The 288,358-nt window shown below is 39.7% G+C and overlaps 11 protein-coding genes across 25 annotated transcripts; 8 read left to right on the top strand and 3 right to left on the bottom strand.

The window, feature by feature from the left end:
• Positions 1 to 36,889: 36,889 nt before the first annotated feature.
• On the top strand, positions 36,890 to 51,249 carry nkpd1 (NTPase, KAP family P-loop domain containing 1). The gene is made up of 6 exons (XM_036136066.1): positions 36,890 to 37,011; positions 40,289 to 40,355; positions 45,138 to 45,254; positions 46,515 to 46,843; positions 47,151 to 48,599; positions 49,473 to 51,249. Exons 2-6 carry the CDS (start codon positions 40,316 to 40,318, stop codon positions 49,746 to 49,748), a joined length of 2,211 nt encoding a protein of 736 aa, XP_035991959.1. The 5' UTR covers positions 36,890 to 37,011; positions 40,289 to 40,315; the 3' UTR covers positions 49,749 to 51,249.
• A 3,994-nt stretch (positions 51,250 to 55,243) lies between these two features.
• Positions 55,244 to 63,993, bottom strand: LOC105933791 (LIM and senescent cell antigen-like-containing domain protein 1). Its single transcript, XM_036135706.1, has 7 exons — positions 63,873 to 63,993; positions 61,292 to 61,412; positions 60,854 to 60,995; positions 56,442 to 56,612; positions 56,289 to 56,337; positions 56,082 to 56,157; positions 55,244 to 55,381 (listed from the first exon to the last, which is right to left on the bottom strand). Exons 1-7 carry the CDS (start codon positions 63,991 to 63,993, stop codon positions 55,267 to 55,269), a joined length of 795 nt encoding a protein of 264 aa, XP_035991599.1. The 3' UTR covers positions 55,244 to 55,266.
• A 16,808-nt stretch (positions 63,994 to 80,801) lies between these two features.
• LOC118562899 lies at positions 80,802 to 88,098 on the top strand. Of its 4 annotated transcripts, none has more exons than XM_036136065.1 (14): positions 80,802 to 81,151; positions 81,471 to 81,879; positions 81,998 to 82,103; positions 83,437 to 83,654; positions 83,896 to 84,027; positions 84,142 to 84,309; positions 84,522 to 84,658; positions 84,963 to 85,043; positions 85,555 to 85,735; positions 85,817 to 85,906; positions 85,985 to 86,071; positions 86,776 to 86,836; positions 87,171 to 87,215; positions 87,332 to 88,098. In XM_036136065.1, the coding sequence occupies exons 2-9, from the start codon at positions 81,475 to 81,477 to the stop codon at positions 85,592 to 85,594; spliced, it is 1,287 nt and encodes a 428-aa protein (XP_035991958.1). In that variant the 5' UTR covers positions 80,802 to 81,151; positions 81,471 to 81,474; the 3' UTR covers positions 85,595 to 85,735; positions 85,817 to 85,906; positions 85,985 to 86,071; positions 86,776 to 86,836; positions 87,171 to 87,215; positions 87,332 to 88,098. The 4 variants fall into 4 exon arrangements, 3 of the variants coding, with proteins under 3 accessions (XP_035991958.1, XP_035991957.1, XP_035991956.1); XM_036136064.1 differs by lacking the exon at positions 80,802 to 81,151 and adding an exon at positions 84,776 to 84,888 and having other exon boundaries at positions 81,250 to 81,879; XR_004930870.1 differs by lacking the exons at positions 80,802 to 81,151; positions 83,437 to 83,654 and adding an exon at positions 84,776 to 84,888 and having other exon boundaries at positions 81,250 to 81,879.
• Positions 88,099 to 90,500: 2,402 nt separating this feature from the next.
• On the bottom strand, positions 90,501 to 98,386 carry LOC118562898. Of its 4 annotated transcripts, none has more exons than XM_036136059.1 (12): positions 98,042 to 98,386; positions 97,277 to 97,294; positions 97,033 to 97,163; positions 96,793 to 96,913; positions 95,899 to 95,984; positions 94,797 to 94,950; positions 94,614 to 94,697; positions 93,934 to 94,104; positions 92,956 to 93,018; positions 92,259 to 92,321; positions 90,855 to 90,920; positions 90,501 to 90,765 (listed from the first exon to the last, which is right to left on the bottom strand). In XM_036136059.1, exons 1-12 carry the CDS (start codon positions 98,163 to 98,165, stop codon positions 90,602 to 90,604), a joined length of 1,245 nt encoding a protein of 414 aa, XP_035991952.1. In that variant the 5' UTR covers positions 98,166 to 98,386; the 3' UTR covers positions 90,501 to 90,601. The 4 variants fall into 4 exon arrangements, with proteins under 4 accessions (XP_035991952.1, XP_035991951.1, XP_035991953.1 ...); XM_036136058.1 differs by having other exon boundaries at positions 95,818 to 95,984; positions 98,042 to 98,385; XM_036136060.1 differs by lacking the exon at positions 93,934 to 94,104 and having other exon boundaries at positions 95,818 to 95,984.
• A 2,443-nt stretch (positions 98,387 to 100,829) lies between these two features.
• LOC105938462 (arylamine N-acetyltransferase, pineal gland isozyme NAT-10) lies at positions 100,830 to 104,278 on the top strand. 6 transcript variants are annotated; one of them, XM_036136053.1, is made up of 3 exons: positions 100,854 to 100,871; positions 101,907 to 101,966; positions 102,690 to 104,278. In XM_036136053.1, the coding sequence occupies exon 3, from the start codon at positions 102,695 to 102,697 to the stop codon at positions 103,565 to 103,567; it is 873 nt and encodes a 290-aa protein (XP_035991946.1). In that variant the 5' UTR covers positions 100,854 to 100,871; positions 101,907 to 101,966; positions 102,690 to 102,694; the 3' UTR covers positions 103,568 to 104,278. The 6 variants fall into 6 exon arrangements, with proteins under 6 accessions (XP_035991949.1, XP_035991946.1, XP_021163057.2 ...); XM_036136056.1 differs by lacking the exons at positions 100,854 to 100,871; positions 101,907 to 101,966 and adding an exon at positions 100,830 to 100,838 and having other exon boundaries at positions 102,673 to 104,278; XM_021307382.2 differs by lacking the exon at positions 100,854 to 100,871 and having other exon boundaries at positions 101,867 to 101,966.
• A 1,001-nt stretch (positions 104,279 to 105,279) lies between these two features.
• On the top strand, positions 105,280 to 106,491 carry LOC105938450 (arylamine N-acetyltransferase, pineal gland isozyme NAT-10-like). The gene is made up of 2 exons (XM_036136057.1): positions 105,280 to 105,355; positions 105,578 to 106,491. The coding sequence occupies exon 2, from the start codon at positions 105,583 to 105,585 to the stop codon at positions 106,453 to 106,455; it is 873 nt and encodes a 290-aa protein (XP_035991950.1). The 5' UTR covers positions 105,280 to 105,355; positions 105,578 to 105,582; the 3' UTR covers positions 106,456 to 106,491.
• A 1,014-nt stretch (positions 106,492 to 107,505) lies between these two features.
• cnep1r1 (CTD nuclear envelope phosphatase 1 regulatory subunit 1) lies at positions 107,506 to 110,958 on the top strand. Its single transcript, XM_012880192.3, has 6 exons — positions 107,506 to 107,629; positions 108,104 to 108,175; positions 109,772 to 109,845; positions 110,188 to 110,297; positions 110,435 to 110,489; positions 110,575 to 110,958. Exons 1-6 carry the CDS (start codon positions 107,605 to 107,607, stop codon positions 110,614 to 110,616), a joined length of 378 nt encoding a protein of 125 aa, XP_012735646.1. The 5' UTR covers positions 107,506 to 107,604; the 3' UTR covers positions 110,617 to 110,958.
• Positions 110,959 to 112,929: 1,971 nt separating this feature from the next.
• Positions 112,930 to 133,755, top strand: heatr3 (HEAT repeat containing 3). The gene is given in 16 exon segments (XM_012880207.3): positions 112,930 to 113,172; positions 113,174 to 113,230; positions 116,240 to 116,412; positions 117,204 to 117,291; positions 117,574 to 117,674; positions 118,403 to 118,512; positions 118,924 to 119,064; positions 119,143 to 119,435; positions 121,705 to 121,795; positions 121,966 to 122,120; positions 130,283 to 130,365; positions 130,469 to 130,605; positions 130,720 to 130,808; positions 131,465 to 131,608; positions 131,679 to 131,855; positions 131,990 to 133,755. Coding segments are annotated over 16 exon segments (2,037 nt in total). The 5' UTR covers positions 112,930 to 113,088; the 3' UTR covers positions 132,104 to 133,755.
• A 2,902-nt stretch (positions 133,756 to 136,657) lies between these two features.
• On the top strand, positions 136,658 to 166,441 carry tent4b (terminal nucleotidyltransferase 4B). The gene is made up of 12 exons (XM_012880205.3): positions 136,658 to 137,578; positions 156,012 to 156,135; positions 157,956 to 158,002; positions 160,837 to 160,957; positions 161,183 to 161,290; positions 161,533 to 161,661; positions 162,383 to 162,593; positions 162,713 to 162,839; positions 162,944 to 163,047; positions 163,160 to 163,356; positions 163,641 to 163,787; positions 163,999 to 166,441. The coding sequence occupies exons 1-12, from the start codon at positions 137,007 to 137,009 to the stop codon at positions 164,155 to 164,157; spliced, it is 2,046 nt and encodes a 681-aa protein (XP_012735659.2). The 5' UTR covers positions 136,658 to 137,006; the 3' UTR covers positions 164,158 to 166,441.
• A 502-nt stretch (positions 166,442 to 166,943) lies between these two features.
• On the top strand, positions 166,944 to 246,994 carry adcy7 (adenylate cyclase 7). 3 transcript variants are annotated; one of them, XM_012880198.3, is made up of 28 exons: positions 166,944 to 167,068; positions 201,484 to 201,937; positions 202,062 to 202,238; positions 207,860 to 208,057; positions 208,224 to 208,388; positions 209,776 to 209,925; positions 214,797 to 214,957; positions 218,639 to 218,750; positions 219,100 to 219,227; positions 222,552 to 222,710; positions 223,365 to 223,497; positions 226,119 to 226,304; positions 226,579 to 226,622; positions 230,091 to 230,150; positions 230,952 to 231,029; positions 235,258 to 235,327; positions 236,396 to 236,493; positions 236,690 to 236,774; positions 238,416 to 238,553; positions 238,686 to 238,727; positions 239,977 to 240,173; positions 240,308 to 240,425; positions 240,548 to 240,706; positions 242,600 to 242,746; positions 242,914 to 243,021; positions 243,151 to 243,265; positions 244,413 to 244,537; positions 245,751 to 246,994. In XM_012880198.3, exons 3-28 carry the CDS (start codon positions 202,074 to 202,076, stop codon positions 245,895 to 245,897), a joined length of 3,288 nt encoding a protein of 1,095 aa, XP_012735652.2. In that variant the 5' UTR covers positions 166,944 to 167,068; positions 201,484 to 201,937; positions 202,062 to 202,073; the 3' UTR covers positions 245,898 to 246,994. The 3 variants fall into 3 exon arrangements, with proteins under 3 accessions (XP_012735652.2, XP_012735653.2, XP_035991945.1); XM_012880199.3 differs by lacking the exon at positions 230,091 to 230,150 and having other exon boundaries at positions 166,945 to 167,068; XM_036136052.1 differs by lacking the exons at positions 166,944 to 167,068; positions 201,484 to 201,937 and having other exon boundaries at positions 202,172 to 202,238; positions 207,945 to 208,057.
• A 52-nt stretch (positions 246,995 to 247,046) lies between these two features.
• On the bottom strand, positions 247,047 to 262,447 carry brd7 (bromodomain containing 7). Of its 2 annotated transcripts, none has more exons than XM_012880200.3 (17): positions 262,399 to 262,447; positions 261,850 to 262,043; positions 261,002 to 261,095; positions 260,841 to 260,898; positions 260,539 to 260,683; positions 259,040 to 259,150; positions 256,625 to 256,794; positions 255,926 to 256,040; positions 255,607 to 255,682; positions 253,564 to 253,671; positions 253,356 to 253,491; positions 251,732 to 251,843; positions 251,585 to 251,632; positions 250,748 to 250,829; positions 248,439 to 248,582; positions 247,987 to 248,127; positions 247,047 to 247,233 (listed from the first exon to the last, which is right to left on the bottom strand). In XM_012880200.3, exons 1-17 carry the CDS (start codon positions 262,445 to 262,447, stop codon positions 247,160 to 247,162), a joined length of 1,857 nt encoding a protein of 618 aa, XP_012735654.2. In that variant the 3' UTR covers positions 247,047 to 247,159. The 2 variants fall into 2 exon arrangements, with proteins under 2 accessions (XP_012735654.2, XP_012735655.2); XM_012880201.3 differs by having other exon boundaries at positions 251,585 to 251,629.
• Positions 262,448 to 288,358: the final 25,911 nt, after the last annotated feature.

Genomic DNA, 288,358 nt, shown 5'->3' with positions numbered 1-288,358 from the left:
GCCCCTACGTACAGGAGGCTTGTTGCATTGAAAAGTCTGTTGCTGCTCTGCTGTGAAAGTCACACAGTCCTTCAACTTTATTCTTCAAGTTGGACTCGTGTCCCCTTGGGACCTGGAGGTCGCAGGCTGCAGGGTGACCGTCCCCTCTGGCTTCCTTTTCTCTTGCTCCTGTCTCATCACTTCACCCATGGGACACAGGCAAAGGTGAAGGAGGGTCAATAAACCAAAAACGCATGGTCAACTCTGTGCCTGTGCTTTTATATCAAAATCTACATTCTCACTGAGGCTTTCAATGCAAGCACAACTATTGTCCCGAAGTCTTGAGTCACTTTTCATTTCATTATCTGTGAGGTTTTTTTTAATCTTTTAATAAATCTCTAAGATTACTGCAGTGGTTTTGAAAAGTGTATACACATTCCCTGTTAAAATGGCTTTTGTCATATAAAAAATTTGTGATAAATAATTGTCCATGTACAATGTAGTGATAATCCTTCACAAATCAAAAGGATATACAAAAACACTTTTTTAATGCAATAGCCACGTCACTTAAATCTACACACTATATTGCTGTATTACTTAAAGCAACTTCTGATTCCATTTCAGCATTCAGTCTTGTTAAAGATGCTACATCTGGACTTGGTACCATTTGTTGTCTCTACTTTGAAGTTGAAAATTGAAAATCTGTTGTATTCTTCAGCTTTCCATCAGCAACCTGAGGTTTTGGGTCCTTGGACTGGTTACTAAAGAAAAGTAACAATGTGTTTCACGATCGGTATGATGTTCTGTTGGTATAAATGTTGTTTTCGTCACACTATTACACAGTCTTTGAGATTTTAGGAGGCTTGATGAGACCAGGTTATTCAAATACTGCTGTGGACATTGATTTACTGTTCTGTTACTGCCGCATTTAAACAATGAGATCCTTGCTATCTTTTTTTGACCTCACAAAATATTGATTTAGCAAAAACATGCAACTGTTGAAAAGACAGAAAAATCCAACTAGGATATTTCAGGTAAATCAAATGTAATGTAGCAGATGGTAGATTCAAGTAGGCTGTAAGCTGAAACTGAATCAACAAAGCATTGGTTTAAAGTTGTGAACACTAATGCAGCCAACATTAAAAGTTTAGTGGTTTCTTGGAAACAATGTCAGGAAACACTTCTATAGCACCATAGATATAAAATGACATACGACGAAGGAACAATATCGGCTGAAATAAACTGCATAACAACCAAAGTTTTTAAAGTTTTATTTTTGATTACATTTTTGCCAGTTCTCTGAAAAATCTTAATAACTCAAAGTTTTCTTGGACAGATTTAGACTTGAATCTATAAAAAACAGTATTGTGTAAAAATATTACATCAATTAGCTAAGTTGAATAGCTTTTTATGATTTTTTTTTTGCTTACTGTGATTACACAATTGTGGTCTGTAACAAGACAACTGCATTCATGTCTTTATAAAGGAGTGACATTAATCACTGTGAACCTGATGATATTTATAAACCCATCTTCCCAACCCTGCAGATTCCTCCAGATGCATCACCTCAGATTCTGTCTCTGTCTTATTAAAGTCCTAATGGAAAGTGATTGATGACAAAATTTCCTTGTGATTAAAAAGAGCTGTGACAGAAATAGTTATGTTGCAGGAAGAGCGTGTAGAAATGTCACAGTGACGTCGTTAATGGGTTCTTTTCAAATCACCTCAGAGATTTACAGGATTGCAAATAATTTAATATGCCAGGCCAGTAACGTTGTTGTAATAAGCCATCTAAAACAATTTATTGGATGTTCTCACACAATAAATCACAAGGGTCATGCATGTTTTATGAACAATCAGTCAAACTCAAGCATCAGCAGGCTGGATAATAATGAACTATTGGGAGCAATGGGCTTATTTAAGCTCAGAGATGGAGTAGGACAAATATCATTCTCAACGGGCAATCTTTAAAAGCTGCTTTTTAGTTTTTTATGAAGGTGTCTGTTTGCTGGCTGCTATCCATCTGTCTATGACAGTGCAGAGTGACAGTGAATTTCAATGAGTCTATTTCTTCTAAATATTCACTGCTCTCGCTGACATTTTTATTTTTCTGTTATTTCACCCCAGACAGTCTCGCCTATACAGATCCTGTTCCATCATGGATTATTAAAAAGGTACAAAAGAAAGTTTTATAAGCCATGTATGACTGTGCTAAAGCTCCTTTGGGTTATATGTAACTGTCACAAGCTGTATGACCGAGTTTGATGGAAATATTACAATTTTGTTGGTTTTGACATGTCAAAGAGGGAAGCAGATCAATTTCATGAAGTGTGGATATAATATTTTGATTTTCATATGACTTAAAGATATACATATACACCACCAGTCAAAAGTTTGGACACACTTTCTCCTTCAATTCAAAGAGAAAGTGTGTCCAAACCTATGACTGTTTGTGTAATTAGTAAGATGCTCATTCATTTCTTTATCTGGGTCGCATTTCAACAGATGTCAAAATATTTGGATAGGTTTAAGTAATGTGGCTTTTTAGTTGTATGTAGTCTGAAAATTTAGCTCAACTAACTTGAATTCCATTGAGTGTGTGCAGCAGATTGCACTTTTAGATAAAAGATAAAATTGGACTTTGTTCATCTCCGAAGGAGGAATTGAATTGTCACAGCAGCAGACAGAGTAAAAGGAGCATAATTTAAAGGAAATTATTGCTGAAAACAAACACTGCAAGCAAAAATAGAAAATAAATGCTGTTATCTAAAGTTACAACAAATATGAACACTGTAAACATGGAAAGAAAAGATATAAAGAGAGCTTCCAAAACCATATGCAGAATCAAACCTCAGGACTCAGAACAAGCTGAATTAAAGTTTTATTGGAGCTGGAAAGGGTGCCGCAGCGGGGCAACTCCAGGAGGCTTTGGTGACGTCCGGGAAAAGAGATGTAAGGTTAAATGGAGCAGAAGAAGGGATGACTAGTGTTTTCTGTAGATTGAATAGAAAAGGCTTACTGAGCTGTCGCTGGAGAAAAATCGGAAGAAGAAAGCCAAGATACTGGTGTGAGCTGTCCTTTGCAGAGGTCAAGGTCTGAGATGAGTTTCAGTTTGAGAGGAGTGGACCGAGGTAATGACAGGACTTGATGGCAAGGTGAGCGGGCAGGCAGGTGACTGCTGAGGCTGGATCCAGATCCAGAAGAGGATACCCTGGGTCGACTTTATGTTACTGCTTCATTACGTTCCCGGATCATCCAGTGGGCCCATGCCTCCAACCTTTCTGGTAATCCCAGGGGCTGCTGCATTGTGGGACTCCTTAGCAGATACTTCTGGTGGCCCTCTCTCAATGAAGATGTCTACAAATTTGTCTCTGCCTGCTCCATCTGCACCAGAAATAAAAAGCTCCCACTGACCGCATCCTGACCTACTCCAGCCCCTCTCCGTCCAGAGCCACCCAAGGTCTCACATTGCTATAAACTTTGTTACTGGGTTGTTTCCAATAAGACAACTCTTCTCATGATCATTGATGGTTTCTCCATCTCTAATATCTCCATAACTAAATTACCTTTGGTCGATACCACAGTCAAACTCCTCCCCCATCATGTTTCCCTACTCTGTGGGATCCCCAGCGAAATCGTGCTGTAAAGAGAAAACAACTCACCACTCAGGTTTGGAAGGACTTTTGTTTCTCGCTCAGAACTTAATACCTGATTGGATTCTGGGTGTCATCCTTAAATGAGCGGGCAGTGTAAATGATTAGATCAAGGAATAGAAAACATCCTCTGCTGCTTTTGTGTCAGTAATCCCACCACCTCGAGTGATTATCTACTGTTGATTGAGTATACTCATAATTCCCTCATCTCTGCTGCCCCCCTCATCCCACATCCTTCCTTGATGCAGTCATTCCTTCTGTCTGAGCTTACCTCATCTGCTGCCACATGATTTAAGACCAGACTTGAGCCACTATCCAGCACACATCCATCCAGAACAATATACCTATTAGATTTTTTTGTACAGCAGGAATAAACCAATTTGGAGATATTCATGTGAAATTAAATTTGTCCAGAGTTGCACATTGGCAGTAGAGTAAACGCAAAGAACATTTTATCCTCCAATTCCAAGACATATCCACAAAGATTATGATTATTTCACATCAGTTACACAAGATCAAAAATAATCATAAACCTTAAAATGTTTCACATTTTGGAACTTTGGAACTGCAAACTTTAATGTAACTTGATGGGGTTTTGTGTGATGGACCAACACTAAGTAGAATCTCTTGAAGTTCACCATAATCTCCACTGTCTTTAGCAGGTTTAGTTCCAGGTGGTTCTGGGCGTCCCAGGCGATCCACCTCCTGTCTGTATGACCTCAGAACCATCCTGGATCAGACTAGTGACAGTGGTGTCATCTGCAAACTTTAGGAGTTTCACATGTCCGCAAATGTGTAATCATTAGTTTACAGAGAGGACAGGGGAGAGAACACTCTCCTGAGGGTTGCCGGTGTAGATTGTTCTTCAGTGGGAGAGTATGCTTTGCAGCCTCACCTACTGCTGGTGGTCAGTCAGGAAGCTGGTTATCCACTGACAAGTGGAGGGCAGCACTGAGAGCTGTGGGCCTGTGATGTCTTTTAGATGTTTCAGCACCAGACCGTCAATTGGAGTGATGGCTTGTGGGAAGAACCTGTTTGTCTTGTTGGTCTTGGTGTATAGTGTTCTTTAGCATCTACTAGATGGGAGAAGTTGGAACATGTTGTGCCGAGGATGAAATGTATCTGCTGTGATGTTTCTTGTCCATTTCCGGACTTGAGGAGCTGACTTTTGTCAGTGTTAAGCTCCAGATTGTTCTGCCCACACCAGAGACCCAGCTGATCAACCTCCCTTCCATAGTCTGACTCATTGTCGTCCCCGCCGAGGCCAGTGACTGTTGTGTCAACAGCAAACTGATGAACTGATGGGATGATGATCTTGACTGCAGTGATGGGTCGAGGCAGCAGCGCAGGTGCAGTGAATCAGTGATTGTACAGAGCAGGAATGTGAGTGAAGTAGAATGCAGACAGACACCAGAATCATAACCGTTTGTTTCCCAGTGTTCTTAATTAAGGTCCTTAAATAACAGCTGCATCTATGCTAAGATTTAACTATGCATTTTGTCACGTGACTTCTGAACGCAATTAGTTAACTGAGTTTTATTTAAAGTGGACATATGCTTTCAAAATCTTCCTTATCACATTCAAGGTCCAGCTGCTGACTTCTAGGCTGGTTAAACCTCAAAACAAGGCTGGACATAGGGCCTGACATGGGCCACGTGGAATGTCGACTGAATCCTCATGGTATAAGGAACCTGCAGACGCACCCCCACCAGGTTCACCACCTTGGAAATAGAAAAAGGCCCAATGAAGCATGGAGCCCACTTCCAGCTCTCTACTTGGAGATTCTGGACCGCCAGGCACCCCAGGGCAGTGGCTCTACAACGATTGGCAGACTTGGAATAGATCTGGGACATCCTGAGTAGAGCTCTTCTGGCCCTCGTCCAAGCACATCTGCAACGAAGCAGCAACATGAGCAGAAGGAACCCTTGGCCTCACGTTCTTGAATAGTGGCTGGTAACCATAGACTACAGAGAAGGGAGATAGACCAGTGGATCAAGAGGGAAAGGAGTTCATGGCATGTTCAACCCGTGGAGGGTGCTGCGACCACTTAGTGGGCTCATGATCACAAAGTATGTGTAGCTTGGTCTTAATCTCTTGGTTTCCCCTCTCCGATTGCCCATCCATTTGAAAATGGAACCAGGATGACAAGCTGACTGAAACCCCCAACAAAGCAGAGCTCCCTCCAGAACCAGGAGACAAGCTATTAGCCCCAAGTGTCAGAGGGGAAACCTTAGAGATAAAAAAAATAAATAAAACACTCTCGAATCAGGATCTCACCCGGTTCCCTGGCAGATGGGAGCTTTGTAAGGGGGCCCAGGTGAACCATCTTGGAAAACTTGTCAACAATTGTAAAGATGATTGTGAATCCATTCGAAGAGGACAAACCTGTGATGAAATCCATGACAAGATGAGACCAAGGGAGAAGTGGGTCAGGAAGTGGTCACAGGAGACCAGTAGGATGATGTTGTGAAGGTTTAACTACATTGAGGACGATGTTGTGAAGGTTTAACTACATTGAGGACAGGCTGCAGCAAAGTCCTTGATATCCTTGATAAGGGTTTCTCACCAGAACTGGGAACAAACTTCTTCTTGAGCCCTGGATGACAAAACAGATGTGACATGTGACTAAAGAATAAGTCTCCGTCATCTCAGAAAAAAGGAGATAAGGAGTTTCCAGGAAACATGAGAACAGCCCAAAACATCCCCCCTCTTACAGTCTATATGGGGGTTATGTCTCTTAAGCCACCTAGAACCCAAAACAATAGGCAACTGAATGGACTTAATGACTAAAATCTTTATGTCCTCTTGATTGTTCCCACTTAGACTTGGACAAACTTTATTGTCATTTTGTTGCATACAGCTTACGACAATGTAATGAGATTGCATTTGAAATAAAATAAACTTAATGAAAGGTGTATGGTTTCTGTCTTAGAAGCACAGTGCTTAAGAGAATGACCATCAAGTGCAAGAACTTTATGTTTCTCTTGTGTGGGAACTAATCTAATGCCCAGGATCCTGGCAAATCCATAATCAATAAAATGTGTCAACCCCAGAGTCAACAAAAGTAGACACAGGATAGACCTGACACTGGACCATGATCTTTCGCAGGGAAGGATAATAGTGAGGAGGTCCTTGAAAAAGAACTTCTGGCTCAGTGGTAACCTCCTGTCAACTACGGAGCCCGATCTTTTAACGGGCACTTGGAAATAATGTGGCCCTTTTCCCCACAATAGAATCAAAGGTTAACTCTCCTCCTCTCCCTCTCTCTATGGGTGAGCTTGGTCCTACCCAGCTGCATGAGCTCCAGACTGTGTGGAGACTGAAATGGCCCAAAAACTTGCATCTAAAGTGCTGCAGGGGCAGTGGGGTTGGTAAACCATAATGACCTCTCATCATTCTCCTCTCAACCAAACACAAATCAAAGTGTGTAGCTCTCATGTGTAGCTTAGAAGCGAGCTCATCCTTAATCTCCTCAGACAGGCCTTACATGAATGCATTCATGAGAGCCTCTTGGTTCCAATAACTATCAGCTGCCAATTTATGGAAATCAATGATGAACTCAGTTACACTGTGATGATTCTGCTTAGCAGTGCGATGAACATCAGCGTCTGCCATTGTTTCCTGCGTCTTTAAGCCCTGATTAGACGTTTGTTTGTCTTATTCAAGTCCCAAAAGCTGACTCTGTGAAGTAAATTCACCAAAGGTTGCCTTCTTTGCCTGACTCTCCGCAAAAAGCAATTAGAACCAAGCATAACTTCCTGAATGTTACGGGTGCCGCCATTTTGATTTGCTTGATTCCCTCCTTCAATCCTAGAGAGCAGTAGTACCGCAGATCATCACTAGGAGGCGAGGAACCCTGCTAGTATGATGTGTAAATGGTCGTCAGAACCAAGCTCGGCATGGTTAACTGATCCAAGCTCGGTCCGAGCTCAGCATGAATCAGTTAAAAAAGGGTAGTGTAAATGGGGCTTTAGACACACTTAGATTTTATTGTCATTCAGCTCCACATTTGCAATGTACATTTAAATGCAATTTTGTTGCAACGCTCCAAGTAAAAACATAAGACAGAAGAGAAACATTATAAATAATGTCTTTACTTTGGATAAACTACCAGCAATGTTCACTAATCAAGTCAAGAGTTATTGACATACTGGTAGAGTGAGACATTTTTTAACCAGACCTAAATCAAATCTCATGTGTACACATGCTGAATGTACGTAAGCTTCTCTAACTGCATTTTGCGTTAACGTTCGTTTTACAGCACACTCCGTTGACATTCTTGTTGGTATTCTCCTGTCTTTAACTTAATATGGAACATGAGGCATTAATCCTCCCCAAGGGTATCCAGCCACTGCTCTATTACCTGCCCATTATTGGGCATTCTTCCAAATGTTTGTGACCATGCTGTGGATAGAACTAATCCTGTAATGACACAGACAGTTAATTGATTGCAGTCTGATCTCTGTACAAGGCTCTCTTGCAAGATGGGAATGGTGGCTTGTGAGGAAGGAGCCCACCCTTTCTACAATGAATTGGTTCAAGACAGTGACAGAACATGGAACCCTGGAAGCCCATTAATTAATGACTTTGTCACCAATTGCTGTATGGGCATGGGAGGTGTGCCAACAACACACACTCCTTTCTCAGAACAACATCGTTTATTATTTCAGTGTATTGCATGGAATTTATGCCCCATCTAGTAACATGCATGATGCAAGATGGTGTAATGCTTGGCTTTAAACTAATAAACACTATTCATTATCCTAAAAACCTGATTAATCCTCGCTTTAAGTTTCAAGACGTTTGGATAAATCAAGACAATCACTTGTGAAACAGGTTGGACTCCCTCTGAACTGCTGCAGTTTGACAGGGAGAACATAATCCATCATTGAAGAGCTCAAATTGAAAAAGCATTTTATAAAACTATAAATTTTAAGAGTCTAGAAATTTGACGGGAGCTGAAATAAAGATGTCAGAGTAATTTTATAAGTTTATGCTACAGAGGAGTCGTAGACTGCCTAATTTCAAATGCATTCAATCAAAAACTGATTTGAGTACAATTGAATGTAGTGATATGTCATACATTTATAAACTGACACTGAAAGTCCCATTAGCTTTCAAATTGGTTTATTCAATGCCTCGACATGAAAGCTTGTTTCATGAAAGATTTCAATCTGCTCTAAATTAACTAGTCCAACAGTTTTTTGTTTTTTATAACACACCTAAACTTTTAATTTCTGTTCTGAATTCAACATCCTTCTGCTCCCTAGTCTCTTGTATGCCATTTCACAATGGCTTGTTGGAAGGTGGACAAAGATTCCCTAAGGAGTCCTTTCTAAAATGAAACTCATGGTGTTGTTCTCAGCGGAACCCCCCTGAAGTGAAAAGTTGAGTGCGGATACTAAAGGTGCTTCAGACGACGAGAATCCAACACACGGGGGATTTCCTCACCTCTGCAAACACCGTTGATGCTTTTCAAATTTCCAATGTCAAATATTTACAGAAATTGTCAAACAGCAGCCTCCCCAATCTCACCAGTTGTTAGATGCACCAGCTAGCACCACTTCTGAAGCTTAGAGATACCATTAAATGAAGAAGTACACGCTGAACAGGAGGAATAGGGGAACAAGCTTTTAACAGAAACACGCTCAGAGGAAGTCCTGAAACATCCTGGGATTTTAGGCTGGAAATGTTTTATTTTGTATCTAAAGGTGACCTCAAATTGCTTATTGGCCATCTACAGTGACAGCAAAAAACAACCTTCTTTAAATTCAACAGTTCTACACATTTCATATATATATATATATATATATATATATATATACACATATACATATATACATATATATATATATATATATATATATATATATATATATATATATATACACATATACATATATACATATATATATATATATATAGGGATTTTAGGGTGTATCTAGTTCTACACCCTCACCCGAGAGTTTATTAGGTACCAGGTTGAGTCCACTTTTGCCTTCAGAACTGCTTTTATTCTTTTTAGCATATATTTAAGAAGAGGTCAGAAACACTCTTTGCAGATTTTACTTCTTAATGACTTGATACCATAGTGCAATTCCAACATATTTGTCAGAAATACACCCATGTAGTGGAAAGTGGCCTTTCCACTACATCCCAAAGATGTTCTGTTGGATTGAGATGTGGGGCCTCATGCACAGGAGAGTGTGAAACTTTCCTACTAAAAGTCAGCTTTAAGGAGAAATCTTGAAACTTAGGGTGCACAAAAAAATTCAGTTGTATGAAACTGTGCATGCATATGCTATTGCATACCTTTCCTTCACACATCCTAGTCTTCGTGAATTTATAGCAGCTGCACATAGAGTGTGGACCGTCCCATCCCCGCCTACATATGAATATGCTATGTGCTATAAATACCTGAAAGGCTCCCACTGCATGTCCAAAACACAAAACATTGCAATGGCTGGTGGTCAGTAAAGCAAGAAAGAGGAAATGCACTGATGTGACATAGAGGCCTTAGTATCGGCAGTGGAGGCCAGACCTACAACCTTATTTGGCCTTCATTCCACTGCTATCAGTAATGACATAAAACAATTGGAGAGGCAGAAGGTGGCAAATGCTGTAAACATGGCAGTAGCAGAAAACAGATCGCTGGCCAATATCTTTTTTTTTTACGAAGCGAGAACGAAAGGGCAACTTAATACGCATTTACACCTGCACATGACAAACAAACAGAACAATTTAAGGTTTACAATCGGACTGAGTTTTATTCATCATTTTTTGAGGTGTCTAACATTATTGCATGGGACAAAATTTGATTCAGCTTAATTGTATGAGTTTAAACCTTAAAAGCTCAAACTTGTGCATACACACATTTTGTTCATGAGGCCCCTGATGACTGTGATTGCAGCAGGTGTGCTCTCACACACCTGCTGCAATCAGTGCACCCAGCCGTGCTCCCTGTCGCCATCTGGTGCAGAACTCAAAGAACTGATGAACACAACAATCAGTTTCTGTAACACTTAGACCAGTTGGTCTGTCAGCAATAGTCAACATTCAAAGTTGCTTAAATCCCATTGCTTCCTCACTCTGATGCCTGTTTTAGACTTCAGTAAGCCATTTTCAATATTTCTATGTGTCTAAATGCCTAAAGAAGTCATTTAAATATTGTAAGTGTCTGGTGACTATGAACATACAAGTTTTAAAAAGAAGTTAAGCCATGACGTACAGTCTTAATCTGCTGTATGCCTCAAACAGGTGTAACCTTTAGCTATAAGAGGAATTTGTTTTTATTAACAATTATTTCAATTCTGGCCTATTAACGTCTTGAGCCATCAATCATGTCTTTATGTTTTATTTCCAGCTAGTCAGACTTTTTTGTAAAGTTGTTTGTTTTATATTAGACCTTGAGCCACTTTGTTTACTGCAGCCTTTGAAAAAGACTTTAGAGATTAATCTACCAAAGATCATGGTTTAACAAACTTGGTTTTTCATCAACAAAGTAATTTCTGAAGAGTCGTTAGCTGAAAACATGGCATATAACGGATGAGATAATAGGACACTCCAGTAAATATTTAACATAACTATGTATGAACATTTTTCTATCTCAGAAAAGTCATTTAATTACAAGTAATTAAATGACTTGTTTGGTATTATTTTAATTACCAAACAAAATGTATAAACAAAAATGTGTATTCTAACAGAGAAAAACGTTGGTCCCCCAAAATTTTTATAGCTAATTTTACCTCCTTTGTTTGAAATAATTTTAGTGAAACACTTCCACCAGTTGTGCTTAAACTCAAATTTTCTTACAGACAGTTTCACATTTTCCGTAAGCACCATCTGACATACAGTTGACGGTCGATTATATCATGCTGAGCTGGCCAGCTCCTGCTGTGGTAAAAGCAATTTCAAAGCATGACACTTTTGGCTCTATACTTCACAGTCTGTTTGAGATTCTTTTCCTTGAATGCTGCATTTGGTTTACAACAAACAAAGTTGTCACGGAGTATGTAATCGGCTTTAGACTTATTTTTTTGTTCTCAACTTCTTATTGCGTGTCATTTTTTTTAATAAAGACAAGTACAAGAGCAGGACAGAAAATGAGCAAAAAAAGGGAAAAAAGTTCAAGGGGCAATTCTTTGAAAGACCCAGAGATCAATTTAAAAGGTTACAATGAAGCTTGGGTTCTTGAAGGCAAAATACAAAGTATAAGGAACACGTGGCATCCGTTAAACCCTTTGCAGTGCGCTATGCAATCAAGATAGCAAAAAGGATTTGCAAGTAGAGCAAGATGAGGCATCTGTGTCTTGTTTTTCCAACCACTCTTTTAGCCACTGTGTCTTATCTGAAGTGTTTGCTGTGATTATTAATATCTCTGTAAAGGTTTAGCTCCGAAATAACAAGAAAGGGATGTTGGTTTGTTCTTGTTTAAACTCAGAGAGTTCGGTAGACGCTGAACTCGGTGTCCCGGCGTTGCTATGCTGCAATGAGCATGATTGACAGATGGATGTGCAGGAGAAAGGTTACAGGGGCTTCGGAGGCAGCTGAGGAACCATGGGATGGGAGGGGCTGATTGGGAGGCACTGAACACAGATCACACTCAAGATCATGTCACGCTGCCCATACCAATAGGTTCATGCGCAGACATCACCATGCAAATCTCCACTTCAGCCAAAGAAACCGACATCAGGGTAGAATCTGTTGGGTTTTTTTTTTTTTTTTTTTTACTCACCCCCTTCTCTGCACATGAAGAATTTGTAAAAAAGCACATTTAGAAATATCCTCAGATGGACATGCACAGGCACACATGTGCTGGATCGTAGGTGAGAGGGAGCCCAGTGGCCCCCCCGCCCCTGCTTACGGAGCAGTTCGCCTGGGTCATTATCATCTGTGAACTGCGGCTCACACTGACATCGTCTGGATGGCCAGCGATGATGGAGGAGCATGCTGCGACAGGCTTTTGGTGTCTCAGAAAGAGACTGGCAGGGGATGTCAGCTAGTGAGAACAAAACAAATGGCAAGAAAAACACGGACGTGTACGGATCACAAACAGGGAAATTTGGAGGGACGTCGTGCACAAGAGCCGGGCAGGGATGAAAACATATGCAAGACATCCAAGAGAAGAAAGGCAGGAAGGAAAAAAAAGAAAACAAGGTTTTGATTTTAAGAAGAAAAAAAAGCGTCAAAAGAAAAGAAAAAAGCTAGAAAAGCAGACTAAACAGCGGTGTGGGGAAAAAAGGAAAAGAAGCTATTTTTATTTGGATTAAAAAGCCCAGCATTACGATGAGCTCAATAGCGAACCATGGTCTTCTCATCAGGTCCTTTTTTTTCCCGTCAAGAACAACCTGTTTGATCTGTGCAGAGTAATATGGTGAACTGCAGGGGGTATCCACAGCATCAAAGGGAATTTAAACCGCACACTGGCCTATTACTGCGTGCTCATGTGGGCGCGCGTCCGTCTCTCTAATCGTGACCGACTGCATGCATGTCAGTGAGCATGCGGCACAGCACAAAGCATGATTGTATCCGTCTTGAAAAGTTTGCACAATTATCAACCAGCAGGTGTTCTTGGCACAATGTGTCTTAACTACCAATCAGAACTAGCACCCCTGTCTGTTCCATTATTGAGCGTAACAGGGGAAGTAATAACAATGAGTTTCTCTTGATGATCCATTTGTTTTCTGCGGAGCCCCTTTTGTGGCTTCACGCATCGGTAAACGCACTCTGCTCTCTGGTGGAGGTAAGAGGTGTTGAGCAACGTTTAAAAAAAAAAAAGGGGGGGACAGAGAAGACAGACAGCGCTGTCTGAAGAGTGTTGATCGATGGCCCGTTCGGTTTAGCTCAGGGCTCACATGAATAAACATGGAACTGGTGTTTGCTGCAGACATTCTGAGCGCAAACCTTTGGTTCGGTAATGAGATGAGATTAAAAAATGTAACTGGAAAAATCTAATCTGATTATAGTTTCTGCTCCAAGGAGATTGAGTCAGAGCTCAATATTGATGTTCTGAGATTTACATTTTTGGACCATGGATTTTTCTGTCCCAGGTGAAAACAAATTGAGAAAACCACAAGCGACTACACCTTTCTCCCTTTCGTAGGGCCTTGAGTTTATTGTCAGCCCCCTGGTATCCACACTATACAAAACAGAGGAGTTATGAAATGTATGTAAACACCTAATCAATAGTTTCAATCGACAGCACTGCAAAGGTTTATCAGGCCTTTCACAGTCTGTGTCTTATAGCTTTGCTCAGTGAATTATGGACATTAATTCTCTCTCGTAATTATGAGAAATTGATTTTCCAGTTGAGCTTCTCCCAAAGGCGAGGCCCACGCGAAAGCCGAATCATGTTCGTGTGTTGGCCGACACTTTGGGGCTGTCATTGTGGTGGACAGCTTGCAAGGATTAGTGTCTGAATGTGAAACACTGCTGAAAAATGAGCACATCAGATGTCACACATGATTCTTGGTTTCTTTGTACTCGGTGTACTCTCCTGAAAACATGTTTATTTACTCGACTGCAAATGTCCTGTATTTTAATTAGAAATGATAGACTGTATGTGTTGCCAATATACATTATGCATGGATTTCATTTCCGTTATATTTAATCTACGTTTAATCCCCCATTGCTTTATATTAAATTGCTTCCAAGGAGCCAGACTTTTGTGTGCACCTTTAAAGAGACTGATCAATAGCTCTCCAGGCTTTCTGATGGATGTTAAAAAGTTTTGTTTGAAAGTTAGACTTTTCCTTACAGTATTCTGTCCAGTCATTTTCTGTCCCTGTCATAAATGGCCGGTGACCAATTCCAGATAATCATTTTTGGTTGCTGAATTTTGCATTTTGTCTTCACATAACATACACCTTAGTGAATAATAGGTACATTTAAGCCCCTGGTTTCTACACAAGGTCAGGTTGTCTTCATAATTGAAAAAAAAAACAACATTCTCACCATTATCAACTCAAATGGATAAATAAAGGTAAAATTAAAAAACATCACCTACCATATATGGCATGCCAATATGACCACTGACAGGTGGTTTGTCCTCAAAGTTTAGGTGTTTGAAATGTGGGAAAGTTGGCAAATTTGAACGAGGGCCAGAAGTTGTGATGTCTAGATGACTAGAGCTTCTGTGAAGTTGTTGAGTCTGTGGTGGTTATTATCTGACAAAACCAGCCCAATTAAGTACAGAGGTATGTTAACCCATGTGTGTGTGGAGCGAAGGTGTGGTCCGATCCAATTGATGAGCTGCTGTTGGTCAAATTGCAAAAGACATTTTTGCTGATTTCTGTGGAAAAAGTGGGTGTGCAGAATATACAAGGTCACAATTTGTTGTTTATGGAGCTCTATAGCAACAGATCAGTGAGCTGTCAATGCAATGTCGGGGCCCTCGCTCCTCCTGTCCCCTCCTAAAGGTACTAACAATGGGCCCTTGAGGACCAGAACTGGACCAGGGAGAATAGAAAAAGGTTACTGAAACCTCACAGCAGGGATGGCCAGATTTGGTGTGTCACTTACTTGAGGAACAATAGTACCTGGAGGCAGTATTAGAAGAAGGCAAGTTGGCACATGCAGTGTGATCCTTTGGGTAATGTTATGCCTTATGTTTGACAAGTGTCACCTTCCGAAGCATCATTACAGAACATGTAAACCATTTCATTGGAACAGCTTTTCCTGTTGGCCTCTATCACAAAGCTCCAAACCATTTAGAGAAATGGTTTGGGGAGGACAACAATAGACGGAGAGGTTGACTTAGCCTCCAAATTCCTCATACGACAAGCCAATCAATCATTTTTGGAATGTGCTGGACATGGAAGACAGATCCATGGAGGCCCCCCTTGGCAACATAAAGAATCTGGAGGACCTGTTGCTCACAACTTGACATGAGGTACCACAGAAAAACTTCAATGGTCTTGACTGTTTACTTTGACATCAAAAATAGAACCAGCACCAAAGCTAACACAGTTTCAGAGACATAAATATATAGAGTTTTAGCATCAACACCGATTCCCTAAGAGTTACTGTCTTTTGTGAGCTAAAAACCTAGGTATGCTGTTGAAAGAAATACCCCTGGAGCTTTGTTATGTCTTTGCAGCTATTTTTTTTCTAACCTTTAAACCACCCATCAAATATTTGGATATTCATCTTGCTTTTCTATATGATGTAAAGCTATTAACTAAGATGCTGCGTTATGTACCTAGTGCATATTTTTTGTGGTCAGTCAAAAAAGTCTTGCTGCTTGAATAAAATCTCCCATACAACATCAGCAAATCTTAATCTGCACCAACTTCATTCTCTTACGCAAAAGCAAAGAGTGCGTTTTTCATATCACATCGGTTTGTGAGGTGTGGTGATGTCAGCATGGGGTCTACGTCACACAACTGCAGTGGTTAGGCCAATCAAGCCATAATGGGTAGGGAGGACCAAACAATCACTTCAGTATGTTCATGGTGGATAAGATAAACACTAAACCTTGAACACCACCCGATTATAAAAGATGGTAATCATATAACTATACATCTTGTCACATGGTTAAAAACATGCAATTAAGTGTTTATCCACCCTCAGGGAACAGATGAAACATCTAATTACAACACCGACATAACATTTATTCAAGCACTTCGGTATCCTGTTTAAACATAAAATGTGAAGCACATTTTATATGACAAAAAAAATAATTTCAATGAATTCCGTATCCATTAAATTATGGGTCCTACATTCTAACATGGGGATAGCATTACAGAAGCAGAGATAGCCGTTGATAGAAAATCTTGAGGGGAACAGGTATTAGTCAGGGTATAAGTCAGGGTTTGCAGGAGAGCAATAAACTCAATTTAAAAATAAATCCATCCATATTCACTGGCCTACTGATGGATTTTTAAGTCTGGTATAAATTCCTTCTTTTTTCCCCCCAGCAAAACCCTTCAGAAATCTTTTTTTAAAATAATCATAATTTTTTTTAACGAATGACCAAATGTGCTTTCACTGCGCCAGTCTCTTCTGTCGTTTAATTGTCTTACTCTTCCTTTTGCATTTGTATGTTTAAGAGACATACAAATACAACTGAGAATTTAAGCTGCCAGGGCTGTGTTTTTCATTGTCGGTTCTATTAATTAATCCGAATGGATTACGACCTCAAGCCTCTCCATCATGGGCAATACCAAAGAGCTGTCTAAGGACACCATGCCTTTTAATCAAGCTGCACTCAGCCTGGTAAAAAGGCAACAACTGTTGGTTCAGTTATTAGAAAATTTAACAAAACTCAAGATAGCTGTCAATCTCCCCTGAACTGTGGCTTCATGCAAGTTCTCATCTCCTGCAGTACCGATGATCATAGGAAAGGTGAGGTGCCAGCCCAGAACACGGGAGAACCTGGTCAATGACCTGAAGTGAGGTGGGAACACAGTCTCAAAGGTAACCAATGGTAACACACTTTCCATGCCCTGCCGGATTGAGAGGGAAGAGTGAAATCCCAAGAATACCATGATAACCGAGAAACATGGAAGTGGAAACATCATGCTTTTAAGGAGTGGTTCCGTAAAAAGAAGTTTAAGGTCCTGGAGTATTCTAGCCAGTTTCCAGATCTGAACCCAATATAAAAAAAATTTGGGGGAGCTGAACTTCTGTGTAACAGCCCTGAAACCTAAAAAAGCTAGAGAAGTTATGAATGGAGGAGGGGCCAAAATCCCTGCAGTGGTGTGTGCAAACTTGCCCAAGAACTACAGGGAACGTCTAACCTCTTTAAATGTAAACAAAGTTTTTGTACCAAATATCAAAAAGAAAAATTCCACTGTATCAAATATTTATTCAAGCAATAAAAAGCAAATTAATTATTTAAATGCAACACAATGTAATTTTCCAGAATATATTTTAGATTCTGTCTCTCACAGTTAAAATGTACCCATGATGAAAATAACAGACCTTTCCAGGCTTGGTAAATGGGGAAAACTTGCAAAATTTGTAGTGTATTAAATACTGATTTCCCCCACCATATTTAGTTTTGCAAGAGTGTCACTATAATCATTAGATGATGAAAAGACCCAGTGAAGCTCCACAAAGGCAGTGCTTCTTCTTCTTTGCCCTGGCACAGGTGTGTGATTTTGGTTCTGCCATTACAAATTATGTTGGCTGGTTAGAGTTATGCGCTGACAGAGAAATATTAGGTAATTAATGCGTGAATTATTGTAATTACGACCTCATTAGCACACCTGATTATGCTTAATATATCATGGTGATTATAGCAGGACATGCTGATTAAGAAAGTTAGAAAACCCAAAGAGCGAGTGGCCACAGCAGAGTCAGAGGACGTGGCTCTGTGGCGTTTTCTCCCCATGCTAGATTTAACCTGTATGGCCTCTCAGCTTAGCCCAAGAAACATTCATTTCGGGGTATTTTTCTGATGTTAAATTACATTGGCACTGTCTAGCTTCAGCTCCTTTCTGGATATTACCAGCCTACACCAGGGTTTTATTTGTTTATTTAATAAACAGTTTAAAAGGCAACACCATGTCTGATTCGAATATCAGGTTCTCTGAAGCCAAGCGTTACACTTTTCTCACAAACACGTGTCTATTTTTCTTCCACTTCTCAGTTATACACTACCAAGGGTCAATTAAATACTATCAGAGTAACAAATATAAAAGCTTGTTGTTGTAATGTGAGAGGAATGAGGAATCATTTTGTAGGGTGACTCTGAAGATAATTCTGATTCCTTGGGTCCAGAAAAAACAACTATTTTCCTCCAAAGAGTGGGAAATTTGAAGGCATGCCGTGTAGTATAGAGTAGATTCATTGCTTACATTACAAGGAAGCAGCTGAAAATGTATATGTGAAGCCAGGGAATCTACTTCGGAGGCATCCACCTGGAAGACACATCAGAGCCAGGCAGTGGCGGCTGGCCCATAGGGGGCGCTCGGGCGCTGCCCTCCCTAGATGTGGAGGGGAAAAGTCAAAATATTTATAGATTTTAAAAGTATTATTAATGTCAGTTTTTACTTAAAGGCATACTATGCAACATTTTTCAGTTAATTAATGTGTTCCATACCGTTTTGGATGATTAAATGAGTCATTTCAGGTCGAACAAAGGTTTTCTCGGCCGCCCTGGGGGTCTGTGGGGGAAATACCGCACTTGCAATTGCAAGAGCTCACGGCCCGCACACACAGAAGTCTCGCTTTACGGTGAGAACTCCATGTGTTTTTGCCCTGCCATTCATTATATGCACGCGCGAAAGCAACAACAAAGAACCGCGTGTTAACGTCAAATAAACATGCAAGCATATCGAGTTTTATTATTATTATTTATTTATTTTTTTTTTTATTTTTTTTTTTATGTTGGCGAGACGCTACCGCGGCGGCTGTGGCGAGGCGGCGGCGGCGGCTGCGGCTTGGCGAGGCGGTGGCGTCTCGCCAACATAAAAAAAAATAAAATAAAATAAATAAAAATAATAATAATAATAAAACTGGCGAGGCGGCCGCGGCTTGGCGAGGCGGCCGCGGCGCTGCGGGAAGCTTGATGTTCATACCTTCACTGTGTTAGTCATTGTTTGTACTGCAGTTTTTTCCACTTTTCGTTGCGTTCGCCTGTCTGCTAAGCTCAAAACAACCGCGCCTGGCTTGACAGAGAAACCAGAACAGCTGAGCATCTTTACGACAGTGCACTTTTACTTTCGCCCTCTGGGGGGAGCCTCGCTGGAAAATCAACCCCGGTTGCATAGTATACCTTTAATAGTACGTGGCTACATGTAATAAGAATGATTAAAACACTTCTACCAATTGACTCTATCAATTGACTCTCATTTAACAGTGCATTTCCACCAACAGAACGAATCATTTCTCTTCTTCTACACTTTTGGGGCTGTCACTGAAGGAGCCCCACAAGTGTAGCGAAATAACCAATCGTATACTGTTGCTAGGGAAAATTTATAAATATTTGGCCAATCAGCATCGCCAAAATGAATGGCTTTGGGGCTCCTGGAGTCTTTGCCCCTGCTACACAGTTGATAGGTGCACTTCACGCGTGACGTCACGAGCTACATCTGCGCTACATCCTGGTCACGGTGGTAGGCAAAAACAGGACTGTTCTCGTCTACTACCGTGACAAAACGGGTGAATTAGAGCGTACCTTTAGTTTATTTTTGCACACAGCACACAGAGGCATTCCAAATCGTTGGATGTACGTTTCTTTCATTTACCAAAGGATGAAGAAAGAAAGAAAGAAGAAAGAAGTGGATAATTTCAATGGAAAGGATGCAGGCAGACAATCCCAGTCGACTGAGGGAGCCGTCATACCACGACAGGATTTGCAGTCTACACTTCATCTTCGGTAAATACAACTTAATTTTGCACTAGTCATAGTTCTACTTAAATTATTATATAAATAAAAAATTAGGATATATATTTAAGTCAAGACGTAAACGTTTGTTTCGTAATAATATATGTACATGTACAATGTATGCAAACCCTCTGGCATGAGTCTGTGAAAAGGATTAATAAGAAAAAAAAACACAATAATCCTCTGTGAACAATGTTTTTTTTTTATTAATTAAATGCTTATTGTGGAATCGTAGAAATTTTCTGACTTTTAATTTAAATGCATGTACTAGGTTAGGCAGGGAAATCTATTGGCCAGCCCCACCAAGATTTTTTTTCACTAGCCGCCACTGGAGCCAGGACAGATGGACTGACGGACAGACAGATCAATATATCAGTCCTAAACTTCACTCAAAGTCAATTCAAACTCCTGTGTGGACCAGGCTGTGGTCTGGTTCTGTGTAACACACCAGAATGTCAGGCATTCATTCCTGGACATTCATATTGCAGCAGCCGGAGCCCCAACAATCGCCTCGCATGCCTTTCTGAGATGCCAGAGGGTCCTATTGTAACTGATTATGAAACATTGAGGGCTTGTTCTTATAAGCCAGGCATCTGGTGTGTCAATCCTGTTACCAGATTTAAGATAATTATTGCATTTGCGCAACAGCATGGGTCTTTGCGATAAAAAGCAATCATTCCAAACACTCCTAAATCTATTGTCATTTCAATGTATTTTAGAAAACAGAAATTTAATTAAATCAATTATAATATTATATAATTATTTATATAATTTTATGTAAAACACATTCATTTACTTCATTACATCCCATTAGTCAGCCACTGTGTTTGTTTACAGCCTCCTGCAAACTTTTATTTTTTTCACATTTTAAATCACATTGATCTAAACATACACTCACTTTCCATTGCATAATTAGTCAAAGCTTGCCAGTACCTGGTTGTAACCCCATTGCCTTCTTAAATAGAATAATTATTCATGGAAAAGGTTCAAAAGGGTATTAAGAGCCTTCCTCTGAGATTCTGGCCCACGTTGACCAAAAAGGTGGTGCAGATTTGTTGGCTGCACATCCACGATGCGACTTTCAAGTCCCGCCCCATTCCAAAGGTTATTGGATATTGGATTAAGATCTGAGTTGTATAGTGGCACAGCTGTTAGCACTTTTGCCTTGCAGCAAGAAGGTCCTGGGTCTGAATCCCAGGTTCGACCTTGGCTCTTTCTTCATGGAGTTTGCATGTTCTCCCAGTGAATGCGTGTTCTCTCTGGGTACTCCAGCTTCCTCCCACAGTCCAAAACCATGACTGTTAGGTTAATTTGTTAATCTTAATTGCCCTCAGGTATGAGTGTGTTTTCAAGGTTATTTGCCCTGGCTGTCTCTGCGTTGCTTTGTGATGGACTGTTGACCTGTCCAGGGTGTACCCCTAAGCGGGGTACCATTAGAATACAGTGATCTTCTTAGGAACAGCAATGAATTGCGCTTTGTGACATGTTGAAAGCAGCCATCAGAAGATGGTTAGACTGCAGTCATAAAGGAATAAACATGGTGAGTACCAATACTCAGGTAGGCTGTGGTGTCAATTCGATCCTCAATTGGTGCTGAAGAAGTTTTTAATGCTTATCAACTTGTGTGCTCAGAAAACATCCTCAACAGCATTACACTTCGACCAGCCTGAAACGTTGATACAAGTTAGGAGGGGTCCATGCTTTTGAGTTGTTTACATGAAATTCTGACTGAAAATTTTCAGGTTTGGTTAGAGATTTTCGGTTTTACAAAGCTTGTTCACGTCCTACCTCGGTTTGCAATCATGTTAACAGATGCTGCTCCAGAGAAGTTATGGCTCCAGTTTAGAGATCAAGGCTAAGTGCCATCTCTCAAGTAATCAATGCCCTGAGAACATGAAGAAAATATAAAAAGGTGGCATTGCTCTCCTTATCCTGTTTCATTCCTTACTCATCAAGTCGTGCTGTTAAATGATACGTAGAATATTTGTGATGAATCTCACAGCAGAACATATGTATCTTAAACAGAGACTGATTGCTCTAAAGTTTGTTACTGTTGAAGGTAAAGATGAGAAACTAAAATAAATGTGTTTGGTATGGTTGATAATCCTGTTCAGAAACACTTTTTGTTATACTGGGTAAAAATCGTCCTTTTATCCTGAGAGTAGTCAACATATTTTGTATTCACAAAAAGGAGGTTAAAAAAATCGTTCTCTGTAGGAACTGCAGGCCTGTAAAAACTCTAATCAATCTCTGCCATTCGGTCCGAAGGGCATGGATTTGTCCGAGTTTTGGTTCTGCTCTCACCCCCATCTGTCCCTCAAGTGCCGGGGTAATAATGGTTGTCCTACATGCCGATCATTCTGACGCGCTCACGTAACGCCAGTGTGCGTGCTCGTTCCTTCCTAGTTTCCGCTTGCTGGCTGCATACGCGCTTCTAGTGTTTATGTATCCAGTTAGCTTAGCGGCTAGGTTAGTGGCTAAGTTAGCGGTTAGCCATCCCGTAGCTCAGCTGCTCTCACCATTGACTATGAACAAAGCTGAGAGGGGCAAAAAGCAAACCACATTCATGTTTATGAGAAGAAGAGGAAGGCCCCAGTAGAAAGAAATAAGACCAAAGCAGATTTGGGAGATTTTTTTCATACAATCCCCCTGAAGAGCGGAAGAGCAATATAAGACCATCTTACATAGTTATTCAAAAAGGGACTTAAGGGAATAATTGCCCACCCTAGCTTTAAATGCCTCCCTCTGAAAAGATGTCATAGTTGTTCATTATGAGCACAGACTCCGTCATACTGTGTAAAATATATAACACTTTATAAAGTGGATTTTTATGTTATTCCCCAACTTCTAAACTGAATTTGCTTTTATCTTTATAGACTAAGTGACTTCAGGTTTATTCATAAACACCTGCAATATTGATCAAAGTGCTTAAATAGGTTCAAAAACAGGAGCACTGAAATCCAAAGCAGATTTAAAATTGTTGTCATTGTTGCACAAAGATTATAAAAATATTAATGACAAACTCATAAACAGATGGATGTGATTTAATATTAAGATATTTAATAAACTAAGTAAGTTTATTAAACTTAAGCTAAGTATTAATTTGTGCATTCACTACCTTTCTCTTTTTTTGGCAAGTTTTTCCCCCATCTCTTCACGTATTAATCGCCAGTTTTAAATCAGTGTGCTAAGATCCAGAGCCGGAAACCCAAAGTTTACTAAGTTCATGACCAGCTTTTTAGTACCACTTCATCACAAGTGTTAGGTTTAGTTTCTGAGACACTATAGTTTGGTCAACCCATCTGACACAATAATAGAACATTCAAAGTTACTTTCTCTTTCCTTTTTATTCGAATGATTGGTTTCAACTTCAGCCAGTCGTCTTCACCGGTATCATAATCCACAGGTCTTTGGGTTTTAACTTCTCACTTGTTTTTGTATTTTTAATTTTCATTTTTTTGTTATCTCCAAGGCAGAGCTCTCAAATTCCAGTCCTCAAGGGCCATTGTCCTGCTACTCCTAAATGTGTCCTTGGTCTAACATACCTGGATGAAATAGCAGAAGTGTCCCATTGCATGCATTCAAACTCTACAGAGCACTATTAAAGGGCAAAATATTTGAGTCAGGTGTTAGAAGCATACAAAACTTGTTGGAACCTGCCCATTAAGTACTTGAGTTAGACCTTCACTATTCCTTTATTTCTTTTTGTTAAGATTTATGTTTTTTCCTCGTATATTGTGTTGTTGTGATTCACAGCCTTGAGAAATATGAACAATGGACGGAAAACGCATAATTACAGCCCTGTGTGTCAGACTGTACCCTAAGCCCTTTCAGGACTGCCCAGAAAAGGAAGAGCGTCGTGCCTTGGACACCTCCTGTCTCCTACAAAGCCTTTGTCCCATCCAAACTGTGTCTCTTTCCTGCTGTCTGCCAGCCAAGCAGGAAACATTGGAGAGCCCCAGTGTCTAAAGGCTAGTTCACATGACAAGATTTTAAAATAGTCGGCCGAATTTTCCAAGTTTGAGGGACACCACACATAACGATGCCACCTCTGATCTTCCGCTCAGCTTTTGCAGGAAAAGATGACTCAGGACTGCTTCAAGCAGTTTCCTGCAGTCCGGCTGAGCTACCCTTGGTCAAGTTTCACTAGCCTAATTAAAAGAGCTGTTTGAATATAAATAAATATATTCAAACAAATATGTTTGACTTGAAGTCTATTTGTTTTCCTGTTAATAAATTCTTATACTTGGAGAGAAGCTGTCACTGATTTATTCCATTGTGTGTGTGGAGTTTACTGTGAGAAGAATGGCAGTGCTCAATCCCACTTTCAGCTATGGTCCTAATACCAAAGCCAAATTGGGCTGGTATTCTCAGGACCGTTTCATGAGACTTTTCCCCAGCTGCTGTACATTTTCCTGACTAGCCACACCTGGTGCTCCTGCCACTCAACCCTCTCAGTACTTAAAACTCTGTTGGTTTCCCCTCATCTCTTCGCTGGATTCTCTTGTTCTCCTGTGTCAAGTGTCCTCCATTCCAGATTCACTCTGCCCCAGGGAATCTTTTCCAGTTTATTGATTCTGTGCTTCATGGCAGCTCATGACTGAACATGGAAGATTGTCTGCGTTTTAATTCCTTTCTTCTATAAATTGTATCATCCTCAACATTAGGGTCACCTCACCACCAATCATGGCAGCCATAGTTGTTGGCTGTCTACATGCAATGAGTTCCTGCTGTGCTGGTTTGAACAGGTCTACCTAATAAACTGGCCAGTAAGTATAGATAGATAAATGGATAGAAAGACACAGGTTTGTTTCCTGATTTGCCACAGACATGTTGTGATTTGTATATTTTAACATATTTACAACTTTTTACCATTATTATTTTAGGTTTTTGTCACTTTTGCATACAGATCTGGAAAAAAACAAAACAACAACAGCACCATGATGTCCAAGCAGGATCTGTGAATTTCCATACATGGAGGGGGGGCTAAATATCACTCATCCACGCATGCCACCCCATGTGCTACTTCCATCACATGGCCCCAATTCTTACGAGAACCACTCGGTTAGGAATAATGAACAATGATGACCGTGGTTAAAGCAAACTAACGTTTCACCATCTCATGCATGGGAGCTGACAGCATTCAGAGAAAATGAGTCAGAGGCGCACTTGACGTGATTCTTTCTCCCCTGATGAAATTAGTTGAGTGAAGATGGAAATTTACATCTGAGGTATTGAGACATCAGCAAATTGAAAGCAGAGACAAAAAGAATACAGCTAAAGCAGTTTAAATATATATGCTTTATAGATTCAGATAATTTTATTTAGGAAACGTATCACTGAACAGAAACGTGATTGTCCAAAACACGTTTTCCTTTGACAAGGGAGTTCTCTACATCACGTCCCAAAGAATAATTTACTTCACCCGGTGGACAAGACAGCATAATGTTAACTCTAAAAGGCTCAGCTCCACCCTTAACTACATATTGATCTTATCTGTGCAATTTAAAAACTACCTCTCTTGCCTCCAGCTCGGATCCCTGGAGTGTGAGAGTACAGTCTCATCATACATGCTGCACAGACACACAACGCGTTACACGTTTGTGCACAAACACACACTGAGGGTGTGAAGGAGGGTAGACCAGGAAGGAGGAGGGGGGGTTACACTCGAATACTTGACTAATAGACTGTCGACACAGATAAATGACTTTTTAAGCAACAGAAAATTGCTCTATGTTCCATTCACTGAACACTAGTTTCCCCTCTTCTCTCGCTCCGTCTTCCCTCTTTCTTTGCCGCTTTTTTCCCCTCCTATTTTCTCTGCTCGCTGTTCATCATATCTCCATCCTCACACCCTCTTCATCTCCACACCCCTGCACCACCGAGTCCTTTCTCTTCTGCCAAGCTCTCTTATTCCTGCTTCACTGTACTTCTATTCACTTTTCCAGAGCCGTGTTGCCAAAGCAACAAGTAGCAGAGGTTTGAGAGTGTTGTCCCCCCCCCCCCCCCCCATTTTCCTTTCTTTGGTTTGTTAAAGAGGGCGATAGAGGAAGATCTGAGATGCAACAATAGTGGAATTATGCAAATGTATCCAACCAGTAACAATGGATTAGAGCGGGCTCTCTCACAGCTGACGGAGTTGGTTCTGAGGACTCTTTCTTGTCTCAAATCCTTGATTCATGTTCACAGTGAATAAAATATCCACTTGTCCGTATTTTTGCCTTTGTCACAGCCTGGACTTTTGAAATTACAAAAAACAAATGCTGAAAAAAAATAACCTTTTGAAAGAACAACAAAAGATCATTGTTTCATCTTGACTTTGTTGCAGCAGAAACAAACATATGCATTTTTACACGAGTTCCCACTCAACTTGTTTTTCTCCTCTAATAATAAAACACTTATATACATAATACAAATACATATAAAAGTAACTAACACTTGAGGCTGCATAATCATTCACGTTTTATTTTCTGGATGGCACTTGGAAAAATAGATTCAGCTGCAGCCGAATCGATAATGTAAATATCACCATTTTTGCACAGGCAGCATCAATAGCGGCACTTATTTAAGTACAAACTTTGTCTTTTGTAATTTTATATTACAGTTAATTTTATTTTCAAGCAGACATCATCACAGTGTGTGATTCACAACACTGCAAAAATCCCTACATATTGTATAATTTATTTTTAGGTTGAGCAAAGAGCAAAGCCATTTAAGACCAGTACTCAAAGAAGTGAAAGATAACTGAAGATGCTCCCATTTAGCTTCTAATAGGAGCTTTTTAAATTTAATACTTACAGTACCCTCTTGAAATATAGGAAGCCACAATAAAAGCAAAATTAAACTGGAAAAAAAATTGGGGAAATAAAGTTTTACTTACAACTACTGGTCCCCATCATGATGAATGTGTAAGAGATCTTAAAGCCTTTTTACTGCAACAGCAGATTCTCACTGAAAAGAAAAATTGTAACATAGTTAAATACTCACGTGACTACATGTAATTGGAGTGTTTTTATTCAGTGGTGGGAGAAAAAAAAGAATCACATTAAGAAATAAATCTAATTTACAATCTTATTGGCACACAAAATGAATCAAATAGAACAAATGGGACTGAAGTGAATTATTTTAATGTGCACTTTTCTGAGTTTAACTGAGTGTGTGTGGAGTTTTGATTAGTAATCCATGACTTTCTGCCTCTCCTGAGAATAAATGCGTCATGTCACAAAAGGCCATTTCTCTCAGCCACTGTTTTAAATGGGAAAGACAAGAGAACGAGACGTTTAAGTAAGACTGATTTGTTTTCATCTCCATAAGTCAAATAATTAATTCAGAAAAATAACTCCCTAAACTAGCTCATCATTAATGTCAGAACAATAAATAAAAAGCTGAATACAACTGGACTGTGACAATTAAGGCTTAACAAGGACGTAAGTTTACTTTGCAATTATGCAAAGGGTGGTAAGGGAGGTGGTGAAAATCTCAAAGGCTTACTGTGCAAAGACAAGTCACGAAATGCACTTTGGGGTCACAACGTTTCCATAACAACTGTTTTTGGTAAAGGGGACATATCATGCTTTTCAGTTTTTCTTTTTCACATTGAAATCATTTAGTTGTGGTCTTTATAAAAGTGGAACTGCAATGCTCTGGTCTGAATCCCTTGTTAAGTTACCCCCATGTTCCCCCTTTACATCCCTGTTCTGAGGTGCATCTGGGAGCAACTAAATGTTGTGCTGTCTCTGTAAATCCAAAAGGAGGCACGTCACACACACACCCACACCCCTTCCAGGTGGCAGAGCGTTCCAGTCTACACCGTTCAGCCATTTTTGTAGTCATTTTGTAACGTGTATGCTGTAATGGACTACCGATGACTTATCAACTTGTAGCTTCGGGAACCTTGAGCCTGGACTTCAAATTCACTCAGAGAAATAAAAATGGAACATTTGTAAATTTGGTACGCCGGAAGTAAATGACATTTATTTAGCAGTTCTGCAGCAAATATTGTGACATAATTGTTCAAACAATGTTATAGGAAACGGAGAAAACTGAACAGCTTGAAAAATATGACCCAAAAGGAATATAAAGATAGCCATGCAGCACCTGGACAGACTACATTCAACTTTTCTACACCCCAAGAGAGTCAAAGTGTACAACAAAATGTATTTAAGGGTTTAAAAAGTGAATTGTGCATGATATGTCCCCTCTAAGGCTTTAGTAATAGAAATATGAGATGTAAAACACAATAAACAGGTAAAAAAGATGATGTGTTTTACTCAAAGCAAAAAAAAAAAGTCTCTTTCACAATAAACAGCAGATGACTGCTGGCCTTTTTCTAAAAAAATAAATAAATACCTCAGACCCAAAACAAGAAGCAAGAGTCAAAATAAAAAAAAAAACTATTTTATCACATTTGAGTAGATGTAAAATAAACAACCTCAAGGACAAAAAAAAATGTGTCACAAAACTGGATTACACCAAAAACAGAATTTAACCTCATAACAGCCATGAGTCAATAAAAGGAAAGTATAAATGAGCAAAAATCACACAAAATATGGTCAGACACAGACATGTGAATTATTTGTTCTGTAGACAGCTGAAAAAATGAAACAAACAGCTTCTACCTGTAATGTTTTGTTGTTCTCCGTCTTTTGTCTTGGCCTTTAGCTAGTTTCTTGCACTCAGAGATGATCCTTTTCATAGGTTACAGAAGTAACATCTTTTTTCCTGTCTGTTTAAAATCCACATTTAAAATGTTGGTACTTCTGAAGTTCATTAGAAATTTGAAGAAAACTGTTCCCAGGCGCTGCCTCTTTGGACACCACTGCCCAACTTGCTTATGAATGTCAATATTTCGTAAAATACGAATGCTTTATAAATGCATGTTAAAAATATAATGTCATGTAATTATACGCAAACTTAAAGTGTATCTGAGACTTGAAATAGTGTTGCCACCACATAAATCTTGACTGGATGTTGGAACAGGGGGGGGCTGCACATTTCCTCAGTCTCCTGTCGATGCTTTTAATTCAAGGGAAGTGGAATTTATCGATGTCAGAGTAAATTATCTAAAAAGTCCTCAAAACCAGCTGCACGGGTACAATGTAGCAGAAATACATGCAGGAACAATATTATTCCATTAAAAAAAAACTTTTTTTTAAAAATGTTACACACAAGGAAACATCCTGGTATCCAAACACCATTTGAGTTTGGATCTGTCATGATATTTAGCAAGTTTTCTGATCCACATGCAGCTGACAAGTGTAATGCAGCAATACAGTCTTACTTGGTGGGCGGTGGCTGATTTATGGGGAGGAGAGGGCAGAACCCGAGGCGGAAGGCTGCTAGAGGTACCAAAACGGTTGACACTCAGGCGAAGAATGATCCGTAGCAGCTCCTCTACAAAGTAAATTACCAGAAGGAGTGCATTGATGAGGTCCGCCCTCCAGGAAATAAACAGCTTGTAGAATGATCAGGAAACCACACAGGCAGCAAACACACCAGAATCCTGACAAGATATTGAACATACAAGATGAAGTACGACAATATAAAAAATTTCCCAAGATAGGAGAGGGCCAGGATATTAGGAGTCTTAAAAGCGAGCCGTCAAAGTTCAAATGCCCTGTGCGTCTCTGTGCTGTGCAGATAACAGATGGATAGTTGGGTGTTTACCTTTTAACTTTTCATTAATTCACTTCAGCTAATTCATATAGTGCCAATTCCTACACATCTCGTCTCAAATCAGTGCGACTTTATTTTTTTTTAACTGATTGATAAGTTTTCTTTCTAAGGAAACCCAGCAGATTGAATCAAGACACTAACTTGCCATATGCACTCGTTCTGAAAAAACACGGAGCCACTGTGGACAGTCGCCTGCATTGTGCCGTTTACTTTGCAGTAATCCCTCATAGCGAGCATGCATGTGGCGACAGTGGAGAATAAAACTCCTCTTTAACAAGAAGAAACCTCCAGCAGATGCAGGCTCAGGGTAATCAGCCATCTGCCACGACCGACTGGGGTTTGAGAAGACAGAGCAGCCACACACAAAAACACAGAAGCACTGATCCAGGAATACTTTCTATGTCAGAGAGGGTAATGGCAGACTAGCTCCACAGGGGGAAAGAAACACAGTTAAACAGATAAGATCTAAGTCTCTCTTTCTCTCTCTCTCTCTCTCTCTCTCTCTCTCTCTCTCTCTCTCTCTCTCTCTCTCTCTCTCTCTCTCTTAAGATGGGGAATTATTCAAGTACAAAAACAAAATGTTCTTGTCATTTTCAGTGGTATGATACTGCAACCAGATGCACCTTAACTGTTTCCAGGAACCTTAAACTGATACAAAACAAACACAAATAAACTTGACTCATACGGAGCATTTAAAAAAACCTTTTTAAAGAGCGGATATAAAAACAAATAACAGAATAAGAAATGTGTTTTGAGGAGTGTTTAAAAAAAAGTAAAACAGAGGAGGCCTGTCTAATATCAAGCGGAAGTGCATTCCACCAAGGAGGAGCCCTGAAAGCCCTGCAACATTTTGGGCCTGGCTCCAGGAAGAGAAAGCAAAAGTGGGTTCGATGAGTTTAAAGTCCTGGGAGTGCAAGTAGTGAGAAGCTCAGAGAGATATGCAGGGGCGAGACCTTCCAAAGATTGAAAAACAAAAAGTAAGATTTAAAAATGAATTCTGAACTTTACAGGTAGCCACTGCAGTGAAGCAAGAACTGAAGAAACATGTGGGCTCTGCTGAGGACTCTAGCTGCGGTGTTTTTGTATGAGTTGTAGGTGATTCCAAGCTTTGAGTGGCAGGCCTGTAAATAAAATAAAAAATACAGAAATTAAAAGACGCAAAGGCTTGAGTATGGGTATAGAAGTCGGTGAACCAGATGATTTGGATTGCAAGGTGTGCAACAGAAACCAAAATAAAGAAGAGTCTGTATGACAGGATCTCTGCAGATTTTGGTTCACAAACCATCACCTAATATTTGTCATCGTTATAAGGCCATCTACAAAATCATTAATGATAATAGCTATATTTTAACAAAGTCAGAGGTGAGATTAATTTAAGACTAAGTAGGCAGCCTATCCTTCATCATAAACCCCCTCTCTACTGCTTCCAAGACCGTGTGTGACACCTTCAAACAGCAAGCTATGGTGCCTGGGCAACTCAAGGATAGCGGTCATGTCACCCTAACATTTTTGGGATACAAAAATTTTAGAACCGCTCACGCCTCCCCCAGCGATGCATACATTACATGTCAAGAACCAAACCAGGATTTTACATTATCATAGGATTGCAACACAAATTTGAAACAAAAAGCAGAATCATAAGTGCTTTGAAACGTAATTATTTTATAGAGTCTCCATAATTAACTTTTTTTGTGATTTTGATACGTGGACATAAGCAGATATACAGAATAAACTCATGAAACATGTATTATTAGTACTCAAGTGTTTATTGGTCCCTGGTTTGAATCCCACAGACTGCCACTCTGGGTCCCTGAGAAAGACCCTTAGGTCCAGAATCCTCCCTGAGCGCTCAACAGGAGAAGCCCACTGCTCCACAATAGAAATGGCTTAAAAGCAGAGGATAAATTTCAATGGAATGAATGTTGCAATTACAAAATAAAGATGATTAAATTACGATTTTTGTTTGTTTGTTTGTCAGACTCTCTGCTTGGACAGAGCCTGCATTGAGCTGCTTTACAAACATGCTGCTCATGGCTTTCCTTTCTTCTTCTTTTTTTCTTCCAAATCAAATATATTTCAAAACAGTAGAATTTCTCTTTCTTGCTAGCAAGAGAAAAGACTAGAACCCTCTGTTCTCCATACAGCTTGGTCACTTCAGAACCTTCTCTGGCATTTCATTAAAAGGACTTTCAACCATTGGGAGGGTAACATGTGTTTTTTTTTCTCTCTCTCTCTTTTTTTGTGGCTTTGAAACCGCAACTTTTACAACCTTGGTAATACCTTGAAACCGTTAACCGGCTCTTGCCTACTCACAAGTGAGCAGGGGGTGGCTGCAGGCTATGCTGATTGAAAAACTCGAGCATAGGTGTTAAGGCTCTCAGGAGAAATGTGTGCGCGCAAGAGAATGAAATGGAGGTGGAGATAAGACGAAGCCATAGGAGGAAAGCGGAGAGTCAACACTTGTATTCTGTAGTGCATCTTGGCTATATCCTCTCTCTTACTTCTGATAGGGGGCAGATTTCATAACAGCCTAATAACACCCTCCAAGAGGTCTCAAGACACAGCCGTTCTATCTCTGCGAGAGCTGCCATCGTCTTTACCGCCGCAATCCGGCCCCTGTCAACAGCCGTCAACCTCTACAGCCCCTGAGCCGACTGATATTGACAATAAAACAGGCGGCGGGATCAGCGGGTTGCCGTGAATGTGTGCACACGTGCGTGTAGGTTTTTCAGTGCTGTTAAAAAAAAAAAAAGGGTCCGGGAGTGGACGCTCACTCCGGCACCACCACCACCCAGCGAATAGCTCAGCGTGCACCTGGTGGCTGCGCTCTCACGCCAACGGGATAAAAGCGGATTGCAGGGGAGGCGTGGAGAGGAATACAGAGAGGCGAGAGCAAAGAAAGAAAAATGTATAATGATCCGCGTTGTCACGGCTATGGCTTTTGGACAGTTCTGGTTACTCGCGTTGTGCTGCAGAGGAGATTGAGAATTGCGAGCCTTGTCATGCATCATAAATGCATTACCATATGGGAATGTGGCTCTCACATGCTGCGGAGAATAGAAATATGGGCTACACATAAAGAAGAATGTGTTTTATGAGGTTGTGGAGGACATATTACGTGGCGGGCCTCATAAACATATGCATGTTTCTTTTATGAGTTTTTCTGAGAATTGAAAAAGTCTTAGGGAATGATGAAGGAGGCTTAAGAGGCAGATAAGCACAGGCACTATTTACATTGAAATGACTTTGAGGGGAGACAACGGGGTAGAAGAAGTCAAAATGGAAAAAAATGTGAGAACGAAATGATGCGGTCCAGGTTCTGAATGTGAATAGAAACAAGGTTGAAAGGTGCAGGCGAAAAAAAATAATGGCGTATGGGATGTTTGTGCTGATAGATACAAGATCAGCATGCATCACCATTCCTCTCACCCGTGCCCCGCAAGGGCTCTCTGGTGGCAATCTCATCGCGGCCTTTTTTTTTCTCTTTCCCCTAATATTTGCTACAGAAGTTTTCGAAGGAAAAAAGTGGGTCTTGCGAGTGTTGAGGGGGTTTCATCTCGTTGTCTCTGGTGGGATTGTTAAAGCAGATGCTGTCTATAGATCTGTGGAGGTCAGAGCATTCAGAAACCTCCATTTGTTGGCGCCATCATCCCTGTGGTAACAATAAAGGACAATCAGTGAGTCTGAATCAGCTTGTGGCAAGAATGTGGACCCCTGCGCTTCGGGGTGAGGACCCTATCATCTTTGCTCGCCGTGCGGCTCGGCGCGGGGAACAGCGAGGCTTAAGACATCATGCCCAGATTTTGCAGTGCTTACTTTCACTTATGTTTGGCCATTTCTCTGTCCTCTGCCTGTGACTTAGCAGCATCTGCACTGAAACTGATCAATAGCTCACACCAACAAGAGGTCCTGAGGCCAATTAGGCCAGGCGAGCGAGCCCAGGGCCAAGCTGGTGTAAGACTGGTGTGTCAATACTCAAGCTTGTCGACTCTTAAGAAGCATGGGAAAAGAGTAAAAGAAGAGGGGTGATACTAGACTCCAGTTGTGTTCCCTCTTCTGGATCACGCTGGAACCAATAAAGAGTTTAATCCCTTAACTAAAAAGCCAATACCTCATTTTGGCTATCTTTAAGTCAATGGGTAACTGTGGTGAGGTTAAGGTTAGAGTTAGTTAGATATGGTTGTGTTGTGTTTGTGGTTAGAGTTAGCCCGTCCTTCAAGGGGCAGCTGCACTGGCTTGTTAGGGGGTTACATGTGTGTATATGTACTTGTTATGAGGGTGTGGTGGCCTAATGCTTAGACCACGACGCTTGCGTCCTTGAAAGAGCCAAAGTTACCCGGTTCAAATCCCACATGCTGGGTCTCCGTGTGTGCCTGTGTGTGCCGTAGGCCGCATAGTGCCAGCCCACTACTCCCTAAAAGTGATGGGTAAAATGCAGAGGACAAATTTCATTGGAATGTATGTTACAAAGAGGATCGCTATTATTATTATAGATTTACACCACTGAGCCCTGGACTACAGGACAATTCCAAAAATATAGGAATATAGGAATGTAGGAATATAGGGTCATACATATACATATGCATGAGCTGTTGAGATGATTTTGATTTATTAATTTTTTTTTTTTTTTGTCATAGGCATAACATTCCTGGCAGCACCCCTGATTCTAGGGCAGACCCAGACTCACCGAAGAGTGTGTCTATTCCTTCTTGTCTCATAATGCCTTTGGAAGAGTGTTGCTCAGGAGAGGACGGACGGACGGTCAGATGGACAGACAGGCGGACGGTCCAGCCTCTTGCAATCTAAAGTGGTTGTGATCAATGTTTATTTGAAGCTTCTAAGGAACAGTTGTTGTTGTTGTTTTTCAATATATAATTTAGTTGTTTTTTTAATCCATTTTTGTAATTATTATTGTTGTTGTTATTATTGTTTTTTGTTGGGCCACATAACTGACTGATGAGTTATTCAGATGTGAAAGGCTCCTCAACTCAAGTCAACTTAGTAAGGAGCTTTTATCAGTGACACTATTTGTCCCAATTTCTATAACTTAACAAAAGAGAAATGCTAAAGATAACCCCAGGTGACGGCCATAATGAGACTTTAGTGCCTATAAGGTAATTCCCAAAGAGCTACTTTACTTAAAACTTGGCTTATGGTTGATGACTGGCTGAAGGATGATGCGTCTCTCCAGTCCTCCTTTATAGCATGGCTTCGAGATACTGCTCATCTGCTCTGGGCAGTTTTTCACACCTGACACTTCTTTTGTGTCCTCCGTGTATCCACCTCCCTAAATTTGAAGTACACATTTAAAAAAAAAAAAAAAGCCAAGACGAAAGAAAGACTTTGAAATAACCAGACAAACCTTTGATCCAGACCATTTGAAAAATTACATGTAATCCATCAGTGTGAAAGAAAAACATAAAGATACTAAATGTGATTCGCGAACTGACAATCACCCCTCTCCTTGGAAAACGTCCTGCACATCCTAATCCGTCAGCCGCACCCATTTCTAATGCTTCCTTTGGTGTCAGGCCTGCTCCAACGCACAGGACAGAGATACATGAAGGGCTGCAGATCAAATGTCACCGTCCTGCTTTCATGTACAATACTTTAGCACCCTCTGTTGGATTCCAGTAGAACTTTAAAAAATATCTCTCACCCTCAGACTTGTTTACACACTTACTGGCTCGTGAACAGGGGCCTCACTGAGCCCCCGCCTCACAGATTAACCGCTGCTTGTCCTGTGAACCTAACGTTTCACTACATGTGTTTAATTTCCCCTTGCTTTTAGGAGTAATTCTGTTGAATTTGCCCCTATGCTGAGCTACACTTTATCTCTGCCCGATGCTTATCTTGGATTAGTCATCTGAGAGAATTTGTTAACCTTAATTGCAAAGATTACTCGGTGAGAGGCCAAGGTGTGGTAAGAGTGTGCAGACAGGATGAGGATAGGCCGTTTATTCTGTATCAGTTTGCAAAAGACTTTTGGCCAAGCAATAAGCGAGAACTGTCTGTCACACGCAATCTTACTCTTTCCATGACAAGCAAGTTAATTAAAGTACTCAGACAATCAAGCTCCAGCGTTATGTAGAAAATAATCGGTCACCCGCAGGCCAAGCATTTTTAGTATTAATCAAACACTAAAATTAAACTTTTTTTTGCACTTTGCCTAAAGATTTAGCCTTTTACTCTTTGACGCTTATGAGCGATGTTATCAACAGAAATGACACAGAACGGGTTGATTGCATTTCAAAGACATTCCAGGTAAAACGTTCCTCACTAGCTTGTTACATGTTAGACGTGCATAGAGTCAGTGTCGCCTCTGTTGGGAGGCGGGACTGCACTTTAGCCCTTTTTCAAACCTTTTTCTTTGAGCCTGAATATTAGGAAATGAAATGGAAAACAATGTCACATTAAATGTCTGATGCTTTTTGAAAAGAAATGAAACTGCACAGCACAACAATCACCGCTAACTCGTTTGGACCCACATTTTCATTTAGGTTGCTGCTACTTTGGACGAATCCACTTTGAAATGATTTCCATGGTCTGTGAAAGATTTCTGCTGCAGACCATGCTGTGACAACCCAGCAAAACCCATGGAAATAAATAAATAAATAAATGAAAGAGAAAATAAAGTAAATATGTCAAGGGAAATTAGGCCTTTGGCTTGTTTTTCAAAGCTTGACTAACCAGTTGTGTCAAAACAAATTCTACTTTGGGCAAAAAAAAAAAAAAAAAAAAAAAAAAAAAAATAGAAAAGCTTTGGTGCTGCGTTTTTGGCACCTAAACTGCTTCACATGTCAGATTATGCCGAGCAAAACGATCCAGTCAATCTCCACCTGAGGGACTCCCCAAGTGAGAAAATGCGGTTCATGAATCATGCACAGCCAAAAGCTCCAAAGTAAAAATCACTCATTTGTTCCGTTTTTTTTTCCGCAGACTGAAAATGTTGGACAGTTGTTGCCAGAAGCTGTTTGAAGAACAGGAGATTTTCTACCGTGTGATGGTTTCAGGCGCTGCCCCAACCCCACCCCCAGACTACTATCCTGTGAACAGAGAGGGAGTTGGAAGCAGAAATACGGGCTGCGAAAATGAAAAATGAGGAAATGTGCAGCTTCAGTTGTATGACATGCTGTAATTCAATCTTGTTTATGACCTCACTTCCTGGAAAGCGTTGGGCCTATAGGCACAGTCTGTGGTTATCAGCCAACTTTTTTTTTTCCTTTCACTTCAGTGCTGTAAAGTCCGTCATGAGCACCACCACACCTTTTACCTTTACCTGCAGCTGCTGCTGACTTTCTTTGTCTGAGAGTGTGTGTAAAAAGTATCGATATGAGATGACCTGAAGCAAAGATCAACCCCATCATCCAGGTAAGCCTGTTGAAATGGAAACTTGTCTCTAGCCTCAGTCAGAAGATTAAATCATACAGAGGCTTTGAAATTATGGTTTGTTCCCCTTTGATCAGAGCGTGAACCATGAAAGTTAAACATAAACTGCAGCAGAATTTCAGTTCTGAGAGTCAATGCGGTGCAGTCGATTTGAATTTCTCAGACAAGTTCAGGCAAGAGTAGAAGATATGTTCCGAAGAGAGAAAGGTAATGCAAATACTAATCATTAACTGGGTTACAACTGTTGACATAAAATTGGCAATAAAAGAAAAACAGTGTCAAGTCAAGCCGTTAAGGCTTCAGCATGATCTGGCTATATTGAGAACAAATAAGTTTAATCAACCAATCAGTCTCACAAACTATCGAAAATTAACCTGAAAGATGAATTCTTTATCTGAGTGACCTTTACCACATATACAAGGGACCCTATTGTATATTTCACAGGCTTGAGATTTGTTTAGGATCAACAGAAGAATGAGGAATGAGTTAATCATTATAAGGAGATAAATTTGTTCCAATAGTATTGCAAGCAAAGAAAACATTTCAAAAATGAAACTTTGTAGAAAATGTGTTTGGAAAATTGGACATTTTTCAGATTTTAACTTAAAAAAAATTATTTAACAGATGCCCTGCACCCGGAAGTGTGGAGACAAGAAACGCAGTTTTGTAAAGTGTTTATTAATTTGCTTGCTGTGTTAGTTTTAACTCTTCCTGCCGTTTCTAACTTTTGCATTTTCAAGGACTACTAACAAAGTGGGTGTGATCAGCCTGCACCAAATGCGAACACTAATTTCTTTCCCTGGTTCAAGATTTTGATCCGGAGTGCATATAGATTGCAAAATGGACCGCCAATAAGAAAAGATATTCCTTTAAGAGAGCCATCAAATCAATCTAAAACTCTAGACATAATTACTCATGAATTAACATCTTTTCATTCTATTGAATACAAAGGCAGGTTCACTTGTGAGGCTGAACACATCAATCAACATTTAAAGTTGTGTGAATTATGGACTATTTTGAAGCGATCTGCATTTCTAAATTATTGAAAAAAAAAAGATTATTTAAAATGGAGAAACTATGACATAATTTTGACAGGCATTCATATCAAACACTTTTTGAGCAAAACAAGTGATGACGTCATTAAAACCAGTAATATGTTGGAGATACTGGCAAGTAGGGGTCTCTGCCCCTCTCGATGCTGCAACAATACCTGTTTGGTAGAGGAGCTTTATGGCTACAAGTTAAAGTCCAGCAAATACATATATATATATATATATATATATATATATATATATATATATAGATATATATATATACATATATATATATATATTATATATATATATATATAATATAATATATATATTATATAATATATATGGGTTCACATTTTTGTTTTGTTGTATATCGTTCAGGAAAGTTACAGATGACAGATGAAGAGGCGGTAGGGTGCTTATTGAACAATGAGCACCCTATATGTATATATGTATATATATATATATATATATATATATATATATATATCTATATATATATATCTATCTATATATATATATCTATCTCTATATACAAGAGAGCGAGAGCGCGAGCGCGAGAGAGAGCGCAGAGCGAGAGCGAGAGCGAGAGAGCGCGCGAGCGAGCGAGAGAGAGAGAGAGAGAAACTGCAGTCTGTAATTTTTTTATTTTGGGGGGCTTCTTTTGTGTGAACACACTGCTTAAACATTTACAGTGCAAGTCCAAAAACCCTTCCAGAGACTCCAGACTACAAAGAGAGGACTGGAGTCTGAACTGTAGAGAAGGGGAGCCCGTGAGGGCATAAAAAGTCTGTTTACTGACAAAGCTTGGCATTCTCAAGAAACCTTTATCACCTTGACTACCACAGTTCAAATGAAAGGTTGTGGGGATACACCAACCAAGAGAAAAAAATTTTTTTAAAGAAAATTCAGTAGAACCTAAAAAATGTCAAAACCTTTGTCTTTTTAAAACAAGAATGGCATTGAGGTATGTCGGTAGGTTGCAAAGGTTTATCGAATCTAGAGAAAATAAAACATATTTTGCCAAAAAGAAATCATAATTGCAAATGTATCATGTCTGCATGCCAACAGCCGAAATTAATCCCATTGAGAATAGATTATCTCCTTTGGCGCCTTTGGGGATGGATGCTCTGCAACACACTGAGGGACCACTATCTTAAAACTGCATTGGTAAACCTCACAGAAGCACACGTCGGCAGGCCACGTCCGACCAACCTGTCCGACAAAATCAGGATGGGTGATGATGACAGTACGACAGTAAATCACAAGTAAACTCTTTATTAGAACAGCAGAGTTGTTGAAAAGGAAATAATTGACTTTCTAATTTGGCCCTGTCAGAGCCAGCTAGCATTTGTTAACGAGACCTGATCAAAGCCATTCTATCAGGATGAATCAGAAATACAGATGAAGATGGAAGAAATGGTGCAGCTACTCTCCACATCTATTTCAGGTCCTAACAGCAGACATAGGATGGTGATCATTCTCATGGATTGATGAAATTGTTTTCCAAATCTCCCCTGCAAGTCATTGCAGGATGTGTTCAGCAGATGTGAATTTAGGGAGTGTTATCAGCCCTGTACAGAACCCAGATTAAGTTGAAGTAAATCCACAGTTTTCATAATCAAACATCAATAATTTAATGTGAAATAATGCCAGCTGATTAGTTTAAATATATAAAAGGAATATATTAACCTTTTACTGGTTCCCTTGCATCAGAAAGCAGAGCTTATTAAAACGTTTTGGTAATAATGCTTTACTAATGCAAACAATGCTAATAAAATTGCTGTAAATGTTAACCGAAGCTGTGTTCCACACCCATAAATGTTGAAAAGCTTTGAAATATTTGTTGGGTGCATATATTAGAGCACATCTACAGCAGGCATCCAAACATAAAAGGCAATTCTCTGCTCAGAATTAAAGGCACCATAAGCTGTTTTTAAATATTCAACATAATAACCCAATGAAGCAACGGTAAATGCCTTATTAACAATTAATATCCTTCATGAACTCAGTCCAGCATGAAACTTTCATGAGCGATCAATAGTTTATCTCTGAAAAGGTATGGTATGATATGTATTGATCCTTCAACTCTTTGATGAGAGGAAGAGATGTGAGAGGAGAGAAGTGAGGGGAAAGCCGGAGCTAAACAGATTACCCAGGGCTGCAGAAATATCTCCTCCAAAATGTCCCGAGCTGAGAGCCTTGCTGTTTCTTATTTTTCACAGATCAAAAGCGTTTTCTGTGACAGCTGCATGTCCCACCCCACAGCCATCATGGAGGAGGTAGCAACAGGTGAGTTGTTCCAAAGCCCATGCGTATGCAGAAGAGCACTTTCCTTCTCCTCACAGGGACTCTATTTTCACTCTGTTCCAGGGTGCAAATGAATTCTCCCTAACATACTTCGCAAACATTATTATCTGACTCAGTGGTGGCTCTGTGTGAGTTCAGCCTCTGATTTTTATCCTGTTTGGAGGGAAGAGAGCCTGTCTGGGCTAAATTAATGAACAGCAGCCCTAAGGTGTGTGAGAGTCTGGTAAAAAAAAAAAAGTAGCAGGGACGAACGCAAGAAGGAGTTTGAGTGCTTTGTCGGTGGCTGGCACTGCACATGTCTTGTCTATCTGAAAATCTCAGCACAACAGCGACCAAGCTAATTCAGTAATGAATACATTATGCCTCTCTCAGGGCGCTTCGGCAGCTCCTGCAATTCATGACACAATTCGTGTAAAAGCATTGCAAGCCTGCAGTTGTTTTCACCAAGAAATCCCACCCGTCCAACAGCCCATGTGCCTTTACCTTGCTGTGGTTTCATCTCCCAACTTTAGCGCCTTCTCTGATCCAACATCCACTCCTGACTGAGTCTGAGCAGCTGCACCTTAACATGTGCTTAGTGAAAATGTATAATAATGCACGATGAACGTCTGATATGCCAGTACCTGTTAAGGGCTTTCTGTGCTGAGACAAATATACTGCTGACCTCCTCTACATAACATATAATTATAGTGTGATGGTATAAATTGTAGATGTGGCATATTTGAATTTCTGCTACATTGTAAATGAAAATTGTTGAACCTAAAGGAATAAATACGTCTTGGCCCAACGCCTAAGCAAGCCACAAAAAGGCAAAAATTTACCTTTTCCACATGAGTTTTTTTTTTTTTTTTTTTTGCTAATGCAGATCTGTCATCTGAAATTGTCTGGTACAAAGACACACATATTCCATAAATTAGAACATTATTGAAAAGTTTGTTTTTTAACTCAATTTAGAAAAGGAAGCACGCCTTAAATACATTAACAAAGACTGACGATGTCCTAAAGCGGGGGTGTCAGACTCCAGTCTTTGAGGGTCAGTGTCCTGTAGCTTTTATATGTGTCTCTGCTTCAACACACCCGAGTCAAATAATCAGGTCATCAGCAGGTCTCTGGAGACCTTGACTGAATTCTGAGGAGCTAATGCTGCCGTTTCATTCAGGTGTGTTGGATCAGGGACACATTTAAAAGCTGCAGGTCATCGGCCCTCGAGGACTGGAGCCTGGCATCTGTGTCTTTAATTCTGTTAATTATGATTTTTTTTTCCAACCTCCAGCTAATAAATACACAGCATTTAAGATTAGACTGTTGCCTCAGACCGATTAAAAAAGCAACATTTTTAATACAGAAATAGGGGATTTATGAAAAGTATGTTTAATCCCCGCTTAAGGTTGTTTTTTTCAAAGGTACTTTTAATCTGAAAACAAGCTTCTTAGAGATTCATATTGAAATTTGTTGAATATGACTCTATGTACCAATATTATATATTTTCTCTCTTTTTTTCCTTTTTTTATGTACCAATATTATAAATAATGCATACATACTGTATATTCATTACACTTAGAATTACTGTAGAGTCAGTTTTGTCTGAAAAATTCTTCTCTTTTTTTTAGCTCATTTCAAGTTTCTGTGTGTACTTTCTCTTCAAACTTCCTGTGAGAAAAATATGTAAAATAAGAATGCTTTAACCTCTGAACTCACGCACCCAAAATCCCCAAACAAACGGCTAAAAAAATACTATGCGCAAATTAAATTAGATGCTACAGTAGAGGCAAAACGTGGTGTCTCTGTAAAAGTAACACTTTAAATTCTTTAAATTGTTAAACTAAGAAGTCCAGTACGGTGTTTTTAATTATTGAAGTTGGAACACAGTTGTCAATTTTTTTGCTCTTGTTTTCTTGATTCTTTCCTCGACATGCAGCTGCAGGATGATGCAAGGAGATTGTAGCTGAAAAATAAGGAACCCAAAAGAGACAAGTCTTTTGTGTGACAGGTGTGAATGCAATATAATAAAAAATTACTATTCTAGACCTGTTTTTCTGTAGGTATGTCTAGGTGCTCTCAAAAACCTTTCCGATAAGTAATCAGAAAAAACATTGTCACTGCTGTGACAAACTCCACCGCATCTTCTGTTGCTATTTGAGTTTTCCCAGTAGCTTTACACATATTTCCTTGTGAAAATGTACGTCTAACACCAAATGTTGACTTTTACACACAAGGATGCACAGAGAGCCCAGTAATCGGATGAGCTTTACGCATGCTGCTGCTATGGAGTTTTAAGAGTCCTGCCCCACCAGTGATACATCCACGGGACAGTAATTTCACTGGCTACAATCTCCACATGTCGCTATGAGCGTCTGAACTGACTGGTCTGAGCAACGTACTTTACACCAGGAGAAGGTAGGGTTTTGAGAAATGAGCTATGGTGAATAACGTTGGTTCAGGAGAAACTGTGGATCAACACAGTTGGTCAAAAGAGGTGTTAATCAAAGGAGGACGGCCTAGATGACCATGTTGAAACAAGAGTTTTTAAAATTGAAGTCCAAGATAGTAACATGGCTTTGAATTCAAAAATATGGTCTGATTGGTCACCGGTGACCCGTTGCCAGTTAAGGGATATAGGTTCCTTGTATTTTTTTAAAAAAAAAAACAGAAATGTCCAAGTTTGGATTGCAATGATCATCCTTTCCATTGGTTAGTTGAGGCAGATAGGAAGTGAATCAGAAATAGCTGAGCAGGAGGCATGAAGGTGGCAAATATCAACCATGTTCATCTACAAAGACTGTTTTATGTCACATATACAGTCAATTGCAAAAGTATCAATATCCACTGACATTTTCTGCATTAGTCAAGATAAAGTGTATTTTATGGGGATTTAACTGGATTAAAAAGCACAAAATATTATTTTAGACAGACAGAACTAACAATAGGTTTGGGACGAACTAAAGGTATCTTTTAGATGGACTATGGTAAAACATCACAGACCATCTCTCTTTGCTGTTCTCCAGTCTTTTGTTTACATAACCGGGCCAGCTGCGCGTGCATGTGAACAGCTGCCACTTGGTGCTTAACTCCTCCTTGCCCCTAAAATGCCACCGCCAGGCCCAAAATGTCAGTGAGTAAGCCCATCAGATCAAAATGTTCTCTTGCTAACAGCATTATAAAGTTATGAGTTACTTACTTCTTCACTAGTCAAGTTCCTCTGAAAGGTGATGCTGTTTTGCTGTGTATTTCTCCTTTGTAAATATGCGCATATGGCTCATCTCATGACACATCTAGTTTTGTTCTAGAAACAGTGCTCAAGCTCCACCTAGTGGTGAAAATCGCTTTGACTAAGAAAAATCTGAAAAGTGTTACATCTGTTTTGAGTCCCTTTTAATCTAAACCCTCAGTGCCACATCTCTTTAATTTAATAATAACACTGTTAAAATAAAATCCAGTGCCACCATCTGCCTTTAGAAGGCACCTGATTAAGATTATGTTGTAAAACATTATCCCAGGCTTTAAACATATTACAGAGCACTGTCCAATCTATCACCTGCAAATAAAAAGAAAATTGCTAAATTACAAATTTTGTGAGACATCTTAACCGTGCCTGAAAGATGAATTTTCTTGGTATTTGTGCATTCAGAAACATACGAGAATCCATCTCGCGCTTCAACCATTTGTGACTGACCCAAGAACTGTTCGGGCCAGTCACGTTGCAGCATTATGGTTTAAGGCGTGACATGCAAGCTGTTATTAAAGCAATAGCTGCCAAGCCCACAGCTGAACCAAAATAAACATGGCAGTGCAGGAGGACACATGCGTGTCTCATAGTTCTCATGGAGCCTTCTGCTTACTGCAATTTAATTTGATACCATCATTGGCTAAAACTAACCTTTTGTAGGCGGGCACTGGGTGTCTCTTCGACCAATCAGCTTGGAAAGTTCTGCTGGGTGTCCCTTCTTTCCCCAAACAGATTTGATGGGAGCAGGAACTGATTGACAATGTGCAGAACGTAGAGTGCTATACATTATCAATCTGGCTTGCCAGGTTACGTCCACCTAAGGTTGATCGGACAGGCAAGGAGAACATTAATATGAGGAGCAGCTAAGAGGCTCATGGGAACTCTGAAGGAGCTGCAGACATCCACAGTCAAGATTCAAGTGGGGAAAAACTGTTGACAGAAAGATTTTTAGACGTCCAGCCAGTTTAAAACAGTGATAAAGCAATAACCACAGTTTTAAAAAATCATAGGAACTCTCATTTTAAGTTTGCCACAAGCAAACACAGCAAACAGGTGGAAGAAGGTGCTCTGGTAAGATGACACTGAAAACACTATCAATATCATTCAACTTGGTGGTGGCAGCGTCATGCTGTGGGCATTTTTTCTAGTAGATACAAGGAAGGTGGTTAAAGTTAAAAGCAAACAGGCTTAAATCGGAAGCAACCAGACTTTTGCTTAGCTTTTCTGAGAACGTTTCGACATTGTTTAACCTTTTTTTTAAGAACCACAGAAAACCAGACTGTCCTGAGAACTGTGTACACGTTGTCCCCCAAGCAAACTGAAAGTAGCTGCATAAACACACACCATACTTATCTCCTTCGAAACAGCCCAATGTCCAGCAACCCCAGAAGAGGCAGAAAACAGGTGGCACTTTGTTCCACCCAACTACTTTCGGGACTGATGGGTCAGAAAATCTTCAGAGCTTAGAAAAATAACAACTCCAGAAATATATTATAATGACACAGCCATGTTACCTGTTCTTCTAAATCTACTTTCAGATGATATCTATGCGTACGCTCTGTCCAAGACGCTGACAAAGGTTTCCTCACCAGCAACAGTGGGTCTCTACTCTTCTTGTCAGGATCGACTGGATGTGATTCTCAATAAGATGGAAGGTAAATGGTGTTTCTAAAACAATCTCTTAATCCTGTGAGAAAGTTCATTCTCGGGCTCGGCTCTGTTCGACGCCGATGACTACTCTTTACCTCCGATGATTTTAATGTTTGCAGTGTTTCTGACACTGTCTCCGTATCCGCCGTGTTAGCTGCGAACAAGACAGGGATGTGTGAAAGTGTGATGCGTCGACTGTGCCAACTGCACCTGTTCACTACAATATATTGGTGACACAATATTGCGACTTATTATGTTAAAATGTATGTAGTCAAAGCAGAAGGCTTTTATAGCTTCTTTAAAGCTGATTGGGTGCATTAAAAAAGGGATTTAAATAGAAATAATTCCGTTTTTGCATTCTTCTCATTGTCGGCTAGTCATCCTGACATTACAGAGGCCTGTTTATAGATGCATGGCGAACAACCTTCAAAAATCAGGCTGCACAAATGATTTCACCTTGTTCATAAAATATGTGGTGGCAGAAATGTGGAAGACAAGTGACATCAACTACGATGACTGGGGAAGGCACAGGAGCGGCGACAGGCCTCCATGGAAAAGAAAAGTAGTGCTGCTATGCCCTGAAGGTCCCGCTGCAACAGGAATTATTCTTTTCTTTTCAACCTTGGCAGATATATTGCACATTTCAGATGAAGCTTGAAGCTCAAATAATAAAACTCAAAGAACAATGAGGCTGTGAGATGTTGTAAGACAGATGACAAACACCACTAATCCAGAACCCTACATCCATTTTCTTTATTTTGCCTTCCTGCAGGCTGATTGTTTTTCATGGAACTGGTATTGGATTTAGTTCTTTGCTCCAGGGTGTTTTATTGGTTGCTGGAAGCCCAATCAATACAGTCCATAAAAGGTTAAATATTTAACAGAGGATTGTATCAAAGCCTCGATTGTACAGTTTGGATGCACAATATTGTATTTTTGATGATAATGATTAGCATTTTTTCAACTGAATTTGTTACTTGTTGTTTACTTGGGAAAAAATACTTTTAAAATATGTATTTAAATAGATATTTTTTATATTTTTATGTAAAATTGTACACTTCATTCAGCTTTACCAAGGTTTGATCGTTCTCTAGCATAAATTAAAACATCCCCCACCCAGCGTGTAAGTCTTTACCTATCCCATTATTTAGGTTAAAGCTTTCATTAGGATATGATGATATTTTTCATTCATATTTTATAACAGAGTTAAGTGGACCTAAACTATCGACATTCTCAATGTAAATATTGTTGTTGTTGTTTTTCAGTATACACAAGTCGGGAATCCATAAGGATTGAACAAAGATCCAACAAAAGTTCAAAGCCCCGTGCAGCCAAGCTGTCATTCACAGGCCTAATGTCTCTCATCTGGAAGCTGCTCTTCTGCACACCAGTCTGGACCAAACAGAACCAGAATCACCATAATGTCAGGTTCATTTATGTGAATTTCAGCGCTTGGCATTTTGCAGGCTGTGACCTACTATGGGCTGGGATTGCCATACGGTTGTTTCACGCCATGCAGATGAACTTTGGGAAACTGGCCCTTGCACTCTACCGTGTTACTCAATACGACGAAGAGGACGAAGTGAAGGAAAAGGTTTGTGTGTTCTGTTTGGTGTTTCTTTGCTTTAAGAGCAATAACAAAAGTATTATCCAACATGGGCGCCCCGAAGTCAACCTTCTATCTAGATGGGACTAGCCAATCCTAAAACGAGATCATTGTTATGAGAATTAATTTAGCAAAAACAATGCTTTTATATAAACAAACTGTCTTCCAACTGTTTCATGCTTTTCAAAATCCAAAGTGGGCAACAAAGTGATTTTCTTATCTGGACACGTGCCCCTAAAACACACCAGTGGTTAGTAACCTTTTTTTTCTCCGTGGATTTCTTTTTAAACCCAAGGTGGTGAAAGATGGCCCCAAAAACTGGATTTCCAAGAAAGTTTGCTGCTGCCCCCTGTGGTTTTTCATCCTGTCCATCATTGCTGTCCCTGTAGTCCTTGTAGTTGTCCTGTTTGTTTGGGGTCTTCCTAAAGCTGGTGTAAGCACAGAGGACCAAGAGACTGATGCGACTAGTGAGGTGGGTGTACTGGAGGGCTTCGTCATTGCATCGTTAGGAGTCCCGGCGGCGAGTGCACTGAGGTTTATCCTGCAGATGGCCAAGAACCTCATCTTCAGCCAGGATCGGAACATTACAAAGGGAATGGACAACGACCGGATCAGCAGCCAAATGGGTTTTATGAACGAAGTCAGGAAGGAGATTTGGTTTCTGACTCAATTCATCAAGTTTATGGAGGTTTTTGAAAGAAGAAGGATTTGTATTATATTGAAAATCACTAACCTGGACCGTTGCTCCCCCAAGAAAATCGTTGCGGTTCTGGAGGCCATCAATATTTTAGTTTCAGATGAGGGAAGCCCAGTTCTTTCCATTCTGGCTGTAAATCCCAATGTTCTGTTAGAAAAAGTGAAATTTGCAGAAAGCTGCTTCTGTAAAGAGGACAGAGCTCACGCTCTGCTGAACCGCATCGTTACTCTGGCCTTCACAGTCCCACCAATGTCTGAAAATTTAAAGAGCAACTTATTTCACAGTCTTACCAAAAGGTCAGGAACATCTGAAGATTCCCCCTTAAGGAAGAGCACACACAGGAGAAAGACATCCTCAATAGATCTGTCTGTGGTGGATATTGATGAATCAAAGGAGTCAATTCCACTGATGAACAATAAGACAGATACCCTGGATGTGGACGAAGACGAACTGGAGAAAATGGTCAAAGGGATCCTGAGTAATGCAGAGAAAAAGCTAAACAAGTACATGTTAGATGACGCCATCTCAATGAAGAGGATGATCAACTCAGTCTGGGTAACCTGGATAATCATGAAGGTGTTGAAGAAAGAGTTTCCTGCTCCAGAGCACACTGCAGCATGGGTGGTCCTAGCCAACCAGTGGCCCTGTCGATTCAGCTGGATCATCCAGTGTGTGGAGGATGAAAAGCAGAGAGCAGCTATTGATCAACAGAACATGAGCACTGATGATTCAAAGACCCTATGGAGGGTCTTCAGCGAGTCCAGGGAGGAGCTGTATGTGATGCGGGCACACATCCAAGACCTCCTGGAGCAGGACGGGGATCCTGAAGTGTTCGAAGCGTTGCTCAAGGACGAAGAGTTTGAGTTTACCTTAAAGAACCTGGAGGTGTTTCAAGTGGCGATGGTGAACCTGGATCAGTCGATCAGGAGGGAGCTGGCTCTAATCAGAGGGACATCCGGGCTGAAAGACTCGGGCTGGATGAGGAACGTTGCTCCTCTTCCGGTTACAAGTCTTATCAAAATGACCACAGAGGATATCTGCAAAGAGGTGAGTTCTTGCTTCTAGCTATAATCTGTTAACCTGAATCCGCCAGATGGATTTGCTCTGCATATCCATCTGGAAACCTTCCGTTGAAGTAATTTTGGGAAGGGGCGAAAATACTGGTTAGCTGATTGGCCTATGTTGGTGATAGACGGGCTAAATAAACCAATCAGATCAACGAAACATATGACGTACTAACAGCGACGACGAAAACACAACCACAAGCTCTTGCCGAAACCAGTCAGGAGAAGAGCAAAAACATCTTTCCTCTGAGAAAAGCCTCCAGAGCAGTGTTTTGCTCTTCTTTCAGTGAAGAAATACTCTGTAATTCCGATAAAACTTGCTCGATAGCCACGCTAACGCTAGTTTCATCGGCTGAAGCCTCCATGTTCTTTAGACTGAACTGTCGCGCTTCTCGTTGCGTCACACCTCAACCCGCCTCAAAGCCAACGCTGATTGGACGTTCGTTTGGTGAACTGCTCCAAATTTTCAACGGAAAGTAGCCAGACTGATCTGCGAGTGAAACCTTGAAAGCTCGCGAGATCAGGATGGTCTCACGAGTCTAATAATCTGTACAATTCATGTAGAATTAGGCTGTGTTGCAGAATCTTTCCTTTTTCACTTCAATTTCATTGGATATTTTTTGTTTCAGAGCTTTCTTGAATGACTATTTACGTAACTTTGGGATTTAAAACTGCACTGACACTTTGTCAAAAGGAGATCATGTTTGATATGTTGCACCACTTTGTTTTTTTCTGGGATATCACATGTTTACATTATTTATCATAATAATAAAATATTTTCTAATAACATTTCTAAGCCTCAAGCTTAATCCCTGACCTGGTTTATCTGCCACATGTTTCATAATGTCTTTTTCAGATGGAAAGGATGGACTTGGAGAGTAAATACATTGATACGGTGAAAGACCATAAGCTCAATGGCTCTGCTCTGGTCTTCGGTGATGCAGAGGATCTGAAAGCCCTCCTGGGTATGACGTTTGGCGAATGGGCAACTTTCAAATTGCACTTCTTGAGTTTCGTCTCACCTCTCCGGTCACGGTATGACAACATGCTGCAGGTACCTTCTAACAACCAGCTGTCAAAGTTTCCGCATCACGCCCCCCACAATTACTCATCTACGCCCAGTCTGTGTTAGCGTCTGCTTTCTGTAACACAACATACCACCCATCCACTAAAGTAAATCTTGAATAGAACAAGGTTGGAAGTTGTTCTTACAGTGTTTGAAAGTAAAAATATTTTTCAACTCTTGCCCAGTTTTGTATAGCTTTAAAAACCATGTAACAATGTGTTATTTAGCTATTGAAATGTCATGTTTTTTGTACACCTTTTGTTCCTGGCTTCAAGGATTTGAGCTAAATTCACACAGTGACAGTTTTCACCCAGATATATTGATTCACTGCTGAATTGCAGCTTAAATGTGTTGATTGCCAGTTGCGGAGACTTTTTTTTATTTGGGGGGTGGGGGCAAGATGGGGGCAAGTCTATGTCAGGGGCATCAACAGACTATGAGAATTTGTTTCTAAAACCATTTTCTTGCTACCACTCTATAAGGGTGGGCACCAGAATGGAGGACTGGCTGGGTTTGATCACTGACAGGTTATCAAACCAGATCCAATAAGGAAATACTAAACAACCAACTTAGATCATCACCAAAATAAAACTAGTACCCCTTTAAAGCAAAGTACTACTACTGTATTGCATTCCTTGTGTAACAAATGTTATACATCCCCCTCCACGGGTAGACTTTGCTCTTTCTACCCGTAAGCTAACATAACCTTTAAAAACAAATTCAGTGTGGACCAAGTGTCCTGAACATGTTATTAACATGTTGGAATGAAAGATCTTTCCATCCAATCATCCATACATTTTCCGTCACCCTTATCCCTATTGGGGTCACGAGGGGTGCTGGTGTCTATCTCCAGCATTCAATGGGCGAGAGACGGGGTACACCCTGGACAGGTCGGCAGTCTGTTGAAAGATCTTTCATTCCCAAGAATGTATTATTTTTATTTTATCAGAGCAATCACATAGGCAAAAAACAGAATAAGGTGGTACATTGTTAGTTCTGTATCATTTCCTTCTCTCTGGCTCCTCTCAGATGTTGTTTCATGATAAGTTCTCACTTCCATTCTATTTTTTTCAACCCTCTTTATTGCCTCTGCATATCTTATCTCATTGATTGTTTTAACTGACTAGAGTTGCACGATCAGCCGCGAAGGCGCTGAAAATATTCATGTACCACTTCAGAGGCAACTGAGCACAATATTATTTTTGAAAGCTTTTTATGGATTATCTCTCAGGTTTAACAATGAAAATTGATTTATTTGGTGCTGGTCCACGATTTCAAAAAATGTTTGCTAAATGTTTGACTTAAACCCTTCTAGAAACTCAACACCAGAGAGTGCCGAGTACAAGTTACAAGTTATCGCCTTTAAAAAAATAAAAATTAAAAATAGCTCGATCATGAAATCACATTTGTTAATTCATGTAACGTCACTTTAAGCATCATGCTTCAGGGTACTTTTATGATATCTAATAAGGCAGCTCAACACTGTTCATGATGCAGTAAAGCTGTAATTCTTTATTTCTTGCTAATAAATGCAAACTCAAAAATGGAATGTAAACACAGTGTTCAATAGTAAAATCCTTACTCAAACCTTTTTGTGTGGTTCTCATTTCTACTTTTTGTGTGGTTCTCACTTCTAAACACATTCAAGTTAACATATAGCCAATGGAATGAGTATTTTTTTAGTGATATTTTCAAAGCTTTCAATGATTCTGATCCTGCATGAGAAATCCCTGTCTGCAGTCTTCATGGCGTCACTCCTTGCTCCCGCTCCCTGTGCTGCACAGGCAATCAAGGTCTGAGCAGTTACACCTGCGGCAGCTCCAACCGAGTGAAGTCGCTGCACCTGGGAGGAGCGCCATATATTCCAGGCTCTCCCAGTGGGTAACTGCCAGACTCTTGAAAGCCACCGTGTCAGTAAACCATCCAGTGTTCCTTGATTGCCTGCCTGATCTCGACCTGTCTCCTTCCTGGGATTTCTCCTGCCTGTCTTGCCTCTGTTGGATTCTCCAGTTGGATTCTGTATTCTGGACATTGACCTCCTGCCTTGCCTCTGCCCTTGCCTGGCTTCTTCTGCCCCTCATGAATGACCCAAAGCCTGAACCTTGGACATGTGTCCTGTCTCTGACCCTGTTTGGAATCCTCTGCTCGGAGTGTTCCTCCCATTACAGATTATCTGGCCTGGATCCCGGACTCGGCCTTTGCCTAGCCCAGGGGTGTCAAACTCATTTTGGTTTAGGGGCCGCATACAGCTTAATCTGATCTCAAGAAGGCCACACGAGTTAACTCATTGCAAGATTAAATAGAACTAATAAATGTGGACTTGTTGTTGATTTTTATATTAAATTAATTTCACTTTTACACAATATATTATGAATAACCTCAGCGTTTTTAAGAAAAGTATGTGCAATTTCAACAATACATTTACTCAGTTAAACATTTACTTGTGCATTATGTATAAGAACTGATCACAGTGATTATACAATGTTGAAAAACATTTATCTACATTTTTTGGAACTTAAAAACACTGTCCTACATGACAAAATACATCAAACTGATAAAAATTAAGAAATTATTTAAGTTTTTCCACACCTGAAGCTTAATCTGCTAATTAAAAGACAGCGCCCCTCGTGGACCATACAGGAACTGCATATTTTCAATTAAACGAAGTACATGTTTTTTTCAATAATTGTTTTATCATTCTCTTCCTTTTATCTCCTCTTTCTTTCACCTTTTGTTTTTTTTTCTTCTTGTTCTTCCTTTCCTCTCCTACTTTCCCATTGTAGTGTCCATATCATTTGAGATATTGCCCGCATGAATCATAATAAAACTATTCACATTCATAAATCAAGTGGAGCACTATGGCAAAAGCAGTACTGCTCCACTTGTGAAAGTCAAATCTGATGAGCTCTTTTTGGCATTAAGACAACAATTCTTATTGCCACATTGCCAGACAGGACACTGGACACTGGCCGGATCCGGCCCGTGGGCCGTATGTTTGACACCCCTGGCCTAGCCCCTCTGGAAACTTCTGCCCTTGGACTGTCTTATTGTGTATGACCCAAGAACTGACTAAGTTTTCCCCTTTAGTCTCTGTCCTGCAAACTAACGTTGTGATTTGGATCAGTCAGTCAGTTATCCGACTCACCCAGACAGAGACGTTGGGATCAGTCATCAGAGCCAGCGCATCCTTCCGACATCTGAGCAGGTTAGTGGCTTTTATACAATGCACTATCATTCCCACTGAGTTGTTCTCGGCCACTAACCGTGCTCTTCCTCCCACAGTGGTTCAAGTGTGTGCTCCAGTCAGTTACAGTTCCAACAGCACCACTTTATTTGCAACAAACCTTTTAAAACGTTCATTCTCTGTCAGCTGAATTATCGGGTCTCAAGATTCTGTTGGTGCATTACAAAAGCTGTGTAATTACCAGGTAGAAAATAGTTGTTTCCCTTGGACTATTTTCTTCTTTTTTTCCCCCTTTTTTTCAGAAGACTATTTTCTTCTGAAGGTTTCAAATGTTAATCAAACCAAAGGGATCTAACAACCACAGGCATTTAGTTATAACATATTCATAGACTCTGAAAGCATACATTGACAGAGTTTGAGATATAAGGCAAAACCCATGTGGATATATGAACATAGGACCTTTTTTCATATCCTCTCCCATAACAGGCGCATAACCTATAAGCGACCATTCATTTCACAATCTGAGACATACTATACATTCATATATTATATTTTGAGTTTTAGCTCAAAAGCCAACTTTTCTTGACAATGCAATTGTTTGACTTAATAATCCAGAGGCATTAAAGGTTAAATAAGTCTGTATTTAGCAGAGAATCACTGAGGTATAGTAGCTACTCCCATTTATATAATTGTTGTTTTTCAAGGACCAGGTGCAATTAGGAATTAGGTTAAACTACATTTCTTGACAGGCACATATAATAGTTATCAAATACTATGATAGTAGAGAAAGAATACAGTTATACATTGTGAAACACACAGAGACGCATAACAATTTAGGAATGAACAATCAAAAAATAAATATAACTGTATTTATAAAAGATGGGTATGGGGTAAAATAATTACATCAATTTGTATTAATGTATATTTTTTTCAATAAATCTAATCTTATTTGGCCAGCAGGTTGGATTTGTTTGTAAACAGATAAATAGATTTACACTTTTTTTAAACCAAACATAAGGGAAACCTCTGCAAACATATTGCTATTGATCAGGATGTTGCACCTCAGCCAGGAGGAATACAACTATCAGACTGTAATCTGAGAGCCATGAGAAATATGAGACTGCAGGAGCTGTCGAGGACTGCCCTCACAGCAGGACGTCTCCTGGCTTCCACAAAAACGATCCCATTTCCTCTTGATTTAAATCGCCGTCTTTTTCCGTGGATCCTGCCAGAAGGGTTCATACTGGGGAGTTGCACTGTCTGTTTACTGGCCGAAATGGATCAATGATTTCCTCCGAATGGAACTAAAGCCAACAACAATCTGCTTTCTGCGAAATCAGACATGAAGGCAACCAGCCTCCACAGAAACTAGGTACTTTTGATTTTTCTCAGATTTTGCAGGACAGCTGGCTCAGGTCTGAGTGAAGTAGTTCCTGCAGCTGGAGGGAGGTGTGAACTGGACCTCTGTATGTCATGCCAACATCCCACACAAGCATTGCTGATCTTGCATGTTACAGTCTTCATAAGCTTGATACGAGGACGGCACCGAGTGCAGCCACAACAGAGAAGCCCCTGCAGCAGGCACAAAGGAGAGCCACTGGCCCAATCTGCTTGCTACAGCCCCTGTAACCACTCATCACCATTGTTCCCCAGTCACCAGAATAGGGCACAAAGGATGAGGTTTTGCGTAGAAAACAGGGAAGGTCAGTTTGTGATACAGCAATTGGAGCTTGTTTACTTCTCACATGCTAAATTAGTTTAGCTAATTTGACCTCATTCCAAATTCCTTAAGATGAACTTTGGTTCTGTAACTTACAGGTCCTCACTGAACCCTAAAATCATCTAATCATGTTTTATGAAAATGGTTTTCAACCATTTTTTTTATTATTATTTCTTTTGTGTGTACATACTATAGTTCTTTTGTGTGTACATACTATAGTTCCTTCGTTTCTTTGATCTTAATTTGGCCTGGTAGTTTTAGTTAAGTTTCACCAGCCTAGTAAACAAGAGACATATTGTTAATTCAGGTAAATAACCTTATTAAGTGTTCAATGGATGGACATTTATTTCTGTTATTAAAGTCTTATACTTGAAAATAAGTTGTCATTCCATATTATCATTATTTGTTGTGTGCAGAGTTTGTTGTTAGAGAATGCTAGTGCTTGAATCTTCTCCCTCCTGTTGTCTTTCTATCAAAGCTGATTTGGACTGATATTCACAGGACAATACTTCACAGACCGAGGGTTGTTTGATTAAACATTAAATAACCTATGAGCATGTGATTGCACAACCGGCATCCAGAGATTTGCTTCATTCCATTTTTTTAAAACTACCTTTAAATTTCATTACAACAGGTTCTTCGGAGAATTCAGCCTTTCCAGGTGATTATCAGGCAGCGCCTCACTTCCGTCCCAACGACTCCGCCAGCTTCTTGAGCCTTTTCTTCAGCTCAAGCGGAAACTTCTCATAACACTTTTTACAAACAGGCTTCATGTCAAACTCTACAAACTTGTTCCTGCAAAGGAGGAAAAAAAATATGAAAAACCACTGGAGTATTTTGGGTGTTAGACTGTTGATTGGATAACCAAACATCTGAACATAACACTTTGTATCAAGCTTTTTTGTGTGTGTGTGTGTGCGACCTGCTAACAGTAAAATGATTAATAGGCATCTAAATCTAAAAACAAATCCAATTCTGTTTAACATGCATTTAACATGCATGTTCACATCATTTAGTTTCATGCCACCAACACCAGAAAATAAATAAGAAATAATGACACACTACAGAGACAAAGAAGTAAAAATGGAGAGGAATAAGAAGGTGGTGCTAGCACCACCCAATGGATGGAGTGGTGAATTGCAGAGACTAGAAGCTACTGGCAGGTAGCCGACTTTTTCTTGTGGTCTTTAGCGTCTCGTTCATGTTGGGCCAGTCTGCGTTTTAGCTCTTCAGGCAAATGCTCATAGCAAAGCTTACAAACTGGTCGCAGGTCAATTTCAACAAACTTATCTCTAAATTGACATAAACGCACCATTTGAAGCATGTAAAAGAAGACAGGAGGAAAACAGAGAATACGTAAGAAGTAGCGCGGGAGAATCACAAACAAACACAAGTATTAATAGTAAGTTTTAGAGAAAAGTAAGAGAATACAGTGGAGGCTTTGTGTGTGACTAGAGATCAACATTTGAAGCAATGAGCACACATCAACACTTACTTGAGAGTGAGTTTGGTGTTGTAGGTGGAGCAGGAGAAACAACTCACACACCAGGCTTTGTTGAGAGCAGACACAACTGAGGAGGGTCACAGAAAGGAAAGTCAAATTAAAAACAGAAGATTCAGCTGCTGTAACTTAAAGCAACACTTGGTAAATTACTGAACCACGTAAGATCCTAATTATGTGCTTCATCACACCGCCGCTCACCATCGCCTTCAATCACACGGTTGCAGTGATAGCACACGTCCCCAAAGAGCTTGGTGGAGGAGAAACAAGGAGGCGAGGCACAGAAATTATTTCATTCTTTACCAGTATTGTAATGTTAGTCGTGTCATTAAAAGCCAAATTTTGACTTCCTACCTGGTTGTAATGAGTCTCACAGTACGCCAAACCTTTTCTCTCATAGTGGCGGTGAGCGAGGAATGGTTTCTCACACTTGGCGCACACAAAATGCTGCAAAGAAACAATAATCTTACAAAGGGGAAGAGGCACCTTTATTGGAGGCCAGCGAACTGTAACAATGATGAGATGCTGGCTGCAATCCGAACATGGTGTAAATTTTGCTGTTAATTAGTCAGGAACATTTACCACTAATTAAATTTGAAACTTAAAGGTACACTGAAGCTTTAGTGCAGTTTGTATTTCGAATTTAAAAATCACACTTAGCCTCTAATGCAGTCAGACAGAAAACATAGCCAAGTCAGGGATTTTAGTATCAAAGGGAACCTGCCAGTCGAGCTGATTTTTTTCCACACGATCTTCCTGCTTGTACCCGGGGACGTGCACAGATAGACATGGTGTGGTCCTGTCCTTTTTCCTCTGGGCAAAATAGTGCCCTCGTGAAATCTTTTTTTTTTCTATTATAGGGTGTGTATTGTGTGGATGTACAAGCCAATATTACCAGTGCCCCAACAACATTTGTTTACGTGTAGTGGGGTGTAGTACGCTTAGCACAACGCTGCCCTCTAGAGTCTAGGAGTGTAGTGTTTCTTCGGAGGAAAAGCGACACGGAACATAAATACTGCAGACGTTGTGTCCGCGTGTCTCATTTCCGCATGGAATGTACGTGCGTCAAGCATAAACCAGCCTTAATGCCTCTTCTCTCTTCTTCCCCACTGTCCGACAGAGCCATGCCCTGGTAACGGGCCGGCTTACTATCCAGGTAACAAACAGAACGAGTGTATTTAAACCTTAAATGAAAAAGGTAAACCTTCACTTGCTTCATTTCTGTCTAAACAGAGCAGGTCAATCAATGCCTACGTCTTCTATGGCCGCCACCAGGCACCAGGAGAATGTTTCAAATGTATCTTAGATTCAATTTAAAAATAAATTAATTCAAATATATCTCATGGTTGGAGTTATTAAGATAACATTTGCTATTATAGTCCCTGATGATTTTTATTTGACTCATGTCTTCTTGTGTTGTAAATAGTTGACAAGTTACTTGTCTGTTAAACATTTAATTTAATGACGTACATAAGGCCAAATGAGCTGGATAACATCAAAATTCATACACTTCTAAAAATGGCTTCAAAGTTCTGTTCAGTAAATGTAAAGCATGTAGATTAAGTTGTATTTTTTTCTGCGGGTGTAAAATATGATGTGATGGTCAGAGTATTTGAAAGTTGTTATGAATGGGGATTTTGATAAGAGCACTAATTACACCTTGTTTCCGTTCCCCAGTGAAACAAGTACTCGTGTCTGCAGACCATCTTCACAAAGTGTTTTATTAGAGAGAAATGCAAAATAAAATGCTCAGTGCCCCATCCAGAACTGAACGCTTATTACCATCCAGCCCAATCGTCCAGCCTGCGAGGGGGAACCAGAAGAGGACTGGGGATGAAGAAGCCAGAGAACTCTTATTCCTTATTCTTCAACGGGAGGAGTTGCCTGAAGAGACCCTAAGCGCGATTAGATTATTTTCTGCCTTGTGGCATGAAAGGCCTGAAGGCTTCCTTAACTTTGCGTTCTTGACGTTAAGGACTCTTCTCATATTGTGTTGCTGTTTGTTTAACTGCTCTGTTCCATTGACTCACATGTTTGATTTTTTGTGTTATGAGATCTACACTTTAATGTTACATCATGTTGATCAATATGGGTTTTATGGAAGAAATGGAAACTGTTTGCTTCAGACACACAAAGATCTATGGTTGATGCACATTTTGATTTGATATAGGAAGAACCAGGATCGGATTGGCTCTAAAGATCCTTTAATATTAGCTGGTAATGTTAACACTTAGATTCAATACAGGGTTTTCAGGCCCAGATTGGCCGAGAGCAGATCTCCCTGGGAGGGGGGCCTTGCCAGTTTTTATTACCCGTGGGGTAGCGTTTTCTGGTTTTCCCCTGCCCGCACTGAACCTCTCCTGCCTTTGCTCCTGGTGTTGTAAGTTTGGAGTGGTGGATTATTGTCCATCGGAGGGGTGAGTGGAGAAAGGAGTAGGAGGGTAGTCAGGGTGGGGAAGAGTAGACGGAATCGACCTTGGTTACTGAACAGGTTTTAGCTTACCTAGTCTAATGTAATTTTAAAATAATGTGCACATAGGTACCTAAAACAGGCCATACTTATTTAGATGAACCCTGAATTGTAGATAAAAGCTAAACCTTTGATCTTGTGTGTTAAAGCTCTATGAAGCATTCATGTTGATCTGTACTAAAAGTTCCAGCACTGCCCGGTTCCAACACGGGAACCCATTGGGTCCCACTTTACGAGTTTACAGAAATGGTTCCTCTGTGTTTTGTTCACATTTTCATATGATGGGTCATCTTGTTTTGTCTTGATGCTGACGACGCCATCATCAAAAAAAAAGAGGAATGTTATAAGAATTATTATTCTGAAGTCACTATGGCCTCACACCACTCGGACAGAGGAGGCCTGGAGACCTGATGTCTGTGTATAAGTTCCACTGTTTGCCAAGTGCAAGGCTGAATGCTGCGTAGAATGATTATTGTCTATGATAGACTGTCTTTGTTATGTCTCAAACCAAGGCCATGGTGCAGTATTAGGGGAAGCCCGAAAAGCGAGGCAGGCAGAGACAGGGCAGACGCAGACCGCAGCAGAACCGTGGGTGCGATTACTTTCCATCTATGTGTTCTCTGCTCTGTTTCTCAATAAAAGTGCTGGAACTATATCCACTCGACTGTCTCCTTCTTCAGTAACTCGGGGAGGTCAGTTTTCTGTTCAGAACTTCCATAACAAAAGTATAAATAAAATCAGCAGACATCTTGTTATCTGGTCTCAGGGCTTGTAGTTAATCACATGAATCTTAATTCTCTAAGAATAATTTCTGTATATAGATAGATAGATAGATAGATAGATAGATAGATAGATAGATAGATAGATAGATAGATAGATAGATAGATAGATAGATAGATAGATAGATAGATAGATAGATAGATAGATAGATAGATAGATAGATAGATAGATAGATAGATAGATAGATAGATAGATAGATAGATAGATAGATAGATTACCTGTGTTGGTACAACAGTTATATGGGGCAGAGGGTATTTCGTGATAAAAGTACAGAATGAGTTAGTCAAGACAAACACATTGTGTTCAGTGTGGAAAAAGGAAAAATAGATTAAAGTTAACGTCAATTTCAAATTGGACTCTAATTTAGCTTAAAGGCTTGTTGTGAGTCAGTGTTCTAACTTTTAATCAATCTATATTAATTTTATTGCTTTATTAATGCTAAGAATTTCATAAATCGTTTTTTTAATAAAAGATAACATCAAAGGCAAAGGTATTTATTTTCTTGTGTGTGTTTGTAAATTTGCAATGAGATTTACAAAACTGTGCAGGAGGTGCAACGGAGAAGCTTGCCAGCGGCACCAAATTGTCTTGTGCTTTAAAATAGATAGATATATATATATATATACATAATTTTCAAGCTTTGCCTGAAATCAATCTCACACTAAGGCAGTCGGCGGCTCCATGTGCTACACAACGGGCCCTTTGTTCACTTTAGCACCTGCCCACCAACATGTCTGTGCACAACACTACGTGTACCTATACATAGAATAATACCGAGCGTTCTTGGTGCCACTGATAAACAAAAATTATCTCGTCAGTAAGATTCGCTCCTGACGTGGTTTGATGCAAAAATACTTTCTCCCTATTACTACCTTTAGCATTAAACTGCCTGCTATCCACTGGTAGCCGGAGCAGTAGGAAACTTTTTGAAAGTCTGAAACACATCAGCCTTCAGTCAGATGAACCCATCATTTGATCTATCTTGCTTGGCCTCGGGAGACTTCATCTCTTCACAAACATCTCAAGTCAATCACAAACAAACCAACTAGCTTCCAGCATTTCTGGTCCAAATACTGTTTCCTTCATTTTAAAGTTTAAACATACTGACAACAACATGGATAATTTATTGAACCTTTTTATATTCTGAGTCTGACTACACTAGAGACAGGCCTGAATAAGAACAAATACATCTTCACAATCTGGATTAAATGGTAATAAAAAATAATGTTTATCTTTAAAGATATGAAAAGAATTTATTTTTGTACTTGAAGGTTCAGAGACAGAATCAAATCTACCAATTTATTTAAAGCACCATTTTTTTCACCATTAATTTTTGTTTTGCTATTACCTTTATACCCCATTTTATGCTGGCCAAAATATATGATCAGACTGTGTTTGTATTGAATCAGAAAACACAATTCATAGTCTTAGACTGTGTCCTCCTTAGGTAATGAAGGCAGTGAACCGTGTTGGTAGCTAGCTTGAAGAATTATCCAGGACAGCAGCGGTCACAGACCTCCACGTGCCACTGCTTGCCCATGGCATTGACCACAATGGGTCTCCTGCAGGCGCCACAGATCGGCACACCCATTTTATCATGGCAGGGCAAACAGAAGAGCTCCTCTTTCAGCTCTCTTGCATCAGCAGTCAACTCTTTTCTGAGAAAAAAATTTGACAATCTTATAAACTATACTTGCCTAGGCCCCGGGCCTTCTCTCGATTGTGGCACGGGCGACACAAGTGCCTGAGGGGAAACAAAAAATAAATAAATTATATCAGGGCTGCCAAAAAAAACATCTCTACAGATTTTTTTTGACACACTCCATCACAGCTGCTTAAAGCTCCATTATTTGCTAAAATACAAAGTGAGTCACAAGCTGGGCGAGTAAAGCCACCTGTTCAACACGCTGCCATGTGGTTATTTTCTCCACTGTAATAAGAAGAGATTACCAACCTGCCAGCGTTTTTGACAAATCCCACATCTGCGAGCACTGCCTGACAAATGTCGCAGCAGAAGCAATCAGGGTGCCAACTATTGTTCATGGCCTTAATGACGCGACCAATGATGAACTCCCCTGGAAGAAACCGACCATAAGAGAGAAATCAGCTCCAGTTTAAGATGAAAATGAAAAACGTCTAAAGGCTCTTTTATATTGCGTTTATTTATTTATTTTAGCCGCACTACAACATGTTGCAATAAATGCCCTGCGATACAGTTTCACCGGGTTCTTCCTGTGACACTAGACTGAAGACCAAAGTTGAAAAAACATCATTAAAATGTGGTGAAGAAACAGTTCCAGCCATTAGATTGCCAGCAGGTATGTTGGTGGATACGCGTGTGGCCAATAGAAACCGGGCTATTCGGCCATCAGCCGTAAAAGACCAGAAGGGAAATGAAGGAGAAGTTAAAATTGTGTGTGCCTGAATTCCCTGAACTGTAGCCTTTGACACAAGTGGAGATTGTATTGCTGTGGAAATGCAGCTTTTTAACAAGCTTGATCTTCCCAAGCTGCTCTATGGACCTGAGGTTTTTTTTATCCACCCGCAGCCTCTACTTCCTTGCTGCTCTTTTCCTCCTAACTGCGTGTCCGTTTCTTCTGGAAATTAAGGACACATGTTAACGTTAATAAATCACAGAGACAGAATTCAAAGTTGATCAAATTGTATTTTATAAATGATATAAGAGTGGTATAGTACAAAGCCTGTATTGATACAAGGACCTTTCTCCCTTCCACCAACAGCTGGAGCCCCGAGCAAAGATTCTGACTTATCTTTTTACACAATGGTATATAGTATTTCTGTTTGTAAGCCCTGAAGGTGGGATGTGGACAGCAGCAGAGCCTGCCCACATTCAAGAGCGGGTCCAGTTGACTGTGCCACACCTTTAACCATCTAGAGTTGGAAGTAGTGATGTTTAGGACAAAGTTTAAGATGATCATTACATCGTCGTTCAGATAGTGTGTTAAAACAGAAAAGGACACATGTATATTTTTTATTTGGTACCGCACGATTATTTGAACATGCCAAGAATGTTTGCTTTATACAAAAACCAGGATAATCACGTCTGTGTAAACTCAATTCATATAAACATTAACACTCAACATAATGCCTTCTCAACAAGTAAACAGCTCTGTGATCGTTTCCAGTAGATGTGTCCCAGGTCCACCACAACTGAATCAAATGGTTGAATTACCTCCTCTGTATGCAGTCAAGTTCTCCAGAGTTCTTCTAAACACCTGATTATATGACTCATGTGTGTTGAATCAGAGACTTATATAAAAGTTTGAGGACACCGAACCTCCAGACCTGCAGTTTAAGACCCCAGATTTACAGGGTTATCTCCAAATTGAAATATCATGAAAAAAGCGTATATCTTTTGTCAATCATCTCTGAATCTGTAACTCGTGTTAAATTAATTATTTACACATAGAGCGAGATATTTAGCCTTTGTCTTGCAATTTTGATGAATATCTCTTACAAATAATGAAAAGCAAAAATGTATTGTCTGATAGAATATTCTAAGTCCTTTAAATGCACGTTTTGCTTGGAGCGACTTTGGCAGTCCACCATACCCATGAAAACGTGGGGAAGAAGCCGGCCCAGAGAACAGGATGGTGACCTGCACTAGATGGTCTCGTATCTGCAGCACGGTGGTGAAGCCAGTGAAGGAGACAGTCACACAGGGTGTAACGATTGTAGGTGTGAACCCAAAATTCAGCCGAACACAGCGTTACATTCAAAAAGGAGGTTATTGTAAATGTTTACTGAGAAGAGTGGAAACTAATTAGTCCAGAACAAAGCAAATAAAAACTTAGTTCATGACATTGGGTTACTACAGTTATGTTGTTTGGAACCAGATTTAAAAAAAAGGTTTGCATGCATCATTGGTCAAAGCTTGCTTCCACAATTGTCACTTCTATCATTCGTTTTTGTTTTGTGTCTTAGGATTTTGATTTCTTTCCATTGTGACATATCTGATTTTTTTTATTGTCCTGTCATTCCCGACTATGCCGGAGAACTGATGGGGCTTTTGTGGAAGATGAGGCTGGAGTTCCTCACCAATGAAGACATTCCATTTTCAAAATAAATGTAGACACTGCAAAAAAAAAGAGTTGTTGATAAAATGAATAAGTTTTGGATTTGCACACCAGACAACCAGCTAAAGATGCAAAGTAATGCACTTATCAAAATCTTTATTTAATGGGTAATCTGTAGTTAGGAATAAGTCAACTTTACGCAATCTATGCAAGCCATTATGAAAAAATATTGCATATAAATATAACAAATTATTTCCATTGCAATACATATTTTAGCTACATGGTTCAGGCATATATTACAGCATATAAAAAATAAAAAGCATTTGCTGAAAATCTGTTAGATTATGCTTCTTTTTCTTGGATTATGGATATGTTTTTATGTTAGATTATAATAGACAATATTTGTTTCGTAAGGACATATACTGATGACATGCTTTGTTATCCCTAATTCCTGAAGATATTCATGAGAGGTTGTTTCTAACACCCATCTATCCAGGCTGTTGGGCTCGAATCGGTCATGCAGGGTGATGCAGCTCACGTCTGCTTCCTGCAGCCTGAAGGAGAATCCACGGATCTCCTGGCAGCAAATGCTCTCCCGCCGCGTGATAAATGGACCCATGAATTCTGCTGTCTACCAAAAAATCCTGAAGGAAAATGTGCGGCTATCGTAACCTCAAGCTGAAACCAACTTGGGTTCTGCAGCAGAACAATGATCCAAAACACAGCAGCAAGTCCACCTCTGGATGCTGAAGAAAAACAAAATGAAGACTTTGGAACGGCCTAGTCAAAGGTCTGCCCTGAATCCTATTGAGATGCTGTTGCTGCTACAGCCGGCCCAACCCGTTATTAGGTAGGGCAATTACTTTGTCACATAGAGCCGTGTACACTGCAAAAAGGGAACTAAAAGTAAGTACAATTTTCCTGAAATTAATGTTTTTTTCCTTGATTTGAGCAGGTAAATAAGACTATTTGCCAATGGAATAAGATTGTTGCACTTAAAATAGGAACAATTGATCTCCACCATCTTATTTCAAGTGCAGGATATCTAATTATCTTATTTCAGGCATCAAAATCCTCATTCCATCGCCAAATAATCTTATTTACCTGCCCAAATCAAGGAAAAATACATTCATTTCAAGAAAATTTTACTACCTTTTAGTTCCTTTTTTGCAGTGTAGGTTTTGATTTTTTTTTTTCTGCCTTAATGATAAAAATATTTATTTAAAAACTGCATTTTGTGTTTACTTGTGTTGTCTATGACTAATATTTTAATTTGTTTGATGTTGTGAAACATGTGCGCCAAACATGCAAAAACACATGAAATCAGGCAGGAGGCAAACTCTTTCACACCACTGTATGTTCAGTATAAAGTTTAACATTTCTTAGAACGAAGTTCTGTAACTTCTAACGGGTTTTGTTTGATTCTTTGCTGCTTCTGAACAAGTGTATGTTACAAAAATTAAAAAAATCCATTATTTTGTATTACTTGTCAGATGTTACTTTTTACTTGTTGGAAGCCAAACGTACAATATGGTCATAATATGTGATAATACCTGTCATATAGTCATACTATCTGTTGCCTAGTTATGTCAGTGTAAACCAAAACAAACAAAAGTGTCACCTCAAAACTGTTCTAATATGTTTTGATAATAATAATAATAATATGCGTTTACACTGTTACTGTTGTTCTTTAGGCTTACGCAGAATTTATTTATGCAAGTCACATTTTTACAAAGGCATGGTCCCAATACTCGCACTCCCACCCATGTGCCCCTCAAACGCGTGTTTCCCGCTGAGGGTTTGAGTGTGTAGCGTGTCCCGATTCTCCAAAGTGGTCTTTCACCCATCCCGTTTGCAACCAGTGATGCTTCCTCTCAGCTATGTTGATTTTTTTTTACCTCACAGCAGCTGTTGATCAAGTTGTAAAAAATACAATTAACAAATTTATGAAAAACATAAAATATCTTTATTATTTATTTATTTGCTTATTTTTTCTAACAAAAGAAGCAATGTCACAACAAGATGCAATCATTAATGAAAGTCACACGACACATATGTTTTAGTTATGGTATTATTTTTCATAAATTTTTCATACATGGTAATACCAGCTCCTCTATGCCCGATCCTCTCCAATGTCGGTTCCTGCACTTTGCTCCCCTAAAGATGATTGCTAAAATAATTTTTAGCAGTAAAGAAATTATTTAGTGCAAAAATAGTGACGTTCCCGTCATTTTTGACGCTGTAGTTACCACTCAGAGGCGCAAGTAGATGGCATAACCCGTATTGTCCCAGTTCTAAAATTTTGGGCGCTTGTAACCTGCGCACTCAAACCCTGTGCACTTCCACCAGGTACAGACTTCGTGGAGGATAAGGACAGGACAAATCTGGGTTTGCTCTGATTTTTCTTTTTCTTTTTTTTGTCCTATGTTTGCCCATTCGTGTGGAACAGCACCTCTTGGGTTACAGAATATGATGTGACAATTTCAAAACCGAATTTTGAACTTGAAATTGAATTCTAGAACTGAAAGTGAAATTTCTCAAAGTTAATTTTCCATTCAATGAAACATAATTTAAAAGCAAATTAATTCAGTTTCAAATCATTAAATACAGTTACAGTTGAGTTAAATTTACTTTCAAATCAATACATTTAATTTTGAGTTTTGCATATACAGAGTCATTCTGGGCTTTTCAAATTCAGTTTCTGATGGTACTGCCCATATTTTCTGCCCGTACTCGAGTGACAACTTGAGGGTTTGGATTGTTCATAGTACGATTTATGGAGATAGGCACATTTCTTTGTGACATGCTGCAGCTCTGCTCCTGGCTAGATCTTCACAATTGTGTCATGTGACTTAACTACTAATGCAACTTCCATGGCTCCTGGTTTATTATCAAGTGCATTTCAAGGTCTTATTTTGACTTGGAGAGCTCTGCATGGTTATATATATACCAGTCTACAATGCTTAACAAATTACATCCCTGAGGCCCAGCGATCAAGACCCACTGACAGAGCCTTCTCATCAAGTGCTCCAAGAGGAATTCCCTTCCTCATACACCTTTAATGTCCAGCTAAAATGTATATTTTTAAATCTGCTTTTTAAATGTGTCTTGAGTATTTTTTACCTTTCGTTGTAAAGCACTGTGGCATTTGTATCTTGAGCGGTACTATATAAATAAAGTTTTACTTACTTACTTACTTACATCAATGGCAGAGGTAATCCACTAGAGGGTGCTGGTGATTCACAAACAAATTGGTGGTCAACAGAGAAAAGCATATTTATTACATTTGCTGATTGTCCATATATTCATGTTAACCTTATATGATGTGCGGTATATAAAATAAAATGAAGATGACTGAATATGGGGTAAGAGAGCTTTCTAAATAGATTTGTACATAAAAGGATAGTTGTGTCCATATCAGTCAGAAGTTGTGCATAACAAACATTTGTAAACTCATAATAATTTAAATCACATTCAAAAGATACAACATACGGTTTAAATAGTTACAACTTCAATAACTAATAAATACAAATTTCAAGTTTAAATTTGTGCTTTACTCTTTATGAACACAAACAGCAGCGGCTGCTTGAGAATACGGATTTTTTCTTTGAGAATACGAATTCACAACAGTGGTCTGACGTCACGGTTTCCAAGGCTGGTTAATGGAGCACAGAGTGCGAAGATAGGAGCCGCGCATGCGCTCTTCAGACTGACCGTCTCTGAATGCACCGCGGCTGCAGCTTCATTCCAGACAGCGCAGAGCTCACAGTGGTAAGTTAAACATTCCCTTTTCTGCTGCTGTTGTTCAAAAGTACGTTTTCAGATCGTTTGAGGCGAGAACATTATACTTTTAAGCTTCCCTACGTGGCCTGTTTACAGAGTTAGTGCATCATTTTAATAAAAAGTCCGACGTTGAGCGTCTGTGCCAACTGGTAGGTTTTTTAAGATTGACAGCCTATTTCCTACTTTTATCTTTAAAAAACAACAACATTGAGGATGGTATTAAACATGTGATCACATTGAAATTGTGACTATTTATCTGTAAAGAATTAAAATGAAAACATAATTTTTATAACAGTAAAGGGAGTAGGGTTAAGCTACTTGCACCTACTAACCTTCACAGCATTGTTCATTAAGGAAAAGTTATTTCTGTCTGCCCACCTTTACAATGATCAATCTATAAATTATGTGCAGTTAGTTCAGTTAATTCTTTCAGTGAAATGGTAGAAATACCAGAGAAGGGAAGCCATTTGTTACATTTACTACTATATTAATCTGCATGTTAACCACATATAGTTTTATGGTGTAAAAAGGTGAGAATTGAAAAAACAATTATGGTAACATTTGGCTTTTTTTTAATTTACAGTAAGAAACAGAAACAAAAAATGTGAGGATAAACACTTCTGTGCCGATCCTCCAAATATTTTTTAATGAAGGGGACCTGAAACCAGCCTTCAGGCTAAACAGGGCCACCATCGTCCTCCTCCTTCAGCTGCTGCCCATCCAGAAGGCCCATGGACGGCCAGGGGAGATAGAGAGGTGCTGGTGACCCTCTGCTGGCTGGCCTGTGGAGCATCCTATAGGGAAACAGCTTGCCAGTAAGATCTCTTACCTTCTTGTCCTTAAATAGAGCCAACAATGACACACAATTGATACATAGATTATATAAATTGGATAGAAGATTAAGACAGATCAGCATATTACCTAAATTACAAGTTAATTTTATATTTGGTACAGGTCAAGTGGAGGCACGCTACAACAGACACCACGCCAAGGCTGATAAACATCGTTGAGCGCGCCTTTGGTGATCTGAAGACACGGTGGCGTTCCATCTTCTTAAGGGTGCTGGAGGTCCGCCTGACGTTTGCCCCAAAAGTAATCGCCGCCTGCTGCATCCTTCACAATATTAGTATAGCAGCAGGTGATCAGCTGGACGTGGAGGATGAGGAGGTGGACCCAGAGGAGGACGGCCATCCCGCGGCTGAAGATAGGGAGCTGCTCCAGCTGGCTGCATGTTTAAGTGAACATGACTACACCTGACCTAATGTAGATCAGTTGGAGTCATGTACACGTGCTGCTTCATTTCATTTTTTTCACTACCTGGAAAAATACATAAAATAATCAGTAAATTAATTTCCATTCCAACTATTTTTAATTGTATGTTTGTAGGTGTTGTCTATTTGTATAAGATGTGAATAGAAGTTATTTCTTTGTTTTAAACCACGTTAGTAACTGTTAATTTGTTGAATATGTTACACCTTCATTCTGTTCCAAAGTTAAAACATTTGTCTAAAATAAATATCTGTATTTTTTTCATATATTGTTACTATTGTTTTCTTTCCCTCTTTCTTCTCTCAATTCTTCGTGTCCTCACTCAGAGGAAACTCACTTAGATAGGAAAAACATTTATAGAATTTATTTATAGATTTATTTATAGATTTTATATTAGGGCTGGACGATATAGAAAAAAGCATATTGATAAAAAAAAATGCATATTGATGGATAGATAATTATCAAAAAGATTTAAAACCTGGCTCTTATAATATTGCTAAATGACTTACTTTTAATATATCACACACAAACACTCAATCCCAATTTAATTCTTATTTAACCAACATTTTTAATTATAACTGATTTTTTTTTTTTTATGAAAAATGACTTAACTTAAGAGACCTGGGTGATGTTATTAAATACTGACAAAGAATAAACTTAAGTGACCAGCGCTGTTAGAGAAAAACTTGCAGCCCGGAACTTTTTTATCGCGGATCATGAGTGGCGAGTAATTGTTTGAAGCCAGGTTTTTCATGTCCATCACTATGAAGCACGTTACTGCATGCGTGATGTCCTTACGCCGCCAGGACGCTTTGTCATTTTATCACAAAGAATTGAGCCCAGTAGCTGCTATACCTGCTTTGTTTTGGAAGAACTTCCAGAAGATTCCTAAGAAGATGACGCGCAGCAGCGCGGGGCTGACACCGCTCGCGCTGCTGCGGTAGTGAGCGGCTTACGTGATGAAACAAGTTGGTTGCGTTACCAGACTTTGTTTTTACCGGTTCCTTGCAAATGTTACAGTTCACTGTGGTTTATTTCAGTCAGGCTGGCGAACAAGTAAAACCCCGTTTTGGGACAATTTCCTCCGCCGCTCCTTGCTGCGACATATTCACATACTCTGTGTTGTGGTTTGAGAGGGCGGCGCTTTGTGACGGCGTGCCTGGGTCCGCGATTACGATTGGTCGAGAGGAAGCAGTGACTGCAGCATCGACTAATATAGGCTAAGAGGAAGGAAGGAAAACTGTCTCTATAACCAACTTTTATCGACCCTTTTTTCCCCTTATTGTGCCACACGTCTTTCGACTGATATATATTGTTATTAAATTATGGTCCAGCTCCATTTTATATGCTGCTGTCATTCTTTGGAGACATTTACAATTTATTCCAGCAATTATTGAGTTAATAAAGCAACACGCGTCAGCCTGATAAACACAAAACAAATAAATCACTCTTTTTTTAAAATGACGCACTAACTCTGTACAGGCCACGTAGGGAAGCTTAAAAGTATAATGTTCTCGCCTCAAACGATCTGAAAACGTACTTTTAAACAGCAGCAGCAGAAAAGGGAATGTTTAACTTACCACTGTGAGCTCTGCGCTGTCTGGAGTGAATCTGCAGCCGCGGTGCATTCAGAGACGGTCAGTCTGAAGAACGCATGCGCGGCTCCTATCTTCGCACTCTTTGCTCCATTAACCAGCCTTGGAAACCGTGACGTCAGACCACTGTTGTGAATTCGTATTCTCAAAGAAAAAATCCGTATTCTCAAGCAGCCGCTGCTGTTTGTGTTCATAAAGAGTAAAGCACAAATTTAAACTTGAAATTTGTATTTATTAGTTATTGAAGTTGTAACTATTTAAACTGTATGTTGTATCTTTTGAATGTGATTTAAATTATTATGAGTTTACAAATGTTTTGTATGCACAACTTCTGACTAATATGGACACAACTATCCTTTTATGTACAAGTTTATTATGGAATCGCTTTTACCCCATAACTGAATGCTTAAATAATTTTATATGTTTTCCTATTTCTTTTCCATATGCATTGTCTGAAAAAATTGTGGCTGTTTTTCTTACACCCTAAACTAAAATAATTAATTTCTCTCTTCTTGCTGAATATGTCGCATTTCTTTTTTTAAACTGAAACTCATAGTTTTCTTTTGTATTTCAACTTTTAAAAAAAATGTGACAAAAAAGACTTCAAGAGCTGCCAACTTGAGTTTGGAAATTCAGTAATAAATGTGTGCATAAACCGTGTGGTGTGAAAAATCTTTAAACTTGTTACATTTGCAGATGTTTTCCTAAAAGAAATTGCAGCAGTTAGAGACACAATCATCATGCTGTGATTTATTCATGGCTGCATGAAGAGCAAGAAAGTGCAATTATTAATCCCAGGGAGATTTTCAACTTTGAGCAAATTGGCGTATAAACCTGATAATTATCATGGGAATCGGTCTGATTTTCATTAATTAATGTTGTAATGAAATTGACCAACTCCTAAAGGATTGTCTGAGTCGGGTCATTGTTGAGTAAATACTGCTCATTGTCCCATGCTGTTAATTAACTTCCTGATGAAGCTGTTAAATTAGTGTCCAGCTATGGGAAAAAATGAGGGAATGTTCAGCTTAAATTGTAATTTTTAAAAAGTACTGATGTGAGATGACCTGAAGAAAAGATAAAGCCTGTCATCCAGGTGAGCCTGTTAACCTGGAAAGCTAGCTCCTCAGTCACAAGATTAAATGAATAAATTATACAGTAGATTTAAAATTATATCAAGCGCTTACATTTGGGGGATCGACAGCGATGTGCAAAAACTCCTTCTCTATGTTAAAGAACGTATTTACGGAGCACAGACCCAGCATGTCACATCAACGGAAAGCCCATCTCATTCAGCCGGGCTTGTGGGAATGGGGTACCGCGCACGTGACGTCACCGTCTCAAGAGCAACGCCCCTTTTGCCGCTTAGGTAGGGCATACAGGAGAGAAAGCACGGATAACCCAGCTATTACAAGCGCAACAGAACGAAAGTTACGACTGTAACTACGGTTCTATGAATCCCGGATGACCGCCAGAGGCGGTGCTTAAAGCACTGAATGATCACTCTTGCGCATGCACAGGTCGAGAATCTTATACCAACATAGTCACGTGTGACCCCCGGTGACTCCGGAGCCCATATAGTCACGTGACAGCGACAGCTCAGTCCCTTAATCTTCTCGCGAACAACACGATGATTCCGAGGGACCGAGCGCTCTGGCGGTCATCCGGGATTCATAGAACCGTAGTTACAGTCGTAACTTTCGTTCTATTTCATCCCTACTGACCGCCAGAGGCGGTGCTTAAAGCACTGGATGACGATTACCAACAGAGTCCTGAGGAATCACACATGGAAAAGAGAGGACCCCAAAAAAAAAAACATGCCCACCTCACTGGGATGATGGTGGTCCTTGGGATAGGATCGCCTCCATTGGGTGAAGGGCAGCCAGGTTAACCCTGTAAAACCTAGCAAAGGTATTCGGGGATGACCAAGAGGCTGCTGCACAAATAGCCTCCAGAGAAACCCCAGTCATGGCGGCCCATGACACACTAATGCTCCTGGTGGAATGGCATCGTACACCAGCAGGGGGCTGGCGGCCCTGTAGAACGTAAGCTTGTTCTACCACGTCCACAATCCAACGTGCCAGACGCTGTTTAGAAAGGGCCTGCCCCTTGCGGGGCCCAGCATAGCAAACAAACAGACTATTAGACTGCCGGAGGGAAGCTGTGAGTCTGACATATGCCTCTAGTGCCCGAACAGGGCAGAGAGGCTCATCGGCCCCACCTGCATCAAGGCGAGCAAGCTGGAGGGGCACAGCATGGCTCGCAGTAGAGGCCACTTTGGGAAGAAAAGCAGCGTCAGGCCAGAGTGTGACGCCAGAACCAGCCGGGTTCCAGCGGCAACAGGACTCATGAACAGACAACGCATGGAGCTCACCCACCCGTTTTGCTGAAGCCATGGCGAGGAGAAAAGCTGTCTTTTTTGACACGCACTCAAGACTCGCCTCCGCCAATGGTTCAAATGGAGGAGATCGCAGGGCGGCGAGGACAAGGGAGAGGTCCCACACGGGCACAACAGGGCGTGTGGGAGGGCGCAAGCGACGGGCGCCTCTCAGAAACAAAGAAATATCTTTGTTACGGCCAACTGTTTCCCCACTCATCCCTGAATGCCAGCAAGAGATGGCAGCAACATAAACTTTCAGAGTGGAAGGAGACCGACCTTGGGAGAGCAGTCCTTGAAGGAAGGTCAAAATAACAGAAACAGGGCAGTGCACCGGGTCCTCGTGTCTTGCCTGACACCAGCTGCTAAAAACTTTCCACTTATGAGTGTACACCAGTCGCGTGGAAGGGGCCCTGGCATTAGTCATTGTATGCCCGATGTCTCCGTCATACTCGGAGAAGGACACGCCGGGCCCTGTAGCGGCCAAACCCAGAGATGGAGGCGACTGGGGTTGGGATGCAGGATCTGACCACCCAGTTGTGACAGGAGGTCCTTCCTGCGGGGAAGAGGCATCGGAGAGCTGCAACAGAGCCTGTGCAGCAGTGGAAACCAGGTCCTCCCCGGCCACCGGGGGGCTACCAGAACGACCTGATGCCCTTCCTGAAGGACCCTCAGGAGTGTTGGGCCTATCAGGGGAAGTGGCGGAAACGCATAGAGCAGCACCCTGGGCCAGTCGTGTGCCAGCGCATCCTGACCCAGGGGACTGGCACTGTCTGCCAGGGAGAACCACAGGGGGCAATGTGTTGTCTCCTTGGATGCGAACAGATCTACAGCCGCCCTTCCGTACCTCTGCCAAATGATCTCCACTACCTCCGGATGGAGCCTCCACTCCCCCGGTGGTGGGCGTCCCCGAGAGAGAATATCGGCCGGAACATTCTGGACCCCTGGAATGTGGGCTGCTCTGAGGCTGGTAAAAAGAGGGGCCGCCCAAGTCAAGAGCTTCTGGGTCAGCCTCAGCAGGGCTATCGACCGTGTTCCCCCCTGATGGTTGATATGAAACACCACCGAAGTATTGTCCGACCGCACCAGGACATGCCTGTGGCGCAGGCCTGGGAGGAAGTGTTGCAACGCCCGCCGCACAGCCTCTAGCTCCAGGACGTTGATGTGCTGCCGCTTTTCCTGCGGAGACCATGTCCCTCGGGCAATCTGCCGCTGCCACGACGCCCCCCACCCTGTGGTGGATGCGTCGGTAGAGACGACCTCCCGTCGAGACGGCAGAGAGCCCAGTGGAACCCCCCGGGTCATAAATGCTGCATCCCGCCACTGAGCCAGTGACGCGAGGCAATAAGAGGACACCCGCAGCCTCTTGCGGCGGTGCGGCGTAAGAGAAGGGTCCAGCCTCTGGCTGTTGAGCCACATTTGCAGTGGTCGCAGAGACAGCAGCCCCAGGGGTGTTACCGCAGCAGCCGCAGTCAGCATGCCCAATAGACGAAGATAGAGAATAAAGGGGGGTGCATGGCCGGGCAGAAAAGCGGGCAGCATCTGCAGAATGCTCTCGACACGCTGAGGCGATGGTCGAGCAGTCATGGTTAAGGAGTCCATCGTGATGCCGAGAAACGTGACCACCTGAGATGGAACCAAGTTGCTCTTCTGCCAGTTCACATGAAGACCCAACAGCTCTATATGATCGAGCAGCGTGCGTGTGTCTGCAGCGGCTTGAGCTTCTGTGGGCGCACAGATGAGCCAGTCGTCCAAGTAGGGCAGGATCTTCAGCTCCTTGGCCTGCAGAGGACACAGGGCCACAGCTACGCACCGCGTGAACACACGTGGGGACAGGGAGAGGCCGAACGGAAGGACTCTGAACTGAAAATGCTTGCCCTGAAACGCAAAGCGGAGGAACTGCTGATGATGCCGTGCAATCGGGACATGAAAGTATGCGTCCTTCAAGTCGACCAAGGTGAACCAGTCGCCTGGGGAGACTGCCTGAAGCACATCCCTGACGCTCAACATGTGGAAGGGGATAGCCTTCAAGAAAACATTCAGACCTCTCAGGTCCAAAATTGGGCGGAGTCCGCCAGTCTTTTTTGGGACTAAAAAATATTTTGAGTAAAAGCCCCCTGGATCCTGCAGGGGGTCGACAGGCAATATAGCGCCCTTGGCCAGCAAGGCGTCTATCTCTTGGCTCAGAGTCTGAGCCATTTCCAGGCCGTGAATCACCGTCATCCTGACTCGACCAGGAACTGGGGGGCGGCGGCGGAACTGTAGTGCATAACCCCGGGTAATTGTAGACACCACCCACGGATCGGGAACGAGAGCGGCCCAACAACTGAGCTGGTCCGGGGTAAAGTGTCCCACCGCCAGCTCGGTGATGTCATTTCCGAGACCCCCTGCCCTTAAGAGGGCGGGAGGGCCGCCGAGGAAACTGTCCGGGTCGGGAAGCGACCCGAGCAGGTCCTGCAGTAGGCGCTGCAGTAGGTGCCGCAGCAGGTCGCGGCGGCCCCATGGGGGGTGTAGTCCGAGCAACATATGTGCGCGAAAGAGATGCCGAGGCACCCGCAGCAGGATGCCGCGATGGTCTGCGATGAAGGCCAGCCAACTGCTGCTTGGTACGGGAAGCCTGGGCCGACCGCTCCAAGGCTGCAAGTGCAGCAGAGCCAAACAACTCCCCCGGAACCACTGGAAGGCTCATCAGGGTCCGTCTACAGGCTTCAGTCAAAGGAGACTGAGCCAGCCACACTTGACGGCGTGCCTGAACCAGGGTGGACAGGACACGGCCGGTTTCCCTTGACAAAAGGGCAAAGGCATGAAGCGATGCGTCCAACAGCCCCCGAGTGGGCGCGTCAATTGCAAAGCCTTCCAAGGAGGCTGAGAGACCTAGTAACAAATGAGACAACGAGTTACCAAGCCGCCCTAAACGAGACCCCGCATCATAGGCCCTGCACAGCAGGTCATCAGTCACCCGGCACTGAGGACGAGGACACCTGGCGTTAGTTCTCAAAGCCTCATCTGGCGCCACAATGAGGGATGCTATTGCGGGCTCAACAGAAGGCATATGGCCCAAGCCAAACTTGGGCGCATCTTGCATGGCCGCCAGAACCCTGCCATCAGAGGTCGGCCGTGAGAAGACCTTAGTGTCTGCCCAACAGGTATGAACCTCTTTAACATATTCGGCTGATGGGGGAACCATAAAGGACGACCTAGCAGGAGGACGTCGAAAGAACGCACTGGAAGTCACAGGTTGGTTCTGCGGAGCATCCAGCTGCAACCGGGCAAAAGCAGTTTTTAACGCACCCACTATAGAATCGTCCTCTTCCGACCGAGAATCGGAAGAGATATGCGAACCGGCATCCGACAGATGCGAGCCGGAGTCAAGCTGATCCTGAAAATCAGTACCCGATGCTGCTAGGGAAATAGCATCGTCCTCCAAGGCAGAGAGTCCTGAACCCATGCTCTGCACTGGGTCAGGGTCTTCAACCAAGCCCGCGCCACGTCCGTCCCTGAGGGACTCCAGCAGCGCTTTCATCTCCTTCAACTCAGAAGTAAGATGAGCCACCTGCCCAGATAAGCCCTCGGAATCCGTAGGGCTTCTCTTGGTCCTCTTCCGGGGGGGCCCCGCAGCCTCAGGTCCGTACGCTTCCTAGGCTGGCCGGTGCCCTGACAGTCAGCTAAGCGAGCATTACGCAGGGACAAGGGAAGAACAGAACAATTAGGGCAGGCCGCTTCAGTCAAGGCCTCCCTTAGGTGATCCGGTCCCAAACAAGAGGGACAGAGGTCATGCCCATCCTCTAACTGGAGAGGGGCCAAACAAGCTCTGCAGCACGGCACGTCCAACATCATGTGCTCGCAGGACTAGGTCAGGTCGAGCTGAAAACGCTACTCTTGACACTAGCAGACGAGCAAATAGGCCAGGAAACCCGGTCGAGCAGAACACGCCACCAGGGGTTCCCCAGCAGTGGAAAAGCTGCAAAGAGCACTGTGAGGGAAGCCGAACGCGGCTGCTCACAATGAGAAGGCGAGCCCGAAAACGGCCGCAATTAACTTAATAGGCAAGCTCGGGAACGGCTGCCCGGTAAATGAAGGAGGCAAGCTCGGGAACGGCTGCCCGGTAAATAAAGGAGGCAAGCCCGAAAACGGCTGCACGGTAAACGAAGGAGGCAAGCCCGAAAACGGCTGCACGGTAAATAAAGGAGGCAAGCCCGAAAACGGCTGCACGGTAAATGAAGGAGGCAAGCTCGGGAACGGCTGCCCGGTAAATGAAGGAGGCAAGCCCGAAAACGGCTGCACGGTAAACGAAGGAGGCAAGCCCGAAAATGGCTGCACGGTAAATAAAGGAGGCAAGCTCGGGAACGGCTGCCCGGTAAATAAAGGAGGCAAGCCCGAAAACGGCTGCACGGTAAACGGAGGAGGCAAGCCCGAAAACGGCTGCACGGTAAACGGAGGAGGCAAGCCCGAAAACGGCTGCACGGTAATGAGACGCAAGCTCAATCAGTATATGTAAGCCAACACGGCCGCAATTTGCCAAGATAAAGGCAAGCCGCAAGAACGGCTGTAGAGTAAATAAGAAACGCACGCCCAAAAGCGGGAGCGATTAACAAAATATGCACCAACCAAAAACCAAACGGCAAGCAACAGGTTGGTCGGAGTCGCCAAAAAGGCAAAAGGAAATCGACGCAGGGAGCGAACGCGTCCCGCTTCCCGTCGAATAAAGGAAAACAACTTACCAATCGAAGAAAGAGTTGTAATAAGAATAGCTTGCGCAGCCTCTGGAGGGCGAGAAAATCCTCGCAGCCCCGACCGTAGTCTCGAGGCTACCAGCGACAAGCAACAATCAGTGACTTACCACCTGCACAACCTGCATGCGAGAAGATTGAAAGGGACTGAGCTGTCGCTGTCACGTGACTATATGGGCTCCGGAGTCACCGGGGGTCACACGTGACTATGTTGGTATAAGATTCTCGACCTGTGCATGCGCAAGAGTGATCATTCAGTGCTTTAAGCACCGCCTCTGGCGGTCAGTAGGGATGAAATAGAACCAGCGATCTGACCGACTTTACAGCCGTTAAACTTTCCCAAGACGATGTCCCAGGCACACGGTTTACTGGCCGCACTGTCGAAGAACACACCAACCTTCAGCTCAAACGATGGCTTGAGGTTCGATGGCTTAAAAAGACTGGAAAACTGGCCGAGATGATGAACGGTAAGCTTTGTTTTTTTTTCCTGCGCGGCGGTCATGGCAGCGTCGGCCGTTTTTTTTTTTTTGTTGTTTGCAATCACCGTCCAGGAATGGGTATATGTTTAATGTTTGTCTCATTTGAAATGTTTTTGAGTAAGCTATCCTGGTAGCAGGCTATCATGTTAGCGCCTGCTACCATGACAGCCTATATGCTGTCATGGTAGCAGGCGCTACTTTATTAACATGTCGGCCACCAAAATACTCTTACCTTGACTTGATGTCGCTGGAATTGGGTCAGGATGTTCTTCGGTTGTGCCCTTTCCTCCGACAAAATGCTTGCTACATATGTACTTGAATTTGGTAACTTTTTCCGGGTTGAACTGTTGTGTAGGCCGACCGCCCCGGTGTTCCAAGCACACACATTTCTCCTTGGCAGTCTTGAAGAAAACATCCTTCATATGCGGCCGATCAGCGTACCTCGAGTCGCTGTTGCACGTTCCATAGCAACAATGTTTAAAAACCATGGTTTTAGATTTGGAAAAAGCAGTCGTTTACCGAGTAAAACCTAGGCTAACGCACGTCTCTTTTAAAGCAAAGCAGCGGCGGATTTTCAGGAGTTTGCCCCACTGTGTACCACGTGATGTGACGTCATTGTGACGTTGTGTTTCTAAAAATAGCTCGCGCGCTGTACCGCATTAACTCAATCGCAAATTTAAAGACGAAAGGAAGGAGATGCAGTTAAAAAGGTTCCATTCTGCTAAAGGTAAAGAGTTAGTTATGATTTTTATTGTTGCTATTGTTTACAATTGCTGGCAACGTGATTATTGATCATACGTTGTTGGGCATGTTAGATCAGCACGTCTGATTTGTAGAGTCTTTTGTTAGGTCACTCTACTATGCATCATGTCACTGCCCCTTCTCGGTTTTCAGCCGTCCCCTCCTCTGTTCGCTGGCACTCAACTGGGTTCAGGCTTTCGGTGTCCAGAGTCAGAAGCCATCTGGAGAGTCTGACAGGGGCAAGGCAACCAGGTGAAATCCTCAGAGCTGGAACTGATCAACATCAGGCAGGCAAACAAGAAACAGTGGATGGTCTTCTCACACGAAGGCTTTCAAGAATCTGGCAGCTACACACTGGGAGAGGCAGGAATAGTGAGTTCAGCTTGTGTACCAACAACTCTTATCAGATCCACAGCAGGTGTAGCTGCTCTGCCCTAATCGCTGGAGCTGAGCTGAGGGAGCAGAGCGTGACGTCACCGTCACTGCAGACAGGAATCTCTGCTAAAACAGACAGAGAGAAACAGAATCATTACACTATGACCCAGTTACATTAAAGGTCTCACTTGAACTGATATAAGCCCAGCAGGCAAAAGCCGTGAACACAAAACTTCATTTTAAGAATGCCGAGTGGCCAACGTTGGGATCGAGTGGTCTATTTTTTATATTTTAGCAGTCAGCCACGCAGGCAGCGCGTCAGCTTATGAGGGGAGAACAAAACATAGCCTGAGTTTGACACCCTCATTTCCAGCTCAGAGCACCCCAGTTTCAAACGCTTCCTTTAGTGTCAGGTCATACCGAACAGAGAAGCTGTAGATCAAATGTCACAGTCCTGCTTTCATGTATACTGCTTCAGCGCAGTATAAACCTCCACATCTTCAGACTTGTTTACACACATGCCAGCTTGTGAAAATGGGTCTCACTGAGTCCCCACCTCCCAGAATATCTGCTGCTTGTTATTAGAATAACATGTTACTACAGTTTAATTTCCCTTTGCTTTTAGGAGTAAATCTCTATGCTGAGTTACACTTTATCTCTGCCCGATGCTTATCTTGGACTTTTTATACAGCAACCCCCAAAATACCAGTACAAGAGACTGGTGACCCCATTTCAGTAAGCGGGATTTATTTTTCCTATCTTTTTGGAAATGATGAGAATAAAGTTGTACAATTACAAGAATAAAGTAATATTTTTGTAAGAACTCTTACAAAGAAGTGCAGCCCTTCCCCCTGACCCCACTTTGGGACCCCCACATCTAAGGGAATTTGTTAACCTTAATTGCAAAGATTATTTGGTGAGAGGACAAGGTGTGGTGAGAGCGTGCAGACAGGATGAAGATATTCCATTTATTCTGTATCTATTTGCAAAAGACTTCTGGCCAAACAATAAGCAAGAACTGTCTGTCAAAAATCTTACTCTTTAATTACAAGCAATTTAATTAAAGTAGTCAATCAAGTTCCAGCATTATGTAGAAATAATCAGTCAACCGCATGCTAAACATTTTTCGTATTAATCAAACACTAAAATTAAAAATCTTTTTTGCAACTTGCCTAAAGATTTTGCCTTTTACTCTTTGACGCTTAGGAGCGTTATCAACAAAAAAACGTCGGCAAATGGGTTGATTGCATTTTAAAGACATTCCAGGTAAATCGTTCCTCACTAGCTTGTTACAAGTTAGACGTGCATAGAGTCAGTTTTCACCCGCTTCGGATGTTATCATCCCATAGAATGGCGATTATCAGTGGTTATCAGCCCCATTGAATAGCCTCAGTTGGTCCCTGCTCGTGCACCCGCTTCGGATGTTATCATCCCATAGAATGGCGATTATCAGTGGTTATCAGCCCCATTGAATAGCCTCAGTTGGTCCCTGCTCTGCCTGCTATCAGGCTGTTATTAACCATTCTATCGGTGATAACAGCCGCTTGTCGCGAATAGAACCTTTTTTTTTGTTTTTTTACCTTTTTTTAAAAACCTTTATTCATAATGTATCTGCGAATTTGAACAGGATATTAAGAATTTACTAAAAATTCAAAAGCCAAACGTATCATAAGATTTTAATTAGGTATTGTAATAATCGTTACAGTATTTAAAAACAACTCACTAAAATCTAAAACCGGAGTTTTTTTTTTCCTGTTTTGTTTATTTTTGTTCGCTTTTTTAAAGACTTATATTTCCAATATGCCTTTTATTTCTTTGGATTTTTTCCAATAATTCACTCAAAATAAATGCCAAAATTTAACATACTTGGTTAATTTTATTGGATCGTGTTCTCTCAATACATGCCGTGTTTTTATCTTCCGGTCGTGCAATTTCATATATATATATATATATATATATATATATATATATATATATATATATATATATATATATATATATATATATATATATATATATATATATATATATATATATATATATATATATATATATATATATATATATATATATATAATGAAATGAAAAGGTATATTCTAGAGTTATGGAGTTATGTAGTGTTATGAGTTGTCCAACCTCATAGCCTTCCACTAGGTGGCTGTATGTACATCCGAAGTTGCTTGCAATCCATTAATAATGATAAGAAGAAGTTAGGGTTGGCCCTAATCTTATTTTTAATTAAAAAAAATAAAAATACGGATGGATTTGCTCATATGATTATATGAAAATCTGTGTTTGTACCATATGAAAATGTTTAATATTTGTATTAGTAGTAATAATAATAAATTACGGATTGCAACCGACAAAAGATTAGAGAAGAAGAAGAAGCTTACGTCATTCGACGCGACACTTTCCACGGTCGGAGCTGGTGAGTAGACCCTGAATCTGTCAAATAAAAATGTAGTAAAAAACCTCAAAAGACCGAAGGTCTACATTTATAAATCTGCTGATGGTAGTTCTATGAGTTAATGTTAGCGAGTATGTGGCACAGCATGTGTTTGTACAGATTTAGACACGTTTTTACCACTATTTGGTAGAAAAAAGGCTACTAAAAGCCAGTCAGGTTCAAATGTAGCTGTCCTTCATACCTTTAATAACAATGTGCTAAAATTTTGTTTTTTTATTATGATTTTATGCTTCTCGGTGTTACAGTATTTCTGTCTTCTTTCTGTTTTCTCCCACTTTAGAACCATGCCTAAATATAAGAGCAGTGTCCGTTGTAAGACCAAAAAAATAAAACTAACTCGGAAAACCATCGGTGCTCGGGCGAAATCTTCCTACATTCCCTCACATGCAGGCTCATCTGACACCAACACTGTTTTTCCCTCATCACATGACATTTGTACTGAAAACTCAGAGGAAGAAGGGACCGCGTATACCAGGGCAAAAAGGAAGGAGCTGAGCCTATGGGATACACTAAAAGATCAGGTCTTGGAAGAGTCCTATAAGTCCTCCGCTCCTTTCTCTGACATGTGCTCTGTGTGCAAGAAACCTGGAGTATACCGCTGTCTGGAATGCAGCAGAAGCAGTGTTTTTTGCAAGGATTGTGTCTACACAGTACACATAAATTCTTTGCACCTCCCTGAAAAGTGGAATGTAAGTTCATTTTTGTTGAATGTACTAATAAATATTGTAATTGATATGTATAGAATGAGAATGAGTTCTTAATTGCATAAAATTCGATTTTTCTCTGTCCTTTTTTGTGTCTCTTTAGAAAACCTGCTATGAGGCTGCTTTCCAGCAGTTGGTGTTGCATTTAAGTGGGGATCACAGTACCCATGTTGTTTACTCCAGAGATGTAAAGACTTTTGTCAACACAGGTATGTTTTTACACTGTAATTTTTTAATTAATTAATTTTGTGTGTGTGTATATATATATATATATATATAGATATATATATATATATAGATATATATATATATATCTATATATATATATATATATATATATATATATATATATATATATATATATATATATATATATATATATACTGCTCAAAAAAATAAAGGGAACACTCAAATAAGACATCCTAGATCTGAATGAATGAAATATTCTCATTGAATACTTGTTCTGTACAAAGTTGAATGTGGACAACAGCAGGTGAAATTGATTGTCAATCAGTGTTGCTTCCTAAGTGGACAGTTTGATTTCACAGAAGTTTGATTTACTTGGAGTTATATTGTGTTGTTTAAGTGTTCCTTTTTTGAGCAGTGTGTGTGTATATATATATATATATATATATATATATATATATATATATATATATATATATATATATATATATATATATATATATATATATATTCTACAAAATTCTAAATCTTATTTAGTAAAATTTATGTTTTCACTTTATGAGTATTAATCTTGTCCCATGTGAATATATGTTTATGTGACTTTTTATTGTGGAATAACTTTTTATTCTTCTTTGTTGTTATTTATACTTGGATACACAAATATAGAAAACTACATAAATACATAGATTGGAGGGGAAGCTCAGTTAAAGACAACACATGTTAAGTTAAACACAGTTAAAGTGGCAAGTCTGCGTTGGTTTGTACATGTTTAAAGAAGGGATATATCATCCATCCATTGCCTTCTGCTTATCTGGGGTCAGGTCACCCAAGTAACAGCATAATTAAGGATTCCCAGACTTCCCTCTACCCAGCCAATTGGGCCAGCTCCTCGGGTGTAATCCCAATACATCCTACACCAGTGGTGCCCAAAGTCGGTCCTCGAAGGCCAGCATTTTGCAGATTTTAGTTCTGTCCCTGGTTTAATGCACTTGGATCCAGTGATGGCTCAGTAGAAGAACATTGACCTGCTGGAAAGGTTGTTACCACCACCACAGAGAGAACTAAAACATGCAGAATGAAGGTGCTCGAGGACGAATTTTGGTCACCCCTGTCCTATTCCATCTTAGAAGCATAGATGTGGCTCGGTGGTCCCTAAAGGGAGCAGTAATAAAAAGATCAACTCCTCATATAGATATCATGTATTTGTTATACAACTTATAAAATCGAAGTATAAGTATAACACATATTGTGGACTGATTTAATTCTGAGTTCTATAAAACAGTGTATTTATTCACTCTGTGAGATAAAAAATGGAATGATTCTTCAGTAATCTTTTTTCTTTCTTTGTCTTTTTAGGTCATCTCATTAATTGCAAAGTTTCTTTTTGTAAATGCGAACCTGAGGTCTGCACTCTTCTGAAATATGGCCTTTGGCCTGCTTCACCGGAGAAGCCACAGACTGCTTTTTCAATGGCTCTTCTTGAGCTATTTGTCCATCTTTCTTTGGAGTGCCAGATCTCTGTAGAGGGATTCATCAACACCTTACGGTGGAAAAACAATCTTACTGTTATGGAGGTAGTGAGAAAAAGATGTCCTAGTAAATATGTCAACAATATTGCAACTTTTTTATTCTGTTTAATATATTAAATATTTCTTTAAATTAATGTCACTGATGGCATTTCCAGTAGACTAGATGTATTATTTACTGCTTTCTCATTTAGAATTTTTTTTTTTACAGTATTTATTTATTTATTTTACTTATGTACCTTTGGAATTAATAGATTAAACATAAGTACTGTGACTCTTTTTACTACAGGTTAATATGCTGTACAGAGCCCTAGTAGGAGAGTCTATTTCCCAGTTTCGCCATTATCACTTCCGACGAAGGTCACTAGTTGGCCTTTGTGACCAATTTGATGATGGCACAGTGTGCCCGGCATGCATAAAGGTTGGACACACTGAGATAGATTTGTAATATACTTTTAGAAGACATTAGTACAATGGACAAATGTCATTTTGAGAGCTTTGAGACTTATCCTTATTCTTGCTGTTTATTTTTCAGACTGATGGCACTGTAATTGTGGCTTTGGATGCCAACTTTGGCCTTGTACGAAAAAAGAGCTCTGGAAGTAGTATCACTGAGCCATTGCAGGGTAACAGAATGTTTGTCAGGGATGAAGATGTTGAAGAGTATGTCAGGTCAAATCCTGACAACTGTCAACCAACAGAGGTGAGTAAATATCATATCTCATTTTCTATTCTGGTAACTTTCTTATTTATTTTTAGTCAATGCTTTTTAAAAAATACCCTTAAAAGGAATTTTATGACAGATATATATCTTTCTAATTTTAAAATATTTTCACGTTCATTTATTTTGACACAATTTGTATATTCCTCACGTTTTATGTGTTTCACTGAGAACCTCTTTCCTTTATTTTTTAGAACTGTAGCAAGTTTAAAGCTGGCAATGCACTTCGTTCCCAAAACCAGCAAAAAAAATTAGACATAACTGGTGTATTTGGAGCATCATGTCGCCACGAGGTTCCACTGATATTTCTTAACATGACACATGGAGAAAGGTGAGTTTTTAAAGTGTATTTGGATGACTTTAACATAACATCATCCAATTATTTGAAAGACTCTTGGATTATTTTTTATACATTATCTTATGCTGTTATCAAACTATTTTTTAACAGACTTGCATATCCTAAATATGTCATCACAGAGCTGATGAAAAAATATAAAGAAAAAAAACATTAATCTGCATGTCCTTTATGACATTGCATGTGTCCTGTCCAGACATTTCCGTGTGAGTATAATTCTTAATGTCCGAGTTCTTTATAATATAACAACAATAGTGACACACTGTCTGTCATTGAACAGAAAACTGGAGAAGGAATCCCAAAAGGACTTTCCCTGGCGGTACCAGCATTTCATGTGTATGGGCATAAACTGCAGTGTCAGGTATTTTTTGGGTTGTTCTAAAGTTAGTCTACCAAATTCAACATCTTGTTACATCATATATACATATTGTTCACCCTGTTGCTATAAAGCAGCATGACAATTGAAAATGAGCTTAATTGTTTCAAATACCATGATATATTCCTTTTCTCTTTTCTTGTTCTGTTTCCAACACAAACTGGATAACATCAGTGTTATGTATGGTTTTTTGGCCTCAGCAGTATTTTCATGACACTTATGTGTTTTTGCTTATGTACTTTGTATATTTTAATTGTATTACAGCTCCAGGGTTAAGTGATATTTATAATTAAAAATTTAATATTGAGAATATTTACTTATATTTTCATTATTAATTATATTTTAAAATTTCATATGGCCTCCAAAAAACAACATTGCCATTGATAATAACCTTTGTGTCCATTTGTAATTGTTACAGGTCTACATGATGTCCAATATATTAGGCTCCATATTGGGTGTTGCACACTTTACAGTTATGACTAATTATGTTAATCAGATCATGTACAGCACGCGACGAGTTCCTGGATTTGGACTAACAGATGGTGAATGCATGGAGAGGTTATGGTCGTTTTTGAGAAGATTTTCTCGAGTGACTAAAGAGATGACTCCCTCCCATCGCCTTGACCTTCTCACAAACGCACTCCTGTACTATGGTAGAAGAAAATCTGCAGATCTAGGTGCAGTATATGTCCATAGTTTATTTAATAATTTACTGAAACTTTTTTAATTGAACTTCAAACACTGTCCGTTATTTACAGATGTGCAGCTTCTTCAGAGGTGGGACAAAGCCGAGAAGATTGCGAGTATTGCTGAGGAAGAGATTTCTGCAGTTTTGAAAGAGTCACCGAGTAAGCTTGTCTTAATTGAAACCTTTTGATTGCAAAAAAAGTTTTGTATTCATTTATTTATTTTTCCTTTGTCCAAAGTAAGCATTTCTGAACATGACCTACAACAATGGATGGAAACACAGAGACATGTAGCCCAAGCTGCACATTTAAAAACTAGAGACAAAGGTATGTTTTTTTTCTGTTTTATTTCATTTGTTGTTTTTTTTGTTTTTTTGTTTGTTTTTTTCATTTGTGTCAAGGGGCAATGTTGTGAGTGTCTTTCAAAGCTGCTTTGACTACATCTAAACAGAGTTTGAATATCTTTTTTGACTTTGACACTTGTAATGAACTGGATTGTTTATGGTTCTTAAATTAATTGAACTATATTACATTGAAATTAAAAAATGCTTTGTGTAGCACCCTTCCATGGGCTGCCACATTAACGTGGTGGAGGGGTTTGAGTGTCCCAATGATCCTAGGAGCTATACTGTCGGAGCCTTTATGCCCCTGGTAGGGTCACCCAAGGCAGACAGATCCTAGGAGAGGAACCAGACAAAGCGCAGCCATAACACCCCTTATGCATTACCACTGGAGACAGTCTTCCCTTGCATGGACGCCGTTCACCTGGTTCCCGTTTTGTTGCCAGAGCTGGAGGTGTGGCACATTTCAGTTAGTCTGTTGGCCGTGCTTTCAACCATGCACCCAAGCGGCCGAAAACAGTTTCCTATGCAGGGTGCCTTAGTCATATAGGCCGACTGCTGCTAAGCGGAAAAAGATGTACGAATGTTTATCCTAAAGGGAAATTAAATTTTGATGTAATTCGTATTATTTCCAATTATTCACAGAGATACTGGATTGTTCAATAACATACATTGTTGACTTATCTACAGAGATTGTTCCAAGATGGAAGAGGAACTATGTGATGAAGCTGACCGAAATCAACCAGCTCAGGTATGATCCTTTTTTGAATACCAAATCAGTAGGCAGATTGGTGGTGTGTCTGTAATGATGAGGGCGCTGCAAAGGTCTGCAGTTTTCAAGACATGTAGTAAATACAAAAAAAATTAGTCAAATGTCTCGATTTGGTGGTTGTTCCATGTTCCTAACCTCACCTATGGGAAGCAGCCTCACTACTAGGCACTAACCTCAGACATGCATAAGATAATGTATAAACATTGTGAAATACTTACACAAGAGTTACAATGTTGCCACATTAATGACAAAGTATTAAGTTCAGCTAATTATACAAGCTATGCCAATATAAAGTCTTTGTTTTCATTTTTAGATCCGGATCACATCAACAGGACTCACTCATTGAAGATGAATCACAGTAAGTGACAGAAATTTGTACTCTTCTATATTTGAACAACAGTTCTCGCCTCAAGTAAAGAAACTGTGCGTTGTTTTTTTTTTTTTTTTTTTTTTTTTTTTTTTTTTTGTGGTTAGACTGGACAGGGATCTTCGAATAATTGAGAGACACCATGCTGTAAAACGAAGATGGGTCCCTTCGGATGACATTTTCCAGAGAACACTGAGAGATGTTGACCAGGAACTTAGAGGTCAGCTGATACAACGAGCACAAAATGAAGCAAGGGAGAGGGCCACTCTTCTGAACCTGAAAAGAAGATATAATGGTAACGCTACTTCTTTTCTAGACTGTATGGTCATTAGCAAAATTGAAGCTAAAAGGTCTTGTGGTTGAATCCCAGCATGTGGTAAACCTAAATTTAATCTTTATGTTATCCCTGCATCATGCATATGTTCACTCTGGGTACTTAAGCTTCTTTATGCAGTGTAAGAAGTGACTGGTTTATTCCAACTTGTCCTTTGTCATGGGTATGTGCTTTTGATGTGTATGGTTATTTATCTTTGGTGTATGAATATGTTTCTTGGGTGTATCCTGTTTTTCACCTAATGCCCGTTGTAAATAGGCACAGATAAGTGAGTATTGTAATACATCCATTTTCTAATGGACATTCAATGATCTTATGCATTACTGCAGATATTAAGTCACTGTAAGAACTATCAGTCTTTATATTCTGAGGATAACTTTTTAAGAGTACAATTAAAATATCATTCAATTATTGGCAGTAATAGATTTTGACCTACAAACTGAGATTTCCTTATGCGAACTTTAGTGTCATGTTGAATATCTTGTGTAGAATTGGCTGCCACTACTTGTGTTCACAAAATCCAAATTGAGATAAACACTATTTCAGATGTTGACTTTTTATTATGTTTATTTATTCTGCATTTTTTAACTACATGCACCGTATTTCTGTGCCTCAGCGCTTGCTCCTCTCCCTCCCCTCCTTTCCCTCGGAGCAGGTGCTTTCTGGGCGTCAGTGCGCACTGACGAGAGCAATAGAGATTTGTCTGGTCAGAGCGGCGACTGACTGAGAAACCTGTCGCTGTGAAAGGTGATGAGAATGTTATAAACTGTAACAGTCTAGAAGTGCATTGAGCTGAAAAGAGGGAGACTTCAGCTGCTGGATCGTGCGTAAAGACGCAGCGGGAACCTCTGTGTGCTTCAGTGTTGCTGCTAAATGGGAAATTGTTGACCATAAAGGCTTGATGAAACTCAGCCTGATTCACCAATCAGGTTATAGATTTACAATGATAAACAACCCATAGATGAATGTGTAACAGTATAATTATTCGGTCAATAATTAAAATGTACTTAATTTTATTCAGTATTATTTGAACAATTGTGTATTATTTATGTTTTAATCCATTAACTGAAAAATTAATTAAGTATTATTATTATTAAGTATTAATATGTCTCTTTCTCTTTTTAACACAAGTAATACATGTCTACTTCATTGTCTGGTGGGATAAAAATGAGATGGCTCTTCCAGGGTCCGGTTAGCCCCGCCCCCAAACAAGCCCCGCCCCCAAATTAGCATAATCTCACTCCTAACTTTTGATAAAAGTTGAGAGGTCTGATTACACTCTCAATGACCATATACATTACTTTATAACAGCCTCGCAATTAAACGTTCAATGTTTGAAATGGAATGCGCCCCACCATTGACAAACGGAGCCTTATTGTTGCGGCAAACGTCCAATGTTTGAAATGGAATGCGCCCCATCATTGTAACGGAGCCTTATTGTTGCGGCACCACTGAGCTGTATAATACACTGGAGTGCTGATTTTGCCGAAAAACTGAAGCCACTGGCCGCCATCTTGCTACTCCCTACTCTCACAGAATCCCACAGGATTTGGTTGCAACAACAAGCAGTTTTCTGGCTGAGTGAAAACGTTTCACAGGTAATTCTACAGTCAGTGGATGTACTAACACTATCAACTTCTAGGAAATTAGGTGCTGAAATATTTTACATGTTATTCATATTAAATATACATATATGTATATATAAGTATGTGTATATGTATATATGTATATATATGTATACACATATGTAAATATATGTTGTTGTACATTGTTATTTATATATTTATAAATGTTAAACATATATATTTAAATGAATAAAATGCAAAATATTTCAGCACATGACTTTCTCAGTACTTCATATTTTTAGAACATAACATAAAACTATATGGCATTTGACATTTTAAAAGTTTTAAGCCCCCCCTGAACATGAGAAAATCCTCGTCATTCGATGCTGTAGCGCACATATTCCCTAGTTACTGGGGGGGAAATAGGGAGTACCAATATGGCGGCTGGTGGCTTCAAAGCGACTCGTTCAAACAGACGGTGATTAGCACTCCAGTGTATGATATAGCTCAGTGTGCGGCACACGTTCAATGTTTGAAATGGAATGCGCCCCACCATTGACAAACGGAGCCTTATTGTTGCGGCAAACGTCCAATGTTTGAAATGGAATGCGCCCCATCATTGTAACGGAGCCTTATTGTTGCGGCACACGTTCAATGTTTGAAATGGAATGCGCCCCATCATTGACAAACGGAGCCTTATTGTTGCGGCAAACGTCCAATGTTTGAAATGGAATGCGCCCCATCATTGTAACGGAGCCTTATTGTTGCGGCACACGTTCAATGTTTGAAATGGAATGCGCCCCATCATTGACAAACGGAGCCTTATTGTTGCGGCAAACGTTCAATGTTTGAAATGGAATGCGCCCCATCATTGACACACGGGGCGATGTCATGATTAACCTCACCAGTCTGAGTGGGTAGCAAATTCTGTTAAAGTAATTAAATCAGATTTTTCAGTCATAAATTGAAATTATCAGACAGAATGAAATCCTAATGTCAAATCATATTAATAGTTTTCATTAAGCGGCAAAAAGTTTGTAACTGGTCGCGTGGCGTGTCACCCATTGATAACCAATAGTAACATGTGATGTTGTGGAACTACTGCATCCCACACTGGGATCTTCTCCAGCTGTGTCCTATCAACATGCCTGTCCTAACGATTTCGCGAAGGGAGAAAGTGCCTTTACCTGAACGTGTCGTCTTCTAACCTGGTCAATTTGTTTATTTAAAAGGAAAGATCTTACTCATTCTCTGTGCTACCATGTGAAAATTTTTGAATTGCAATAGTAATGAGTTCAGCTAACATGCTCACTGATGTGTTCGTTTGATACCCAAATGTTTGTTACTATTTAAAGCACTCACATTTGGCAGAATATCTTTTCAATACAAAAGCTTTTATTGAACATTGCACATTTATCAATTGTTTAAGACAAACTACAGGAAATGCTAACATTGAAAGACATAACAAGGCTCAACTTCTAGGGGGTCTGACAATGACGACACAAGTTTTTCTTGAATCCACATGCCAGGTGTGACCACTGCTCACATGTGTTGCAACGTCGCCACTCACGCCACTTCTTCTTGGCATTTTTTTTATCATCACTGAACAGACAGTGGCAGATGTTGCAAACATCCGTAGTATCTAAATAAAGAAAAATAAGTCATTTATTGACAAATGTAGTTTAAAAAACATAAAAGAAGCATAATGCCTTAATTTATTTAAATGCATACCATGTGTAGTCGGTTCTCTTGACAGCACTTCCGTCAAACCCATAGGCTCTGTTACGCTCCGCTCATCTAAAGAAGAATTAACAGTTTAGTTGCAATGTGATCTCAAGTTAGGTCACACCTTCAAGTAATGTTTTACATATTATACTTTATACGGGAATATGTTGAACTCAAGCGTTACTATCAGTTCTGTGTAAACAGCATATTTAAACATATTGAAACAGTTTTGTTATTAATACTTTTTATTTTTATTCATTGTCGTCAAAATTAGGGCCCTGAGGATGGGCATCCTGCATGTTTTAGTTCTCTCACCGGTGGAAGTTACAAACTTTTCATCATGTCAACCTATTCATAGGCCTTGCATTAAACCAGGAACAGAACTAAGAAATGCAAGGTGCTGGCCATTGAGGAACAATTTTGGGAACCCCTAGTTTAAGCTATTGGTTAATGTGATTTGTATGTAATTATTTCTGCAATTTTTTTTTATGTTGAAAACAAATTATTGCCTGCTCATTCATTAGTTCCGTAATTTGAGATGTCTTCTACTTCCTTTAAGTTAAACAAGTGATGCAAGATAAGCATCTATGCTTTAGTTCTGTACTACTGTATTTTGTGGTACATCTAATTTAATAATTTCTTTAATGTTTGCATGTGTAATTAAAGCTGGAAATGTGGTTCATGTACATAGGGAATGAGAGTTTTCTGTGTTTTGTTGTGTGACTGATGGTCTCCACCTCAAGTGGTTTGAATAAGCAATAAAACATAACCAAACATAGTGTTGCAAAGTATTCGGAAATATGTCAGCTGTGAGACCAGCGGCAACTATTACTTTTAAAAGCTCACAATATTTCTGTATTCCGCATTTGTGAATGTGACTATTGTTCAGAGGGAACATCAGCTGTTGTGAGACTTGCCAACTTGCTAATTGTCACAACTACATTTGTTCAACAGTCTTAGCATGAGAAACGCATCACATGCACTATATTACACATAAATTTTTGTACAACCACAATATCAATGCCGAGATGAATCTTGCAGACATTGACAGTACAGCTATAATCCGACTATACATAATAGCCATATAGAACATTTTGAAAGGTGTTACATCCTCACTAATAAGATCACCCAATACACGTACCCCAAAGCGTATGTGATTTATCTAAGTTTGGAATATTTATAATTTCTTAAACATATCTGGTTGTACGTCAGAGTGACCTAAAGACAAAGCTGGACTCCCCACACTTTTTGTATCTGAAAACCTATAAATCATCCGGAATACATATTTTCCTAAGGAAGACCAGACATATTTTGTTACCGAGGGTGGAGTGCACTTTGTAATATATCCACATAACATACATAACAACATTGTAATGGAGGACATTCAGGATAGACATGCAACGAACTTACCATTTGCACACATTCCATTCAAAATGTCTTCCACAGTTGGTGTCCTAATTGTCCTCCCGGGGTCTGATACAAAGAATAAAATATAATTATTGAAAATTTTTTTCCAACATATCTTCAATATGAGTACAATACAATGCAATATCAAAACTTGAAGTACAAGTATCCAGGACATGGCTTAAACAGTATTTCTCAAGTACACATTTTGAAGTGTAAATGATTAAAGGTTTTCTTAAGGCTAATATTAATCAACACAACATTGTACTTTATTAATTTTAATGAACGAAAGGACAATTTCCCATACTCCAGGGTATATTTGTTTCGTTTCTCGTTGTAAGTTGGCATCTGCAAAGTTTTTACAGTAACTAATCCATCACAGACCATAATTGCAAATAACTAAGCAGGTATATGTTGTGATACACTGAATAGAATTGTCACAGGGAAAGAGATTTATTTCTAATATAAATCTGATATAAAAACCATATATACAATTTCAAATGGAATTGTATGATTAAAACAAGTCCAAAAAAAAACCTATTACATGGAAAGGGATACTGAATGCAGTCCTTCCAATAAGTGTATTTGAAAGTCATAGGTATAATCTTCTACTTAACACCAGTAGAATGTAATAAGGAATACAAACCACCTTCACTATGAGAAAAAAAACACTGTGTTTATAAAGTTCAATCTGAAGACATACCATTTGCAGTTATCACCACTCCAGTGTCAGATGTTACAACTGATTCTTCAACAGTCTTTTCATCTGAAGAGAAAATTGAAATTAGTAGTGTGAATGCTGCATGCATTTTGTTTGTATAAAAATAATTATTGCACTGTCAATACATTAATTATAATACATGTTCTTTGTTGTCAGAGGAACACAATAATGCCTTCGTCAGCTCAGAAGTTTGAAAGCAAAAAGAAAAAACAAAAAAAACGAGGATGGATGATCTTTCTGCTAAAGTATTACTTTCCATCATCCGTGTTCTTTCAGCAAACATTTGAGACAGAAATGGTTTTTGTTTGTTTTCCACTTTACCTGCCATAGAAAGTATTCGTAAACGTTTGTCTGTTATCCTTCAACTCATGTGACCATACTAGCCGAGGAGATGCAACGTTAAAAACAATAAACATTGTCTTGTACAAAACAATGGAGCAACTACAAATAAAGAAAGACTTTTTTGTCCGTTTATTTCTAAAAGGACAAAAAGTGTGTCTGTCAGAAGCTATTGCAGACACGCCATTATAGTACGCAAGTATAGTTATTTAGAAGTTTGACTACATTATACTAGATGAGTATGACAAAATGTTAAGGTGATTATGACAGTAGTGCTAAACAATAAACTTAAGTGAATAGCACAATTCATGGGGCGCAGCAGTTTGAGCGAGTGTATAAAGACAGACTACAGAACTCATGCGGCCTTCCAGACTTTGACTCTGATCCTTGGATCCTTTACCAAATGCTTTTCCCAAAACATATGCTACTTTTGGATTCTGCTCTTTAAATACTTCAAATTAAAGTCTAGCAGTGCAAAAGGAATGACTAAATATAAGAACATAAAATTATGAAAATAACCTCTCAACAACAGACCACCCCATTGCATGATTACAAAGTACGTTTTTACCGGATCACTTCCATTTAAATATAATCTATCAACATTTATGCTCAAACACTTACTAATTTTAAAGGAAATGTTCGCCGCATTATTTAAAATGACTTCTAACTGTTTACGTCCATAGTGGCATGGTTTTTTGAGAGTGATGCCATCAGGTAGACCAAAAGCGTTGATAATTATGCTTTCATTTTGAATGGAGATGTACGGGAGCCTTCCTCTGCCTCCCGCTTCATCTAAAAAAAAAAAAAAAAAAAAAAATTAAAAGTTGTACATATTTGCAGTCAAGCTGAAGATAAAAAAGTGGATTAGTAATACAGAGCTCCAAATTGACTATTTAGAAAAGTGCAACGCACCAAAAAATTCTAATTTATACAGCCGTGCACATGCAAAGACCTGTGCACCTTGCCTTTATAAATCCCAATTACTGGAAAAGATAATGCAGCTGCTGATCCGTTCTGTTGCCACCCATTAATACATATTGAAATTAGTGTGAAGCTTACAAAAACTGTCACACAAAGCTCATTTTTATACATATCAACTTGTGCATCAAATATGGCATATAACTTTTTTGGTGAGTACGCACAATCATACATGTGGCCCGTGGTTAATTGACAAGGTGTTGCAGACCATTATGTCGACATATACGCAGATACCAACTTTATTACTGCAATGAAGTTAAATTATGAATCCATTACATTGACCATGACTAGAAAATTACTAGAGTATGATAATGTATTCTTACTGTATTTCCTGTTGAAGAGCCCCTGCACTTTCTTAACCATTTGATCAACCGGTTCTTTTGCAGCAGAAGTAGATGATGATTTTCCTTAAAACACAGTGCAAACAAGAGCGAAAATATCATGTAAATATTAAGTCCACTAAGCTGTTATTTAAGTTTGAGGTATCCCTGTCAGTTTGTGAAAACCTTTGAAATGCAGTGCAAAGTTGTCCAGTACGTCGGTACTGTCGAAGAACGAAGAAGCACCTTTGCTGCTCACTTCTAGGACTTCTAAGAAAGGCTTTTGATGGTCATACATCATTACACCAGTCTCTACACCAAGCTTCTCAAGACTGGCAACCTTCAACAAAGATCAAAAGAAGAGTCATTCAAAACAGCAGATATACATAACTTTACAAAGGATAGGAATAAAGTTATTGAGCTAGAAAATTTTCATTATTTTAAGTCAGTAAGAAATAAAACACAAAACAGTAAAAACTAAAACATAGAAATATGGCATGTAATATAAACATTCAATATTTCTATAACACATGTTAACAAAAGGTAGATGACATTAATACATTCAAGGTAGTCTTTTAATTTTTATTTTCAATTAGAACACTATGGTTTCCCTAAAAATTATGTGGCCCTTATAAATTTATAAGCAAAATAATACAAAAACTTAGCAATACTAATTCCATTTTTAACAGTGAAAATTATTGTGTCACCTTTTTTTTTGGTTATCAAATTAAATCTTTATATGAAAATGTATTTTCTTTTTATTACCATTACCTTATATGATTAAACACTTTTTTATGATGTGAAACAGTTAAGTGGGGTAAACTGCAAGCACAGACTAAATATGTCATGCGCAAGTATCTTATCACAGATAAATAATAAATGTCATGTGGAGCAATGTATAGTGCTTCACTCAGTCTAGAGGAACTGAAAGGACTTTACACTACATTAAGTAATTTACACACTGATGGTGGTGGGCATTAGCTCAACACCCAATAGGGTTATAGCCACAGCTGGTTTCAGGCAGTCTGACAGAAGTGAGGCTGTCATGCACTGGCACCACTAGCAGCCAAAGCATGTCAACTAAGACAGACGTAGTAGGCATTCAAACTGGAAACCCAATGATTACAAGGTTAACTTCTAACACTATTTCCAATATACAGTTAAATGGCTTGAAAACATTCTTAAGGTCTTAGCATATATGGAAAACCTCTATTTTCATCTGCTTTAGGTGCTTCTTCAATTTCAGGCATCGCATATCTGGGCTCATGTCATCTGAAGTGCGCTGAACTTTTAGAGCTGCTGCCTCCTCCGCATATTGCCTCTTCTGCTCTTCTGCCAAAGTGGACCATTTCTGCGTAATATCTTTCAGGCTTCCTAGCAGGAAAAACAAAACAAAGAAAAACAGCAAGCAATCCATTGACATTGTACAGATCTCGTATGGCTCACCCCGACTCAATGGGTGTAGATTTTGATAACGTTAAGGAAACTCTCTAACATTACATGGCAAATAGGAAAAGTTTCATCAAGTACTCAAGATCTCACAAAGGTAATTTGACAAGATAAACTAGACAATACAAGTCAGATTTGTTTCGTAAGGATGGCTTATAAAAACAACTACAAAATAACTAAGGCAAGATACTTTTTCCAAAAATTAAGTTTATGAATAGCCTGGTAAAAAAATGACCCATTGTACTACACATTGAAGCATCCAGAGGGTCTGGGCTATGGCTATTGAGACACTCATTTAACACCTCTGTAGAGGTGTTAAATTTTACCCAATCGCTAATGTTTGTCTGTGACGTATGTCATGTGCCAGTTCAATGCCAAAAATTCTACTTGAAATTGCATTCGCTGCAAAAAAATAAATAAAATAAATAAATACATAAAATCTGTCACTACAAAGACAAAAGACCTGAGCTCATCGAGGCAGCTGTCCATGTTAATTCCATATTTGGAAGGACAACAAAGACTGAATGGCTTCCTTTACTTTGCTACAACTACAGGCGGACTGCAATTCTAAAACAGCACAGAAAATTGGCAGTCTTATCAACTTCTGCGGGAGATAATCCGAGTCAAGGGGAGAAAGCAAAGGCTGTGCTGTAAGTGAGAATTGCAATGATCAGGCTAGCTATACACACAACAATGCTTGTCAACATAACAGCTACAGTAAATCCTCTCTCACCCTTGTTCTTTAACTGATCCCTGCAGAACAGGTTGTAACCAGACAGGTCCTTGGTGTATAACTTCTTGTTTTTAGGTTGAGAAGAAGATGGTTTTTTTCTTCTATAGTTTCCAATCCAGTTCTAAAAAACATAAAAGTCTTGTTACAAAACAGGAAGCTTGAATTTATTTTTATGTAAAATTGCATCTTGCCTTCTGAATTCTGAAATTGAACGGCTAGAAAGAACTTTGGTAAACATACATCAATGACAAACGGTGGCAAGCCAGTGGCCTGGGATGCCGCTCCAACCAGTGGAGATCCCACCCTGGTCATCCCTTCTTTATAGGCTTTCTGGAGGAAGACCTTCGCTTCCTCCGGGATATGTGTTCTCTCTTATCATGAAATGAAAAAAAGCAGAGCATATAAAAAAAATTATATTCAGGACAAACACATATTTTCTTAGATCTTGCTGTATAGCTCAATGTTTAAGAGATGCTACACATACCTCTTCTTGACATTGAACCTAAAACAAAGACAGAAAATACAACCATGACTATGAATAAACAGAAGGTAGCTGTTTTTTTCTGGTATGTGATAAATAAATATTAGCATGCATTGTGCTTGCAGGGTATCCCCCAGAAAACATGGTAAGCCCGGTGGTTGAGTTTTATGACAGTCAGTCATCCTGTAGCTGGTCATGTTTCTGAGATAAAAAATGTTAAAAGTTGACGGGAAATTTGAAATTACATTTTGAGAATTATGTGTTATTGAAAGATTGGAAGATTAATACATGAACAATAACTATAAAGTCATAGAAAATGCAAACGTTTTACAAAGACTTAAATAAATAAACAACGCTTAGCCTGGTGGGGCAACAAATAAAGAATGATGGCCTCAGGGCTTATAATACACTGTGGGAAACGATGAAATGTAATGAACTGTATGATAGAATCCTAACATTAAATCAATATACTGATATAAACTAGTATACTGAAAAGTATACGTTTTTTAAGATATATGAAACAAAATTTTAGCACATTGTTATTAAAGGTATGAAGGACAGCTACATTTGAACCTGACTGGCTTTTAGTAGCCTTTTTTCTACCAAATAGTGGTAAAAACGTGTCTAAATCTGTACAAACACATGCTGTGCCACATACTCGCTAACATTAACTCATAGAACTACCATCAGCAGATTTATAAATGTAGACCTTCGGTCTTTTGAGGTTTTTTACTACATTTTTATTTGACAGATTCAGGGTCTACTCACCAGCTCCGACCGTGGAAAGTGTCGCGTCGAATGACGTAAGCTTCTTCTTCTTCTCTAATCTTTTGTCGGTTGCAATCCGTAATTTATTATTATTACTACTAATACAAATATTAAACATTTTCATATGGTACAAACACAGATTTTCATATAATCATATGAGCAAATCCATCCGTATTTTTATTTTTTTTAATTAAAAATAAGATTAGGGCCAACCCTAACTTCTTCTTATCATTATTAATGGATTGCAAGCAACTTCGGATGTACATACAGCCACCTAGTGGAAGGCTATGAGGTTGGACAACTCATAACACTACATAACTCCATAACTCTAGAATATACCTTTTCATTTCATTATATATATATATATATATATATATATATATATATATATATATATATATATATATAGATATATATATATATATAGATATATATATATATATATATATATATATATATATATATATATATATATATATATATAATATATATATGAAATTGCACGACCGGAAGAAAAAACACGGCATGTATTGAGAGAACACGATCCAATAAAATTAACCAAGTATGTTAAATTTTGGCATTTATTTTGAGTGAATTATTGGAAAAAATCCAAAGAAATAAAAGGCATATTGGAAATATAAGTCTTTAAAAAAGCGAACAAAAATAAACAAAACAGGAAAAAAAAACTCCGGTTTTAGATTTTAGTGAGTTGTTTTTAAATACTGTAACGATTATTACAATACCTAATTAAAATCTTATGATACGTTTGGCTTTTGAATTTTTAGTAAATTCTTAATATCCTGTTCAAATTCGCAGATACATTATAAATAAAGGTTTTTAAAAAAAGGTAAAAAAAAAAAAAAAAAAGGTTCTATTCGCGACAAGCGGCTGTTATCACCGATAGAATGGTTAATAACAGCCTGATAGCAGGCAGAGCAGGGACCAACTGAGGCTATTCAATGGGGCTGATAACCACTGATAATCGCCATTCTATGGGATGATAACATCCGAAGCGGGTGAACAAACACCAGTTGCTCTGGTTCACTTATTAAGTGTAGGCAATGGATGATCCATTGTTGCAGTCACAGAGGTGCAAGTCGATGGCATAACCCGTACTGTCCCAATTCTCCAATTTTTCACGCTTGTAACCTGCACACTTGAAACCATAATGCACTTTTACCAGGCACACACTTCATAGAGGGTGTAGGGTATGTGTAGCGTGAGTAGTTGGAAATGGGCCTCTCTCTCTCATGTTGCCACTTGAATATTTGTACGCTGCCGTAAACTATGTGCCAGAGGAACAGGGCATGACATTGTTAATTTCCAATGTAGTATTAAAAATCAAAACAAACTTCACCAACATAAATATACACAGATACCAGAAAAAATCAATGTGTGTTATTAGAATATTTTAATGTTTTATTTTAATTTTGGTAACAGGTGTCACACCATTTTCCGCAACACCTCATAGTCTGCGACTCCAGGGGGCGCTGTTTTGCTGACTCTGCCAGAACAAACATCCATCTGATTACAGGCTCCATCCAAATGGGACATTCCTCAAATGAGGTCACATTTGCCCAGAGACAGTCCAGGTTTCCCGGATGATCGGACAAGCAGAGTGCAAACTAGAATAGAACAACCACAATACTATGGAGGCAATCATTTTGAACGATAACAACGTCCCAGGAGCTTCCCAGATTAGTTAAAGGCAGGTGAGTGAATACTTTTGTCAATATAGTTTATATTGTTTATATACAATTTTGGAAGCTAATTTTTTTTTTGTTATTCACAGACAGCTATAATCATTAATATGAATAAAAAAAATTGTAACAGAAAATTAACAGTGACAACAAATGGAAAAAGATTGTGTTCACAAATAAATGGAGGGTCAAGACAGTTAGGTTGATAGAATTATCATCAAAAACTCTTTCACATAGTATATTTTACTGCAACAATCTATTATATACAAACGTTTACTGTTATTTTTCCTAATGTTCCCTAAAAATATGATTTTTTTTGGGGGGGGGAAGTTATCTTTTGTGGCAACAATTATTAATTTTGTTATTAAGAGTAACTGTATTGCACTGCCCCTCGCCTGGGCTGCCCAAGGCAGACAGGTCCTAGGTGAGGGACCAGAAAAAGAGCAGCCCAAAGACCCCTTATGATGAATGAAACAAATGGACGCAATGTTCCCTCACCCGGATGCAGGTCGCCAGGGCCCCACTCTGAATCCAGCATCCATTCAATATCTATGGTTTAGTTGCAACATTGACAGCAACTTAGTTCAAAATGACTATATAGAAAGATTTTAAATGGCTCTTATTTGAAATTGCACATCAGAATCGGATGAAAGTTGTTGAGGAACATCTGGAGGTGTTCTACTGTCATGCTGAAGTTATAGTATTCGCTGAAAACGTCCAGTTCTGTAGCAACATTTACAGCAACTTCGGTCAAATTTACTTTTGAAGGGCCTTTATTTTTTAAATTCCACTTCATGTAGATATGTCACCTTTCAGTGAAAGTAGTCACCTGGGGGAGGGGGGGGGGGGGGGTTGTTTTAAAGAGGGTGATGAAAATACATATTTCCATAATCACCACCAGACCTGATTAATAAAGAATATTACATAAATTAGTAAAAAAATATATATATATATATTTAAACTAACTGAAGTAAATATGTGTAAAAGTAAAAAAATAAACTAGGTCGATACGCCCCAAACATATTGCTTTTAATTTGAAAAGTACTTTCCGCCGTTACTACCGTAATGCTTAGTGTTTGCGTGACCTACAAAAACAAGTGAGTGCTGGCTTGACTGCCGTTTTCGAAGTGGCGGTGTAGGTACCAGATTGACTCGGGCTGCCAGATTGGCTCGGGTGCTACCCGATGACGTCTATGTATGGCAACTCAACTCAAACAAACTAGATTATGCGCCCGCGGTCTCCATTTGTTACAAATCAATTTTATTTTGTTAATTTACGGTTATTTTCCTGTAAATTAGTCGAGGCATGAAAACTTTTAACATCATTTTGGAATACTTGTGTGGTAGTCTGACAATTTAATCGGTAATTTTGCAGGATCAAAGAAGTTACAACCTTAGAGAAATTTAATTCCTCCAATTTTTTTTAAGTTGTGAAGGGAAACTAAACCATAAACTCATTTCATTTTTAATAAAAGTCAGCAGCCAAATTTAATTTTATCACGGCATTCATCACTGTAAAATCAATAACGTTCATTCCTCCTTTTTGTACTGATGTTGTTCTTTCTGATCACATGTTTTTTTATTATTCCAGATAAAATTGTGATGAATTTGATTATTTTTTTATTGTGGTATTTGGTACATTTAAGATATATGCTGGATAAATTAGTCTGGCTAGCCCTTCCATTTTTGTTAACAATATTCTTCCAAACATTGAGCCAATTGTCAAATATTTGTTGTTGTTTTTTTATTTATTTGTAAAATGGCTTGAATATTTGTTCAAGCTTTTAAGAAAAAAGAAACCGCTAAATTAACTTAATAAAATTGATTCGTTACAAATGCAGACCGCGGGCTCTATGTAGTTTGTTTGAGTGGTGTTGCCATAAGGTCACGTCATCGGGAGGCGCAAGGCCCACGGAGAATCTGGTGACGTCATCGGGAGGCGCAGGGACCATGGCGATTTTCTTCGTAAAATTGTCCGTTTACAAGCCGCAATCCCGCTCTCGAATAAAACCTACACCCCGCTATAATTACTTTAGTAAGTTGTCCAGACCAATTACAATATTTTGCGCAATTGAGCAAACGTTAAACCAATAATGTATAGTGACGTCATCAGAAGACGCAGGACCCGAGTCAATCTGGCAGCCCGAGTCAATCTGGTACCTACAGCGGCTCACTTGACCGCATTCTCATTCCTCCGTTCTCTGCCAGATCATTACAAGCTACCGGTTAGTTTTATCTAGCGTTCTGTCTGTCTGTCTGTCTGTCTGCCTGTCTGTCTGTCTCTCTGTCTGCCTGTCCGTGATCCGACCCATTTTCTGTAGTCTGTTCTGCTCATCTTGCCTTGGCCTTGGCGGATTCGGATTGCCTCCTGGTTACGGTCTGTGTTGACGCGCTGACTCATTCCCGCACTTCTGATCGCCGCATGGCTTGACCCTGGACTGGTTTTTGGTTTTCGGACTTCGGTTATCCCTTTAGTCATCCTGCCTGCTTTGTTAGTCCGGTTTCTGCCCCGCTGCCTACAATAACAATAAACCATCCTAACACACACTTCCTGCGCGTCTGCTTCACATTCTGGGTCCAGAACCTTCAGTTCATGACACTTGCAGCTGAAAGTTTTGACTCAGAAATTGTAAATGCATATGCTTGCAACACTTTTAAGATTTTTATTTGAAAAAAATCTATTATATGTATTGTTTTCCTTCCACCAAATTAACAATACTAACAATACATTGTTCTGTGGCCAATTTTCACCAAATCCCAATTATTGACAGCCTATAGTGCTCTTCTGTTATACCTAAAGATCAATAAAATACGGTGGTGTATGTGGTTGTAGTGTGAAAAGTGGAGTGATCGTTTTTTCTATGTGCTTGTTTAGAGAATAGTGACTATCAAACAGCATTCTGTGAAGTATCTGCCTTATAAATATGTCAGTACCCTGCGTTTTACAGATAAGATGAATTTGGAGGAGTACTTCCAGAGGATAGGCTTCAACGGCCCCTGTGATAAAGCGGATCTCGCAACCCTGATCTTGGTCCACAAGCTGCACGTCATGTCGATCCCTTTCGAAAACCTCGCCATTCACTGTGGAGAGTGGATCACCATGGACCTGGAGGTCATTTTTAATAAGCTGGTGAGGAGCAGTCGTGGAGGCTGGTGCCTTGAGAACAACTACCTGTTCGGATGGGTGCTGAGAGAAATGGGCTTCAGCGCCACAACGCTGAGCTCCAGAGCCTTCAACAGCGTCATCAACGACTTCGGTGCGCTCGATTCTCACCTCATCCACAAAGTTATCATCGACGGGAAGGCTTATATAGCCGATGTAAGCTTCGGGGTGTCGTCACAGATACGGGAGCCGCTGGAGCTCATCTCTGGGAAGGACCAGCCGCAGGCAGCTGGGGTGTTTCGTCTCGTCGATAAGGGGGACGTCTGGGTCCTGGAGAAGACCGGCAGGAGACCAGAGGTTCAGAATCAAGAATTTGCCAAGTCCAGCCTGGTGAACAGGAAGGAGACGAAGCAGATCTACTGTTTTACCCTGGAGCCTCGACAGGTCGATCATTTCACTGACAAAAGCCAGAGGCTCCAGACAGACCCCGTCTCCCTCTTCACCAACATGTCCATCTGCTCCCTGCAGACACCAGCAGGGTTCAAAGCTCTGATCGGCTGGACCTACAGTGAGGTCACCTACAAACCTGAGGCAGGGGTGGATGTCTTGGACATGAGGAAGATAACAGAGGAGGAGATCGATGAAGTCCTGAAGGACCAGTTTAACATAAAGCTGCCGAATAAACTAAAGCCCGTGTGCAACAAAACATTTTACACTCTTTGAACACACTCCGGAGAAGTTTGGAAACTATTACCTTAACATTTTTACATAACATTTGTATATGTAAGTTATAAAAATGTGCATTATAGATATATTGATTTTTTGCACACCTAACTCCATTTAGAAGCATTACTAATATTCAGAATATTATAAAATAAAAAATGTGCTGAGTCAGTTGTGGGTGTTGTAAGATAAACATAAGGGAATTTTAACCACAACTTTTGTAATCTATCAGATTTTAAAAAAAATTTAATCGTGTCTGACACGTTTTTAGTGATATTTTATGTTTTACAGTTGTTTTTATTATTTTATGTGTAGTAAAGTGGACTAACCATTTCAGAATATTTTGCCTTTTGAAAGTTTACATGTTGACCTGCAGTGTTGTCATGCTCCGACAGAGGGCTGTATAATGAGTATTTTTATTCTCTTGTAGACTACTAAAACATGTAAGCGGCTGCTAAATGTGCCAAAAACAACCCTAATATGAGTTTGTACGTATATATTTGTGTAGCAATGCACTGTCCAACTCCTGAGGAACCAGAAGTGAAGGACTCAATCTGTTATTGAACTCACCGTGTGCATGTTTAGTCTAGATAGAACAAATGCCAGAAAGCAGAACCTAAACCTAAACACTGATATTAACCTCTCTGCTTCCATTATGTGTACAACTCCTCTTTTAAATCTTGTTGTAATAAAGTTTTATTTTACATGTTTCATTTTAGGGAGTTTCATTGAAGTAACACACTTTGTTTTGTTTTAGTTATTAAATCACTTTGCAAGAAAGCATTTTTTCCCAAATTCTTTGAGTGAAGCCATGCGCTGTAAGGAACCGGTACCATCAAAGCCCGTGAAGGACTAAGCAGGTGAAGAAAATGAACGAATGGTTGGATGGAGGAGTGTGGATTAGCATAGCAAAGGACATCCAGAGTGCAGCCCAGAGAGCAGGGCTGCCGTTTAGGATGACCACTTTCTGTTTAGGTGTCTGGGAGTCAGGATTTCATAAATGTTTTTTATTAACAGTTTTTACATTAAAATTAACATAAGCAATCTTAAGATTATACATATGGTCAAGTCAGGCTTTGTCAAAGGCAGTAGCTATCCAGTGTTTGAGTATAGTACATTGTGGATGAATAGAAATTTAATTGCTTCTGGGTGTCTTGATTATCTTTTGGAAGAATATGTGTATACAGATGTGCCTAAGGAAATTACCCCATCATGCAGCCTCAAGCAAAGAGAAAGAGAGCTGCTGTGTGCCAGTTTGTAGCTGTTTGACATTGTGTGCATTCCAGCTATGACTCCTCCTTCCTGGGAGCGGTGCATGAAAATGGGTTCCTGCTGTGCATCCTGGGATTCAGAGTTTTTCCCCAGTCCCTTTGGTTCTCTGCTTCAGTCCTTTTTTCCCCCACCCATGGCCGGGCCCAACAATTTTAATACATCACTCTGTGAATAGCCAGCTTCTTTAGGAATGACCCTTTTGAAACTTAACCTGCTCGTGGAGATTCTTTCCAATCTGTCTAACTTGACTGTGTAGCACATGAGCTGCAGTTTTAGAGCGAATTAGCTTTTCAACGCACCTTCATGCGATCAGTGTTTATGGGCACAATCAGCCTTCGGGGCACGTCAGGGTAGCTCTAAAGTCTAAAGTCTGCAGCTTCAGGAAATGTACAGTTAGCAGTGTAGCTGCTGTTTGGGCGCACTAGCTGACTGGTTTTGTACTTAGCAGATGATCAACTAATCCAAACGCTGTCATACATTAAATTTCAACCACTAATAGTTGGACGTTCTACCGAGGTAAGGTTGAATAGTTTTTGAGCTGTGTCCATTATTGTGGGTTGCATTTTGAAAGAGAGTTATTTGACATTGTCAGTGGACTACAACAAACGAACTCTACGCAACCATAAATTTGCATTGTTCACTTGGAACTTCAGTTTTTCCGAATGAGAGAGAGCTTTATGCACATTGTCACAGGTGTATAAAAATTGACCTAATAAATGTAATATCCTACATTGACAGGTAAGATGAATTTGGAGGAGTACTTCCAAAGAATTGGCTTTGATGGCCCGTTTGACAGGGTGGATCTTGCAGCTCTGAGGTCGATCCACAAGCTGCACGTCATGTCGATCCCATTCGAAAACCTGAGCATTCACTGTGGAGAGTGGATCACCATGGACCTGGAGGCTATATTCCAGAAGCTGGTGAGGAGCAGTCGTGGAGGCTGGTGCCTTGAGAACAACTACCTGTTTGGATGGGTGCTGAGAGAAATGGGCTTCAGTGTCACAATGCTGGGTTCCAGAGTCTTCAACAGCGTCATCAATGACTTTGCACCTGGGGAGGAACATCTCATCAACATGGTTGAAATTGATGGGAAGGCTTATATAGCCGATGTAAGCTTCGGGGTGTCGTCACAGATACGGGAGCCGCTGGAGCTCATCTCTGGGAAGGACCAGCCGCAGGCAGCTGGGGTGTTTCGCCTCACCGATAAGGGGGACATCTGGGTTTTGGAGAAGACCGGCAGGAAACCAGAGGTTATTAATCCAGAATTTTCCAAATCCAGTCTGGTGAACAAGATGCAAACATATCAGATCTACTGCTTCAACCTGGAGCCTCGAGAGGCAGAAAATTTCCAAGCAAAAAGCCACACACTTCAAACAGACCCAGCCTCTCTGTTCACCAATAAGTCCATACTCTCCCTGCAAACACCAACAGGATTCAAATCCCTGGTCGGCTTGATCTACAGTGAGGTCACCTACAAGGATGAGGAAGGGGTGGATGTCTTGGACATGAGATACATAACTGAGGATGAGCTTGATCAAGTCCTGAAAGAACAGTTTAATGTAAGGCTGCAGAATAAAATGAAGCCTGCAAACAGAAAGGCATGCTACACAATCTAGTAAATACCAAATTACTTTTTAATACAACTTTGAAATGACAGCATCGATTTCCACCACTTGTCAATGGACAAGTAGTGGAAAGTAACTACATTTAATTGATTCGTTAATTATATATATATATATATATATATATATATATATATATATATATATATATATATATATATAAATTTTCCAAACCGCTTTATCCCTCATGGGGTCGCGGGGGTTGCTGGTGCCTATCTCCAGCGTTCACTGGGCGAGAGGCGGGGTACACCCTGGACAGGTCGCCAGTCTGTCGCAGATATATATATATATATATATATATATATATATATATATATATATATATATATATATATATATATATATATGCATTTATTATAAAATAATTTATTATTTGTCAGATTAAAAGTACCTTTTGAAATAAAACAAATAACCTTTGAGATGGTATTAAACATACTTTTCATTAAGTGCCCATTTCTGTATGTAATTCTTTTTACTTTTTTATTGTTTTGATGGAATATTCTAATGTCATAAATTGAAAAGTGTGTGTGTGTGTGTGTGTGTGTGTGGGGGGGGGGGGGGGAATCAGAATTAACAGAAATGAATGCTTTAAAGCAACATCAGACTGAGTTAATCTGCATAATGGATATCCCCTAGTGAAATGGGTGACTGAAATAAATGAACTTTCAAATAATCAACTTTATTGAAAATTACTTTTTTTGTGAGTAAAGAAAATAAAATTCGAACTGTTCAACATCTCTTCTTCCTGTGTGTCACATTTCTGTCATAAATAGGTTTCTGTTTAAAGCTAATCAGTTAAAACCCATTTTACATCCCCACATTTCCATTTTATGCCTTTACCTCTTTTTTGTGGAATTATCTGCTAGGTTTAGATTATAAAAAAACGAAGGAAGCTTCAGGAATAAAGTTGGTTTTTATTTAGCGAGAAACAGCGCGACATGTCGTCAATCGGAGACGTTTCAAGTCCGGGCAGGATATTTATTGTTAGCCCGCCCCTTTAGGAGCATTCCATCCAATGGGGTTATAGATGAGGATTTACCCAGTGCTGATTGGTCAGCAGACCCGTCTCTCAGCTGACAGGAAGCACAGGCACAAACCAAACAGCACTCTCTCAGACAGCGGGCTGCTGTTGTCGGCTTAGACATGAATTCCTTGGAGCAGGCCGAAGGTAACAAAACCATAAAACGATTCATTTTACTCTCATCTGAAATGTAATTCGGTTTCGCGTTGGGTTTTATACAAATAATATAAAAGGTAAACCAGAGGTTACATTCTTAGACGAATAGAATCAGGCGCATATAAAGGCTTGCTAGCATATTTGCTAGCCTCGCAGGGACATGTTCGGTCGTTTCATTTTAGTTGACAAGTAAAGTAGTTTAACATGTTTCTGTGATGTAACAGAATTAATGGCATATTTTTTATGACATTATTATAGATGTTACGGTGGTTGATTGTATTTACCGTCCCTTAAATCAGAAATGAAAGTGTTGCAGCTTGAACATTTTGTTTTGTGGACATTGTATGAAAGTCCCAGTTTCCCGACAGCTACTCAGTATCTCTCACAAGGAAAGCTTTACGTCCACCCTTCATCGCCGGATGCCCAGTGTCACTGTGTTTGAACGAGTCTTTTTTTTTTTGACAGACCTGAAGGCTTTTGAGAGAAGGCTGACAGAGTACGTCTCCTGTTTACAGCCTGCAACAGGCAGGTGGAGAAGTGAGTAACATGCATTGTACTTGCCAGTCTCTTCAGTGGGGTACTTTGGAAAGTTCACGATTCACATTAGCTTTAAAGAGTCAAAACAGTTTCGACCAATCTAAATATTACCAAAGCATATTAGCGTACAATGACTTTCATTCATCAATTGCGTGTGTGTGTGTGTGTGTGTGTGTGTGTGTGTGTGTGTGTGTGTGCGTGTTTATTTTCCTGCTCTTTGTTAAATCACTGTAGTAAATGCAGAAATCTCATTGAAGCTCACAGAAAAATGACGGGCCAACTTCTAGGCCAGGGGTCACCAACATGTTGCCCGTGGGCACCCGGTAGCCCCCAAGGACCACACGTGGTGCCCTCAAGCCTGTTCTAAAACTAGAACGACCCTCCAGTGAGCTGCATCTGTTCAATTCAATTACATTTTATTTATACAGCGCCAATTCATAAAACCTCATCTCCAGGCACGTTACAAAGTCAATTTCAATCATATTATACAGATTGGGTCAGACTATACACGTTGGTCAAACATTTCCTATATAAGGGAACCAGTAGATTGCATCAAAGTCCCGACAAGCAGCATTCACTCCTGGAGAAGCGTAAAGCCACAAGGAGAGTCGTCTGCATTGTCCATGGCTTTGCAGCAATCCCTCATACTGAGCAAGCATGGAGCGACAGTGGAGAGGAAAACCTCCGGCAGAACCAGGCTCAGTATGAACGGTCATCTGCCTCAACCGACTGGTGGTTACAGAAGACAGAGCAGAAACACAACAAGAAAGACAAACAAGCACAGAAGCACACATTGATCCAGTAATCTGTTCTACATTAGATGGTAATAGCGGGTGATCTGTCTTCCCTTGATGATGCCACAACTAACAGAACGCCGGACCAGGTGTACCTACTATGAATGTTGTTTTAGTCATTTGCTCTATTGTTGTAATCACACTTGCATTTATATAGATTAAAAAATGACAAAATAAAAAAAAAATAAAAAAAAAAGCATTGTAAGTATGTTTATTGGTGGGCGCTGACTCTTCTAGTTCAAAGGTCAGTTCTGGTAGCCCTTCGTGTGACACTGTACCAATTTAAGTATTGTATGACCAACAGTATTAACGTTAGGACAGCGTTACTATTTGTATAGTATGTATGCTAGCAAAGCTTTAAAAAATAATGGCATGTTAAAACAAACAGTTTTAATTAAAATAGCTTTGGAAAAACCTTTCAAATGAAACCAAGGTCATGCATGGTGGTTGAAATGGGACCATTGGTGCGATTTGAAAGCCAAAATTCAAAGGTTATCCATGTCCTTCATTTTACAATTATACTTGTAAAAAGTGTATATATTTTATCGTCGTAAATCCAGCTACTGCAGCAAAAACACTGATGGTTTTACACCGAGTGTTTGATTTTGACTATGTATGGCTTATAAATGCTTGTATGTGGGAGGATCCCTGTATTTTGTGTTTAGGTCTTTTACAGTTTTTCAGGTGGTGATGCATCAACTAGGCCATAATAGCGACACCTAACTGTTGCTAAATAACTGGAATGTGTTGTTGTTATTGTTGTTGCACTAAGTCATGTTGTTTTATCTCTTTTCTTCCCCAGTGATTTTGATAGTGGTGTCTGTTTGCACAGCCACGGGGGCTTGGAACTGGTTAATAGACCCAGACACTCAAAAGGTTTGTGTTACCTGAAGAAGAAAGCCAAAATGTGTTGATGATGTTCGCATGCAGGAATATGTTTTTTTTTCTTCTTTTTTTTTTTAAATAGCTGCTTCTCCTAACGTTCATATGAAAATGATTTCCAATCCTGAAGGCAACATTTGTGGTTTAAATGTATCCAAATCAATCTCAGCTTGATTTCAGCTAGATTCCAGTTAGTTTCAAGTGGATCTTTTTTATCATGACCAGAAGGGATTTCAGTATTATTAAAAACATCCTACACTGTGATTTGATCAAAAAACAAACAGTTTATCTTGTCCGGCTTTCTTAATGCAGCTCGCCTCCCTCCTTGTTTTGCAGGTTTCTTTCTTTTCATCACTTTGGAATCATCCCTTCTTCACCATCAGCTGCATCACCCTAATAGCTCTCTTCTTTGCCGGGATTCACAAACGAGTCGTGGCACCCTCGATGTATCCTTTTTCTGATGCAGTAAATATAAACAGTTCATTTAGCCTTTGAATTAAGCAGCTAAGTGGAATTTCTTTCGTTGTTTTTTTAATTTTTTTATTTCCTGGTAGTTTTTTTCCCTTGACGCTTGCTCCTCCAGAATTGCTGCCCGCTGCCGGACAGTTTTAGCAGAATACAACATGTCCTGTGATGATGTAAGCATGTTGATTCCTGGGAAACTTGTTACCTGAAATCTTTCTATAAATGTGTTAACAAGATTTTATCGAAATGTTTTGACAGACGGGAAAACTCATTCTCAAGCCGCGGCCGAATATTCAGTAACCAACGCCCAGCGTGGTCTGTTCAGTTAGTCTCCATCTGTTGTTCACCTCTCATGGGTCCTTCAAGCAGCCTGAGCATCGGCGAGGGGCACGACGCCGAGGAGGATTTCATCATCCCGATGATTTGGAACTAAGGAATGGACAGATATAGGCTTTTTTAAAAGTGTGACTGTGATATTATCGTTAATGAAGCTGCTGATCGGCTCACACGACCCCTAATGTATTTTACGAGTCTGAATATAGATGTGTTTATTTCTGTTTCTGAAGTCGAGCATGTATTTTATCGAAATGTTTCTATTTTTAAATTTATTTACCAAATAAACACACAGTGTTAACATTTCTATCTCTGATTTTTTTTTTTAAATGGCTTCTTGCCGAGTTTTGCTACAAAAATCTTTCATCTTGTTTTTCTTATTTAAAATAATGAAAAGCCAAGTAGTCCATGCTCTCTACAAACATTCCTGAAGAGCCTCGACGACGTGAAAGCATCGATGGCCATGATTTTTCTGAGCTTTAACGAAAAGAAAGGGTGATTTTATTCAGTCCTAACCGTAATTCTTTCGGCCCGCTTCCAAACCTTGGTGACCTGGAACCGTAAGCAACAGGTTACGAATCTTGGATTACAAGTTCAACGGGCAGGTCTGCCGTGTTTTGCAGAGAACTTTCTGTTATGCCGGGTTACCAAACCCGAAACCTTGGGCGGCCCAATAATCCATGCTGTTATCGAAATTCAGATAGATTATGTCACTTTATACTTGGATAAGTCGGGCCATGCTTTCACATCTTCAGCTCATTCAGAATGCTGGTTGTCTTAACCGGTACACGGAAACCTATTCTGTCATTTCTCCACCAGCTGCCTGTGTGTTAATGGTCTTACTCCTCTGTAACGTTTCTCCATGAGATTTTAGATCCGCAGGCCGTCTTCTGTTGGTTGTACCAAAAACTAGGCTGAAGGTCGGGCTCTAAAATAATGGACCAAGTTGCCTTTAACTATTAGGCTTATTCTCTTGCTGTTTTGAAGTTTCTCTTAAATATCCATTGGACATGGCTTTTGATACAGTGTGAGTTGGTTTGTTATTTGTTTTAGTCTTTGTAGTATGTTTTGTTCTGCTTTTAGTGTTTGTTTTGTTCTGTTATCATTTGTGTCTTGGTTTAAAATGTTCTAGTACTTTATGGACCTTTGGTGAAACAAAGACCTAAACCTTTGGAGCCTCTCCAAAACACAAACACCCGGCTCTCTAACCACTAGGCCACCACTCACTCCTGTGTATGAAATTTATCTGTTAGTTTACCTTTGAAGATACAACAAAGGTTAGTTTTTTGTTTGTTTTATTTTTAATGATATTATCATGACTGATTTTTATATTTTATTCTGATTACAACTCTTTTTTTTTATTAAATCAATTTTCCACTCAGTTTTTGAGTAGCCGCCTTTCTCAAACACTTTTTTTACTCTGACTAGTCACATTTTGGATGGCTGCTTTTATTTTTAATTGAGTAAAATTTACAACTTTTGCTTACTCTGTGGTTAAATACAAACCTTTGTGTTTTTTTGTTTGTTTTTGTTTGTTTTTACGATGGTTTGCCAGGAGAACGTGCCACTAACAATATGGCGGCCGCGATGACCCACTGAGCTATATAAAACACTGGAGTGCTGATTTTGCCGAAAAACTGAAGTCACTGGCCGCCATCTTGCTCCTCCCTACTCTCACAGAATCCCACAGGATTTGGTTGCAACAACAAGCAGTTTTCTGGCTGAGTGAAAACGTTTCACAGGTAATTCTACAGTCAGTGGATGTACTAACACTATCAACTACTAGGAAATTAGGTGCTGAAATATTTTACATGTTATTCATATTATATATATATATATATATATATATGTATATATAAGTATGTGTATATGTATATATGTATATATATATGTATACACATATGTAAATATATGTTTTTGTATATTGTTGTTTATATATTTATAAATGTTAAACATATATATATAATGAATAAAATGCAAAATATTTCAGTACATGACTTTCTCAGTACTTGATATTTTTAGAACATAACATAAAACTATATGGCATTTGACATTTTAAAAGTTTTAAGATCCCCCTGAACATGAGAAAATCCTCGTTATTCGATGCTGTAGCGCACATATTCCCTAGTTACTGGGGGAAAATAGGGAGTACCAATATGGCGGCTGGTGGCTTCAAAGCGACTTGTTCTAACAGACGGTGATTAGCACTCCAGTGTATAATATAGCTCAGTGCGATGACCCCACTGGTTGCGACAGCGTGACTGCTTTCCGTCACAGCAGCGACACCGGGCGACTTTCCGGCTTTCGCTCTGCCTGTCTCTTCCACATGGCTTCCAGCTAACCTGGAGCTGCGGTGTCTGGGGAGTGTGATCGCCGACATATCGGACAGAAACAACAGGCGGACGTCTCGTCACATGACCGTTTAGAGACAGGCCAAAGATGGGTAAAAGCAAAACCACGAAGTTTAAGCGGCCGCAGTTCAACTCCGTGGGCCTGCCGGTGAGTGCTGTGAAGGAAGCGGACGGAGCCTGAGGGAGAGCTCGACGAGGAAAGCTGTCCGGCCGCGGAGCTGCTGGAAAAAGTAGGACCACGATCACAACACGAGTTTACCGCTAGATCAAACCCGATGAGATCACTTGTTAGGGTTGCTTTTTTTTATTAGGATGTGAGTGGCAGTGGACGTTTACTTGTCTATGCTCACCTGTCAAATTCACGTTAGATCCATTTATTAACAAGTTCTTCACTAACTCGGTGTGACAATGTCTGGTACTGTATCAAAAATAATAACAGTATCATTTATTTTTCATATAGGTTTATTTATTCAGCTCTGATTTATAGCTGTGATTGATAGTCGTTTTTACCAATTGTTTTAAATACAGATATTTTTTTAACTTTAATTATAGTAATCTTATCTAATTTTGGTTTTTCCTCATCATAACGTTTTTCCTCAGTCCTACAAAACAACGTGTCCTCTATAAACTACACATTTCTGTATTTTTTTTCCTCCAGATTAACCTTTTTTCTATAATTCAGTTTTATTTGTTTAGCACAAATTCACAACATGTCATCTCAAGGCACTTTACAGATTCAATCAAATCACCCAAACAGATTGGTCAGAAAGTTTTCTGTCAAAGGAAACCCAGCAGATTGCATCAAGTCTTGACAAGCAGCAGTCACTCCTGAAAGAGCGTAGAGCCACAGTGGACAGTCGTCTGCATTATTGATGGCTTTGCAGCAATCCCTCATACTGAGCATGCATGTGGCGACAGTGGAAAGGAAAACTCCAGCAGAAGCAGACTCAGTGTGAGACCGAAGGCGTTGAACTGCATTTTGTGGACTTCCTGATAGTAAAGAATTACAATAGTTCAGCCTTGAAGTAACAAATGCATGAACTAGTTTTTCAGCATCCCTCCTGGACAAAATATTTCTAATTTTGTCAATATTCCACCGGTGAAAAAAAGGAAACCCTGGAAAAAACGTTTAGTATGGGATTTAACTGACATGTCGGGGTCATAAAATAACAAGGTTTTTCACTTTATTACCAGAGGCCAATTTAATGCCATCCAGATTAAGTGATTGATTAAGAAGTTTATTTTTGAGAACCCTGGGCCAAAGATTACGCCCTCTGTCTCGTCAGAATTTAAAAGCAGAAAATGTTAAGTCCTCCAGGGTTTGATATCATCAAGACATGCCTGTTGTCAAAGTAATTGATTGGATTCATCAAGATTTCTGGATAAATATAACTGAATGTCATCAGCATAACAGTGGAAATTAATCCCATGCTGTCTTGAAATTTACCAATCGGAAGTGTATATGTGCGTGTGTGTGTTTATTTTTATATATATATATATATATATATATATATATATATATATATATATATATATATATATATATATATATATATATATATATATATATATATAAGAGAATTGGCCTAAGGATTGAACTCTGTCACTTCACAAGTGATCTTGGAGCTTGAAGATTACATGAACAAACTGCAATCTGTCAGACCAATAAAATTTAAACCAGCCTAATGCTTTCCCCTTTATCCCTACAGCTTGTTCAAGTCGTTCTAGGAGAATATTTTGTAACTGTATCAACTGCAGCACTGAGACCTAACGGAAAAATAGTTTCGACAGAAACCCTTTTTCATTTTTTATTGTTTCCATTGTCTCTTGGTTGCTGCAAAGCGTGATCAAATGAAAACGTGATCAGTTGATGGAAATGAACTTTTAACTACCTGACCTGGCTGCAAGCATGATTTCAATGAGCTCATGTGAAAGTGTTGATGAGGGCGGAGGCAGCTGAGCTGTCGCTCTGTCACTCTGATTGACATAGGAAGAGCAGATTTGTTGTTTTGGAAGGGGGAACGTTTGCTGTCATCATTACTTTGCATCAAAAGCCCCTCACAGACAAGAATGAAATTCGAATATTTCTCAAGTCACCAAGAGCTTTCAAGTAGAACAGTCCAGCTGCCATGATTAAAACGCTTCAGGACATCCAAGAAAGCCTATCCAGTGCCAGGACTGTCTCCCACACTGCAAAAACGGAACTAGAAATAAGTAAAATATTATTTAAAATGAGTGTATTTGTCCTTGATTTGAGCGGGTAAATAAGATGATTTGCCAATGGAATAAGATTTATGCACTTAAAATAGGAACAATTCATCTCCATCTGCTTATTTTAAGTGCAGGATGTCTAATTATCTTATTTTAGGGGTATAAATACTCATTCTGTTGGCAGATAATCTTATTTACCTGCTCAAATCAAGGATTAAAACACTAACTTTAAGAACATTTTACTTAATTTTAGATCCGTTTTTGCAGTGCAATGAGGACGAAACTAAGAGATCCCGTTGCTAGTAGTGCTGAGGGATGGCAGACGTGAATGTTTCTGCATATATATATATATATATATATATATATATATATATATATATATATATATATATATATATATATATATATATATATATATATGGTGAACACTGATCTGTTATCAGGAGGGGCAAAGACAAAACTAAGTCTCTCAGATGACTGCATCAATGAGTCGTGTGTCACGCCAGCACTGAAGCTTCCTATGACCGTCCTTGTGTGGGGTTGCCTCCCTGATCTTGCATAAAAGCGCCGTGAATAAAAAAAATGCCATCCAAACGCCTTTCTAGTGCGACTTTGTCCAACCCTCCTTTAGCAGCTTGGTGCTGATCTGCATGTTTTTCAGCACAAAAACATGGATATTTTAGGTCCATGGCCAAAAAACTCGCTAGACCTACATCCCATGAAGAATATATTTACAGTGTTTAGAAACTTGACGTATTTCTTGACGCTTTAAAGCTTTTGAAACTTGTGAAATGTTTCATATAAAATTTCAGTATGTTATAGAAACATTAGATAAAAGAAACAAAACGTCTGTCAATCTCCAGACATTTGACCACAGATGCGCTTTTGCGAAAACTACTTGTGCTTCAACACAGAAAGGAGATCTTACCATAAACTGCATAAGATAATCTAGTCTACATTGGATCCATAAAAACTACCATAAACATAAATTTAATAGCAAGTTGTGTGCCCCCCCCCCCCCCCTCCAGTTGCAGAGTCCCAGTGCAGACGTTCGAGAGTTTGCATGCGCCAGCATTTCTCGGGTGGTGCAGCAGAGACAGACAATCCCCGGGTTCCTCCAGAGGGACGCTGTCAGGCGGCTGGGCCCCATGCTGCTGGACGGCTGCTTGGCCGTCAGAGAGACCGCCGCTGGGGCGCTCAGGTGAGTTCGCAGAGCGCGGCGCGGTCTGGGATTTTTTCAGTTTGTCTTTCGTCCTGCTGCGAAATTCTCTTGGACATGTTGCACAATCCTTCCACTTTTAATCTCTTCCTTATGTCGTCTCCACTCAACATTAAACAGTTAAAAAACAGTTTTATAGAAATATGTGCATACAGATGTTGGATAACAGAAGAAGGTGTTTGCAAGGCAGTCAGAAGGAAGCAAAACAAGTTGCATGTTTTTTACTGACGGATCCGGTACGTCAACATCACGATTATTGCAGCACATGCGCTTCAGCACCACAGAGGACACCAAAGTAATACAGTAAAAGTGTCTGAAAGCTGAAAAATCAGCATGTTCAGATGAAACGAGGTGCTTTTTGTGCTTAAAAATAGAAAATGGAAACCTTTCTTGGGTATACCAGCTGCGTGGTTTACTGCAAGGAGCAGAATTAGATGTTTTAAATACTTCTGTGTTTAATTCTGCAGGGGGCGCTGTGTTCTACAAAAAGCAGGCAGTAAGCAGCGGTGGGATACGCTTTAAGATTCTTCACTATTAATGGCTTGATGTTGAGCGATCTCCATCTATTCCTATTATCATCTTCTTCCTTCACATAAAACCATACACATACATACACCCTCAACACTCCTCCTCTTTCAGCATCAAGCTGCGGTCTGATTGCTCCTCAGATACTCAGACAGTAATTGTTTTTTTTTAGTTTTTTTTTTTTAGCTTTGCTACTCACACAGATTGCAAGTCTCTGAGTTAGTGATGAGTGTGCGTTTCCCTCGCAGAAATCTGAGTGCATGCGGAGGTCAGGAGGTGTGCGAGGACATGGTGAAGCACGACGTCATGACGCCCCTGACAGCACTGCTCCGAGAGGTGAGATCCCCCCCCCCCCCCCCCGCCCCGCTGCTTCTAGCTCGCTCCATCTTCTCAGTTCCTCTTCATCAGCAGACTTTAATATCTGCTGGAAGTAGATGTCATTCATCAACACAGGCAGCAATGTTTTGTAAAAAATAAAAAAGTAGACTAGTGGTGACATTTTTTGACGCATTGACGTCTTAAGCCAAAGTTTAGTACGTCTTATGAAGAATTAGCTAATAAAGATCTGTGTCCACCTGCTGTGCTGATTCCCGGGTTAGAGTGTTGTTTTCTCTCCAGTGTTGTGCCGGTTTCGACACTACTGCGGTGGCAATGAAGAACCAGAGGAATCCCGTGGAGGACGTGGCCAATGAGGCCGTGAACCTGCTGTGGAATCTATGGTAAGCCAATAGGGTTGCATGTTGGGCTCTTATTTATTTATTTCCCGGTCAAGATGTTGTTGCAGCAGAGCCTTTTGAAGAGAAACAAGTCCACAGCATCACAGATCTTCCAAAGTACTTAAAATCAGCATGAATCAAGATGTTCATGTATTTTTATTTCTATTTAATATTGATTTTACAGTCTCTCATTCAAATGAGTGCTGGACTGGTCTCCAGACCTAAAGACTTACAGACTTAGACGTAGATGGACTTTGTCGTCATTCAACTGTATATTTGAGGCAAAAGGAGAACCATTATAAATAGTAAAGTAATTGTCAGGAATGTAGCAGCAAACCAAAAACACATTTTACCTGTAGAGAAAAGTTATGTGTAAGACGATATGAGTATATGTATATGTAGCAGCAGGATGAATTGCAGCAATTAATGGAGCGTATGCAAATGCAGGTAGTGTGGAGGAGTAATCCAGTGCTGGAAAGTTATGGCTGCCACACAAAATATTGACACTTGGGGGGGAGAGTTTGGACACTTTTGCTCTGGGTTGTACTCCCTTTTTTTAAGAGGTACCAAAATGGGGAGGGATGCACTCGCCTTTGTGAGATACTGTAAATATTCCACTACCTGGAGTGTTCTAACCACACCAGGTTGTATTTGTACCCCTTTAAAGAGCTTCACTATTGAATGTGTGACTGTGGCCATCCACTCATTATCTCACTCATCTGTCCTTTTAGCGAGAGCAGCAGCCAGGCAGTGTTTTTGTTCAACAAGTCCGGCGTCTTGGATGCGGTTGTCCAGTGCTTGGAGAGACACCCTCATAACGTGGACCTGGCCGTGTCAGCTGGTAGGTCAATTTATGAGATACGATGTTTAAACAACGTAATACAGCATTAAAACATATTTTTATGTGTAACGGCGTCCTGTATCATCAGCACATCTCTGCTGTTTGTAACATACCAAACTGTGTGAAAATCGGGTAAAAAATCAGGGAGTTATGATTTATTTTAGTTGGGCAAACAGCTTCCTCAGTATAAATAAATGCACTGGGGTCGCGTGAGAGACCCGTCCAAGATGGCGGCCGCGCTGAATCTTCAGCTCCAATAGGAAGTGCCAGTTTTAGTGGAGACGATACAGCTGCATTTCAGTGAGCTTTTAATTAGTATATTATTCTCAGTAGATTTTAAGGCGATCTAATTTAAAGTAATCGTCCGTCTCTATTGGAGGAATCAGGGTGGGATTGTTTTGTGTTCCTCAGCTCACTGTTTGCACACTGTGACCGAGGACAACCCCGAGCTGCTACGTAGCATGAACACCGCTGTGCTCGGAGCCCTGGAAAAAGTGCTGCTGTCATCCCAGCCAGACATGGCGCACACCCTCCTCAGGACTTTAGCCGCAGGTAAAACTGCTCCCTTTGCGTTATGGTTCTCTTTCTTCTCAGAATGGCTCAGAAACGACCGTGTGCTCTTCTCTTCAGGTACGCTGTGGAACATCAAGACCAGCCTCCCCGTTGCTCGACAAGCCCAGACCCTCAGCGTCGTCGTGGCCACCCTGTCACAGTGCCTGGATCTGGACCCAGGGGTGTTGATCCCTGAACTCAGACGAGCAGAAGAGGCTCGCCACAGAAGCACGCCTCCTCTGAAGGAGGCAGACCGACAGGCAGCGCTGGAGCCCGCCGAGGAGGAGATGGACGACGAGGAGGAAGCACCCAGCAAGAAGAAGAACGGCAAAACTTTGAAGGTCGACGGCGACTTCTCCGACCTGCTGCCTGTAAGTAGACGCCGGTTATTGCAGAACCTTGTGTAACTTTTTTACGTCCCTAAAACTTTTTCACATTTCATATTGCAACAAACTTCACTGCATTTTTTTTATGGTAGGTTCTCAAACACCCTGTTTAATCTGATGGCCCTAAATAAAATCCACTGCAACTAATTGCCTTTAGAAGTCAAATATAGAGTTATTGCCATTTATAAAACATCAGTATTAATGCAGCACTTCTGTGAAGGCTTCAGAGGCCTTCTGCGTAAACCGACTGGCCGAACAAGGAGCGCTTGCTCTCTGAACCTTTGAAGGGGGCGGAGCTTGGTGACGGGTCTGCGTTTGTGATTGGTTGGGAGGATGTGATGACTGTGATATTAACCTATATGGCTAGAATGCAGAAAGAAGGAAAACTTTTCCTTTTATTTAACTTTTTATTTACCCTTTTTTCTATCATTGATATCTGTATATCGATTGGTTATATATTACTATTGAATTATCGTCCAGCCCTAATAAAAACACCGCAATAACAACTCTGAAATGTGGAATTGGCCTCAGAACCCCACAAACTGAGTGTTTCTCATCTTCCGCAGTTTATTTTGCAATCACCCATCAGAGTTTAAGTGGGTCAGGGCGCCCCTTGGAGCCGCGCTCACAGCTGGTTATTTTCTCGTGAATCCATCAACAGCATTTCTGATTCTGACTCTTTCACACTGCCGGCCTTTGAATTCGTCAGCTGGAGTTAATAAAAGGAGTTTTAACTCCTGTTTTCACTTGAGGCTGATATGGATCAGAGATCTGCTGGTTATGATGGTGACAGACCGCTTGTTTTTTACAGCAGCATTCATGCATTTAGCTGCTGATAGAAAGGCAACTGTTTGTAGGGAGGCTGCAGTTAAATGTCTCCATGCGCCATGATCTGCCATATGCACATTTCCGGTGGTGGGAAGTAGGGCTGCACAATTAATGGCATTTGCAATATAATTGCAATTTAAAATAAAGCAATTTCCAAATGGCAGAGGTCTGCAATTTTTGGCTATGTAACAATTAGTGAATCAGTCGCGTCCTTTAGGTGTCAGTAAGACGTTTAAAGTGGGTTTGCCTCCACATGGAAGGGAAGACAGTTGCAGCAGTGAGATAATTAATTTTATTACTTGTTTTAGAGTTTATATAATCATACTGTTTTACCAGAAACTTTCAGCAATCTCACCATAGCATTAAGTTCTGGTCAATCAGTTTAATACATAGACTTGCTTGTTGGTTGCACTTTATGTTCAACAAGGATTGATGTCCAAATCAATTAAAAGCTGTTCTCTTGAATAATATTCTGATTAATAAAACAATAAAAGTTCTTGTTTTAAATAGTCCTTGATCTTTATCTAGGGACCATTTTTGTTGCTTGCGGTTAGTGCAGAGAAAAGTCAAAATCAAATCGCAGTTTTGGTCAGATTGATTTGTTGTTTGTATATGTTTAAAAAGATATGATGAATTAAACGGGAAAAAAAATAATTGCATTAAATCGCAATATTAAGATAAAAAAATTGCATTTCGATTATTTTCCAAAATCGTTCAGCCCTAGTGGGAAGCAAACCGGTCCTTTTTTCTAGAACCGGTTAAGAACTGGCCGCAGCACCAGCCCTGTTTAAGAACTGGAACCAGAGTGTCAGGGTTCTCAGACGGCCTGCAGCTCAAATCCTGAGATGCGATGCTGTTTACGCCAAGTAGACGGTCTGCTTTTGGGCTTTAAAACCGGCCACCACCGGCAGGTGGAAAGGCGACACACGAGTCACCCTGAAGTGCAACGCTGGGCAGACATGGCAGACGAGCTGTGGAGGTCGGCTCTGGGCTGGGAGCACATGCGCCACGGTTCATTTGGGGACTAGTGACTGGCTGACAGTCACCGGTCCCCGGACTCGACCCCGGCGCGACAGATCTGTCCCTCACGGCTCCGTCAGCAGCAGAACGCCGAGATCGCGTTGACGTTCCACAATTTCCCTCTAAAGTATGTTAAGGTTCGGACATGGGGTTTATCATCATCTAGAACTTTGCAGCTAGAGCTACTAAGCCACTGAAACGCGCATTCCTAGTAGCCTAGAGAGATCAGCATAACTAAAGCTGCGTTTATCCATCTGAAAAATTTTCAACTTTGTATTGGAGCACGTCGGCGGGAATAAACGGCTTCTCCATGGCGAGCGGCTGAGGCCAGGCTGGGTGATAGCAGCGCTAGCAGTGGTGATTGTGTTGGGATGTTGACTCACGCGGCTGTTTGTTTGTTGTCCAGAGGGGCATGGAGGAGCTGAGGGAGGCAACGGCCTTGCTGACAGCCCAGCAAACGTCCCTGGAGATCATTGTCAACATGTGCTGCTCTGACGGTGAGTGTTGAGGGCACGGACAGCGGCGCTGACCCCGGGCGCTTTGATCGAAAATGTATTTTTCCTGTTCCACGGTCACCGAGCATTTGTCATCTGAGCGAGATTCATGAAGGCAGGTAATCTGAGGACGTAAAAAAATACCCTTTGCTGTTCTCCGTTTGTCTGCTCAGACCCTTCCGATGACGAGTGGGAGGAGGAATCGAGCAGCGACGAAAGCGACGTGGGCCCTGACGGCCTCTGTGACGGCGCGTCCATTCTGATGTCTCCGCTGTGCTTGTCAGCTGAGGTTCAGGGCGCCTTGATCAACCACAGCTTACCAGAAAAGGCAAACGGCACTCTGCTTCCTCATTTACAACCTCACTTCTGTCACTACATGCCCAAAAGGAATCCATTACAGAGTCAGAGAGTGTTGACAAGTGTCTAAAGTGGGTTAAGCATTTTTGCAGCCGTGATTACAAACCTAAAATGGACCGCCCAGCAAAAGTGGTAATACCGTTTGTGCTTTCCTTATATATATATATATATATATATATATATATATATATATATATATATATATATATATATATTCTTTAAGTGACAAACACAAACCTCCAGTGTATTTTAAAAGTTGCCTAATAGTGAGGTGGAGGAAAATGGGACAAAGGTTAGATTTTGTTTGCAAACAAAAAAATCAGAGAAGTATGTCATGCATTTATTATGTATGTCATGTATTCAACCCACCTGTGTGACAACTACTAGAACCACCTTCAGCTGTGTGTCTGCCAGCTTTGCACAACTTGAGACCACATTTTTTGTGCCTATTCTCACTCTTTGCAAAAAAGCTCAAGCTCAGTCAGATTGGATGGAGAGCGTCTTTGAACGGCAATTATTAATAAGCTAGTTGCAGATTTCGGGTTAAGCGTTGCATTATGGATGCGTTCTTTTTTTTTGGCTACCATACAACAGTCAAGAATCGCGGAAAGCAACGAAGAGAACTGTGATTCTCTTCAAGACACCGTCCTTTAGGGACTCTCTGTCTGAAGCTGGGGAATTAAAGTTAAGCTTAGTTTAGTGCTTAAAGCACTGATTTGGCTGGAGATGCGCGCTGCACCAGGACCGAGAGAGCAAGTTGTGAAAAACATGGAGCGACGCTGCGGTGAGGGAGAGACGGGTATTTATTCAGTGAGGAGCGAAGAGGTTGGAAGCAGGTTCTGGGTTCACGGCGGCCGTCTGGTGACCTGAAGCACCGTACGGGTTGAGGGTCTCGAGATGCCCCAGGGGAGGGGGATATGTGCTGACTGCACGTACCATTAGACCACGGCACATTACTGCAGTGATAACGAATATATCATCATAGTTTTTAAAGCAATATGACGTCTTACCGTAAAGCTTGTTATATTTATGTGATCCGCTAAAACCAAATTACCCTGCATGATGTTGCTGTTTGGGCCACATTAACATGAGAGAAGCAGTATTACCGCGTATGGTACCGCTAATTTAGACACAGAGCTTTTGTCCACTATATTTAGCAACTTTTCACTGTTATTCTTGGACGCATTTGAATAATTTAATAAGTGACATTTGGCAAAATAAAATTTCTGTCGGGCCCATCCTATGTTCTCTCTCTACTCTCTTTGTCGCCCTGAGCCTGACAGTCTCCTCAGTTTCAAGATTAGAAAGCCTTCATAAAGATAAAGACGAGACTAAATAAATGTGTGTAAAAAAACACAAAAAAAAGCGATTTTAGTCAATTTTTTATGTCCGTCTGGATCTTTCTTTTCTGTCGGGAAATTGTGGACAAAGATTTACAACCGCATTTCTTCTTTCCGTCTTTGGATGAACTCGGTAGCCTCGTGAGACCATTCTTCTTCTTCTTTTTGTTTAATGGCAGATTGCAACCTTATCTTTTAGGTGCATACCGCCACCTACTGTACCGGAGTATGTAGCATGGGCCATATCAATTTGATGATTATTTATATCTATATCCATATTTCTATATTTATATACATTTATATCCATATTTCTACACATCTATATCTATACTTCTATATACCTATATATCTCTATCCATATTCCCATATCCATATTTCTATATATCTATATATCCATATATATTTATATATTTATCTATCTATACATATACATATATACATACAAAATATACATACATCCATATATACATATACCTTTAAATCTTATAATATAATCCTGTATTCTTAAGATATTTAATAACAGTTTCCTGCATTTCCTTTATCCCCTCTCCTGTTGTTCCTATTAATCCTTTCAAATTCCATTCCCTTCCAATTTGTCTTGTCTTTTGTTTTAATTCTATCCTTTCTTTATCATATTTCCTACAATATAATAAAATATGTTCTACATTTTCTATTACTTTACATTCTATACATTCATCTGTTTCACTTTTCTTTAATAAAAATAATGTTTTATTTAACCCAGTATGATCAAATCTTAATCTAGTTAACATAGTCTCCTCTCTTCGATTTTTCCTTGTCACACCCTTGGCATTAATAGATTTCTGTATCATATAATAATTTCTTCCACTTTTATCCATTTTCCATCTATCCTGCCATTTTTCCTTAATTTCTTTTTTAATTATTGCCTTAGCTTCTCCTTTCCCATACGGTATATTTATAATATTATTTGTTCTAATTGATTTTTTAGCTATTTGGTCTGCTCTTTCATTTCCATTTATTCCTACATGGGCTGGAACCCAACAAAACTTTATATTTATATACATTTTTTGTATTCTGAACAAACTTTGATGTATTTCTAATAATAAATCTTCTCTTTCTGATTTCATATTTTGTATACTGTAAAGTGCTGCCAAAGAATCAACACAACAAACTACTCTATCAGGTTTTACTTCCTCTATCCATTGTAATCCTATAATTATTGCCATCATTTCTGCTGTATATACTGACATCTGATCAGGTAATCTCCTACCGATGCTTACATTCATCATTGGAATATATATTCCTATACCTACTTTTCCTTTATCATCTTTAGATCCATCTGTATATATATCTAAATAGCTATAATATTTAGTTCTTATATAATGATTTGCCATTTGACCTCTCCTTCTGTTTACCCACTCTTTTTTTAATTCCATTATATAAAAATCTACCTCAACATTTGGAAATAACCAAATAGGGATATTACTTATAGGTCTAGGTGAGTTAAACCATATATTTCTTATTTTATATTCTTCTGATTTATCTTTTATTATCCATCCAAAACCTTTACCTTTAAAAGAATTATATTCCCAACACTCTTTTATAACACTTTTTGCTATATTTTCATTTCCACATCCATATAACCGACACCAGTATGTAAGCATGAGCTGATCTTTTCTTAAATCTAAAGGCACTTCTCCTAACTCTACCTGCATTGCTTTAGTTGGTGTTGATCTTATTGCACCAGTACAAATTCTCATTGCTTTATTAATTACTCTTTCTATTTTCATTAAATTTGTTTTAGCTGCTGCTCCATATATATAACACCCATAGTCTATTGTTGATCTCATTAAAGCCCTATAAATATGCACCAATGATTGTTTACTTGCTCCCCAATCTTTTCCTGCTACTGCTCTCATGAGATTTATGATTTTCTTACATTTCGTCTCTATTTTTTCTATATGTGTTCTCCATGTTCCTTTTTGATCTAGCCATATACCCAGATATTTAAAATTACTTACTGTCTCCATTTTGTGACCATATAATTCCAAATTCTGTTCATTTATCTTTTTCTTTTTTGTACATATCATATTACAACATTTACTTGTCGAAAGCTTAAAGCCCCATCTATATGACCATTTTTCAATTTCTCCTATTGCCTCCTTGATTCTATTTCTTACTATTTTGGATTCTCTTCCTCTTGTCCATATGGCCCCATCATCCGCATATAAAGCTGATCCAATCCTTCTATCTAGTTTCATAAAAATATCATTAATCATTATATTAAATAATACTGGACTAATAACACTTCCTTGCGGAATTCCATTATTTATTTCAAATTGTTCTGAAATTTCAGCTCCTACTTTAACTATGATTCTTCTTTCTGTTAGAAAATTTAGAACCCAATTATAAAATCTACCCCTAATTCCTATCATATTTAATTTAATTAATAATCCTTCCCGCCACATTGAATCATAAGCCTTTTCTATATCTAAGAACACAATATTCATTATTTCTTTCATTTTAAATGCTTTTTCCATCTCATTACTTACTTTCACCACAGCATCCATAGTAGAACGACCTTTTCTAAATCCACTTTGATATGGTGCATATATTCCTTTTTTCTCAAGAGTATAATTTAGTCTTCTTACTAATATTTTTTCCATCCATTTACATAAATGTGATGTTAGGGCAATAGGTCTATAATTTCCAACTTGATTAGGATTTTTCCCAGGCTTATTAAAAGGCAATATTAATGCACTTTTCCATCTTTTTGGCATTTTACCTTCTCTCCAAATTTTATTAAATAATTGTAATATAAGCTCAAATGCTTTCTCAGGTAATTTCTGAAACATCATATAACTTAACTTATCTTCTCCTGTTGCGCTATTTCTGATACCCTTTAATACAATTTTTAATTCATTCATATTTATATCTGCATCTAATGCATTTTCCTCACTTTCTTTGTGAATAAATATATCTCTATTTTCTACTAGGATCTTCTCCATATGCTGTCTATGCTTATTATCTAAATGGTCCCCATTATGCACACTAGCAAACTTCTTTCCCAATGCATTAGCTTTTTCCTTATCTGTTATTGCAATTACTCCATCATCCTCTAATACTGGTATTTTAACAAATACTTTAGTCCCACTCATTTTCTTTAACATTGACCAAACCTCTCCTATTTTAACTTCACCTCCTATTGTAGAACAATAACTTTTCCATGTATTTCTCTTACTGTTCTTTATAACTCTACGAACTTTTGCTCTTTCCCTCTGATAATTAATCACATTTTCTTGACTCAGAGTTTTCTTTAACATTCTAAATGCTTTATTACGCTCTTTTATTGCTTTTGTACATTCATCATTCCACCAAGGTATTGTTTTTTTCTTTCTCCCCACTGATTTATAAGGTATACTCTTTAACGCTGCGTTTAAAATTATCTGGGTGATCTCAGAATAACATTCCTCAATATCTTCCTTCATTGAAATTGATTCTACTGATTTGTTACATATTTCTTTAAATTTTTCCCAATCTGCTTTTTCAAACATCCATTTCTTATGAATAGGCCTTTCTTGTATATCTATTTTAACATTAACTGAAAATATTATTGGATAATGATCACTTCCTATACTTGTGTTTTCCTCCACATTCCACTCACATGAATTTGCCAGACTATCTGATACCATGGTAAGATCAATACATGTGACCATGTTAGAATGGATATCTATTCTAGTCCCTTTTCCATTATTTATACATACTAGTTTTCTAACATCCATTAAATCTTCCACCACTTCTCCATTACTATCAGTATGCTTACTTCCCCAAAGACTATTATGTGCATTAAAATCTCCACACCATATTTCTTTCCCATTCCCTATTCTTACGTTTTCTAATGTTTCTAATTTTAATGGTTTACAAGGATTATATAGATTAATTATCATTAATTTTTTATCTGCTTTATATATTTCTATTATTACACATTCTATTTCTATTGAATTTACTATTCTTCGAAATGGTATTTCTTCCCTTACGAATGTTGCACATCCCCCACCCTGCTTACCATCTCTATCTAATCTAACGGATTCATATCCAGGTATAATAAAATCAAGATGAGGTTTTAGCCATGTTTCTTGTACACAAATAACATCTGGTTTAACTTTGGAATCTGTTACATATTTTTTAAGTTCTTGTCCATTTGCTATCAAACTTCTGGCATTCCATTGTAAGAAATGGAGTACCATTATAATTTTAATTAATACTTTGAGACCCTCCATCATTATTGATACTTAACATTTCATGAATATCTTCAGCTTTAATATCTTTGATATCTAGAAACTCTATGGCAGCTTCTACCACTGTTTTGATTCTATCACTTTTTCTTTGTTGCCTGGATGTAACATTGATGACTTTGCATATGAAAGCTATAAAGCCCTTCTTTTCTACAATCATTGAATTTTCTTCCACTATACACTTATGGCTACATGTCTGCTGTGAAATCTGAGTTCTTTCTGGTTGAACTCTTCTTGTAAGTATTCTCTGTGGAAGTCCTTCCTGTCTCGTACCATCATTTAATTGACATTCTGTTAATCTGTTTTGTTCCATAGCACCAACATTTCGTACAGCCTCTGCATATGACACTTTGTTTAAGATTTTATATTTCTGTACTTCTTTTGCTTTTTTCTGAACCTCACATCCACCGTAAGCAGCACTATGCTCTCCCCCACAATTACAGCATTTTAATTTAGCATCCTTATTACATTTACCATACTCATGTTCTCCCCCACATTTTGCACATCTTTGCCTCCATTTACACTGTTGCACTGTGTGTCCCATCCTCTGACATTTAAAACATCTTAAAGGTAGAGGAATATATTCCCTAACTTTATAATTTATCCATCCAATTTTCACTTCTGGAGGCATTGTTTTTTCAAACACCAGCAACACAGACAAGCTATCTGTTTTACTGCCACCTCTATTTGTTTGGAGTCTTTTTGCCTCTATTACTTTCCCACCTTTTACTTCTTTCTTCAGTTCTTCCATAGAAATTTCTAAAGGGACATTTGAAATTACTCCTCTTAATGTAGCTGCCATTCCTGGTATGTGAACTTTAATTTTTTCTCCCCCGAGATCTTTCATTTTTAATATCATTTCTTGCTGTTTTTTACTTACTGCTGAAATCAAGATTCTTCTATTATTTAACAGTTTAGCATATTTAATCATTCCTATTTCCTTTTCTATTGCTTTAGTGATTTGAACTGGATGAAAATGTCCCTTCTCGCTGCTAAGTGTAATTATAGCTTTCCATTCTTCCTGTTTTCTTTCCTCGTAACTACGGCTATCATCTGCTTTAGCTTTAATCTTTTTAGCATTTTTCCTTGTGCTATTTTGTTCTTCACTACTCACTTCCGACCAAGATTTCTTTCTTGCCATTTTGGTTTGACTTATCTCCATATCGGAAGTCCATTCATCATACTCATCACCATCAGAACTATGGCCCATTGCTACACTCACGGTACAGCTGGTTGCTATCTGCTTTGTCCAACTTGTTTCCTTCAAATCTCCCGCCAATGTCTTCCGCCGTGTTCGCAATTCTCTTCCGTTTCCTCCGACTCTCGCTCTGGCACCTTCCTACACAATCCCTTCCTGACCTCCTCGTGAGACCATCCTGATCTCGCGAGCTTTCAAGGTTTCACTCGCAGATCAGTCTGGCTACTCTCCGTTAAAGAACATTTGGAGCAGTTCACCAAACGAACGTCCAATCAGCGTTGGCATTGAGGCGGGTTGAGGTGTGACGCAACGGGAAGCGCGACAGTTCAGTCTAAAGAACATGGCGGCTTCAGCCGATGAAACTAGCGTTAGCGCGGCTATCGAGCAAGTTTTATCGGAATTACAGAGTATTTCTTTGCTGAGCTAACGAGCCTTTACCTGCAGCAGCAAGAGTAGCTTGGCTTGTGGTTGTGTTTTCGTCGTCGCGACGACGAAACATGTTGACGAGTACGTCATATGCTTCGTTGATCTGATTGGTTTATTTGGCCCGTCTATCACCAACATAGGCCAATCAGCTAACCAGTATTTTCGCCCCTTCCCAAAATTACTTCAACGGAAGGTTTCCAGATGGATATGCGGAGCAAATCTATCTGGCGGCGTCAGGTTATGAACTCGGTGGAGCCTTGCAATCTCCGCCATTGTTAAAGCCCATAAAGTCCATATTAGAGCAGTTGAAAAAAGTGCAGCGGTCATTGTATGGCACGTATATTAAGGCTTTTAAAGCCTTACAATCAACGCCTGTGAGCCTTATGTTCACGTTTGTTACCTGCACTCCACACAAACTGACTCATGTAAATGCAATGTGCCATTCCCTTATTGTCATTACTGATCCTTATTTGGATTTTGGTCTGGACTTTGACTAGGCCATTCTAATGCATAAACAGGCTGTGTGCTGAAGCTGCTGGAAGCTGAACCTCTGGTCTCAGACACTCTTGAGGCCTTGATTCCACTAGATTTAATGCACGGGTATCAGAGTAAAAGGTGCCGAATACAGATGCATGCCACATCTGATTTTTATTTGCAAAAAAATATGAATAGAAATTTCTTCCACTTGAATATTTTACTTGTGTTTCTGTAGCACATAGAATCCAAATAAAATACTTCTGCTGTGGTAAAGTTTCAGGGGTTATGAATACTTCTTGCACAGCAACCCCCACTCATCTTCCCCCGCAGGGCAGATTCTCTCTGATTCTTTCTTTCTTCTTATGCTTTTACTGTTTTTTTTAAAAAGATGCTTTTTTTCTCTCCCTCCTGATTCAAGGTCCTGAAAAAGACAGCCTTCCCCAGACAGGAAGCCACTAACGTGTGCCATGAAAATCCATCCTGGAGAGGTCTGATGAAGAGGTAGTTGTCTTTTTTTTCTATTTAATTAACTCCCATGCACCTGTTTCAACTTTATCTTTTAATCAAATACACTTTTAATTTGAAATGCCTGCCGTTTGCGTAGGATGCAGCGAGTTCAGTCCCGGGCGCTGACCTGCCTCCACAGCATCCTCTCCACCATGGACGCCGAGTCGCTGGGCGGCGAGGCAGCCCTGCAGGGAGCAGCGCAGCACCTGTCCTCGCTGGTCTTTGGCGCTGAAGGTCTCAAAATCATGTTTATGTTGTTGCTCTTTAGCACATATGATATTTTCACCTTATAGTTGTGTATGAAAACCACAAACAGGACTGTGACCTTTTTTTTTCTTTCTGTTGCAGAAATCCCCAAAGATGAGGAGTTCCTTGAGGCGGTCATCAGCGCCATGCGTTCTCTCCTGCAGATAATTGCCTCCAAGAACATAAGCCAGGTACAGAATGTTTGGTGTTGTTGATGCTAATCTGACAAATAAGTCCAAGCTTTCATTTTTTTATCTGCTAAAATCACATTAGACAGGTTGTTTCCTAGCCTAAATACTAGTGTGGCTTTACAAAGCCTATGTGATGATTTCTAGCCCCGTGTTTATTTTCATGGCAGCGTTTCGTAAATCACTTAAAATTTTAAAATGAGTACCGTGGAAGACGACCTGCTAGCTCCGCTTGTTGTGTATTTAGGTTTGTGACGTCACAAGACATACAAGAATCAGCTGCATTTTGTGGTTGCACTAAACTATTTTTTGAAGCCTTACACTATAAGTAAAAGCATTTGAAGGAGTATTTTGATCAAAAACATTCAAATAAATAGGAAGAAATAAGATAAATACTGATTTCTGCTGCGTCATGGTGAAAATTTAGGTTTTTGTATGTTAGATTTGATCTTGAAGGATCTTTTTTTTAAATGGACATATCACAAAACAAACAGACAAACTGAGCCTTGCAAGTTGTTCTGCAGGTAACAAACTGTATTTAGTGATTTTTCTCAGCTGGAAAATCCTCTGCCTAAACTTACTTTGGAACATATTCACATCAAGCCACTGAATATTTGCATGTCTGCCGTTTCTGTGTGTGTGTGTTTTTTTTATGTCAGTGCATGACGCCCCAGCAGCTGATGAGCCTGAGCGAGGCAGCCACCTGCTGTGAGGTTGTCAGCGTGAGGGTTAACGCCGTCGCCATTCTGGGCATCACTGGAAGCACATTGGCCAAAGAAAAGGGCACGGCAAAAACCCTTCAGGTATGGCTACCTTTTGCAGTTAATTATTTTTTAATGTTTGCTCCTGCTCTGAGAACATTTGCTCCTGCAGATGATCGGGAACGCCTTGCTTCAAGTGGCCACCAGGGACTCGGACCTGGTTGTGAACGGAGAAGCCCTCGACGCTTTGTTGGACGTTTTTGCCGACGGAGAGGAGGCAGAAATGGCTGCTAAAGACATCAATCTACTGCCTGCACTGAAGACACTTCAGCCGGTCTTCAAGGCCAAGGTTGTACAGATGAGCTAGTATTTTATTTAGACATTTTATTAGAGCCTTCTTTTAGTTCCTGAAAACTGTTTGCAATTGAGTTTGTTTCAGCTGCTCGTCTCAAGATATTAATCCGCGTCCCGTTCTCTTGGCAGATCCGTAAAGAAGGACGAGGTAAATACAGCCCTCAGCAGCTGTGCGTGTTGGACAACATCAAAGTCAACCTGAGAAGATTTATCGGTTATCTGGAAAAGGTGGTGAAGAAATGAGGACTTTGTGCTTTTTCGTGCTGCGATCAGTCGTCGAGACAGTATAAGATGGAGTGGTTGTGAAACTAGCAATTATTTATGTATTTGTTTTGTAATAATTATTGTTCACTTTTGTTTTTAGCTATGTGAAAGTTTATTTTTGGTGGAAAAGGCGAGGTGGTGGAATTTCGCCTGTGAAAAATCACCAACACAGTTTAACTAACTTTGTTCAGGTAAACTGGCCTAACTTGGTTCAGATTTTGATGACATGCCAGCAACGTCTTTTAAGAAGATAATGTTTATTAAGAAGACACTGCAGATTGCTGTTTTACTGGCGTTTTCCAGTCGAATAATCCATTATTTTAAAAAAAGAAACTTTTCTTAAATGAAGCGCATTACCGGGCTATTTTGTGTCCATCCAGTTTCTAGAGACTTTTGGAAATCAGTCTTTGAAAGCCTCTTTTATAGATTTATATTTTTATGTTCAAAATTACTACACAAATCTTTGAGCTCAGAGATACTAGTGGTGAAAACCCCCCCTTTTAAATTAAGAAGAACAATTAAAACTTCATACTGCAGAGCCTCACAAATGTAGTCGCACCCTTTCCCGGTCCCAGCAGAACCAAAGGAGTCCCACAGCATGATACTGCCACCACCATATGTTACTGTTGGGTTGGTGCGTTCAGGCTGATGCACATTTAGTTTTCCATCACAGAGTGTTTTGCATGGAGGATAAGATGATGTTTAGCTTCAACTTTAAATGTTTGCTGCTTCTTCTTACATGGCATGTGGCAAACTGCAGAAAGGACTTTTTTTGTATAGCTTTCTTTTAAACAATTAATTTCTTCTTGCTACCTTTCCAGAGAGCATGACTTCAGAGGTTTTATCTGAAAAGAAAAGAAAACCACCTCCTTACAGTTATGTCCTACTTTGTTTAATTACCACCTAAAATCCCAATGAAATGCTAAGTTTGTGGTTGTTACATGAAAAAAATGGTGATTGAGTTCAAGAGATGTGAACACTTGGCTAAGTTTAAAAATGTATAAAGAAATCTTGAAATTAAAAATTGAAATTTTTTTTTTTTAAAGGAATTTACTTTCATAGCATTTAATTTGTTGCAAAATTTCTCACACTATTTTAAGCTTGGTTCTGAATAATTATTGATACTTTCCTAAATGAAAGAAATTACTTATATTGGCCGGAAGAGGATTTAGTTTAGCAGTGACTGGAAAGACTACTAAAAACGTCTTTTATCAGAAATGTGCAAAATCTAAATTCATGTGCTAATAAAATGAAAATAAATTCCACCGATTCTACTTTTCTGGAGCAAGTCCTAGAAACAAAAGTCTTAAAATCTCAAAAGATATCACCCAAACAAACACTGTAATCATGCTAAGAGGCGCAGGGGGACTCCAGTCTACCTTTAACCCTGAGCGGACTGGTCGCATACTGACCACCATATTTGGTCTGTTTTACAAATTTCACCACAAATTAAATCCCAAACTCAGGATTAAAAATGTGCTTCTGTATTTTGTGTCAATTGTCTCTTGAAGTTTATTCCAGATGCATGAAATTCTGAACCATGGCATAAATGTGGATATATTTCAAATTGTCGTTATTCTGAGTTGGAAATAAAAATATGTTTGGAGTGTGAAGATGCTCCGAAAGGAAAATTTGTTTTATTTTTTTTTTTATTTTTTGCTACCAGTATGTCTGAATTACAACTTGTCATATTTACTTTGTCAATTAATCAGTGTATGCTTAAAAAAATCATAGCTCCAATGGGTTGTGAAACAAATTCAGAACAGTAAAACAAATTGATTTATATAACAATAAGTGTAGAAGATTTCATGATAAAATATAAACATTTTGTTTTTGAATGGCTCTCGGTGAAGTTGAGTTGAACATATTCTCATAGAACAAAGTGTAGACCTAGAGAAGCAAAATAATCCAAAGATTCATCCCATTTCATTAGAATATAATTGGATAGTTTTTATATATCTTAGTAGATTGATTCAAAACGTGAAACTCAAATGAATTACAGAAAGATGCTGCATACTTATACATAATCTATTTAAGGGATTTTATGGCTAGTAATTGCAAACAATACAGATTTTTCTCAGCTAATTATATTTCTTAAGACCAGGCATTTTATTACAGAGGTGTTATGGCCAACACAATCCTGGGGAAGATTGCCAGCTTGACTGTTGTTAAGCAGAGTTTTGTTTTTTTTTTTTTAAAAAGAGCAAAAACGAGTTGAAAAATTAAAGTTTAATCTCCTGGTTAAATTGAAACTGGATATATAGACAGACTTGGCTTTAGGTTACAAACCTGGAAAGCTTTAAAGGTAAATTCATGAAAATGACCTTTGCAACAGCAAATTGAAGGCAAGCGAATGAATAATCTGCATGTAAAAATGATAGATTGTGTTATGAAAATCAACAATCAGTTGATGTCCCAACTGGAAATCCTGGTTTATTAAAGATCCGATCTGAAGTCGATAAGCTTTAATATCTACAGAATACTTATATTTTAATATTTACAGCAGATCCATTAAATACTGTTTTATTTATAACCATAAAACTTGACTGAAGTGTTAACATGTCTACTTCATTTGGCTTTTATTTTGAGTTAACAATTTAGTTATTTTTATGTCTTCATTTGACCCCCCCCCCCCCCCCCCCATTCAGTTCTGTTGTCATTTATCTTAATTTTTCTACAGGTATTTATAGCCATTATCATATTCTTTTGTTCATTTAATGCCATTTATAGATGTATTTCCCCGTTTGATGTCTTTGCTTTTTCATGCAATTTTCATGTTTTCTTTGCACAATTCTGTCTGTATTTTATTTTCCCATCTCTAATACGCTTAACAACAACCAAAAAATACTCATAAGCCAAGAAATGTGGACATCAAGAAAACACGAGTACATCTCAATAAATTAGAGTCACATTGAAAAGTTAATTTAACTGAATTCAAAAGGTGAATCTCATACAGATTTATATGCATAAAGTGAAATTGTTTGGGTGTTTGATCATTTGGACGATTATCGCTTACAGCTAATGAAACCCCAATTTCAGTTTCTCACAAGATTAGAATTATATGACAAAAAAAGGCTTATTAATACAGAAATGTTATGTTTGAAAACTGCTGACTTGACAGTGGTTGAGCAGAAAGTCGTTGATGCCCTCTGTGGGAGGCTGTGTCAGAAAAGGTCATTGTTAAAGGAGCTGACTGTTCAGGGTGTTGTATACAGGCAAACAAATGGGAATACGTCTCAAAATGAGAAGTTAGGTGGATGGAAAAAGTGACCTTGAGAGGACTGTGAAGCAAACTAATTCAAGAGTTTGGGGATGATATACCGTTGACAGGCTATATGGAGAAGGAGGAGTTGGCATCTGAATACGTTGCAAAAACAACAGGGATAACTACAGAAATTCCTTGTGTTAAGCCAGTCCTTAAGCAGGGACGTCAGAAACATCTTATCTGGCCTAAGGAGAAAAATGACTGATCTGTTGCTCAGTGGTCTTTTCACATGAGAGTTAATTTAGCATGCTTTATGAAGGCCTGTGTTTTAGAGTCTCAAGGAAAAGTGGAGGTGCACAGAATCCCAAGCTTGACTTCTAGTGTCGAGTACAACCTGTGATGATTTGGGGACCTGCTGCTGTTTGTCCGATACCCCAAATAAAATTTGGAGGGTTTTGTAAAGAAGAAGAGACGCTAGACCCAACATTGCAGATAAGCTGAACACTTCAGAAGGTGTTTATCGAATATACTGCAATACATGGACATGTTTTTTTTTTTGTATTTGTTATGTATCTGGACCTGACTTTCATTAATATGATTGAAAACGGCACTCTGTGAACAGCTAGCCTCTTTAGCAATGACCTTTTGTAAGCGAAACTTTCAAGACATGGATCACGAAGTTCTGTACAGACCCTGTTGCAGCCTGCGTTGGGTTTGAAAGGTGTCAAATATTGTCTGTAGAGGTCTTCTGCAGTGTTCTCCGTGATTTTATAGGGCATGACACGGACATGTAACATATAATTTATGTATTACAAATTCAAGGTTTTAATGCAGGGGATTGAGGGGGAGGGGAGCGAGGTGGAGGGTGTGCCATTGTCAATTATTTTTATTTTCCATAATTAACTCTTGTAGCCTACTACCCACGTTGTGTTGCCCCCCCACTTTCGGTCATGTCTGTATCTTTTGTGTTTTGAGAAAATGTAATAAAGAAAAAAAAATCAAGTTTTACTTAATATTAAATTTTTTCGGAGAAAATAAATTTTAGCTTTTACTTTTTTATTGAAAACGTAAAAAAAAAAAAGTATTCTATGAAATTTATAATGAACCTATTAATTTTTTTGACCGCATATAAATCATCCATTTGCCTCCGATTTTATTTTTAAAAACGGAAATGTTATAAATAATACCATATTTAAATGGTATGCTTTCTCACATAAAAAAAATTAAATCCCAGTTTGTTATGTAATCAGTACATAAAAAAGCGTAACCTCTTGTTGCGTAACACCCGTTTCCCCGCCCCTCTCCGCTTGCTCCGCTGCGCAGCCGCAGTAGCGGTGTTGACTCCGCCATTGGGGGAAAGGCACTGAGACTCTTCTACACGTTTCGAACGTCTTTAAGAGCAAGTTGATCATCCAGTACGGTTTTTTTTTATCACCTGACTCGCTCTCTCGTTCTGGTTACCGCGGATGAATTAGTCCGAAAGCTCGGTTCATACCGTTTTTTTTAAACCCACGCGCGTATTGTTTTTTTTTAACCATAATCTAGAAGTGACGATCAGCAGAGAACCTGAGCAGGCTAGCTAACGTTAGCTAGCGACCTGGCTAGCTGCACACGAGCTGAGCGCTGCTCGGTGGTGGGGAGGGGTGGCGGGGGGCGCTTTGCCTACAGTGGCGTTTGATGGATCCGAGGATCGCCTGGTTTCAACCAGAACAACGGGGACCCGCTAACAACCTGTGGATGCAGATCTGGGAGACGACGCAGGGGCTCGGATATTTGCACGTCAACAGCAGCTACTACACGGGACCTCAGATCACTCCGAGCCACAAGCCCATCGTCAACAACGGGGCGTCGGGAGCCGTCCTCGCTTGCAGGAACGGGGCGCTCGACTCGCACGGCGGCGGAGACGTCAAGACCCAGGGGATGTCTACCACGGCGGGGGACAGGGACATGACGGAGCAGCGGGACTTTATACCACTGGACTCCAACAGCAACCACAACAACCGAGCCGCGGGCAGGGGCGGCGTCGGCGGCGGAGGGGGGCAGCAGCAGCAGCAGGGCGGCGGGGTCGCCGTGCTTTGGAAGGGACTGACGGACGGACACCCCAACAAAAGGAAGAGGGACAACAAGGCTAGCACTTTCGGATTCAGCTCCAGCCTCTTGAACAATGCTTGCGGCTCCAACGCGGAGAGACGTGAAGGTTACACGGGCACGCCTTGGAAAGTCAGGAACTACTCGGAAGGAGTGGTGGGGTAAGCGAGCCTGTTGAAGTTCTTTAGGCTGGCCGTGTTGCAGGCGGTCATAGCCCCGGGGTGTGGGTGGTGGGGGGGGGGGGGGGGTCCAGCCGTTCACCTGCTGCTTACAGGGCAGCTCTGCACGCCGGCCTTTAACGCAGCAGGTGAGGGGGAGATGCGTTTGCTATTACGGGACAAGTACGGAGGCCGAGTGGGCTCCTCTCACCCCACCCCTCTCTGGTGCTCAGTGAGCCAACTTTAGTTTATTTAGCTGGTGAGAAATTGACCGGGCTGTCAATGTTTTAAAAAGGAGAGATTGCGAAATTCACTCCTTAAAAGGGAAAACGGGGAAGAGGAGTTAGTGACCTGATGATTATATGGCAAAAAAAATTTAATTTGCAATATATTTCAACTATAATTGCGATTTAATTTAGCCTTTTCTCTACATTAACCACATGTAACAAAACAATGGCCTGTAGATGAAGTTGTTTGTAAACAAGCACTATTTAAAACAAAAAAATATACCTGTTTTTTTTTTTTTTACTAATCAGAATATTATTATTATTATTCATGAGAATAGCTCTTTGAACGTAAAGTATATATATTTAAACAGTTTGACCTGTAGTTAATGCTGTGGTGAGATTCCTGAAAGTTTATGGTAAAAAAAAGGGTAAAAGGGCAAGTAATGAAATTAGATAATCTCATTGCTGCAACACTCTTCCCTTCCGTGTGGAGTAAACCCACTTTAAACATATTATGACACCTAAAGGACGCGTCTGATCCATTAATTGTTACGTAGCCAGAAATTAAAGACCTCTGTGATTGCATTTTTTTTTTTTAAACTGATTACATTGCAAATGCGATTAATTGTTCAGCCCTACTAGATGAGGTAGCTATTAGCAATAATGTTGGATTTTGACTAAATTATATTGCTTTAATATGTTATAATTGTTTTATTACAGGTAGGTAGGTTGATTAAAAAAAGCGCTTCTCAAAATTGAAAAAAAAAAAACACCATATAGAAGCACGCCGTTAAAGATATTCTATCTTTGTGTAATTGTTCACTATAAAAAAACCACACCGACCAGAAAGAGCTGGTTTTCAGAGCTGAAAGTGTGGATTTCCATTGAAGGACTCTTTCAAAAAGTCCGACACTTTTTGAAAGAGCGCACCGAAGGAAAAGCGAAACGCCTAATTCCTGTTTGTGTGTGTTTATTTGGGCTGCTGACATCACAGGAGACACAAGAACCCAGCTGACACCGGTAAACACCATCGCGCATCAGTGACCTGATAGATCTCGACGTCGGTTCGGACACATTCCTGTTGCCACTAAGTTTCGAGTTGTTCAGGCACACGCCTTTGGGCCAAAGGTCGACTCCGGTGTCCTCAGAGGCGTCACGGACGCTGCCGTGGATGGCAGAGGGCGACGCCGACGGGGATCAAAACGTTACCTGGCACAGACCCTGTTTACATTCCTGTTGGACGTGTTCCATCAGATTGGGTTCTGTGCGTACCTGACACCGGTGGAATAGGTGTCGTCTGCATTCTGGTAGCAGCACCTTCACCGGGTTTGTGCCGTTTGTCCCGCACAAACACTGGCACTGGGTCATCTCTGAGCTCGTACTACTTTAGCAAACCTCGCCGTCTCGTTTTCTGTCCAGTTATGCTGGGAATTTGGCCCAGACGTGACAAACCGGCTTTAAAGCCAGGTCTGGTTGGTGCCAGTTGAACCATTAGAGAACTTTCTCAGCGTCTTTAGCCGTTGCAGGCCAACGTCGTTGTGTCTGTCGTTATCGCGTAAAGAAAACGTTGTAATACCACCAATCATTACGCTCATAGTTTGTCTTATATTTGAGCAAATTCAAAAGGCCAAAGGATAATTGCAGCTCTCGCTGGTCCATGTTTGTCCTCTTTAAATTGTCATATAGTAGGAACTTGTTATACTGTTTTATAGCTTTTAACAGACTTATTCCAATAACAATTCTATTTGAATAAACATATTTACAGGTCTTGGGCCAGGTAAACTAGTTCTTAGCATGATCTAGGTATATTTCCAGGCCTGTCACTTTTTAAGCTTGTTATCTTTTGTCCGTTTTGTTGATGTAACAACAATATTAGACCGGGCTGGTGCGGGCTAGTAACAGTGCCTAAATGCAGGATGACATAAATGTGTCGTACGCTATAGGTGGAAACTCTACTTGTTCATCCTTTGAGTTTATCTCTATTATGCTAAAATAATTTATTGGTGGGCTCAAAGGGCCAACAAACATTACGTTGAAGTCTCAACAGGTGTAATTTCACCAAAATAACAAAAAATGCCAGCCTGCAAAAGAGAGGATGCCCTTCAGAGGGACTGGAGGATAGTCGCTAAGGACCGCTTTGAAATATAATAGTCTAGTTGCTTGTAAGCGACACATAAAGAAATGTGAAATGGCTCCAGACGGCAGCAGAAGGCTGATTAGGATGAGAAAATAACAGCATTAAAACTCCTCATGTGTCCTCTAGTGTCGATGTGTTCCCCCTTAGTAGTAGCACGGAAAAATCCCCTCTTTTTGGATGTAGTTAGTGCCGTAGAGATCCACATAGATATCAGTGCAACAGTGTATGAAGAGCAAACTTGAGGTTTTAGCGCTCTTATTATTATGATTTAAGCTCACAGATAGAGCTCCAATATATCGCTAATATAATGTCAGGGTGCACAATTTTAATACCGTCGATTGCTGTTTGACACCATGTTCGCCCGTATCCTCCCATGATCTTTAATTTGCACTTTGAATGCTAATAAGGTAGCCAGCCTGCCGGATGGAGTCTCACTGCGGTGGATGTGACACAGGTCAGAGGGCCCACGATGTAAAAGCGCTGGAAGTACAAACATGACTAAGGAAGATGTAGACTTATTATAACTGGTGTGGTGATCGCAATTTTAAGCAATGATGTCACATGCATGATTTTTCTAATGCCGTGCATCTCTATTGTTCTTCTAAAAAAACGTTTTTAATTCTAAATATACAAATGTAAAATACATATTAAAGGGCTCGTATGCTTTTTGCATTTACATCATTCAGTTGTGGTCTATATAAAGTGGAACTGCAATGCTTTGGTCTGAATTTCTTGTTAATTCACCTCCATGTTCCTCCTTCATACCCCTGTTCTGAAGTGCGTCTGAGAGCAACTCGTTTTGGTGCTGTCTCTTTAAATCTACAGGAAGCTGGGGGGGGTTAGTGTAATGACCAACCAAGCATTTTGACTTATCCACATATAGTTTCGGCATCCTTCAGCTCGGACTACAAAATCGATCAGAGAAATAAAAATGGCGGAGTCAGACAATTTGCAAGCCGGAGTCCGTGACCTTGTTTAGCAGCTGCACAGCAAATACTGTGACGTGATTGTTCAAAAGACAACAACGGAATAGAGAAAAATGAACAGATCTAAAGATATGAACCCGCAAATAATCTATAGAGAGATCAAAGCAGCACGTGGACAGAGTAAATTCATATTTTCTGCACTCTTAGAGTCTCCCAAGTACACAACAAAATGCATTTAAGGTCTAAAAAGTGGATTTTGCGCGATATAGCGCCTTTAATTCATATACTAATATATTTTATCTATGGATTTGTACTACTGAAAACACCCGGATTGATGTCGAAACTTTTTCAGAAACTGAGCGAAAGTGCGGTCGCCTCCGATTTAAGCCTGTTTGCTGTAGAAAAGGTGAACAGTAACAAACATGAGCGGGTCTGAGGAACTGCTTTAGACATTTGCACCCAGCCTATTGGCTCTTCAGAAACGTTTTAACAAGGCTGCTGGACCGACCTTTTTACTTAGCCTTGCTTAGTGATAACAGCTTGTTGCTGAACTCTTCTAAGCCAAACAAACCTATAAGAAACTTTTAGGTGTGATTTGTAGACAGTCTCAATGTATATGTTTACTCTGTGCTTAATGTGAATATTTGATTCATGCTCAATTGTTCTTATAATACGATGGCACATTGCTCGGGAAGGCGTTAAAGTGCTTGTGAACTTGTTAAGCCTTGGTTTTCTTTTGCATTTATAACTGAGGAGGAAGGTGCTTAAGGGCGCGGCACAGAAATTTTCACTCTTCCTTTCTGTGGAACATGTGGAGGCAAGCAGGACACAACTCTGTGGAGTTCAGCCTTTGGCTGGTCCTCATTTATAGCAATATGGGAGCTTTGTTTGCACAAGGACATTCCTTAGTGATAAGCTCTGCTAATACCAGACCCTTGAGCTAACAGCTGGGATCGCACTCGGCCACCTCTGAGGGCCTTCTGTGTAACGGCACTCAGGCAAATCGTGGTGTCAGCGCGGTCCGAGGCATCGCTGCACTGTTCCTAAATGAACTTGTGACGACCTACAGTACGGATGTGAATGTGAAAAGATGCCCTTTACTGGGGCTGACATGACACGTTAGCCGCCAAGTGTTAGCAGATGAATCAGGAGTCGGGCGCAGCAGCGTCATCAAGTACCTCACAAGCATGTAGGAGGGAGTGAAGACGTTATATCTGTAGTTTTTGCTACTATTTTCCAATTATTTTATAAGGAGAGTTGTAACCCTGCTTTTAATACAGAATATAAATATTGCATTTTCCGACTTCATTTGGCCGTTGGGCGTAGGAGTCCCTGAGAATGAATGAATTTGCTATTCGCAAGCAGTGAAAAGGGCGACGGGGAAGAAGTTGAAGCATGCTTCAGCAGGACAGTTTGTACTCTATATTTGGCCATGTGGCTTGGCTAGAAAGGCAGAGGCATTAGCTTATTTGTCTTTGACTCTCTGCCAGGCTTTCTGGAACTGCGAAGGTCCAAGCAAGCGGCCTGATTCATGATGGCGACGGATCAGTGTTTGCATGCTTCACACAGCCCGACTTCCTCCAAACAAAGCCAGCCCTCTCGAGAGACAAACCGTAGCTCCCTCTTCCTCTCCGGACCAGTCGCGCTTTGGAGCTTGAAGGCAATGCTTTCACCTAGTTTTCTAGAACAGTCATCGAGGTTCTACTTGGATTTTTTTTTTTTATACGGACTCAGCCAGTCTCCAGCCTGGGAGAGCGGTGTCCCCCTTTTCCCACCTGCTTGCCCCTGTTTTATGGTCTTATGTGTCTGGGATTCTGATTGTAAAGTTTAAAGGAAATATCCCATAGTTTTAGCCAGTTTACTAAGTATATTTTTAATGAATATAGTGGGTTTTTTTTCTTATATATTTAGAAACAGGCTAGTAGGTTACGGCTGGTGAAATAGGCTATAATTGGGACAAATTTGTTAATCCTATGTAACAGAACGTCTTTGAGAAAGGGCCAGAAACCTAGCATACAGTATAATATCAAGTTACAGTACAATTAAAACTTTAATAAAAGCCGCCAATATTACATGAATTTGAATTGAATTTTCTGGCTGCTTTCATTATCTAAACAAATTTGGCCTTCCTGTGGTTTTTACCTGAAGCTTGACTTGTCACAATGTGTCAGTCTCCTTTTAGGGTGGTGACCTTAAAGGAACTCAGAGAAGTATCGAAACTGGAGAGAAGACGGCTTGCGTTCCAGCCAATAAAACCTCATGAGGTGTTTTTTGAATTAATAAATAGTAGCACAGCCTGTGCAAGTTGTGTTTTGCCTTTTTAATATTCTGCCTGATACTCTCCCCAGTTGTTTAAGAGATTCCTATTGTGCCATTAAAGCTATTATAAGGGGGATATATCATGCAAAATTAGCTTTTTTTAGCCCTGAAATATATTTTGTCGTGTACTAGGATTGCAGAAAAGTTTAATGTAGTCTCCTCGGGTTTCTGCGAAGATAGCTTTAAATTCTTTTTGGGTCATATTTTTCATGCTGTATAGTTTTCTTTCTTCTTTGTTACTTTTTTTTTAACAATGACGTTACAGTATTTGCTGCGGAGCTGCCTTACGAAGTTCATGGACTTCCGAGTTACAGATTTCACAAATCTGTCATTTTAATTTTTCTCTGTGATTTTTGTTGTTAATCTGAAGGATGCCAAAGCCACTAGTGGATACGTCAATGTTCGGTATTTAGGGTGGAGTTACCCATACAATTCATTACACCGTCCCCCGCCATTCTGCTAAACTCGCTGCAGGGTGGAGTGGACCACTCTGCAACCTGGAAGGGGGTGGGGTGTGAAGTGCCTAATTTACATTTAAAGAGACGGCACAAAAACAAATTGCTCTAAGATGTGCCTCAGAACAGGGGCACTATAGGGACCCGTGGAGCTAAATTAATGAACAATTCAGGCCAAAGCATCACAGGTCCACTTTTTATGGACCACAACGTAAGGATTTAAATGTGAAAAGGAAGACTTTAAAATCAAGATATGTTCCCTTTAACTAAACAAACCGTTCACTTGTCAACACACGTACTTCCAGAGACCAGAAAAGGTGTCATCCTGCACTTTTGCTCCAGCAGGATATTCTGTTTTATTCATGTCTTTGCATGATTAATGAGGATAAACATCAACCTGATTAATTTCTGCAGAACCCGGTAGTTAAAGCTGCTAGAATGATGAAAGTGAAGGTTACTTAAAACCTAATGAAATGTGTGGTTAATTCTTTGGTGATGACATGCACTAGAGCAGCTTTTAATGCCTTGTTATTTGCAGCTTGTTTACGAGATTTATGACGTGGGCTGCACCCCTGCAGTCTTAATGTAAAAACGTGCTTAATGTAATGTCGGCTGTATTTAACTTCTGTTACATTCTCCCGTCTTTCGTTATTTGCTGTCTGAAGGCAGGGAGAAAAGACTACATAGGGGTCCTTTGATCAGTTGAGGACTCCTCATAGAGCCACAGTGGACAGTCATCTGCATTGTCGACGGCTTTGCAGCAATCCCTCATACTGAGCATGCATGAAGCGACAGTGGAGAGGAAAACTCCCCTTTACCAGGGAGGAATCCCTCCAGCAGAACCAGGCTTGGTGTGAACGATCGTCTGCCTTGACCGACTGGGGGTTAGAGAAGACAGAGCAGATATACAGGACTGTCTCAGAAAATTAGAATATTGTGATAAAGTTCTTTATTTTCTCAAAATAGAATATTTCCTCAGACCAAGTAAAAAAAAAATTATAACGGCAAAACAAAATCAAACATTTAAAAATGTCCATTAATGCACTCAGTACTTGGTTGGGAATCCTTTTGCACAGATTACTGCATCAATGCGGCGTGGGATGGAGGCAATCAGCCTGTGGCATTGCTGAGGTGTTATGGATGCCCAGGATGCTTCAATAGCGGCCTTTAGCTCATTTGCATTGTTGGCTCTGGTGTCTTTCAGCTTCTTCTTCACAATACCCCACAAATTCTCTATGTGGTTCAGGTCAGGGGAATTGGCAGGCCAATCAAGGACAGTAATTAAAACAATAAAAGGCTTGCGATATTTCAGTTGATTTGTAATGAATCCAGAATGTATGACATTTCATGTTTTTTAATTGCATTACAGAAAATAAAGAACTTTATCACAATATTCTAATTTTCTGAGACAGTCCTGTATATACAGACACAACTTGATCCATGAGTCCTTTCTATGTTATATGGTAATGGCAGATGATCTGGATGGTGTCACAGCTAACAGAACGCCAGACCAGGTATACCTAGTATGAAGAGAAAAAAAGACAGAGGGAACAAAAAGTTAAGAGTTGAAATGACAACAAACAATGCAAATTGGAGAACAGTAGGAGAACGTAGCAGAGTGAGAGAAATAGATCTTGATGTCTTCCAGCAGCCTAAGCCTATAGCAGCATAACTACAGCAATAGCTCAGGATAACCTAAGTCACTCTAAGTAGATGCTTTGTCAAAAAAGAAAGTCTTAAGCCTAGTCTTGAAAGTAGACAGGGTGTCTGCCTCACGGGCCAAAACTGGGAGTTGGTTCCACAGGAGAGGAGCCTGATAGCTAAAGGATCTGCCTCCCATTCTACTTTTAGAGACTCTAGGAACCACCAATAGACCTGCAGTCTGAGAGCGAAGTGCTCTGTTAGGAACATATGGGTAATAAGAGCTCGGATATGCGTGTGTTCCTGCCCAGAGCAAAGTCATCCTGTAAACCAGACTGTTGATACTTTGCAATAGAAGTCTAAGTTGATCAAAAGTGGTCCCAGGAAGACTTGCATGTGAACCACTGACCAGAATTGATCAGTGTTCGCTGTTAAATGGTAAAAATAATTCATTTGTGTTAATGGCGGCGCCAAAACAAAAGGTTCTCTAGTGAAAAAATAATTGCTTTACTTGCATATTTCCTGTATTTTTAACACAAATACAGTATTGCTCACATTCTGCTGGGGGTTATCTGGATCTTGGTATAAGGCAGCACACGGTCAGAAAAAATGAGATTTACTGTGAATTGTTGCGCTGACCGTATCGATTGCTATTAACCTAGATTTTCCTCGCTACTGTTGATCTCTAGTCTTCTAATTCTTTGTGGCCGGGCAGTAAGCATCCCTCCAGCAAGCCAATAATAGCAGGCAGTGATTTAATGCCTGGCCCGAGAAATATTAGAGCGTTCCCAATATTGCACCCAAACGGCCGTTTGCGATTGCAGTATTGTATTTATTGATACGGCCCTGATTATTGCTAGTTGCCTTAGTGTGGAGCTCTTATTTTGCTGCAGCGTTTTGTCCGATTTTGGGCTGCGAAAACCAAAAGGTAGATTGTTCCATTTTCTGTTTTTCTGGGCTTTTTGCGATGTATTAGAGACTTAATCGTCTTATTCTTCAGCTGTAAAAAGTCTTAAATCTGTCCAGATTTTTCCAGATACAGTAAAAAAAACAAGGTTGGAAAAACATGTCTGAAAAAAGTTTCCAACAATCTTGGCTTCATGGCGTTTCTGAGCCTCAGGAAGTAACATGGGGGCCTTGTCAGATGGGCAGGTCAATCCTGACCCTCCAACAAGCTGCTGAAACAGTTTCAGCTTGGGGTGAAATGTTTTATTTTTAATTTTTATCTTTTAATTGTGACGTTTAAAAGCTGCAATCTTTGTTTGGTTCTCAGCAGCCCGCCGCATCACTCGGACCCAGCCAGCTCCGCGTCACCCACATTCATCGGCACGTTCTTTTGTGTAACCGGAGCTGTTTGGTTCTTGAGCCCAACAGTTGGCATCCCCCGACCGCTGATTGATAAAACATTAATGGATCCGTCACCGGTACGGTACCAACACCTCTGCCTTTGTCCGTGCTCGTCCTCATTTGGCAAACGAGTGTGTAATCCAGCTCGTTTGCCGGGGCAACCCCTGTCAATTCAAAGCTGTCACTGTTGTGTGTGTGTGTGTGGAGTTTTCAATCGGCACAGCGGTGTCACATAACAGCTTTGTTGTAGAGTTTGGCAATGCCTAAAAAAGGTAGGGGCTTTGTGAAAATGGGGTCATGATGTCAGGACACTTTCTAGGTGCCGACAGCAAATTCTTTGGGGCGAGGCTGAGTGAGCTGCAGCACAGGTCACCGCAGCTAGAGCAGACACATTTAGGAGGCGTTTCTTTGTAAATGCATATGACTTCTTAGTGCATGTAAGGCAATTTAAATTGAAAAGCGATGCTGGAGAAAATTCAGGAACATTAGGTGCTCAGGATTCTATATTTCGTCTTAACAGACGGCTCACATTGATAGCCAGGCTGCCCCTTTACCATCTCCACTTTTGACCTTTAGCTTATTTCCATTTTCCAAGTTTTAGCCGGCTTTTCTTCATTCCCTCTCCAAACCCTTTGTTGCCTCCTCGGTTCTTTTTTCATTAACTTGCTTCTCTGACACCTTTTAAACCACATGAGGAACAGATTCTGCCTTCCAGACCCGCTGTTGCTCAATTTTGATGCAGAAGCCAAGCAGGAATGTTGAAAGTCGTGAAAGTTTTTTTTTTTAGTATCGTTATTTATTGCCTAAAAATTGCACGGTTAGTCAGGAGTTCATCATTCATGACCTGTGACTACATTTTTAATCGTTGAAATATCAATTAGCCTGCCGTGCTTTCTGTGTGAGACTGGATCGCAGGCTTGTTCATGAACATTAAACCAACAGCTTAATGTAATGTTGGTTTCTGTTCTGCAGAAACCATGAATTGCTCTGGGTCTGCTAACATTATTTTGAGTCGGAAACTTGCTAATTATTCAGCAGAAGACAGTTAAACGAGTGTACATTTCAAGAAATGCCACCAGTAGGGCTGGGCGAAAAATCGATTTAATCGATTAATTCGAATTTACAATTCTTTAAGATTTCATTTTTGGAAAATCTGGATTTTTTTTGCCAATACACTCATTGGGTTTCCATGAAGAGAACAGCATGTGATGCTGGATATATGTTTAGGCAAAATTATTGTCAAAATATTGTTAAGTGGAAACTTTTTTTTACCATAATACGAGGTACTTCATTTACTTATGTACTTTTTTTAACTTAGTTTGAATTTCACAAGTGCAGTGAAGCCTGTTCTTAGCTCAATGTGTAATACCACTAGCAGCAAATGTTTTGTTATATTTTCATTGTTTATATTAGCACGGCTGCCATCTTGTTTTACAAGCATGTTTCACAGCTTGTTTTTAGTTGCAATTTGAATTAAGGTCAACTCCCTGACGAAATGCTTGACATAAAAGCAAGGTTTTAAAATAATTTCTTTAATTTCTTTTTATGAAACAAAAAGGAGGAATAAAATCGATTAATTGGATTTGGTATGATAAAATCCGAGATTTATTTTTTAATCCATATCGCCCAGCCCTAGCCACCAGCATATAAAAGGAAGACCTGCCGTTAGATCCATGCAAACATCGGTTACGCACTAGACGAGGCGTTACAAAGCATTGGGTTCACAACGATTAGAAAGAGGCAAGGTATTCCCAACAGTAGAGTAAAAGTTTAAAAAAACTCAACTGTTTTAAAGGATCGGTAATTCTGTGTGCCTATCGGTGTAGAATGACCTTTTTCGGGTTTGATCCGTTTAACTATAAAATGTTTTAAACTATAGATGATCAGACGTAGCTGAAGCTAGTGAAGTAGCTTTTTAGTTTAGTTTTAGCGCGACACTTTGAAGCTGACGCTAACTTTAGCACAGTTAGCAGCTGTTCATCCAGTCAGTATTCTCAAAGCGCGCACAAATGAATCGTTTCTACCGAGCTCCCAGAATGCTGCCAAAGGCTTCTTCAACACTTTGGTAACCGAGTGTTGTCGGCCAGCCAAAGAGCCAACAGGGCATCTTAAATACGCTTGCTTCACCAGACAAAGTCAGACGCTCGCAGCGACCTGCTCGTGCGTCATGAGACAAACCCTTTTTTTTTTTTTTTTTGGAGGCGTGAGCAGCACTGTGGTGTTCTGAGATCGTGGGATCTCATGGCACGTCGCGCTCTTACTCAGAGCGGATCAGGCTAAAGTGGACACCAGAAAGGGTGCAAGTATTGTTTCTGCTCTGTGATGTGAACCGTAAGGGTGTTAGGTTGCATCGTAACTCAACTAAAGCGTGGCGTTTATTTCCAAATAAGGGATTCTTCTTTGTGGATCGTTTTAAAAAAATGCCAGTTCCCTCTTATATTCAGGCGACTGCGTGAAGTTCATCTTCTGTAAACGTGTTGCTAGGAGTTCTGCAGACCATCTTCTCATGTTGGCATTTATAGATGTTGGCTCCTGATGGCTACACGTCACTAGCGCTAATTCTCGCCCTGTTTTGGTAATCTTTGAGTTTTTTTGTTTAAGTTTGCAAGGTTTTAACCTCTTGTTACCTTAAATTAAACATCCTCGGGTTAGATTGGGAAAGCAATATATTTGCTGACCTCGGTCTGTTGGGTTTCTTTATGGTTTTCGTCTGAAAGCGGAATACCACACTACCCTAATCCCGTTTTCATTCATGTTCAAATCATAACAGAGCAGATTATGCTTGGCTGAAAAACAGCGGGCGATAAGGTTGCAGAGCTGTCAGCCAGCGTGAACGGCACTACAGTTCACCCCAGAATCGTTTAGTCTGAAGTGCAATATTGAAACGGACGCGCCGTGGAAATGTCTTCCTTCTGCACCCCGAGGATTTCAGCAGCTCTTCCCCAAGATTACATAACTTTACTAGAGTGATATGGGATTGCAAGATAAACGATACCAGTGGGCTTTCCAGCTACGATGTAATGTGATCTGTGAAGGAGGAGCACGGAGCTGCTCATTACACGAGGACGAGGGAGCTGCCCTCGCCTGTTTACTGTGAAACGAAACCTTACTGATTGTGGAACTCCCTCCCTCCCTGCTTTGTCTTTTTTTTTTTTCATGTGCAGCGTCTAAGAGTGCTGCCAATCTATCTGTGGTCCAAATAAAACATATGAATAATACATATGTAGCCTCTGAGTCATAGCCAAACGGTGCTCAGGAAAACTAAAAGTCAAATAAAACAAAAGAAACTCTTAATTTATTTACATTGCATTAAAAATCAGCATCCTGCTTGTAAAACTAGGTAAGCTCACATTGCCTTCCTCGCAGTGTGGTAAAGTTTGCATTTCACAGGCCCACGTATATTTTGCCCGGCGTCTGGACCAGCTGAGCTGATTGCCCGTGAAGGCATCGTTTGCTCTGAGCCACGAGAAGCTGGCACGCGTTCCCTCTCTGCGCTGAATCACGGTGAACAGGCAGGTCAGCGCAAGTCTCCCAGCTTTATTCGGAGCTTAGACAGAGTGCAGCCCTCAGTTAATGAGTAATGAGGATAAGAACAACCTGTTGCTGCATAATTGTTGGACATTAAAGGCACGTCACGGTTTTGATATCAGGGATCCTGATACAACTTGACAGTAGTGGCTGCAATAGAATCAGGCTTTAACCTGCGTTTAAAGTTTTGATGTTTGGTCCTTTCTACCTTTTTTTGAAAGATAAATCCTCCCGTTGGGTTTCGGAGCGGAGAGCACGTGCAAAGTTTTTTGCATCCGTTCACTTCTATCTCTGGTAACCTGAGAAGCTTTCTTTTTACCCACTTCAACACGGACATCTGCTGCACTTTGTCGAGCTTAGTTGGGTAACCTTTCAGCCAAGCGGTCCGAATCCGAGGCGCCCATCACTTAGAATAAGAAGCAGCGAGGAAACGGCATCATTGAGTCCCAGGCTGGGAAGAAACGGGCAATCTGTGGCAGCAACGGTCCACTCTGACCCATCGCTGTCAACTATCAAAGTATGTTAAAGTGGCGCTTAAACCCGCTGTTGCCCCTTTGATCAGCTGGAGCTGGCTACTAATGCATTCCTTTATTCACAGAGCATGGCACTCACTTGCTGTTTTTTTAGGTCAACCCTGCTAAGTTTGGCTACATCGGTCTTCAGAACAGTTTAATTGTTCCAACAGAGCACCCAAAGTTGCTCTACTGCATTGAGATCTGGTGACTATGGAAGTCCTTGGAGTACAATGAAGGCATCGTCGCGTTCAAGAAACCAGCGCGAGGTTTAGCGAGCTGACCGGGCGCATTTTCCTGACGGAAATAGGGCCATAGTCACATATTTTGACCATAAAAAGAAGAAATCGCACAAAAAAACGTATTCATCTTGAAATAAAATAATATATAGCAGAAGGTTCGTCCTGATGGTGTTTGTTTGTCCTTTTTGAGCCTGAAAAGTACTTTGCGTACCAAACAGATCGACAGGGTTAGGTTTATTGTATTTTTGCACCATAAAGCGCACTAAATATTCTTCCCAAGTGTGTAATATCACTCCGCCCCTTCACGTCCACAGCTCTCTATCCGTCTCTGTCGGGAGGACAGAGTAGTTGGACTGCACTGCCCTGTTTCTAACATAAGGCCAAAATGAACTATAGTGAGTTAACTTACTAGGGTTAATTGTTGCTAGTGCGTACTCTGGATGTGGGCTGCCTTACATGAATGCACTTCTAGTTTCGACATTACAGTCAGGCAGTGTTGTAGACCGCTCAGGGTTCCGATCAGGTAGTGACACAATGTATTGCGATGCTCCGAATGTTCATTGAGCAGAGCTGCTTTGTTGCTAACCAAAGTTGTACTTATACATTTTAACAGATTTTTGACACATTGGTACCACATAAAATCAGTCAGTAAGCACAACGTAATCATATATAAGGCACACCATCCATTTTTGAGAAAATTTAAGGAATTTAAGTGTGCCTTATATTCCGAGGAATACGGTACTTAACTATTTTCTTTTCCCACCTCCACTGGGCGCTGCTAACTCGCTCGGCTTCGTTGCTCCTCCTTGTTTACTCGTTGCACACACATGCGCAATATCGTACTTCTGATCACGTGATCTTGTTATGGTATATATACACAAAAGCACTTTGTTTACTCACAGATAGAGCAAAATCAAAGTGTAAAACACAGAAATAAAATATAATAAGCCAACAGGGCGTGATAATTTAATTTGAAAACCTTTGTATGAAACTAGAGTGAGCTACTGGCGAAGAAATTCCTAAAGTCATAGTACGTGACGAGGCCCCTTTAAAATGAGCTGGTCAGTTAATTCAAACTAGCTAAAAGTGCGGAGAAAAATCAGCCTGACTTACAGAATACAACAAGGCCGACTGGTTTCATGTTTTCATGTTTATTCTGAATTCTGACGCCATTACGTATGAGTGGTGCCTGGTGGGACAGTTCTTTGACATTGCAACGTTGCACACATTAATATCCAGATGCCGATAACAATTCCATATAACCTGCAGTTCTACCCTGGTTGTCCTGTATGGTTATCTGAGCCGTGGCTGCCGTTCTGTCACCTCAAACCAGTCTGTCCGTTCTCCTCTGACCCCTGACACCAACGGGGCATTTTCTAGCCGTTTGCTCTCTTCTGGAAGATTCTCTGTAAACCCGAGAGACGGTTGTGTGTGAAAATCTCAGTAGTTCAACGCTTACTGAAATACTTGGACCTGTAGCAGCCTGGCAACAACCGTGCCATGTGCAAAGACACTTAAATCCGCTTTCGTCCTCATTCTCAGGCTCAACTCAGCCATGCAGCCATGCTGTCGGACCGATTCTGCATTTGAACGGGTGTACCTAATAAAGTGGCCAGTGAGCCTACACGCACCTAAATGTTCTGGCCGAAATGCGGCGAGGCTCTCCTGAGCTGTTTGTAACGTGTCAAAAGAAATCGGGCCCGCCTCTGCAGCGTGAAACGAGGGCAGAAATGTTTGCAATGCAGATTTGAGCAGCTCCACGCCTTTTACTCTGAAATGAAACCTGCGAGGCTGCGTGACGCGGGCTGGAGTCTCTGCAGCGTTCATGGGGGAGAGAAGAGAGCCATTAAACCCAGAGCAGGTTTTTGTCGGCAGCACGGTTGTCTGCGTTGCTGCTGCTGTGTCAAAATGGTGTTTTGAAATGGTCTGTTACACCACACCTGAACTTCTGTTTGGGAAACCTGAACGCGGCTCGTCACGCTGGTCGGCTTTGGCTGAGGCGCCGTGTAAGGCTGGCGGGGTCAATTGTGCGTCGCTTTCATGGGACCACAAAGACGAGTCATACATCCAGTGAGAAGAAAAAATCCAACACACTGCAAAAAGAGAACTAAAATTAAGTAAAATGTTCTTGAAATGAATGTATTTACCCTTGATTTAAGCAGGTAATTAAGATTACTTGCCAATGGAATGAGTATTTTTACCCTTAAAATAAGATAATTAGATATACTGCTCTTGAAATAAGATGATGGAGATGAATTGTTCCTATTTTAAGCGCTAAATTCTTATTCCATTGGCAAATAGTCTTTATTTAACTGCTCAAATCAAGGGCAAACGCATTAATTTCAAGAAAATTTTCCTTGTTTTTAGTTCTATTTTTGCATTGCATGACTTTGTTTTCATGTTATGAATACAAGTGAAAGCCTAGAATAAACATGTTGTGATTAAATATTCAGCTTTTAGTTTAAATTGGACTCAATTAGGCTTTATTTCTTTTTTTTTAGTAATATACTTTTAGAGTGCGTTATAGTTGTGCGTTGCTCCAGGCCTCAAAGACCTAAATCGTGCATGCATAATGTGAAAATTTGCCATTCGGTTCTCGTCTACGTTTGGAGCCCATCGTCTGGAAAGATCAAGAACGAGTCTTCCCAGGTCAAAGATAAGTGTTCAATTGAAATATTTACTTATCTGAGTTGCCTTAACGTCACGCAGGCCGTAAAACCGTGACTGGCCTCTAATGGTTGCAAGGTCAACGTGATATCTGGAAAAACAAACCCTCTCCTGATCATCCATGCTGGTGAGCTTTAGCTAGAAGCCCGTCTGCTTTGCTTTGGTGTCTCTCCTGTTTTATTTCCTCCCAGATTCTGTTGGTTTGGAGAGATTCATAACACCTCAAAGGAAGAACTCAAGTTGAGTTCAGGTTGGGAAAGCTGCCCCGTGGCGATGCCGTCGCTTTTCAAGCAATGGGAAAAGCCTGATAGGAAATGCCTAGTCAGCAAGATGCATTGCATTAGGTGTCCATAGCTCTGCGGCTTACTTTGCTCTGTGCACTTATTTCGCTCAAGCAAGCAAACAGTGTGTCATATTTGGAAAAGGGCAGCAGGTTGTTTTTTTGGTTCTTATGGCTGTGTTTGCGTTGCTGTTTGTCCGCCCACACACACACACACACTTGTCCCTGCGTCCATGTGTGTGTAGCCAAAACTGCTCGGGGTCAACGCATGTGGGCACAGCGACCTGTCCCAAGGACAAATATGGATCCCTTCCTTTGTGCGCGTCTCCTGGGTCCAGATTCTTGTTGACCTTACATAAGGGCACGGCATAAATAGGTTCTCTTTTCTTCTTTTCTTTTTTTGTTGCAGTAATGCCGTTTGAGAAGAGAAGTCTTTGTCTGATACAGCAGCCTTCTCTGTTTTCTGATATGAGAACTTTTCAGTCAGTCAGGGAAGCTAATAACAGACATGTGTCTGTAGGAGAGGCCTTTTTTCTTGAGCTCGGCAGCTTCTGTATTCCTATTAGCTCGTAAGTATCAGCCTTTTATTACAACCGCCGCTGTCACGGATGAACGTAAATCCTTCTGAAATTTACCAGACAGATCATGTGGGAACTAAAAGTTTCGTTGTGATAGTTTTAATTTAATTTTATTTTTATTTAACCGTCGGAAGGCTGATACAGGTAATGTGTGAGGAAACTTCACATAAAAAAATAAATCTTTTTTTGGTTGATTTTAAAAAAGTAAAAAAAAAAAAAGTCAGGCTTTCAAATTTTCTTCGTAATCGATGTTAGACCAAAAATTACATTTTCCTCGTGTTTTCTGCTTTTGTTATATAGGGTATGTAAAATCTATTCATTTGTATGTTGTAAAGTGAAGAGACAGAGGTCTAAAAAAATTATGCATTTGTAGTTATAGATCTACGCAAAATTTAACAGTTCTCTAAAATGTCTTTCAAAAAGAGGATAATTTCAATACATTAAAAAAAAAATGTAATTGAAGATTGACATGTAACTATAAGATTAAGTTATATGAATTTAGTGGCCTGTGAATAAACAGAATTAAGCCCTTATTATAATACCAAGACAAGTTTATTTGTCTCGCACATTTCAGTCTCAAGACGATTCAAAGTGCTGCACATGAACAGAACATCAGAAAAGGAAAAGTAGCAGGAGGTCAAGATATGTTGGACTACAAACTTAATCTAATGAAGTTTCAGTGATCTACAACAGTTTAAATTGAACATTAACACTTAAAGGCAACTCTAAACAAATAGGTTTTTTTAACCTTGATTTAAAGGAACTCAGAGTTTTTAGCACTTTAACACTCTTCTCTGTGGTTTGTTCCAGATAAATGTAGCATAGGAACTAAATCCTGCTTCTTCATGTTTGGTTCTGGTTCTGGTTCTGGGTATGCAGAGTAGAGCTGAGCCAGAAGATTCAGAATGCCACATATGATGACCTTGAATTAGAGGTGAACAAAAACTACCGTGCTTACGTTGCTGTGTGGATTTTACAAGTCCTTTCTGAACACCAACGGCCCGCTTTGTCTGGTTCCAAGTACCGGAACACGTCAGAGCCCTTTAGCTTCCAGAACCCGGAGCAGCTTTTAATAGCCCGACGTATCTGACAGCAAAGCAGACAGTTTAGCCGCCATGTTGGTTCTGGAGCTGACAGAGACCCACAGGACCGCAGCACGCGGGACGTTCTCCTCAGGCATGGCGGCTCGATGGAAAACTGTTGCAACTTTTCTAAGAAATAAAATAAAATTGAAAATCCTAAAAATTCTGTTTTAAGAATGGTTATTTTGACATACGATCATAGTCGAAGTCATAAATAAAGTCAGTATTAATGGGGCGCTGTGAGGGACACAGATTGGGTGGGGGGGGGGGGTGCAGCTGCGGTTGCATCACCTTAAATCATTCTCACTTTGAACGGCGTTGCACCTGCCGACATCTCTGTTCTTGCTGGCAGAAACGTGAAGACACACACGAGCTTCTTCCTGTTTCGTGTTACTAACTGTGAGCACATGGCTTGTCCTCTGCTGTGTCTGTTTTTTACTCGCCTCCACTCCTGTCACAAAAAAAAAACAAAAAACGGTGTCTTCTTTTTTGCAGCTTGCACGAGGAGATCAAGGACTTTTACCAGTACATCTCCCCGCGGCCAGAGGAGGAAAAGATGAGATTAGAGGTTGTGGACAGAATAAAGGGAGTCGTCCAAGACCTGTGGCCCAATGCTGAGGTAAACTTCCTCCTTTTTTTTTTTTTTTTTTCTTTTTTTTTTTTTTTTCTCGCTTACATCAATTGAATTGATCGGTAACTTATGAGCGAGGGTCCGGTCCCGTACGTTGACCAGGCTGCACGCGGCGGCATCATCTGTAGTTTCCAGCCTACAGGCCCACTAGCAACAAATGTCCTCTGACCCGTTATCTCTCTGCAACGCAGCGCTGTTTGGCTCAGGCTTATCACTGCCACCTCAGGCATTATTGCATTCACTGACTTTGATGTTGCTGATAGAGCGTCGGCTTTTAAAGCGCGTCGGCCCAGGGCCTAAAAGAAGAAGTGCAGTGTCTGTGTTGATTTCAAGACGTACCAGGAGGAGGGGGGGGCGATGTCGTCCGGTCATTGCAGCGACCAATTAGCTTGTTTGCCTACATGTCCACTATGCACCGCGCAGGCTGACGGTACATGAACTGGGAAGCCTCTGAGTCGTTTAGCAATGATACGGTAAATTATGTTCATGTAAATGAACAAATGTGTCTCTGTCCTTCTTTCGGAGATTTATCTGATTATTTACCTTCCAGTTCAATGATCATTGTCACAAATATAAAGAAGCAACGAGATTCAGAGTATTTCTCTTGCGGTTTACCCATCACATCAGAAATGATTAAAATCCAATTAAGGATCAAAAGAAAAGCAAACAAGCTGATAAGTAATGTAATCAAGAATTAGTGTTATTATTAATCACACTGTTATCTACTATCTTTTATGTACTAATTAAAAGTAGAAGCAATCAGAAACAAATTTATTCTACAGCTAAGAGAGAAACTTTATAAGCAAGAAATTAAACATTTTAAAATGTGTTTTAGGGTGCTTAAAGTCAAACGTTTTATTTAAAAGTTCAGCCACAGCTCAGGACCTGTGAGGTCACAAAAACACAGATTCAGGATGTCACCTGTTTGGGATGTTAGTCTAAATGTCAGTCTCAATCCAGCAGGTTCAGCAAAGACATTTTGTAGGAAAGCGGTCCTTGTGGGTGAAAGGTTCGATCCGAGTCGTTCTGATCACTACACAATCAGGTGCGTTTCAGCTGGGCTTAAAAATGTAATCGAGACGCGGCGCTGAACGGCTGCCGGTCAAAGACGAGACAAAACACAGCCAACCTTTGGCCCCAAACGCAGTTCGGTCACGGCTGAGCTGCCGGAAGTCCTCTGGACTCGGTTTCATTCACAATCAGCTTAGGATCTTTGCACGTGGCCGAGCTGTTCACGAGTGCTTGGACTGCGTGGGGAAGAGGTTTAGGGGGCCAGGGTCAAGGCTTAAACCTATTTGTGCGTTGCGACGTGGGCGTTTAAAGGGAAAGGAGAATATTTCTGGCCTCCTAGTAGCTTGCGCATTAAGGGATTAGTAGATTATGGGTTGCTTTGCGGTAAAACATGCAGATAATTTTGGTTGTCATAAGAAAAGGACACAAAAGAGGAGATTATAGAGGTGGCTTTGGGATATAATTGCATGCTAGATATTGCTAAAGTCTTTACTTTCTTTTTTTTTTTTTCTTACCCACAGATCAAGACTATAACCTATTTGTTATAGTCTTGTCGGTACTTTGAAGCAATCAACTGGTTCCCTTTATATAGGAAATTTTTGACCAATCTGTATAATATGATTGAATTTGACTTTGTAAAGTGCCTTGAGATGACATGTTTCATGAATTGGCGCTATATAAAAAAAATTAAAAAGAATTGAATTGAACACTGATTCGTTTATGTTAAGTAACACATTTTTCCCCCTAAAAATCAACTTTATCTGTATGAAATGTAATGGCTGTTTTTATTTCTTCAGGTCCACGTGTTTGGGAGCTTCAGCACTGGCCTGTATCTGCCTACAAGGTGAGTTAGAAATCTCTGCAAAAATCCTTACAGATTAACTTTTGTCAGAAGAAACGGGGGTGGGTTGGTGGGGTTAGAACAAGAACGCACACCAGCTGAAGTCGATAACGGTGATGTGTTTTTAGATGAAGGTTAAAAGTAGAAAGAACGCGTCTCACTCAAATATTTACGTCTAGGCCGTGGGCCAGAATCTGTAGGACGCTTCCTTAAGAAGTTTCGTATGAACTGTCAGGGGGCAACTTTCTTCCACCAGGATAAGTTGCTACACATAGCAGTGATCTCAAAACACCAATGTTCCCACGTTTTCGCTTGCACATTAATAAGTTATAGCCGATAAAAAATCTAAACTGTGGCGCTCCGGTCCAAGAGGTCACGTGATTCGATTTTTGCTGCTCAGCCAATCAGATCGCTGTATTGTCAGCTGTGCGCGTTCATCAGTTCATCATGGCTGCGCTCGTAAGATGTTTGTATGCATTTGTTTCCAGATGAAGAAAGCCCAATAATAGCATTTTCTGGCGCCAGCTGGCAGAGATCTTGATGGCAAGAAAAAAATAAATAGCCCAGACCATCTGTCCATCCATCCATCCATCCATCCATTTTCTAACAGGCTTATCCCCGCTGGGTTTGCGAGGTGCTGGTGCCGAGCTCCAGCTGTCAATGGGTGAGACGCGTTGTATAAACTCGTTGTGCCAAACGAGTTATCCCCTTCGGAATTTGTAGAATTTTGTATTGTATTTTTGAAATCAATAAAAGTTTTAACCTCCAGCTTTGTGAAGTCTAAATATTTTAAACATCACATTCTAGTAAAATGAAATTTATTTTTTTTAAACTCCTAATACGTTGTTCTATTTTTAAAAGAGACATATCTCGTTTTCTTAATACGGTTAATATCTCGATAAGGTTCTTGGTTGAATTAAAATCTTATTAAATCTGATAATTTTGGCTGTGCCTTTATTCAGTGTTCATTTGATCACACGTGAAATCCGCTTTATATAATCTATTCATGCGGGTTTAGCTACCAAAAAAGAAAAAAAGAGAACCAGCAGACAGCTGTGATGGACTTTGGAAGGTGGATTTTGGTTTCAGCAGACAGACATTCGACAATCTAATAACATAAAGCTAATATTTTCGTGACACATCTGGAAATGACCGTTTTCTTTCTCATAACGTATTATACTGGATGGATGGATGAACGATAATGTAACGACACCAGTGCTATATTTCGTTAAGAAAAGTAAAACATCCTCATTTCCACGCCTAATAGGTTGGAAATGAGGCGGAGTTGACTAGATTCATTCTTCCAGCTGAATGCGCTCTTGGCGCAGGGAATACAAATTCTGGCGGGGATAAGTCGTTTGGCACAACGACACCTGTGCTATCCTAGCGCAGCAGGTCTTGGTGATATCACAGTAAATTGGGCAAAAGTCTGGACTATTTCTGCCCTGCGATGGACTGGTGACCTGTCCAGTTTATACAACGCCTCTCGCCCATTGACAGCTGGAGATAGGGACCGGCACCTCGCGAACGCAGGGATAAGCGTGTTAGAAAATGAATGGATGGATGGATGGATGAATGAATGGATGGATGGATGGATGAATGGATGGATGGTCTGGGCTATTTATTTTTTTCTTGCCATCAAGATCTCTGCCAGGTGGCGCCACAAAATGCTATTATTGGGCTTTCTTCGTCTGGAAACAGACACAACAGAAACAACCATCTTACGGGCGCAGCCATGATGACGTGGTAAACTCGCTCAGCTGACAATACAGCGATCGGATTGGCTGAGCAGCAAAAATCGAATCACGTGACTTATTGGACTGGAGCGCCACAGTTTAGATTTTTTATCGGCTATAACTTCTTAATGTGCAAGTGAAAACGTGGGAACATTGGTGTTTTGAGATCACTGCTATGTGTAGCAACTTATCCCGGTGCAAGAAAGTTGCCCCCTGACAGTTCATACGAAAAGTCACCGTACAGATTCTGGCCCACGGCCTAGTCTGCGTCAGCCGTGTGGTCTTCCTCTTTCTTTTTCCATCTACGGAACAAAGTGCGACTAAATCGTCTGCTGCTGACCCGACAAACATTCGGATGTGGCTTTAAAGTCTGAGGTAAAGGTGAACATTGGGTCTAAGAGAAGAGTAAGAAAGGCCAGATCAGGTGTATCCGCAAAGATACCTTGTCGTTTAGGCCGTGCGTCCACATGGATGCGGCGCTTTGGGAGACCGTGAACGATCGTTTTTGGAACCTGGTCCCAGATGGAGTTCATTCTGATCCTCCGCTGCGGTACTGTTTACTTCCCATGAGCTGTCTGTGCATGCCAGGTGTTTTTTTTTTTTTTTTGCATGTTTCTTTGGCAGTGTCAGAGCGCCACCAACGGACCAACATTTATTTTCCTATTTGTTTGTAGAATCGAATGCGTTGCTTGCTCAGACGTTGCTGGGGATTCTGCTACATAAACAGGACAAAAGAAGCCATAGATGAGTCTGATGGTTATCTTTTGGATAGAGAAAGAGGCTTAATCTGAAAATACAGTATTAGCGATAATAGTATTAATATTTCCCTAAAAGAACTTGGCAGGAAGAAATATTCACATATAGACCGCTGAATATAACGTTTCCACTCGCACTGACATCTTATGAGCTACGACAGGACAAAGTTGCTTGTTTTTTTCCCACAAGGCGTCACGCTGTACTTATCCATATATTATATAAAAGTGTCCAGGCAGCAAGTTGTAAATTAGCAAATATGTATATTTGTTAAATGAAATATGGTTTGAAGATTTTCGGTTGGATTCAAAACTACTGCCGCTATCAAGTCTACCCTTTTCGTTCCAGTGACATCGACCTGGTAGTTTTGGGGAAGTGGGAGACTCTCCCTCTTTGGACTCTGGAAGAAGCTCTGCGAAAAAGAAACGTCGCGGATGCGGAATCCATCAAAGTTCTGGACAAAGCGACGGTAACATCTCACTCCCCCGTCGAAAACCCGCCATACTCTGTAATCTGCGTCACGCTTTGCTTTTAATGCCTGTACCCATGACTGGAGATGAGAACTCCTTTTGAAAAAACGATTATTATGATACTTTTTAGCACTCAAATTAATCGTGATGTGAGTGAAACACGCAGGCGTGTTTTCCAGGGTTTTATTTTTGGTCGTGAGTCATTTCGCTTGTATGTTCCTTAGGTTCCCATCATCAAGCTTACCGACTCCGTCACTGAGGTCAAAGTGGACATCAGTTTCAACATGAAAGGGGGCGTTGACGCTGCTAAGCTCATCAGGGAGTTTAAAGAGGTAAGGTTGGCACGGCTCTGCAGCGCCACTCCCACATTCACTCCTGCAGGTCGTGAAGTTTGGGTTTTTTCGTGCTTGTGTTAGTTGTACGTCATTCAGAGTCAGCTTCAGTGTAACACAGGGTTGGACCTCAGCTCTCTTTATTGCTTATGCTGTTTTAGACAACCTGTGCAGACAGTTGAGACCTCCTGGAGCATCCAGAGGGTGCAAAGTTTCTTTACTGTTTATTGTTTCACCTGCAGAAATATCCTGTGCTGCCTTACCTCGTCCTCGTCCTGAAGCAGTTCCTACTTCAGAGGGACCTCAACGAGGTTTTTACAGGTGGAATCGGCTCCTACAGTCTCTTCCTCATGGCCGTCAGCTTCCTGCAGGTTTGTCTAGCGGTTCCTAGGGCTGGGCGATATGGATTAAAAAAATAAATCTCCGATTGTATCATACCAAATCCGATTAATCATTTTTTTCCCCCTCCTTTTTGTTTCATAAAAAGAAATTAAAGAAATTATTTTAAAAGCCTAGCATTTATGTCAAGCATTTCGTCAGGGAGTTGACCTGAATTGAAAGTGCAACTAAAAACAAGCTGTGAAACATGCATGTAAAACAAGATGGCAGCCGTGCCATTATAAACAATGAAAATATAACAAAACATTTGCTGCTAGTGGTATTACACATTGAGCTAAGAACAGGCTTCACTGCACTTGTGAACTTCAAACTTTTAGTTTAAAAAAAAAAAGTTTAAAAAAAAAAAGTAAATAAGTAAATGAAGTACCTCGTATTATGGTAAAAAAAAGTTTCCACTTAACAATATTTTGACAATACATTTGCCTAAACATATATTCAGCATCACATGCTGTTCTCTTCATGGAAACCCAATGAGTGTATTGGCAATATAAAATCCAGATTTTCCAAAAAATGAAATCTTAAAAAATTGTAAATTCGAATTAATCGATTAAATCGATTTATCGCCCAGCCCTAGCGGTTCCGTTCCCTTTTAGGCGATTTTTTTTTTTTTTTTTTTAAAAAAGCTGTGAAATCCCAACAGCCCCTCTTCAGAATAATCAACGGTTCGCCTGCTTTTGCTTTGCTTTCCGCCAGCTTCATAACCGGGACGTTTCCAGCCCCAACATCAACATCGGCGTTCTGCTAATTGAGTTCTTTGAGCTCTACGGTCGCAACTTCAACTACCTGAAGACGGGCATCAGGATAAACGACGGCGGTTGCTACGTTGCCAAAGACGAGGTCCAGAAAAACATGATGGACGGATACAGGCCCTCCATGCTCTACATCGAGGATCCTCTGCATCCAGGTAGGAACAGTTAAAGAAATAAAAACTGCACAGAAGGGCGATGAAGATTACATTCCCTCCCTGGATGTTGGAATTACACTCGGTGTTCATGTTGTGTCTACCTTCCTTGTGTCCGACAGACAACGATGTTGGCAGGAGCTCATACGGTGCCATGCAGGTGAAGCAGGCGTTTGATTATGCCTACCTCGTGCTGAGCCACGCCGTGTCGCCCATGGCCAAGCACTACCCCAACAATGAGAACGAGAGGTGTGCGGCTAATAACACAAATCCGTGCATCACAGAATAATTTAGCCAGATTATAAGTGTAGCATTCATAAAACACCCGTTTCTGTCACTGTTCCTAATCTCAGCATACTCGGCCGGATAATCCGAGTGACTCGGGAAGTGGACGAGTACAGGGAATGGATCCGGAAGAACTGGGACAGCCCATCTCAGAACGATCGCTCTCTCAACAGTATGTATCAGATGCGCCCGTTACATTAAAGATTATTATCTCACTCCTCCTCGCCTGACTCCGGCTGCAGCTCCAACACAGTACACGCGTTTGTCTCTTCCGCCCTCTGCAGGAAACGACGTCAAATTGCTCGAGTCCAAGCAGCTGGACGAGTGCAACAACAACGTTCCCGACGACGAGGACGTCGTTGTCCTGCCCTCAGCCCCCCACAGCAAATCCTCTTCCAACAGGTCGTCTCCACTCCCGTCTCTGGGCTCGTCTCCTTCGTCCTCCCCGCTGTCGCCGTCTTCCACGTCCTGCAGCGACGCGGTCAGCCCTTTCACATTTCTTTTTTTTTTTAATTCTCATGCTTAAATGCCATCATGTCGTCAAACTATTTTTCATGTCAAAGAAGGAATGCGGACATGAATTAATTTAAAATACAGATTTAAAAAGGATGATTTCGTTTATTAAGGGGATTAAGCTTTCCAAATCAACCTGGCCAAATAAAAATGTTTGATGTTGTGACACATTAAAGTGTGACAAAAGGCTTTATATGTACTCTGGACTTGATCGTCATGTAGATTTTTTTATTTTGTTTGTTTTTCCTTTAGGATTCTGACGGGACACCGTGCAAGACAGTCAAGCAGCAGCCTGTCCGAAACTCTAGTACTCACAGAGAAAAGTCTACCGTGGTCAGTAATCACCGCATACAGAACCACTCTACTAGCACTCCACCTGCGAGCAACAAAGGAGGAAAGGTATGCTCGGTCTCATTTTCCTTTATTGAACTTATGTCTCACATTTGTTGATGTCTGTGAGCCTTTTTGGACCTGGGGGACATCTAGAAGTTGCAGAACCCCGTCTCCCGAGGACCGATTTGAGACTGTTGTCCTAATATTTTAAAAGAGGTCCAAGAACAATCACCCAGGATCTGATTTTTTGCTCTCTTTTTTTATTTTCTTCTTTCAGGCCAGGATGTCTCGTTCCAGCAATAAGAGTGTCCACCACGGGCAGCAGAACTCCTCCTTCAGCTCTAAAAGTCATCAGAGCAACAAGCCACACAACCTAGGGAACATCAAGAAGAGGAAAAACGTACGGGACTCTACTCAGGAGGATCTTTGCAGATAGGGGTTTGTCTGCTCATCCATGTCTTCACCCACAACCCCAACCCGGCCCCCATCCAATCCCTGTCTGCAACTGACTATCCCGTCCCACTTCTGCTGCCAGAGGGGGGGACGTTGTGAGTAATTTAAAAAAAAAAAAACATAAAAAACTGCAGAATCTGTCTGCCATTTTTTTTCTTTTTCTTTTTTATGGCGACAAGCATTTTCTTGCAGAAATAGGAAAAAAAAAAAAGTGTTATTGAACGTTGGTTTAATTTGTTGGAGCTGAACTGAATCACAGACAGCAGACACTCGTTTGCTTCCCGACGGCTTCTTTGATGGAGCAGCTTCCCTTCCCACAGCCAGCCTCTCGTGCCTCACGCTGTCGAGGATTAAAACAGGATGGATGTCTTGAATCCCCTCCGGAGCGGCATCTGGAACTGTCGGCTGGAAGGAAAAAAAAAAAAAGGATCAAAAATACTCTCCAAAAACTTTTAAAAAGAAGGGGGGGAGGGGGGAGAAGTAAAAAGCAAAATGGCAAAAATGTACAAAAATATATTGCTGATCAACAAACATACACCGATTTTTCTATTATAGCTGGTCCCTTACAAATCAATCAGTAAGAGTGGGGAAATAACTTTTGCATGATATTTTTCTGTTGGTCGACTCTTCTGTGGGGTGGATCTGTTTTGTTAAGTCCAAACAGATTGTACAAAAAAATTTGTACAAAAAGAAGCTTATGCAAAAAAACAAACAAAAAAAAAAAGTCTATATATTAACACAAGTTTCATACTGCGTTTTTACGAGATTTCCTGATTGAAGTCACACACACACACACATGCACATCTTCTTCCTGTCGCTGTTTGGCTAAAGCCCACAGAGGTGGTTTGGATCCCATTGCCAATGGAAAATCATCAGCATCCACTTTTACTCCTGGTCCCCGTCTATGATTGTGCTCCTAGCTTAGCGTTTAGCCTTGAGAGAACCCGAGCTGAGACTGCGCCTCTACAGATGACAGGAAGGAGCTCTGTCTCGTCTAGCTCGGTGGTACTAGCACACCAGTGTAAAGGCTTTAAAAACTGCAGATTTAAACATATATTTGTGACGATAATGGTTTTATGAAAAAAAAAAAAAAAAAATCCTACACTTGAAAATGTGTCAACAGTTAAAGTATGGGGGGGAAATAATGCGTTTATTTGATAATCTACATACTACAGAATGGTTTGTATTCATTACATGTATTTATTTTTTTATTAATTATATGACGATAGTATGGATAACTGTAATAACGTTAGAGCCCATATCCTTAAGTCCTATATTTGAAATAGAAAATGTCTTGGGAATGAGGGGCTGGGTAGGAACAAGCATTCAGGAACAGTACAATATCGCCCTTTATTTGTTTTTGCTAGTGTTTTTTTTTTTATTATTATTATTTCACTGACAGTTGAGTGACCAAGTTACCTTTGACAATTGAAGAGACCATTTTACAAGTCATATAATAGGATATTTCTTTTTAATTTGTGGCAGGTCTGTCTACACTAAAAGGGAGCTTTTTTTTTTTTTTTGCCTTTTGTGATTGTTGATTTTTTTTGTTGTCCAAATTGATAAAATGTTATATGGTACTTTTCAAAATGTCATTTCCCTCTGTTGCTGCAGTACAACGATTAACCTGTAGATGGAGTCATTGCTCTAAGTCTTAATCTGTAAACTTTGGGCTTGTATACTGCATTTGAATGGTTTATTTAATGATTATTTTATTATTGGTTATTTAAATGCTCATATCCCCACTGATATGAATGGGCAGCTGCACCCAGAAGCAGGCCTTGTAAGCGGAGTACTTGCTTGGAGAGAGTGACACACCAAAGCACAGCTCGGCCTCCTTTTCTCTCGCCTTGAAACACCCCTTAAAGTAAAATTAACCAGCAATAACCATCACCTTTTTTATTTTTTCCCCCTCCTTTCATTTTTGCACGTCAAGACAAAGAAAAGCACATAAAAGTCTCCGTACTGCCCATCCAAATTTGTGTTTAAAAGGCTGAAAAAGCGAACAGTTCCACCCCTCCTCACCCACCGACCGGCGTTGCAGTTGTGGTTAAAATGCAGTATAGAAGCAGGGCCTCTGATGGACAGATCAGGGGAAATGTGAAGCAGATTTCATGTGCCATCTGAATGTCCACTCACCACCTCACTTTTAACTTCAGAACGGCTTTGAACCCAACTGAATTCATCTAGGAAAAAAAAAAAAAAAAAAGGTTGTTCCTCTGCAGCTATTACAATTCATGCAATAAAAAAACATTACCATTACACTCTGTGCATGTGTGTGTGTGTGTTTTATTTCTTTTCCTGTGACTTATAATGCGGTATAAGTCGATTTGAAAATGAGCACCATGGTCTTTTGATGGACAGTATGACTCACCAACCGATGTGACACAGGTGGGGATGGGGTTGGGCTTGTCGGTCGGGCCCGACAGGTTTTTCAAACGATAAAAAATTAAAAATACTAACGCCTCTCTGTTGCTCTCCTATATGTCTCCTGTGACAGACAGGAGACGTGTTCAGGGGTGTATCCACCTTGTGGCCGATGACTATAGACACCAGGGTACTCCTGCAACCCTCTTCTTTAAAACACTTATTATTATTATTATTATTATTATTATTATTATTTTCATACCCAGTATATTGTGGGTGCTGAGGAAAAGGGGCTCGCCCACGGCTGCATCCGTGCAAGAACCGTCTCTGGCCGCAGTAAGCGGAGCGTTCGGGCACGCGCGTGGGTGTCCGTGACAGCGACGGGAGGAGGAGGAGCGTTCTCGCGGAGATGAGCGCGCGGAGTGCCTGACTAGGAGGAGCACGGGGACCATAATATTACGCGCTCTCTGTATCTCCTGTTGAAAGTCTTGTAGATTTATCCGCCCGGACGCTGCCGAGTCTCGCAGGTAAGACGCTGAACTTGAAATATAATATATTTTTTTAATATCCACGTGAGACCCCTTATGATGAATGCTTTTTGTCACACCGCCATGGGAGAGTTTAATTCTCTGGTATAACAAAAAGGGTAAAAAAATAAATAAAAATACTTCACAGCTGACAGGATGTTGCAATTCAAACGCATAGATTGGGCTGCATTTGTGCATCTGAAAATGTTTGTCTTTTCACTGTGTTTCACGTCTCCTTCGCGTTTCTTCCAACTGGCTGTTTCTGAACTTGAACGAGTTGCGGGTGTTTAACGCTTTTGGTGACACGCGGTAGCTGAATACATTATTAGTAGCCTTTGTGTCTGTTTTGTTTAATCTTATTAAGCTTTAATCTTGTCCCCCCCCCTGTCAGTCAAACCGGTTATGAATTCATGACCATTCCTGCAGTGTAAGCCGAGCAGACGAGAAAGTATGTCCCCTTTTCTCTCATGAGGAGACAAATTGTTGAGGTGTTTCCGTCTTTTTCTTTTTTTGTTGTTTTTGGGATGGACTTAAGATAAACAAAGCGGTGAAATCTAGATGGTCCCATCTCGTTATCTTCCGTTTTACTTTGCAATTATGACCACATTCAACAGAGTCCAAGTCCGAGACACTCTCATCGCAAAAAGAAAGCGTTTTTTTTTTTTTTTGTAAGTAAAAGTGCCGCCGTCCTGTTAGAGGCTGGTTTACGCTCATTTCACCGTCTTTGGGCCTGTAGGAATAAAAAGCCATTGGGCTTAATATTTGAGACATTTCTATTCACGGCATCTAGGTGCATCTCAATCAATTCTTATTTTTATTTCAGTAATTCGGTTCAAACAGCTATGTATCACACACACAGGGTGATACATTTCAGATCATTTCAGCTACTTATTAAACCTAAAATGTAGTTTCTTACAAACTTGGATTATTACCTTAGATAAAACAATGATCTGCAAACTTAAAATTATTTCAGTGTGCTATACAATACAACGTATGCACTCAATAATATTTGGTCAATTCTACTTCTTATGTCTTATTTTTACTGCATGGATTACTGCATCAAAGGATGCAATCGATCATGGATTCTGCTAAAATGTCTCCTTCCACTCAACTTTCCTTACATATTCTTATATATGACTGTGATTATCCATCTTCTTAAGCATTGGCCCTTTATGGCTTTCTCCTCCGTATCGCTTCCCTATGTAGAACACAATAGGCATTACATAACATTTTCTGCTTTAAAAGTATTTTTTACCCCAATTAGTCTTATGTGTTATTAATATTATCTGAGAAACTGAATTCTTCACTTGCGTTAAGTGGAAATCCTAATCATACAAGATACATTTTAATCAAAAGTTGAGTGGAAGGGGGAAAAGTGTGGAAGAAAATGTAGCTATACCTGGTTTAATGAGCACTGTTCGTGCTTGATTAGCCAGCAATCATGTTTGACCTGCAGACGCAGCTGTTAATTCAGTTTATTTATCACCCATTCACAACAAATGCTTTCTCGAATCTCTTTACAAAACATGATTTTGGGTGATTTTAATCCAATCATATCAATAGATTAAAACTTTAATCGCATGCATCCCTATTCCTTCCTAGTACTAAAACAATGCCTAGTCGGTTTGTTACACTAGTTAGTAAAACAGCTCATTATCTAAGGAAACCAGTCAACTGCATATGCAGCAATCTTTCCTCCTGAGCAAGCACGTGGCGACAGTGGACAGCTGACGGCATGGAGCCATCAGATAGAGGACATGAAACGCTTCCTTTTCATGGCACAGATTAAATATTTTAAAAAACGATTTAAGTCTTAGAATTTTCCTCAAAATTAACACTTTTTCAGCTGAAGTAAACGATTACATGGGGTTTATTGAACACAAGGTCCCTTCAAAGAATTTGTTAATTGATGTCTTGGTTTTATTCTGGTTTACTGAAAACAGCAGTAGGAGTATGTCAGTATAAATGAGTCAACTTCTTTTTATCTAACTTTTTACATTCCTCCAAATATTGACAGAGGAGGAGGAGAAGCAACTATCAGTCACAGTGACTAGGTGCTATAGAAATAAAATGTGACTTTCATTTAAACTCGAGCAAATTAACAGCATTCTTAAAACTATTAAAATTGCTTATTTGAAATGTAAATCATACCAAAAAACACTTCTGTCTGCTGTTTTTGTCGTCCTCCAGGCCCTTACTCTGAATCTTTTGATAGGTTTTCAAATGTCTTCTTTGATGGCGTTAAACACCAATAAGGTTATCATAGTGGGGAATTTTAACATTCATGTAGACACTTAAAGCCACTGTGAAAATGTAACATTTAAATCAATCTTCGTTAAGTCCTCAGCAGAGACTCGGCCTAATTGTCTCAATGCCAGGCTGCACCGATGCAGCATTTCATGCAAATGGATCCTCAACCAAACGTTGAATGTGTAAATATTTTACAGCACATGGGAATTCTTTTAATCAGGTCGACATTTAGGTATTAAAACCACCCCTTATTTTCTTTTTTTTTTTGTAAATTTGGTGCTGTATAACTTAATGTTCGGAGTATGTCAGTTCAGTATTTGGGTGTTAGACATAATCACAAAAATTCACTTAATAAAACTCTTGAAATTTACCCCTCCGTGTGTAATTTTTTTTAAATATATATACATTTTTTACATTTCCTGTTTCACATTTTCTGTCTAATTACTTCCAACATGATAGCTGTGTATAGGCATGGCACATACAAGCTGCTACTAAAATTAGTGTGTATTAATGAAATATTTTTTACTTTACTTTACCTGTCATCAACAACAACAGCAAAAACAAATAAACATAACTTTAATTATGAATATGTCGTTTGACTGTAGCAGCAGTGGCAATAATTGTTGCTTTTCTGTTTTGAAATCGGCGTTCTGCTGTACATGTTTTACATCTTTGTGTAAATACCACGACAGCTTAAGAATCTTTAGCCGTGGAGTTACATCTTTAATAGGGCAGATAAAAACAAGGCAGCTCATAGCCTAAAAGGTCTGAACTTAATGTTTTTACAACATAGCTATTTCTCTGGATCTCCTCCTCTCATGGCTACAAGAGCATCTGCTGCTTGATTTGCTGTCTGTTATTCCCGTCATTATGCCACAATAGGTGCTAGGCAGCGGCTTTATTGCCAGCTTGAAGGTAAATTCATTAAAAGCTTATTTGAACTTAAGAGCCTGTTTTCTAAATGGATCGCACCGCTGTTTGGGTTCGGTATCAACCTAACAGACAAAAAGCCACCAAACAGCAAGTATTATTTTATTTCTACGTGTAGAAATCTAGTAAAGTACCTTATGTAACCATTAAATGCTGAGCCTGTAAAGAAAAGACAGCAGAATGTTGTGTATATTACATTCAGTTTAGTCTTTTATTCTTCTTCCTACTATTCTTTATTGAAGAGAATCCCACATAAGATTTCTTTGTTGAATTCACACTATTGTTCTGCTCTCCTATATGCCAGGATTTCAGATACAGGATCAACGAGTTTATCATGTCTTGCTGCCCTATGATGTTGTAACTTCTTTTTTGAAATAATATTTAATAAAGAAGACCTTCATTGGTAAAGTATGTTGGTTAAACTTGACCAAGGCTGTCATTGAGTCATAAAAGATGTGAAAGAGCGTTCATAAAATCTTTTAGATCGATAAAATGACAGGAAGTCTTGGTTGACCTTTTGTGCGTATTTGAAGAAGTCAGTTTAGTTTTTGTCAAGGCTAACACACGCTTTCAGTTTTTTTTTCTTCCCACTGAGTCTGGCAAACTTATTCTGCAAAACCAACGTTGAATATGTTCAGGAACTTGTCTTGGTGAGATTATTATGTGCTTTGAACACTGAATCAAAGCTGCACAGCACTATATCGCACTGTTTGTCTGCAGGAAATGTGTCAGAAGATCCATAAAACTCCTCGTCAGAGCAAATATATTGATATTGCTGTTTGCACTTGAAAATGAAAAATGAACTAAACCCAGTGGATATATGGAAGTACATTTGTTTTATGGAGCCTAGTTGACGGCAGAGTGGGATGGGTATCTATATCTTAACTGGGTATATGTAGTTAAAGTTAGTTTTTTGTTTCTAATAAAAATATATATTTTAGAAGCTGACTTACTCTTTGTCTTCAGTAGTTGTTGCTTTTAAATTTCATTGTGCTTTTTGGACATTGACAGAGAAATTCTGATTCTGATCTTCTTCTTTTTCTTTTTTTTTTTTTTTTTGCATTTTTTTATTTAATTAAAAAAAGTTATTTTAAACAAATCCCCCTTTCCCCCAATTATACCCCCCCCCCCAATCAACTGTAACTGAAGCCCTTTTCTGTAATTTATAATTTACTGTTTAGATTGATCAGAGTATAAAGGGACCTCTGATTAGCCATGAGCCAGTTACTGGTATCGAGGTATAGCAAGGTTTTCAGTTTTCCTGATCTTAGTCGTTCAAATGAGACAACAAAGAATATGCTCTAGCTTTATAAAGCTGCTTTATTAGCTATGCCTATTAGCTTAGCCTGTGCTTTTTTAAAGCATATGCTAATTTAGCACTGACCTTCCTGGACCTGTTGCTGTTTGCTGCCAGTCAGCTGGCTGAAAAGAAGGCCCCTACACTTTCCCTTGCTTACAAAAGACAAACTTGAATGTTTGAAAATATTTCTGGTCACTAACACTCACAGTGTGGAAACTAGCTGACTCTCACCCCTCCTTCTTATTAAGACTCTGTTTTAAATGTATGTGGAAAGTAAGGCAGCAGTTTGCAGGCTGGCTACCTGAGCAGATAGTCTGACTAACAAACCATCAATTTGGCAAACCTTCAGTGCTAAACATATATTAAACATATCTCCTTGATAACTAAGATTAACTTCAGCACGTGTTTATTATAGATTTGTTTGCTTAAGTTTATGTATAAAAATAATATGAATTATTAAATGTTGTAGAGATAATATGATTATAACCGCTAATTACTGTGTCACAGTGTTTTAGTCGCAGTAGGAGTATTTGTCGCCTTGCTGTTTTGAATGAAATAAAACTGTGGTATTTTCTCTCAAGGTTATCATACCATGAGAGTCTCAGACTGGCCCATACCTATGTCTGCTCGGTGTTTTGTGACCTCCTTTTCCCCTGGGGTATAAATAGGATGTGACACAGAGGCCCATTTCTCCTAGCCACCCTTCAACATAAAAAAAATAAAAGAGAGCATGACGTTCAAGTAAGCCAGACCTGTGATCTTTACAAGTCAGGATTTATAACCTTTCTGTCATATCATTGCGTAAATGTGTGATGTTTGTTAAACTCTATGAATTTTAAGTGGAACTGTGTGCTTTGGTGAGATGAGACGAAGCCTGAGCGTGTTTGGCAACACTCACTCCAGGTGGGTTAGATGTGAAACAAAGGATGAATACGTGGGAAAGCTCCTCATGCCCGCTGTTAAGTACAGTGGAGGACCCATGAGGCCATGGGCCGCTTTCGCCTCCAAATGTTCCCTGGAGAGTTGTTGGACTGCATGACTGGCATTGTAAAATCTTTGCAACACCTGGAAATGTAAATAAAAATGTGGGAGACTCATTGGTATTTTAGCAGCAAAAGTGCTTCAAAACGGAGCCATATTAATACAGAAACAGTTAACTTGACAGAGCAATCTAACTTCTCCCTTGGTCATCATAAAATAAACAATAAACAGTAATTTCCCCTCTCAATAAATGTGCTTGGGTAAAAGGTAATTCTTTTTATGTGATTTAACCTACTAAAATAAAATATACACTTGTTTTGATTCTCTTAATTATTGGATCAATTAAACGGAACAGCAAACAGAGTAATACATAATGTGGAAACTAAACATTCAAACAATGATCACACAAATGATTCAGTGAATCATTTATTATAGATTTGCAGGTGATTAAAGTCTTCTAATACCAAGGTCGTTTAGCAGAAAAGCTGCAATCTAAGTTATCATACGTTCGCCATTGGCTATAACGATTCTCAGTTTGACACAATGGAAACCCTGTTGTGATTGTGCATGCTATTTGATTAATTTTACAGTTTGCTGGGTCTAGACAGGGGCCATCTGTTCCGGGTTGAGCAGTGTACAAATTAACACAAAGAAAAAGAAAGCCCAGAAACAGATCAGTACTGTTTAGAGTGACGCCACAGCCTACAGCTCAGCGTTGTTTTGTGACAAGTCTCTTAATAACCAGTGGTCAGGTTGTTTTGTGTTTCTCTTCCTCCATCAGACAGCATGAGATGACCAAGTAGGAGAAAGGTTGCACCCGAGGGCGAACGTAAACAGGAGCACTTATTTTTGCGACGCAACTGCTGAACTACTTCCTCATTTTGCTGCCACTCTTTTTCTTTTTCAACCCGTAAAACGTGTTTAAACTGAAAATATGCACAGAAAAAGCTTAACGTGCCACTGCTCGTACTTTAGGTACATGATGAACACGAGCTTGACTTGTGCTTGATGACTTTGACCTCGGCAGGAAATATGGGGAACCACCACAGGAAATGCAAATGTGACTTCTTGCAGGTTTTCTTTAGAACTAGAGCTGACTATATCCGTCAAGCCAAGTGGTGCACTTGCTGTCTTTCACCTTGTAATACTTTTAATGTATGTAGTTTAAGAGTTTCTGCTTTACAAAAGGTAATTTTCTATGTTGTAACTTTTAAAGCATAATCTTAATCCTCATGGAAAGAGTAAAACAAATACAACATTGTGCATTTTTGGGGTTAGGCTAACCCTATTGTGGCTTGCAAAAGCATTTATTCCTCTTTTGTCACAGTAGAGTTGCATAAAATAGGGATTTTAGGGATCTTAGGCAACAGACCAAATTGAAGTGGTGCAGGATTGTATGGTCAAAGGAAAGAGAAACATGGTTTTCAAAATTTGTGAAGTTCTATGCTCTTATATTTTGCCCCCACCCCAGTCAGTACTTGGTGAAACCATCTTTTGCAGCATTTTGCTCCGCAAGTCTTTTCTGGTCTATTTCTACCGGCTTTACACTAGACACCAATTTTTTTTAATCTATTATTGTTTGGATCATAGTTCAAGCTCAGTCAGACTGGATGGAGAATCTGTGAACATCAACTTTCAAGTGTTCAAGATTCTTACCCTGGTTGTAGATCTGGACTTTGACTAGGCCACTCTGTGCGGCCCGAGTATGTCCTGTTGAAAGTAGGCCTGTCAAAATAAACAATAAATCAATTCATCACACGATAAATTTTAATCACATTATTATTATTAAATAAATTTGATAATTTGCATATACATGCTTGATTGTTTCTCTCTCCTCTCTCCCTGACTGGATAAAAAAAGGTTTCTGTACGGTGCTTCAGTGTCTACTTAAAACTTCCTTCTCGTTTCCTCAGCGTAGGAGGAGTTACATCTGGTGTCAGGTAGGCACATGCTCATAGTTTAGCATGAGAGCCTCGTGAGGGAGAGCCAGAGTAACGTCAGTTTGAAAAGAAAATAGAATTGGTGTCGAAGCCGAACACGACCGCTGGAGTGTGGGAGTTTTTTGGACTTAAGCCAAATGACTGTGGCCAACCGCTTAATCTGAGCTGGTTTGTCGAGAGGATATACTTGTGTTGTTACGGCATTATCATATTAGTTGAAAAACGTCTCCAAATGACAATATCATGGTTTATTGTGATAATTTTTAGAAAACTTTAGCGTCCAGCACAATTTGCTATCGTGAGAGGCCTAATTGAAAGGTTATCCCACCTGAGCCGTGGAGCCTTGAAGTTCCTCCAGAGTTACTGTGGGACTCTTGGTGTTTCTTCGGCAGATTAGATGACCCTATCTGGGTATGTTTGCAGCTAGATCAAACGCTTTCCATTTTCAGATCAAGAAGAGTCTTCATGTAACCATATTGACATTTTTGGCGACAAAGGCTCAGAATTCGCATATAACACACAAACGCAAATCAAAGACATTCATGGAACCCCCCCCCCCCCCCCCCCCCGACTCGTCAGAAGGGGAACATGCTGTACAATTGTTGAAAGAAAGGCATACTAGAATATGAATATACTTCAAGTTGGATGGATCTAACAGCAAATAGTTAGCATCTGAGGAAATTTAGTCAAAAAAGAAAGCAATAAGTTTACAGAGTGGTGTAATGTACTGTGCAACTGTGTAAATGTTCCAGGGAAGTTAAAGTGTGTAAATAGTAACAAGCAAAAGTTGAATTGTTCAAGTAAAAAAAAAAAAAAAATTGCAATATGCATGAATGTCCAAACAAACACTCTCTGTGAAGCCAACGGTGTGCAAATATACATAAGCGTGTGAGAGACATTATAGTAATTCTTTGTCAGATCAGGAACCTGTGGAACCTGCAGCATGTTTGTAATCATGTAAACAGACCATGAACAGGGCTGATGGTTTATTTGATGTTCAGCAGGGGACAATTGCCTTCACAGCTTTGGGAAATAAGCTGTTTTTAAGTCTATTCATTTTGTATTTAATGTTCCTTAATCTTACATGAGGCAATCCTTAGATGGATCTTGTTCAGTTTGTTGGCAGATAATCTAATGTTGGCCAGGAGGAAACTTGTGTAGAGCCGGTCTGTATGGGCTAACCTTGAGCCTAGTCTGTAGACTTCGCCGCTTGCAACGCTTTCGCTGATGGTTCCTCATCCGCCTCTGAAGCCTTCGAAACCGGTTGTTTACAGCCTTTGTTGTCCGCTGCCATTCAGGTAGAATAAAGTCTGTAGGGTCCGTAAACACCGGGGGTTTTCCCCAGTTCTAGCAGCTTAGCCCTTCCGTATTAGATTAATGCTTGGTGGGGTGAAAACATGAACAAATCAAGGATTAAACAGAACTCTGAGCTGATCAAAACTTGTCTGCTTTAAACCTCTCCACAAATTTATCCCAGGCCTGTTAATATTCCTTGGTCTTCGTGATGCCGTTTGTTTACTGATGTTTGCCATCATAACCTCGGGCTTTCACAGAACAGCTACATTCATGCTGAAAATCATGCTGAAATCTCACACACAGAATGTCACGTGGGATTTTATTGACGGGGCTGAATACCTCTGCATACACGTTGACATTTTTCAATTTTTGTTAATGGGAAACCACATATGATTTTCCTTACAGTTATCAAGTACACGCTACTCTGTGTTGGCCGACACGACATCGCAATAAAACACGTTGAAAGTTCATGGTTATAACCTGAGAAAATACTTTTGCCAGGCATTGTACTCAATCACTTTTTTTCTCCTGGCGTCCTCATTGAAATAGACACAATAGACATTTATATTGTGATCTCGCCTTATTAAGCTTTCCCTCACAGGATTTTTTATCCAATCTCCTTATTTTGTTAATCATTATTTAAATCCATTTCATCCCTTCTCATTCCCCTTTTCCCCCCTGGAAGGAGAAGGGCTCCTCTTGGTGGATTAGGGACTAATTGACCTCATTAGCTTTTAACTCCACTGCCTCTAGGAAGAGACGTACACTCAAGCACAACCTGCTACAAATGCTTGTCGTTAAGAGTCGACTTGAATTGATTTTGGATACTAAACAATCGTGAATCTATACAAAGGATTTCTGCAATCCTGAATAAACCTTGCTCAAAATGACAGACGGCCTGCTTTTAGCTACAAGCGTCAACTCAAAATGAGTTTTGACGCCGTGTGTCACGGATGTAAACACAGCATCAAAAACCGCAGTGATTAAATTGTTGGTCAGAGAATGTCATTGTTACGTACAGCAGAATCATCAAGCTCTCTGGATTGTTTTCCCTCTGCCTGAGCTTGTTTGATCTATTTAAAATGAACCCAAGCTCACCTTAGATCTGAGGCCATCGAGCGCCGAGAGCAGCTGACCTTCTCTTCGGGTGATGCCTCTCTCCATCTTTCACTCCCAGCACCTTCTTCACACTCTGTATTGCGCAGTGAAATTGTAGGAGACCGTCCTGCTGTAGAAAAATAACAAAAATCAGGAGGATGCCCCTGCGACTGACTGTCTAAACGCTCTCAGGGTTAAAAGGTGTTCGTGTTTGGCGTCATCAGAACGGCGGGATACTCAGCTCCTCTGGTAAAACTATCCATGGGAATCTATGAGTAGGCATTTTTATGTTCCTTTAGGCGTAAAGCCTATTATTATTGAGTGGCAAAAGGCTCACAAATAAATTAGTTGCGAAAAAGCAGCACACTGTTAAATGATGTAAACTGCCTTTGTTTCTCTTTAATTACACTCTGACATTTGGAAAGAAAAAAAAAAAAAAAAAAAAAAAAAAAAATAATATATATATATATATATATATATATATATATATATATATATATATATATATATATATATATATATATATATATATATATATATATATATATATATATATATATATGTGTGTGTATGTATGTATGTATTTTTTTTTATAACCTTCATATTTATCACCATGAACCCATAATAGTTTAAAGGTAATTTTTACAGCAGCACCATAATAATTGTGCATTCACCTTTTATAAAAAGTTTCTAATAAATTTCATTGACTTTTAAGAAAAGATTTATTGTGATGTTTATAATAATGCTGTGCTTCACCTTATTTTAGGACATTCTCTTAATCATTTCTGACATTTTGGTTTTCTAGATAACGGGTTTAGTTTTTTTTTTTTTTTGCTTAGACAAGTATGAACATTCTCTACTTAGACGTTTTGACTACGCAGTCACCTTGTGCACGTTTAATGATAGCTTTGTAATTTTGGCTGAGGTTCCAGGAGGAGCCATGTTAGGACGCTATAATTAACGGCCAACAACTGGTGCGTGGCCAGAATATTCTGTGTGGGTCTTGTGCTCAAGGATGCCTATTACGTGAGCGTGAGTATGTAGGCATAAATAGAACCCCATTAGTGATTGTTAAGTCACGTTGCATATCAAGCCCAAAAAAGTCAGACTGAATGTTATTTAGTTTGTTAATGGATATATAGTAAAAGCGTTCATAGGCATTTGGCTTTTTAACATCTTGTCACACTGCCACAAGTTTTTAGTCCTGATGAGAAAGTAATGCATAATAATATATAATATAATAATAAGTTTTTTACAAATACAAATTTGAAAGGTTCAACTTTTGTTTGTATTTAGCCCCCTTTACTCTGAAAACATCCAGTGCATCCAGTTTCTGTCACCTAGGGATTAGGTTTTGTACCCTAATCTAGGTTATAACCTAGATTAGGGTACAAAACCTAGACCAAACAAATGTTTGAAAGCCATACAATGTCTGTCACTTAACAAAAGAAATATCCTAGTTTGTGGCAATGATGAGACAAAATGTGCAAAAGTTACTGCATATGTACGTGAAAATTTACTCGACCGTTCATTGGATACTAAGAAGAAAGATAAAAGATAAAAAACATAGATTTGTTATCAGTTGCTATAAAAACCTACTTCCTGAGTTAAAAACTTGACACATAAAGGTTGTTTTTTTTCAGTAGAACATGGTGAAAATCAAGCAGCATGAACTGAAGTTCCCATGAACCACTGATTAATATTTCGGTTCGATTTTTGTGAGCAGCAACCCTCCACATACCTTACCCACGGTGTGCTGGGTGTTTAGGTGCCACTGTTAGATTTTAATTTTTTATTTTGTGTCGGAACATTTTTCTTTGTAGGTTGTGCTGTACCGACATTATGTTAACAACTAAGGAAGTAAAGGATGAAGAGGAGAGGTGCTGCCAATGTAAAACAGTAACTTGAACTATATTTGCTCTTGGTGTTTTGGAAACCACAGCTCAGCAACTCTCTGCATAATTTTCTCGGTAACCTGTATACTGACAGTTTATTTGCTGTCATCTTAAACAGTACTCAGTTTCAGCCACTGCTGATGGATCCCCCACAGGAAAGAAAGGGATGCAATCTTGCTTTTGCTCTTGGAAGAGCTGCAGCACTTCAGAGATGGGATGCTTTGGACGGCCTTTAGAGGAATACCTCTTCGCCCTGTTGGTGAAAATGTTCCGTTTCCTGGGGAAATTCCCCACCAACGGTCTCTCCTAACAGTCTGCCTTTAGCATCAATTAATTTTGATGCGTTTAGACATTCAAGTGGAACAAATTACTTATACCGGAATGATATAAAAACATTTATTCACTCAAACAAAGAGGGCTTAATATCCCTTTAATGCGATGGCATGAGATAACATGTTGCTGATAGAACGCTTTGAGTCAAACAGATTTGTGTGAAGTGACCTTTAGTGTCAAACTTCTTGATCAGAAGCCATGCTGAAACACCCTGCAGCCAGCGTGAGCCGACGCTTTCTTCCTGTGAATGTTTGAGAGCGGATGGTGCAACTGCGTGGGTGTCTTGCTCTCTCTTTCTCCCCATTTCATATCCAGAGTATTGTGCTTGCTGTCGTTCAAGGACATTATGCAATGCTTGTGAGAGCACCCCATCCGGAGAAGTGCCATTGAATCAAAGAGTTGGCAGAAATCGCTGCTGAAACGAGAAAGTTACCTGTGAAAGACATTAGTCGCTAAGGACACTGTCCTGGAAAAAAAGAGAGGAATTTGGAGTCCAGCTGGTCAACAGCTCAGAATCATTGCGCTTTAGGAAATTTGGAGTTCATACTGCATTTTTAGGATGTTATATCAATCTGGCTTCACTCCTGTACATTTGTAATTAATGCTTTCATTGTGAGCTTTCCAAATGTAAAGATAGCATACAGGCTTAAAATTAGTAAAAAAAACGGACTTTAGTTCAGTTTTTCTAAAAAAGTTCTTCTGGACAAACGGTAACGGTAAAAACGCTTTCAGAAAAAAACTGAGCAAAGGTCCGGTTGCCTCGGATTTAAGCCTGTTTGCTGTTGCGATGGCTCGCATTACTGAGAATTTGCACAGGCAAATGTAAAGATAGTTGTTTTAAACTTGTTCCCTTGAACTGGGGTCTTGTTGACGCAGTTTTGCTGTAGCATATGTGGATTCAGTGTTTCACAAACATGCCGTATTTGCATGCCAGAGTCAGCTCTTTTTTTAGACACTTCAGAGCCTCAACAAGCTGCTTATTGTATCTGGCTGGTTAATGAGTTATTAGCCACCCGTGGGTCTCGCTTTAGTGGTGGATGTGGTGGAAAAACTCAAACCAACGGTGAGAGGAACCAAAGATTTGGCCATGGAGCCAGTTAGATTCTGGATTACAATAGCAAGCCGCTAAAAATATGGCTACTGACCAACTGAGAGCCCTGAGCGAGCTTCTCCTTCTCCTGTCCCTTACACAACCAAATACTCCCCCACTCTGCCTAGAAAATAAGAAATGCATGCATGGATGGATTTCAAAATTTTTGAGAAAACAAAGAATCTCCCCACATAATTTTCCCTGAGACAAAACTGTCTCAGGAATAAATGAGGAATATTTTATCATAAGTTATTGTAATTTAAAATAAAATCACTAGTGTCTCTATTTAGGGTGATCCTAATGCCAAGAAAATATTGACTCCATAAAAACATCAAAATCGCCCTCCAGGTTATCCCAGAGTCTTAAGCTTCGCCAACTTCATCCTCATGGGCCATTTTAGAGGTGTAATCATATTTTGAAGTGCGGATACCAAAGTGTTGATTCCTACTAACAAGACATGCAAACAAGCTTTAGGGCGCAGCTTACTTTTTGTTGTGCATCGATGCATCTCTGCTGTGCCATGCTTAGTTGCAGGCAGAAACACACAGCTGCTCAGCTGACAACCGGCGCGTAGCCGCTGTTCGATTAGCTTCTTAGGTTTATCATGGGGGACACTTTCTAAGAGTCTGGTCTTTCATCGGTTTCCGTTTCACCGCTTAGTCCACCGCTGCTGTCCAAACTCTTATTATTCATTTTAAAGTAATAGCTACCTGTATATCATGCTCACAATTCTGCCTATAGTAATAGCCACCTGTACATATATTCATAATACATGTAAACTCTGTTATAATAATCATCTGTATATTATGCTACTGTACATATCTGTAAAACTCTATTCATAGTAATCTCCACCTGCTATTGCACTTCTGGTTAGACCTAAACTGCATTTTGTTGCCTTGTACCTGTACCTGTGTAATGACAATAAAGTTGAATCTAATCTAATCTAATCTAGTTCTAGCTCTCTGGTGTTAGGATTAGGACACTTTTAAATCACTGCTGCACCTTATACTGTAATTTAATTTTACTGCAATTTACAAGCTGTATGCAACGAAATTTCATTCTGTACGCACTCTGTGCATACAAAATGACAAATAAAGTTATCTAAGTCTAAGTCTAACATGTCAAGATTTTATGATGCAAAGGGTATTTGCTTATTTGCGTTGTGTGCCAGCATTGCCCTTTAACAGGATAGGGAGTGAATATACTAATAACTGCTTCGTATTGTTGTGTCAGGAAGATTTATTTTTATTGGCTGGAAAGGTACAATTGAAGCCAGCTTCCTGTACCATCCACGGTTATTTTCTGCCATTTTCCTCCAAGATTCTTCTGAAGTATAATCATGTACTTCTGCTTTACATCTACTCCCTGAGAGACCACTCCATTGAAATAGTTTATTCACTAAATGTTGTTTGTTGTGTCTAAAATGTTCTAAAACCACTGGGCTAGTCCAGTGTTTGAATAACGTTGTTCTCAAGCTTAAAAATGAGGCAACGGCTTATGGTGTGTCATTGGTTGACGAAGTAACAGGACCCAGATCATTTTCTAAACATGGTGTGAGCTTCAAGGTCAGGTTGATAATGTCGCTGCGGTTCTCAGGGGGAGTCGGTGTGCGTTGACAGTGCCTGGAAAAGTATTCCCACCCCCTTTTCTCATTTTATCTTCTTTCTACCTCAAACTTCATTGTATTTCTGTTCTGTGAATGGTTGTTAGAGAGCATTAGTTTACAAATACTTTCATAAAGACCAAGAAACATAGCAAGGATTAAACTGCAGGGAAGTCTAAAGCAGAGTTGGATTATAAAAACAATATCAAGAGCTTTGAACATGTTACAGAAAATTGTTCAATCCATCTTCTCAAAATGTAGATTATACACTATACACTAATTAAGACATATTAGTCCATATAAACTGACAGCATGGGCATGGAGCGCATTAATCAGACATGCAGCCAAGAGGCCTGTGGTAACTCTGGAGGAGCTGCAGAGATTCATAGCTCAGATGGAGTAACTGTTGACTGGACAACTAACAGTCGCGCACACTTCACAAGTTTAATCATTATGGAAGAGTTCACACATCACACACTGTTGAACTAAGCCACATGAAGAGCTGTTAAGGGTTTTCCTCTCGCCACGTCAGAGACACGGCAAGCATGTAGACAAAGGAGCTCTGGTGAGATTAGGGGGAGCTTTAACTGTTTGGCCAGCAGGTAAAGCGCCATGTGTGACATAAAAACTAACTCTGCACACGCCGGCAAACACCCTCGCCGCAGTGAAACGTGGTGGTGGCATCATCATGCTGTGGAGATGCTGTTCGCTATCAGAAACCATTAAGCTGGTGAGAGTTGATGTGAAGGCGAAGCTAAATAAAGGGCAATCCTGGTTGAAAACCTGTTGGACGCTGCAGAAGAGTTAAGATTGGGCTGGCGTTTCAATTCCCAGCAGAACAACAATCCTACACTGTAAAAAGAGAACTAAAAGTAAGTAAAACTTTCTTGAAATTAGTGTATATTTCCTTGATTTGAGCAGCAAAATAAGATTATTTGCCAGTGGAATAGGTTTTTCCTACCCCTGAAATAAGACAATTAGATATCCTGCACTTGAAATAAGATGATGGAGATGAATTGTTCCTATTTTAAGTGCAAAAGTCTTATTTCATTGGCAAATAATCTTAATTACCTGCTCAAATCAACGAAAAATACTCTAATTTCAAGAACATTTTACTCACTCTTAGTTCCATTTTGCAGCGTAAATCTGCAGCCGGAGTTACTTTTTAATAGAACTAGCTTTTCCAGCGCCTGTCCTCAACAAGAAGGAAATAAAGAGGTGCAGGTAAAACTTAAGTAAAGAAAAAAAAAAACAATGAATACACTGGTAAACCCGATATTCAGCCGTACACATACGTTTTTAAAAGGTTTATTGTGAGGGATGAATAGTGGCGGGTGAGGCAGACAAGCAGAACCAGACTTGAAACGGATGAGTTATGGCCGACGATGCAGGCAGGCAGGGATGAGCAAGAGAACAGAAGATGCAGGTAAAGACGGAGCAGAACAGGGGATGTGGACCAGGACTGCAGCATGCAGACAAAGGCAACGTCCATCTGAAGAGTCCAGCTGGCTGAGCACACAGGATCTGGTAGAAGAACGGCACATCGAGATGAGATCAGATCAGATCAAACGAGAAGAAAAGAAGCGAGACGTTCTGGCAGGGATGAGTTGGCTGACGCAGGTGTATGTGGACAGGTGCACAGGTGAGCTGAGTTGACTAATTAGTGGCAACAGGTGGAGATGATCTAGAGTAGGGTCATGGTTGGAGGGAGACTGAGCTGATTGGATGATGACTGGTGGCTGAGAGGTGACAGGCTAATAGGAAAAGTCCAAAACCAAACAGACAAAAACCTAAATCATGACATGATCATCATCAAATAATCATCAATTATTAGAATTTGCTAAATTTCCTTTCCATTTTTGAATTAAGAAGACAATTCATTACCTTTTGTCATCTTCAGAGTTTGACTTTTCAAAACAAATTAGCAATAAACATAAAAACTTAGCTTTCATAAAACAATCAAAGTAAACTGGTCAAATAAAACAGATTGAAATGAAATAAAATGTGGGTTTAAGGACCATAAAGGTAATTTTGCAAATCATGTTTATATTTTTTTCCCTAAATTGGTTAGACTCAATATTTGAAATTAAATTTGTCATCAATAAGTAAGAGTTTCTTTAAAGCTGTTTGGTCTTGGAAACCAGACAGCTAATCTCAAGGAGATAAACTGTGCAGATAAAGGTTAACCATAAAAAAAATCAAGAAAAAAATTTGAGGAATAGCTTCTAAAGAAATAACAGAATTTCCATATTTTAATTGTAATCTTGGAAAACATATGGATCAGATTTGATTTTCACACAGAGAGAAAATTTGAAACGGTCTCTTTTTTGTTTTGTAAGAAAATGTGAAATTGTTGCTTTGTTCTAGGATGTGTTCTTTTTCCAAAATAAAAGATGACAAATAAAGGACATTAGCCTCTATTTATTCAGAAATACATGTGAAACATTAAGATATTAGTTTTAAAGAGAAACCCTACAAATACATTGTAAAGCTACAATGGCTGCACATAGACAAATATCCCTTTTTTATTTGTTTATGAAATATTACACCTGAACAGAGTTCACTGCAGTTCTTTGGAAGAAATATAAGCTCTCTCATATCTTATATTTCACTCTAACTTCAGCAGCACGTATTCCCCATCATGCCTCTGCTCATCTTTCACCTCCCCTGTCTTCTGTCTCGCTGCATTCCCAACATTTGCACTGCATCAAACAATGACACGCCATCTTCATCGCTCAGACAGGCCCTGTACCTGTAACTTCTCATGCGAGGAAGCACTTTGATCAAGGAAATTAACTCCTCACGTGCTGATCCGCATTTGGCAGCGGCTGTCAAGACATATGTACAAGCCTGCCAGTGCCGGTGGAGCTCTGCCAGGTGCCTGAGCTATGCCCCACCCCCTCCTGTTGCCGTAGAAAATGGGATTTGTCGAATGTGTTACCCAGAAACACGTCCTGGGTTGAAACACCGGGAGGCTGCTTTGGTTCTGTTTGCAATAGGTAAATAAAAAAAACAACAACTTAAAGATGAAATATTGGGTAGGTTCTGCCTCCGTTGCGCTTTAAGATGCAAAGAGAAAATTACGTGGACCAGAGAACAAGGAGATAGACAGTTGACATCGTCCCCTTTAACTAGTCTTCTTTAATGCAAACCTCAGTTACACAGATTCTTTGGGAAAGCGATTGCCAGACCTCTGCTGTCTGCAGCGGGGTCGCTGGGGGGAATCTCAAAGCTTTGGGCTCAGGTGTCCCTGGTCTGAAAAGGCTGCTTTTCTGGCAATGAACAGTAAAAGGGCTCACAAACGTATTCTGTCTAAAAAAAAAAAAAAAAAAAAAAAGAGATCATTTATCATAATATTGTTACAAATAAAATTCTCTTTCACGTTTTGTAACCGTGAATGCATTCTCCTAATAGAAACCCATTTTGGAGGAAATCATTAACAGACTTTTGATTCTTCTTGTCGTCTTCTGTGCTTCATTCAGTTTCTCTTGTCAGCTTGAAATCAGAGTTTTTTTTCTTTCTCTTTTTCTTGCTGCATCCATCACTGACTAATTGTGCACTGTCTGCAGGTTCCTTTTTTTTGCGAGGCTGTCCTTGCAGAGTTGTTAGGGAAATGAGTCACAGTTACCAAGGAAGTGAAATGCTGTGCGGTCAAGTGCGCGTTGCAGGGTACATTTCGCCTTTGCTTGAGAACCCTGAAAACCAGCCTGTTGTTTTGACTTGTCAGAACAACAACACTTATCTACATGTCTGTTGAAAACTGTTTAGACTTGTAAATGGCGGTACCAGGAAGGCAGCTAAAGCAGAGGTGAACGGGGAAAAATGAGCTCATCATATTTACTTATTCTTGTTTACTACAGGCAAGCTTGGCAATCAAACACACCCACAGGACTGTTTTGTCAACGTTCCTGTCTTCCAGGTTTTGTCTGCACTTTTTGTCAAATATACATCTTAATAATAGATGAACTGAAGATGCTTGCTGTTCCTGTTTCAGGTGACGCTTAAATCTTGTAAGAAAGTCCATGTATGTGAATGTGTAAGAATATTATGCACCTTTTCCTCCTTTTGGCACCTTCTTTTGATCACTAAGCCGATGTGTGACAAGTGAATTTCTCCAATGTGAGATCAATAAAGCTTATCTTATCTTATCTTATCTTATCTTATCTTATCTTATCTTATCTTATCTTATCGTATCTTGTCTTATCTTGAGAACGATAAGAGCTGCAAGGTTGTCCCACATTTCTACAACTGTGGGAACATGCTCTGTATATAGAGATGCATGGATATTAAATAAGAAAGGACTGATGTCATAAAATAGACTGCCAGAAAGTTAACTGTCTATTTGTTGCAAATAGTCAAATTATTGAAATCAAGTTGGAAATGTAAAAGTTGCTCTTACTCAAAAATAGTTTAAGACGCAATCCAAGTACTGATAAGAATTTCCTCTATGGTTTCTTTTCGAAATAGATCGTGGTGATTCACAAACAAATATTTTGAAATACAATCCCCGGCCACTTTACATGCTAAAAGCGAAGAAGCCAGTCATATTGGCTGAAACTCAATGCTTTCAGGCTTCTTGACGCAATGAAGACGGCTGGCTGAAGTTGAAACCGAGCATCATTATGGGGAAGAAAGTGGTTCCAAGTCGTTTCAAGCACGGCATGGCGGTTGGTGACCAATGACATGAGCTGGTCTGAGTGTTTCAATATCCGCTGATCGGCAGTTGTGCGGATGAAGAGCCCTTGTTGATTTCAGAGGTCCAAAGAGAGCGGGGAGTCTGGTTTTAGATGGTAGAAAGCCACAGTCACTCAAATAACCACTTGTTACTACCAAGGTATGCAGAATACCGTCTATGATCAATCAGCAAGTCGAACCTTGAAGCAGATGTGCTACAGCAGCAGAAGATGAGGCCAAGTGCCTTCTCTGTCGTATAAGAATAGGAAACTGAGGCTAGAATTAACACAGGGTCAACAAATTGGACAATAACATTGCCTGATCCAGTGAGTCTCTATTTTAGTGGCAACATTCAGATGGTAGGAGGTGAGGTTTGCGTGAATAACACGGAGGTATGGTTTCTGGACTCTCTGGCCGCTGCTGCCGGTGATGTAATAGAAAATAGGATGCTTTCTTTGCAGTTGAGCATAATTTCAACTATGTCCATACATTTGATGGAATAGTGTACGCATCTTCTGATGGCTTCTTCCGTGAGGATAGTTTACCATGTCATAAAGCTCAAATCATCTCAGACGGGTCTCCTAAACATTATGATGAGTTTACTTTACTCCAAAGGCTTCACAGTCACCAGATCTCAATCAATCTGACCCCTGGGATGTTTTGCAACCGGAGGTTCTCATGATGTGATGCCAACCAATCTGCTGTGACTGTGTGATGCTATTGGTCCTTTGAATATTTCATGTATAAAGAAAATGCCAAAATAGGTTTAAAAAAAAAAAAACAGCCCACTGTTAAAATGGATACACCAGCATTAGCAATGCAAAAGAAATGGTAGAACAGAAACTCCTTTGTAATTCTTCGTTGTGTCTCCTCATCAAAGTCATAAATGACTGTGTTGCTGTATTGGTTTTAAATGTTTTACAAATGAAAATCTGAAAAGTGTGGCAGGAACATGTAAGTCTAGTGCAACCAGTGGCCCTCAGAAATCTCTTGATTGGTAAATCTGAGTATTAATACAGCTGTACTGTGAGCTCTGGTTGTAAGTAAGGCACTCGTCTGACAGAGTCTAAACTCACTTTTTGCTATTCTGCTCTAAACATTGAACACGGATTACTATTATTTCTATTTTATTTTTTACTGTTGCTTTAAATTGCATGTGTACAACTCTGTCAGACTGTGACTCATTTATAGGAAGGGCAGCAGTGAGACTCAAGTCTTTTCAAGCACTTTCCTTTGTATGAGCCTGCAGACAGATGCTCAGTAGGAGTAACCCTCCTTTCACACGGCGTTGCCAAAAACCTTTCCTTCCCACTCAGCCACAGAAATCTTGGAAAAGGTACTGGTGTGTAAAAATATTCCTGTGTTGCTCCTCAACGACGACGCTTTCATTCACATTCTTTGGCTCACAGTGGCAAAACATAGGGGATGGCTTTTTCAAAACATGAAACTTTTGCCCTGCCTCACACAAAGCTTCCTTTGAGGCCCAATAAGCGGCGCGGCCAACATAAAGACCGTCGCTGGGCGCATTTCAGACGCTTAACTGAACACAAATCGTACGCTGACTTTCATGAAACAAAGTGCAGAAGTACAAGTTTTAAAGAGGGCGGTGGAAGACACCCAGGGGAAGACAAGAATGCTATTAGTTAAATCCTCGGCTACCATCCGCTGCAGTCATCCGTGGCTCTGAGAAGGCATTTGAGGTAATGAGATCCCACTGTGCTCTCTCTGCGTCACTCCGGCCGTCCGACCTCTCTGTTGCTGCACGAGTCAAATTGAAGGCTTGGATTGTGGCGTGCCATGCAGCGCTTATAGCACATGCAGTCAGCATTTTCCCCCCGTAGTGCACATGGATTATTTGTCTTTACAGAGCTTCTCATCCACCTCACGTTTAGCAAGCCGTCATAAGCATTTTGCTGAGTTGGACTGGCTTTCGATGCATCGAAATTTGTTCGTCATTTGATAATATTTTATCCTACTGCCATTGTTTGAACTGGAAAAGTCCTATCCTATAAGTTCCCGGCGCTGACACGACCCAACATGTCTTTTGGTGTGGAGCATGTTTCTTTGAAATCCACTGATGACTCCTTGAAGCTCGCTCCCCAGGCATGGATAGGGTGGGGTTAGGTTTTCATGTGTTGTTGTTGTTGTTACGGAAAGAGAATAGTGTCAAAACAATATTGTAAGCAAGTAAAATACCTCAATGAGGCACTGCTGATAGGTTCGTTACTGTACAACCATAGTTTTATATTCATAGTCTCTGTGTCATTCAGCAAAATTCACTCCCCCTCAGCGCAGATGTTTTAAGAAATGATGTATCATTCTTGGCTTCTCACCCACAAGCATTACATGAATAATGAGTCTTTTCCAGTAGCTTTTTTTTAACAAGGATTTAGCAACTTTCAAGTTAAATTTATATTTTTTAATTTTGTTCTTTTAACATTGAAAACATCTCCAAAATATTGTCCAAAGAAAATCAAAGTACACTTTTAGCTTCCACATGACTATGCTAGTCTTTAATTAGTTACTTAAAGGTTCTCATCGGGGCGCAGCTCTCTGCCCCCGTGGCCAATCAATGCTTTTTTTTGTGATTCTTCATCCAATCAGGTTAATTTATCATACCTGTCAACAACCCTGGCAGCTTAGACGAGCAGGTGCAAATGCGACTCAAACATACAGATGTAAACGAAAGAGAGAGGAGAATTTACTTAAAAAAACAATCATTTCAAGAAGCTTTTGTTGAAGAATAAAAAAAGTGCATAAATGAACTTGGAATGGACCGACCTGACTAAAAAATGCAGCAGCATGCAAGTGTGGACTGTGGACGGAAATATGTTCAAGTAGTTTCTTGTTTTGTGGTAATCTCCAACCTCTAGTCATCTACCCAAAATATTTATCACCAGCCATCACTGATTGTAACTATAAAAAAATATACAAGTATGTTTAAAAGGAAGAAAAGTGGCTGTAAATTTTAGCCCAAAGTTAAATGCTGGTTTCTTTCAGCTCTGACTAGCTTTGTTGTCCTTTAAAAAAAAATCCCCACAGCACAATGCGTCGACCACCATGTTTCATAGTGGAAAAAGTGAGTTCAGGCCGATGTGCAGTATTAGTTTTCCTCTACATGCTGCATCTATAGGCATTTTACAAAATCTTCTATCTGTAAGATTGGCTGGTTTGGTAGATTGGACTTTAGAAAAGAAGAAGTAAGGAGGTCAAATGATGCGATCAGTCAGGTCAGGTCAGGTTAAAGCGCAACCACGGCAATTTTTTAGTCGGGAGCCTTTCCTCTTTGGTTATCAATGTAGCAAAATGCATACAGTAAAAACAGGCTAACTTTGGTCTTATTCTTTCACGTTTCTTGTGTCCCCCTCATGGCTTGTGATTAACTTTAAACAAACCTTCTCTTAGATTTGTTTTAATAAGGTGTTTTTGTTCATTGTACCACTGAAAGATGTCTCATCGACAGATTCTCCCTGTGGATTTTTGGTCTTTCAGAGTAACCATGGGTTAGCTGCTACGCTGATTAATGTCCATGTTAAAGGAAACTAAACTTCTTTAACATCTTCAATATGTGCGGGTTATAACTGTTATACTGTTTTAAAGCTTAACCCTGCTTTATAATTCTCCACAACTTTAAAGAGACTGACCTGTCGGCTGTGGTTTTCTGTGGCTTTATACTGAAAACGCATAGATGCCGCACTTTTCAGGTTTTTATTGTAAAATAAAATTAACGCCAGGTACCATTTTCCTTTTACCTCACATTTGTGCCAAAACCTTTTATCAGCCTTTCACAAGAAATCACATGGAAATACATTAAAGTTTGTGCCTTTTATTGTCTGTGATTTCCAAAGACACTTATTTTCATTTATGAGGACCATCAATGCATTTTCATCTTTTTTTCCCCCCTTGACACAAAAGTCCATTCCTCTTACCTATTTTGGTTATAAAGGTATATGCCCTGCACAAATCTTATGAAATATTGGCATTAGTGTTTAAAAAATTCCACGCACATTAACAACATGTTTTTTTTTTCTATACAGGAGTCAACCAATGCAATGTATGCTATGAATCATGAAAACATTTAACGTTAGTTATGAGAGTAGATTGTGCAAAACATGCACCAGATGGCCCTGTCAGCAGCCAGAGCTTGATAGTAGTCTGGAAAATTACCATCATCACACTGACCTGAAGCCGTCATGCGTTTCTTTTGCAACAGCACTGCACGATATCTGCATTAAGTTCTGCGTAGCTGAATAAACAGTCCTTTCACTGTACTGGCTTCAGATGTTGAGGTTTTTCTCAGAGTGGTATAGTGGTACAGAGTTGGCTGGTCCACTAAGGACTAATTATGGTTTTCTTATGGGTGGTGGTGAGAATGGGCCCCTCTTGCTTCAGTGTTATGGGAAAGAGTGTGGCACATTTTGAAACCTGAAACAGGGATGTGGCTGGTGACATCAGCTGGAAACAATTATCCATCTTCCTTGAACAGATTGTTTATATTCTTTATTTCTGTCAGTGCATTTATAGGAAGCCTGGGGCCACACACTATTAGAAAACCTTGCCATGGAGATAAGTATGGTAAATATGATGATGATGATAAAAGTTGCGATACATTTTCTTTTTCCTTCTTTTCTTCTCTTTCCCATCTGTGCTTCCTACATTCTGCGACCTTTAGTCATTAATGTCCGGTGTGAGCAGCTGCAGATGTAAGACTCTTTCCAGCGGACTAAATATTACATTTACATGTAAAATGCAAGTTCATATTACAATTCACTTGGGATTGTAATTTATTCATTAGCCAACAACTATAGCACCCCAAACAGTCCTTTGCGACTCGGTGAATATTGGATACACTGTTATTTTGATGTATATTCAAAATATATTGTGCAGTCTTAATTAAGCCTCTCTTCCTAAACAGTATGCCACAAGCCTTGTAGCTGCATCAAGAAACAACAAAACCAAGAGACCAAGTTAGATCAAAATTAAACTTTCTGCAATACATACAAAATAATATATGTCATGGCAAACCAACATCCTGAAGGCGCCATTCCACTATGAAACATGGTAATGGCCACATCATGCTTTGGGGATGCTGTGCTTCAGCAGGGAAAGGAACGCTGATTAGAGTTATTGGCAAGATTGATTGAGCTAACAACGATCCTGAAAAAAAATAACATGTTGGATGCTGTAGAGAGGATTCAGCGATTTCAAGAGTAAAGCCAGAGTTGTATTAGAAGAGTTGAAGATCTAACAAGTAGGTGCCCTTCATTCAGATTTAGATAGCTTGAGCTGGTTTGCAAAGAAAACTGGGTAAAAATGACAGTTTTAAAGGGTGCAAAGCTGATGGAGACACTTGCTGCTAACAACAGTGAAAGGTGGTTGCACAAAGTAACGACTCAATCGCTCAATACAAATGCATGCTATATTTTTAATTTTTGTAAAATGAATAAAATGATGATATAATAATATGATGCCACCCTGACTCATTTTTGTAACTTTTGACAAGGATAATGCCAGCTGCATGTCTACCCTCTGCCCCTGTGGGTCAGATGAGGCGGTGAAGCTGCACCAGTAGACTGCAACAACACACATTCTGCTGGTGCTGCACCTAAAAACTCAGATGCATTATTTTTTTTTCGTTATCAAAGTTTCCCAAAACGTTTTATGCCCTAACCACATTATCGCCTTCATCTGCCAGTGAGGCAATTTACTGATGTACTTTCTCGCTCTTTTATCCAACTGTATATTGACTGAAATGCTTTCTGTTATGACACATTGACATGCATGTGCATCCCTTTTTGAGCGAGCTAGGCAGCCAAAGAATTTGGCCTTTGTTTCACTTTAATTGAAGCACATGTAGGAACACGATATTCAAAATCTGAATGTGACATCAGGCCAGTTAAAAAAATAAATACAGAAATGTTGGCTTGATTAAGATTATGTTTATTACCCGCAAAAAGGTTATTTTAAAAATGTACTTTTAATCTGACAATGAGCCTCATCTAAATGCACATTCTAATTTACTGAATATGACTGTAGTAGTTTTATAGCTCTGAGATTACACTAATTACACTAAAATTGTTCTGAGCTCTTTATTTAAATTGCAGGCTTTATGCTAAAGTATTAACAAATACAATTACACAAAGTAAGCTGAAATGTTTTTGTTTTTGTAAAACCATTCCACATTTTTTAACTTTATAGAGACAATTGACATTTAAAACATCTTGTTAAATGTTTTTAAAACTCCTAATAACCATTGACATACAGTAACTGATGTTCTTTTATAGTAGTAATGCAGTTACCTTCTAAAGCCTCCTATTTGTGTGACAACACCTACATTAAATATTGTCCTGAAGATGACTTGGGTGACATTTTCCTTTGAGGGAGGGCAGATGTTTTTAAATCCAAACAGCATATGAGAAGGAAATGTCTCAGCCTAATTCGATTAGTGCTATTTCAGTATTGGATTTGTCCCTCGGCTGATATGTTTAGATTTAAATTCTATGTATCTTTAAACCAATAATCTCCTATTTTTAACTGCTGTTTGTGTCAAGCAGAAAAACGGATGGCTACACTTGAGGCACTTTCAGCCTCGGCCCAATTTATAACTGCATGCGAAACGGTTGACCAGTAACGGACAGCTTCCAAGTACTGGGTTTTCGTGCTTGCACTTCCTGTATTTATTATAAGCAGGGGCATATAAGGCTTAAATCACTGCTGAAATAGAATCCTGGTAATATTGTTAGGTGGAGGCCGCTCCTTCTGGTGAATGCAGTTAATTCAATACCAGTAGCCGGTACTGGGGGAAAGGAGGACATATTGCTATGGGCAGGGTATGATAATCTAATCCACAAGTGTGCATTGCTGTACATAGATCAGCCTTCTATTTATAGAAATATGTTTTTTTTATATACAAGTTGCTGCAGGATTATGCTGGCAGCAAAATACCAACCTGGTCTGACCTGAATATTTGTCCAGCTGATTTAAAAAAATTAAAAAAATTGTTCAGTTTACCATTGGCGTTATGTAACATGAAAGTACATGTTGGGACATGTAACAACATGCTTTGGCTAAATGTTAAGAGCATATTCTGTGGAACATTAAAGTCCCGACACTTCTGTCAAGCTTGATGTATTCCTGTTTTGTAGAGCATGGGTATTAGACAGGCTGCATGTTAATAAATGAGCCTGTGAGTGACTCTAAGTGTTCAACCAATAAGGAAAGTAACCAAGGTTAAGCTTTTAGCATTTAGAGGTGAGCGAATCCTCTTCAGTGCCGACAGAGCAAATTCTTATTTCCTACATTTGATTGGATTTTATGGTGAATTAAGAACTTGTTTCTCTTTTAAAGTGAGAGTTAGCAGCTAAACCGGGGATGTGGATTCCTTGAAAACATCATATGTACGAGTATAAAAAAGTACCATATACCCTGCACTGACATACTCCTACATGATGGTTAAATTCATTCATATTTCACAGTAAATCCTAATTTTACTTTTACTTACTGAGTACTAATTATTTAGGCATAAAATTGTAGTTGCTCCCTGACCACTAACAGCATATAATAAACTGGGCTGAATTCAGGGCTGAATATTTCTTGCGAGCTGGATTAAAACAAATAAAAAAATGGCTTTAATTACTTAAAGTAGAAATAAGTAAGAAGTTTACTGTAAAATGAAGCAAAATCATTCTCATTTGTCGCCTGGGATGGAAGTAACATTCCCTCTAAACAATCGCTCCTCTCCATCAACAATTAATCACTACTTCTGTGGAGTGTATAGCCCGTGTTTACTTCCTGGTTCCTCAGCCAATCATTCCCAGGGATGCCAAAACAGAGCGCGACATTTGGTATTTTATCTCAGCAAAAGAGCAGCAGCCTACAAGCATGGAAGCCAGAAGCAGTTACATTGAAAGTTACATTGCTTGAAATATTTGACAAACAAAGTAATAAAGTATTTTTAGGACCTGTAATTATATCCAAAAGAAAACCTGTTAATTAATTAATTTCTTGAACTAATTAAAACTTGACATCTACTTAAGGAATTTTAAATAGGAAAAGGGCCTGAATGGACTCTTGCCTACATGCTCCACAGAGTTGGTTGGTAAAATGCAATGTTTTGTGGTTAAATCACTTTGGTCATTTCTATACGCAAAGCACCTTTAACCCGTGAATTATGCAGCATAGGCTGGGAAATGAGATTGCTTTTCCCTTTTTTCTCTTTCTGAGGCCGGGGTCACTCTTTGTCCTCTTTTGTCCAGGCTTGTTGAATGCCAGCACAAAAGGCAGCCATAACAGCAAAGTGATTTGCTGTGGGTAAAAGATCTGTCTTTGCAGCTTTCTATAAAAGGTTTTGAATCGGGAGTAGATTTGCTGAGGATATGATCTCTGGATAAGATTACTTTATTACCGATGAAGTGATTTCCAGTCAGCACCCCATTAGGTCTGGAAGTTAAATATCAAATGAGAACATATGTTTTCCTATTTCGATGTCTATCTCCACTGCAAACATGACTCAGAAGTGATAGATTAGTTTATACTCAGGCAAAAATGATAAAAGGACATTTCACATTGTTATAATGACAAGCAATTTACAGAAATACACATAAGTTTTTTTTTTCCCTATGTGTTATCGCTACAGTATTAATGTGTGCAAGATGAGAATCGTACTGGGCTGCTTGGATGCAATATTTGCTAGGCTATTGCATTTCAGGTGTCATGCCTTGATGCTTGGCTTGCTAATCGAGTACACAAACTGTCTGGTATCTTTACCTGAATTTCTGCATGACTATGGGTTATACAAGGAAAAGGGAAGCCCTTACACAGAACCAAAGTAGTCCAAACTCCTGCAGGACTTTTCTCAAAGGCGTCTCTAGAGCCACTAAACACATGTGGACAAGACCACCAAACTTTAACAACCTCATCAGAAACTCAAAAGCTGGGATCTTTAAAAGAAACTTGACTTTGACAATGTGCGGCCCTCACGGTGACTCTGACCCGTGCATTTTGGAGACGGGAAACTGACGATGCAGATGGTAAAGTCATGAGTTATGGACCCACTGCATGATGATTGCACCTAGATATTAAATTTCACTCCATATCCAACTTTAATCATAGATCGACTTTATCATTAACGGGGGAAACCATCATCGTCATCCCCCTGGTCTCCCTCCCTCCTCAGAATGTCAGTCTGAACGCACAGCATCAGATGAGTTTCAACATGGAGCCTGGTGTAAGGCTGTCATCCAAAACAGCAATCAAGTTTATCTTTTCACAAGTTGCTTTAATGTGGACAAGATGTGTGCTTTTGCCTCTGCTTTTACACTTGACAAACTCCTCTGTGAATTGTCTTTCACAGCGTCTTTGCTTTTTCTCTGTGGTTGCCATTTCACCATGACCCCCAACCCATTTTTAAGGTTAACATTCATGAGATGCTTTGCATTGATTATTGCATTGAATGGGGGCGTGTAGCGTACAGAACATGAGGCAGGACCTGGTACGCAAATGTTCAGGTGCAGCCGTGATCTATAAAGGAAAATTGTGTGCTGATGCGCAGGTGCATGGTTTTATAATCCTGCTTTTCATGCAGATGTTAAGAGAAGAGGAAACTCTTTTACATTTTACTTTTGATTAGTAAAATATTCATTTTGGACATATTGGAAACAGCAAAACATGTTGTCATTGCAGCCATGATGCAACCCGTTGACTATTAGACAAAGAAAAAAGACATAAATCTGAGAGCTTTATCTGTCCAAGCTGTGCATCAACTGACAGACATGAAGAAGGCTGTAGGCTTCCCTTTCATCTGGTCCGACTCTGATGACTGTGTAACTTCTAATGAAATGCCTTATATATTTTATAGACTTTATTAACAGTCTGTCTGTTCTTGCCATATAAAACCAGTATTTTATTCTTTTAAACAAAATACTAATTTGAATAATTTTGCGTGTGTCACTATGAACGTGTACTAAGCTCTTTTCGATATTTTTACCACGCATGACGCCATTTACAGTAATACAAGGAGTGCTGCATCAGATAGCCACGTTTATTGTCTAAACATGGTACTTAGGAGTTATATGTGCAGTAAATCTGACCCCAAGTGTAAGCGGTGACTAAATGTCCACTCGGGGATCTTTTCTTTCACAGTGGATGGCTTTTATTAATGCAAGTGGAGAGCTTGATCCCATTCTTCCGCTATGAGCGTTGTTCGAGCTCTCTGCTTGCCCTGTTTGTGTTAATGCTGCACAACTGCTACTAGTTGTCTTTTCACAAGCTGCTCTGCCAGATAGATTTGAGTAAAAATGTCAGAGGTTGACTATAAAATTCAAAACAAAAATGTATAACATGATGGCATTTATTTTTCTTCATACAGAAAAGCAACAATTATTAAAGATATACATGCTAATTGTTACAGTTAAAATAATGTTTTCTGTAACACTTGTTTACTGTTAGTTTGATACATACGCTTCAGTAGAAAGTATGGAATAAAGATCAGACCCACTAGATTTACAAGTTAATTTCAGATGCTTATTGTGCAGAATATTGTATGTTTTTAGCTGTTCTGCTCTTTATTGGGTTACATATAATATTTAAAACTGATGTTGGCATGCTAACATGAAAAGATGCTCCAATCAGGATTTTCATCAATACCAATTTCTGGATTTATCTCAGGCTTGACCTGCTCACTCCAATTTTCTTTTCTTAGGCTGATATTACCAAAAGAAGATTGCCTGCATTTGTGCATGAACGCATCGTTTTTTTCCCCAAACACAAATACGTGTATTTAATGTATCTGGAAGCATTTAATATTCAGGGGTAAAAACAATCAGAGCAGTGTCATGGAAAACATGTTAAATAAGATCTCTGGTCGAATAACCTGTGTATGTCAATTAACTAGTTGGTTGGTTATCCGCTCAGGTAACTAGCCTGTGATAGGTGGCTTAAAAGACTATTTCTATTTCAGCTCTGTAACTGTAGTTTTAAATTGCATCACTTTAGCAAGAATGATGGGTTTAGTTTTACACTGATGAAAAACACTGACATATTTAAGAGAAAGAAGAAATATAATTTTCATGTTCCTTGGTGGGAAAATTTAGTTGTACCTGCAGCAAAAGGACAAGCAAGTCCAAAAATGCAGATTCACACAAAGGTAAAAATAATTCAAAAACAGGAAGTAAGAATAAGAGACTGTGCAGTAAGTGCACAGTTACAGCATAGCAAGAATAATACTGTGCATTTATTAAAAATACCATACGCAGACTCAAAGAAATGGGCAACTGAGTTGGAGAATTTGAATAATTTACATGTGCATAAAAGTAACAGTCGACTATTTACAAGAAATGGGAACACTATGCAGCTGTAATATGCTTGCAAACTGAAAATGAGTCTTTTTCGTAAGTGAGTGAAAAGAGTTGTAACTTTGTTTAAGATAAGATAAGAAATCCTTCATTGTCCCACAATGGGGGTGATGGTGGCAAAGACACACAACAGGGTTATACACAGTTTCTAGTAGTGAAAAAACAAGTTAATCTAATCTAAAGTTAGTTCTATCTTCACCCAGCTGACTAGCAATACATGGCAACAGGTGGGGGAGGGGCATCCCTGTGTTGTTCTATGGTCTAAACAGAACAGAACCATTAGCCACAGGACAATCTTATCATTAAAACACTGAGGCACCGCAGATGATGGTTCACAGTCCAGCATAAGTCTCTTCTTTCTTTTTTGCCATCTTTTGTCCTCCTTCCGCTTGTAGCTCCGTTTTTATGGCACATAGCATCTGTCACAGTTGCTATGCTGGAGACAAACATGAAGCTGTGTCTTTCCCTGCGCACACTGAAGCAGAGCGAGAACAGGAAATGAGTTTTTTTTATTGACAACGGTGTAAAGTTCATGTTGTCTGTCTCAGAATTTTTACTAAGAATTTTCATTGGGTTCAGTAATGTCTCTAAATCCTTAAAAACAGCTTCAGTGTCCTTGCCTCTGTTCTATGACTGTCATCCTCGCTGACAGTTCAGCATAATTATAAGGACCTCTTGCAGCTGTAGAGCTCTAGTTCTTTTAAGAGATAAGGACAATCTATAACAATCTATATTCACACTGTGTACTTTCACAGACCTTACCCAGCATGATCTCCCAGCATCTAATGTACATTGTGGTCTTCCTCTAAGCACAAAGCAAATGCTTCAACAAAAAAATAACAACATTAAAAAAAGAGGATTTCTTTACTTAACTATTTTAACATCATTGGATTGCAGAATATTAAAAATAATATAATTGTTTCCCCTGTCGCCAATCTAACTTGAAATATACAGTAGTGGCTTTCAAAAGTATTATTGTCCTTTAAACATATTTTTTTGTGTCAGGCAACAACCACAACCTTCAACTCATTTGTTTGGATTGTTTGCGATTGAAGGTAAAATTCTACATGATTTATGAAAAAAATTCACACTCAAAATCTGAAGGTTGCTGGACTTCTTATCTTCTTTCTTGAAGACAATCAGCCTCTCATCCAAAAAGGCTTATTTAGTACTAGGCTGATTGGTTGTAGTCAGAGCAATCACACAAACCTTCTTTCGTGGAACAGTGTTTTGGCCTAAATGCCATCCACGCGTCTAAACCCCTGGCTAGGTCTGGTTCCTTTGTGAGAATAAGACCTGCTTTCCACTTCCTTCATCTAGAGATTGGCAACTAGTTTTACCCCTTGTGGGGCACATTTTGGACAGGGAAAAACAAGAAAAACTACCAGTGCTTTCTGTTGCAATGGATGAAACCAGTTTCAGCCATTGCAGCCAATCTCTACATAAAAGAAGTAGAAGGTGGAGAGCTGGACTCCTCCAAGGGAACAACACCTAGCTGCTGGTTTTTAGATGTGGGTTCATACTGAGATTAAATTACACAATTGGTTACTGTATTCACTCATAAAACCACTTTTAAAGACAAGTATTTGCACTTGATACTATTTACAGATAAAAGGAGTAAATGCTATTTGCCTTTCATTTCACCATCATACCCCCTCTTATGTTGGTCTATGAAACAAAATCCCAATAACATACATTGTTGTTTGTGGTCAGAACTTAATAATAAAATGTGAAAAAATTAAAAGAGCAGTGCAAAACCGTGAGATTACTTAGAAAAAGCCCAAGCGTCCATTTACTTGAATATATCATCTTGTAATCCAATCAATGTAACTATTCCAGTTTGTAAGCTGTAATAATACACAGTTTTTCTACTTTCACAGGCCGTGCCCAGTTCTGTTTGATTCGTGCATCTCACACAGCCACCACGGATGTGGGTCTGTTGGTTAGTCTTGTTAGTTCCGCTGGGTATAGATTAAAATATTCTGAGAGCTTGTTTAAGAGGTAACTCCACGACTGTGAGTTGTTAAGTAAAGGTTTTCCAAAGCAGCTGGCCTTTTTGTTGGTGAAATCATCATCATCTGCTCAACGTTGCGTTAGGGATGAGCTGAAACCCTTCCGCAAACAGAGATAAGGGCTCGCTTTGTTGTTGCAGTTGCATAGTTTAGGTATGAATAAGGTTTTTCCTTCGCTGAGCAGTCCGGACGTTTATATTTCGCTCTCACAGCTGTCCTCTTGAGTCACATAATCCCTGATGATGTGTACCTTGAAAGATGGAGACAATAATAATGTTAAATTAGGTTGGGATTAATATTTTTAACCATTTCATTTAAAGAGTGTTCATTCCGAAGTCTTAACTTGGGGAAGTTCTACTTTCAACATTGATCACTCTGTAATTGCTCACGTGTTTAAGTCAACTTTACTTTAATTAGTATATTTTAAGTTGATTGGAGATGTGGAGTAAATAACTTGAAGACAATAAGGCTCTGTCTGGACTGTATTAAGCTTTTTCAAAGTTTAGAAGAATAGAAAGCATTTTAAAATTGATTCTTTGTTTAAATGGTGTGTGGAGATTTTTAGATGAGATGTTGCCAATGTTGAGGTTTTAAGGTTAGTTAATGTCATAGGATCTGGCATTAATTGTTTATTTGGCAACTGTTTTGATAATCTAGGAAAATAATCCAAACTACATGAAATTAAAGCATAAATAATTATTTCCAAGTCAGGTTTTGTGAAAAAGGTTCTGACGTTGAATGTGTTTCTGAAGGGACGAAATACAGTCTGTGAAATATTACATCTTTTTTCACAATTCCTAGTGTTTCCTAGGTTTTTGACATCCTTATAAGGTTGAAGCAGTGGATTTCTCAGAAGATAAATAAGTTGCCTCAGGGTATCTGGACTTCCCTTCGTTTGTCCTCTTTCAACTTTTAAAAGTGCCTGGACAACCAGTGTCACATTGATGAAGGAGTAAATGATGTTATCTACATGTTCATGTGATTGGCAGAAACAAAAATGTATATTTATTATCAGCTTATGGATGTACTATACTGTCTAGTGGCTAAGAATCAGAATCAACTTTATTCCTTATCAATGGATTTGGTTACAGTGTATGCAACAGCAACAACAGAACAAACAAACACACAAACAGCAAACTACAATATATAACAAAATAACTTTGCAGAGAAACGTAGGAACAGGAGCAGCATGTACAACAGAAGGAGTGTATTGTATTTTGTACACTCATGAATAAAAAATATATGCATCCACATACGTGAAAGATGTAAGGCCTACACTCCACGAGTAATGTTTTTTTTCCCCCCAATTCAAAGTTACCATCTGAAACTAAAACACTTCCTCCAGTAAAAAAAAACTAAAGGCAGCCACATTTAAACCTAAATAATGTTTGAAAAGTTGAAAATGAACTGAATAACAAATAACCAACATGCCTCACTGTTCAGGCTGATTTCAGGTCATAAACAGCTGACCAGGGCTGTTTTCGTACAGTGGAGGGTCCTTAAACCAGACTTTTAGCAGTCAAATAAACTGTTTTGCAATAAATACCAATTTAACTAATGACATACAACTCTGATAAGTATTTTCCTAGAAAAGTAGATACAGATCTATAAAGTTAAAACTCTTTTTAAAACATTGTTCCTTTTTTTTCCTTTTCCTTCCAGGGGCCTGTGAGGACTGGAACTGCGAACCTATCCGCTCCGTTACATCCTAAATCCTCGTCAGATCTTTGTTGATCTTTCTTGCACTCTTCATCGTCTCCTGTTTTCTTCCCTCATACCCTCCTCCCTCCTTTCGCTTCATCTTCCCTCCTCTCCTTTGTGTCTCCAAGCCCCGGGCTTTATTACTCAAACCCACTGACGGGAGCAACGCACAGTAGTTGGCAAAGGATGAGGCACGTTTGCTTGCCAACACCAGACAGAGGATAAAAGACACAAAAAAAAAGACTATAGCAACAGGGAGGAGTGACAAAGAGAGAGAAACGGAGGCAACAACTACTGGAGGGAGCTACAACAAAGCTGTGACAGACAACAAAAACAATCAGGATGCCAAGACAAAGGATAGACACAAGTTTCACTTGATTGTCAGGAGCTAGCACCACGCTCCTACCGAATAAAGGTTGGTGATGTGTTTTATTTTTGCTTCCTTTTTAACAAACTCTTGTGCTTACTCAAAGGAAGCTGTGGAGACACACACTTCTGCTCTCCTTGCCTCCTTGTTAACACCCACTTTGCCTGTGTAGGAAGTGTGAGCCATGCCAGCCAAAGGAAAGTACCTGCTGAATAACCAGGAGCTCAAAAATGAGGCGCTGTACCGCAGATTCTCCTGCATCAGCCAGTACCAGCCACTGGCGCTGCTGCTGGGCCTCTCCATACTCTGCTGTGTAATTTTCCTCATCCTCTTCTTTGCCTTTAAGCTGGTGAGTTTTCATTTAGGGTTTTGTAGTTAGATGAGAAAATCATATTTTCAGGAACAAAAAAAGAAGAAAATCCATCCATCCCTGTTAGTTTGTCATATGGATATTGTCACATTCACTGGCCTCTTATGCAGGAAAAGGATTTACATCATATGATTTTATGAATTTCTGCATATACTGAAGAAGTATTTTGTGAAATATTAGTATTTCACCTGTTGATTTTTCTAAGTAAGCAATTAGTTGTTAAATTCTATTTAAAAAGACATATAACTATGTCTTTTATATAAGATGCAAAGTCTTGGTCACCCTTAACTTTCTCTGGATGAATAGTCTCCATGAAGTTTATTATTTATTTATCAAAATAAATAAACATATGGGAGGCATTGCTATGTTTATTAACCTTTTTTTTTCTAGTGGCAAAAAGTAGTTCATTACATTTCTAAATATATAAAACCATGGTCAGACAATTTGCATGTATGTTGTATAATAACGAGACGTTCTCTCTGTGCATGCGTGGGTTCTCTCAAGCTACATGACTGTTAGGTTAGTCAAACTGTCGTTACGGTTGGATAAAAATAAGCTCAAAACTAAAGCCTCCTTTTGTCTATTTTAATTTTCCTGAATTCCATATTTTAAATCATCAAGTCAAAAGATTTTGCAGCAAAAAAAACAAAACAAAAACTTTTTCAGTATTTGAATTTCTTAAGTGAACATATATGTCAGGCTGAAACACACAGACCACCCAGCATCGTCACTGTTGTCTGTTCTGAGCAGCGGAGATCCTGTAAGCCATTTTAAGCTTTGTTTTAAGCTAAGTTCAGACTGCCTGTTTGAAGCTGGTATTGTAGAAGTTTGAAAGATGTTGCATGTCGGTTCATACGCTGTGTTGCTGCTTAGTGCATATAGGTATTATACTGCTCGACCCATTATTGTTATTTTGGCAGCTTTAAGTGTCAGCAGACCGTCGACTACAATGCTGCAAGTCAGATAACCCTGAAAAACTGGTAACAAATTTAACAGACAGACCCGACTATTCTCAATACGCTAAACATAACATCCGGCTACAATGTAATTTAGCATTAGCTGCAGGCGAAGCAAGCGCATGGGATGGCTTTGGATACAAATCCGCCACACTATTTAGATAACGTGCTTGGCCTGCCGTACAAATTTTTGCAAGCAGTGTACAAAACAGTAGACCTGTAAGCTTTAGGTCCATAATGTAAAAGTGTTCGGTTCAGTCTCGTTGACCTCTTCCTATTTGCATTTCCTGATAAGTGGACTATTTATAAACATGAAAAGCAAACAGCCAGAAGCATACAAGCAGCAGCACATTCTGAAACAACTCCAATGATTGCATATTCCACTGAAAGCATAAAGAATATTAATACTAATAAAATAAAACCAATAACGGAACCAGTACTTCAAAGCTAGTAAATTAGAATTTCTAGCTTTCTTGCTGTTTTGTGTTGCAAGTATTATCTTAAGAATTGTATTAGGTTAGTCTTTATCTCACCAACAGAAGTTTTCTGCATACTTAAAACACTCCCACACCTCTTTACACATAATAGGGAGTACACTGTATTCTTTCTTAACACATTCCCAGAGACCCCATTCAAGACCCTGCATACACTATTCAGGATCTGGCTGATTTTTAACTATGTAGTTACAGGGCATGTGGTTGTTCTGAAGGAACTGGAGAGATCAAATGATGAAGTGGTATAATACATTTACGGGACAGTTTTTAGTCACACACACACACACACACACACCCACACACATCTGGCCTTGTTTGAAAAGTGGTAAGAAAAAAACTACGGTTGAAAGTTTGCAGTTTATCGTCACTGCGATGCATCAAACCTCTGGAAGAAATTATTCACTGCAGGTTGAGTTTTTATGGCTTACTTACAACAATACTTTGTGTGGCGCTGGCTCTGCACATCACCCTGTGCACAACAGTCCTGGAGGGAAACGCTGTAGTAGCAGCATCGTGGTGAGGGCATACACCAGGTACAGGAAAGGTAGTCAAAAGGATGGGAAGATGGATGGAAATGAAGCCCGGCTCAATCTTTAATGAAGGCCTTCTAGTGTAGGAGGGTGGAGATTCCCATCTGACAAAGTTTGAGCTTTTTTGCTCAAAGACGACAAACCCCAAAGGACTTGCAGCTACCACTGCAGGCATGGCAAATTATTGACTCAGAGGGGCTGATTAGAAATGTTAGCTACACTTTTCAGATCCCTTCACGCCTATTCTTGGTCTACCAGATAATGTTAATAATAAAATACATTAAAGTTTATAATTGTAATGAAATGTAGACCTGTTAAAGGGACTGTATTCTTATTGAAGGTACTGGGCTTATTTAATCTGTTTCCAAGGAAGATATAGGAGATATAATTAGCCTCTTTTATCAGTACATATGTTTAAAAATACCTCATAGCTTTCCTTCCTTCCTACTTGCTTTTATTCTGTTTTATTTTCCTATATTTTAATCATGTAAAGCACTTTGCATTGTCTCTGTACTGAATTGTGCTATATAAATAAATTTGCCTTGCCTTGCCTTGCCTTAACTACCATACCTGTGCGGTGGGTGGGTAATGTGACTGAGATGTGTATGATGTAACTGAAAGTAGGAGAGGACTGCACTGAAACATACTCATTTTCAGTGCAGTTGTCAGGCTGTAAACGCGCACTTAGAAGAACAAATAGTTAAAAAAAGACAGCAACACCTTCAGATGGCTCTGCCTTTTCAGATGATGTTCTACTTGAGCCGCAGCTGTCAAAACTAGAATTACAAAACTACACAAACAAAAAAACTAAAAGAATGTTGCTGCCAGTCATGATCCAGGCTTCTGTGTGTCTGATCTGCTGACCATGAACACACTGTTGATTTTGGCATGCAGCAAGCTGCAGTTTAGCGGGTCCAGCCCATCGTACTAAACTGGCCTTTTCTGTTAGCATAGATTATATTACTTTCCCGTGTTGGAAAAATGAACCTAGCCTTCCTAGTATTGTCTTGCTGCAGGCCTTTTGGCACACTCCCTTTTTCTCTTGTTTCAGTCCCACAGAATAGCGCCATTCCTCATGTTTACGCTCCACACGTGCGCATAAACATGCTGCGGTTTTTCTCTCCTGCTCTTGCACAAAAACACCATCAGCGTTTTTTTTGTCCTTCTGCTTTATTCTCTTTCTCAACCCATTAAGATCTGGGCCAGCACATCTTCATTCATCCACAAAAGACTCTCTTGGTCCTTGGTCCATCCCCTGACAATCAATCTGTCAGCTTCCTTCTGTTTTTCAGCAGCTATATTTTTTTGGGATTCTTTTTCTTTCACCTTATATGTCTCTCTTGTGAACACGCGAGTTGTTCCGTGCATTTGTTGCCAGGATAACAGCTAACGTGGGTTAAGAAATGTTGGAATGGAGCTTGTAAAAGTTGAATGCAATAGAAAGGCAACCAGTGGTAGAACGTCAATGGTCAAAACTTGGTATTGGTCGTTGATGTTCACTGATTTTGTTGAGAGGAAAAAAAAAAAAACTGGTCAGTTAGTTGCGATTTGAGATTTAGTTTTCAGATTTCGATTTGATTTAGGTGTGATTTAAACCACTTATTGTATTATTCACCACTGCAGCTTTTACACCCGTTTTTGATGCAATGCGTTTGTAACAATTACTCGTAAGATATCGGTTAGATGTAAAAAAAAAAAAAAATAACGTAGGAGGCAGGAATTTTGAAGGAAAAATTGTAATGATTAGAATTCCGGAAAAAAAAACAGGAAAGGAAATGTTTTTTTCTGCTTTTGATGTCTTTCTTGGCATGTTAAAAAAAAAAACAGAACTTGTGATTTCTTACTTGATTTTGCTGGTGAAAAACAGAAATTTCTCTGCCCCCTCCAAATTTCTTCATTACGACACAGAGTGCTGACGGGGTTTGGTTAAGAACCGTCCTTTCCCAGTGCTGCCATGGTAACCAGCAGGCTCGCCATACAATGCAGGGATGGCCTTCTCCGCTCAGAGATCTATTAAGACTGACTAGCTGCGTTTGTCTCGCTGCGGAGCACTTATTTAACCCCTTGCTGTCTCTCCTGCTGATGCTACGACTCCCACCTTTGCTTTCAGTCTCACGGAGACATTTTCACATCATGTGGAGAAACACGTAATGCTCCCATGGATGCATTTGCATTCGTAACACATTAATCAGCAGATGTTCATGTCGGCGTAATCGCCTAACCCTGGTTTTAATGGCAACCTGGCCAGGGCGTAGCCCGCCCCTCGCCTAATGACCGCTCGAGGTAGGTGCCAGCACATGTGTTGGTCAGCCACGTAAAATCCCAGAAACCTACATGGAAGTTTGTGATTATAAGGCATCTGGACAAAATCCAGCTGTGTTTTGGTGGCCTTTAGTAGCCTTTTATGGATTTTACTGTAGCAAATAGCCAACTTTGCATGTTCTTTTAGCAGCAATAGGCAGTGGTTACTGCTGTTGAAGGTATACTGAAGGTTCAAAGAGCTAGCAAACCTATAACATTTCCTGTAATACTGTTCCTATGGTTTAAAGCAATTTTAATGGAAAGCCAGAAAAAGTGTTGCCGTACAGCATATTGGGGTTACAACCATATGTTACAATGCATCAAACGTCAAATGCGTTCTAGTCCATCATATGTTAAAATCACTTTACTGTCGTCGCCTGTTTTGCTCACTTCTCTGAGGAATATCTAAATGCACATTTCTGTTAATGAAACCTCAAATCCTTGCACAAAAAAACACCTTATTACCTCTATTTATTTGGAATTCATGAAGGACAACTAATCCATGTAACATGGCTCATACCACTCATAAAGGGGCTGATATCAAAGCCCTCGGACTCTGATACAAACTTTTGATCTTATCTTTTTTAATCTATTGCATGCTTTAATGTAAAAAACAAACAAAACAACAACAACTGTAAACTTTGTTCATTGTCTGGTGTGCGTACTCTTAGTCGGAGTGTACTAAAAGAATTTTCACCACGGTAACACGCAGTGACAATAAAGAATATTTGAAATCTTTGAAAACTTTGAAATCTATCGTAGGTGTTGGTACATACTGTCAGTCAGCTGGCTGCACTTTACCTCCTCTAAAAGTAAGACAAATTTGGCTATGTGAAAATATGTTTGAGAAATGTCATAGTGTGGAAAACAAGAGAGTGCTACCCAATGTTAATTTTAAGGTAACACTGTTTCTAAACCACAGTTGGGAAGACTGTGATATTTTTACTGCAGGTTATCGCCTCAGAAGATCTTCATGTCTACTCAGTAAAAACCTGGCTGATGTTCAAGTCTCCCTCTCTTGGTCGACGTTTCAAAATGTTATTATTTTAAATCTGTGAGTTAAATCAGATCCCATTGTTCGGGGCTTGTTTTACAGTTGTATTCAGTTTTCTTAAAGCAGCAGAGGTTATCTGTTAAAGCCAACACATGTTAATGATATGAAAGGGATTGCTTGTGCAGCAAGCAAGAGTGTGCTTGAAAAGCCAAGTACAGAAAAGCTGTCTGAAGATCTAAATTTAATGAGCTAAATATGATGTAACAATTTGATTATGGTATGGTATAACACATGTTTATGTTTTTCTCTCCCATTGTTGCCATAGAGTGCACAGGACCATCGTGCCTTTGTGAGTGTGGTGAGCTGCAGCCTGTGTGTTTTCCTAGCTGTATTTTTGCTGGTGTGCACAGAGATTCTCTCACAACGATGGAGGCTCTGGCTGGGCCTGGTTATCTGGGTCACTCATCTAACCCTGGGTTACACCTTCATCTTCAGTGGCAGCATCATCTTACCCTGGGACCAGGTACCTCACCTTTTGAGCAGAGTTCAGAAGGACTGAAGTTTGAGTTGTGTCCCTCCGCAGCTACAATTTCAGCAAACCGGATCATGCTGACATGTGCATGTTCTGACGTTTACAACGTTTAAAAAGTGTTTGAAAGCACTGAGATTTTTCTTCTTCTTCTTTTCAGGTGCCTTTCTTCCTCTTTATCATCTTCACAGTCTATACCATGCTGCCATTCCAGTTATGGCATGCTATGGTACTGAGTGTCATCACCTCCCTGTCTCACATATTGGCCCTCACAGTGTACTTTGCAACTGACACATCAAACACACCAAAGGCCATTGCATATCAGGTAAAAGCAACTGGACAAGAGACATGCTGCAACAGTTAAACCAGTGGTCTCGAACTCAGATCTTCGAGGGCTAGTGTCCTGCAACTTTTACATGTGTCCCTTGCCCTACACACTTGAATCAGACGGGTAATTTGTCTCACTCGCATGGTGTCTGTTGTGTATATTAGCTCTACAGAGATCTGCTGATGAGCTAATATCAGACTCAGATGTGTTTAGACGAAGATGCATCTAAAAGCTGCAGGACATTGGCCCTCGAGGGCTACAGTGTGACACCGCTGTTTTAAGATCTTCATACATAGCTTACTTATCTGTCTGGGATTATTTATTGTTCAAAATGAGCATTCTCTATCATGGAGGTTTGTAATGCTAACATGCTGCTCTGATTTAACAGATGCATCTCAGTAATTAATTGTCAACAAAATATTTCAATAGTTCAGTTTAAAAAGACACAGTCATATTTTTAATTCAATACATGCGGGCGGATATATTCTAAATGTTTATTTTTGGAGTGGGAAACCAAAGTCCATTCAAATTATTATTTTACACAGTAAGGCAATAATAAATAGAATTTGAATGCAAAAATGTCATTCTGGAAAGCATCTTAATGTTCAGTTCAGTATTTGTTCTCAAAACTTGTTCAGCATTCCTTTTACTTATTATTAACTGTGTGGTGGAAATCAGCCGGTGGCATTGCTGAGGTGGTAGGAAAGCCCAGGTTGCTTTAATTGCAGTCTTTGACTGAACTGCATTATCAGCTCTGTAGTCTCTCATCTTCCCTTTGACAGTACCCCATAGATTCTCTCCATTGGTCAGGCGGTCAATCACGCACAATAGTCACAGCTTCTCAATCTTATCAAGGCTGCTTTTGTCCCTGGTGATGGTGCACTTTTTTCTTTTGCACTTTCTCCTTCCATTCAACTTTCAGTGAATGTGCTTAGATGAAGTACTTTATGAACAGCCAGCTTCTCTTAGCAATGATCTTTGGTGGCTTAGCCTCCTTCCAGAGGTAGTCACTGACTGTTATCTGTCTTATGTAATATTCTAATGATCTGAGGGACTGGATTTTGTGTTTTCATTAGCAATAAACTGTATGAATGAAAATGAACAAAAAATATTTTTTGATATATATCACTCTACATGTAATGAATCTATAACATATGAATTTCACCCACCAAATCTAAATACTTACACCAGTTAACCATTCAGTGTAGTTCTGTTCATACTGAGATGCACCTGCAAATATAGATGTACAGCATTTTCTTAATCTAAACACTTCATAAAGGGCAAATTTAAAAGCATAATGCATGGTTTATGTGTGTAACGTCGATGTGCACTAAAGCTGATTCAGTTATAGTTTTACCATGTGTTGCTGTGTCTCTTCGTACAGCTCCTGTCCAATGCAGTGGTGTTTCTGTGTGGCTGTGGAGTCGGAGCCTTTTATAAGTTTCTAATGGAAAAAACGTTAAGGCAGACCTTCCAAGATACTCTGAGGTGCCTAAGCATGCGGGTGAAGCTTGAGATCGAGAAGAGACAACAGGTTAGTAAAACTAAAACGCTTGACCTTCATGTTATGTTGCAGACTCGGCAGAATAGCTACATTTGACCGGGAAGTAGGCAGCATTTCATGAGAATACCTGTGTAATGTTTCCAAAGCCCTTGAAAGTTTTGCTTATGTAAGCAACAATTATTCAACACCTAAGTGTTTTTTATTTTTTAAGAGGGTGTACCAGGTCACAATAATACAGCAGTGTGTGTATATGGCAAAGCCTTCCTGCATTTTGCATATTCTAAAAATCTAACTGAAAAAAAACAAGCACTGTGAGGAAATAAAACTATATATATATATATATATATATATATATATATATATATATATATATATATATATATATATATATATACATACATATATATATATATATATATATATATATATATATATATATATATATATATATATATATATATATATATATATATATATATATATATGGGGGAGAGAGAGAGAGAGCGCCTATCAGTAATTGTCATCACTGTGATGTTTTTTCATTTCTAAGCAAAAGCCTGTGGCGATTCTCATTTTGAGGTGCATTGGTTTCATTGCTGCTAACAAATCCCTCTCAAATCACATGTTTCTGTGATGTCTTAAATCAGGTACATCTGTGCAGACTTGTTTTGATTTCAGAGAGAGGCCTTTAAAATTGTTTTGTCATTTGTTATGACTTTTAATTTGTGTTTTACATAAAGAATACACTACCGGTAGAATTACAGCACTGAAAGGAATGAGTCAGCTGTTTACATTTGAATCCTAAGTATTAGGAATATACTTTTGACCATTAGTTATAACATTATAAATTATATCATAGTGCATCTATATTCTCTATGCCCATTAAGGTATTACTGATATTTTCATGAGCTAATTTCCTGTGGATTCAATGATTTTTTTTGACCTATTTTTTCCTTGCATCTCCAGTTAGAAAATGTCTCCAAGGAGGAAACTCGGACCCAGTGACCCTCTCAGTCAGTGTCAGGACATATTGCGATCTGTCAGGAAAATAGGGGACAGTCTTTTTAAGAAGTTGCGATTTAGCTCCTTAGGATTTTCTGACAATAAGGAACACCTTTTTGTCAGCTAAATTAATGAAGTAAGTGTTGTTAAATTTAGACATGCAGTCTCAGGTCACAGTTACAAAAAAGATGTCCCATGGAGATATAATTTTACTTAATCATTAATCCAACATAACTTGAATGAACCCTAACCCTATGAATAAATAATAGATGCAAATACATACAGTAATAATTATTTTATTTAAATAATCACCATTTACAACTACTCACTGAGTTACATATCGACTCTCTCACTAACATACACAGAATGTATTCTGTGTTATTTCTGCTTTTAACTCAAACATTTTTTTGTTGAGTATTGCAAATTCAATCTCAAAGGGGGTTGCCAGGTTACGGGAGTTTTCCTTTGCTGCAAAGTCAACGACACAATGCAAGCGACTATCTACTGTCGCTATGCGCTCTTCTAGGAGGACTGAATGCTGCAAGTCAGTGACTCCATGCAGCCTGCTGGGTTTCAGTAGAAAACTTTTTTTAAAAAAAGGAAAAAAAAAAAAGAAAAAAAAAAAAACTTTTTAACCAGTCGGCCTGTATGATTCAATGGTGTTGTGAATTGGCGCTATATGAATAAACTGAATTGATTTAATTGAATGTCAAATTAAGAAAATGCATAAATAATAACAATGGAAAAATGTTTACATTGGCAAATGTGCAAATATAATTTAAGGCAGTTATAGTATTACAATGAAATAAAGTTTGGCTTATGACAAGAGAGATTTGTTTAACGAACCAAATGAATCATATCAGATTAACTAATATAAAATTACCTATTTTTTGTCTGCATTGCGTCACATACGTTGCACCCAACATTAATATAGCACCCAACAAAACACAGCTGGATTTTTACATAACAAACAGATTTGACGACTGCCCTATAATAAATTACATTTAATACACAAAGTGCCAGGCTGCAGACTATTGTTTGTTCACGAGAGGACACTGTAACATATGTCACATTAGCTGTATTATTTAAGATTCAGAGCACAGTTTTTATACCTGAAGCTCTTTTTGTGAAGTGAAGGAAGATGTGTTTTAGAATAAATGTTGTGTAGACTCCATAAAACAGACACGACTAACCGCTCAGGCAAAAAGTCTGATATTATTATTTTGGCTCTGCTGTCTAGAATAATCAGATTCTTGGCTGGAAGGCTAATAGCTCTAGAAATAGTATAAGCTGATATGATATACCAGTCAAACCAGAGCATACAGAAGGCCTTAAATCCAGCTAAAAGTTAAACTGCATGAGTTGCTTGGCTGCTACTTGTGTCGTTTTCTTGCATCTTGACAAAAGAATAAAATAAAATGTAAATGCCTTCCTTGGGCTCTTATGAAGTCCAAAATACAGCTGCATTGAAGAATTTGTGCTCTTTGATGCTGCTTTATTTTTCCCTGCCCTGTGCTTGCGTGATTAATAAATATGAATGCATACTTTTGCATACCACGGTTTCTTCAGTGAAAGGACTGAGCCCTCGTCCATGAGAAACTTCAATTCTCAGATCGGTGCAGCAGGAATAAAACCCCATCGGTTTTCTTTCAGCTAGGAAGTCTAAAATCAATTTACAGAGTCGACTTCACTGTGTGCTTCTGTTGAATGACTGTTAAAGGCTGATTGCATCATTGCTTTTTCCTAATATGGGAGAAGATGGTATGCAGGACATGTGTGGCCTGTGGTGATAAACTTATATTAGACTGGTTTTTAATACAGCAATGTTAGATTAAGAGTATTATTAATTCATGCATTTGTGTCATCGCGCTTAGCGTATCGTAATGCTCTCTTGGGTCAGATAAATCTTCACTCTCACGCCTCCAAACCATACAAAATGCTGGGGCCGGACTTTTGTCTCCTAATTCCTAAAAGCGTGATCATATCACCCCCATTTTATATTCCTTACACTGGCTGCCGGTAGAGTTCAGGATCCACTTTAAAATTCTCACACTAACTTATAGAGCGCTAAACAACCAGCACTCAGATTACTTATGTAATCTTCTTACAAAACATGCCGCTGCTCATTCCCCTCGTTCAGAAGCTCAGATTCTGTTGGTTGTTCCACGTACCAGATTAAAAACAAACGGGGATCAATCCTTTCAGTCCGTGGCACCAATGCTGTGTCACAGGCTACCTCTGCAGCTTTGTTTAGGTGACTCTGTGGACTCTTTTGAGAAACAGTTAAAACTTTTCTATTTTAAACAGGCTTTTTGCTGAATGTTTATTTATATTGTGATTTTATTTTAATTTTATTGTTGTTTTATTGGCCTTCTGTACAGTGCTTTGTGATTGCTTTGTCTGTGAAAAATGCTTAATAAATACTTCACTTATTTCCATTTGGATGACACCATCTAATACAGCACTGAGATCGCTAGTTTTTAGTGCTTGAAAATCTGGGTAATTTATGGACGTGCACTCAATCATCTTTAACCATCAACTTATACAAATATGAAAAATAGGTACAAGTAAAAAGATAAAAAAATTATGTTTTCTTAAAAACACATTTATAAATTCCTACTTTTTGAAGAAAGGTGCTTTCCAAACTTTACTATTGTAGGTCATATTGTGAATTTAAGGAAGCTAATCATGGCAAATAAAAAAATAATAATTTCCATTCAGAAAGTTTAACTTTAACCCTTTAAACGATGAGCATTTTCCTCCAGGTGTTCTGAAGTGTTGAGTCCTTCTTTGTACACTGGCTTACTCAAGTTTCAGCCCCTGTAGATGACAATTTTCTAGGGCCAAGTGCACGTTTATTTATAAAGACTTTGCAGTAATGACGATTCAAAGTGCGGTTCTAAGATATATGATTCTGTTTATTATGCCTTTCAACTCTGATGTGTGATGAATCCTTCAGACACCAACATGTCCCATAAACCCAGGTGATAAATCTGTATTTTGTCTTGTCAAAATAGAAAATATTGGAAAGAAAACCTTTTGATTTGGTCTTTTAAGCTTTTTATCACTAGCAGTCTTTTACAAAGAAACATTTTCTTATTTCCTTAGCTGGCTAAGGAAATAAGCATATTTATTATTTAGAAAAAAAAAAAAATCTGTTGGCTTAAAAGTTACATGTAGTACATTATCAACTCCATCTCTGTATATCAGAAGAATCCAATGTTTTTGTTTTCACATTCACTACCGTTGACGTCAAACGAGATGTATTCACAGTTACTGTTCATGTGAAAAGACATTGTAGATAAATCGTACAATCCCAAACTCATCCCATGTAGTCAGAGCTTGCAACCTATTGCCCTCCTGGTAACATAAAAGGAGATTACACATTTCATAAAAATGTGTCTCTTTATATCTGACCTTAATTAGCCAACAAACTACAAAAACTCTGGATATGGAGGGCCTTTTCTTTGATGCAGCCACTTGGTTCGTTTCCTGACCTTGGGACTTTGCTGCATGCCTCTGATTGTTTCCTGTCTGTTATTGTCAATAAAGGCCACGAGACCAGAAAAAACAAACAAACAAAAACGAGTTAATTTAGTTGAACAATATCTCTTGTCCTGGAGATATTCATTGCCACCCTCTACAAGGAGGAGAGGACACAAAAGGTCATTGCTAAAGAAGCTGGCTCTGCAGTGTTATGTCCAAGCATACTTTTGGAAAGTTAAGTGGCAGGAAAAAGTGTGTTGTATAAAGGTGCACAAACAGTGCTATTTGTTTCCCCCCCATTTTGGGCTGGACCATGCATCAATTTGGATTGAGCACAACAGTCAAATAAGCAGAATTTCTTGGCTTGCCTTTATTACAGTTATTTAACAGATCTTCTTTGTGTGTGTCTGCAGGAGAACTTGCTGCAGTCTGTGCTCCCTGTTTATATTTCCATGAAGATGAAACTGGCAATAATGGAGCGGTTGCAAGACTGTAAAGATAAAGATGAGCAGCAGCGACTAGTGAAGGATAACAACTTTCATAGCCTTTATGTGAAGAGGCATGAGAATGTCAGGTACGACCACTAACACACTAAAAGCGGTTAGGTTTAGGACTAAGGTGTCAAGGGTCAATATAGAGCTATATAAAGGGATGAAAATGAATGGAAGTCAAGGCAAGGTCCTTGGTAAGTATTTAAAACAAGTGTGTTTTAAATATGTATGAATGTTGACTATCATTCTTGCCATTTTACCTATTCATTTTCTTGGTTGAACAATTTACTTTTAAATAGTGAACAATCTCGTGTTTTTTTGATCAGGTGTTAAGCCCTTTTGAAAACAGATGTTTCACAAATCATAGCATTTATAGTTTATAGCATGCAAGACCCAGAAAAGAAAATCACATCAAAAGCAGCTTTCCCTGACAAGTTTTCATAAAACTAGAGATAAGTATGTCTTTTTTTTTTGGTGCATTGACCCAGATACAGATTTGCGGTATAAGGGCTTTCATAATTCAGTAAGTGCTGACAGATATTAGGGCAAACTAAAGTGAACTTTGACAGATGGCTTACCAGTTAATTTGTTTCAACAAAGCTTTTGCCTAGAGAAACCCAAGTATGTTTTGAACACTTTTCCATCTGGATAAAGTAAGAGGGAAATGAAAATAAAAGCATATTATGTTTTTAAAAAAGATAGAAAACGCGTTTATAGTTTATTCTCTTTAAGTCTTTAATGAGCAAGCAGTGTTAGGTCTTTGATTTCTTCTTCTTTGTTCATTTAAGGCCACAGTAAAAGGGTGTTGACTGACAGACTGGATACCTTGCTCTTTCCCTGTAATTACCTCGGTCAGAGCTGTGATTAGCTGTGTTGGCAGACTCATAAAGCACCTGTCCATTTTTAGTCAAGCTGTGGAAAAAGTCAACATTGTGCAGCATCTGTGGTCCTCTGCATTTCAGCACAGGGTCATTTCCAGTCAAGCCAGGCTCAAGAGTATCTTAATCATCTACCACCTGGGGGGGGGGGTGCTTTATTGCATGTTTAGTTCATTCAGCACCATACATACAAATCTTGGGACATTATTGTAGAATATATACAGTATGTTGCATTTGCATTAGTGTGGCCTGTCACTGCACCACTGTTGGTTTGGGACCCCTGACAGCATATTCTAAAACAAATTTAACCAATTTCAGTTTTAACCTAAACAGTGATTTTGATTTAGACAGCCAAGTTAGAGCAGTGGTAAAGGCCAGCTTTTTTCATTTAAGCAGGTGAGCAAAAAGCAGCTCTTTGGAACAGTGGTCAACTTTTAAATTCTGTCCCGTTCAGATTACTGTAATGCATTTTATGGAGTGAGTCAGTCGCTGCTCAGTTTTCTGCAGCTGGTTCAAAACGCTGCCGCATGTCTTTTAACTGCTCCTCATTAAACTGAACACAGCCCCTTTTTTGGCCTCACTCCACCGGCTGCCTGTGCGTTTTAGAGTTCATTTTTAAATTCTTATTTTACTTTTTGTAATGTCTGAATGATCTAGAGCTTCTTCATCCCTACTTACTATTTCTGTCCCTCGGTTTGACCGAACAGCAGCTCCTGCAGGTACCAAGATGCAGCAGGAAGCTCAGAGGGGGCAGGGTCTTTCCTACTGTTGTGGCTGAGCTGTGGATTAACCTGCCTCTGCTCATTAGAGAGACTCCTTTACTGTTTACTTTTAACACTCATCCCAAACCCCATTTTTATTCTTTGGATTTCAACCTCAGCAAGACCTAGTTTGACCTTGTTTGTTTGATTTTCCTTGGTTTCTTTGGTTTCCCTGTGGTTTAATCTTTTATTGTTATTGTTTTTTGGCATATATGTTTTTTTTAAACAAATGTTTATATATTTAGTTATGTTTCAGCTGTGGTTGTTTTGTAGCGTTTTAGAAATGAAGTTGGTATGGCATGAATTTGGGTTGACGGTAATATTTTTATACTGAAAGAAAATCATTACGTACAGGTCTTTTTGTCTGGATCTCAAGCTTAAATCAAATCAAAGCAAAATGCAGAATAACTGCTATGATTCCCGCCGAGGCCAGTTACATTAATGGCAAGTTGCTTTCCCTTGTGGTGTTGGGATCCCTGAAAGGTCAAAAATATTTTCACTTTCCCTCTGAGGTTTGCTGACAGGAAGCTGAAAATGTGCAAAGTCTGTGATTCAGCACTGAGGCAGACAGTCTTTGCAGTGAATCACAAATCTGGTTCACTGGAGGTTATTGGGAGAGTGAGCTAGGTGTCTTTGTCTGCAACTACTTACCTTGTGTCACAACCCATGCTGGTGACATTGGCTCAGTGGCATAATGGGGGAACTGAAGAATAGCCTCAGTTCTGGGGTAGACAAAATAACCCAATAAAAACATAGTTGTCATTCATGTCATCTAGTTTATTGCACACTTAATTGTTAACTTGTTTTCACCACACATTGCATTTTGCATGTAGGGTCTTATCTGATCAAAGTAGATGTGCTTGCATGCTTGCTATGTTTCCTGCATGGCTTGTGGCAAACTTCAAATGGGCTCTCAATCAGCAATGACTCTCCTCCTGCCACTCTTACATAAATGCCAAATTTGTGACCTTCAATAGCTATCCTGTCCACAAATTCTACTTCTAACCTGTGGATCTCTGCAGCTCCTTCAAGGTTATATTGCTCTTCTTCTGAGTAATGCTGACTTTGCTTAGCCTGTTAGTTTAGGTTAGGTTAAGTCAGGTGAAGAGAACTTCATTAATCTCTTTTAGACCAATTGGTTTACAGCCACCCAGTCTGTGTGAAATCTAGTAAGGGAAATACAGACATTATATTCTTACAAGAATTATAAATATAAGAATAAAGTGCCAGAAAAACTGGCCTGCCGCATTTTTGTGAACAAAGCATACATTTTTAATAAAAAAGCAATGAAAAATGAGTGAATACAATAAAGGATCTGATGCGGTGGTTTAAAACCAGGCATTTATTTTTGGTTAGTGATGCATTCAGCCTTCATCCTGAAATGGTTTTGCCATTTTGGCCCCAATCATTTTTGAGCATACTTTAGTTATGTGGCTGGGACTGTTGTTGTCTCTAATAGAAAGATGCTTTAGCCTGCACATAAGTGTTAACACGTCTCTTTGGTGAACAGTCATGCCTTGGTACATTCACTGTTCTCCCAGACTCTGTTCAATCTACCATCTGAAAATTGAAAGAGCTCTGTCAGATGTCAAAGATTTTGTTTTATAACCTAATCCTTCTCTGCAACATCATCCATGCCATGTCTGCTGCATTCCTTCATCTTTATAATTCTGTTTGTTCACTGATGTTGTCTAATAAATCTCTGAGTCCTTCACAAAACAGCTGTACATATAATAAGATGAAATTGCAGATATTAGACTTTATTTGCTAATTAGGTGACTTCTTAATGCAGTTGGTTGCATTTTGCTTTATTTAGGGGTATAAAGGTGAAGGGGATAAAATCAAATATTCATCTTTTTAGATTTTAATTTTACGTCATTTTGAAAATCGTGCATCCCTTTTCTTCCTCTTCTCAATCATGCACCGCACTGTTTTCGTCAATCACACAAAAATCTGAATAAAACACATCAAAGTTTGTTGTTGTAAGTTGACAAAATGCAAAACCAAATGTAGTTTTTTGATGGCATGAACAATGATTTTATGAATATATATGTTGTAAATACAAAAGATTTTAATCTAAGGAAAGGTACAATTATTTTACTGTTTTTTTTCTTTTTCTTTTCAGTATCCTGTACGCAGACATTGTTGGCTTCACTCGCTTGGCCAGTGACTGTTCCCCTAAAGAGCTTGTACATATGCTCAATGAACTGTTTGGCAAGTTTGACCAAATTGCCAAGGTAAGGTTACATTTGGTATTTTATTTGTTCTGACATAAATAGACGGTTGTTACAGAGTTAAACTCTTCGCTTGAATGCCAGTGTTTTTTTTAAACTAAGATTAGTTTAGCTTGAGCCATAAAACATTGTAGCTCCCAGCTGCTATGATCTAATGAGTACTGTAATTAAGTTTGGGACAGGAAGTTCCCTGTTTTAGATACAGGCATTAAGATGTGAAAAGAAAGCAGGGGTTTTGCACAAAAGTGACTTACTGTACTGAGCAGTATATTTATATACCTTTTGCTGCCCTTTTAGTTGCCTGGTTTCATAACAATCTTTTGGGGTGACTCCCTTCTTCTAATGTTTACAGGAGAATGAATGCATGAGAATCAAAATCCTGGGAGACTGCTACTACTGTGTGTCGGGCCTGCCAGTATCGCTGCCTAAGCATGCTAAGAACTGTGTTAAAATGGGCCTGGACATGTGTGAAGCTATCAAGTAGGTTTCTCAACAATCATCTCTTATTTGTTGAATTAAGAAGCATAAAGACATGCTAACTAGTATCTGTGTAGCCATACAGTACATTCAAGATCATGGGCCTTTTGAAGGTTTAACAAGTTCAAAACTAGCAATATTTTCAGATTGTTCCAATGGAACAGGAGAAAGTAACTGGAGTTTTCTCCACCTATACAAAGAGTATGTAGTGTTTCCCCTCCCCCACCTAGTCATGCACACTGACATCAGACTACTGAAAGTATGCAACTACACATTTTAACCTTGCCTGCAAGGTGAATTTTCGTGTAATTCAGCTTGCGAGAATCCATATTGTCCTGCTCCCGCCTCAACCGCTCGAGTCCAAATCGAAATGGTTTGGGCCAATCACACTACAGCATTATGTTTTAAGGCGGGACATACAGCTGTGATGAAAGTAAAAGGTACCAAGCCCAAAGCTGACCCAAAATATACATGGCAGCACAGGAGGACACATGCATAGCTGCTGCTATCACATGTGTTTTGTCAGGATCCACAATTTCATCTTTAAAAGAAGAACAGCAATAAGTTCCTTGACCAGCATATATTGTTGTGGTTTCTCATGGCCCCATGCTGCTTGCAACATTTTCATTTGATACTGTGATTGGCTAAAAACAATCTTTGGTAGGTGGGCACTAGGCGTCGCTTCCCCCAATCGGCTCAGAAAGTTCTGCTTAATGTCCCGACTGGACCCGAATGGTTCAAGACTGATAATGTGCAGAACGTAGAGCGCAACACATTATCAAATGAAAATTGCTATTAAATTTAGCAGGTGCATATGCTGTGTTTAGGCTTTACCCTATGTATCAAAATCACTATAACAAAATAATACATGTTACTGATTACATAATTTTAGCTTTTCAAAGCTAAAATAATGCAATCAGTCATAAGTATTAAATAACATTATATTTTTAAATATGTCAAATATGTCAATTTTTTCTACTTGAATACATATTGCTTGTTGAACTGAAGTTACAAAACTATAACCTGCAGCATAATAAGATGGGTTGAGACAAAACACTATTGTTTATCAAATGTTCAGTATATGCATGTAAATATTCAGTGTATGCCATAAAAGACCTTACAAATAAATCCTAGAATACATAAACCACATTGCCAAAATAAACAATCTTAAATAAATAACCAGTGCATATCCTCAAATTAACACTTTGGTATGCACACAGATCATTCATTGAGCTAATAAATAAATGTCAGTGTCTTGACATTTATAATCTTGTCAAGCAACATGATTTCACATAGATACAAATTGTAGCAACAGAATAATCAACATCAATGCCACTTTGTTATTCAGTTCAATTAAATTTTATTGAATCAATTCACAACACATGTCATCTCACTACACTATATAAAGTCAAATTTAATCAAATCATACAGATTGGTCAAAATGTTTCCAATTTAAGGAAACCCAGCAGATTGCATTGAGTCTTGACAAGCAGCATTCACTCCTCATGAAAGAGCGTAAAGCCACAGTGGAGAGTTGTCTGCACTGTTGATGGCTTTGCAGCAATCCCTCATACTGAGCAGACATGAAGCGACAGTGGAGAGGAAAACTCCCCTTTAACAGGAAGAAAAAACTCCAGCAAAACCAGGTTTAGTGTGAGCGCTCATCTGCCTCGGCAACTGGTGGTTAGAGAAGACAGAGCGGAGACACAAAAAAGTACAGAAGCACACATTGAAGGGATTCTTTCTATGTTATATGGTAATGGCAGATGATCTGCCATCCTGGATGGTGTCATAGCTAACAGAACGGCAGACCAGATGTACCTACTATATGAAGAAAAAAAAAGACAGAGAACAAAAAGTTAAAAGTTGAAATAACAACAAACAATGCAAATTGGAGATCAGTAGGAGAACTTAGCAGAGTGGGATAATTAGACCCTGATGTCCTCCAGCAGCCTGAGCCTATAGCAGCATAACTATAGAGATAGCTCAGGATAACATAAGCCACACTAACTATAAGCTTTGTCAAAAAGGAAAGTTTTAAGCCTAGTCTTAAAAGTAGACAGGGTGTCTAATCCACGGACTAAAACTGGGACTTAGTTCCACAGGGAAGGAGCCTGATAACTAAAAGATCTGCCTACCATTCTACTTTTAGAGACTATAGGTTGATTATTAAGGGCATTTATACGTGAGAAGGGGAATTTTAAATTTTGTCCTTGATTTAATAGGAAGGGAAGCTAAAATTGGAGGAATGTCTCCCTTGTTGATTTTCATCAGAACTCTTGCTGCAGCATTTTGGATCAGCTGAAGACTTTGAACTGCATTTTGTGGACTTCCTGATAGTAAAGAATTGCAATAGTCCAGCCTTGAAGTAGCAAATGCATGGACTAGTTTTTCAGCATCACCCCTGGACAGAATATTTCTAATTTTGGTGATATTCAGGAGGTGAAAAAAGGAAACTCTGGAAACCTGTTTAATATGGGATTTAAGTGATATGTCTTGGTAAAAAATAACACCAAAACTTTTTACTTTATTACCAGAGGCCAATTTAATACCATCTAGATTAAGTGATTGGTTAAGAAGTTTATTTTTAAGGTCTCTGGACCAAAGATTACAATTTCTGTCTTGTCAGAATTTCAAAGTACAAAATTTAAAGTTCTCCAGGTTTTGATGTCATCCAGACATGCCTGTATTTGAAGTGATTGATTGGATTCATCAGGATTTTTGAATAAATATAGCGAAAAGAGTGTCATCAGCATAATTGTGGAAATTAATCCCATGCTATCTGATAATTGAAGATTTAAATATTAACATGAACAAACTGGAATCTGTCAGACAGATAAGACTTTAACCAGCCTAATGCGTTTTTCTTAATCCCTACAGTATGCTCAAGTCTTTCTAGGAGAATATTGTGATGAACTGTATCAAATGCAGCACTGAGATCTAACAGGACAAGTACAGACACAAGTCCATTATCTGAGGCCATGAGAATATCATTAGTGACCTTCACCAGAGCTGTTTCAGTGCTATGATGAGCTCTAAAGCATGACTGAAACTCTTCAAATAGTCATTACTTTGTAAATGTTCACATACTTCATTAGCAACTACTTTCTCAAGAATTTTAGATAAGAAAAGATTAGATATAGATCTGTAATTTATTCAGTTATCTTGATCAAGAGAGGGTTTCTCAAGTCAAGGTTTAATAACAGCTTCTTTAAAAGCCTGTGGTACATATCCATTTACTAAGGTTATTGTCGCTTTCGAGGACTATGTTAGCAGAGAGACATATACTAACACTTAACCTTTATTGTTACTGGAAATCTCCTTTAGGCAGGTACGAGAAGCCACTGGAGTAGATATCAACATGAGAGTGGGTGTTCACTCAGGCAACGTGCTCTGTGGTGTGATCGGCCTCAGAAAGTGGCAGTTTGATGTATGGTCACATGATGTCACCCTGGCCAATCATATGGAGTCAGGAGGCCTTCCAGGGTAAGTAGTTCCACTTTCAACTCTATATACTTATTAACCCTGATATCTGATTAACTTACAATGGTTTATATGAGATATTGAATAATACAGACTCACTGATCAGGCTTTTCTCCGCTCATAGTGATATTTGGTTTTTAAGGTTTGACCCATTGGTCTAAACTTTAATTGATACCATTTTTATACACTAAGTACTTTAACGTGTTAAAAACTACAGCAGGTTATTTGATGGATGTAGTAGCTTTGTATCCAACAATGAAGAAAATACAAGATTGTCCCCATTTAGTATGCAAACCATGTTTTGTCTTTTATCCTCTTATTTGTACAAAACCCCAAAACATGCATGTATCTCTAACGTTCTCACTTGTTCTGTGCAATGTCTTATTTAGAAATTGTCTAATTTGCGTTTTTGCAAATTATACAGATACAATCTTATATGCTGTCATAACATACATACTGTGATTGAATTGTCCCATAAACAAAAGCCTTAAACAGTACCCTCTATTTGGTGCTATTATGAAATTCATAGGACCAGGATTTATTCCTACATTATATTACATTGTGGGCTGATTAAAAAGAGGATTAACAAAACTAAGTGACCCAAAAAACTTCCTGTTTTTTGTTTGTTTTTTTGCTTTTTTGTCTTTATCTATTTAGCCGTGTCCATATCACAGAGGCAACTCTGAAGCACCTCAACAAGGCCTATGAAGTTGAAGAGGGCAACGGCCACCTCAGAGATCCTTACCTCAATGAACTCAATATCCAGACTTACCTAGTCATCGATCCAAGGGTTTGTTCTCTGCAAAGCTTATTTGAACAGGCACATTAGGAAAGACTGGGAAAAGCCTTTTATCAAAACATTGTTTTACAAGGATTCATACCCCTTGAACCTTTTCACATTTTGCCAAATTAAAACCACAAACTTTGATGTATTTATTGCTGCCTTTACATTGTAGGACTCATTTTAAAATCCTTTTATTTGGTTTAAAGCTCTAAATGCCCTTACCCTGCCCTACCTGTCTGAGCTGCTACATCCCTACATTTCTCTTCCTTGTCTGTTTCTAAATCCCTTCTTAAAAACCCATCTCTTCTCCTTTGCCTTTGGCTCCGTCAGAGATCTTGACTTTTTGAATTGTTCTCATTTTCAATTTTACTTTTATTTGTTTCCATTTTACTTCATTTTTACTGGTTGTAAGATTGTTCTAATAAGTAAGTATGTGGCTTTTTTACTTATTTTAGGTCGTATTGATTTTAATATTGATTCATTATGGTTTCATATGACTGCTGTTTATTTATTCTGTGTAAAGTATTTTGCTCTTGTGGGTTCTTAAAGTGCTTTATAAATAAAGCCGGTATGGTATGGTATTAGTGACTGATAAAGAAAATGATTCATGTTTTTTTTTTTTTTTTTTTTTTAAACAAATAAAAATCGGCAAAGTGTGCCATACATTTGGGTGCCTGAGTTAATAGTTATCCGCTATTACCATATAGCATAGAAAGGATTCCTGGATCAATGTGTGCTTCTGTGCTTTTTTGTCTCTCTTGTTGTGTCTCTGCTCTGTCTTCTCTAACCCCCAGTCGGTCGAGGCAGATGACCGTTAATACTGAGCCTGGTTCTGCTGGAGGTTTGCCTCCCTGTTAAAGGGGAGTTTTCCTCTCCACTGTCGCTTTATGCATGCTCAGTATGCGGGATTGCTGCAAAGTCATCAGCAATGCAGACAACTCTCCACTGTGGCTCTGCACTCTTTCATGAGGAGTAAATGCTGCTTGTCAAGACTCAATGCAATCAACCGGGTTTCCTTTGATAAGAAACTTTTTGACCAACCTGTCTGTATAATTTCATTGAATTTGACTTTGTAAAGTGCAGTGAGATGCCATGTGTTGTGAATTGGCACTATATAAATAAAATTGAATTGAATTGAAAAAAAATGAACATCAACTCTCTCAATATTTTCTGTCCCTAAGAAAGAATAGCATCCCCACAGCTTGATGCTGCCACCAATATGTTTCATCCTGGGGATCACGTGTTCAGACGGATGTGCAGATCTGCCTCAGATCCTGTTATGTGTTTAAGTCAAAGATTTTAATGCTATGTTCATCTGACCAAATAAACCTTCTTCCAGGTGTTTGCTGTGTCCCCTTCATGGCCTGAGGAAACCTGCCATCTGAACTCCTGATGACTTTCTTTCAGCAATGCCTTTTTTTCTTGTCACTCTACCACAGAGGCCAGATTTGTGAAAAGCACGAGTAATACGTGTCCTGTTGACAGATTGTACCAGCTGAGCTGTGGATCTCTGCAGCTCCTTCAGAGTTACCTTGGGCCAATTGCTATTTTTATTGTATGTATCTTTGATTAAAGCTAAATCCTTGTCTCAGGTTAGGTCAACGTCCATGTCTTGGTACGTTTTTGAGTGTGTCACATTCTTTTTCAGATGGTGGATTGTGCTCTGTGAGAAGTTTAAATATTGTTTTATAGCCTAATGCTGCGTTAAGCCTCTCCAAAACCTTCTCCCTTACCTGCCTGTTGTGTTCCTTGCTCTTCAAGATGCTATTTGCTCATAAATAATTCTCTAACACAACTCTGAGGGCTTTACAGAACAGCTGCATTAATATTGTAAATAGTCACACACACACACACACACACACACACACACACACACACACACACACACACACACACACACACACACACACACACACACACACACACACACACACACACACACACACACACACACACAGGTGGTGAACTCTATTTATGGATTAGGGGAACTTTGAGAGACTCTTGTTTGGCTGTCTTTTATTTATAGGGGTCAGGCGAGAGGGTGCTGAATGCAAATGCATGCCTTACATTTCAGATTTCTTTTCCTTCACAGTTATGAACCTACTCATTTGTCTGTCGTAGAAACTTCCGATAAAATACATTAAGGTTTATGGTAGTAATGTGGCAAAATGTGGAAAAAATATCTATGTTTATGGATACTTTTGTAACACCTTGTAAATAAGTACTTTAATCCATTGCTTATGTATTTTCAAGGGCTCAGACTGTTGCTTTTAATTAGTTTTCCTTTAAAAGAACCCTGATTAGTGTTTCCTACACAACAAAAGGCATTTATTTATTTGTTTGCATTGCATAAAAGGTTAATATGATTTTTGCTTTTTTCCCCCTCAGATATTGTTTTTATGAATGAGCCACTTGAAACAGTGTTTTTCTTTCCTTTAAGCCCGCACTTTTAGTATAATTTCTATAACATTTAGATGGTATAATGACGTACTGCTGATATTTCAATTCTTATAGGAATAAAGACAGAATCTTCTTGTGAAATCTCAATATATTTCTGTGATTTCAACGTTTTATAGAACACACACATTAAAAACAAAATAACCTTTGTGCATATTTTTTATGTGAAGTCGAAGGACCCATCACAGAACAACCGGACTGATAAACCCAGAGTGAATGATGGGCTGAAGATGAGGGCGTCGGTCCGTATGACCCGTTACCTTGAATCCTGGGGGGCCGTCAAACCTTTTGCACACCTGCAGAGCCGGGAGGGCTTTACGTCTGAAAGCATTGTTACTGCAAAGACACGGTTCAAGGTAAGGAGACGGGATTGTCTTGTTTATATCGAGTATTGTTTGCATTATTAAGAAAAAAAAGATAAGGCCAGAATGTTGGAATATGTTGAAAATCATATTCAGTAATTTAAATAAAATGCTAAACAAATATTTAACAGCTGATGTATTTTTTTGTTTTGTTTTGATTATTTAAAGAACAGTAAAATAATTCCAAAAACAGATTATTGACATGCTTGTGTTTTGTTGGGTCTGGCTCTTATAACTCTTATCTTTATTCTGTTCCCATCATCTTCAGGACATTCCTTTGCGATCACCCACAGGCTCCAAGAGCACTGATAGGTAAGGAAATTCTCTAATTGCTATGTGCATTGCAATGGAGGGAGAAATTATGTATGAATTGAACTATTGTGAAAGGCAAGGAAATGGATGAATCTTAAAAGTGCCATATTGCCTCCCCAGACTTGAGATTGGGCAAAGGTTCACTCACCTGCAGGACAATGACCCCAAACATGCACCCAGAGCTACAGCTGAATAGTTTAGATCAAGGGTGTGCAAAGTATCCTTAAAATAGTGTTGGCTTTTATCAAAACATGGTCATGTGATGGAATGGCCCAGTCAAAGTTCAGACCTGATTTCAATTGATCATTTTTGGTGAGACTTGAAAATTGATGCTGACAGATGCTCTCCAATCCGCTTCGATTGAGCTTGAGTTATTTTGCAAAGAAGAACGGGCAAACATTTCATTCTCTACAGGGAAAAGCTGGTAGACATAAACCAACATGTCTGCAGCTGCAATTGCACCACAACACAAAGAATTGAGTCAGGAGAGCTAAATCTGAATGTATGCCAGATCTTTCAGATTTATTTTTGTAAACATTTTGGAACCCATGTTTTATTTTCCATGCTGTACGCAATTAAGCCCGCTTTTTTGTCTAGCAAAGAAAATCACAATAAAATACATTTGTTTCTTTTGTAATGTGGCAAAATGGGGAGTAGAAATGCTTTGCATGGCACTAAATTGTACAGATCTATTTACAAATGCGTTGCTCAAAGCCCATTCACTTAATTCGTTGATATGCAAACAAGATCAGCTTGCAAAGTAAATAGAAAAATAAAAAAGACCCACTAGAGTGCTCAGAGTTTATGTACAGACGTGTTTGTACCCAGATTTATTCCATCCATGTCAACAAAGGTTTCCACCCTGCACAGGTCGTCAGTCCATCTCAGACAGAACATGCAAATAATGATTAATACCATCAGGGCTAACAGTCACCATGTTTCAGCTGCCATACTGCTGGATTAAACTAGATTTTATTTTTAAATTTTAGACCAGAATCAGATACACGGGATAAGCACGTCTTCTAAGGATTTAGTAGACTTTCCTGTCTAATGTAGGAGTAGTGATGTCACTGGTATTATCTTGAAAAACCTTTTGGGAACTACGTTCCAAGGGAAAGTATTTGTTTTCTATATTTATATAATACCCATCAGCATAAATGATGTTATTGCTCTGAAGAGATCAGACTGGGTTGAAGGTTGATGGAGGTTAATGCATTGTCTGTTGTCTGTTGACATAATAGATGACTGCCTGGCATTCTTTTGTGTCGCTGCTTCACTTTCAGACTTGCCCTGCTCTATCAGACCATCTATAATGCTTACATATTGCAAATTGTCTGTCATATTAAGCTGTTTTGTGCAGTTCCCTCAAATTTACACTTCAAAATCCCAAGGTTAGCATGTATTGTGTGTTGAAGGTGGCAACAGCCAAATGTCACCACTGAGAAGCGCATTTAGTCATGGTTGGCTGTTTTGAAATGGCTTATTCTTCGTACAAAATTCACATATTTTCTTATGTCTCACAGTCTTTTCATTTGCCTATGTAAACCTCGCAGCCAAGCTCGTTAAGGTCTTGAGTACTACCCACACTAAGCACAATGAATGCAACAGCTGTAAATTTGTTGATTGCTGTGAGAAATGGCTGAAGTGGATATACTCAATTCACGGCATAACTATACGAACAATATTGTAATGATGAAAACCTTGAAGCTTTGCATCGTGTAAAGTGATAACTATCCGGGAATTGCCCTCATCAAAAATATGTCACAAAACGTGATTGAATTAACAATCACGTATTAATTAATACCTGTAGCTGCCACTAAGGTGGTCAGCTAAAACTGTATGTAACACCAAGCGATTGCTCCAAGCAAAGCACTGACTGACTGATTATTGCAATTTTTTACATTTAATTTTTGGTCTGCCAGTTGCTGTAAGGAAACTCAAAAATGTTCAAAGTCTAGCTATACATACCCACCAGAAGCAGTGGGGGCTATAGTCAGGTACAGTTTTACCTATTACTATTTCTTCTGTTTGTGCTTTTTTTTTTGTCACACCTAAATGTTTCCTATCATCAAACCAATTTCCATATCCTCGTTCCATATTTCCTCTGGTTGTGGACAATGGCTCTCATTGCAGCTTGCCTGTGTCCAAAAAGCCTCACATATGGGCAAGCTGGTTTTGGTCTCCGTTAAATGAGATTATCACACAGAGACTGCATTTTGTATTTACTCTACCTGTCTTTGATATTTAAATTAATGTCACCTGAGACATTTATGTGACAAAAAAGCTAAAACACAAGAAAACAAACAAATTTATGTCACTGAACGCTGATCGCAACTGCGTTTCTTAGAGATGTTTCTGAGACTGCTTTAGTGCAGTCTCACATTAGTCCATATCTGCACATGATGATTGAAGTTACATTTTAAGTAATTAATGATCCAGTATGATGTTTTTCTACATCTGAGACTACGTAAGCATAATTAATTCAACGACTTTTAGAGGACGATCACGCAACATATCTATCTCTGCAACAAAATGTCCGATTTATCTGCTAATTATTTGAACACATAGGCGTGTTAATAAACTCTGGATAGTGTTGAAATCTCAGCCCAAGATGGTCAGTTGAACATAAAAAAAAAAAAAAGAAAGAAAGACAGATCACCTTCACGTGATACCAATAAAACCAATATATGTTAGTGGGGCACATCTTAAAAGAATAAAACTGTACTTCATGTAAATTACATGACTTGATGTTTTCGAGTACATATTCACCTTTGGTCCCATGTAAAAAAGCTGTTTCAGAAATGGCAGCATACAATGGCTTTTAAAGGTTTTCAAACCTCTGCAGATTTTTCTCATTTAGTCACATTAACGCCACACATTTGTGTGGGAGGGAACTCTAACATTAGTCTAAACACACCATCCTAACCCTGAAACAAGGTGTTGACAGCATCATGCTGTGGGGAGACTTTTTTCTTCAGCAGAGACAGGAAAGCTGGTCACAGTTGTTGATGCTAGATGCACGGCTAAACTGGAAGAAAACCTGCTAAGAGCCTGCAAAACATTTGGAAATGGGCAGGTTCACTCTCCAGCAGGACAGAGATTTGCAGTGTGGGGCTGAAACCACCAATGAAATGGTTCAAATCTGAGCATGTTCATGTGTAAGAGTAGGCCGGACAAGTCCAAACCTAAACCCATTTAAGAATCTATGGCAAGACAGGCGATATTCAGTGGACTCGACAGAAGAGCTTGAGCTATTTTGCAGCTATTTTACATTCTACTTATTTAAATTGTAATGTTGGAAAATGTTAAAAAAGAGGTAGGATTACCTGTTCTAATTACTGTACATGGCAACACTTGAAACCCGTTTGTTTTGCCTGTCTAGATTTTCCCAGTTCTACTATTTCCTTGTGTTTTAGCTGCGCTCGTGTAATACATTTGTATTTTTGTCTTACTGTTGGATCCAACCAGCTTTGATGAGTCGCTTGAAGAGCCATACTCCTTGTCCACCCCTTCGCTCAGCAACCATAAGTGAGTGGGCTTTTATGACCCACAATGTCCTCCTCCCAATCAGTGCAGTAGTTCTCAGCCTTCAGGCTTATTCCACCCCTTAGAAAAAAAAGTGGGCTTGCTCTTAACCATTTCTGGAAAAAAAAGAGATGTTAGGACATAAGGTTTTTCCATGTAGATTTTTTATGCTCAGTTAACTTCAAGGGGTTTCCCTTTATATTTGCTAAGTACTTTTGACGACCGCACCCTTATACTGCTCCTTACCGCCTGTAAAACTGTGGTGTTTTGATCCTCGGGATGAGAACTACTGTTTTGTGAGGATTCTTGCTCTCCCTACACTAACCGACATAGTTGTAAATTATTTATTATTCTCGTCATCTAACTAACTCTTAACTGTTTTTAACAGGGCAGCACGTGACCATTGATGTGCTTTAGACTCTGAGTAGTGGACTGACACTATTAACTATTAACACTGACCACCTATTTGTGCTTTTATGTATCAGGGTCTGCAGATTCCTCTTAGTGTTTCCTCTTCCTGATCTTGTTTGGGGAACATGGCAGAAACACATTAGATTCCTTTGGGAAAGATTAACACAGCGTGCCATGCATCCAGAACACTGCCTAAACCCTAAACTTTCTCGCAGACTCAAAATAATTTTTTTTTTTCTCACTAATACTCTAACTGGAAGTAACCAAACTGTGTCCAAAATGGACCTAAATGCAGATCCAGTTTTCCCGCATTCTGTTTCGGATGTGGCTGTGCGTGTGTCAAAGTGTATCTGGTTGTTGCTTCCTAATTATGTCCTGTGCTCTCTGCTGCAGGATCAAATCCCAGAAGACTAAGTTTGACGAGCAGCTGCACAACGAGATGACCACTACGATTGATGAGCTCAGCAGCAAGTAGGCCGTTCATTTAGAAGTTTATTTATTCATGTACGGAAATGTATGCATGGTTCCATGAAAAGTATCGCATTAAGCAGTTAGGTTTAATTGATCAATACTAACATAAGAGTAAACCACAGCAGGTTCAGGCTTGGCAGTGCTGTACTGTTGGTTGATGTGTGAATCCAAACATCCTGTTTTTGAAGACTATGCTGGGATAAAATGGTTATATCCTATAAGTGTACGACATTATATCATTGCAAAAACACATACACAGCACTGACAGGATCCAACAGCATGTACAGTATCAACTTGCTTCCTGCAGTGAACCAGCAGCAGCTCTGAATCTGCATTAATGTGATTATGGCACATCAGGTTCTTTATTAATGTACTGTGTTGAGTCTGGAATTGATTCACAGATAAATGGAGGTCAAAGATTTGATGATATTTAGTTTTTGCAGGCACATAGAGGCCATATTTTTACTGGGAGGGGGGGGAGAAAGAAATATGTGAACCTTTAAAACACTTGAGTGTATCTTTAATTTACTTGAAGGATACAGATTTCATATGTAAACTGTTAATTTCCTTCTAATGTGTGTAGTGCTGAGATAAAATATATTCCCCCATAGACATGAACTCTATTTTTGCTCTTTTGTCATATTCAAACACTTCAGATTATCAAACAAGTTTTAGTGTTTGACAAAGTTACCCAGAGGAAATGCAAAATGCAGTAATCCTGTAAACCACATGGAGGGCTATTTTTATTTTTACAAATAGAGTTTATAGTTTCTTGAGAGCTTTAGTCTTACACCTGGTATAAGACTAAAAAGCAGTTCATGGGAAAAACGCATCATATTTAGAGTCAAACAGAGAAGTGATTCTCTGAGGCTGCTATGGTCGTAATTTATGAAACCATGAATTAAACTGTGTAACCTCTGGGACGCTATCTGACAGATGAGTCCTTTCATGTGTCCGGTGTTATCCAAGTGTGTGTGCAGGCAGTTCTGAGAAATGCAGTTTGTTCCACTTGACCCAGTTGATATCGTAACACTTCTCTACCACACAATCCTGAGGGAGAATGTCCAGCCATCAGTTTGTGACCTTTAGCTCAAATATGTTTGGATTAAGCTGCAAGACTGATTCAAAGCATGCTAGCCGGTCTTTTTCTGAATGACTAAAATAAACAGACTGAGATGCGGCGGTGCGACTTTAAACGGTCGGTCATTACCTGGAAACCCTCGACTGGCTGAATTAAAATAAGTCTGAAAGAAAAGCGGGCCAAATTTCACCAACAACGATGTAAAAGACTCATTGCCAGCTATCGCGAACGCTCTGAGGCAGTCGGTACTGCCAAGGGTGGCACAACCAGGTTTCCAGGGCGCTTTTCTTTTTTTTTTTTTACAAAGCACCTGCTAGGTTTGGACAGCTTTGCTTCCTTAATAAATGAAATAATCATTTGAAAACTGTTTTGAATTTACTCTGATTATTTTTGTCGGATATCAAAATGAGCGTGACGATTTGAAACATGTATCTGACAAAAGAGCAGAAACAGAACAACACTGCGTGTGATGTGCCACGAAATAACCAGAAAAGCCTCAGAATCGCAGATAAAAAAAAAATAAAAAATCCACAGATGGCTGTTATTTAAAATGATTTCACATGCTCTCTTAAAAAAAATAATCCTCCCATGGGATAAAAAAAAAAAACACTAAACATGATGGATCTCCACATTCCAATTACTTTTTTTACGCTTAGTGATTTGCTGAGCGGTTCCTGTAGATTACATGTAGAACGCCTGTCTGTGCGCAGATGCTGCAGATAAAATATATTTAGTCCTGCTGCCATTTAATGACTGCAGGTTTTTGATCAACGTCTCAGAAATGATCCATGCGGATTTCATTGGCTGATCATAAAGTAGCTCTCCACAGTATATCTTTGGGTGATCATTGAGATATGAATCATTTCTTTTTGTGATAATGAAAATTGCATTCTGATGTGATGTGAATATGAATCTCCAGAAGGTGGAAAACAGCCCACAATTAATAAGATGGCAAGTGCAGTTTGAATTGAGAAGAATCACTATGTTCTGAAGACATGAATTTACATTTGGAGGATGTTTTTTATGCAAATAAAGGTTTGTCAGAAAATGTGAGAAAACTGTTCAGCATGGCCCATGAGCGCAGCCTCATCTGCAGCAGATGAAAAACAGTGGAGTGGCAAAAGACTTTTCTATAAAATAAGTTTTGTAAATTATTTAGCTTTCAGCAGATAGGCAATTTGAGCCACTGTTGTTGTTTTTTTTGTTGAAAATGGACATTAATCCTTCTAGGATATAAAGCAAACATTTTCATACCAAAATGTTTTCATATATGATGAACAAAAATTAAGATGTGTTGTTCTTGTTGGCTTTCCACTTTGTCAGGTCACAAACATTTTACTGATTTACCAACCACATGCTGTTACAAGTGCAGCAATCTGCAAATTGTCTGGCTTTATTTGAAGGCTACTGCCGTAAATGCATTAGGTTTATGTCCAGTATGCAGCAGTACATTTCGCCGTGTATGATTTAAAGCCTGTTTATCTATTACATGAACCATTGTTCAGGTTTTAAACATGATACCTTAACCTCAACCGTAGCTGGACCCAAGATAAAGTGGCTGTTCAGCAGAACACATCCTGCTTTATTCCAGCTCCAAAGAAAGCTCATTAATCAGTCTTGAGTGACTTTAGACTTGTTGCCATGACATCCTGCATCATGAAGGTCTTAGAGAGACTCATGTTGGTCCAACTGAGAAAACAAACAAGGACCTTTTAGGACCCCCTGCAGTTTGCTCATTGCTGTGGGATTGGAGCTGAAGCCGCCATAGGGCTGGGCGATATGGATTAAAAAATAAATCTCAGATTTTATCATACCAAATCCAATTAATCGATTTTTTCCCCTCCTTTTTGTTTCATAAAAAGAAATTAAAGAAATTATTTTAAAACCTAGCATTTATGTCAACCATTTTGTCAGGGAGTTGACCTGAATTCAAAGTGCAACTAAAAACAAGCTGTGAAACATGCTTGTAAAACAAGATGGTAGCCGTGCCATTATAAACAATGAAAATATAACAAAACATTTGCTGCTAGTGGTATTACACATTGAGCTTAGAACAGGCTTCACTGCACTTGTGAACTTCAAACTAAGTTTAAAAAAAGTAAATAAGTAAATGAAGTACCTCGTATTATGGTAAAAATAGTTTCCACTTAACAATATTTTGACAATACATTTGCCTAAACATATATCCCGCATCACATGCTGTTCTCTTCATGGAAACCCAATGAGTGTATTAGCAAAATAAAATCCAGATTTTCCAAAAATGAAATCTTAAAGAATTGTAAATTCGAATTAATCAATTAAATCAATTTATCGCCCAGCCCTACCGCCATCATACACCTGCGGATCGTGTTCTTTGATTACGCCAGTGCATTTTACACAACTCAGCCTGATTTATTCTTACAGAAGCTCCCAAATACTTCAGAAATTGCCTGGATCAATGACGGCCTGAGAAACGGACCTGAGGGCCGTGTGTCTAACCAGGTTTTCAGCCGCACAGGAGCACCACAGGGGACTGTACTGTGGCCCTTCATTTTCTCTCTGCAAACCTTTGATTTCCTGTGCAAGTCAGACTCCTGTCATCGGCACAAATGCTAAGATGGCGCTGCAGTTGTTGGGTGTAAATGAGGCAAGACACTGTGCGAAGAGAGTTGGTGGGCTGCTGTGTGGCAAGGTTTGAGAACAATCACCTCATCTTGAATTTGAACAGAATAAAAAAGATGATTGTAAATTTCAGCAGAAGCAGCAATATGTTCCTCAAGGGAGAAGAAGTGCGGGGGGTGGGGGTGGGGTGGTATAAAGATGTCAGTATTCACCTAGACAACAGACTCTGCTGGAGTATAAAAATGGGACAGAGCAGACTGTACATGTTGAGGAAGTTTGGGACCTTCAGTGAAAGATTTATAAAATAAAAAACATAATAAACAGTCTCTTCACCAGATTGTAATCCACAAATAGGTCGGAGGCTTCATCACCATTTAAACTGACTCCTTTGAAGAAACATGTATAATTTTTAGTTCCTACATTTATTTCCCTGAAATTTAATAAAGTGTTTTTGAATTTCAGCTGTTATACCCACAGTGTGCGAGTCTCTAAGAATAATCTCCTTGTTTTTGTTTTTTTCTCCTGTCCTTTATTTCCTTTTTATAGGCAGTGGTCAAATTCTGAAGAGAGTGGCAGTTTAGCCTTGTGCTTTCCAAAGAAAGATTTAGAAAAACAGGTTGGTTTCACACTGACTGGTCATTGAAATAATATTTTTTTTAGTATCCACATATATTATTCTAAAGCTGATTGAAATGATAAGCAACAGTAGATTTACATAGGCTCATCATAAGGAATGAACACTGTTTATTTTGGGGTTTTAATTGTGTACTATACTATCGTGTGTGTAAGGGGGGGATAAAAGGTGGACACGTTAGAATTATACAACTAAAAATGAAAATACCAAAATTGTAGCCTATTTATGTGGCTATACCCTGAATAACATTTTGTCCAGTGGTTCTGGGCAAGTTGCCCCTCAACCAGGGTGGGGTTGTATAATTTGGAGGTAATTTTACTTTTTTTAGTATTTCAACTCTCTTTATGGAATGCACCAGCACCACTGGTAAAGAAAATCACCCTCAGCATAATGCTGCCACCACCATGCTTGGCATCTGACAGTGTAATAATGTGTTAATGACGCACATGGAGTCTATGATCTATGAAAATAATCTGAATGTTCAGTAAAAAAACCCCCAACTGATCCTGAACTGAAAGATGCTGGAACACCAGTTTCACTGTCCTAAGAGGAGGAAGTTTAACAATAACTTGGACTGAAAATTTGCATCTGTCCACATTGGCAAGCCAAGTGGCTTCAGGCGAAAATGTTTTACAATCAGAACAGACAAAGAATGAACTGTTTGGCCATTTTAAATTTAAACAAACTTCCTCAACTATCAAACATACTAGTAAAAGTAAGTATGTTTTGTGCATGTTTCTTTATCATTGGTACTGGGGCATTGCTCAGAGTGGACAGAATAATGAAGATAAGGGACTACCCCCACATTTTTCAACTTGCCCTTAAATCAGCCACTGTTTTTTTAACAGCACAGTGACCCCAAGCATGCATAAAAGTGTGTTTTGGGTAAATAGGGAAACATTGAACTGAAGCTGTCTATTCATTCTAATTGGACAAATCGAACAGTTAAATGCATCAGTAAAAGCCCCAAAGGAATCTGCCACTCATGCTAATGATAAACGTATATAAACCTGTGAACAGAGCTGTTTATTCTTCATTTCCTCTCTTTAGTACCGAGCTCTGGATTTGCCGATGTTCAAGCACTATGTGGGCTGTGCAACCTTCATCTTCCTCTGTATCTTTGTGATTCAAATGCTTGTCAGTAAAGAGTGAGTAAAACCACATTTCCCTTTTCACTAAAAGTCTGCTCTATCCTCATTGTGTCAAAGTCTGAAAGAAAATCTGTAGGCTTTTGTCTCCTTTGTGCTTTTCTGAGATCCAGTCAGTTGGTATTTTTTAAAATAACACCATGAAATTAAACTTCTATGGATATAAAATTGATTGATTTTTTTATTTCTCTGTCAGCAAACAGAAGTTGGGGACGTTCTTCGGCGTGTTGGTCTGTATTCTGCTGGTGATTTTGACCATCTGTTATGCAGGTCAATTGCAGGTCAGTATGACTTTTACACTGATTTATCTTTTTAATTTACAATTTGTCAGGCTTTTTTAGAATCTGGGTTTGTAGAAAATGAAAAAGGCCCAAAAGCCGCGTTATGCACGTGTGCATTATGTGGTCACCCATTGATGGATAATGTAATGGGGTGTCATTTTTTTTTTTTCAGAGAACACGTTCTAATCTTTTGTTTGATTACAGCCTGGCCTTGCTCTGCATTACATGTGCATGACTTAAGTGTTTTGTTTGAACAAACTCAATATTCTTGTGCATTAGAAGGAAAAATTGAATGTGAAACTTGTTCTAGGTTTCTGCCCTGCTTTTGTGTTAAGGCCATACAAGAGAATCTGGTGCAGAAACGGTGAAGACTTGATTGAAGAATAATTTTACTGAGAATGCATCTGTAGCAGCATTCATTTTCCCCTTTGCTTTCTGGCAATTATCTCCCAGAAGCAGAGCGCAGATGAAATTTAAAATTACAAGCATTGTTTGATGCTGAAAGAGGAACGTTACAACTCTTACAAATACAGAATATATTAGAAGACAAGAGATGATGCCATTCGGACACATTTAAGCACTTTCGTCAAGGCCCTTGATGGGTCTTTTAGATGAGCTGACGCAGAGCATGACTGTTTTGTGACCATCAAATATCATTTTCACAGAGCCTTATCCGCAGGTCTGTTAATAATTATCGAATTATTTCTTAAATAGACTATTTTCCTTATCTGGAAATGCATAAATGCTTTTTAAATAATCCATAATTAATCAATGGTTAGAAATTGTTTGACTACATGTTGTAATCTTAAAGTGTGGATGAAGAGCAAAATAAAATTGAGCACCAATATTTGACAAAATAGCAAAGTTTGTGACGTTGCCAAACTACTTGCTAATTTGGAGGTTCTGTGTCTCTAGGTCCAGTTAGCCAAACACATACGTATTCACTCTATCCATCCAATTAAAAAAATGGATTCTACAGTTGTTTTTCCTACATTTTTGAGTTTTTTATTCACATCCAATTCGAATATGAATGAGACCAAATACTTATTAAATGTTGTCTATGTAGCTCATCAACACTGAACAGAAGAAGAATTGATTGTGTAGATTTCATGTTAAAACTTTACATTTATTGTTTTAGTTTTTTTTTTTAATTGCAGGAGTTTTGGCTTAGTGTGAAAGAAGCAAAAGGGTGTTAGAGTTTTTATTTGTGCTGCTGGTGAATAAAGAATTACAATGATTATTGTGCACAACAAACCTCTGTATTACTTCCTGTAAGACTCCTGTCAAGGATAGAACACAAACATTAAAACAGGCAAGTCTGAGGAAGTGTAATGGATGTTTAACTTTGTTAGAATTAGCTTAAATTGAAATAAGTAAAAGGTGACATTCCCACAATATAGAAAGAACCACTCTTTATGTTCAAATTGTTGCTGCTTGGTACATCTACCTTTAGACCAGACGGATGACATCTGACAGTCTGTTCATAGCAGACAGGCTCCTAGTCTGAATGAAGTCAGCTGCAAGTCACTGACACATGATGGAGACGACTGACTGAGCAGAAAGTCACATGCTCCCTTCACATGTCAGAATTCACCTTTTTTTCTCTCATCTTTTTCTCTCACTTCTCTTTATCCTCCACAGCGTGTGTTTCCACACAAGCTGTCGGGATGTCAGTGGCTGCCAGCTGTATCCGAGGCGGTGGTTAAGCGGCCGTTTCTGCGCCTCCCTCTGGCAACCATTACCACTGCGGTTATCATTATCCTGGCGCTGTTTAACCTGGTAGGACAATGCTCCTGATTTGGGCTTTGAGAAAAACTGTGCTACAATCCTAACACGGCATACCTCACTCTAAAACATGCTTTCCAGTGGGTGCTTGTCAGTTAAATTTTCTTTCATTTCATTTCTCGGCAGTGTTTCGTCAGTATGGACCATGAGGACCGTGAGACGCTGCCTGTGAGTGGAGGATTATTTTTTTTTTTTACTATAAATTGTGTTTTAGATATTGCCATGGAGTATTGATATATAAACATGGGGAACAACAATGATGATATAATCCCAAAGCTACGCTGTTCAACTCATCCCAGATATCCGGTGTCTTGCAAAAGTTTTCAACGGCCTTGAACTTATCCAAATTTTTGACACGCCACAACCAGTTTTGAAACATAGACCAACACAAAATGGTTAACAAGAGGAAAATGTCTGCTGAGTGTGGTGTCCATTGCTTTCCAGACCCCCTAGTTCTACCAGCTTTTGCTGAAGCACAGCTCCAGTTCATTTGGGGATGTGTTTCCACCAGGTTTGCAAAGCTAGAAACTGACATTTTTGCCCATTTTTTGCTTTTACAAAACAGTTGAAACATAGTAAGATTAGATGGGAAGCAATGTTGCAAATATTTAAAAGTCTCTCACAAATTCTTAATTGGATTTAGACCTGAACTTTGACTGGGTCATTGTAGCACATGAATAAGCTTTGAATTAAACCAGTAATGACACGGTGAGGAGGGGATCCAGCCATTGATCTGGTTGTGGTGGATCAGGGACTCATAACACATGAAGGCCACCAGTCGTTGAGAACTGGAGTTGGCTGCCTCTGATCCAAAGCCTTCTAAAGGGTAAATGGGCTGAACTTCTTGTCTAGTCTTACTGACCATTCAAAGTGCTTTAAACTATAATGACGTTCACCTAATCACACTCACTACCGCACACATCCGCCCCTCTAGCTGCAGGTTTAAGGTTGTCATCCTGCAGGAAGGTAAATTCAGGCCAAGTCTCAAGTCATCTCAGCCTCTAACAAATTTCCTTTCAGGGTCCTGTTTAAGTCGGTTCATCTTCCCATCAGTTCTGACCAGCTTCCCGTGTCTTTGCTAGACAAAGCCAATTGGATTATGGTTTTGGTGGCGATTTTGAAAACCGTGTCATTGTCACTTTACATCACAATTATGCACCGCTGTGTGTTGCTCAATCGAATCAAATCCAATGAAATTCATTAAAGTTTTAAGTGCTACGACAACATTTCACAAGGGAATAAAAACTTTACAAAACACTGGAATTATTAATTTATAATATATGTATGCAGGATAAAATGAAAGGAGGTTGTGTTGGACAGGATTGAAACATGACGGATTTGGTTTAGGTATTTATTTAGTTAGACCTTTATTGCCCGCCGGCCTGACGTTCCTCTCTGTGCTTTCTCCGTCCCTCAGTACTCTGTATGCTGCTGCATCCTGTCGCTTATCGCATGTGGAGTTTTTCTGCGGGTGAGCTTTGAGCTCAAAGTGCTCTTCCTCACCATCGCGTCCACCGTGTACTACATCATCATCTTCAGCACCCAGGAGAAGCCCTTCTCGGACTTCGAAAGACGACTCCCGTTTCCATACAACAACAGCTTAAACTGCAGCCTGTAGGTCTAAAATCATGGAAACGTGGCCGTCTGGTGCCGATAGTTTGTGTTAACTGTTTCTATTTTCACTCTGAGCGGATTTTTGCAAAGTATAGTCCTAAGTGAAGAATCCTGTTTTGTTTTGTTGTGTGCAGGAGCTACAATGAAACTGACTTCTTCCCATGCTGCATTGGGCTTGTAAAAAACCTTCAGATTATGAGCGCCATATACATCGCACTGTTTCTGGTGACCATGCTCATCATATCCAAGCAGGTAGGATTGTTGCCGCTTTCTTCGCCTTTCTTGTCTGTCCTCAGCAGTCCTGGCGGGAAGAAAAATCAGCACAATGACACCTCCGGTGTATTTTGTAACATCTGTGCGGGTCTGCTTCCTAGAACGAGAACTGCTTTCGGCAGGACTTCCTGCTTAAGTACAAGAACCGCACAGAGCAGGACGAGATCGAGACGAGGGAGAACCTGAACCGTCTGCTGCTGGAAAACGTGCTGCCCGCACACGTGGCAGCACTGTTCGTCGGTGAGAACAAGAAGAACGAGGTGAGATTTCCAAAGCATTTTAGCTGAATCCTTCATGTTAATCCATCTGGTTGCTAGGCACTGGAGGATAATTGATGCAGGGGAAGAAACATACCGGTAAAACATCTCAATACAAGAGTCATTCTATAAGCTGAAAACGCTCACACGTTTCAGGTTCTTCTACTGATGTTTTTACTCAAGAGATTTTGATTTGATTTTTTTTCTTTTTTTTTAAAAGACTGCTAATTCGATTTTAGCGTCTTTACAATGAATTCAATACCCTCAGTGAAAAAGGCTACTCTGCTCATTCAGTGTCATCTCATGTGGTTATCAGATTATTCCTGATAATTCCTTTTCTCAGAAAACCAGGATGCTACATAAAACTTTTTTTTTTAAAAAGTGTCTAATGCAAAAATGTTAATCTACTAAGAAGTATGTCTATGTACTCAATACTTTGTACACTCAGTGCTAATTTTGACTGAATTGCTGCCTCAGTGTGGTGGGGAATGGAGACAATCAGCCTGTGGTTCTGCTGAGGTGTCAAAGGGCTTTAATTATAGGTATTAGTGCATTTTTTGTCATTATAAACATAGAACAGTATGTTGTTTTTTTGTAATACAAAAGAAAGGGAGGTTGTGAGCTGTGATCGTAGATATACTTACGTTGTTTCACTGCCGTATAGCTGACTACTCAGGCTGTAGCTCTTCTTTATATATGTTCATCAGATTGACAGAATGCGATAGGAAACTGCCTCTACGGTGGCTGATTTTTATTTATTTTTTTACAACTAAGAACTCTGTAGCGCCAACCTGAAGTTAAAAGCCTAAACAGTTTGTGCACAGAGTGCATGTGGTCTGCAGAGATGTTAGCTGCCTCTTTTCTGACCTTTTAAAAGTCCTGGATGGAGGGTCCAACAGTCCTCTCTGCAGACCTAAGTGTTTGTTGCCGTCCAGACGGTCCTGTTTTGTGGATGAGCCAAACCACAAAGTGATGGACGAACACAGGACAGACTGAATGTGCTTCAGCTCGTCTGCATTCTTGGGTCTGGTGTTTCTCATCATCTTCTGTAATATGTTTTGGTCATGCGTGTTAGTTGGTTAGTAAATCACAACGGTACAATATTCATTAAAGCAGGTATTGATACTTTTGGCAGCGTGAGTAGGTTCCAAGTCCAAACTGAAATCAGCATCTTCATAAAGCTTGTCAGGAGAGGGAATTATGAGGTACTCCAGCATTTCCTGGTGATTATCTGTGTTGACTTTGGACTTGATAAAACACAGTGGACCGGCATCAGCAGATAACAGGACTCCTCAAATCACCAACCTCCCTCTGGACCTAAAACAATGTGGATTCTGTTCTTCTCCGCCCTTCCTACAGAGTCTGAGTCCTTAATTTTCACATGAAATGAAAACCTTACTTTGATCTGAAAAGAGGACTTGGAGGACTCCTTAGCCAAGGCGGGTTGCTCCTGACGTTGCTTACCACATGTTCTACTTCCACTCAATGCTCAGTTCGAATGCTTGGAGAGATTGTAAAATTTGTAATCAACATAAAAAATTAACCAAATTTCCCCTCTGTGAATCTGGCGGTTTTCTCCATGATGTTGTTTGACCTAAACATGGTCGTAACATAACAGTTCTGTATTAAAAATCCTTTTTTTGGGTCATAATTAATAATCACATTTTCAGAAAAATAACCTTTTTGATGTTATCATCATTAACAGAAATTATTGCTTCACATACTTCCCTGCCTGTAATGAATGTTTCTTGTAAACGCTTCATGTTATCAACACCTATATATATTATTTGAATTTGGCTAATGATAATAAATTATCCTAATGGTTTCAGTAAAGTTAATTAATTTAAAGTTTGAGTATTTAAAGCTAATAATGGAACTATGTGGGTTTTTTCACAGGACCTGTACTACAAGTCGTATGACTGCGTCTGCGTGATGTTTGCCTCTGTGCCGGATTTCAAAGAGTTTTACACCGAGTGTGACATTAACAAGGAGGGCTTGGAATGCCTCCGGCTGCTCAACGAGATCACTGCCGATTTTGACGAGGTTAGGCAAATAAAAGCGGAGAGAGAATAATTCCTGTTTCTGTTGCTATTCATTGCACCTTCATTGAAATGCTAACTATCTGGCCTGCAGCAAGGCGAGATAAAAGCCATTATTGAAAGGTGGAAGGCATCCGTTACTCACTCGCTTGCTTTCTTGTAATCCTCCAGCTGCTCTCCAAACCAAAGTTCAGTGGTGTGGAGAAGATCAAGACAATTGGCAGCACCTACATGGCAGCCGCGGGGCTCAGTGGGGCGCCTGGGCAGGAAAACCATCAGGTGGGTTTGGACGGCGCGTCAGAGTGGGGTCAGGAAAGGGGGTCAGACGCGTTGTTTCAAAGCGGGATCCAGTCAGGCTTGAATTGTTGTCGGTGTTGTGTTGATGATGTAACAATTCTGTGTTTTCAGGATAGAGAGAAGCAGCAGGCCCAGATAGGCATCATGGTGGAGTTTGCCATCGCTATGATGGGCAAGTTGGATGGTATCAACAGACATTCCTTCAACAGCTTCAGGCTTCGTGTGGGTGAGTGTTCACGTCGGCTTGGCAGCGCCAGCGTAACCCTTTCATTGACCGTGTAGCCCCCCCCCCCCCCGTGCTGCTTTCCCTCTCTGTTAGGGCTGGCACAACCGCCTGGCAGGTCTGCTTAGTCACCCCGAACATGATTGGCGTTTATGTACTGCTTTTACAGTCTGAGCTGTGGCACGGACTGATATTCAGCCCGTTTTTCCCCCCCCCTTTTACTGACTCCTGCCGGCTGTAAAAGTCCAACCTCCATCATTACCAACACGCCGTTACAGAATCGTGTCAACAACGTTTTAGTGTTACAAGCTTTGTAGTTTGAAAAAAACAAGACTCAGATGTCATGTTTGTACTTAGGTTCCTCGCAGACATTTTCACCCATTGAGCTTTTTCACAATTATTTAAATGTCACAGCCATGACTCACAGTATTCTTTATTGGTTGATTTTGACAGAACAACACAAGCTAATGCATAATTGTGCAGTGGAAGGAAGAATTACTGGATCTTCTAATATTTTATGAGCTCTTAGAATCTAAGAATAAGATGCCTAAATAAAGTGCATTGATTTCTACAGATGTGTTAGTGTTGAAGTCTATACCTCAGTGACTCCACCTATGACAGGGTTTTAATCGCTTTGGAGTAGCTCTAAATTAGTTTAGTTTTAGAGTGAATCTAATATCCAAAATGGGTTCATTTAATTTCTGAGAATCAATAATTTGTGGCATTTTTCTGCCACATTAGTCAGTTTTCTCCTTGTCTTAACAAACCTCTGCCATTATGTCAGACCTGTAGAGATATCTTTCAACCCATGCAGCCTATATAAATGCAGACTCAGCCATTTAAACCTCTGTATGCATAGCCAGTTTGGACAGCAGTTTGTCTTCTTTAATAGCCTGCAGCCATAAACGCTTCATCAAAACAGCGTCTGATTAAAAGACTATATTTGAACTAATGTGATCACATGATTGGACCGATCAAGAAATCTGTGCAGTTTAATATCACCGTAGCAAACTTGACTCTGGTAGTGAAGCAACACTTTTGTATTTTGTTTCCTTGTGACTTTCTTTTCACATTTTTAACATAATCAGAGACAGATCAGCAGATCAAAGATGCAGAGCTAAGACTAAACATTTTTTTCCTCCCTCCACAGGAATTAATCATGGCCCAGTGATAGCTGGAGTGATCGGGGCAAGGAAACCACAATATGACATCTGGGGCAACACGGTGAACGTAGCCAGCAGGATGGAGAGTACTGGAGAAATGGGAAAGATCCAGGTGTGTTTAGCTCTTACATCAGCTTTTCTGTTCTTCATAAACTTCTATTCAACCATGATTCTAATTAAAACCTTAATTAGGTTTCATTCAATGCCACCCTTGTGGGCTCCCTGAGTAAATGCAGTCCTTTAAATTATTTATTTTTATACCCATTAAACCTTTTCGCATGTTGCTAAATACAGCTACAACACATCTCATAATGGGAGTTTTTGTGATGGATCAGTAAAAATATGTAGAGCACAAAGTTGAAGGTAAATGATATGTGGTTTTCATCCTTTTGTTTTGACAAATAAACCTCTGAAAAGTGTGACAGGCCTTTTTTATTCAGCAATCCCGAGTCAGCACTTCGTAGAATCACAACTAACTGAGCTATATTTCGTCAGCTTTTCCACATCCGACAGCTGCAACTTTTGTCTGTTTTTCATTGTAAGACCTCAAGCGCGGTTGATTTCGACTGAGAGCGTCTGTAAATGTCAGTTTTCAAGTCTCGCCACAGACTATCAGTCGGATTTACTGAGTCATTAAAATGCTTGAATAAGTTTTGGCCTAAGCCATGTCATAGCTGTGGCCTCTAACATGTTTCCCCCCTGCCTCTGGTGAACAAAAGCCTGCCCACAGCATGATTCTGCCACCACCGTGTGACACAATAACGTGGTGTGGTTAGTTTTCCCACCACCTTTGGTGTTTTAAGTAATTTCCCTCTGGGATTATTAAAGTATGTCTGATTCTGATCTTCCAAATGTCCCCTGTGTGGATTCTGGCAAACAGGAAGAGGATGTCTTGTTCTCTCCACGCCTTTGTTGTCAGTTTAGGTGGGCGGCCATGTTTTAGTCGGCTGTTAAACATTTAAAACCTGGGATATTAACAACTTAGTTGGTTCAAATGTTTACCCCTGATTTGTCTATTTCTTCACTAATGTTCTCTACCCCTTGAGTTAGATGCACTGGATTTGATATAAGGGGGCTTAATGCCCCACTGTATAATAAATACATGCCGCACTTTTTAGACCCTGTAAAAACCATGTATGATTTTTCTTCCACTTCCCTATTATGTGCTGCTTTGTGTTGCTGCATCACATAAAATCTCAATGAACTTCTTCAACAAAGACTGTGGTTGACATCTAAGTTTTCCAAAGCCCTTTATAATGCACGTAGATTCGAAACAGAAGTGACTAAAATCTGTATAAACGCGCGTCTCTTTGCTCCGCCTTTAGGTAACAGAGGAATCCTCTGAAGTGCTGAAGAAGCTGGGTTACTCCTGCGAGTGTCGAGGGCTCATCAACGTGAAGGGGAAAGGGGAGCTGAAAACCTTCTTTGTGTGCACTGACACGAGCAAACAGCAAGGCATGGGGCTGAGCTGAGGCCCGGCCGACACAGCTGCATACAGACTCATGTACACAAGGTAAAGAGTTTAGAGACTCGGGCACATCACACGTGTCCGCCGGGCAGTAACACGTGTTCCTGCGATGCTGTTGAAAGGAAGAAGGAAATGGCCCCTTCACTGTGAGGGGGATACAACTGGGACCATTTAGTTAGACCAGAAGACGGAGATTGGTCGCTGTGAACCGCCGCCATCGCTCTTCTGTTCACAATAAAAACCATTGATGTCACATCCTTTTTTTTATTCTGTTTCTAACCTAACGTGATGAAAATGAATTAATGTATTAATGCCATTTTATTCTCGAAGACTTCTCTGTTGTTGATTTTAACAATTTTATCGGACTTAATTTGAGTTTATCTGTTCAGGCTTACATTTGTGGCCTGAAAGGACTTTTGTTGTGAATTAGCACTATTTAAAACTAAATTAAATCACTCCTTTGAAGAAACAATTAAAAACCCTTTCTGAAGTTTTGTCTATTTAAAAGTGATGGATCCCTCTTCTGCATAATAAACATGACAAATGTTAGGTATTGAGACTGAGCTGTACTATATGAAAACTTAATTCTCGCTCACATTCAGGTAACAAAGGCAGTTCTCCTGCCTGGTTTAAATCTTCACACCCTCAGAAATTGAAGTCATGACTCCCTGTAAGTTCAGGTACAACTCTTTGTTCATTCCTTGGTTCCAGCTGTGCAGTTTCACCACTCCAGGAGTTTATATATTTCACAAGAGCTGTGTTGAATGTATTCTATCAGTTTTGTTTATTCCAATCTGATAGATAAAAAAAAAAAAAAAAAAAACTATTCTGCTCCCTTTTGGTTTCCATATGTGCTGCTAGGAGGGAAAAAGTTCTGCATGTCCTCAGTTGTGCGATCTAACAACCTTCCTTGCTGTGATTTTTCTTTTCTGGCCACCATAACACTGTCGGTGCCTCTGAATCCGTCTCGTGGCCTTGGCGTCTGAAACCAACATCTTGTCTGTAATGCCTGTTGCATAATGTTGTATTGGCCTTTCTGTGAACAAATGTGACATTGACTTTTTGTACAGTAACAGAATGTAATAAATGTTTTCGTAAGTCTGCAGTTTGACGTTTATGGTTAAATAAGAGTAGACACAAACCAAGGTTTATAAAAAAAAAAAAAAAAAAAACGAGTTTATTGATTGAAATGCACACGAGAGTCAGACAAAAAGCACCTTTTGTACAAAACTTAAGTTAATAAACTGAGTGACGCCGGCTGGAATGTCATTTCACCGTGACGAGTGGAACCACCTCCGGACAGGTGGACACGGTCTCCATCGGTTCACTCGTCTCATGAACTGAAGGCAGAGATGAAATAAAAAAACATTATGAGTATTTTTACTTTGGCCTGAACATTTTGTGCACCTTAGACAAGACTCCTACACATTTTTATGCAAAAATCTTCATGTCCTGGAGTTTTTAATTCTTCACGCATATTTTATGATACAAAAAGCTCAAGAATGAATTTATGGTGGTTATTTCTACAGGTGGACAGGCTTTAAATATGGAACCTGGAGAGAAAAAGGTCACAAGTAAAAAAGGGCACACAAAGAAGGGATTTAGGATATAAGGAAGGACACGAGAATGGAAGGTCCTGACAAGCACAGAAGGGAAGGAACATCGAAAGTGAAAAGGACACACTAATGAAAACAAAAGACACAGAACAAGGCTTGGTGGGCAGTAGGACACAGAAGGAAAAAAGATTGTATTGAAAGGAAGGACAAAAAAAATAAACAGAATAAAAAGGACCAGTTATGAAGGAGATAGGACAAGGAAAGAAGGAAGGATGAACACGGTCAAGGAAAGGAATGATGCGGGGAAGGGAGAAAAAAAACAATTAGAGGGAAGGAAAGAAAATAGGGACAGCTGGAGTAAGAAAAAGAGACAAATAAGGAAGGAAACAAGAAAGGAAAGGCAAGAGGGACACAAAGACAGAAGAACACAAAGAAAGGACAGAAAGGAATGAACATAAATGCTTATCCAGACCAGGAAAACACTGAAGCAAACACCAAACTGTAGGAGCCCTGTAAAAACGAGAGAAGGCGATGCACCTGTTGTGAGGTCTATGAGGGCTTCAGGTTGCTCTGGAGGCACGGCGATGCCCATGGCCTTCCTGATGCCGTAGACGCTGCTGACATCACACGGGGCGACCTGACCAGTCAGCTCGGTCAGGTTTCCTGTAACCTTCTCAGCTGTGCAGGAAGGATAAGGTGGAGCGCCCGTTAGACAGCAGCAGAAATAAAGGGAACCAACGTTTTGTTACAAAGCCAATAGTGGAGATTTTGGATGTTTTAACTAAAATGGCCGCACTATCAGCTCGCACAGTATGCAACACATGAAAGGAAAACGTCTCATGTCACTGGGAACCGGGGCCCCGGTGACATGAATAAGACCACTGTGTTACACCTGTGTTAGATGAACACTGGAGAAGTAAATGAAGGGGCTGTTGGATTTGAGCCCCGGGTGGCTGAACAAAGGGGCCCATGCAGCGAGAGGCCCTTACCGAGCTCCAGCTCCTTGGCAGTCGGGGCCAGCAGGCAGATCATATTAGGCGGCTGCTTGGCACTGAGGCGCTCCCTCTGGGCTTCCTGCAAGTTGCGCAGCAACTTTGTAGTCTCGTCCAACTTCTGCTGGAAGTGCAGGGCGTCTGCAACAGATAGGAGAGGGTCGACACGGACACTGTGTTAGCGCTTCCTCCCGGCTCCTCCTGTTACGTTTGGGTAACCCCCAACAAACGCGGGTCACATTTAGGCGACACAATGGAGCCTTTCATTCTGCATCCTGACACTGTGTCAGTGAAAAATTAATAGTCTCCAGATCAGAGGAGGCGCATCGGAGGATGAGGAAAAGCTGATTGGTGGCACATTTACCCATTATTTTAATTCATTTACAGTAATTGTATGAATCTAATGTGTGCTAAGCTGAAGCAGTACTAGTGAGTGGCCCTTTTTTCATGACAGATTCAGATGAAAAATCTGAGGCTTCTACAGTGGGGCAAAAGTATTCTTACGCTTTAAACATTTTCTCACATCACAAGCATAATTTCCAACGTATCTTATTGGGATTTAAGTGTGAGGCATAAACTACACAACACAGAACTCTGAAGTGGAAAGAAATGCGTATATGGGTTTCAAAATCCGTAATAAATGATGATCAACTGGAGGTTTAAAAAACACTATTTGCTACAAAAAAAAGCTTAATATCCTTCAGGATCTCTACCCACTTTGCACACCAATGGACTAAAACATTTACACGTTCTTTGTTGAACAGGTCAAGCACAGTCCAATTGGAAGCAGAGCATCTGTGAAGATAAATTTTCGAGTCCTATGATTCCAGATTCTCAACTGGATGTAGGGCTAGACTTTAACTAGGCCATTCCAACACATCATCCTGCTTTGGTCTAAAACAGACGGCCAAAGCATCCTGATCCTCAGGACCCACCGTCCTGCATGTTTTAGATGTCTCTGCTCCACCACACCTGAATCCAACGACTGTGAGATCCCCTCAACACTATCAAGGACTGCAGAGGCCTCTGAATCACCAGTTTATTTAAGTCAGACGTGTGCAGGCAGGGAAACGCCTAAAACATGCAGGACTGGGTCCTGAGGACCAGGATTGAAAACCACTGGTCTAAACTATTGTAGCTCCGGCTGTATGTTCAGACTCGTTGGCAGGCTGGAAGGTGCCGCTGACTGTATTTTATCCGGGTTTGCCCTGAAAAAAGGTTCGTCCATCTTACCATTGACTGACTAGTTTCCCTGTCCCCACTGAAGAGTGCTAACAGCGTTAGTTTTCCTGCACAGATAGAACTAAGCCCGGGCAATATGGACCAAAAATAATATCTTGATATTTTTAGGCTGAATGTTGGTATAAAATATTTCTCTCATCATTTTTATTTATCTCATCTAATTATAAAAAGGCATCTCATTGGGATAAAGTGGCCATCCATGTCGTGGTCAGTTTGCGTGTCGGCCATACTCTTTCCATCGTCACACGATGGAGCGAACAGCGTGGTGAAGATGCTGTTTAAAAGTTGCTATTAAACTTAATTTAATTGGGTTCTGTTGACCAAATTCAAATAGCTGCACTGGATTGATTTAGTGAAGGGTGTTGAATAAAATGCACACCGCACTTTTAAGATTTTTCTATACGATAAATCTGACAAAAGAGCAACATTTCCCTTCCACCTATCAATCATGTGAAACTACATGCAGGTTCATTGCATTAAACATAAACATGAAGGTTTATGGGTATTATGACTTAAACTAAAAAAAAAAAAAAAAGTACGAGGGGTCTGAATACTTTTGTATATAACTCCATATACACACTGCAAAAATAGAGCTAAAAATAAGAAAATATTTCTTGAAATTAGAGTATTTTTCTTTGATTTGAGCAGGTAAATAAGATTATTTGCCAATGGAATAAGATTTTTACACTTAAAATAGGAACGATTCATCTCAATCATCTAATTTCAAGTGCAGTATATCTAATTATCTTATTTTAGGGGTAAAAATACTCATTCCATTGGCAGATAATCTTATTTACCTGCTCAAATATAGGAGAAATACATTCATTTCAATTTTTTTTTTAACTTATTTTTAGTTCTCTTTTTGCAGTGCACATACAAGTTGGTGTCTATTTTATGTGACATTCATCTCAGACATACTCAATCATCAATAAAACCCTGTCTTGATATTGCCCACACATGTACCCTATTTAAAACATCATAATAGTTAACATCTGTATCAGAGGCATTGCTTTGTTTGCAAATGTAGTCAGCTGTTACTGTAAACTCTAAGCTGAGGCTATTACCCCCAGAGAGCTCCTCGGCCTCATCCAAGCTGGCAGCAGAACGCAGGAAGTCCAGCTTGTTGGACGACTTGGCCTCAGCTACCTGTGAGCGACAGAGAGGGGAAACAAGATGCGAGGATTAGAAAATGCATTCCAGCCTGGACAGGTGATGTGCCGGGGGAACATCGGGGCCTTTTAAAGCCTTCTTTTGGGGGGGGGGGGGGGGGGGGGGGGGGCGTTGCTGCTCCTCTCATCCAATAAAAATCAAAGCTAATCAAAAGCTGCAACGACAGATGAGCGTCAGCTGGAGAGCAGCCAAGAGCAGCAAACAGACGGCACAGGGAGTAGCTGTGTGTCTGCCGGTGGGGCCGGCGCTTCGCTTTCCTCCGCTGCTCTGAGGAGCGATTGAGCTCCGCAGCCGGCGGGGCGGAGGACGCTGAAGGAAAACACGCCCCCCCCCCCCCCCCCCCGACTGCAGACTGTGAGCGAGGAGCTCTCGGAGGGAAATGTGCTTTCCGTGTGTGGATGGGTGGCAGTTAACGGCGGGCTCCTGCTGTGTTGACACAGCTGGCCGGCGCAGAAACCATCAGCGGAGGCCATCTATAACACAAATTCAATGAAGGCTCCTCGTGTCGGGTGTAATGCAGGCGCACGTGACGGGCTTTCCGCCGAGCGGCAGCGCGGCGGGAGCAGATGAGGCTGAGTGGCTCCGGTTTTGTGTTACATGGCACACGCTGATTCTTGTCATTCGACACTTAATGTCCATTTCCATTTCTCCTGCTGTGTTAAAAAACAAAACAAAAAAAAAAAAAACACACAAAGCACAGAAGAAGCTCCAGATTGGGGAGAAGCTCTCACCTCGGTGTCACTCTTTTCCTCCTGACTGCTTCCTGGCTCCTCTGGCTGCTGGACAGATACAAACGAGAGCAAAGCAACATCAGCGGCTCGTCGTCTTTTGTGCCGTGCTTCTGCGATTAGTGACAGGATGTGATAGCGGCTGCTTACAGGCTCGGCCTCCTTTAGGCATCTGGAATGCTCTCCGTTGGTCATCGCGTCCAGAAGACTGTCGCCCATTCTGTACACGTACTCGTCGGATTTGGCCAAGAACTCCGACAAGCTGCCAAGCAAACGCAAACATCTTCTGATCAGCGCTCTTCAAACCTCGTATGTGTCAACCAGCCTGTCAATCATCCGCTGATCAAGGTTACGGCGAAGCTCCTACGCTTCCTGGAAAACTGAACCCCCTACGCGGGATTTCACGGACAGGTGAGGACATGTTGCTAACGTTTCAATTCATCTACTTTTCCAGGAAGCAAACGCCGTCTTCCAGAAAGCGACAGATTCAGACAGAGCTCCGACCCACTGAACAAAGCCGCGTACTCGTGTGTGTGAGAACGGCCCAGTCAAAGTCCAGGCATACAGCAGACTGAGAGTCTGGGCAAACTTCTGCACTGCAAAAACGAACTAAAAATAAGTAAAATGTTCTTAAAGTTAGTGTTTTTGTTCTTGAATTGAGCATGTAAATAAAATGGTTTGCCAATGGAATAAGATTTTTGCACTTAAAATAGGAACAACTCATCTCTATAATCTTATTTCAAGTGAAGGATGTCTAATTATCATATTTTAGGGGTCAAAATGCTCATTCCTTTGGCAGATCATCTTATTTACTTGCTCAAATCAAGGACAAAAACACTAACTTTAAGAACATTTTACTTGTTTATAGATACGTTTTTGCAGTGTGCTATTTTGTGCTTTTTATACACAACGCATAAAATCTCAACAAAATAAATGAAGTTTGTGGCCGTAATGTAAAAATGTGCAGGTAATTATGGCAGGGATATGAATATAGGGCACTACTATATTAAATCTTCAGATTTTAATGTAAAAAAAGGGAGCGGGGGTGTCTCTACGCGGCTTAATCCCTCCTGCTGAGACACCCGTCCCGCTTTAACCGATCAGCTGACCTGCCAGGTTAATGGGAGGTGGGATTTCTGGGTCACTGAGCAGTCAGTATTCCTCTGCTCCCGACATGAGACGCAGAAATATGTGTGAACATCTTCTGTCGGGACGCAGCGTGGGAGCTGAAAGCGAGCTAACAAGCCTTTACGTAAGGATCGCATTACTGCTGCTGGAATACGGCCAATGAGGTAGAAGCTAGGAACGGGACCACCGGTTCCCATGATGCGTTCGGGTCCCTCGGTCGGGCCGTGATAAGTTTGGCTTAAAGCCACAGAAGCATCTGGGCTGCAGAACCGACCCGAACAGAACTGCTGATTCTGTTACGCGAGACAATAAGGGTCCGTTTCGGAAATGAGATGAAAATACCGAATTACAAAAGATGCGTCACTCTCTCCCCCCTCGGCGCAGAGTTCTCCTTTAAGCAGACTCATAGGAGAGCTTTGCAGCGTCTCATTCATTATTAGAGAGTTTGCTTGTCGCTGAGCGGAGCGGTATTAAACTGCGTGACCTGCGGATGAATGTCAGGGTGGGGCTGTGTCTGCAGCTGTTGGCTGATCTCCTCCCGTCTGAATGAAGTCAGGGGGAAAACGGGAACATCTGGACAGTAATCAGCGAGGAATGTCTGTCGCGGCGCTGCCAGTAAAATCGCAGCGCCCCCGCTGTTACGTACCCGCTGGAGCCCTGCAGACTGGACTCCTCTCCGTAGAACGAGTAGACGAGGTCCGAGTCGTCCTTGCTGATGTTGGCGAAGCTGGAGTCGTACGCCGGCGCGTAGGACGTGAACGGGCCGTAGCTTAGGTAGGACACTGCGCAGAGAAACTTCTCGGTCAGACGCGCTGATGTGGGAGCAGGAGGTGAAGCTGGAGCGGCTCAGTTACCTGGAGTGACCCGGTTCCTTTTGTCCTCCCTGAAGCTCTGCAGGCTGTTCACGCCGCTCTGTAGCCGATTGGACATCATGACCAGTTTCACCGGACAGTAGCCGGCGTCTGAGCAGAAAACATTTAGACATCATTAGGAAGTCCACATGAAATGGGCTCCAAATGCCAGAAAACATAAATATCAGACGTCTTAAACTGTGATGGATTTGCACTGAAAGAAGCAGATTTATTGGAGCCTGTTCACATTTTGTTGCAGCAAGATAAACTCTCATTAAAATAAAAATAAAAAAATCTAACATTTACATTTTATTAAGCTGGGGCAAAAAGTCCAGACATAAAGTCAATTCAATCAAATCATACAGACAGGTTGGTCAAAAAGTTTCATGTCTAGGGACGGGTACCTTTCACATCTGAACCGATACCCGGTACCAGGGAGTCAATATCGGTACTTAACGGTGCCTATTTTCGGTACTTTTGTGTGTTTATGTAGTAATAAATGTTAGCTTATTAATAAAATCCCTAAATTTCTGATTATACAAACTTGTTTGTATAATCAGAAATAAATTTATGTATTTTAACACATTGCCTGAATAATAATTAAGGCATTTTAATAATAAAGGTTTTACCAAAAGTAATCAGAAGCAGAGAGTGAATTAGATAGATTTTGTTAAGAACTGCCAAGTGCATTCTTATAATACTAGACAAGCTTTTTTTTTTTTTTTTTACCATTAAGTATTAAAACTCAAGTGCAATTTTCTTTTCGGCATCATGGTGCAAAACTATGGAATGAATATGGAAAATATTTGGAATCTTCAGAATTAAATGGTAGAAAGTCTTTGAAAAAAATAATGTTATCCAAAAAAGACAGTGATGTATGATTTATAAATATTGACTCCCTGAAATCTGAAAGCTAAATGTAAAAATAATGTTACTGTACATGTCTTTTCTGTTTTCTCTCTGGAATGAAAGGACTTTCATAATGTGAGCTGCCTGGTGTTTTGTTGTTTTAGTGGTGTGACCTTTGGTATAAGCACTATGGGGTTTCTGTCACATTCCACCACATTTTTTTAAATTTTATTGATGTATTCTGAGTTTTTATTTTGATTCGCGAAAATAAATAAATAAAAAATAGATGAATAAGGGATTGAAGCTGTGTGTGAATAAAATTCAGGGAATTGTTTTAGTGCAACAGTTTCAGAGAAAACACATTTTATCTCGGTTTGTAAATCAGGGTGGGATAAATTTACGATGAGGGAACAGAGAGACTCTCCTCTCTGCTGGCTTTGCTCTGACTGCAGGCGAGTTTCAGGACGAGGCAGCAGCAGCTGGCTGACAGGGCTTGGAAAAGTGCTTAGAAAAGAACTCTAGAACGATTACTTTCACGGAAAGTCACCAATAACAAGGGAGACATATGTTATGGATCGCTATCCAGCTTCAAAGTACCACTGATGAACCCCCAGGCAAGAGCCTTTGGGAGAGAAACGAGCCCACAGGACTACAGACTGTCCACCGTACTTAAATGTGTTTTCCTACATATTGTTCCTGCTTCATTGCACACCCAGCGGGAGATTTTTCTACATAAAGGCTCAGTCTGGTCGGACCTACAGGTCCAGTTAACGACCCAGGAGAGGTCACGTTTATAATAGCTGGAAGCAGATAAGCATGCATTACTCAATGCAGGTCCAAAAAACCTCTGAGCAACACAGTTTAGATTAATTAATGCCTTTTTTTTTTTTTTTTTTTTACATTTCTTTTAAAAGGGACTGCTAAAGCTGAACATTTAGCTAAAAACTGTTATTTCAAAATGTGTCACGATTTGCTCCCCTGACTAAATGGCACTCGCATTAAAAGGTTGCCGTTTTTAAAAAATTGCAACGCTACAATACAACACGAGGTTGTTCTAAGTATTGATTTTACATCTTTACTAGGTTATTAAATAAATGTGGCCAGAACTGTCCAGATCCGTTTAGACATGTGTGTAATTTCTGTGCAAGAATAAACGGCGACAACAGCAGCTTTAACCTTAAAGCACATGGTTCTCACCCCCAGGCGAAGGATCTGCTGGGTTGAGTACGGCCAGAGTGGTGGAGCCATTGGACTTCCGCCTGGCAAACTCCAACTATAAGACAAAAAAATGATCAGGACCCGTTCAAATAAAGCAGGTAATCAATTATATAAACATTTCAAACAATATTTGATCAGAAATGCACACAACACAAGGTTAATGGCGAGGATCCTTGCTGAATTGACAGCTACTGAATTAGCCTCTTTTCTTGTCCTGCTGCCAGTTTCAGCCTTTTTTAAAAAGGAAGATAAATTAACTTAAAACTAAAAATCTTTCTTTTAAACTCCTGCCTCTTACATCACACTGCACCACTCGGTTCGACAGCTTTCCTCCGGACTCCTCGATGACCTTGCGGATCTCCTCCAGCTCTTTCTCGGCCTTTGCCGCCTCGTCCTTGGAGTCTTTGTCCTGTCTGCAAACGAGTTTCAAATTGAAAAAGCAAAGAATGAGACACTTTGACCATGGAAGCAAAAATATATTATTTGTAGCAGCCGCAGCAGCAGCTGCAAAGAGCACGCACACAATAACACAGGAAGGAAGTCTACATCATAAAACGGCAAAAGAAATTCAGCTTCTATTCCACATTTCATCTATTGAAAATATTCGCTAACGTCACCGCGGTGGAACCGGCTTTTAACGGTTATTCTGGACACGGTGAGTCTTTGTGTAACAAGCGGTTACGGGTCCTGTTGACTCAGCTGAAGACAACGCTGGTGGAAGAAACGTACAGCGGCGGGACTAAACAGGCCCCAGCTTGCTGCCAGGTATTGCTCACATTCTCAGCCTGCAGCTTTGCAGCAGAAAAGAACGGGACTCTATGCGGCGACTGAGTGGAATCTGTTGTCATAAACACACAACGGGCCGTTCCTGACTAGGATAGATATCTCCCCCCTTAACTCAAAGTGGAACAGCCATGTGAGAGTTTTAAAGGATGGGCGTGTTGATTTCAGAGGCCCAGGTATCAGAGGAACGTGTGACGTCGGCGCGGTGAAGCACCTCGGTGTGCTGGGCGTCTGGGAGCGCTCCCTGCTCTCTGCGGCCGGGACTCCCTCCTTGTTCTGGTCTGAGCCGCTGACTCCTTGCTCCTCGGACTTCACGGGCTGTTTGGCAAAGGGGTCGAGGCCGGACATGAAATCTATGCTCTGCTTCAGGCTGTCCAGCCGTTCCTATTGGGTGGACAATGACAGACAACGTTTAGTGGCCAGGAGAGGAAAAACAAATGAAATGTAAACTCTGCAGAGGCCTGCTGATTAACTATTAATTAATTAACTGATTGAGGTGTGTTGAATTAAGGAAATATCTAAATATCTAGCCCTCAAGGACTAACTTTGAACACTTGCTGCGTAGAAAGCTTCAGAAGACATCATTTCCTCTAGAGCCCCCATGTGTTGGATCATTGCAATATCAAGTCTCACTTCCTGAACTCTCTTTTTGTCACCAGAGCAAACACAGGACTGTTGGAAGCCGGCGTAGACGTTATAAAGCCGTCTTCCTCACTGCCTACACATACAACAAAGGTTTCTAGTCCTTAAAGTAAAGCTTTCCAAACCCGAGCTTTGCGCTATTTAAGTACTGAAATAGGGCTGGACGATAATTCAATAACAATATATATCAATCGATTGACAGATATCGATAATAGAAAAAAAGGGTCAGTAAAAAGTTCAATATAATAACGGTTTTCCTTCCTTTGGCGTTCTAGCCTATTATAAGACCCATTAAATGGCTGCGCTTAAAATAAATGTTTTGAATTTGATATCGATCATAATGATAGCTGATGATATCGATATGATTTTTTACTATATCGTCCAGCCATATACTGAAATCCCTGGAACCGGTTAAACTTTTACAGGTTATCACCACAAACTTTCGCCTATTTTATTAGACTTTTATATGACAGACCAACAGAATTGTAATCTCAAAGGAAAATATGATAATTTGCAGTGTTTTTTTTAACAAATAAAAACTAAAAAGTCTGTTTTGTTTTTAAGCGCAGTATTTGTGTTTGAAAGGCTCTGACGGAAAGCAGTGATGTACAGTGCATTGCAAAAGTATTGACCCCCCCACCCAGTTTTTGTTTTTTTACAATCTAACCTGCTAGTTAAATGTTTTTAATCTCATTTAGAGATGGATCTGCACTAAATCTAAGCTAATGAAGTGAAATCTCAGAATTTATACAGGAGTTGAATTTACAACCTATTTTACTACCTCCACAATATTTTTTACTACCAACACAAAATTGAGACGCAGCCTTTTTTGGGGTGGATTCACAGCACTGACCCATGTATGATGATGGACTGTCTCTCACTCTGTATCCCACTTCCTTGAAGGTGTGACTTTGTCCAGACTAAGACCTCACCTACATAAATATTACAAACTCATTTCCAGAAGACTTAGAAACAGTTTTTTTAAGAATATAAAAATGCAATGAGATTTAAATTTCACTAGAGAGGAAAAACATGGACAGAGAAACGGACTCCCTCTCACACACACAGACACACAGGCCGTGTTTCCATCAACCCCTTTTTAATGCGTATTTTGAAATATCACATTAGAACAGGCTGATGGGAAGGCAAAATTCAAATCCACTCTCTAAATTTTGCAAAATTCTTTACGCTCGCATGAGGTGGTTTTTTTGAGTTTTTCCGAAAACAAACATTTACCCCACACGACTGATCAGCTGTTTCTGCAGCTAAAATCTCCCTGAATGTCACATTAATCATCCCTAATACACAAAACACATTTCATTTTTTTAAAGGATATTTTTTTGCTATGTGTCGCTCAGTGGCTGCGGTGTTTAACCATAAATATCAAACTGTTGCAGCCAGGCATCCTCTTGTATTTTGTTTTTTCTGTAGTTCCTGTTTTGTGTGCCTAACTCCAGACAGTAACCACCACCTGACTTCTGTATTATCTGACATTTCAAACGCTCGTTATGCGACTCTTCTTTAAAACGCCGTTTCACTTTACTGATGTTACACCAGTTTCCACTGCCTGTACTTTCATCACTACTCCGTTACAAGTTAATTTATTTCTTCTATGGGTCTTTCTGTGAAGAGCTTTTGCTTCACTTGGGATATTTTTTCTGTCGCACAACCCGATAAGGCCCGGTTCCAACTTCTGAATAAACCTAATTCATCACCTAATTCATTCATCTCAATAAATATGACACCGCTGCCTCCTTTCTTTGACCTCATCTGCTGAGAGAGAATTGAAACAGAAGTCTTTCCAGTCTAAATAAAGTCTTGTGTTGTGTTTATCTGAGGACTTACTTATCAAACTCTGGTACCAGTGAACGACCATGTGGCTTTCTAACTGGACCTCATATTTTGGTTGTACTTTGAATTAAAAACCCAAGGGAACCAAAAGATAATCTATTTCTACGAGGAATGTTGTTCTGAATCAGAGTCATACCTGGTTAAGGATCTTCATCCCAGAATGTAACAGTTTACGAGCTGCCTTATGGTAGATTGTCTCAGGTTTGTTGTAAATCATGGCATTCTCACACATGATTCTCAAATCCACCTACAGCAAAAATAAATCCAGTGTCAAGCGTTAGATTCGATACACAAAAACAGTATCTATGAATCAAAATATTTAAGCAATGTTAACAGCCTTAAAAACCGATTCATACTTGTTATGTGTCTTCACATTTTATCACTGTTGCAAGTTGCAACCACAAACCATAATGTATTCTATTTGGATTTCTGAGTCCACCTGTGTGTAATTCAGTAGATGCACAGCCTTTACAAGTAGGTGGCAAGAAGAAAGCCACCTTTAAAAGAGTTTAAGGGAAGATAGACAGAGCTAAATGTAGTGCAGTCATGGAAAAAAAAACTGTTACAGGCTGGAAGAGACAAGACTGGGGCAGAGTTTCCCTTTTAATCAGAGAAATTATCATATTTTTCAGATCATAAGCCGCAGCGGACTCAGTAATATCACTTCGCTCCTCCACTTTCTCCTGAAAGGAAGAGCTATCCGTCTCTGTTGGGAGCACAGAGTAGTTGGACTACACTGCCCTGTTTCTAACATGAAGCCAAAATAAACTTAATTTTTATAGTGAATTAACTTACAAGGTTTATTGTTGCTAGCGCGTACTCTGGACGGAGGCTGCTGTACATGAATGCACTTCTAGATTAGACATTACAGTCAGGCAGTCTTGTAGACAGCTCAGGGGTCCGATCAGGTAGTCACAGTGAACCACAATGCTCCGAATGTTCATTGAGTGGAGCGGCTTCATTGCTAACCAAAGTTGTACTTACACATTTTAACAGATTTATGAGCACATTATACCACATAAAATCGGTCAGTAAGCACAATGGTAATCACATATAAGTCGCACTGGATTATAAGGTGCACCACCATTTTTTAAAAAGTAAATTCAAGGATTTTAAGAGCACCTTATAGTCCGATAAATGTGGTACATCAAACAAACAGCCAGAGCTACAGTATCATTGTTGAGACCAAAGCATACTCCTGTGTTTCAATGGCCCAGTCAAAGTCCAGGACGAACTTCAATACAGAATCTGTGGCAAGACTTGAAATAAAATTATATTTACAAATGTTCTCTATTAATATGATGGAGCTTGAACTATTTTCTAAATAGAGATGGCCTAAATTTCCCTGGATGTGTGAAGGTGGTACGGAGTGACAGAAAAGTACAAAAGATTGACTCAAGGGGACTAAAACCAAAGGCATATTACACAACACATCACTTTCCTTCCAATTCACAAGCATGCAATACTTTGTGTTTGTCTATAAGAAAAAAAGAAAAAAACAAGAATTTGAGGTTTGTGGTTGTAATGAGACAAAATGTGAAAAAATTCAAGCGGTAAGAATCTCTGAACAAGGCACTGCGAAACTCATGACGGATGGAGTCTTAGGTCTCGTCTCTGGTTTACCAACACACTTACTTTGAGTTCATCCAACGAGTGGTAGCCCTCTTTCTTGACTTTGTCCTTCATTGTACTAAAGTCCATCGGCCGTTTGATGATAGAGGAGTAGCCAGGTGCAATGAGATCGGTCACTGGAAATGCGAAGAATGCATTGGGGTCTTTCCTGCATTGGACATAGAGTTGAATCAAATATAGAACGAAATAGAGAGATACAGACAGAGAGGGTAAATCATGTGATTCTCCACGTTTCTTCTTAATGTGCAACAACTAACAAAGAACACTTAGAACCATCCTGGGTCAGTAAGTGGTCAACACTGCACCTTTGAAGCTGCCTGATGAGCTGGTTCAAAGCTTCCTGCAGTGGCGTCTGCTCTTTTTCTGCAAATGAAGACAGCTGGATATAAAAAAAAAAAAAAAAAGCACACACACAAAAGCCACGACAATAAAACTTGAAATAAAGTATATGACATTTTGGGACTACCTTCTCGTTTATCCAGCTCTGAACGAATAGGAGTTCTGCACTGCTCTCTGTCCTCTTCTCCCTCTGCATCCTGTCCTTTCTTCTTTTTAGTCATCTTACATGAACAAAGACAACATTGACGTTTATTTGCACGACCAATCGTCTGCTGCAGTCGTAGCCAAAAGATTTTAAACAGACAGACCTTTTACTTTTCACAAACTGAACCGCTTCAGTGTCTTTAGATATTTTGATGATGCGTTTTTTCAGTGTACTGAACTTGAATAACAATAAATTCCTAAGTTTTAGAAAAGTTAACCTTTTTCCTAAAACTTTCAAACCTTTTCCCAGCCAACCTGGATATCAGCCTCTGGAGCAAATACTGACTAATATTACATACACAAGGGTTCATGTCAAAATTACTTACTTCTCCAGACTCAAAGGTGAAGTTATCAGTCTTGTTTAGCAAAAACCAGAGACTGGGGGCTATAAACACGCATAAGTGGGCTGGATGGATGCAAATGAATGGACACAGATGGGGTATGAGTGGACTGATAGGTGGATACAACTTTTAGACCACGGCACAGAGCCCTATTTTCTTTTTCCGTACTTATCCAGGCATAGTAAAAACGGTAAATGTACTTGTATAGCGCTTTATCAAGGCCAGTGACCCCCAAAGCGTTTTACGCCACATTCAGTCATTCACTGATGTAGTTTGAAAGGTCTTTTATTATTATTAGCTTTTCAGGTAAAATTTCACAAATATCCTAAAGTCAAATTTGTGAAAAACACAACTTCTAATTTCTTTAGGCTATGACTGTTCTCTACTTCTGGATCAGTGTTTTAATTGATTTTTTTTTTTTTTTTTTTACCTTTTTCTTCCCTTTGTCTTCCTCTGGAGAGCCAAAGCTCCTGTCTTTATCCTTCTTCTTTTTCTTCTTCTTGTCTTTGGGCTTGTCGCTGTCCCCGGCTTGCTCCTCGTAAAAAGTGTCCAGACTGGAACTTCCCGTCGTCACTTCGTTTCCGGACACCTTCAGGACCAGCTTCAGCGGCCGGTCTCCGTATTCTGTGCTCACCAGATCAATCAAACATTCAGTCATCAACGTGTCTCATTGAATCCAAACACTGGCTGTTCGTCCTGACAACACAACCGACGCTTCAGGGATGATATGAACAGCTACCAACCACAAGCATGGGGCACTGCAGCTCTAAATTAAAGTTTCATATCGCTAACAGTGTTTATAAACACAGCCACATGCAGGAAACGGTCTCACAAAGCCGGTCTCTCTTTAGCTGGTAAATCGTTTACGAGCTAACGCTATGGTGTCGCTATCCTAGCGAGAACACAACCAATTCGATATGTTGAAACCCCGATAAAAACACTACGTGAATAAAACACTCGGAAATATTAACTAAAATACCTTCATATCCATGTTTTTCGGACTTGTGCTTTTTGTGCTTCTTGCCCATTGTTTGTTTGTTAGCCCCCGGCTGCTAACGCTACTCAGATCAATGTGTTAGCGGAAGACGTTTGGAATGAGAGAAGACGGCCTGCAGCGCCCCCTGTCGGCAAGGCGGTGCTCACAGCACGCAGACTCAAAAGTAACCAGCAGGGGGCGCTTCAAGATAGGAATTGACGTAAATAGACTTCACTGCTCATATTAACCCGCTTTAACTTAAAATAATAATAATTTTTTTTTTTAGTGCGTATGAGCTCCCTTTCCACAGGCAACAGTGAAGGAGATTTGGACCAAGACTTAACAACTTTATGGCACAGCTAAAGTGCCTCGCAAAAGTATTCCTAAAACAGTTGTTGGTCAAGCACTACACAAATCTTGGATTTATGGAAGAGTAGTTAAAAAAGAAATATGTTAAAAGAAAGATATCGGAGGTCTGCTGTTTGCTAGAAGTTGCATAGGGGTCACAGCAAACTGAAAGAAGGTGCTCTGGTCAGATGCCTAACTGTACGACACTATGTGTGGTTGAAAACCTACACCTTGAACACACTGTCCCAACTATGAAATATGCTGTTAAAAGCATTATATATAGCTGGGCAACGCTCTTCTTAAAGCAGGGATAAGGAAGCAACACTCTTCTTAAAGCAGGGATAATGAAGCTAGTCAAAGCAATAATGGAAGAAAAGATTTTAGAGAATGCAAAAGACTTGAGACTAACTAAAGGACAAGGATCCTAAGCATGCATGCAGAGCTACAATGGCTTAGATCAAAGAATTATTATTTTTAAAATGGCCCAGTCAAAGTCCTGACCTAAATCTAGCAACAAAAGTGCTGTTCACAAATGTTCTCATTCCAGCAGACTGGGCTTTGGCTATTTTATAAAAAATATATATATATTGGAGAAATACTTAATTTGTAAAAACAGTTGAACAAATATGTATGATTTTTATCCCCGATCACAATTATATACTATATTGTGTTGATTTGTCACAATAAAATACAATTAAGTTTGACATAAAAAAAATCAGAAAAAAACTTTAGGATTGTGAATACCTTTGTAAGGTATTAGATATGTGAACTTATAAAAATAAAACAGGAAACATAAAACATAGCTGGTTTATCAGATATTTATTTTCTTTGAGTAGCGGTTAATGAAAAAAAAATTTAGGTCAAAATTTACATTTTTTCACTTTATTTTTTCTGAATTCCCTATTTAAGGACATAAGAACATTTGTCTTAGAAAAAAAATATATAGCAGAAAAATTAGATTCTGATAAGAGAAAGGAATTTTATGGTGTCCCAGATTAGCAACCTAAAGCTGTAGAGGTAGTGATAACATTTCTGGCACAGTTTTACCCACATTAAAGGGACACAACACGAGGCAAGAGATGTCCCAGATGAGCCCATGAAAGTATATAAGATGAACTATAAATGAATCAGTTTCATTGGTGGAGGGGTTGGGGGTTAGATAAAGGCTGACAACTTTTTAATAATGAAGACTTCTTTTGCATCAATAAATAATACCGCATGGATTTGTAAAACATTGACGAAATGCTAGTCTAAGCAAGAAAATTCAACACAAGTCAGAATAAAGAACAAATCTAATAACTAATATCAGCACATTCCATTCAAAGAAAACTTCCTGAGATCTTCTCAGTGCACACTTGAGCTCATTTCCATAATTACTTACATAAAACAAGGTGTTAAAGCCTCATAAACTCCCATCATTTTGACATAAACATCTGCGATCCTACACCCTTCAAGCTCTAAGAAAAAAAAAAAAAAATCCTAAAAATTCAGGGCTGCAGTGCAGGTGTGAAATCGTCTTTAGGCAGCCTTCCTCTAATATTCCTGGTATAAAAGCAAACATATGCTTGTACTGGTAGCCCTTTCTATAGCTTATAGTTGCAAATGAATTCAGTGGATCATGCTTAAATGAACCAGTGTAATCTCCAAACGGCAGACAAATGACACTCTGTTGGATTTGAGTTTCACAGGACTCTGTGGAGTCTGGAGCTTCCCTGCCTGTCTGCTTGCCTCGCAGAGTTGTTATGCTCTGTTAAATCGGCACATATTGTACCGGCTGATGAATGACAGATGTTTTATTCATGGAGGAAAGATAGTGTACATTCTTTGAAGCACATTCCAGGTTTCATGAAGAGGGTTAAGGATGGGGGCAGACAGTTTGAAAGGAATGAAGACTGGCTGAATTCACCCATTTCAGCCATTCGTGCCGGCAGATGAAAAGGTGTTTCTGACAGTCTGTTGACGTTGGAGTCTCATATCTGGGCAAACCCATCCCCAGCAAATTATGTCTTGATCTGTGTCATGAAGCACCAGCATCATAGCGCATTCCTTACGTGCACCTAGGATATCTGGCTGGTGCCATGATGAAACAGGTACAAATACAGGAAGTAGGAATACAGCGCAATGCGGTTCTTACCCCTCCAGCAAGTTCTGTCACATTACAACCGTAAACGTCTATGTCTTTTATTGAGCTTTCATGTGACCGACCAGCACAAAGTGGTGCATAATTTGCAGTGGAAGGAAACGGATGCATGATTTTTTTTATTTATTTTTTTACAATAAAAAAAAAAACGCAATCTAAATAGCTTGGTGTGCATTATCTTTTAAGTCTGTCCACATATTTGATTTAGGTCTGGACTTGGACTGGGCCATTGTCACACATGAATCTGCTTTGATCCAAACCACTTCACTGTAGCTCTGGCTGCATGTTTCAGGTACTTGTCCTGCTGAAAGGCAAGCCATTGCCCCCAGTCTTTCGCAGCTCCTTACAGGTTTTCTTTCACTATTTCCCTGAAATACTTCATCCATCTTCCCGTCAACTCTGACCAGCTTCCCTGACCCTGCTAAAACTAAACATTCCCGCAACACGGCGCCACCATCGCCATGCTACCGTCATTTTTAGATTAAAAATAAGTGCATTCTTCTTTTCATTTCAAAGCTTCGCACTTATTTTTGGTGGAATGGGACAAACGGTTGCAAGGCACCAGCTTATGTATTATTTATTAGCCCAATTATTGTTTACGTAATACAGTGTATTGTAATAATATTAATTTAGCTCATTACTATAGTGAGGCCTGATTATGTAGCCAATATGGTTCCAGATCTGAAGACAGAACGAATAAGACAAACCTTTTTAAGGATACCTTTACTCCTTTTACATGTAAGTAGCATCTGTATCACTTCGACTGCTCCTTTTGTGCTGCCTAAAGAGGGAAAAACTCTGAATTTTACATCCTTTTTGTACTACAACACAGAGGAAAGTTGTATGCGCACCCACTGTGAAGGTAATTGTTGCTATCGAGGGAAAGTTCAGTTTTGTTGGAGGAAGTTTAAAAGGTTTTTTTTTAATGCAAAGAGATGAAGGTTAGACTAAAGTTCTCAGGAAAGAAAGATCTTTCTGCTACCGCAGCAGCAAAGTGGATGTCTGTCATCTGCAGAACCAGGCTGCTGAAGTGGAGAGATCTTCAACTAGTCTGTGCAGTTTGGTTCCAGCCATTTAGTTACTGCATAGAGGATTTATGAAAGCAAATGATGCCTTTCAGGGGAAAATCTTTACAGATGTTTGTAACAGTTTAAGAGATTTGGAGATTTGGAGTGTAAGAGATTTGGACTTCAGAATTCGGTGACAAACAAATAGAAGATAAAAAGTAAACTACACTAAAAACTAAATTAATAAATTACACATTTTTAGCATTTAGTTCAATCAGCCAATAGAATGATTACAAGACATTGTAACAAAATTGTAGTTTTTGATTTCACTTTTAGTTGAAATCTGCGATAAGACACTGTTGAAAACGTGAAGAAAAGGAGAATATCCATTCAAAATCATATAGGACTCTGGTATTGCGTGTATTTAAAAGTATGCCTTGTTACCTGCAAAAATTGAACTTTTCAGGATATTAAAAATATATTTCTGAGTGGAAACCACAAATTACAGCAGTCAATATCACAAGCTGTTCTTTGACATAGATAAGAAAGATTTATCAGTGGAGCTATGGTTAGATGCAATGAGTTGCAATAAGGCCAAATCTGACAAGAAAACAAAATAGGACATAAAAGAAGATATAAGGTTTTCTCCTTTTTTTTACACTGCAGCTACATACAGCAAAAAATAAATACCATGTCATTTCAGCATTTCAGCATTAGCTTAAATTGTACAAATTTTATTTTGTCCCAGTATGAATTCCAGTATAAGCCAGCGTAATGTATTTTTCCCAGAGCAGGACAATCAAGGAATTCCTTGAACAACCACATTTTACCAGTAGAACACCGCTCAGTGTTATCCTGTAAGCTTTACAAGGTCGTAGCACACAGAGAGGGGAACCAGACATCTATGAACAGAGTCCTGGTTCCTCCTTCATGCTCTTCAGCTCACCTTGCATGTTTTCATCAGTATTTAGGTTTAGGCTGAGAGGAGACCGCGATGGTAGGACAGATATGCAGATGGTGTCCACTGTTTTTTTTTGCAGATGACCCCAATATGTCTCTCTTTGCTGTTGTTCTCTAGCAGTGAGTTTTAGAGATCTTACCTCTCCCTCCATCCTGCTCTATGTGGGCGCTTTTTAAACCCAGTTGCTCAAGTCCAAATGGACATTTGTGCTAAATCTCATATATATATATATATATATATATATATATATATATATATATATATATAAATATATATATCCTTTAGTAGCATCTAGATGCTATCAGTGTTATGGTTAAAAAACAATCAATTCTCAATATAATTTTTTTTCCCAGCTACATGTACTAAAAAGAAAGACTGTATTGTTTTAAAGTTCAGGAAAAGTTTTCAGGAAAAGATTAACAGAATTTAGGGCTTTGTAGTCCCCCTCCCAATTTGATCTTATTTTAAAACTACTTAAATGTCATCCACTTTCATAAATCAAATATTCTCTAGTATCGGAAATATGTTACTCAAGTAACATCTGACCCTGAAAGTTTAAGCTCACTTTAAGCATTAATCACGTTGTAGGCCTATATTTACCTTTAAGGCAAAGAAAATAATTTTAAAGAAGCTCCTTTGACATTGTAAAACAGCCGCAATGGGTTCAGCTGTCTGACCCAGGATACGTCCGCCCTGGAGCTCATGATCATGGGATCCAACTGCTTCAGACCAGTTATGGAGCTGCACACGTGTTGGAAGTCCTCTCATTAAAACGGGTTTGGTTACACCAAACAGGGTTAACAAATGGCAGATGTTGCGAAATTCATTATCCTCTGTCACAACAGAGGGGCTACGGGGACCAGAAGACTGTTTCCACATGAAAGCCGTGTCCCAACAGAACCATGGGAGACAGCTTCCCGCTCTGCAGATGGGATTGGAGCTGGGATGTTAGAGCCTTTGAACGTGCAACACAGCTAAATTACAAATGGGCATAACAAAAGCTGGCTTTAAACGGTTTATCTGCAACACACATGGGCTGCGTGAAACAAACAAAAAGGCGGATGTGTAAGGTTTTGCACCTTTACAGTTTGGGTTCTCTCTTATTGTCTTTTTTTTTTTTTTAAATTCACATTTATAATTATTAGTTAGATTTAGGTCAAGGCCATTTTGACACATGGATACGGTGACCGCTATAAGAACTCATTTGTTACGCTTTCCATTAAAGCAATAAACAGTATCAAACAGTAAATTGTGGAAGTAGGCAATGGTATCCAACATTTTTAACTAAACTGACATGCTTCTTTTATGTATTCATTTTTCTCATAATAGATTCTAAACAAAAGGGTATTTATAATTTTTTATTGTGAATGTAATGTGACATGCTTCTTTCATGTATTAATTGTTCTTATAATGGAACTTTTATAGTAGTGTTTTTATGTGTGAATGTACTGTGACAGCCATGGTTTGGACTATGCAGCAGTACCTAAGACAAATTTCCTTTGGGACAATAAAGTGCCTCCTCATCATCATGACGACTTTAATTGACAGGTATCTTAAATTAATCTGATTGGATGCTGAATGACACAAAATGCTCTGTTTGGTTTCGAGGAGAATCTTTAAGCAACCTATTAAAGACCAGCACGGAGTCCCATGGAAGCCAGAAGTGTTAGAACGTACATAAAAACTCATCTGCAGCACTCCTTGCCATTGAAGAATTAAAATTAGGAGGCCTACACAAAATAATAACCCAAATAAACCCACAATTGAATAGGAATGCTAAAAAAAAAATCAAGGCAAACACATTTTATGAGAGACAGATGCGATGATTACTTTTTATCTCATAATTTATGCTTATTGTGTCAACATCTTTTCCCCTGTGATTGTGACTGGGCTGTGCCCTAGTGCCCCACCCCCCCCTTTATTGGCTGATCAACATGCTTTTAGCTAAACCGTTTCGTCCCCAGAGCATGATGCTACCCAGTACCATTTTTGACTAACTCATCTGGGGTTAGTTTCCACCACACATATCATTTTGTGTGTAGACCAAAAAGTTCATTTTAGTCTCATCTGATCAGAGCACCTTTTTTTTGTTGTTGCTGGGTCCCCTACCTAGCTTGCAGTAAACTGCAGAGAGAAATTATGTTGACTTTCTTTCAGCACATCAATAATCCTGGGACTCTTTCATTAAGGGCCAATTTGTGGAGTGCACGTCTAATAGCTTGGCATGTGAACAGATTCCCCTACCTGCGCAGCTCTGCAACTCCTCCAAAGTTACCCTCGTAGCCGTTTCGCTCGTTAATGCTCTCCTCGTCTGACCGGTCAGTTTAGGTGGACGCCCATGTCTTGGTAGGTTTTGCAGTTCTGCCATACTCTGTCCATTTTTTGATGAAGTGATAGAACAGTGCTCCAGCAGATGTTTTAAGTTTAAGACATTCCATAACCCAACTCTGCTTTGAATCTTAACTTTCTCCCTGACTTGTCTGCTGTGTTCCTCGGTCTTCATTGTTCACCAGTGTTCTCCAGCAAACCGCTGAGGCATTCACAGGACAGATGTATTTATACTGTTGTTAATTAATACAATCAGACTCTCTTTAATTAGGTCTCATTAGGTGACCCCAGAAGGCAGCTTATATAATTGTGGGTTAATAGGTTAAAAGGGTTAAAAAGCCATTTGTTTTAGAGTTTTTGCTTGTAAAAAAAGTTTGGAAAAAACAATGCATCATTTTTGTTCCACCCCCTGCATCGATTCTTTTTGCAAAGCGCTGTTTTGACCATTTATATCTGCGTCTTCTTTTTACTTTGTGGTCTGGACATCGCCACAGTCCTTTTGCCCGTCTTTTCTGCCTTGTTATTGTAAAAAAAAAAAAAAAAAAAAGCTACTCTGCCGGGTAATCACACCAGTCCGTGACAAATGGACATTAATAACTTCTGTCCCGTTAAATGGATGTGAGAACATGGCATGGAGTCTGGTCACAGAAGAAGATTCGCTGCAGCTGAATTTGTCAGAGCGCCGCTCAGATGTGACAGATGAAATGTTTGGGGTCATTACAACTGTCAGCGCAGAAGGGGTTTGAAGATGTAACCAACCATCACGAGGAAGCCAGACAGCGACATCAAAGAGGGGAAGCCAATCATTCTGCCTCAGTGTTTTTCTCCCGCCTGCCAGTCTGTCATGCCAACATCTTTGAGCATCACTCACTCATCCCCGTCAAAGCGCTGGGCGTGCGTGACAACTCTATTTTTATCTGCAATCAGAAGCATTTCATGTCGGCGGGCTGGATCAGCGGTTTTTTACAGCTCGCCGCTGACTCTGCAGCGCGCCAGTCCGGCCCTCTGATTTCCAGTGACGGTATGAAGGTCTGCTATGATTTTTTGGCAGGTAACAACCTTCCATGCCGCGCCGCAACGACAGCAAAAACGGTTGCTGGCTTTTCGTACCTCAAAATACCCTACGCTGGACCCCTGTGGACAAATAAATACAGCAGAAGATAGAAAGATCTCAAATGAAAACTACAGACGGCGACCCAACCCGACTTCAGCTTTTTGAAGCTCCTCACTGCGTTCCTATTAGCATGTGCCTTTTTCAATTTTATCCTCAGTGTTCTCTGAACCAGTTGCTCTAATGTATATTTCACTGAGCTTGCTTAATGTTTTTTTTGTAGTTTAATGTCACTCTCAGCTTTAGAGAGCTTGATGTATTATTCTGCTTTTGAAAATCCATTGTAATGGGGATTTTATTTTTAAAGAAGGCTGTTCTAAAGTGTAACTCTACTGGGGTTGATTGCTGGAAGTTGACTCTCAGTAAATTTAAGGGGCGCGTACCCAAAAAATACTTACGCGTGCCCTTATTTCCGTAGCGTGCATGCATGAGAGCATAAAACAGGACAAGCAAGGTGGCAGGAAAAGTAGGTAGAGGTTGGGGGTAGGGGGCCTTATTTCGATCTGAGTCTTTATTCTTTGCAAGCCTCTGAAGACAGTGGTCCTGGGGTGCAAAAAGTACACAGGGGAGGTGCGTTCAAAGCGTGCGAGCATGGTGATGATCCTCTGTCAGATCCTAAGCCGTTTGAAAAGTTCATATAAACCAAAAGACAGCGGCTGGGAAATGGTCTTTGCAAACCCAAAGAGAGTTTATCGTCTCTACGCAGGGAGAGGCCCTGTTTGAGGTGGAAACACGCTGCCTGTAATCTCATTCTACTTCAGAGCTTTATCAGGGACCTCTACCTCCTCAAAGGAGATGGATAGGCCAGCATGGTTCTTATAAACAAGGCATCTCAGAACATGTGTTTTTTTTTTTTATGGTGCCTTAAGCTGACAAAAACAATGCAGCGGAGGCGACTACTGGCTAAACACTTGAAATGTTAATGATTTGCATTTGATGATATAATCAAACAGAAAAGAAAAGGCTGTAAGGTCGGAGAGAAATAAGTAGCGCAAAAATAAATTTACCTTAAATGAAGAATTTCTAATTGTATTATTTTATATACAGCAAAGACACTTTTTCACAAACCAACTGCAGCACGATCATTCTTCCATTTACTTTACCCTCTTTTTGCATGAAAGATCATGGACGGGCAGGAACCTACTGGGTGAGAGGCAGGTTACAGCCTGAACAGGTGGCTAGTATGTCACAGTGGCACGTACACGACAAACATACACCTAAGAGAGGCTAAGAGGCTAATTAACCTAACATGCATGTTTCTGGAATGTGGCTGGAGGTACCTGGAAGGAACATGTCAAGGGTTTGAACCCTGGACCTTCTTGCTGCAAAGCAACAGTGTTAACTACTGTCCCACTGTGCAAGCACCATTTCTTGATATAGAAACTGTGCTTGCACAGTGCTTTAGATGTGAACCTCAAACTCCTTACATCCAGAAGAGAGTACTCTGTAATCTGAAGAGTGAGTACTTAGTTTTTACACGTCTGGAGACCCATTTTTAACGTCCTTCTTAGAAAAAAGCTCAAGCTCAGTTAGACTGGATGGTTTGTGCCGCTCTGCATTTGGTTTTAATCATCTTGTTGCATTCCAACACGAACTTTTGAAGGAGTTTGATGCTGCCATGTTTTCATGATGTAAATCATCTTGATGCTGAAATGTGCTATACAAATAAACTTGACTTTATCACTAACTTTACTTCTATATGTTCTATAACATGTTTGATGCGTCCGGCAAACTGCACAGGGGTCTGCTCTGTGAAATGTCTCAAACATGGTTTTAAACCTAACCATTCTTTAAAATGATCCACACCGTTAACCCTGACCTGTCTGGTGCGTTCCTTGGTCTTCATGAGGTTGTTTGTTCATTAATCTTTTCGAACAAACCTCTAAGGCCTCCACAGATCAGTTGGACTTAAACCGAGTTTAAATGAAACACAAGAGGATTCTATTCACTAAGTAGAAAACTTCTGAAAGCAGTTAGACTGTATTTCATTTCTAAATACATACGCATGCCTAACCTCTAAGATGTTTATTTTTTTTAAAGAAATGTTCAATACAACTTACGATATCCTTTTTTATTGCCTTTCCTAGTTATGCGTTACTTTAAGTTGTTCCGTCAAGATATTATCCCTGTGGACAGCAATGTATGTGTCAGGTCAGGGTTGTTTTGCTAGTGCTTTTACCTTCTAAATGCTTCTGGCCAATTGGACCAGACAGGAACGCTTTTTATGTGCTTCTTTTTAGCTCTTCCTTCAGTCTACGAGCTTTCAGAGTGGGGAGGAAATAATTTTTGACATAACTAGACGGTGCTTGATCAAAGCTCCGGGTGTACAGTAATTGGTTGTACGTCGCAACACAAACCTGCAACAAAAAAATCTGGAGCGTTTTCATCAATCAAAAACATTCATATCAGCAACAGTTCTTGACATCAGTCTTCATAAGCCCCAGAAAAATGGAGCTAGAGTTATAGCCTGAGATTTAACGAGCCTTTGAAATAATAGAAAAAGTTACATTACACGTTATTCACTGCCTGAATGAGTGACAACCTGCAGAAAAACTCAATTTGAGAAAATGGTCCTGAACAAACATTTTGTTTTAGTGACACGGGAACTTGGTACACTAGTAGCTTAAAGGGGAAAAAACATGTATGTTCTCATGAAAGCCCTTTCCACAGGTTCAGCTTAAAAATCCACAAGACAGAAGTTGCCAGGACCTTGGAAAAGTAAAAGTAAACTGGGGTCAGTGTAAGGGAATGACAATAATTGCCTCATTTAGAGGTGAGAGTTATCAGGGAGGATCATTATTCTCCGCTCTCTGTGGGTGCGTGTTAGTTCGCTGCGGCGGCCAGTCATTCAGGCAGCAGCAGCCCACAAAGGTGCGGCCACAGCGCCACATCCAAACGTGGCACATGAAAGACAAAAGTGCCGATCAACAGAGAAGCGTCTCAGCCTCATTCCTTTGCTTTGCCATCAATCTGACAGATGGCATGGGCCTGTCTGAGGTCCTGGCAGTGAGGAGTGTGGTGGCTTCAAAGGCCCTCTGTAATCTGCAGAAACATCACAGGCTGGAAAAAAAAAAAAAGTAACTGTCTCCCAGACACATTGCCTACTAAGAGGGCAAGCGAGGCGCTAATGAAAGGCAGATAAAGGAATCACGAGCTTAGACAGTGCCTCACCAAGTTAAGAAAAAATAAATAAATAAAAAGAAGCAGAACACATCAGGTTGGCTTGCCTTTTTCTTCCAGGGAATCTACAGATAAATGGCTGTCAGTCCTTCTGTGCTCACACAGATAAAGACCTATTATCCAAGCCCACCCACACTGAGCATGACTCAGTTCACACTAAATGGTCAGCACAGAGTGTTGATGGAGAAGAATAAAGTTTATTTGTTATCTTAAGGAAATTCCGGTTGTTTTGTTGACCTTTCAGTTAGGGTTGATAGTTTCAATTGGACCAACTTTGTATTTCACTGTAAATTAATTTGGAGGCTAACCTGATCAATTAACATGGTAAATGGGCCTAATTTGTATGGCAATTTTTAAGTCATACTGACCACTCAGTGCTTTACACTGTAGCCACATTCATCCAACCACACTCTCATGTTAAGTGCCTTGCCCAGGGGCACCTTGACATGTCACAGAGGTAAGCTGGAACTGAACCCTTAATCTTTCGATTGCAAGAAACCTACTGTGCCCACTGTGCCACAGTCACTCTTTACCACTGCCTTCTTATGTCATTTCAGCAAACAGCCGATACAAACTGTTCAGTTAACCATGCAGCATTGGTCAGACGTGGGAGCAGTGGCGGCACATGGTTAGTGCACACAACTCATGTATGGAGGCCTCAAACCTTCATGTGGCCATCCTGGGTTCAAATCCCAGCCTGTGTTCCCCTGAAGCATGTTTTCCCACTCTCTCTCAACCCTGTTTCCTGTAAGCTTACTGTCAAATAAAGGCCACTATAAATAGATTTACACACACTCACTATTTGCATGAATGCAGTTTTAATTTAGCTTTCTATGATGCATTTGCATACTTCTTGTAATGATCCAGAAACTGAGGACCCAGAATTCAGCCAAACAAGCAGAATGTGTGATAACTAGATTTATTAAAAGCTGACCGAAAACAAAACAGGAGATAGGCAGGTTCAGGAGTCTAACTGGTCCAAAACGGTTCACAGATGAACAGACTCTTTTACAATGCGCATCAATATGCAGTTGGGATAAATAGATGCACAATTTTGAATTTAATGAGCATAGCTGGATCTAAACTATGTTTACAGTGATAAATGTACATTAACCCCCACTGGCATACGATATGTCCCTGAAAAAAAATAATACAACAAAAAAGTAATAGAAAACAGAAATATTTTTCAACTTTTTTTTGCAGCCATCACCAAGATCAACTTCTGTTGTATTAATATTCCTAAATGGAAAGATATTTGCTCTAATTTATCATCAAACATCAAATCAATATTGTATTAATTTCTATGATGAGTGTATGTTAATGTTTGGCACTTTGTATTCATTCATTATTCATTCTTTTCAACCCAGGTGAAAAAGTGGGCTGGGCTTAATTCTCAGCAGGGGGCGATAGCCCTTACAGCTTTTTAGAAAGAAGCTGTTTTCGAATCACTTAGTTTTGTGACTTAATGCTTCTGAAGCGTTTAGCGGATGGAAGTGGGTCAAACTTTGTGAATTTATGGAATTTGGGGAGCACAGCTTTTAATTCAATATGAATAAAGTCTCCAGCTAACACCGCAATTACCTCTGAATTACTGTTCATTGGACTAAAACAATACAATGATGAAACAATAGAGTTCCTTCAGGGCTAATTTAGCATTAGCTTTAGGCTGAATGTATGCTGCAATAATAATCGCAGAGCTTAGCCTCGGGTTAATAGGTCTGCAGTTAACTGCAGAAGGTTCCGATTGCTTTTGCAGCTGTGCACCAAGAGTTGTGAATATACATCACCAAGCCTCGGCCTTTGCTATTGTAGCTTCAGTCCGGTCGGCTCTAAAGAAAGAGTGTCCTGCTAGCTCCACTGCAACTCCAGGAATCATTCTGTCTAGCTACCTCTCCTTGAAGATCGTTACAAAGCTTTTCCAATCTTACACGAGGCGATCCTCAGCCGGATCTCGTCCAGTTTTTGGCGAGTGATCAAATGTTGGCCAGGATTAGACTGGGCAGAGCTAGTCTGTGCAGATTAGCCTTTAACTTAGTGTGGAGTCCGCCGCGGCTGCTGAATCTAGGGGATTCTTAACTTTGACATGCATCATTTGGTATCATGGGAGTTTAGACAACTGGCAGGTTCTCTGGAAGCATAGTACATGATGCCAAAGTATACAGATTTACTGGAGCTTTTGTCAGTCACAGTGTGGAGTTTTGAACTCACTATCTGTACCCTGAGAGCTCTCTGCCATTCTCCATTTTAGCATCTGTCTGTTGTATCTGATAGGCCTCTAGACTGTGCAAGCAGGACAGAGCCTGTATTGGCTCTAATATGAAAGATATTTTGTTATTAATCTCCTAAAACATATCAAAGTACTAAACATTGGATATTAAAAAAGTGAAAAATACTGCTGGACCATGTCTACACAGGAAACAGGTTTGTAGTTACGTTATATGCTGCCTTATGGCCAGGTTATCATTTTAAATGAGATTTATTTCTCAACTAACCTTCCTTGTTAAATAAAGGTTAAATAAAGAAATTTATTCTAATCTGAGCAGATTTCCTTGTGACATCTGTTGCATTTTGAATAACCATGACTGAAATGGATACAGCCTAGCTGCCAGTGCTGTCAAATTACATTTTCCAGGTGCTCCTGTTGCCAACACCTAAATGACAGTAGATGCCATTTTTGTTCAAATCCACATTTATGTTTATTTAGTCTTTATTTAGTACATTTTGTATGTCATAAAATGACAAATGTCACATTGGGAAAGGTGAAACTATTCCCATCAGTGTCGCCATACTGACATAATAATATATGCAATGGAAAGTACAGCTTAGAGTTCAGGATATTTTTATATTTTAGAATAATGTATTTATAGTACATGCCTTTAATTTACAGTCTATGAAACTTTCTCTTATTTTGGAATATAACAGCTCCAAACTCCAGTGTATTTGATATGAATTTTTGTCGTCTCATAGTAGTGCATAATAGTAAAGTAGAAGAAAATCAAATATGGTTTTCAATATTTTTCACAAATAAAATATCTAAAAAGTGTGGCAAGCATTTATTTTCACCTCCTCAAGTCAATATTTTCCTTTCATTACAATTACAACAAGCAAGTCTTTCGGGATATGTCACTACCAGCTTTGCACATCCAGAGACTTTTGACTCTTTTTGACAAAATAGTTCAAGCTCAGATTGAATGGAGAGTGTCTGTGACTCTCAATATACAAATGTTGCAACATATTTTCTATTTGGTTTAGATCTGGAATTTGACAGGGCCATTTTAATTCAGAAATCTGCTTATGTATAACCTGTTCATTGTAACTGGCTGTTTATTTAGGGCTGCTGTACTTCATGAGGGACAGCAGCCACAGTCTTTTGCATCCTCTTAATTCATTTCATTCCTGGATCTCCCTGTATTTTGCTTCAGTCGTCTTCCCATGACATGAGCAGCTTCCATTTGCCTGTTGAAGAAAAGCATTCATAGGTTGATGCTGCCATCACAATCTTTTACTTGGGGAAGGTTTGTTTAGGTGAATGTGTCGAATTAGCTTTCCACCAGACTTGTTTTGCTAAAAAGCAGAATTTCGCTAAAAAGTTTGATGGCACTTACTGCAGTTGCACTTACTGCAGTCTTCTATTCTAGTTTTGAGCTTATGTTTTTACCTCTGTGTGTATCTTGCTCCCATTTCCATTTGACTTTGCTGCTACAACGTGTAAATCCCCCCACTGAGGGACAGCAAAGGTAATTTCTATTCTATTATTCTATTCCATTTTTTGTCAGTCATTTCAGAAAATGAAACTCACACATCATATAGATTCATTACACAGAGTGAAATGTTTTAAGCTACTATTTTTTTTTTTTTTTTTTTACAGAAAATGAAAACTCAAAATTCAGTGTCTCACAAAATTAGAATGTTGTGGAAAAGTTAAGGTGTACCAGCAACAGCGATAACTGCAGTTTGGAGGTGATTTTCAAGCAACATCCGTTCAAGAATTTGGGGTAGCTACATAAGGAGTGGACTAACGCTGGAGTCAGCATATCAATAGCCACTATGCACAGATAAATCTTACACATGGGCCATAATGAACCATGTGTAAGCTTGTTTGTGACAAGTAACTCCTGATTCAGAGACAAGATCAGAAGTGTATTTCCTTCGCTAAGGAGAAAAAGAACTGGACTGTTGCTCCTAAGTCCCCTTTTCAGATGGAAGTAAAGTTTGCATCAAGATCAAGATCTCAGAGTCTGGAGGAAGAATCGAGAGGAACAGAATCCACAATGCTTGAAGCCCAGTGGGAAGTTTCCTCAGTGATCAAAGTTTATCAGTCTGGCTTTAAATGTCTTCATAGCACAGAATCTGCTTTGTTGAGGATTTCTAATGACATCCTCCTTGTAACAGACAACCATGCAATCCTAGTTCTTTTAGATTTAAAGGAACAATAAGTAACAATGGTACCTAGTGGTTAAAATCGGAACAACACAAACACAATGCCTTTCACGGAGACCAACCATTTACTCAATAGTCGGTTGTTGCCGTGAAACTCTACTCAATTCTACTTGCACAGGATAGGTATATGCAGCTGTTCTTTTGCCAAAATAAAATACCAAATGTTGCGCTCTGTTTTGGGAACCCTGGGAACTCTCATATTATTGGCTCAGGAACCCGGAAGTAAACACAGGCTGCACCCTGAGCCGAAGTACTGCTAGGTTTGAAAGGAGAAAAACGTGACTAAGACGTATATAAATATATGGAGAGGACTGATTGTTTATAAGGACTGTTACTTCCATCCTGTGTTACAAATGAGAACGATTTAGGCTGATTTTACAGTAAATATCTTACTTATTGCTTCTTTAACTGCTGCCTTTGACATAGTCACCATAACAGTCTAATGTCCCCACATAGAGCATCGTGTAGAGATCTGTGGTACTGAGTTAGAGTGGTTAAGATCATGACTGGCTGAGAGCACCTTTGTCAAGAACAACTAGCAAGAACGACCAGAGCAGGGCTGTGAAAATTACAGTGTTTGTAAATGATTGCAGATTCTCCTCTGTTTGGTTGTCACGAGGGGTCCCACAAGGCTCATTTCCTGAACCTCTGCTATTTTCCCTTTATTATCTGAGTCTTGGCTTCATTATCAGAAAGCATAAGATTGCTTTTTATTGATATGCAGATGACACTCTGGTGTATGTGCCCCTAAAACAGAAAGAAAATTACTGTATCCAAGTTTTAAATGAATGTTTTCAAGAAAAAAAAGCACGAACGGCTTTAACATTTTAAAATGTTAATGAAAATAAGACAGAGCTGATGGTTTTTACTCTGAATGTTACTGGCGGGTTTTCCTCTTGTATAGGCATGATATGTCTGGAAGATTACAGCAAACCTATTATCACAAACCTTGGGTTTTAAAATGGCTAGATATCTTAGACTGGATGGGCAGATCAGAGCATAAGTGAAATCCAGAAATCCAGATCCAGGCCAAAATAAAAAGAATCTTGTTGAAAGATGACTTCAAAACAGTAATCCATGCCGTTGTTACAACTGATACGTTTCTAGATTCTCACAGAAGCCAGCTGTGGTGAAGTGCTCATGCTGCCTTGTACATAAATGAGATCAAGCAGAAATTGTTTTACAAATTGCTTCTGTCCTTTTATGCAATCGGTATCTATCCTTCTTTATAGCAGTGCTACAGCTAACAGTTTCTTTAGCATCTGCACTTATTAACAAGAAATGTTCTATTCTGCCTTTTGTATAAATTCAGCTACTATATCCTTCAGTCTCCATAACAGGTGCTGCAACAATGGCAGCATCCTATGTTTAAATTTGTAAATAAAACAAAATCGTCGATTACTAAAACAATTTAAAATGTCAAATAGAAAATGGTTAAACTCACAACGTAACACTCTAGCAGTTCCAGCTCAAGCATGTGCAAATGAGAAATATGTCTATAAAGATCTGGATTTGTGCGAGAGCAAAAGAAAAAAAAAAAAAGGCTGGGTGTCAGCTGCTGTTACACTTTTAGCTCTACCAGACTGTTCTGCTCTCCACACCCAGCTCAGGGATTCAAAAGTCACTTAAAAGTTGTGTAACTGACTGGAGTTTAATTAAAGGCCAATATGAAAAAAAGAGCAGACAAAAAGGCAAATTAAAGACACTTGTAAAACAGAAAATGAAATGCTTAACAAGCTCCGCACCACTATTCAGGGACGTAATTTACATGGCAAACCCTCACAGTGAGCTTGCTTATAATTTGGTGGGTTCAGTGCTGCAGTTACTTCAAGGCTGTGAGGCTTTAATTGAAATATGTTCTATCAAGGATTTTCCAGTACGTCAAGTCTTAGAGCTTGTATATAATTATAAGCTTGCAGAAAATGCAGGCTATATGTTACCTCTTAGATATTTAATCAACACTTTATGAAATCAAGCCACTTATCTCCTCTGTCTGTTCTTGTTTGTGTATTGTTACGATTCTGTTTAGTTAGATATACATTTTAAATCTATGGAAGTAATCAAAAAAAGCTTTATATCACACATAACTAGTTCAAATCCTTGGTAATAATAGTAAATGTATTTAATTTTGTTATGTATTGGTGTTTAACTCAGATTCCTTTCTTGAAGTGGTACGCTGAAAGGTAACCGAACTGTACAAATAAAGTCTGCATGATGTAACCAGAATCCCAATGATTGCTTGGTTTGCTGTGCTATCAACACTTAGACGAAGAGGTGATTAATAAAAATGGCATTAAAAATAAAGAAAAAAATATTTTTATTTAGGAATTTAATGACACAATCTTATGTAGTAATGTAATCCTACTGGAAGGTAAATCTTGGTGGTTGTTTTGATTCTCTGATGGGTCCTTTTTGTTTGGAGTTTGCATGTTATCCCCAGGCATACATAACTTCTTGGTCCACGTTGTTCAGTTTCTTCAACCTGGTCCAAATGGTAGGTTAATTGCCCACTCTAGATTGTAATCAGGTCTAAGAGTGCATGCTTGTTAGCTAGGTGCAGTGCGTGCAGAGCTCTTGGCTATTTTCACACAGCTAGAAACCAGGAATCTCGCAGCTCATTAACAACTGGTGAAAAGGTGAGAATGAACACCTCAAACCATATTGGCCCAAACTGACTAAAATTAAATAATCCACAATTTTTCCCAAATTACTTTCAAAATGTATCACAGACCTGTCAGGACCAGCCAAGAAGACACATAAGGTGAAATTGCAGCCCACTCTTTGGTTTTTATTATTTTAAAAAAATATATTTTACAGAATCGCAACTTCTAGCAATTGATAAAAACACAATTACCATCTGCACGTTTGAGTTTTTTTCTCTGCCAAGCATTTCAAATGGAGCCTCAGCCTTACGCAACAGCTCGCGCAGATGTTGTGGTAGAAAGAAGTAAAAAGCAGCTTTCAGACATTTGGGGGCTATTGACTGATGGCTTTTAACTGGTACACTTCTAAAAAAAAGGCTAGCACAGATCAGAGGCAGGCACAGCAGCACCCCTCAGATCGGTTACAGTCACCTTGTTTATTGCCCTCAGAAAAAGCCTTTGCATAGCTTCTGCAACCACCACACCCATGCTTCAAATAACACACACAAGCATGCAAAGACTGTGCTCACATGGCACGAGAGGAAGAGGTTGCATGTTGAAGGATTAACTGGGACGCCACCTGTAACTCCAGTATTTTTAAAGACATGTAATTTGCTCCAGTAAAATGCCCAATAAAATTTTAAAATAAATGTAAATTTTCAATAAACAATATAAAGTCTGCCTACCTACCTACCCACCTATTTAAGATATTTTGACTTGATCCTGGTGTAGAACATTATGCAGTAAAATATAATTTAGAGCCAATTAGATTCAGAGAGCTGAGAGAAGTTGAGAACTTTTTCTCAACAATGACACACTTTTTTTTTTTTTGTTTAAAACAAGAGGAAAATGCTCCTTTTTGGAGCTTCTGCCTCTTCAAAGCAGCACCCCTTAGAGAAAAGCTGCTGTGACCCTGTTTCTTTGGGAGTAAAAGATACAGAGAGCTGCAGGGGCTGGGCGAGGAAGAGGAGGGATGGAGGAAGAAGGGAGGGGGGGGGGTGACATAGTGGAAGAGGTGGGGTAACTTCAAAACCCACATCAAAAGGAATAAATAATTGTTTCTGCTGGTTTTGTTGTTGTGATACGGATCGGCGGAGCAGCAAGTGGCGAGCAGGAAGCTTTGATTTGAGGCAGCCTTCCTGGAGAGGGCTCCTTCTGTCGGCAGCTGAGCACAGAGAAGCGGAGCCCACTGATTAAAGTCCCGTTTGTTTTAATCTTCTCTTTCGTCCAGGGGATGCCCAGGGAGAAGGAGAGATCCTGCTTGGGGCAGGATGATTCTCTTCTCCCGGGACCATTTCCTTCTTTTAGCATCCTGAAAAGGAAGTAGCGGTGCAGCAATCAGAGACAGGATGAGGGTTCTACTTAAAAGGTCGGTATGCAGATTATGGGTTCAAAGCAGAGGGAGATTCTGGGTATCAGGTTACAGATTTATTTTTTTATTTTTAATCCCATTTCACAAAACCTTAAACATTTTGTTAGATTTTTTATTTTTTTTGCTTACTGGCAAAACAAATTAAAGGATTCAAAGTTTATTGTCACTGTAATATATAGAATGTAATTGGTGTTCGAAAAAGAAAGCACAAGATTAAAACAACAGAAAAAAGCAAAGCTGAACATTATTGAACAATAAATAAATAAAATAAGAACAGTATTTGGCACAAGGAGAAAAGTTAACACACATTATTGCAAGGTTGCAAAAGGCAGCTATAGAAGGATATCTACATAAATGGTGCACATTGAGTCATTTGTCCATGTTGCACATAAGGGTGACTGACAGAAAGAAGTTGTTCCAGATCTGATTTCAGGGCTTTTAACCTTTTCCTTGGTGTAAGGTGGACAAAAAGAGTGATCTACATGAATTTGCTCCCAACTAATTAACCTCTCTGTGCTCTATGCACAAAACTCGGCATACACGTCTCTTTTAATCTCACAATGTGTATGGCTAATATTTATCCTTTATAAAGAGAAGTTGGAGAAATGTAAAACCCGTTGTTTTATTAGCCTATACCCCCCAGTGCAGCTCCAGTTTTGGATCTTTTGTCTCTTTATGTCTACTAATATCGACTCTCTATTTACACCTAGAATGCCTGCTTTAAGCTACTTTTTAACAAAATCATGGTCCTATGTCATCATTGTCTCTTACTGACCGTCATGGCCCATCCTATGTGGTGCCTGAACCAAATGCGGCCTGTCATGCTATTAATTCAGTGAAGTCAACTGTGCAACAGGAAGAATATGTAGTTTTCTCCCATTTGTAGAGCAAATATGATAATGACACTGCAAGGAAACCAGACCCTCTATGCAGTTGGGCCAAGCCACCAAGACAGTACACAGACATGTGTCTGCATACAGTATGTGAATTTAAAGTGGAAAATCAGAACCAAAACAAGGTTAATTTAATAAATAATCAGTGTTGGTGTGGACAGGGTGCCAGATTACTGCATATAGCTACATATAAAAGAAAAGCAGCCAGCTGCTAAAGATCAATCTGATTTTTGCAAAGATCTCTAAATTATGTTATTCATGTTTACATCTTGAAGCTCTGAGAAGGCTTTTTGCAAGACCTACGAATAAAGAAGTTATCACAGGTGTCTCAAAATAACTTTAGCATTTAAGTTTAGTATTAGATTGACAGCAGGATTTGAAATGGTTATAAAAAAATATTGTGTAGCTATTCAGACCCAAAATATTTTATTTTTTATTCAGGTATTTCTAAGACTTCTATCTCTTTAGGTTAAAGCTCTCCTGAAAAACTCCAGCTGTATCAAGTGAATGTTATTGACTACATTTACACATTCTTTCTGAAAATGCCACATGTATGTGTGTGTGTGTGTGTGTGTGTGTGTGTGTGTGTGTTTGTGTGTGCATGTATATCAATCGTTGTGAGGACCAAGACTTGACAGTAAACCAACGTTGTGTGGACAATTGGACATTTTGCAATGTTCACACAATAGAAACTGGGCTAATGCTCAGGTTTAGGGCTAAGGTGTGAATTGAGTTTAGGTTAGGGTTAGGTATGTACCTGTGACCTTAGATTTAGAGTTAGGTTCAGGGTTAGGGAATAGAAAACAATAGAAAATGAAGGGAAGTCAATGGAAGGTCCACACAATGATGTACATATCAATGTGTGTGTGTGTGTGTGTGTGTCACTTGACAACATTTGGTACCTTAAATAAAACTGCACTCAAAGCCTAATTGGTCTCCTCTCATTCTTAACACTGATAGAGATTTATAAAGAGAAAAGATGATGAAAACGAGCAATGAACACAACCCTGTCTTATTTTCTGCTTCATTTAAGTTTGCAAATACATAGAATTTCCATAGAATAACCATTTCAATAAATGTTTCAACAACACAATAAAATAAAACAACCACATTAGTCAGATCTCATTCATGTCAGAGAAATGAATGTATCCTGATAGGGATGCATGTTTTCTTTCTTTGTTTTTGATGTTTTCACTACAGACCCATCTGGAAATATATATGTTGCACCCACACTGCAGGTGTCAGCTGCAAATGAGGCTACTTTAAGAGAACGTGTCTGCGTTCAGGCTGTACAGCAGCTCAGATTAAGAAGATCACCACATGATGCCTGATACCTTAGACAGCAGCTGCCTTAATAAAAGTGAAATGGCACATGACGTGTCATAGCAGCTTATAAAAAAGGTATGCGCAAGTAGATAAGAACCCTCTGTTAACACATTGACATAGAAGTGACATTTTCTAAAGGTTTACTTTGGGTCAGGTCAAAGGTTTTTGCAGGAAGCATGTTGAATGTTCGGCTGGCAAAGCAGTGAAGGTTTATATGAATGTGTGGATATTGCACACAACAAACAAGTTTGCTGATGTAGAAAAGAAATTGCTTTTAAATTAACAACCGACTGATTACATATGAAGTACTCCTAATCTTTATGGCCTTTAAGGGATGTTTCCCACAGATCATGTATCAATTCATACATACCGGGGGAGATGTTTTATATCTCCTATGACAGTTTAGGGTAATTCTGTATATTCTGATATTCCATTGTAAGAAACATGGATTTTATCATTCCAATAAATATTATCAACCAGCAGGAGGGTGCTCAGAGATATTTTGGTTTGATTAATGGCCATAATCTGTTATATTTCATACAATTTAACTAGTAAAACTGGGATCAAAACCAAAATAAAGAAATAATTTATTTCAGAAAATAATAAACTTAAATCATATGGTTTTTAAGTGTTTTAATGATTGTTTATTCCTATATTTTGTGAAAATACAAGGAAAAAAGTTCAAACGTTTTAAGTGCAATATGAAACGGTTGGTTTATTGGTACCAAATTAAACTAGCATGGAACAAAATGGTAATGCATGCATACAGAATGGGAGTGTTAGTTGGTGAAACAGTGATTTGACCTTGAGCATCCAAAAATGGGGTAGGGTGGGGGAGTAGAAGGGGTGTTATTGTAAAAGCTTACAATAACATCCCTTCTATTCCCTCACAGTGGAAAAAAAAACAAGAAGCTTTGCAGGAACTTGAAACAAAGGAGGTGACATTGCTCCAAAAATACAGAGCTAAATTATTTCTCAGCAGATCATCAATACCATTTTTCTATTTTTCTATCCTTGTTGTTCCTGAGAGATAAATATATCCACACTGAGAAAACAACAGTTCTCCCTTCATTTCTTAAAAACAAGATTTTTTTTTATTGTTTTTCATCTGCTGCAAAATAAGGAGCTGCTCCCCAGGCTCTTGACAGTTTTTTTTCCTGTCACCAATAGAATTGATGTACCTCCCAAGGCAAAGCAGAAACTGTCACCTTGTCCTTCCTCAAGACCAGTGTCCTGGACTTGGCAGACTTGAAGCTCATCCTTACCCATCATATATTGTTAATATGACTGCATAATATAATACTGTATAATACTGTATAATATGATTGAACTTGACTTTGTAAAGTGCCTTGAGATGACATGTTTCATGAATTGGCGCTATATAAATGAATTGAATTGAATTGAATTGAATTGTTGTCATGGTCAGGTCCGCCATTTAATGAGGGGCTGCTGGATTCCAGATTTGAACATTGGGGCCCTTTATTCCACCTCTGTTGACTTGACAATTATTTTCCTGATCAAAGACAAGAGTGGTACTGAGGTTGTACATCCGGTTATCTAAGCCATTACAAGGCCTTTGTTGGGCAGTAGTAAAAAGCTTGATACTCCACATTACTCCAGACTTTTTGAATTGAGAAAGCTTCCTGGATAGGAAGCGAAACGTCTTCAAACTACGGAAAACAAGTCCAGGTGCGTTGTTTTTTTACCTTTTTTTGGAATAAATTGGAGAATTCTGACAAAAACGATGTGATAGTAGCAGCTATGCATGCATCCTCCTGTGCTGCCTTGTTTATCTTGGTTCGACTGTGGGTTTGGCAGCTCTTGCTTGCGTCACAGCTGTATGTCCAGCCTTAAACCCGTATGCTGCAACGTGATTGGCCTGAACTGTTTTGGTTTGGACTGGAATGGTTGAAGTGGGAGCGGTAAAAGGTGGGATTTCTTGTGTTTGAGAATTCAGCTTTATATATATATATATATATATAAATATATATATATATATATATATATATACATACATACACATACATACATACACATACATACACACACACACACACACACACACACACACACACACACACACACACACACACACACACACACACACACACACACACACACACACACACATGTTAAATCCGTGGCATTTACAATGACTGTATGAAGCTCAGTCTGGACCCGACAGAGATGTCAAATGTTAAGTTCTTTTACAATTATCTGCAACGCATTGTCCCCGCTGTGAAACTGCATGTGTGATTTTATAGCTGAACGATGTTTCACCACCAGTACTCTCTGCTTAAATACACCAAATATTTGTAGTGCGATATAATCTGAAAGCCTCCTGTGGATTTGCATCCACTCATATATGCGACACTTAGCCTTTGATCCTGACAGAAATCCAGCATTGGCCAAAGTGTCATCAGAATTGCTGAAGAATGATGCCGTCTTGCTGCTTCGAGGCCTTTATGCACTCGTTCAAACAAAGTAGTCTCATTGGATTTTATCAGCGTATGACGAAAGAGTGGAAGGCAGCGTTTTCCATCGTTGACAGTAAACAACCGCTCCGTCCACAGGCCTGTCAGTGCTAGAGACAGAGCTCGTTAGGCGCTGACATCAAACGCTTAGTGAGACTGATGATTTAAATATTGAACTGACTCTCGGCATCGCACAGACAGAGGAGTGCTGGTATGTGCTGACAAGACAGATGTATATTTCAGCAGCCGTTTCCCAGCTAAACTGTCTAATGGCCTTGGGGATGAGACAGATCAAAGTTAAACCTGGAGATCTGCTGAGACGTCTCCACGCTTTGGTTGTACTATAAGTGGCAACGTCTCCTGGCACCATCATCCTCTTCGGTCCTGTATCCCCGTGTCCCCAGTGCATGCAGCTCCACCGTTCAGTGGCATCAGAGGAGAGATTCCCCGCGTGGAGATTCCCCTCTTTAGGCCCCAGGCGGTTGGGACACTAACAAACTGTAATGATCTCCAGCTAGGCCTGTCTCTCTTGTTTCCCCCCCACTGATACACAACTAAACCTGCAAAACAGGCCTGCCTTTGCACAGCTCTACTGAACCCACTGTACTAATTTCTTTGCTGTTTTGTTCAATCCAGTTTAAGATCAGACACGCTGTGCAGAAACTGGACACACATTACTTTATGGAAGAATCTGTACAATCTATATGTAGAAGTCAGAAAATTAATCTTTAATGTGGAACAATTTCCATTACCCATTTTTCTTTTGACGCCTCGCAGACTTCTGTTGGCGTGTCTGTGCTCCATATAGAGAACATATGTGAGGCACTGGGTGGATGAAAATAATTGCTAATGTGTTTTGGTCAGCTTCTTATCGTGAAGCAAACAGATAGATCAATCTGAGACCAAAAAAGAAGAACAATCATTGTGCTCCCACATAATGACAAAGAGAGCAGCAGACTAAGTTGCAAATGTATGACTCTTGAAACTGCTTTTGGCCATATATCAATATAAAGAATTTAAGTACAACCTACAGCAACTTCACCATTAAAGAAAGCATCTGTAGGGTGAAGACGTAACATCTGAGTGGATCTTTATCTTAAAACATGAGAAGGTTTTAGAACAACTATAATTTGCCATAATTGCACATCATTTTTCAGTTCTTTAGATCATCAACAAAGAAAGTCAAGTTCTGGTTGCAGCCACTTGAAGCCACGAAGGAAAGACATTTCTTTTCCAGAATAATTGCAAAATGTCTTCATATCTCTAAACTAAAGGGGGTGAAAAAAATATTTATGTCTATTAGTGTTATCGTTTACTGGGATGTCTAAATGAATGACTGACCATGTTGACATTACCTTGCAAAAAAATGTATACATCTCAAACAATTTCACATTTTGTCACATAACAACCACAAACTTCAATGAATCCACTGGGAATTTGTTTGATAGACTACAAAAAAGCAGTGCGTGAATGTAACGTGTAAGCAAAAGAATGCATAGTTTTCTAAATCTATTACAAAAAACAAAAACAAAAAAGATTCTTTAGATTGTGACAGACATGATTTCAGCATTGTCTAAAACATACAGGCAATGCATTTGATACATTTTGGTTCTTTGGTGCAATTCATAATAAATTATATATCCACACATGCACATCTATCTATATTTTGCTGTTTGAAATGTTTGTTTAAAGATGAGGTTTTGCATATGCAGCCACACTTCTGGTTTAAAAGTGTGAAGCA

The sequence above is a fragment of the Fundulus heteroclitus genome, chromosome 4, assembly GCF_011125445.2.
Source record: "Fundulus heteroclitus isolate FHET01 chromosome 4, MU-UCD_Fhet_4.1, whole genome shotgun sequence".
Classification (NCBI taxonomy): Eukaryota; Metazoa; Chordata; class Actinopteri; order Cyprinodontiformes; family Fundulidae; genus Fundulus; species Fundulus heteroclitus.
Note: the sequence above shows the minus strand (reverse complement) of the source record. Positions and strands in the feature narration are given on the sequence as shown.

What these genes read in the sequence shown, in the direction of transcription:
- nkpd1 (XM_036136066.1), top strand. Translation starts at nt 40,316, where the DNA reads ATGTCCCACCCCACAGCCATCATGGAGGAGGTAGCAACAG. An exon ending in GATTCTCAATAAGATGGAAG is followed by an intron (nt 45,255 to 46,514) that starts GTAAATGGTGTT and finishes GTTGTTTTTCAG; the next exon opens with TATACACAAGTCGGGAATCC. An exon ending in CAGAGGATATCTGCAAAGAG is followed by an intron (nt 48,600 to 49,472) that starts GTGAGTTCTTGC and finishes TGTCTTTTTCAG; the next exon opens with ATGGAAAGGATGGACTTGGA.
- LOC105933791 (XM_036135706.1), bottom strand. Translation starts at nt 63,993, where the DNA reads ATGGGTCCATTTATCACGCGGCGGGAGAGCATTTGCTGCCAGGAGATC. An exon ending in TGACCGATTCGAGCCCAACA is followed by an intron (nt 61,413 to 63,872) that starts GCCTGGATAGAT and finishes GGTTTCTTCCAG; the next exon opens with GGGAGTTCATCATTGGTCGC. An exon ending in AACACCAAACTCACTCTCAA is followed by an intron (nt 55,382 to 56,081) that starts GTAAGTGTTGAT and finishes CCTCCTTTGCAG; the next exon opens with GAACAAGTTTGTAGAGTTTG.
- LOC118562899 (XM_036136063.1), top strand. Translation starts at nt 81,409, where the DNA reads ATGATTTTATGCTTCTCGGTGTTACAGTATTTCTGTCTTCTTTCTGTT. An exon ending in ACAATCTTACTGTTATGGAG is followed by an intron (nt 83,655 to 83,895) that starts GTAGTGAGAAAA and finishes TTTTTACTACAG; the next exon opens with GTTAATATGCTGTACAGAGC. An exon ending in ACAACTGTCAACCAACAGAG is followed by an intron (nt 84,310 to 84,521) that starts GTGAGTAAATAT and finishes TTTATTTTTTAG; the next exon opens with AACTGTAGCAAGTTTAAAGC.
- LOC118562898 (XM_036136058.1), bottom strand. Translation starts at nt 98,165, where the DNA reads ATGAAAATGTTTAATATTTGTATTAGTAGTAATAATAATAAATTACGG. An exon ending in TAAAGCAGATGAAAATAGAG is followed by an intron (nt 94,951 to 95,817) that starts GTTTTCCATATA and finishes TCTTTGTTGAAG; the next exon opens with GTTGCCAGTCTTGAGAAGCT. An exon ending in GCTCTTCAACAGGAAATACA is followed by an intron (nt 94,105 to 94,613) that starts GTAAGAATACAT and finishes TTTTTTTTTTAG; the next exon opens with ATGAAGCGGGAGGCAGAGGA.
- LOC105938462 (XM_036136056.1), top strand. Translation starts at nt 102,695, where the DNA reads ATGAATTTGGAGGAGTACTTCCAGAGGATAGGCTTCAACGGCCCCTGT.
- LOC105938450 (XM_036136057.1), top strand. Translation starts at nt 105,583, where the DNA reads ATGAATTTGGAGGAGTACTTCCAAAGAATTGGCTTTGATGGCCCGTTT.
- cnep1r1 (XM_012880192.3), top strand. Translation starts at nt 107,605, where the DNA reads ATGAATTCCTTGGAGCAGGCCGAAG. An exon ending in TGCAACAGGCAGGTGGAGAA is followed by an intron (nt 108,176 to 109,771) that starts GTGAGTAACATG and finishes TTTCTTCCCCAG; the next exon opens with TGATTTTGATAGTGGTGTCT. An exon ending in TAGACCCAGACACTCAAAAG is followed by an intron (nt 109,846 to 110,187) that starts GTTTGTGTTACC and finishes CTTGTTTTGCAG; the next exon opens with GTTTCTTTCTTTTCATCACT.
- tent4b (XM_012880205.3), top strand. Translation starts at nt 137,007, where the DNA reads ATGGATCCGAGGATCGCCTGGTTTCAACCAGAACAACGGGGACCCGCT. An exon ending in TGGCCGTCAGCTTCCTGCAG is followed by an intron (nt 161,662 to 162,382) that starts GTTTGTCTAGCG and finishes GCTTTCCGCCAG; the next exon opens with CTTCATAACCGGGACGTTTC. An exon ending in GAACGATCGCTCTCTCAACA is followed by an intron (nt 163,048 to 163,159) that starts GTATGTATCAGA and finishes CGCCCTCTGCAG; the next exon opens with GAAACGACGTCAAATTGCTC.
- adcy7 (XM_012880198.3), top strand. Translation starts at nt 202,074, where the DNA reads ATGCCAGCCAAAGGAAAGTACCTGCTGAATAACCAGGAGCTCAAAAAT. An exon ending in AGAAAGATTTAGAAAAACAG is followed by an intron (nt 235,328 to 236,395) that starts GTTGGTTTCACA and finishes TCCTCTCTTTAG; the next exon opens with TACCGAGCTCTGGATTTGCC. An exon ending in CAGCTTCAGGCTTCGTGTGG is followed by an intron (nt 243,266 to 244,412) that starts GTGAGTGTTCAC and finishes CTCCCTCCACAG; the next exon opens with GAATTAATCATGGCCCAGTG.
- brd7 (XM_012880200.3), bottom strand. Translation starts at nt 262,447, where the DNA reads ATGGGCAAGAAGCACAAAAAGCACAAGTCCGAAAAACATGGATATGAA. An exon ending in ACTCGTTGGATGAACTCAAA is followed by an intron (nt 259,151 to 260,538) that starts GTAAGTGTGTTG and finishes TTTTTGCTGTAG; the next exon opens with GTGGATTTGAGAATCATGTG. An exon ending in GGATGAAGATCCTTAACCAG is followed by an intron (nt 256,795 to 259,039) that starts GTATGACTCTGA and finishes TCCACCCAATAG; the next exon opens with GAACGGCTGGACAGCCTGAA.